The following is a 277,371-nucleotide window of genomic DNA, read 5'->3' as shown; positions in this document are numbered from 1 at the left end:
CATTCAAATAAATTCCGATTGGATTTCAAACTTTAATTTCTTTTTTCGATAAGTAGGGTTTTTGGTCATACGTAGGAGAAATTAGCAAATTACTTTCAGAAATTAGCAAAGCTCCCCACTAGCTTAGTTAACATTCGAACTGGTATATGAGCTTTTTCATTACTATGAGAAATTTTTAGACTGACTGACTAATAAAATAGAATTAGACAGAAATAGAAGCATCTTGTGTCCTATTTCTTTCTTTGCCTATTTCATCATCAAATCTTTAATTGGCTGAAATAGAGATGTTTTTTGATTTGTTGGATGTTAAAGACGAAATGAAGACTTAAAGTTATGATAATGTTATGTAAGTAGTTATGTAAGTATGTTATGCAAGTAGTATGTTTAAAAGTTATTACAATAGATTGATAGAATATGTTTAATAGAATGGAATCTGCTTAAAAAATTATGTAGAGCATAAATTAAATTATATAACTAGAAGCCACTATTGTGAACTAATGCTGAAATCATTAAGTAATAATCGAAATGTTTTTTTAAAAAATCATTAAGGATACCATTTATATAAAAGTGCTAAGCATAGAGCTATTTTTTTTAATATTATCGATATTATCTAAATAATAAATTTTTTATTAAATTAAGAATAGTTTTTTGGTGTTTTTAAAAAAAAAATCGAAGATTTAAAAAGTTCTGAAGTTTTAAAAATTATTGAGGGGGCACGCCCTCCCCTATCCTTCCCCCGTCGCTAAGCCTACGTTTAAAAGAAATTACTTTAACGTAAGTTCATAAGGCAATATATAATTAGGGACCGTTCAAAAAGTACGTACACATAAATGGAGAAATTTCAATCCCCTCCCCCCCCTCGTACATTACAGTACATAAGATCTCACTCCCCCCCCCCTTAGAGTGCGTACATTTTATTAGTCCACCCCCCTTTTTCATAAAAATGAAAATAATTATATTTCTAATAAAATTAAATATTTATTTAAAATAATTTATTCATTTAAATTATTTAAACAATAACACACAACTTTATCTTTGAATCTATAAATAAAACAATCTTATCTGATCAACATAAAAATTTCCTACAATCAATACAATTAATCTACAGTATTTTCCCAAGGACATTCCAAATGCTTCTCGAGGGACACCAATTCAGCGTTACTCTTGTCTGCAACTGATGAAAAATTTAGATTATCTTCATCAACGAGATCATCTTTGATCCACTCTGCATCATCTTCGTTTTCCTGGTTTCGGAGGATTCTTTCTGTCGACTGATCCAAAAGTTCTTTCTGTCGACGAGCTGCTACACGAACTGGTCTTACTTTGTTGATTAGCAAAGAAGATTTGCATATTTTCTTGTGATCTTTCAAACAAGTTAAAGATGCAAAATATGTACCACAAGTAGGACAAATTTTGCGTTTAATATCCCCTCCTACCGATGGGCATGCTGCATCGTATGGTATTTCTGTGATGGAGTTCAAACCTATCTTTTAACAGCAGCTTTTACAATTGGCTCCAACGTTTGAGATAAAAATAATGATGAAAAAGTTCCTCGTGGTTGATTAATATTCGGGGAAAGTTTGGTGTTTGCAATTTTTTATTTTGCGAGACAACTTTTTTTGAGGACTGATTTACTCATTCTAACAAGTGGTCGCCGAGTGAAAAAAAATACAAGAACAAACATATGTATAATACATGTGTAGGAAAAAGTCAAATTAAAATTTGGTGTATGCTTATAATGTACGCACTTAGTATAATACCTCCCCCTCCCCATTGTACAAAACCGTACAAAATAGCAAATCCCCTCCCCCTCGGGATGTACGTACTTTTTGAACGGCCCCTTAGCTACATTTCTTTTCCCTATAATTCGAGATCTTAGTAAAATTATTTAATTTTTAATCCTACGCCTGTCTACGGCATCTGCCATTAGTTGACGAGCAACAGTTAGCATCTATAATTTTCATTAAAAAACTCAAAAATAATGGGGGTCAGTTCTTCAGGTGAATGTTTTAAAAAAGTCATCCCACAAAGTAAAGATCAATTTAGACATTATTCCATAGTTTGGATCAAAATCATTATTAACCACCATCAAGAAACACTTAAAGGAAATGGTTCGTTAATACAGTAGATTTGAAAAATTGACACTCAACCCTTAGGAAAATTTGCCATAGAAGCCTATGGTAATCTATGGCAACCTATGGCTACCATAGAAATTTGTATGGCAAGATACCATACGCCTATGGTTACCATAGAGTTTTGTATGGCACAACACCATAAGCCTATGGCTATCATAGAGATTTGTATGGCACAACCCCATAAGCCTATGGCTACCATAGAAATTTATATGGCAAGATACCATACGCCTATGGTTACCATAGAGATTTGTATGGCAAAACCCCAAAAGCCTATGGCTACCATAAATATTTGTATGGCAGTATACCATAGACTAATGGTAACCATAAGGATTTGTATGGCACGTCACCATTGGCCTATGGCAATCACAGAAATTTGTATAGCAGTATACCATAGAGAAAAGTTGATCTAGATCTCCACCAACGAAACAACAACTTCTATGGAGTCCTCAAAAACATCTTCTAAAAGAAAGAAATATCCATTATTTCACCCCGAAGTTAATTAAATTCAACATGTAAACCCACAAGGCATTCCTGGTGAGTCTTTTCCGGCCTCCGGGTGGCCAATTTTTCCATTTTTGAGTGTTTAAAATCAGATGTTCCATTGATTTAGGCTTAGAGTATCAGACCGCCATATTAACGTGTCATCCACTACAAGTGGAATCTTTCGCAAACTTTGGCTACTTATTTTAATATTTTTTCGATCTCATTCTTGGTCAAAAACAATTTATTGCAAACGCCTATGCGATTATCTATCTGAATTTATTAAGTTTTTTAATTTCGGGCTGTCTGGTACTTTTATCAGTATTTACATTCTCATTAGTTTTTTATTTTAATTCCACTTAGGTTCTTGCAATGCTTTTTTACATTATCTTACATATGTTAGGGCTTTATAATTATTTTTTGTGTTTAATTTTTGCTTGCCATTAAATTTGTTTTTTTATCATGTCTCTGTGTTTTACTACTTTACAACTAATATTTCTTAAGTATCCACATATATTTGTACAATGTTCTGTTACATGTTTATACATAGCTTAGGGTCATCACTTAACTAGATTTGCTGGATTACTGGTTGACAATTGTTTTGCTTCAATATCATCAACTGAACAGTCCCTGGCCATATCATCTGCTGCTATAACCAAAAATGCGTCTAACAATTTAATCTTTCCTTAAGTTTACAACTTTTTCGTCATAGTGATTCCCTATACCCAATTAATTTTTATTTACTATCCCTGACCAAGTGTAAATTTTTCAATAACAATTATTAATTTCACCAATTTTAATCATGTCTTAAACATGTTTTGTATTTACCAGAGTTTCTATATTGTGTTCTCTTTTCTAAATGTGCTTAACACAACTCAACATAAATTTTCTGAGTTTTTTTTATCCCTCACTAGTAGGGGATCAACTAATTTATCCTGTTTTCTATTCTTAGCTTTTCATAGTCTAATACCATCTTTTTTATGGATAAAATTTTGTTCACATGCCACCACTGGTTGCACCGTTACATATTCAGCTTTTGTCCCGTTTGATCTATTTTAAACTAATTTCGCTTCGACCACCTGCCCCACTCTTTATCTTTTGAGTTTTAATAGTATTTTATTGTCTTAGTAGTCTGTTTAATTTTTAGTTTAGTATCACATATCAAAATTTAAAGAATTTTCATACTCGCTCCGACCATCGAACCGTTATTTTGCTTCGCGTTCTTTTAGGTTCCTCTAATATCTGAGGCTTATCTAACTAATTATGATACCAATCAATCAAATTAACGTTTTTTATACTCGCTCCGACCTCCGGACCCACTTTCTATTTTCTTGTTTTTACAGCTTTAACAAATATTAGTTGCCTGTACTCAATATATTTTGTTCCTAATCAACATAACCAATATTTTCCCCATTCGCTCCGTCCACCGGACCCATTTTCTAGCGGTTAGTACTAACTGTTTGAAATTTATTTGAATAAGAACCGCATACAAAAAGGATTCTGCAAGTAAAACAGGAGAAGTTTATCAAAGAAATTTAAAAAAAAGCTTTCTGGATATATATTTATTCTACAATTATTAAGTTTTGCATTTTTAATATCCATTGCGAAAGATTCTTGTAAGTAATTATTTTTTGATGTATGGTAAAATATCAACGAGAAATGTTGCCATAGCTGTATGGCAAAGGTATACCATAACCTATGGAAAAATATTTCTTCATAAACTGTGGCACATCTTAGTTTTATGGCATAAATTTGCCATATAAAAAATGCCACAGGATATTCCTATGGGGTTTTGCTTATGGCAAAATTTTGCCATACACTTATGGCAAAACTTTGCCATACAAAAAAATGTCATAGGATATTCCTATGGGGTTTTGCCTATGGCAAAATTTTGCCATTCAAAAAAATGCCATAGAATATTCCTATGGGGTTTTGCCTATGGCAAAAATTTGCCATACATGTATGGCAAAATTCTGCCATACGTATATGGCAAAATTTTTGCCATAGGCAAAACCCCATAGGAATATCCTATGGCATTTTTTTATGGCAAACCTGTGGCAAATTTTCCTAAGGGAACGGCTTATAATTTACTCTCTGCCATACTTTTGTTTATTTTTGCACAATTTTTACTGCAGTATAAATGAATAATAAAAATTTTAGGAGTTATTATGATTCATTTCAATAAAAATTTTTGAATTTTGGATTGCTAGGATTTATTTCAGTGTTTAAAAATGTTTCCACGTTATGCCTTTTTGTAGAAACATAAAAAAATTTCTATTCATTTCCATACACTTTTTCTTCAGATTTTAATTCTATGTTTCTGTCATATTGTTATTTACTCCTGCTTATTTCATTCTGTCGTATGATAAATTCCATTTCAAGCAAAGAAAACATTGACATGAGTAACAGCGTTTCGTATTTATTCTTAATTTAAAATTAATTAGTTAATTAGGAAGGTTAAACATTAATTAGGCAGGCAATTTAAAATTATTAATAATGCATGTAATCCATATTAATATGTATTTTATGTAGTTGTTGTAGTAGGCCATTAAGGCAAGGAGTGTGGTTGTTCCTGTTTTCCAGTGGCGCCATCTATGCCCAAAAAATTGACTTTTGCCACTCCCGTTTATAGGATGGACCTAGTCACACATTCATCCACAGATCGTAATTTTTACCTGCACCAGAGTACGATCGATCTGCAATTCAGTACCCCTAGAGGTATAATTTGCTATGGAAGTATGGAGGACTTTCTGACGAATTCACGAATGTGCGTCCAGCACCCTGCCAGCCAAGCTATCCCGAACCCAATATGTATTTTATTCAACATTGATATAAGTTTAAGGGAAAAGAAAGTAGTGAGAAATTAAAACATTTAAAATAAATCCTAATTAAATATACGAAATGTACTTATGCCTTCAGTAATTCACGCCTTTAAAGAATTAACATCTAAACATTATTGAGAACTAAACAAAACAAATAACGAATGTGTACGGCGAACTTTATAAATTCATTTAAAAACAATAAAAATTAATGATTCTAATCATCATTAATCTGACGAATAGTTCAACTTTTGGCCTTTTCTTGGTGCTGAAACAATTTAGGCGAGAGTTTCGCCTTTTTGCCACGCATTGAAAAAAATCGCACTGCCTTTTTATATACTCTAACATTAGATTGGAAATGTTAAATGTATTTTTCTGTAATAAAGACCGTGAACTATAATTCTAAACAACAATCCCTTCGGATCATCGTCAGGGATGTCTCCCGTATTGTTGCCAGCAATAGCCCATTGTGCTGTTCTAGTGCTATGTTAATAAAATATTAATACTAAAGGACAATCAAAACGCTTAACGTCATCATAACGTTTTTCTAAAAGTTTCTTCTATTCCAATTAGTTCCTATTAGTTGACTTTCTACAGCTTATAATTTAGCGTCAGTCATATTTTTTGAACGATTATATTTGTAGTATAAATAAAAAATACTTCTTTGTTGTTTATAGAGGAATGGTGAGTGTTTTGAAATTCTTTGCACATTTGTGTAAAAGCATTCCGAATCTTTAATGTTAAAAATATTTCTCAAAATTATTTCCATCATATTTTTTTCTTGTATCTACTTATTTCATTCTGTCACATGAGAAATTCTGCAATAAATAGAGAAAAGAAGAAGAAAAATCCACATTCGTATCTATTCTCTTTTTAGTTTTTGGTGCATGTTGATTATATATAAATGTATTACATTCAACATAGAACTTACTTTAAGAACAAGAAAAATTGTTAGAAATTAAAATATTAAAAAAAAAATGGTTATTCACTTTACGAAACCTGCTTTTATTTTCATTGACACTCGGCGTCGTTAAAGAACAAGCATCTAAGCATTTCATAAACTTTAAATAAAATAAGCTCTCAAACTATATCAGTGAACTTTATATAAATAATAAAAGAAAACGATAAACTAAATAATCTAAGTTGTAGTTATTATTTTTACCGCAATGTGGAGCTGAAATAAAATAGACGAGAGTGTTACCATTTAGCCACACTTCGAAAAAGAAGGGGGGTGGAGAAAGAAAAAAAGAAAAGCATGGTGTTTTTTTTTTACACTTTCTAGCATTGGAGTAGAACTCTTCATATCTCTGTGGTTAAAACAATTGCCTTTTCTAAATCGATGAAAAAGCTCAATTTTTCAAGCATCTCTGCTGAATGAATATAGATTTATCAGGTAGTTCCTCGCCAACTCTTCATAGCGCGTGGAAATGCATTTTACCTTGATTTGCCCTTCTCGGTCACTGTGGATTTTCTTGTTCTCTTTTTCATATTTTTTTCAAATTTCGGCTACTATGGTTGTTCCAGTTTTTCTCACCTTTATTTTTCCATTTTGTGTTGGCAACGCTATGTTTTATACTTCAAATCACTTTTGTTTCTTTTCATTTACGTCTGGCAAGTCCTAACAATGGACGCTTATTTTTGAGCACTCGAAACATGTCAACTCTTGTTTCCATTTTGTATATTTTTGAAGCGAATGAAGTTTTTAATCAGACAATATTTTATCTCTTCCGTTTCTAGGGATTTCTAGGGCTTATTACATATTTTTATGGTAATAGTAGCTTTTAATATGGCTTTCTTTAACTCAAAAATCAAAGCTTAAAAGAGTTAATGACTCCATTGGACACATAGATGCAGGGTTACTGTAGACATTTCAATATTGTCAGGCTTCCCCCGGTTCTAAGAAAAATTCAACAATGGAAGTAAATTCGCTCTAATACTAACAGGAATTTCCTTTTTCTAAGTTACCATTTTACGTTTAGAAGTCTGGTAGGGCAAAGTTCGCATATGTTTCTTGCGTAGTGGTTGTCAAAAAAAGGTCAAATGATAGACGTTTGTCTCATTTCGTTAACAGAGGTAGATTTTTATATTTCTATTAGACAACACCCTTATTAAGCTTTCTGCAATATAAATGTGAGTTAATTACTAATACACCATAAATCAAGGTATTTGCTTAAGAAATTAGATTATTTTCGTAAAATATTCAACTTATTTACAATTGTTTTCTACTGTGTTTATTAATTTCAATTAGTTCTCATAAAATTGCAAATATGCTGTTAAAACTTTTTTAGCTCAGAATACTTATTACATTTTGAATTTTTATTTTAATTTTTTATTGCCATTGTAATGTAATGGGAACTACCTCTCATTTAAAGTTTAATATTGAACTCCTTTATAAAATAAAAACTAAGCTCGTTTTATTATTGTTGTTAATTTACGTCGCACTAGAGCTGCACAATGGGCTATTGGCGACGGTCTGGGAAACATCCCGGAGGATGATCCGAAGGCATGCCATCACAATTTTGATCCTCTGCGGAGGGGATGGCACCCCCACTACGCAGAGTCTTTACGGTAGCACAGTTTAACGAGGACCAATACCGCACACCCTCGGTCCCTACGCAGACTGATCCAAGTGGTCACCCACCCGCACACTGACCGCAGCCAGTGATGCTTGACTTCGGTGATCTGCTGGGAACCGTGTCTTAACGATCAGTCCACTGCGGGACTAATTTTATTAAAAGAATAACACTTATTCTGTCATTCTGCTAAATAAATTTAAAATATTCACTTTAAATGCAGTCATTTTTTAACGAAACAGGTTTTTTTGGAACATGCATATTTCGGTTATAAAATACAAACTAATATTTACGAACCCGAAGAGTTGTAGAGTCTTTCGATATTTAAAGTGGCTGTTAAATAGCAAGTGAGGTTTATTTATCTTTAGCAATTAAACAGCAATTGATGTTTATTATCTAGGTTTATTTATTATCTAGCTATTATCAGGTCTTATATATTGGTTTAAATCGTTTATAAGTTGTGGCGGTTGAAATCATTGTAAATAAATTTTATTGAAAAAAATCAAATGACAAAGCTGGACATTTGCTAACACGCTATGAGTATTCGAAAAAGAAAAGAAAGAAAAACATTTGTTAAACCAAGTGAAGTTGGTATTTTATGCAGATTAAGTTTCATTATTCGTGAAAATTAACGTTATTAAACAAAAAAAAAAAAAAAAAAAAAATCCAGCAAAATTACGGTTCTTTTTGGCAATGACATTTCTAGTAAACAAAAAATCTGATTTGGATTAATAAAACCGAAATTTAAAGTATTTAAACTATTTATTTGGTAATTATTCCATTCATATTTTAGCTGTTTACCGGAAATTCCGGTTTTCAATAGTTCTTATTAACGCACATTTAGTAAAAAGTACAGAATTGAATAACAGAATGAATGGTTTTTATGTCATTCTCCAAGGTATCATAATAAAATTACCAAATTTTAACACATGTTATAAAACCATGTTTTACTGTTAATTTTACCAAAATCATTACCAAAGCGCTTCGTTGAAAATACCATGTGTTCCTTTTGAGCCAGAAAGACCAGTAAATTTTATCATATTGTGGTTCTTTTGATCATATATTTTTTCTCAGATTATTTACCCAAGATAGTATTTTTACAGACTGAAAACAGTTCCATTTTGGTTTTACTAGCTCGTTTATAAATAACAGTACATTAAATAGGTGGTTTCATGACTTAATTCATGATGTAATTGGTTTCAGGACTATAGCAACGCTCAAATAATAGATTTCAACCGTGATAAAGGGCTTGTGTGGACAAAAACAACGGTTTTCTTAAAAAAAGATTATGAAAAAAGTATGCATCCAAGCTAGCTTATGTAACATTCAAAACGAAGACAAGCGTTCAAATTTTACTTAGAAAAAAAAGTAGAAACATTAAATTTTAAAAATACTAGATAATAATTAGTAAAGTAATTTAGCAAATTTGTAAAAAGTGCTCCTTTCTTCACTACTTACGGAGGTGTTCTCTTTTTTTCCTTTTCTGAGCATTATTTATGAAAGAGTCATTTGGCAAAGATCTTTATTTTATTAAGTTGAAGTATGGGCTTTCAAGGTGAATAAAGCAACTTTTTCCCCTAAGAATATTCATCTAAAAGAAAAAGTGTAATTTTCTCAGGGACCAAAGTTTATTACTTCCAAAATTAACGAACCGTTAAACTAGTCTAATGCAAAAAGCACGAAATATAGTTTTCATTAATTATATTTTCCTCAAATCAGGGAAAGTCTTTAAGTTTGTTCCCATTACTTTTTACACGCTTTGTTGTGAAGAAAAATTAAAAAAAGGCTTTCACGCAAAATGAACCTTAATAAAATGAACATCTCTGATCTAAATAAAAACGTTTTCTAATCGTTTATTTTTTTTTAATATCTTCGAGATTAATTTATATTATCCATCCCAGAGACAATTATAATCTAAGGCCAAAGAACTGCGTTAAAAATGCTGAATAATTTTCTTTGTAAAAGCTTTTTTTGTTTCTGGAATAATGTGTCTTGTGTTTCAAAATTTTCTTGAAAATGATTTATCAATTTTCGTAAAACTTATGAAAGCTTAATAATGAACTCTGACTCCCGGTGGCTGAGTGGTAGCCTTTTGCGCTCCCGTGGCACATGTCCTGGGTTCGATCCTCGGGTCGGGCAATGTTGATTCAGCCTTTCATCCCGGTCGATAAATGAGTACCAAGCATGCTTGGGAAATAAAGACTGGGGGTTTCGCGTTCGGCTGACCACCTAATCGGAAAATCAGCTTCTGCACCCCAGAGCCCACGGTTAAGAAAACTGAGATGGGTACGGTAATCCTTGGCCCTCTATGGGTTGTCGCGCCAATGAGTTTAGTTTTTTTTAATAATAAACTCTAATACTAGAGCATACGAAAAAGAAACGATTTCTTTAAAGAGCAGTAAAGTGGTAATACTTTTTTGTCCTTATGTATTTAGTGCCCCATTGCGGTAATAAGCATTATTAGTAGTTAGACGAGGATTCTTTATTATTAATTGAACTTGTGAAATTATTTTTTAACATTTAGTTATATGTTTCATTATTATTCTATGAAATATTTTATTCTTTAAAAATGCTGAGTGCTAGAAAATACGAAGTGAAGGAATAGTTTTCGTAATGTAAAAAAAATATTAAAGTTAAAATTTTAACTTCTCCGTATTTTTTATTTTTAAATATATTTTCACGTTGAAATATAATGCTTAATTTTTATGCTTGATATGCACAGCAAATGTTTTTAAGCAAACAGAAGAATAAATACTGATACGAGTTAATGCTTATAAATACCACATAAATAAATTTTCGATCAACTATATAGGTATATTTTTCCCTCTGTTTATGGTAGAATTTGTCCCATAACAGAATAAAATAACAAAAGAAGCGGAAAGGGAATAAATATAATTATGATAGAGAATTGTAAGTAGTACGGAAATTGTAAAACGTACGTTTTTCAAATCAGCAACATTAGCAGCTCTTCGGTTACTTGGGCCTAAAAAAAAACTTAAAGAAAGGCGTTGCTGTGACGTTTCAGAGGGACATACTTAATTACTATTTAGTATTTTGCAGAGGGGGAATGAAGTGAGAAATTCTTTTTCAATTGGAGAGTCTTAGAAGCTTGTAAAAGACATTTAAAGACTTCTCGGGGAATAATGCATTGTAGTCGGTGACATTAGAGTTGTTCGTTAGTGAAGAATATGACTTAATTATTCGTAGTTGGGTTTAGAATCTCGGTTCCCCATGACAGAAGCCACGTAACTTTCTGGCCTCTCTCATACTTTAGGATGTCCTGTGCTTACAAATTTTGGAGACTCATATGGCTTAGTGCACTAAGTAAAAAATATATTATCACAACTATCAAAATATAGTAAAATTTGCCGTGTTTCTGGCTCCATGGAAACACCGAAAAGCTCGGTAATTTTTACCGAAGTGCTTCGTTAATACTTTTGGTAAAATTGGTAAAAAAAAATTGTTTTATAATATATAATAAAATTTGGTCAATGAGGTAAAATTTAGTAATTTTATAGAACATGGTATTAAAATCATTTATTCGGTTTAATTTACAATTCAGTTTTGTATTTCTTACTAAATGTGAGGTAATAAGAACTATAATTTTGAAAACCAAAATTTCCGGTGAACCGTTATCATATTAAGGAAAATATAAATGCACTTTATAATATCCTGGGTAAACAAATGAATTATTTAAATACTTTATATTTTGGTTTTTATTACCAGAATTATGTTTTTTTTTTAATCAGAAATTTTCTTAAATTACCGTACACAAATTTACCCAGAATTTTTTTCTCGGAGTAATATCTTTTAATTATTGGCATTTTGCACTCTATAAAATGTTAATTTTTATTTATTTATTATTCTTCTATTGAAAATATCGTGAATTTCATAGAATCTTTCTGAATATTATGGATATTATAAAGTGCTAGATTTTATAAGTAAAGAAAAAGAAGATTTTTTTAAAATGGAATTCTTATTGGAGGATTTTATGATAAAAAATAGAAAGTTCTGGCACCCTCAGTGCCAGCACTTTCAATTGTAATTTTGTCCAGACATTTTTACAGTGTATCCAACAACAACCTTATATCATATAACAGTTCAAATCGGAAACAATTTGAGCCTCTTATATTTTTAAAAATTTCGATTAAATATTAAGATTTAAATCTGGCAACATCCAATTTTTCGCTCTCTCATTTTTTAAGTATAGATTTTTCTCATGTTACTTTTAACATCAATTCAAGCATGAGCTAATAAAATGAAGATCTTGATTGGAATAAATTTTTCTACAACGAAGGATAAGTATACACAATGTAAAGCAAATCGCTGGGAAAGAATATGCGAAAAGGCACTTAAAATTGCAATAACTTTTGTACAAATTAGAATTTCAAAAAATAATAATAATAAAATTACGTTAGATTTCTAAATAAAAACTCCCCTTTCAACACGTCAAATTTCAATAACTGTAGTTGTATTTACGCGGCCTGCAGAGCTGCCCGCATATTTTTTTACTACAAGTTTGATAATTAGTAATTCTAGAACTAATTTTCAAATGTTAATTTTTTTTTTATTTTATCATACTCTCCGAAATTTTTTTTACACATTTTCGTAATTTTAAGTTTTTAAGCCTTAAAGCGCTCTGCAAAAGAAAATGTAACGTTAAGTTGAATACCCAAAACAGCGGTGGCGGCTTTGACGATTTTTAAATATACTAGTAGGCTTCACTTCGCATGCCTGCTCGCTTCTCTCGGCTATCCCAATAGTTGTCTTTCATTCATCTTTGTACGCAACTTATGAAGAAAAAAAAGATAATTTTGTTTAAAAAATGTGTAAATATTATAATTTTATGTAAGATCATTTTTTTCAATATGTTAATTGCAACAAATGAACGATTACTTGGATATGAAAATAATTAAATTTTCTAGGAAGAAAAAAACTAAACTTTGGAATATAGAATGTGTAATACAATGAAAAATAATAAATAAGAAGTAATTTTACTTAAAAACAATCTATGCCGATAACCTTATATTACATTACAATCAAATTGCAAGCGATTTTTATCTCTCTCGCAATATTCATATTTTTAAAAAGGTTCGATATAAATGTTATGACTTATATCTGGAAACAACTGGTCGCTTTCTCTTTTTTCTTTTCTTTCATTTATCCATTTTTTGTTACTTTTGACACTGTCAAGCACGATCTATTAAAATGATTTCAAGATAGATACATTTTTTGACAATAATGGATAAAACATCATTATTTAAAGCAAAACAGTTAAAACATTCTCATAAAAAGGACTTAAAATTGCAAAAAAATGGAATCTCCAATTTCGTGTCACTTAAAATGGCTTTTTAAACACGTCAATTTCAACTCCGATGTTACATTTCAGAGGGCATTCCCACTCTTAATATTGGATATGAAAATAATAAATAGTGTACGCTATTATCTAATGTCCATATTATCTAATCTAGCTTGTCGATATTATCTAATTCCATCAAAACTCTACAAACGAGATGGGCCAACAAACTTTTTTTTCTTACTTCTCGTTTAACATTTGATGCTTGTCGAACTGATAATCGAATATTATTTTTCATTCCGTCGAATTTTTTGTAATATTTCTACGCACCATATTAATTTAAGGTTTCTATGTCTGATAGATTTTGCGCAGCGAAAAAAAATGTAACACAAAGGAGTAAAAATGCAGTTAAAATTAGAGAAAAAATTCACTAAAAAGCATTTAAAATTGCAATATCTTTCGAATATATTGAAATTGCAAAAAAAAAAGGCTTGAAAAATTGGAATTTCTTAAAAAGTAAATAAGGCTTTCTTTGAAAAAAAATCTCGGTAATTAATTGCTCCGAAAAAAAAGACTAATTTTTGTTATTTTATTGACTTGAGTTTGGTCTCATTCTTTCAATTTGAAAAACTACTTCGGAAACAATTAATTTATTTGGATAGCTATATTTGAGTTTCTCCCTGCTCATTTAACCTCATTTCTCCACTATTCCGCCAAAACTTTTCACACAAGTAACTTTTTACTACTTACTTCAGGAGAAGGGTACTTAACAGCTTGCCACGTTTTTTTATTTTTTTTTTGGTCTTTTATTTTATTTCATTTTTATTATTTAATTTATTTATATTTTTTGGCTTTTCGTTTTTGAAAATTTTTTAGTTTGAACATAACAAATTATTGAAAAATAACACATTTTATTATCGTTTCTTATTATCTGAGAAACTTTTATCATATTTCAAATATTTGACATTAAGAAAGAGAGAAATTCATTTTTAATTTTAAAAAAAGGAGAATTTGTCAACCAGAGTAATTGAACTAAAAGATTCTTTATTTTCTGCAAATGTTTTGTTGTTTGAAATTTTAAAATAAATAAAAAAAATTAAACACGCTTTAATAAATACATATCATTTTGCCTCATCTTTGTCTAATAAGTATTCAAAGTCTTTATTAGAATTTTGAAGAATTTTAAGATTTGTAGAATGTTAAAGAATACAATGACAATGTTGACTTATGATTTTGTATTACCACAGTATATAAACATATCCAAGTATAGACTGTTTTTAAATCAAATATAATTTGCTTTTTTAGAATGATTAAAATTTAAAGTAATGAATAGTTTAAAGATATATTATTTAAGAAGAATGTAAGATTTTAGTGATTAGTTTGATGATTAAGACTACGTATTTAAAACTTAGTTCTCTTAAGTTTAAACTTTCTATTCAACAAATTTTTCACAGTTTCTACAACTAGTTTTATTAATTATAGCCTGTTCTTTCAATTAAGAGAGATCGCACTCTTCACTTTCAAACAATTTCTTTTTAATATTAATCTTTGTTTTTAACGAAAGCTATTTGAAGTTCTCAAAAAATACATCGTAAGAGCATTTATAATTGTATAGTTTTGTATATTTATTGGTAAATAAATGTTGAAAACAAAGTTCAATGAATTTCATGACGACACGTTTTCGTCATTTCTTTTTAATTTTAAAACAAAAAAAAGGTGGAAAACAGGCAGCAATATCCTAAATTAAGCAGTTTTCAAAATAAATAATTAAATAAATTCTTGCAGAAAATTTACGAAAATTAGGAAACTATTTCCGCCTAGAGTTTTACGTTTCAGTTTAAAACGTTTGCGGCAGATGGCGTTGCAGATGGTAAACTTGTGTATCAATAATTATTTTTTCTTCAATTTATAGCTTCCTATCCACTGAACAATTTATAGCGAGATAATTAAAACCAGAGAATACAAAAAAAAGAAAGAAAGAAAGAAAGAAAAATACATATTCTCTGCATTCCCAAACATTTAATCCTCTGTAACATGAATAGCTGCAAGAATTATATTTCCTCATAAATTACAATAAGAGATGATGGTATGTATTCAGACGACTCAGTGACTAAAAGTAAATTTATTAAATTAAAGTAAAAAAAAAAAAACTCCAACAGTTGAATCTGAAAAAAAAAGTGAAAACAAACCTCTTACGAATTTAAATGAAATTCACTTTCGTGGCGTTTTTTTCCTTCTTGAGGGTCATTTTTTTAATTTATTATTTATTTCTTCGTTTGTATAAGTATCAATCCATAACTTTGATTCTGAACATCAAAAAGCTATCTAAGAATTAAATGAATCTGCATTTTATGTAAGCTTTCTGTTCTGTTTGTGTAGGATATATCAATAGAAAGGGATCCGTATTCAAGCCGCACACCATTAATTAAAACAAAAATCCAAAAAGTTTGGCTTATACACGGGCGTGATATAATGCAGAATTTTAAAAAATGCACTCATAAGTTATTTCTAAAATATACTTATTAAGCTGGGTTGTAATTATTTGTTATTTATTTTCGATCATTTTCAACTGATAAATACCATATTTTTTTACAGGTAGAAGACTTGCCTGGAAAAAGTTTCTCGAGAAGGCCATGGTCCATCCCTGGCTGTTGAGCCAATGAAGTTAAAAAATGAAATTAAAATCATTTTTAATTTATATTCAAGTTTGGTTAAGCCATTCGACTAAGATAAAAATTTCTTAAACATAAAAAGAAATTGTTCCAACGTTAAGAAAAATATGATGCATTAAGAAAAAAATGAATTCTTATATTTCTCCGTAAAACGGGTACTTTGCGCTATGAAATGTATACTTTACATTTCAAAATAAATACTTTGCAGCAACAGTGCGAGGAAAGTCGCTACATATTCTTAAGTATACTGCAAAACATAATAAAAATATACGTTTCCGTATTTATTTCATAAATTATTCACAATTTTGCAAATGTTATTGTAAAAATTATTACCTCTCAAATCGAAGAATTCTGAAAAAGTGCTAGTAGTCTAAGAAGTTGGGTAGCCATGGTTTTATAATCTATATATATATATATATCTTTACACGGCGACAAAAAAAGCCTCATTATAACTCCCCGAATGGCAACGCTGGAAAATCGACCAATGATTGCCGCTAAAAATGTCACATGCCTAATCTAGCTAAGGTGGCTCAACATATAGCTCTTTTAAAAACGGAAACTGAAATAACCAGAGAGAGCATTCTCACCAAATGTGATCTCTTCCGAAACTCACCCTATTATCATCTGCGGCAATCTCAGACTATTAAGCTAGGCAAAAGTGAGTAGTCTTTGTCGATAGATCTCTATTTTAGTATTTTGTCAAAAGCGCTTTTTTTCCCACGAATTTTTATATTACGAATTTATTTGACGATTTTTGATTTATATCATGAATTTATTTGTCTTATTATTGTTATTAGTTATTCATTGATAAATGAATCTCAGTCGTGCTGTTACGCTTTAAGATTTTATACTATAGCACATTTGTAATAGATTTAATGAATTACATGTCATTTGAATGAATTAACGTGTCAATGAATTACATGACTTAGTATTTACTAAAAATATGCAATTTTTTTTTAAAAAAAGTTGTTATATGGATTTGAATGATTGTTTTTGAATTCTTAGAATTTTGTACATTTGCAATGTACCTAAGATAGTAGCGAGCGAAGCAAACCATATAAGATTGCGTAGCAATTTTCGGGGGTTAGCGAGCGTTAGCGTGCAGGGGGCGCAGCCCACTAGATAAAGAAAAAGAAAAAAAGCCTATCCACTATGAGAACATCAAATTTTTTTTCTTCTTTTATTCGTTGCTTGAAACAATATACAGGGTGGTACTTATTAAAACACTTCATTGCTTTAAAGTTCATTGGCTCTTCTAAGCTATTTGTTAATGACTGTTATCAAGAATACGATAAATCATCAATTGCTGCACATTGTTGGAATCTTGGGCATAAATTCAGTTTTAACAATTCTAAAATTGTTTGCACCTCAGTCACATCAGCTCATCTTGCTGCATTGGAGTCTTGTTTCATTCATATGAATGCTGATTCCCTTGTTAATGACATTAGTTCCACACCACCTCTCCATAGCACGTGGAAATGAATTTTACCCTGATTTGCTCCTCTCATCCACAGTGGTTTTTCTTGTTCTGTTTCTTTAACTTTATGTCTGTTTTACTCTCTGCTATTGCGGTTTTTCTAGTTTTATTTCTCCAATTTTTTTCCGTATTTTCCGTTAGCAACTTTAAGTTTTATATTTCAATTCATTTTTGCATCTTCTCAATCACGTTTAATGGTAAGTCTTGAGTGTGGGCGCCTCTTTTTGAGCGCTTTAAGAATGAGACCTTTATTTTCATCTGTATATTTTTGAAGCCAATGAAGTTTTTTAATCAAGCAATATACAGGTGTTTTGCGGTAATATATATTTTTCGAATCCATGACAAACAAAAGTGAAGACCAAAAAAAAAAAAAAAATATACCAACTGTGACGGGTTTGCAAATTAATATTTAAGTTGGAAAAAAAAAACTCTATCCAAATTCGAAAATTGCTATTGAAAAAGACAGACGTACAAAAAATTAAAAACTGCTATTACCACTTGAAGCTTGGTATTGTGTTATCAGTTTTCCTCGATGATGCTTGGTCAAATTTCGATTGCCTTTTTTTTTCTAGAATAAATATTAATTTGCAGTCCCCAATGTACATTTTTCTTGCTTTATACAAAATGTTCATCTATATATATATATATATATATATATATATATATATATATATATATATATATATATATTACGAGCAATCATTACAGAATAACCTGTATATTCTCAAAGGTGTTCCTCCATTTTAAATTATAATGTGTAGTATTAAAAAAAAATGCAAACTTTTGCGTTAAATATGAGGTATCAAATTTGTATTGCGAAGTATTCGTGTTTAAATTTTATGTACGAAATTAATACTTTTCAAATTTAAATGCAGTTTTTTACTTTAAACGTTTCGTTTTTTCATTCACAACAATAAAAAAATAATACCTATTTTTGAATGAGGAAAACATACTAAAACATACATAACTAAGCATCTTTCTAACTAATTTATATGTACAAAATTTTCCTTCCATAAAGTAAATTGAAAGAAAATGATATCCTATTGGAGTGACATTTCTCAGAAAATCTGTTTGAAGCATTCAGCATACATAAAATACCAACAATATAGTAACACATCTTCAATTCACTCAGCAAACGAAAGGGATATCTTCCGTGTTTTGTCCTCAGTTTCTGTTGCAGAAGATGGGGCGGAGATGGATTTGAGAGGCGTGACAAAGGGCATGGAAGAGGGCGCTGATGAAGTAAAAAGTGAAGGGGGATAGGCAGTAGGAGGCAGCCCCAGCTGGCATGTATAATAACTGAAACAGTCGCTCTTAGGCTTCGAAATGGTACATGGCAAAGACATCGGAGAAAATATGCTACAAAAAAGGAATAAGAGAAAAAAGCGCTATTAATATATTTTTTTTTTGCATAAATGTAGGGTGTTCTTTAATGATCACCCTTAATACATATTTTTAGAATTTCCTTGTATATTAAGTTAAAAAATTTTGCGCATTGGTATTTATAATTATTTATTCTAAATTTTATATTTTGCTTTATAATTAGCGTCGAACATCCAACCTAATACTGAGTTTATGACTATCGTTGTTCAATTCGGTGGCCTTGTTATTTTGAATTCAACCCAGAAGACAAGGGAACTTTTGCATCAAGTATTGGGGTAAATTAGAATTCAGGGAGGAATTTTTGATGGAACTAACCGCATTTGCGTTACATAGTGAGGAAAACCACGAAAAATTCCTTTGTTTAGGCCGACGGTAAAGAGATTCTAGCCCATGATCTGTCTACCTCTTGAGAATATTTCGCGTCAGAACTGTGGTCGGTGCAAGCCGGGAGCTGAATTCGTGTCAGCTAGCCACCACTGGGATTCGAACCTGCTCTCTTCATTTGGAGGCGAATGCTCTATCACATGAGCCACCACGGCTCATATTTATTCTATAAGGAAAATTTTCAGATTCTGACAAATCTTTGTTGAGGCCGAAAAGTGAATAAAATCATCAAAAAATCAATATTATTTTTCTAAAATGGGACTGAATTTCCTTTAGCTTACATTATAACAACTTTTATATCCTAAACCTCGTTTTCTGGTTTAAGATGATTTTAAATCCTCTCTTGCTTTTATTGAACTAAAATAAGGATCCCAGTTCAAAAATATTTCTTGCTCATTCTCATGAGCATATTATGTATTAAATTTGTTTCTATGTCGCAATGTATAAGGGTGTTCCGTATTCACCCCCCTTAAAATATACTATTACGACCCTTCTCGGAACTGATGTCAAATAAGCGATTGTAATTAAATGTTTGGAAGAGGGGAAAATGAAAAACACCATCGAAATTTAACGAATCACTACTGACGAAACTGAAAACATCAAAATCTGTTGGACCGATAAATCGAAACATCTTCAAGTTTCCTCACGTAATAAAACTAGTTTTAGATTGCTTCATTTTGTCTTTCACAACTAGAGATTTGACTTATTTCGACAGAGACTTTGCTTTTTCCTCCCTTTATTATTGATTGGCACTATGTTTATTTCTATTTATTTATAGTTTTAAGCTTCAATATTTGTCACGGATTTTAAGATATACATTAAGGGAGGTAACTATAGAACATCTTGTATTGCCTTACGGAACAGCATGCATAGTTCAAAACTATAAATATATTTTTTCTTAGACATATATTTATTGTGGACCTAAGAGTTTTAAATTTTTAATCTTTAATGATGACTATGCGTAATAAAAAAATTATCAAAATTATAGACCAGAAAAGTTTTGCAAATCGTGATCATAGTAGAGTAGTATTTAATAAAAAGATCTGTTTTAACTTTTGTGTTTCTAAAAAGTGAAAGTTTATTTATTGATTGATTGATTTGGTTTGAAGTCTATTTATTTATTGATTGATTGAAGTTTATTGATTAACCACAGTTAAAGAAATAAAAACTTTTAAAACACTTCGTGGTTTATATTACTCACAAAAATAAGCAGACAGGATATTGAGAGATCGAAGTAAGTCATAATAATAATAAAATGAATAACTCGAAAATAATGTTGCTTTTAAATAATTAAAATAAAATTAATAATTCCTTCAATTCTTTCAACTATCCACTTTTAAACAAAATCATTTCCTTTTAATATATTAGCTCTAATGATATTTAATAAATTTTTATCAACAGTAAAATATTGGTATCGATTTATTTTGTCTACTCAATTTATCGATGACTTCACAAATCTTCATCGTTTAGAATTTACAAGCTCATTAAAATAAAAGCTTTTGAAGCAATCTCAAAAATTTTCGTAAATAACGAGGAAATAAATTGAATGTTTAGATAAGATCTTCGAAAAATGAAAGCTACCATAGCTCCATGAAAATGATATTTCTTCATACAAGGGGCAGGGGGGAAGGGCTTGATTAAAGATGCGGCAATATTACATCATGATTAGGTCCACCGTTTCTTTATCATTCTGAGTGATTGAGTCTGATGATGAATTCATCATATCAGGAAAACAAAAGGGAAAAAATAAGAAAACGGATGAGATTGATGCGGTTTCGTTTCTTTTACGATAACAGTAAAGTGAATCAACCATTCTCTTTATTAACCAAATGTTATAAGATACTTATATTGGAAAGGAAAAAAAGAGAAACAAGCTACTTTCGAATTTTTCGGCCTACGGTAAATTTAGACTGCATTTCAAACAAAAATGTGTTTTGTTTTATTTTAGAAATTCATACTTTGGATTTTTTATAATGTTTCAAAGTAATTGCTTAAAGGAAAAATTTTCCTACAGACTATTATTTCATTTTTTTGTTTGTAAATAAGCTGATGTTCAATCGGTTGTTTGATAAAAATAATAATTTAAAGAACTGTGGAGAGTTTTTTTTTTTTAAATTTAAAATATAAATTTTTAAATAAATTTGTAGGAAAATTGCAGAGTCAAAGTTTCCCTCATTAAGCATAATCTTTTATAAGTAAAATCTTTAATATTTTAATTTAGAATTTAAGGACTGTAAAATTGCTAAAAAGCATAATATAATTTTAAAAAAATAAGTGAATTAAAAAATTTGAAAAGAGCTTATTAGTCTGTTTTATGAAATATCAAAAAATAGAGAATTAAGTAAAATTGGGAGACAGACAAACATGCTTTTTTAATTTTTTTAATGAAAATGCTTGCACCGACCACAGTGCTGACGTGAAATATACTCAGTAGTAGATGGATCATGGGTAAGAGTCCTTCTTGCCGTAAGGCTAATTGCGGGAGGTTCTTTTGATCTTCCTTTCCATGTAACGCAAATGTGGGTTAGTTCAATCAAAAAGTCCTCCGCAAAGGCAAATTTTTCCCAATACTTGTTCTAGGAGTTCCTTTGTCTTCTGGATCAGGTCCAAAATTACAAGGCTACGCAGTTGAACATTAGTAGTCGTAAACCCAAAAATTGGGTCGGCTGTTCAACGACGATTATAAAATCTTAAAAATATTTTATGATAATTTTTTTCCATAGAAAACTTCAAATCTTAATACGAATTTACTATAAATTTAATTATTTTACAAGATGCAAATAAAAATCAAGAGTCACTTAGCAGTTGGAGGAGAGTAATTGACTCAAAACTCTTAGCCAAAGGCAAATCTTAACAATTTTTTATGATTATTTTTTTCCATAGAAGACTTCAAATCTTAATACAAATTTACTATAAATTGAATTATTTTACAAATTGCAAATTCAAATCAAGAGTCATTTAGCAGTTGGACAGGAGCAAATGAGCAATGAATGTGAGAGAGAATGAAGTATGTCGATGTTTTATAGTCTTTGAGGAAAAGAAATTAGAATATGTCGGGTCTAATTTTTGATAAGTTCTTAGACTAGAGCAGTAAGTAATATAAGGATAAACCTGAAGCAACATTTGATTTTTCTTTATATATATATATATATATATATATATATATATATATATATATATATATATATATATATATATATATATATATATATATATATATATATATATATATATATATATATATATATATATATATATATATATATATATATATATAATAAATAAAATAAAAAATACAAGAAAACACTAAGAAAGTTAAGAAAAACAATAAGTATCATTTATTGCGCTTAAGCTGCAAGTAAACAGCACTCATTAGATAAAAAAATTATAGAAAAATTATAGACATATGAAAAAAAGGGGGGTGGGAAATAATAAGTAAAAAAATAACAAACAACATATTATTTAAAAAAAAAAAAAAAAAAAAAAAATATGTGAAATTTTAATTAAAAAACCGGAAAAAAAGCCGGAAAAAAAAGATATAATCTTTTCTTCAGCCCACACGATTATATCCGCAAAACAGAGTGCTTTCTGATATTGTATCAATAAAGCCAAAGCAAAATATATTAATACAATAGTGTGAGGAGCACTCAAAAAATTTTTTATAAAACAACAACATAAAATTAGATCATAAAAAGTAAAAATAACATGTAAAAACAGATAATAAAATAAAATAAAAAGAAAAAACATTAAAAAGGGGGGACTATAAAGCGAGTAGCAAAATCATAACAACTTACATGGACAGAAATTTTTCAAGAATGATTTAAAAATGTTTTCGCAGAAAGATTGCCAGATTACAAAATATGAAAACAAAAGATGAAAGCAAAAGCGCAAATCAAGTGTAACAAGAGGGTTTTAAAGTGTCGTTCTTACTGCACTGCTGAAGTGATTTGTTACATATATATATATATATATATATATATATATATATATATATATATATATATATATATATATATATATATATATATATATATATATATATATATATATATATATATAACTAATGGTTCCTTAACTTCTCCCTTTTATTACACATTATTCAAATACACTCATGTCCATAAATTAAGGATAATTCAGAATCACACGGAAATCAAACTCTAAAATTAAAATTTCACCTGTAGAATTATCACACACATCCTTAAGAAGAATATTCAAATTACAGGAAATCACTAGATGACGCTGGTAGTACGTCCCAATGACGAGAGTGTAAGAGAGGGGTATATAAGGAATGGTGGCAAAGAAATAAAATTGTTCACAAGCGTTTTAAAAGCCTTTCAGTGCAATAACCGCATAGTTATGGCACAAAGGAAGCATTTGGATGATTTTTTACGTGGCAGAATCATCGGACGACTGGAATGTGGACGTACCCAGCTGGAAGTATCCGAGGAACTTGGAATCACCCAGAGTGTCATCTCCAGGCTTTGGCAACAATTCCAAAATGATGGTAATGTGAGTAGACGTTACAGCACAGGTCGCCCCCGAGTTACAACGCCGAATGAAGACCGGTATTTGGCAGTTACTGCCGAAAGAAACAGACGGAGCACAGCATCAGACCTGTCTCGTCAGCTCTCCTCAACTATTGGTACGACAGTTTCAAGGCAGACCGTGCCCAGACGCTTAGGGCACATTGGTCTATATCAGTGTTTCCCAACGTGGGGCCCACGCCCCACTGGGGGCAATTTGATTGTTAAGGGGGCAATTTGAAAATGAACTCAACACATGTTTAACCCTTTTGCTCCGGGCCATTTAAACGCAATGCTAGATTTCGGTGCCAAAATTGAAAGAAAAAAGGAAATTTTTAAGTAATTGCGCCAATAAATATTATGTAACTTAGCGATTTTTTAAGCAACAAACCTGAAATGAAATATCTGTTAACAGTTGATGGTAAAGCATTTGTAAGTTATCTAGCCGATATCTTTGAAAAACTAAATATATTAAATAAGCAAATTCAAGGAACAAATAAAACTCTTGTTGATGCAAAAGTGAAGATATTTGGTTTCATTACCCTTATTAAATAGTGTCGGAAATATATTAACAACAAAAACTTTGAACAGTTTCATTGGCTCCAAAAATGTGAAATAAATGATACCACTTTACTTGTTATTGCCGCCCTTAGGAAAATTTGCCATAGAGAAGCCTATGGTAATCTATGGCAACCTATGGCTACCATAGAAATTTGTATGGCAAGATGACATACGCCTATGGTTACCATAGAGATTTGTATGGCAAAACCCCAAAAGCCTATGGCTACCATAAAGATTTGTATGGCAGTATACCATAGACCAATGGTAACCATAAGGATTTGTATGGTACGTCACCATTGGCCTATGGCAACCACAGAAATTCGTATGGCAGTATACCATAGGCCAATGGTAACCTTAAAGATTTGTATGGCAGTATACCATAGAGAAAAGCTGATCCAGATCTCCACCAACGAAACAACAACTTCTATGGAGTCCTCAAAAACATCTTCTAAAAGAAATAAATATCCATATTTTCACCCCGAAGTTAATTAAATTCAACATGTAGTCCCACAAAGGATTCCTGGTGAGTCTTTTCCGGCGACTGAGTGGCCAATTTTCCAATTTTTGAGTGTTTGAAATCCGATGTTCTATTCTTTTAGGCTTGGCGTATCAGACCGCCATATTAACGTGTCATCCACTACAAGTGGAATCTTTCGCTAACTTTGGCGACTTATTTTAATATTTTTTCGATCTCATTCTTGGTCAAAAACACTTCATTGCAAACGCCTATGCGATTATCTATCTGAATTTATTAAGTTTTTAATTTTCGGCGGTCTGGTACTTTTATTATCTGTATCTTTTTAAAATGTGTCGCGATTGGGTATAGGTTTTCGCTGTGTTAAATTTTGCTATTTGTTAACGCTGACATAGTACACTTTAATTAATATCTTGCTGCTTATATTTTTATCTAAAATTTTTATATTTCTTTCTCCCAACTGTTTCTGATTAAACGACATCTTCCTTTTTATTTTATCCCCTCCCTCTGATTTTATATAAATTTTTAAAGTCACAACACTTTTCCATTATTATTGGTGTTCTATTCCCCATAGCAATTTGTAAACAATCTTCATGATGAAAAACGCAGTTAAGTGCTTATGATCAAGCCAGATCATCATTTCTTTAATAATTAAAATTTTTTAATTCTTTTAACTTGTTCGGTGATAATTAAATTTTATTGCTGTCATATATCAATATCAAAGTCAGTGTTCACATTCTCATTAGTTTTTGATTTTAATTCCACTTAGGTTCTTGCAATGCTTTTTTACATTATCTTACATACGTTAGGGCTTTATATTTTTATTTTGTGTTTAATTTTTGCTTGCCATTAAATTGTTTTTATCATGTCTCTGTGTTTTACTATCTTACAACTAATATTTCTTAACTATCCACATATATTTGTACAATGTTCTGTTTCATATTTATACATAGCTTAACTAGTCATCACTTAACTAGATTTGCTGGATTACTGGTTGACAATTATTTTCTTCAATATTATCAACGGAACAGTCCCTGGCCAAATCATCTGCTGCTGTTACCAAAAATGCTTTTAACAATTTAATCTCTCCTTAAGTTTACAACTTTTTCGTCATAGCGATGCCCTATACCCAATTACACTGGTTATCATAAATTAAGGAAAAATCACAAAAATAGCGATAACTCTTTCAAAAGTAAGCCAAACCGTGCAAAATTTGCATATGTTGTCCACTAAGAGTAGCTGAGTAAAATTGCAATATGCAAATTAGTGGCGCTGCACTCGGCTTACGTCATCTGCCTGGAGCATAAAAGTCCAAGTTTGAGAGAAAGCACACAAATTTTACTGTGATTGCGACATTGAAAATCTGAGATAGCCAATTCGTAATAATGACCTCTAGGCATCATTTGCCTGAAGAACTACGATGGAGAGCCATCGGGAGACTAGAGGCAGGGCAGAGTCAATCAGAAGTGGCCAGATGGCTAAATGTGAGTCCATCTGTGGTTCATAGACTTTGGAGGCAATTTCAAACCACAGATTCGGCATCTAGGAGGTTCAGTCAAGGACGGCCAACTGTCACGACCAGTGCCGATGACCGATATTTGAAATTAAGTGCACGCAGGAATAGAACCGCTACTCCGACACATCTTAGATCCTCTCTTGCTGCAGCCACCGGAAGGTTGGTGTCAACGTCAACTGTGCGCAGAAGGCTCCACGAAGGTGGTCTGTATGCGAGACGACCAGCCATTTGCGTGCCGCTCACATCACGCCATAGGAGAGACCGTTTGCAGTGGGCCCGACAACATGTCCACTGGACGTCAGATCAATGGAGGCCTGTTCTCTTTACGGATGAGTCCAGGTTTAGTCTAGAAAGTGACAGTAGACGTTATTTGATATGGAGAGAACCTGGGACCCGTTATCATCCATCAAACATCCGTGAAAGAGATGCATACGGAAGAGGCAGTGTCTGTGTTTGGGGAGGCATATCCTTAGGAGGGCGCACATACCTCCATGTCTTTCCAAGGGGAACCGTGAATGCTCAGGTTTATCGAGACAACATCCTTGATGCTTATGTGCGCCCATATGCCGGGGCAATTGGTGATTGCTTCCTGTTACAGGACGATAATGCAAGACCACACAGAGCTCGCATTGTTGATGATTATCTTCAACAGGAAACAATTACTCGCATGGAGTGGCCAGCTCGATCCCCGGACTTGAATCCTATCGAGCACGTTTGGGATGCTCTAGGGAGGCGTGTATCTGCCATCAATCCGCCCCCTCAGACCCTTGCCACGCTTGCAACTGCTTTACAAGAGCAATGGCTCTCACTTCCTATTGAACTGATAGACCGCATAATTGAAAGCATCACACATCGCTGTTTGTGCTGTATTGCTTCTAGAGGCAATCATATTCCATATTAAAGGTACTTTTTCTATTGCAAACCGATACTTCCAATTTGTTTATTTTATACATGTGCTAATTTCTATACTACTATTAATGTCTGATAATTTCTTTTTATGTTGTTTAATACCTTACTATGTGTTGTATATTGTGGGTAAGTTTCATAAAATTCCATGTGTAATTTCTTGAGTTATCGCGATTTTTGTGAATTTTCCTTAATTTATGATAACCAGTGTAATTTTTATTTACTCTCCCTGACCAAGTGTAAATAGCAATTATTAATTTTACCAATTTTAATCATGTCTTAAACATGTTTTGTACTTACCAATGCTTTGATATTGCGTTCTCTTTTCTAACTGTGCTTAACATAACTCTAACATAAATTTTCTGAGTTTTATATCTCTCACTAGTAGGGGATCAACTAATTTAGCCTGTTTTCTATTCTTAGCTTTTCATAGTCCAATACCATCTTTTTTATCGATAAAATTTTGTTCACATGCCACCACTGGCAGCACCGTTACATATTCGGCTTTTGTCCAGTTTGGTCTATTTTAAACTAATTTCGCTTCGACCACCGGCCCCACTCTTTATCTTTTGAGTTTTCATAGTATTTTATTGTTTTAGTAGTCTGTTTAATTTTTAGCTTAGTATCACATATCAAAATTTAAAAAAATTTCATACTCGCTCCGACCATCGGACCATTATTTAAATTTGCTTTCTTTTAGGTTCCTCTAATATCTGACGCTCATCTAACTAATTATGATACCAATCAATCAAATTAGCGTTTTTTATACTCGCTCCGACCTCCAAACTCACTTTCTATTTTCTTGTTTTTTGCAGTTTTAACAAATATTGGTTGCCTGTACTCAATATAGTTTGTTCCTAATCAACATAACCAATACTTTCCCCACACGCTCCGGCGGCCGGACCCATTTTCTAACAGTTAGTACTAACCATTTAAAATTTATTTGAATGAGAACAGCATTCAGAAAGGATTCTGCAAGTGAAAAAGGAGAAGTTTATCAAAGAATTTTTTTTTAAAAAAAGCTTTCTGGATATATATTTATTCTACAATTATTAAGTTTTGCATTTTTAATATCCATTGCGAAAGATTCTTGTAAGTAACTATTTTTTGATGTATGATAAAATATCAACGAGAAATGTTGCTATAGCTGTATGGCAAAAGTGTACCATAGCCTATGGAAAAATATTTCGTCATAAGCTGTAGCACATCTTAGTTTAATGGCAAAAATTTACCATATAAAAAAATGCCATATGATATTCCTATGGGGTTTTGCCTATGGTAAAATTCTGCCATACACTTTTGCCATATACGTATGGCAAAATTTTGCCATATACGTATGGCAAAATTTTGCCATATAAAAAAATGCCATAGGATATTCCTATGGGGTTTTGCCTATGGCAAAATTTTGCTATATACGTATGGCAAAATTTTGCCATATAAAAAAATGCCATAGGATATTCCTATGGGGTTTTGCCTATGGCAAAATTTTGCCATACATGTATGGCAGAAATTAAAAAAGCTATTAAGTCCCCCCCTCCTCCTCCAATGGTCACAACGAAATATCGCTCTGTCCATTTTATTGATTTTCTGACAATTCTATGTTCATCATGCCAAATGCAGTTTTCTAATTGTTAACTTTGTCATCCAGCTGTAAAAAATTCATATCCTTTCTGACATTAGGGCGGAATTCAACAAAATTTTTGCAATTACGATGGCTCAATTAAGCCAATCAGAATCCTGTATTTTGGTAAGCATATCCCATTTTGCGATTTGTAAAAATACAGTCTTTTGATTGGCCAAATTTGTCCACCGTAATTGCAAAATTTACCCAAACTCCACACTAGAAAGTCATGGATTTACGAAAAATAGATTTTTTGTGTTCATACGATAGATTAATGAAGAAGCTAACATAAAACTGACGGATTTTATTGGTATTCTGGTATTTTGTTTAAAAAAAAGTTCATTAAAGAAGGAAACCTAAAATAAACTTTCTATTCATTTGGGCCCTGGACAACTGCCCAGTATGCACATGTTTTTGTTAGGCTCTGAGAAAAACTCACAGAAATGCAAAATGATGAGTCAGTTAAAACTTTATTTAATATAAAAGGAATAATAGCGTGGCTTCGTGAGGAACCAGAAATCATATACCCAAATTCAACCAAATGTGCAAGAAAACTATTGTTACAGTTTCCATCTTCATATTTAGCTGAATGTGGATTTTGTACTGTAAATGATTTACTGGTAAAAAAAAAAAGAAATCGTCTGGATGTAATACAATGGGGAGACTTGAGACTGAAGGAACCAAATTGGAACCTAACATAAAATCTCTGTGCAGAAAGCGCAAGGATCTCACTAAATTAAAATATTGAATTATTGTAGAAAAATCTTTATTAAAATTATTTCGAATTAAAATTTTTTTTTTCATTATATGTCTTAAAAATTTACTTACTGTGTTTCGTTAACAATTTCCTAGTGATTTATTCCTATTATCTATCATTTAAGTTTCTTAAGTGAACAATTCAGTTTTTTAATATTAAAAATTATGTATATGTTACATAGGGGGGCATAAGAATTTTAGAAAGGCTTAGGTGGGGCATGGCACAAAAAAGGTTGGAAAACACTGGTCTATATGCTCGTAGGCCTGTCAGATGTGTTCCACTTACCGCAACTCACTGTCGCTTGCGATTAGCCTGAAGTAGAGAGCATGCATTGTGGACACCGCAACAGTGGTCATGTGTGATGTTTTCCGACGAGTCCAGGTTTAGTTTGCAGTCTGATTCTCGCCGGACTTTCATATGGAGAGCGCCGGGTACCCGTTACCACCAAGACAACACCATTGAACGACACCGTTACGGTGGTGCAGGATGGCTCGTTCGGGGAGGAATTTTTCTTGGTTCCAGAACCGACCTGCATGTTCATAGTGTAACGATGACAGGCCACATCTATAGGGATGTCATTCTGGAACAACATGTACATTTGTTTCGGGGTGCCATGAGTGCTGAATTTCTGTTTACGGACGACAACGCCCGTCCTCACCGTGCAAACATTGTAGACGAGTGCCTTCAATCGGAGGATATCACCCGTATGGATTGGCCAGCATGCTCACCGGACTTGAATCCAATAGAGCATGTGTGGGATATGCTTGACCGACGAATTGCAGGCCGCCCTTAGGAAAATTTGCCATAGGTTTGCCATAAAAAAATGCCATAGGATATTCCTATGGGGTTTTGCCTATGGCAAAAATTTTGCCATATACGTATGGCAGAAATTTGCCATACATGTATGGCAAATTTTTGCCATAGGCAAAACCCCATAGGAATATTCTATGGCATTTTTTTGAATGGCAAAATTTTGCCATAGGTAAAACCCCATAGGAATATCCTATGGCATTTTTTGTATGGCAAAGTTTTGCCATAAGTGTATGGGAAAAGTGTATGGCAAAATTTTGCCATAGGCAAAACCCCATAGGAATATCCTATGGCATTTTTTTATATGGCAAATTTTTGCCATAAAACTAAGATGTGCTACAGTTTATGAAGAAATATTTTTCCATAGGTTATGGTACACCTTTGCCATACAGCTATGGCAACATTTCTCGTTGATATTTTACCATACGTCAAAAAATAATTACTTACAAGAATCTTTCGCAATGGATAGTATTAAAAATGCAAAACTTAATAATTGTGGAATAAATATATATCCAGAAAGCTTTTTTTTAAAATTTCTTTGATAAACTTCTCCTGTTTTACTTGCAGAATCCTTTTTGTATGCGGTTCTTATTCAAATAAATTTCAAACAGTTAGTACTAACTGCTAGAAAATGGGTCCGGTGGTCGGAGCGAGTGGGGAAAATAATGGTTATGTTGATTAGGAACAAAATATATTGAGTACAGGCAACTAATATTTGTTAAAGCTGTAAAAACAAGAAAATAGAAAGTGGGTCCGGAGGTCGGAGCGAGTATAAAAAACATTAATTTGATTGATTGGTATCATAATTAGTTAGATAAGCGTCAGATATTAGAGGAACCTAAAAGAACGCGAAGCAAAATAACGGTCCGATGGTCGGAGCGAGTATGAAAATTCTTTAAATTTCGATAAGTGATACTAAACTAAAAATTAAGCAGACTACTAAAACAATAAAATACTATTAAAACTCAAAAGATAAAGAGTGGGGCCGGTGGTCGAAGCGAAATTAGTTTAAAATAGATCAAACGGGACAAAAGCTGAATATGTAACGGTGCAACCAGTGGTGGCATGTGAACAAAATTTTATCTATAAAAAAGATGGTATTAGACTTCGAAAAGCTAAGAATAGAAAACAGGCTAAATTAATTGATCCCCTACTAATGAGGGATAAAAAAACTCAGAAAATTTATGTTGAGTTGTGATAAGCACATTTAGAAAAGAGAACACAATATAGAAACATTGGTAAATACAAAACATGTTTAAGACATGATTAAAATTGGTAAAATTAATAATTGTTATTGATAAATTTACACTTGGTCAGGGATAGTAAATAAAAATTAATTGGGTATAGGGAATCACTCTGACGAAAAAGTTGTAAACTTAAGGAAAGATTAAATTGTTAAAAGCATTTTTGGTTACAGCAGCAGATGATATGGCCAGGGACTGTCCAGTTGATGATATTGAAGCAAAACAATTATCAACCAATAATCCAGCAAATCTAGTTAAGTGATGACCCTAAGCTATGTATAAACATGTAACAGAACATTGTACAAATATATGTGGATACTTAAGAAATATTAGTTGTAAAATAGTAAAACACAAAGACATGATAAAAAAACAATTTAATGGCAAGCAAACATTAAACACAAAATATAAATATAAAGCCCTAACATATGTAAGATAATGTAAAAAAGCATTGCAAGAACCTAAGTGGAATTAAAATAAAAAACTAATGAGAATGTAAACACTGATAAAAGTACCAGACAGCCGGAAATTAAAAAACTTAATAAATTCAGATAGATAATTGCATAGGCGTTTGCAATAAAATGTTTTTGACCAAGAATGAGATCGAAAAAATATTAAAATAAGTAGCCAAAGTTAGCGAATGATTCCACTTGTAGTGGATGACACGTTTAATATGGCGGTTTGATACACTAAGCCTAAATCAATGGAACATCGGATTTTAAACACTCAAAAATGGAAAAATTGGCCACCCGGAGGCCGGAAAAGACTCACCAGGAATGCCTTGTGGGTTTACATGTTGAATTTAATTAACTTCAGGGTGAAATAATGGATATTTATTACTTTTAGAAGATGTTTTTGAGGACTCCATAGAAGTTGTTGTTTCGTTGGTGGAGATCTAGATCAGCTTTTCTCTATGGTATACTGCCATACAATTCTTTAAGGTTACCATTGGCCTATGGTATACTGCCATACAAATTTCTGTGGTTGCCATAGGCCAATGGTGACGTGCCATACAAATCCTTATGGTTACCATTAGTCTATGGTATACTGCCATACAAATCTTTATGGTAGCCATAGGCTTTTGGGGTTTTGCCATACAAATCTCTATGGTAACCATAGGCGTATGGTATCTTGCCATATAAATTTCTATGGTAGCCATAGGCTTATGGGGTTGTGCCATACAAATCTCTATGGTAACCATAGGCGTATGGTATCTTGCCATACAAATTTCTATGGTAGCCATGGGTTGCCATAGATTACCATAGGCTTCTCTATGGCAAATTTTCCTAAGGGCGTCAACCCCCTCCCACCTGTCTACCGGACTTTCGGATGAGTGCTTGATGAGTGATGTAATATTCTCCAGGATCAGATTGATAATTTGATACTCAGCATGCCTAGGCGTTGTACTGCCTGTATTGCATCGTCTGGGAGACATACTCCGTATTAACCATCATACTAACCATGTTATACTGTTTTTTGTAAATAGGTTCTTTTTTGAAATTTGCTCCAGGCAGTAAAAATCGCAATTTTTATTAATTATGTCAAATATATAGCATCTTTTTTGCTCCTTACCTTTTGTTTAATACATAGACTTTACAAATAAGTCAAATTTGTTTGGCTTCTGTCTCTTTCTGTGCCTGAACTTCATTATCCTTAATTTATGGACATGAGTGTAAATGTCTGAAAAATATTATGTAGTAGCAAATAATGTGTTATTTTTCATTACTCTTCGTCCTACGTACAAAAAAATTAGAAATCTTTAGCTGATGAGCAATCCTCCCCATTAGATATGGAATCACTTCCCGACTCTCAGATAATTTTTCCTGAATTTCTGTTATTCCACTTTTTAAACCTGTCTCACCTGCCATTTGAGCACATAAAAGTAGTTTCATAAAATCACTTAGCAAATTCATTGACATTTGCCAGATACTGGAAGATTGCGGCTTCTTCGATTGGTGAACCACTTCAGCAATGTTTCTTCATTATCCTTGTGAACTGCTTTTCTCAACTTTTTTCAACCATCTAAATTTTTTTCATGAGCAGAAAATTATTAATTGTCTATTTTTCCATATGTTACAAACTGCAGATTTGGATAGTTTATATTCCCTGCAAATATCAGCTTGACTGCATCCATTTTCAATATTTCTGATTATGCCCCTTTTATCATCAATGGAGAACGTTTTACGTTTACTGCTAACCATAGTTAAATTTGAGACACTTGTTTGCAGGATTTATTTTAACTGAACTGAGAGCAAAAAGGAGTTGAAATGCGAGCCATATCAACACACATTAGTGTCCAACTCTTTGACCAATAATGAATAATTACTCATTCCCTCCGAAAAAAATGCATATTGATCCCGCTGACACCTTACAGGTGCATCGTCTGCCTGGATTGGAAACATCTGCTTAGTTTGTTTAGGGATGGGAAGGTGAGATAAAAAAAAGCAAACAAGAAAAAATGCTTATCGCTACATTCCCCTCTATAGATGGTTTTGAAAATTGGTATATGTAAATCGGTACAGAAAAAAGTTCACTATATCCGGGAGTTCACTATAAACCGTGTTCACTATAGCGAGGTTTGACTGTATATATATATATATATATATATATATATATATATATAATAAATAAGTAAATACAAGAAAACACGAAGAAAGTTAAGAAAAACAATAAGTTTCAGCATGTAAACAGAAAGCACTCTTTTTTGCGGATATAATCGTGTGGGCTGAAGAAAAGATTATATCTTTTTTTCCCCGATTTTATTTTTCCGGTTTTTTAAGTAAAATTTCATCCATTTTTTTTTAAATTTTTTTTAAATTTTTTTTTATATATATATTTATTATATAAACTGTTGTTTGTTATTTTTAACTTATTATTCCCCCCCCCCTTTTTTCATATGTCTATAATTGTTCTTTGTTTTATTCTTCATTTTGAACTTATCTAATGAGTTCTGTTTACTTGCAGCTTAAGCGCAATAAATGAAGCTTATTGTTTTTCTTAACTTTCTTCGTGCTTTCTTGTATTTACTTATTTATTATTATTATAGTGATCATATTTAATGCAGCTTTAGCGCTTAATATTATCTACTATTAACTTTCCTTCATTCTCCTTCTGTTTTCGTTTTAATTTCCTTTTTCTAATTTCCTGTCTTTAGGACGTTACGTGTGTTTAGGATGTTGCTCTTTGAGCCTATTTTTATAGAATTAAACAATTATATACAATACATATTATACAATTATAGCGCCTGGTAAAAAATGTGTTCAATATTTAAATTATTCTTCATGTTGTACCCGGTACGGAGAGCCTAAATCAGAGGGGAACTTCGGATCGACATCCTGCTACTCTGAAAGCAAAAGCGAAAGCAAACGATTTTTTGAATTGCATTCTATTCCCGAAACTTTACCTTCCTATAAAGCGTGTGATGATAAGAGATGCAAAACTTGCCCTAATATAGACAAAAAACATACTGTTCTTTTTAACGTTAGCTCCAAATCTTTTGCAAAATTAAAAATGTTATTTATATGTTAACGTGTGGTTTCTGTAATATGAAATATGTTGGACAACCTAGTAACTCACTTAACATTCGAATTAATCAACACCGTTCTGATATTAACAGTAATAAGACTATCAATAACCTGGAATTGAATCATTTTAGAGTACATAAATTTAACAGTGTCAAAATTAATATTTTAGATATTATAGAGGATTTAGATTTAAGACTACAGAAAGAAAATTACTACATGCTTTTATACAAAACAATTTTGCCGTATGGGCTAAACGATACCTTCCAACATACACAGATTAACTACAATAACTCATCAACTTATTCACTTTTTCATATTAAAGATAAGCGTACACATCGAGGTAAACGGGGTTCAAGAAGTAATAGAAACTCTCTTAATAGTGACAAATTAAATATAAAATTTCTTTCTAATATGGAAAAAGACTTTAATAAACAATATAGCATTAAACCAATTAAGGATTTTGTCTTCTCCCTTAAGAATTATGAAGTATATAAGTTCTACGATCTAATTATTAACTTTTCTTTCATTAATTTTCATTTCAAAATTCTTTGTTTCGATCTTATAAAAGCCAAAATGAGCAAAATTTTGCCTAATAAAAAGAAAAGTTTAGATAATTTATATTTCGTTATTAACTTTCAAAATCCTATTTTCGATAAGATCAAATTTCACAACATTTTTGAAAATTTTAAAGCTTTATTTCCATTAAAAGATTTTAACATTATTAAAAGTTTTAAATATAACAAATCTCTTGGTAGAACCATATTTAACTATAATGATATAAGCAAAAATTTAAGGAGTATTAATATATCCGATTATGAATGTCACTGTGAGGAGGATAAATATTTTGATTTTGTTGATATTATAGAAAATATTAATTTATTATTATTATTAATATTATAGAAATTTATTATTAATATTATAGAAAACTTGGAACTTAGGAATTTAATGATAAAAGGCACAAAATTTAGACCCATTTACCATATATCAATCAATAAGATTCTAAAATACTTTCTTAATGATCTCAATAGTTTTTGTTTAAAGATATCAAATAGATTCTCTTTACCTCTAGGTATGCTAACAGAATGGAAATGGGGAGTTTATTATTACTTTAAAAACTTTATTTTCAATAATAAGGATAATTTAAATAAGAATAACAATTCAACAAATTTTTCTAATATTGTTCAATCAATTAAGCAACTTCAAAAAAATTTTGTAATTACTCCCATAGACAAAGCTAACAATAATTACGCTATATTCTGTAAAAAATTCTATGCTGAACTTTTAAATACGGAATTAAAAAATAGTAAAAATTTTGAACTTAGTAATTTCAAATATAATATTGTCATTAAAAAAATTTTAGCTTTTTACAAGAGATTAAAAATTAAAATTAGCAATATACAATTTCCTTACTTAATTATCAGTCCTAAATTTCATAAAATTCCAGTAAAATTTAGAACTATCACATGTGGGTCTAATACTTATTTAACTAAACCTGGCACCATTTTCTCTAACTACTTAAATATGATTATTAACTATATTACTAAAGAAGGTTTCTCTTGGATTATCACTAATAATCAACCGATTTTAGATTTCATTAAACATAATAAAATTAATTCTATTGCGACTTTTGATTTCCAGGATCTTTTCAATAGCATTCCCCTTTCTAAACTAAGAGATGTCCTTTTGAATTATTACTATGATTTTAAAAATATCCTTTGTTGCGATTTTGATTATTGGGAAATTCTGATCAATTTTTGTCTTTTTAGTAATTATCTTTACAATGGAAAGGATATTTTTCTTCAAATTAATGGAATACCACAAGGATCTAATTATTCATCTCTCTTAGCTAACTTATTTTTGCATTATTATGAAAACAATTTTACTCTTAGTATTAAATTTGTTTTTAGATATATTGATGACTTAATTATCTTTAATTTCCAAGATTTTACTATTTTATTGAGTGATATATACCCTGAGGAATTAATCTTACTTCGTAATCATGATGATAATATTAATTTCAATTTTTTGGATTTGGGTATTATGAAAGTTGAAAATATCTGCTTTGTTGATTTATACGATAAAAGAAATGATTTTAATTTTAATATTAATAAGCTAGTTACTTGGAATTCTAATGTTTCCAGGAGCATCTATTTAAATACCACTTTTAATGAAATGAACAGAATTAAAAGAATGTGTAGTAATATTTATTTATCCAAAAAACAAATCGATAAACTATTTCAAAATTTGATAAAAAAAACAATGAATACCCAACTAAAATAATAAAATTTTATATAAAATCACTGAATTAATCGTATATTTTTGTGGATATATTTATTAAACATTTTTTTTGGTTGTTAATTTTTATAATTTTCCCATGTGCAAATCCATTTCAGGTAAATCCATTGCCAAAATTATTTACTAAATAATTTCTTTGTTAATTTGTATAATTTTTCCATGTGCAAATCCATTTCGGACAAATCCGTGGTTAGAATTATTTACTAAAAATTCCTTTACTGAATTATTTCCTTTGTTAATCTATACAGTTTTTCCATGTGCAAATCCATTTCGGGCAAATCCGTGGGTAAAATTGATTGCTAAAAATTTCGTTATTAATTTATACAATTTTTCCATGTGCAAATCCATTTCGGGCAAATCCGTGGCTAAAATAATCTACTAAAAATTTTTTCTTTGCTAATTTTTCCATGTACACATCCATTTCGGGCAAATCCGTGTTAAAATTATCAATAAAATTTTTTTTTCTTTGATAATTTATATAATTTTTCTATGTGCTAATCCACATTGTGCAAATCCGCGGCTAAAATTATTTGCAAAACAGGCAATTTATGTTTCCCTTTTCTATTTTATATTTTTTCTTAAATAAGCATCTATCTTTTAAAACTATTTATGATCAATTTTTAAAATTATCCAGTATAATATTACCTTGTGCACATCCATTTCGGGCCCATCCTTGGTAACTAACAAATCAAAGCTCAGAATAACAAATCACTTCAACAGTGCAGTAAGAACGACACTTTAAAACCCTCTTGTTACACTCAATTTGCGCTTCTGTTTTCATCTTTTATAATCTGGCAATCTTTCTGCGAAAACATTTTTAAATCATTCTTGAAAAATTTTCTGTCCTTGTAAGTTGATCTGATTTTGCTACTCGCTTTATAGTCCCTTTTAAATGTTTTTTATTTTATTTTATTTTATTTTATTTTTTGTTTTTACATGCTATTTTTACTTTTTGTGATCTATTTTATTTGTTGTTATTTTTATTAAAAAAAAAAAAAAAAAAAAAAAAATTTTTTTTTTGAGTGCTCTTCACACTATTGTATTAATATATTTTGCTTTGGCTTTATTGATACAATATCAGAAAGCACTCTTTTTTGCGGATATAATCGTGTGGGCTGAAGAAAAGATTATATCTTTTTTTTCCCGATTTTATTTTTCCGGTTTTTTAAATAAAATTTCATCCATTTTTTTTTTTTATATATATATGTATTTATTATATAAACTGTTGTTTGTTATTTTCTACTTATTATTCCCCCCCCTTTTTTTTCATATGTCTATAATTGATCTTTGTTTTATTCTTCATATATATATATATATATATATATATATATATATATATATATATATATATATATATATATATATATATATATATATATATATATATATATATATATATATATATATATATATTCCGACAATCGTTTAAATAAATATATTTCATTTCAAATAACACGTTTCATTATTTAAGTCTTTTATTTTTTTAATGAAAGTATTTCGAATGTTTAGCTTATTTTCTGCTGTTGCGATTGTGATCATTCAGGAAAATACAGGATCACGTTTGATGATAAGTTATTTGAATAATTTAATTTTGCTTTGTTCTGTTTTACTGTTTTTTTTATGCAACTCGCTGAGATTTTTATCGAAAATTTCGAGGGGCTTAAGACGTTCATTACCAGCTGAGTGCAGGTGGTTATAATACATCTATCATTGAAAAATGGTAATCTATAAAGATAAAATCGAAGTTGCATTTTCTGATTAAAATAAGAAAATTTAGTTTTTAAAACTTTACAAAATTACATGCAACCATTTCAGTTTTTAAAACTTACAACAAGTTAATTTTAAAAAAAGTATGTTATTGTCATAAGAAAGCATATTTTCTACAAAAATAGTTGGATGATGGCTATCACTTAACCTGCTTTATTAGCACAAACCGTAAGGGGAAAAAAAGAGAGGAGTTTTGTCACACGATATTGTTTGATCTGGCAACAAACAGCAGCGATTTGACGACGAATCTGTATTTTTATGCTTACATTATATATACCTCTTGTCGCTTACGTTATCTGGTCATAATTTAGTTATAATTTGTTACGTGACGTATCTAACAGAAATTATTGTAATCGAATTGGAAAAGAAAAAGATTTATTCAAAAAAATTCCTATTGACGTAATTTTTAGAGTCGAGGGGAATACATATTTTTCCTTTCGGCAGTAAAAATCGTTCGCCAATACTTTCGCTAAAAGACAATTTGTTTCACCAAATTTACGATTTTATGGCGAAGTGGTGAATGCTGAGCACGGGCCCTGCATAAATGTTTTAGACCAGTGATTCTCAACCTTTTTTTTTTTTGTGGTGGCACACCTTTAATGATTTCGAAATTTGACGGCACAAAATGAAAAAAAAAATAGTTTAAAAGCTGTTTACTTATCTATAATACACTGTGTTAAATAGTTTGTGATAATAATTTTGAATATGAAATAAAATAATATGTACTACAAAAGCACGTTTATTAAGGGATTAAGTGTTTCTTCCGATTAATTTTTTGTTAGTTAGTAACAGTTATTTATTTATTTTTTCCAGTTATTAATTGTTAGCTTGTTTTCTATAGTTATTATCTGTTCGTTTTTTTCACATTAATTCTTATTTTTTGTGATTCCCTGTAAACTAGTATTTTTGCTAATTATTAATTGTTAGCTTATTTTTTGTTAGTTATCCTTCGCTAATTTGTTTTTATAACTATTTATTGCGTAGCTTACTTTAATGATTAGTTTTTATTTCCGTTTGAAAGTTAATATTTAGTTGGCTTTCCTTTGTTAATTAATAATTTTAATTGTCATTAAATTTCCTACCTATAATTTCAACAGTTTTTAAAATTGTCAAAGACAATTTAAACACTTCCTCCTTATTTTAAGATTGTCTGAGGCAAGACAATCACCAACAAAGATGTTCACGTGGTTAAAGTGTGAAAAAATTATATATATATATATATATATATATATATATATATATATATATATATATATATATATATATATATATATATATATATATACACACACACACATATATATATATATATATATATATATATATATGAATTTTTTTTCAATTTAAACTTTACTCGTAATAAAAAAAAGCATTATAATTTTTATTGTATCATTTCCAATATTTGGGGGCGCACACAAGTGCCGCGGCGCAGTGGTTGAGAATCACTGTTTTAGACACTTCTCATTAATTGGCACGGACAGTTTTTTTCCAACCATTTTGTTTGAAATTCACACCAAATGAATCTTGAATATATCGATGACGAAGATCTTCGTGATTCTTACCTTTAAGAGCTTACGAACCTACATGAAATAAACTAATGGATTCAAATCCGTAGATTACATTTAAAGCGTTTTCGAATAGTAATGACTGGGGATTACCATTAGAGAGTTTCCTTTCTTGTATGATTGTCATGATGTGAATTTCGATTTCCCAATTGTTTCCATGATTAATATGTATTTTTTTTTCAAAAATCTACGCAACAATTCACGCGAAAACTATTTAAATGTTAATTTTTGCTAACCATTATCCAAGAAATAAGAAAGACAAAACCTCCGTCGCCATGTGAAATGATGCTGTTTTGCGAATAATATACTATTTTCATAACTGCTGAGATTTTGTAACAGTTACTCATCACATGTGATTAGGTCAAATTTAGCCTATCTTTAGCCAGCGCCCTCTATGTTAAGTCTGAAAATGGTGCGAAACGTAAACATAGAGAAAAGTCACAGTTTTGTGAAAATGAAAAGCGCTTGTGGTCTCATTTTTTAAAATTTAAAAACTTACACCATTGCAGGGTTATCAGGGCTCATAAAAGTTTACAAAAACTAAGAGTAAGGCAGTGATTTTGACAATTTTCATGAAGGTAAAAAAACTGCCCCAAATTGGCGATTTTTAAAAAAAGTTCAACATTTTTTAAAATCAGGGCAAGATGATATATAAAGTTAAAAATTATAGCTTTTCTTCCAAGTAAAAGGTACTTAAACTTTTTTTTTCCTTGGCGAAAGATCTTCGAAAAAGAAATAGAATTCTAAGAATAAAAATCGATCTAAACTTTTTGTCGGATAGTGAGTATATTCGAATCAGTAGACAGAACATAAAAATTATGGCATTTATAAATATTTATATTTACCTTTGAGAAACGGCAAGTCGGTCGCTGTAGAGAACATGGGGCACAGCCGAGTAGAGGGGCGGAGCGGTTGGGGTAGGGCTGGCGGAGGGCGGTGCCGTGTGCGGAGTGGTTTGGAATCTGTGAGCCGCCAACCAACCATCGGGAGGTGGAGCAGCCGCCCCAAGCTTGTATCGCCGCCAAACATCCTGAATGAGTTGGGCTCGAGTTTGTTTTCTCCATTTCGCTCGTCTGTTCTGAAACCAAACCTTCAAGAAAATGGGCAGAGAAAAAGGAATCAAATATTGCTCCGATAAGAAAAATACATCATAAAACTGTTCTTTAGGAACCTATTCGAACCTAGAAGAGACGGAAGAGACAGGAGAAGAACCTATTCGATATTTTTATCTTGTTTAAATATAAATACCATAAAATATTGCGATGATCTTTCATAACTTTTGTATCATAAAGTATCCCCTATAACAGTTGAGATCGCACCGAGAAAAGATTTATAAGCTTTCAAACGATTTTTGGTACATTTCACAGTTATTCAAATTTTAATACTTATTCAATTTTTTGTACTTATTTAGGAAACAAAATGAGGTGCTTAAAAAAATGATGAAGAAAATGTTTATACATCATAATATACTAGAATTTGAAAGGTGCGTAAAATGTAACACTTCACTCCAAGAAATATCCATTTTAATTGACAAAAACGTAGGAGGTTTTTGATATTATTAAAAGATAAAAGCAAGAATTTAAAATTAGATGGTCACAAATATTATGAACAATTGTTAGTCCTGTTATTTGCAAACAATATTAATGTTTTTTTTGTTCAGTCATCGCATGTTTTCACAAATGTATAAAGACGTGGCAAAAGTCAACCCATATAAAAATTGTTTTTACTTATTAAAGCAAAAAAAAAAAAGTTTAAAAAAAACGCCATTTGAAGTGAAATGCGATAAAGTTATAGTTTAAACATTCTACTTATTGGGCTGTATCGTGTGGCTTTATTAGCGCATGTGGTTGCTTACAAAACAAATCTTTGATTTATTTGTGATATACAAGCAAAGTGTTTAATGTATTTTGCCAGCACTTTGCAATCTTATTTCAACCAAATTTAATTTTTTAAACCTTAAGCTAACTCTGTAAACTTGGAAGAATACGTGCTTACAATAAAGATCTTCGATTTGGATACGATTGTCAAAGCATAAGTTTGTTTTTGCTAAATTTTAATGGTTGAATTTTAATGAACTATAAATTTACATAACAAAAGTTTATAGTTCATTTTTAGAAGTTAGTTTTAAGCCTTAAATGAGTTGAAAACCGCTCTCATGGACATGGAATTATGTAATATGACGTTAACAATATGTACGAACATTAACGTCAACCAGTGTTGGAAATTTCTTTTTTTTCAGGAATGAAATTCAATGCACGGTCGTCAAAAATGGTTAAATACAAATTTTCTTCAAATTTTACTGACTAAACAAAGAAGGCACCTGCAATTTTACTCACCCAATAAGCTGAATTTTCGTATGAAGATTGATTTTAAAACTTCACATTAACCGTGTAAAATTCTTTAACAGTTTCATAATATTTTTGAAAATATAGATATTTAAATAGACTTTATAGACTTATATAGATTTTTAGACTATTTATAACAAAAATATTCTTATGATGCCAATTTCTTTTTTAATTGGAAAGCGATAAAATTGAAGGTAACATGTTACGGTAGCTAAAGTAAAATTTTCAGAATCATTTCATTAATTTGAAATATGCTACCAAATTATTTTATAAATATGCTTCAAACTATTTTTATACAATAATTTCGACCATATAAATTGCTTTTATATGCTATATTTTATTTTAAATTAATGAAAAATATTTATTTATGAGAGTGTGAACAATTTGTTTAGTTAGCGATTACAGAGGCATTTCCGCAATAGTTCTCGTATTAAAAGAACAGATTTTGAATTAATTATGAATATATTTCATACTCAAAGTAAATATAATCCAGTGCTCTATTTACTTAACGAATTACTTTCTAAGTTTTTATAAAAGGAATAAGATCTATTGATCCATTGATATATTAAGTTTCTCTGCATTGATGGATTATTTTTTGCTTCGTAACATTGATTCTACCAAATAAGTTTTTAAGGAAAACAGGATAATTCGCTTAAAATGTTTTTGCACTACTACCAAATACTACCATGTGTTTTGGTAGTATAGACATATAATACATATGTCTATGCTACCAAAACCAAAGAATAATTAAAAAAAATTAAGCTTAATCCCCAACTTTGAAATAGTTCTTTATATAAAAGTCCAGCTCAATTGATGATTGGCATTTGGAGTATCCTATCCCTTGTAAGTAACTTATCTTATTAATTTTCTTATCTTCTTAAGTAATATTTTTCAATTTATAGAAAAATAAATTTAAACAATTTAATTTTCCTGCACGCTAAAATCAAATTATATAATATAGAATAGTACACATTAATTGAGTACTGCTATAATTTTAAAAAAAACTAACCCAAAAACAATTACACCGACATGTTTAAGAAGATTTGAATTTTAAAGCAGGGGCTTTAAAGCTTATTTAATTATCACGATTCCCGAATCGAAAGTATGGAGGAAAAAAATATTATGATTTCGTCTCAATTTGGCTTATTAGTCATTGTTCAAATTATTTTGGCTTTACATTAGCTATTGAGCTTAATTAAAAAATATGTGAATGTTCTTATTTAACTCATTTTAGAAATTTGCCATCGATGTGTAAGTACTATTGCGAACAGACTATAACTTTATTTTCTAGAATTTTCATTACTATTTTCATTACTAAAATACACATAAACATCTTAACAACATCTTACATAAAAATCGCGTCGTTTTTCATCAAAACCGTTCCTAAAACACATCGAAAGTATCTATTCAATCCATCAAAAACATGAATTATCATTGCTTCAACCTCTTTACTTTAAAACATTACATAGGTGCAACATAAGCAATCAAGCAGAAAATGACACTGTATAGAAAAGTTTTAACGTAATATACGGCGTTTTTTTAAGTTTTCCTGGTCTATAAGGACGTTACACATTGATTTCACATAATCCTTTTATTTCATTTAACACACGCGACGCAATACACGAGGGAAAAAAAGTTTGTTTCATACGTGTATTAAAACATTTTTTTAGCAACTTTAGTGGCATTTAAGCTAGTACAAAAGGAAATGTTGCTGACAAGCTTCTTAAATAATTATTTTTTTATAATGTTTGTTTTTTGTAAATGGTAAATATTTTTTTTTAAATCGTAATTTAACAGTAATTTTTTCATTGAAATTATATTGTGCTTTATATACCTTGCTAATGTTACTTTTTCTTTAGGGTTACTATAAAGAAATGTATGAAAAAGTGGCTGGAATTTTATGCTAATTAAATATATAAATTTAAGCAAAATTTAAGAATTTTTTTTATCTTCATACTATACGTTAGTACTAGTATACTTAAGAAATGAATACAATTCCAAAAATAATTTTAACAATATAAACAGTATTGCTTTTGTTAGTTTAGTTTAAATTTATCTGTGAAGCTACAATATGGCTAAAACAAGATGGAAGCTACAACATATTTACTGTAACATAGGCTTGTGCTAAAGTAGACTCGAAAACATGCTGTTCAGTGAAAAAAAATAAAAATATTATTTTAACTAAATAAACAGAGAAAAATTTTAATTTCACATTAGTCCACCAAATATTTACTAATACATTTTCCACACTTACTTTAACTTTCACTTTTCTATTAGAAGTTATACAGTTAAAATAATACAAAGTAAGAATTCTTGTATATCTGCACGGAGGAAAAAATTCTGTGAAAAGGTTTTGTATGGTAATGACATTCTGGTAAAATAAACGATAATTCTGGTTAATAAACCCAAATTAAAACTATTCATTTGGTAATTTTTTCGTTCATATGACAACATTTTACCACACATTCTGATTTTCAAAATTACAGTTCATATTACCACATATTTAGTAAAAAAAATATGTATGAAAAACTGAAAAATAAATTTAACAGAATAAATGGTTTTTATGTCATGTTCTTAGGTGTTAAGATAAAATTATCAAATATTAATGCATTCACCATCTTTAATTGTATGTTATAAAGCCGTATTTTATTGTTAATTTTATCAAAATCCTTACCAAAGCGTTTTGGTAAAATTACCGAGTTATTTGGTGTTCCCACAGAGTTGGAAACATGGTAAATTTACAATATTCTAGTAGTTATACCATACTTTTTTTTCATATTATACAGTATTTAAGTATTGTAAATACATTATGTCTCCTTTGCAGACATTATAACAGCAAATCAATTTATTCAATCCATAAAATATCCTTTAAATAAAGTCCCTCCTACTACTTAAAATCAAACTAATTAATTGCGAGCTGTCTTAGATAACCCCAATAAGCGGTAGTTATAAACACATTAAAAAGATCTTCCTTAACACCATAAACAATATTTCTATACTGGAAAAATATATAATTATATTTTTTTCTGTAAAGTGATCTCTAATTAAAAATAATACATAGTATAAACTAAATTAATAATTTAACTTTGTAAAATGATCATCAAGTTAGGTTTTAAATTACAAAAATTAATTAATTTTCTTTCAGTTAATTATTGAAACAATTATATTTAAGTAAATAAATGAAATTAATTAGCGACATGAACAAATGCAAAAAAAATTACTTACGTTTTTTAAAGAAGCGAAGTATAGACCATTGTTCTTGCTCTAATTTCAATTCTAATCAGTAAAATTAAGAATATATGCATATGAAAGTTTTTTTTAATGAAGGATATTTATCTAATTTAATTAAGAAAATTGTCTCAGCTTGGTTTTTTCTAATGGAATGATTGTTGGAGAATTTTTAAGATGCTTCTCATTTGTGAACGTTATAATACTTTTCGTTAATTAAACGGCATTAAGAGATTTCTTAAATTAGAGTAATATTGTATTAGAACATATAAATATGAATAATTAAAAAGCACTCGGAACTTTTAAAGTAATTAATGCTGAAATAATTATAAAAAGTTTTTCAAGTAATTAGAAAACTCAATTTCCTTTTATTGATTTTCCTTTTAATATACACACAGTGTTGTTTCTTTTGGTAGGTTCGATACTTTGAAATTTCCATTAAATTAATTATTATTAATTTTTTTCAAGTGAATTTTTCAAATGTTAAAATGTTTCCTTGAAATGATGTTTAAATGTTTGCCTTTTACTGATCAAATTCATATATTTTCAAACGAATTTTGCATGCTCTTATATTCTCAGTTTTTCAATGGAATTCACAAATATTCAAGACTACTTGTGCACTGTTGTATGTTTTAGAAATCTTATGATCTTGATAGAATTCACAAATATTCAGTAGTATTTGTACAATTCTATGCGCTTTAATTCTTTACTGTCTCGATAAATTTGATCTATATTCAGAAGTACTTCTAGAATATTATATGTTTAAGGATTCTTATGATCTCGATGGAATTGTCATACATTCAGAAGTATTCCTACACAGCTATGTTTAAGTATTCATAAGATTTCAAATTCATTTATATTCAAGTATTTGTACACTTTAAAAAATTCCTGATCAAATTATTGTAAAAAGTTTATTCAGTGTATTAACGGTACGGGAGTCGGTGTTTTTTTACCGTAAAATCCATTTTTACCGAAACATGTTATGGAACAAAAAATCTGATATACTATCATTTTTACATTAATGCATTACTACCGTAAAATTTCTGAATGGCTATAATTAAATGAATATTATTGTAAAAATTGCGGCACAATATTTTACAGTAAAAACGAATTTTACTGTAAAATGGAATTTATCGATGATGCACTCAAAGTGCTGGTATTTTATGCCGTAATTTGATCCGGATTTTTTTACAGAGCTCATTGTTGTATATTTAAATATTCTTACGATCTAGATGGAATTTATATATATTCAGAAGTACTTGCATAGTGATGAATGGTATTTTTTGACCAAATTCATAAATATTTCCAAGTATTTGTACCTTTACTTATTTTTTTCGATGAATTTCTGAAATGTTTAGGATTTAGAATATAATGTTTTTGAATTTTAACAGTGAATACAGAAAAGTTAAAAAAATGATTACTTAGAGAAAGACTTCAAGCATTTTAAATATAAAAGACAAAATCAAAACACTTTTTTTTTTATCAGTAATCAAAAGATAATAGTTAAATGTCGGTGATGCAGGTATGCACGCAATTAACGTACCTACTTACACGTATGTAGTACACGTACCTGCACTCGAGCTTCAGACAGATTAATTTTCTTGGCCACTTCTTCTCTTAGAAATACATCCGGGTAATGTGTTTTTTCAAAAAGGACTTCTAACTCAGTTAGCTGCTGTGGGTTAAACGTGGTTCGATTTCTACGCTATAAACATTAAAAAAAATACCTTTGTAGTTTCATAAACTATACAGAATTTGTTAAATGTACTTATTCTTATTTTATAACTACATTTGATTTTCTGAAATTGTAATCTTAATATTTGAGTATTAATATGAAATAATATGAATATAAATGAATGAACATTCAAATTAAATGCAGTTGTCAGAGTTTCTCCTTAACAACAATCAACTATATTGAATTTAAATAACTAACTGAAATTGAAAGATGTATTTTTTAAGTCAGAAACTACAGCAATTTAAAATAATACTAAAATACGTAGGGATTATATATATATTTTTAAAATAAAGATCTATTTTTTTCATAGAGAGTGCCAAATAATTATTCCAACCAAGGAGGGGAATTATTATTTTAAAAAGTAAATTTTTAGCACTCTAACAGATTTTGTCAAGCATCAGGGCAGCATTTTAGCGCAAACACTTTAAAAAAGTTTCATTATCCTAAACAGGGACAAATGCCAGGTATTTTGACAAGTTTTATAAAAGCTGATTTTTAGTATTTTGGCTGGTGCAAAATTTCAGACAAGAAGAACAAGATTTCAAGCAAGCATAATGGCAAGCTTTTGGGTAAATGAATAAATAGAAATATATACAATTTCCACAAAATTACTAAACAAACTTTCTGAGCTAAACTGAAGCTCTAAAAATGAATAATTTAAAAAGTATTTCTAAAAATTCACAAAAAAATCAAGCCCATTACCAAGACGAAACAACGCGTAACTCGCTAGTTCGTGGATCTTGATAATGAGCGTCTGTTTCGGGCTCTCAAAACATGTCAACCATTTCCACCATAGTTTTTAAAGACAATGAAGTTCTTTTAATAAAGATATACGTATTTCCGCAACAGTTGTTTTAGATTATTCATATTATTTAAGTTATTTTATCTAAAACCCAGATAATTCAAGTTTAAGATTCTTAAACTGTGGATTTTTGTTTTCTTTGTGAAAGATCTTTATAAAGCACTCTTAACTTATTAATATGAATGCATTAGAGAATTATTTTTTGTTCTCTAATACCATTATTTAAACGATAATAATATTCCATCTGTTTAAAGATAAAGAAACCTAAATTGTCATTCACCAATTGAGACAAAAACGAAATAATAATAGTAATAATAATAGATTTTTAAATTAGAAAATAATATATGGATTTGCTTTTTCTTCAATTTTAAAGTTTTTACAAATTTATAAGTTATTTTAAATTCTAATTTTAACCATAAGTATGACGCTAATTTCTGTAATCTAAATTCGTTCTTACTTTAAAAACCATACATTTCATTATTTAAAGGATTAAAAGTACTTATAATAAGTATAAAAGTGAGAAAAACAATGGGTCAGTTTCTTGACATGGTTCTCCCGAACGGTCGTTAATCGTTAAACGATTAACAACCGTTAACCGGTAAACGATAAACTTCTCATAAGTTAAGAAACTTGGAGCGGGGCCCAAGAACACCGCGTCGTGGAACAGACCCAATCAATCGAGATATTTCAGACGCTTCTGCGCAATCGTTTCTTCTTTAAAGATTTTTTTTTAATTTATAAAAATATGAAAAATGTGTTTTATAAAAATTATTTACTTAATTATTCATTTAATTGTTATTTTAGTTAGAGGAAAAATATAGATGTCATTCTTTCGTTTTAAAAAAATTACTCTCCGTTGCATCAACAAATCTTTAAAAAAAATGGTTCTACTAAATTTAAATTTATTGCTTCTTTGATGAAAACTTTGTAATTCATTTCTTCGAAACTTTTTTTAATGAGTCAAGTTTTCCTAACAAAAAGTGAAGTAGGGAAATAAATTTCCGTTGCTCAATTTCTAACTTCTGAGTCACTTATTTATGTAAAAACTCAGCTTGATTGGCTATGGCTAATCTCTCAAGTTAGACTGCCAGAATATTGTCATAGATAAAAATTATCATTAATTTTAAAACTTTTCACTAACTTTAATGTTATTCAAACTTTTGATTCACAGAGCATTTTTTTATAAATATTTTTCCATGGCTCCCAACTTAAAATCAAAGAACTTCTGAGCATAAATAGGAGATAAAGATGAAAATGAATTAAACACTAGAACCTGTAGTTTAACAACTCTTATATGTATTGTTTAACAACTTTCGTATCTATTGAATATTGTTAAAGATATCACAACTACCCTGGAATGTGTGGCGCGCACTTAAAAAATCACTGTCTTAATTGATAGCAAAAGGATTCAATCGAGAACAAGCTGCACAAAATAACTTTACAACTTTTTTGCTTTTTAAACTAAAGCCAAAAGTTTTTAAACAATACATATTAGTTATTAGTAGTAGTTTAGTATTTTCTGCAGCTAATTTTATTGTATTTAATGCATTTTAAATATTATTGAAAAATTTCAACTTGTTAATTCCTAGCAAAATTAATTCTTTAATTAGGAAATTATTTTACGAATGCGGTTTTTAATACCTTATGTTGAAATTCGATAGGATTAGTTAAATGAGTTTTTTCCCTTGTATGAAGGATTTCCTCGGAACTCGAAATGACGGTATGGTAATGGAATAGAGAATAATAGAAAAAAGATTTAATTTCTAACGAATTTTTATCTGTAATAAAAATATTTAATAATATAAACCATACTTTAATGCAATAATAATAATAATAATAACTAATTTTTAACTTCATTTTCAAAATTATAATTCAAAATTGAGGATAGAAATATTTTTTATTCATGCAAAAGAAATCTGAACTCAAATTATAATATATATGCATTCTTACCTGCCTTCTTCGTGTTAGAAGATAATCATCCATGCTCACATGAGATGCTAAAGAGGGAACAAATGCCATGATCCTTTTAAAAAAAGAAAAAAAATTGATATATTATTTTTTTCTTAAAAAATGTTTGATTGGTTTAAATATAGCAGGATGAGAGTTATGTCTTACGCATTTTTAATTATAATTACTATTTCAAAAAGTGTTTCAGTAATTCAAATAATCTTAAATCGTCTGAATTTTACTAAACATCCTTTCTGAGGGAAAATTTAGAGCAGGAAAGGAAAGAGGTTTCAGTATTACGTGTCGCTTTGTTCATTAAAAAAGGCTATGGAATGGGTAAATCCACAGACGAGAATTATAACTGTTTGTACGAACAAATTTGTCAATAATGTCTTTTTTTATCCAATTAACGTCGCGTTTGTGAGTTAGTTATAAGAATTATTTTTTTGAAGATAAAAATTAACTGGAGTCAAAAACGAGCGCTAGTTCTTTAAATTATTCCAACCCACATCTAGATATTCAAAAGAGAGAGAAAGGGAGAGAAGAAAAATTTCTGTATGTACACTGTTAGAATTTTAATTGAGAAATTACGGTAAAATAATTGGCAGCAGCATACTCGTCCAATTAATCATGAAGTTTATGGTTGGGAACGTTTTTTTACATTTACGGTTTTGAAACCGGTTACAACTGGTACTGAAACGTGAATTCGAAAGTATACAGTTTTGTAACCATTTACAACTAGCATAGTTTCGAAAACATGAAAATAAATTTTAAGCGACCATAGGAGTTTTATGGGTGCTGTGCCAATTATGAGTGAATGATAGTTTCGAATTCTAACTGACCATATGCACCATTTTCCTAGAATTTGTTTCCTTCATTTTTTGAAGAATGCAGAACACGAGATTGAAGAATGTAGACACAGAATGAATGCAGAATGCAGACAGAGAAGAATGCAGAATACATACACAGATTGGAGAATGCAGAACACAAGAAACTCTTTATGCATAGAAGGAATGGAAGAAATATTGCGATATCAAGGTTGAGATTCAAACCCCGATTCAGCCGGTCATAAGACTAACCGATTAACCCTCTCAAATACAGTTTGTATTAAGCTACGTGGAACAAAATGGCTTCCATAAGGTGGGACTATTCGGCCCTTGTAGAATTCTGATTATTAAACCGTATTAGGTAAAAACAGTCAATAAACATTTTTCTCACACTTAACAGTTTGAATATTATATTTTTTATGATTATTTTACTGCTTTGGTTGAATATCGTAAAATAACATTTAAATAAATTGTTATTTAACCATTTTTACAGGGAAATTTCTAACAGTGTTGGTATAATCCGAGAAAAAGCATAAAGATTGGTAGTGAATTAAAACTGTGCTCCAAATGTTAGAATTTGACTATTCTATGACTATTAAAATAAATATTCTCTGTTTTCATTTTATTTAATTCTAGAGATTTATTGTTTGAAAAGAAAGTTTCAGAAAAAAAATAAGCACCCCCTGTTTGAAACTTGTTTTTCGTTTACTATTCTTTATCCCATAGAAAACTCTTATTATTATCATCAATTGCTTCTTTATACGGCATTACAACAAAAGTAATAGTAGTATTTAATAAAAACAAGTTTATCTAATGATTTGTGTTGTTAAAACGTTGTTACTATATTTAAGATTTTCCTATCACAAAAACTTAGCTTCTTATTAATTTCTCAATATATTTTTTCTCTGTAAAAGTTGTTTTTCCTTTGTATTTATCGCTCAGCAGAGGAACTTATATACACTGTGATCATCTATTTTAAGATAAGTTTAAATAAAGATCGTTCTCTTAACATTGTGCAATTCGATTTTTTGCAGGTTGAAAAAAAAATAATAATTTCTCTAAAGATTGTCTTATCATTTATTATTATTTAACTACTAGTTTAAATTTAATAACCAGTTTATTTCCCTTTATCCGTTGTGGTTCTCCAAATGCTCTTTTTCACAGCACTTTAACAATATCTTTTTCAGCATAAAAATTACATTTCTTTATAATTTATAGCAATATGGTGAAAGTTAGAGGTTAGATGGATTGGAATAGATATTGACTTCGTTTTAAAGTATAATTTAAAAAGCAAATGAACAAAAGAAAATTTTTTTGTTGTTTAATTTAACACTATTAGTGTAGCAGATAGTAGTTACGGTATTATGGTTCCTCGAATCAATTTTTATAAGAATTTGAAACAGTTTTGTTGCAGTCCAATAGGCATCACCTGTTAGTTTTATTCTTCATTTCTTTCTTACAGATAAATGTGCAAACATGATTTCTTAATTTTTTAAAATGTCAATACTGAGAAAAAAGTATGGTCAAAACTATCAAAATTCGGTAAAATTTACCACGCTTCTAGCTATACGGTAACTTTTACCAAAGCATTTTGGTAATAATTTTTGTAAAATCAACAATGAAATAGGGTACAATAAAATGTGGTTTTATGACATGTGATAAAATTTAGCAAAAGGTGAAAAATTTATTAATTTTATCATACCTTAGATATAACTATTTATTCGATTAAATTCACTCTTTTGTTTTGATTTTCTTACTAAATATGTAATAAAAGGAGCTATAATTTTGGAAACCCAAATTTCCGATAAACCATTACCATACAAATGGTTTCAATACAGTATATTCTGGTTTTATTAACCAGAATTATGGTTTATTTTACTAGAAATGTCATTACTATACACCATTTTACCATAATTGTTTTCCTTCGTGTAATCTGTTAAGTTAAATCCAAAAGCAACTTATAGTCAAAATTAAAAAAAATTAAGCTTTCCTTCTGTATATCTCGGAAATCGTTTTTTTTAAATATTTATTTGAGAAATAATAATATTTTTATTTTGGTATTTTGAAAAACTTCTTTTTCTAAATACTTTTTAGTTAAAACTATTTCAAGCCACTTATAGTACAGGAGGCTATTATTTAAATTATATGAATTACCATAGATACTTAATTTGTCAACATTTGAATATAGAATAAACAAGGTATTATGTATTAGTAATCTATCATTTCTGCATTTTTTTAAAAGAGACAAGTGATTGAAATAAATTTTGGTATTAGTAGTCTAATATTAATAGTGATCTTTAAGTGATCTATTAATAGTGATCTTTTCTTATAAGATGAATATATATGCATATAAATCGAAATTATAGTTCTTATTACCACACATTCAATAAAACATACAAAACTGAAAAATAAATATAATCATTATCATCATACCTTGGATAAAATTACCACATTTGTCAAATTTTATCCCATATTATAAGATTATATTTTATTATTAATTTTACCAAAATCATTACTAAAGTACTTTCATAAAAATTGCCGAGCTTTTTGGTGACCCTATAGAACCAGAAATATGGTGAATTTTAGTGCTGGTAGTTTTGACCATATTTTTTTTCAATAACAATTGTCTTTTTATCTCTTTAAAAATAATGTCATATATAGTATCAACTATTTTCATATTATTACGTGGTTGGAATATGTTTGTATACGGTATACCAAGGAACAGATTTAGTTGCCGTGACCGAATATAGAATTTGATCGAATATAGAATCTGATCGAATATAGAATTTCATCAAATATAGAATATGCTGAATTATACTAGCATGGGTGCCAGTTTAAAAGAAATTTAAGACTGAACTTATTTTTCGACTAATTAACACAATCTAAAATTGTTTATAGGAATTTTCAGAAATTTATGGCTTACTGATTCGAAAATATACTTTTCTATAATAATGGCAACTATATTAAATCAAAGATTTGATTACTTTTCTAAAACTTTTTCTCCTTTTATTATTTATCTTTTTACAGCAATCAAGATAAAATAACAACCAACTCTATACATCTTCTTACACCAATCACTGAATAATAAATCACTAAATTTTTCATGAAGTTAACCGTACCTCTACTTATTTTTTGCTTCACCGTTACTTTTTTGTCTTTCTCTAATTTAAAAAAAAAACTATTTTAACTTTGGTCAGCTTTTCAAAACATTGGGAGGCAAAATGAAACCTGAAACAAAATTCGACACAATAATAGTACAAATTTTGTGCAAGCAAGCATGTACTGAAATATTGTTTAAAGACCCTCATTGTTCGCCTAACTTTTATGCTTTTCAATACTTGTGCATTAGTAGCATCAATCCCATTTTTTCCTTTCGGTGTGACATCATTACATGATCATTTAGCTATAATTATGAAAAATAACAATGTTTTCATTAAAATGTATTATATTTTTAACAGAAAATATTTACAAAATTTTTAAGGAAAAAAGGACATTTTAGTTTAAACAACAAATGGAAAAGAGCTATTAATTAATGAAATTTAGTCTACTGATTTTTTCTCAAGACTGATTTCAGCCCCCACGACTGAAGAGTGGCACCCTTGTACTAGTTTAATGTCTGTAATCTTGTGAAATCAAAGCAAATTTTCCGTTTCTGTTGCTATTATTTGAGTTCGGTCAGTGCTGTTCTAGCGGTTTCCGAATTTTTATAAGGATAATAATCGTGTTATTTTGAGAATAAAGATTTCTGCGAGTTAATTTTTTTGTATTATTTTCGTACGTAACTCTTACTTAATTGTTCCACGGCTAACATATTATTTTTTAAACATAAAATCAAAGTAAATATAGAAATCCATCCAGATAGGTGTTGACTTGACAGCTCAAAGAAGGATCTTTATCTTTCGGTTAGCCTTGTTTCTATTATAACTTAATGTTAGAAAATGATATTTACGTGAAACATATGTGTGTTAGTTTTTACTCAATGTTTATTGTTTAAAAAGTGTAAAAAGTTTTGTGTAACAAACTTTTAGCACTTTTGTAACAGAATCTTAATCCTGCCTATGCATCTGTATGTTTGAAACAGGCAGATGCATAGTCAGAATTAAGATTTAAAAGATATAAACAAACTTTTACAAACAATATTTTGTGCTTAAATATATTTAAATTAAATAATTTAACAGTTACAAGAATCATATTTGTACTTACAATATAACATGATGTTTCAAATCTATTCATAAAATTTTTTGAATATTAAAAAGTACTTAAAAATGGCATTAAAAACTTTTTTTAAAACATGGACTTCTAATTTGTCAGTTTATTATCATTAAAATTAAAAAATATTTAGTTCATAATGCCCGTAAAAGACCAATAATATTTATCTTTTTAACACTATATGTGAAATAAAGATCGCTTGAATTTTTTAAAAAATTTTTTTGCCTTTAAAAAAATGAATTCCGTTTGACAAGAAAGCTATTTTAAAAACTCGAACCAAATAGTTTTTAAAGATCACAATAATTACTTAAATTTCAGTTGCTATTAAAATATATAAAATTAATTCCTTAAAAAAAAAACTGAATTTTAAATTTTTCATTTGATCGTGTTTGCCATTCTGAAAAGCTAAATAAATAAATAAGTATAAAATTTACACTATATTAATATTATTAATAAAAAGCAAAGAAAACTTTGTCTTACACGAACGATCCAAAGCTTCCAATTGAAAGGACGTCACAACTTTAACTTGTTAAAACATTTTCTCGTCTCGATATCGCAACTTAGAATAAAATTACCAAAATCTAGAACTTCATGGTGAGGAAAATATATTCTAATATCCTTCTCCTATCAATCCTTGCCGCACATACATGGCATGCGCAAATTTCCACCATTCACAGCATCAAACCAATCAGGTAGAAAGATTTGATATCCAACAAATCTCTCATCCCCCCTACCTTTCCCCTCCATCGGTGTCTTCTTTCCTAATTACACTAAATGCTCCTGTCATAGCCCTCTCGAACCTTCCTTTATTCCATACCTAACTCACCGCATGCATCAATAGAAGCGTAAGCCAGCAGGAGTGATACAGGGGGAGTAGTAATTAATTATGTGGAGATGCAGTCTTCATTATGTTACCGCGTTTTGCGTATTGACGTCGTTATTATTAAAGTTCCAAAGCGCCTTATGAAAATGATGAGTTTCCTAATGTAGAGAATACCACAGCGTGGTATTCAATAGCAATGAGGGAGAGGGGGGGAAATGAATTGAAAAGGTTAGAGGGAAAAAGAGAGGGAAATATTATATACATAACCCTGATCGTGTAGTTTCATCTGTAGTCTCTATTATCCAAATGAAAAGCTCCAATTTTTCACTTTCTCTTAAAAATTCCCTTTCGTAAAAGAGAAATCTCCTTTCATCTCGTAAATAAGCTCTTTGACTCTCAATAATCTAAAGCAATGCCGGGTTTTGGAAAGGAAAAAAATGTGATTTCTCCCCTTTGTGCGCGACTTTGATTAAAAACATCGTAGTATAACGAGTTTAGTATTAGGGATTATTAATTAGTTTTCTTGTACTTTCTTTATATATTCATTTATCGTGTTAATTTTGTTTCAATAACTTTAGTTATTTGATAATTTTTTATAAGCTCTTTGGCCGTGTTTCGGATTTTGTTAAAGGAGATAAAGATAATGAAAAAATTACATCTCAAAGTAATTAAGTACTGTAATTATGTCTTTCGCATCTTTTATAGTTAGATCTCTAGCTTAATATTAAATGAATTTCTCCTTTATTAATTATTTGATGTATTGAAATAACTTCTTTGGTAGGAAAAAAAAACTTTTTTTCTTCCAAATTTAAAATTTTTTCCTTTACATTTTGGACGGAGCAAATGTTTCGTTATCGTAATATGAAAGTAATTTTGTTTTTAAATTTTGTTGCAATTTAAACATAAATCTCATTAAACTTTAAATAAGGTCAGAAAAAGCTATGTGCATCGAATTTGAGATAACTGAATTAATTGTAAATAGCTATTGCAATTTTCGTTCAATTTTAAAACTTCTATGAACGATACGGTACTTTTATTTATATCGCACTAGAGCTGCATAATGGGCTACTGGTCAGGGAAACATCCTCGAGGGTTAGAACTTTCACTTTTAGAGGTAAAGTTACCGTTACTTATAATGAATAGTTATTGTTTCGTTTTTAATGCTCCTTATTTGTATCCCCTACAAGAGTTCTAAAACGCAATCCAAAGTAAATTGTGTGTAAAAACAACCGGAATTTTTATTTTTCTTTGTTTTTGTTTTTGTGTTTTGTTCATTTTGCTTAGATTGCGTTTTTTACACAATATAAAGGGAATGGCAAGTTAAAGTAGAAAAAATATCAGTAATTTTTCTCTTTATCTGAAGAAATAATTTGCATTCGCTGATGATATAAATAACAAATAATTTGCTTAGTAAAGTGTATGCAATAATTTATTTTACGAAGTTTCACTATAAAAATGAAATTTATAAAGGTTATTAAAGGTACGTTTCTTCTTCAAATATATCTTACATACGCTGATTAATATATAGATTGTTTTATTCTTTTTTATTCTCTACTCATATTTTAATAGAAATCTATGATAGGTTGCATTTTTAATACTTTGTATTTGTACTAGTAGGCTATGCAATTTTACTTGTATTTTTTACTCATAACTCATTGAAAACTACACTTAAATGTTTAGTTATAAGAGTGTGTATCTTGCACTTACTACCAAGAGCAAAGCACTTTCACTATGAAAACTCTGTGATACATTTTGACAGCTAATATATTTTGGCGGCTAATATATTTTGAAAGATAATATATTTTGAAAAATAATCATCAAAAATTCTAAGAATTGTTCAATATTTTTCCTAATCCATGCTTGTCTTAACTGTAATAAGTAGAATAGTTTGAAATAACGGTTCTGGTTTTTGTTCCAGTCAAAAAATAATCGCTTTCGAGATGGTTAAAATTAATTGAATTGTCTAAAACATTTTATATTATCTGAAATCTTAATGTTTTCATTATCATTACTCCATTTTCAATTTAAACATAAAAATTTTTTCTAGTTATTTTAATTTGAACGGTACTTCGTGTCGTTCCTCTGATTTCAAAAGATTGACGAGAGAGAAAAAAAAGCGAAGAAGTTTTAAGGAGCAAAAAATAGTTGTGTTATTCTCCAAAAGTTCCTGTTGACGAATTTTGAGTTATCAAAACAATAAAGGTCTAGTACAGCATCTTGTTTCCTTTTACGAGTTTAAAAGAAAGTATTTTGCTTAGATATATCAAAGTAGAGGTATTTTATATCGCATTTAATTTGTAAATTCGTGTTATCTGTTGTAAAATAGTTGTGGTAGGATAATTTGAAAACATGAAAAAAACGTTTTGTGCATGTTTGTGGTATAAAGCAAGAAATACAAGCAGCAATCTTAAGACGTATCAAAAATTCATTCTTCTTTAACCGATTACACCAGGAAACTTTTTTTTTTTTTTTTTTTTTTTTTTTGCAGCACGAGATTTTAACAGATCTTAGATACGAAGATCAGTGAGATTCGTATCACTGATTTCAAACCTGAAATCGGTTTCTCTCTCCAAACTATAAGTTTATTTTAATTGTCATTTTTAGCATATTTTTTGCCAAAATGTACAAGAAACATTGTATGTAATTGTGACTCGCGCAAATGTTGCGACAAACTTCTAAAAGAATTAGGGCACATCATCAGAATTAAAGCTGCATAACCCATATCCGGAAATGTCATTATACGCTTCTAAGAGCTCTTCCCTATTATGAACTATTTCTTAGTATGCTTCTGAACAGGTTATGATAGGGGAAGATTCCCTAGCAGCGTACGAGGACATTTCCAGGCATGGGTTCCTATGCAGATATGTGCCCTAATTCTCCTGGAAGCTTGTGGCAACATTTACGGGACTCCCATTTGTATTAAGCCTTTTTAAACTTAACTAGTTCGACAAAAAAATAGACTAAAAATTTCAATTAAAAAAAGATCTGCAGCTTTAGGAGCAAACCTAATTTAAAATCCCATTTTCTAGTTAAGTAATATCAACGCAGTAATAATATAATTACAATATATAATTACATTAATTTTGTAATTAAAAAAAAACCCAGTTCTCACCAAAATATAAGGATGCATATAGACTAAAAATGTTGGTTAGGTTGTGTTGAACATTTATTTAACGATATACTTTAATTCACATTAATGAGCTATTGACGGCTGTCAAATACTTATACCAGTGGTGATTCTAAAGAATACAGCGCATGCGCGTGTAGTTCACACTACCATGCCATAGAGCATATTGAAAAGCAGATAACGGTTATTTCATCTTAGTGCCACGGTTTTTAACAGCTTAACCCTATATGATCTATGCGGTCACGTTTGTTAGGATGCAAATTTTTAATATCTTTAGAGTCACAATTATTAAAAACCCAAACTGGAAAAATAATTACACTTAATTAACTCGGGACATTTTGTGTATTGCATACGCAGGAAGGAAACAAAAAATTGAATTGATCGTCAAATCATTGAAACAAATTTATCTTGAACATCATTAACTACAAGTTAAGCAATAAACAACTTAGCGTTTATTTAACTTTTCAATTAAACTGTGCATACTTGTTATTATATACGAAAATAGATGTCGTTTCCTGCATAAAAAGAATAGTAAGGCATAAAAAAAAAAAAAAATAACTGCAATAGTTTTGATCGCAATTTCTAAAATATCTCAAATTTATTTTTTTTAACATTATCGAACTCGGCTAAACAAGGAAAACTATGAAAAACTTCGAAATTGTTCATTAAAAGTATGAAAAAGGTTATTTAATCACACAAAGTGCTTCACAAATTTATCCTGAAAATAGTGTTTTAAACATCCAATATTTTTTTATGTTACGCATTTTTCTTTATAGATATATAGCAAACTTATTTAGCAAATGGTTTTCTAAAAGGACATTTCGTTCTTTTATTTTTGCAAAATGAGTAAACATTAACTATGAGCTCGGAACATTTTTTTAAAAATTTTTGAGAGGATTCTTTGAACTAATCATTTATTTAAAAATAAATAATAAATATGAAGAAAAAAACCTGAGCAATTTAATAATTTTTAATCTAGTGATTGAATATACACATGAAGTGAGTAAAAGTAAAAAAGTGATCATCCTGAACTACTTTTGATCTAATAATCGGATTTTCACGAACTAAGACTCAATCCTATTGGTTCGAGTGCCTAGCCGTAATCATGCCAATTAAGTCCTGCGGACGATATTTAGAACCTCGAAATCATGCACAAAAATGTACTTTGTCTGAATAAGCATACTTTTCGACGAATTCGGATTCATGACTTAAAATACGGGGTAACCGTAGTATGGTCAGAAGAGCCCTCAGTGCTAATTTGCGCATTTCACCACATTTCAAGAACGTTTAAAGCGAATCGAAAAATTTTTGTTCTTAATTTCAAAATTCGTTTACCTTAAGATAATTCCATACAAAATAATAATAATTTTTTTATAATTATTTAATTTAATAAAAGTCGAAAAATTAAATTGTTGCGAGGTACACAAATAACTTAAAACATTTTGAAGAACGTTATTTAAAACGGCAAAATGGAAAACTTGAACGAAATTGGTCCAAAAGTTCTTGAAGAATCAAATTTCAAATATATGACTTTTTTAATGATGGGAAAATGATGAATAAAAAATGTATGTCTTACCTTTCAAAATTTTTCGACTAATATTAAATAATAAAAAATAATAAATATTTGCTAAAAATTATTTAAAAATGGAAATATCTTTTGAATTATTGAGAATATATTTTTCAGATTGTGTTACCGCTTCGTGGATTAGGAATCTAAATCCGTTATTAATAAAAACGCATCTTTATTCAGAGAAAGTACTCGTTTGGGCTTTTATTTCCAATACTATATTACCATAATTAAGATTACACTCGCGAATAATAAATACGATGGATTCTTAATAAATGACAATCTGAACATTAAATTACTTGTACATTGATTCTTTTTTTCTTCATTTTTCATGAAACACTTATCATATCAAGTCGAAAAAGTACATGAACCTATGACTATTTTATCTCATTAAAATAACTTTCTACTGAAAATTATTTTTTGTGGAAACTGATACTAGTATTTTTATTTTTTCAATAATAAAAAAGTATTACAATTGACGAAGAAAGAAAAGTAAACAATGATTCCGTAACACGCAATGGTTCCTTTCAGTTTCCAGTTTCATTCAGACAGGCTAGCAGTGTCTAATGGGTAAAGAAAAAAAAGCTTATTTCTGCGCCACCGAATCATTTTTTAGAGTGAAAGGATAATGCTAATGAACGTATGTTCTCATGGAGTCAATTCAAATGTTCTCCCAATATTTTCGCTATTTATCAGTTGATTGAAAATATCAATTGTAAGAAATCCCTTCACTCTTATTTATGCTCGTGGTACTATTTTGGAAGGGGAAAAACAGGGATCAAATTTCTGCCGACCAATGCGTCACAAGAATCGTTTGCAAGTTTGAATGGGTAAAAGGAGTTCGGCTTTTTCAATGTATTGCTCGAGCAAGAAATGCAATGTGATACGCTTTTACTTAATGATACGAATGGAATATTGCTTCTTGATTGTAACGCAGGCAGGTTGAGAAATAAGTACATATTGGTGTCAGTGTGTATCAGCAAAGAAGTTCTAAGAATTTCGTTTCTCTGATTCGTTCCACTCTAATATCCAAGTATTTAAAAAATGGCATAGTTTTCTTTATGATACTTTACACATTCGCTGATTGTATTTTTAATGATTATTTCTCAAATCCAAAGAAATAAGAGATTGTGAGATAGAGTATAACAAATAAAATTTATACGATGTGCAATATTATGATGTAAGAATATCATCTATCAAAAATATCACCAATCAAAATTATTATCAATCAAAAATATCATCATAACATATCATCAATATATCAGTAATAAAAATTCCATTACAAAGAGCGAGTACTTACAAATTATTAAATAGTAATAATTTGCAATTTAGAAAATTTTTCAAACTCATTTTAACATATTCTTTTTTTTAAAAAAAATAATAAAACAAGATGCTTTGTACTAACCACTTTTTATATATTTTAAGAATCCTTGTCATAAACGAATTCGAAAAAGTACACACGTTAAGAACCACAAAAAGAAAAAAAAAATGCCGTGAATATCTGATAAAGCATTGTAGAGGAAGGGAGGTATTCAAAAAATGTGTAATTTCAGGAAATAGCAGAGAGAAATTCAAAGACGATTAGTAAAAAATGCTCTCGTGTTTCCTCCGGCAATCAAACAGGTTTTGATGTTTTGTGTTCCTCCGCTTTCCAATAATTATCTGCTTGACTGCAATAGTTCAATTTTAATAGCGTGATTTTGTGATTCCTTTGTCATTCTCACAAATGATATTTTCATATATATATATCAGAGTTGGCTGTTGATTACAGTAATCGATTACAACTGTAATTGATTACAGATAATTACAGCTATGTAATCAATTACTTGTAATCACGATTACAAGTAATCAATTACTTGTAATCGTGATTACAACTTTCAAAAAATTTTGATTACAGCTGTAATCATGATTACAATTTTGATTACAGTAATCAATTACTTGTAATCACGATTACAAGTAATCAATTACTTGTAATCGTGATTACAACTTTCAAAAAATTTTGATTACAGCTGTAATCATGATTACAATTTTGATTACAGTAATCAATTACTTGTAATCAAGATTACAAGTAATTACGATTACAAGTAATCACAACAAAAACGATTACAAGTAATTATGATTACAAGTAATCAAAATATATGATTACATGTAATCATGATTACATGTAATTTGATTACATGTAATTGTGATTACTTGTAATCAAACTATACGATTACAAGTTATTACGATTGTATACTATAGTCAAATTTTTTATGTAAGTATTCATGTGTTTACATATTTTTATGTACATAGAATGTACGCACGCATGAACGTACAATTTGCGATTCCTATACATACAATGTATGCACAAACGTTGTTTGTAAGTACAATATTCATAATTATATTGTAATATACTTAATGCAATGCGCATATGCTTAGTACATATAATTATGCATTTATGATACATGTACGCATGTATGTTAGTTTGCACAAAAAGGCAATGTTTTGTATCTTTGTATACATAGACAATGTATGTATGAACGTATATGAAAATAATGTTTATGCGTTTGCATGCTTTTATGTACTTAAGTGCATATATTGTATAAATTTACGATAATAGCACGTATATACAATGTACGTTTGTATATAAAATTGTACGAATTTGCGTACAATATGTAAGAATGTTATTTAAAGGTACAATATATGCACATAGTTGCGTAAATAAAATGCGTACATGTATACATGCATATTTATATGTACATCGATATATGTGCACGCAAAGTATGTACTTATGTACAACTTACGTATGTACTTGTATAACTACATACTTTGTTAATACTTATGCGCATGTAATGCATGGATATACAAAAAAATAGTTATATGCACAATGTATGCGTGTGCATACAACGTATGCATGTACATAATTGCAAGTAATGTACAAATACATGCGTACATTTAAATATATGTAATTACAATATACACATACATTGTGCGTACATTAAAAAAATATATATGAGTAAAATTATTAAAATTTGTTTTAAAATTTATTCTAAGACATATGAAACTCGACCTCATATTTTTTAGAAAGCAAACGATAATTTTATTTGGAATTTCTAAATATTAATTCCACACATAAAATTTACCGTTTTTCTTACCATTTAAAAAATTTCTATGAATCATGCATTATTTTATAAAAAAAATAAATCTGTATTGTCAAACATTTCATGAAAATACCTAAAAATAATTTTTTATTCAGAGAATTTCAAAATGATATAGAACAATTAAAGCTGAAAACTAAATTTAAATATCGTTTGATTTTGTCATTTAACTTGCTTGAGTCATTAAAAGTTAACTTTCATGCATTTTATTTATTGCATTGTACACATATTTAGACATAAATGTAATGTACATATGTATACGTGTAATGTATGTACGCATGTACAATGTATGTACATACATTCATGTATTGTACGTGCACATATAGTACATATGGAAATGCATACATGGAACATACGTGTATTGTACATGTGTGGATACATTCATTGGACATATATACATTGCACCAAATGCATAGATATGGATAGCATGCATGTACAAATGTAAAATTTGTACGAAAGAATTATGCTCAATATATTTATGCACATATGTACTGTATATGTACACACATATGTATATTATATGAACATTATATGTTCATTTCATCATATGTACATTATATGAATATACATCTGTACGCTATATGTATATACATCTGTACGCTATATGTACATACATCCGTACAATATATGCATCTCAAATGTGTGTATGTACGTACGTTATGCATGTCGAATGCATGTATGAATATATGTGAAATATAAATACGCCCAATGTACGTACAATCGTACACAAGTATTATGCATATTTGGATACTTACATTGAGCATGAACATATTATGTACATGTACATAAATACACTGGACATGCATATCATGTACATGTATACATACATATATTGTACATCCTACAGATATACCTATATTGTACATGCATACATATATTGTACTGTTCATAAATAAATTGCACATACATCCATGGGACATACATTGTACAGACAATGTATGTATGTTCGTACAAACACAAGTACTTGTATATACATGCGTACATGAACATAGATATACATTTTACATACACAAATATTTGCATAAAATGCATATATTCATTGTGTATAAATGCACATGTCTACATTGTTTGCACATACATACGTAATTATTATCTATATACATACGTATATATATTTTATACCTACAATATAAGTGTATGTACATGTGTGCGAAACTAAAATGTCTGAACATATGCACTAGATAAAATCATATGTACATACATTTTAGTTACATTCATTTGTACGTATACAAATACGTACAAAATGCAGTACATGTTAATACGTGCAAAATGTATCATTATAAAATACATTCTACTATCTACTGTAAAATATAATCATTTATACGAATACAATAGTCTTGTAATCGTGTAATTAGATTACATGTAATCATAATTACATGTAATCGAATTACATGTAATCAAATTACATGTAATCATATATTTTGATTACTTGTAATCATAATTACTTGTAATCGTTTTTGTTGTGATTACTTGTAATCGCAATTACTTGTAATCATGATTAGAAGTAATTGATTACTGTAATCAAAATTGTAATCATGATTACAGCTGTAATCAAAATTTTTTGAAAATTGTAATCACGATTACAAGTAATTGATTACTGTAATCGACTATGTAATCATGATTACAGCTGTAATCAAACTTTGTAATCACGATTACAAGTAATTGATTACTGTAATCAATATTGTAATCATGATTACAGCTGTAATCAAAATTTTTGAAAATTGTAATCATGATTACAAGTAATTGATTACTGTAATCAAAAAATGTAATCGATTACATTTTTGGCCAACTCTGATATATATATATGTAAATATATATATATATATACAAAATAAGTCACAGAAACGTATTTCTTCAGAATAAATGTATAATTTTTCGGCAGATTTGATTTTTTGACCTCCAAGATATAGAGAGCAGCCGCTATCTGGGAAATGTGGTCCCAATAGTTCGGCCAGGTGAGCGGTCCAAAGTTTGGACACTTAGATGTTAAGTTTACTTTTTACGTATTTCACCATGTCTCGAGAAATTTTTGAGCGAATATAAAAATGTTTGCACACAACTATAAAATTCGAATATCTAAAGATAATTCCATGCAAAAAATAAATTTTAGTATATAATTATTATTTTTTATGAATTTTTTAATAATAGATTAAAGAATTTTGAGTTGTAAGGTATAAAATTTTTTACATCATTTTAAAGAATGTAATTTTAAATGGCAAAAATACAAAATATGTGCAAAATCGGTCGATTAGTTCATGAAAAATCGAGTTTCAGAAATACGACTTTTTCAAAATTCCATTTCTCAGAAACTATTCGATCGAGTTCGTTCAAATTTTGTATTTCGCCACCTAAACTTGCATTTTTTAAAAATGATGTAAAAATTTGTGTACCTTACAATTCAAAATATTTTTGACAATTATTAATAAAAAATAATAAATATTTATTAAAAGTTTTTTTAATTTAATTATCTTTGAATAAATAAATTTTACAATTGTGTGCAAAAATTTTTCAATTTGCATAAAAAATTATCGAGATATGGTAAAAAAGTAAAAATAAGATTGAGGGGCTCAATCTTTGGACCATTCTGACCTAATTATTGGGACTATATTTCCCAGATTACGGCTTACTCTATATTTTGGAGGTCAGAAATCCAAATTCATCGAAAAAATTGTTTGTTTCTTCAGAAAAAGTACGTTTCTGAGTCTGATTTCCTAACTTAAATATCGTCTGCACTAATTAATTAGCATATTTGAGGTCATCTTCTTGAACAATTAAGATTGAATCTGAGAATGTGAAGATCCTATCATTAAATTAAAAGTTATTCAGGGTGGTCCGTTTATATATTTGCGCACTGTACCTTCGATAACATTTTGAAGTCAATGGAGGTAACCCCTTAGAACGTCCATTTTAATGTGGAACAGAGAGTGGTCGATCCCGAGAGGTTTCCCTATAAAATAAGGAAGTTTTTTTTTTATATTTTTTAAAAAATAAGGAAGAAATTAAAGAAAAATAACTATATTTAGATATAAACTTGCCTGGATTGAAGTTAATGCAATCAAAAAAATATTTTAGCGCATGTTTACATATATGCGCTCATCAAAATAATTATACCGGTGTTGCACATCTCAATGTCAGTTCAAGATTACACACCTGTGATAGATATGATGAAGTAGCTCATTATTTAATATTTATATCCATTACCCGTAACGTTAGCCATAATTTTAACGACGAGAGAAAAGGTTGTACAAATAAAAGTTGTTATGAGTAAATACATAAAAAATTAAATGCTGATTATTATTCATTTTTATAATAGAAAAGGTAAGTAAAAGGGCTACGTTAATAAATGCACGAATTTTGATTTTCAGTGAACTAATTGTTTATAAGAGTCTATTTATTCTTTTCCTTTTTTTTTTAACGGAAAGCAGATGTAACTTACAGAGTTTTTATTTTTTTAATAAGGAAGAAATTAAAAATAATTATTTTACTATGCAGGAAGTTGAATTTCAACCATAGTATTCACCTTTCTTGAATCACCGTCACTTTCAAGTCAAGAACTCTTTAAAGCTCCTTTCCAGGAAAAAAAAAACTATTATAAATATATAATTAATAAATTTTTGTCCCGTTTTAATTTTAAGTCTTTTAATATTCTTGTTCAAATGCTCTTCTATAACCATGCCTTTAAGGTATTGAAAATATACCTGATGACGAACGTATATTAACGTATTAGTAAGTTGGTAGCGCTTTTCATGTTAATTTCGTTGGAATTTATTTGGAAACGTTTTTTAATTATTTTGATGAAAATAACTGACATATAAATTTCTTAAGAGTTCGCATTAAAATAAATTCAACGTATCATTTTTCATATAACCTTTAGTTAAATATGATTCTTTTTTTAATGTGAAATAAAAAATGTGAAATAATTTATGCCGTTTCTCTGTAATCGGATAGACCTGCAACCCATTACCGTCTTTAGTACGTCAAATATCATACATATCTCAAAATTAAATCACATAGTTATGTATTATAAGTTGGAAAAGGGAAATACGAAGTTGTTGTTTCTAATACCTCTTGCCAATACCAGTAAGCTTGCTTGGTGAAACCAAGCAAATTTAAGGCATAGGGTGAGTTTCTTCTTTGCAATGGCGCCATCTATGGCCAAAAATACGTCTTCAGCCACACGCACATCACAGCCCATTTATAGGGCGGACCCATTCATGCATCCATTCATTCATCTACAGATCGTAATTTTGACCTGAACCAAAGGACGATCAATCTCCAATTCAGTACCCCCTAAGGTATGATTAGTTAGGGGAACGTGGAGGACTTTGTGACCCGACAGATTTAACGTGCAGCAGTCACCATTTACTACACGGGGAGTTTTCGACTGGCTGGATTCGAACTCATGAACATGGCTGTTTCACGAACGTGATGCGAACCAGGCTATCCTGGCCGCGCAATTTGAAATCAGACCCCTTTGACGATTCCTTGAGCATTGGAGATAGACGATCATTTTGCCATGCGCTCTATTGCTTAAAGAATGAAATATTCGAAAATGAAAGAACCCTTAAACAGAGAAATTAAATAATCGAAAGTGAATTCAAAACGCATAAATTTTACTTGATCATCAATCTTAAAACACAAACTTATTCTCATTAACCTTAAATCACAAATTTCTAATGTGTTCTCTAATATAAGAGCTTATATGCAAGAAAACAAAATAAGTAAGAATCACCTCATTTTAATGATTTTTCTTTTTTTGTTGCGTAATCAAACAAAACGGAATTTACGAAATTGAGAAATCACTTTCTGTTTTTGAAATAACCACTACGAAAGCTCAAAACTTCTAAAAATCACATCTTGGCTTGGAATGCAAAGGCTATTAACCAAACCACAAAAGGAACAAAACTTTTCCGAGTTAAATACAACATTCATCAAAAATGATAGCATTTTTGAAATATTCTATTTCTGGTGATATCATCGTTGCTACAATTATTATATGTTATGAGTTCAAACGAACAGTGTCAAATAGGACTACCATTTATTAAGATCTGGCATAGAGTATTCAGATGATCCTTCTTCTTCACTAAGTAATACATTACTTCAACTAAGTAACTAAACATCATCAAAATCAACAGCAACAAACATTTAATGCAAGTAAAACAAACCTCTAGTAAGCATACATAATTCTTTTTAAACGGATTCAGCGTAAATCAATGAATTTTAATCTTGTAACATATTTTTTACGGACGATAATAGGTTCATTTTTAAGTGATAGTATAAAAGCACCAACTGCCTTAATTTGAGCCCCTCATTGAGGAAAAAAAAAAGAAAAATAGTGCGTGGAGTCCCTCGGCGCGGAAGAAGTGAAATTTCGTAATGTGGAAATGAAAATAGAAGGGGTAGAAATTGATTTTTAGTGAAATCATATTGTTTCTTCAAGACAAACTTTATTAACATTGCTTACAATTCACAATTGATCGCATCTTTTAATTATTATTTTCGAGTGGAGAAATATCCAAATCTATAACATTTACAGTGGGATTATGATAACTAAAGTAAGATACGAAATGTTTGAGTTCTATTTTTTCAATATTTCTTGCAAAAACTGTATCAATGGTAGTTCCCCCTTTGGTAGTTGGATCATTCCTACCATTTATCATTTCCAATCCAAATTTGTCTTTAAGGAAGGTTAATAATGTTTCAGCTTCAGGTAACGAGAAATTCACATTAAAATCCCCCGCAAGGATCACAGGCAGCTCACAATAATCAATTTCTTCCCCAGTAACGTCTGCCAGAGCTTATGAACCTGCAGTGGATAGTGTAGTGGCAATAAAGATGCTCCGTCATCAATAAACAGTTAGTTTGAATAATTGTTTTAAATCGTCTGCTGATGTAATAACTACAACTCTAGCTGGTTGCCAGGCAACCAAACGACTTTTTGTTGTTATAAATGTTTCGTTTTGTTTATCGTTGCGTTAAACGCTTAACGCAACCTTGTTGGAAGTCGCATTAGAAGTTTCACTTCAAAAACATGTTGTTCACGTTTGATTTAAAATCGTTTGCTTTTCTCAAACAGATATCAATTAGAAGTTTATTCTTTAGAAAGATTTTCACCTATTGACAATCTCTCCATTTACATTTTTATAAGTTATAAAATTAACTTAAACTATAACTCTAACAATTATTTGCATTTTGAATTGCGGGTTAAGATGACTAAAAATGTTTGAACACAATATTTGCTTCAATGCAAAGCGCTTTAGATTATATTCAATATTTGTCTTCATCTTAAATCTTAGAAGTGCAAACATTATCTATAATAATCAAAATAATATATGCAAAAAAGAATAAAGTATTTTATTCAAAATTAAAATATTGCAAAATTGCTCAGTTTATGTTTTTGTTTGTGCTCGCTCAAAAACTTAATTTTCTACCTCCGCAATAATATTTCTAAGAAAAAAAATCTTATCAAGGTTTATTGTAACAGTTGTGTAAAATTTGAAATCTTTAACATAAATCTGAAAGAAAATGCAAGTGTATTCATCTATTTTAAAAACATCACTGGTTGCGGTCAGTAAGCTGGTGGGTGACCACTTTGATCAGCCTACGTAGGGACTGAGGGTGCGCGGTATCGGTCCTCGCTAAACAGTTCTACCGTAACGGGCTCGAATTCGAGCTACCAAAGTGGAGAAGCATTCCCCACTGTATAGGATCAAAATTGTGATGGCATGTCTTCGGATCATCCTCGGGAATATTTTCCAGACCGTCGCCAATAGCCCATTGTGCAGCTCTAGTGTGATGTAAATAAAATACCTTCCTACCTACCTATTTTAAAAACAGAGGGAGAATATAATATTAAAATAGATTTATTTTAATATTATTCGGTAATTTGAGAAAGGTTTCTAATGAGCGTTAGTGAATAGAGCATGCACGGAAACAATTTTTTTTTAACAAACACCTCTACGGAAACAATTTTTTTTCCTTTCAAAATCATATTGAGAGGCCTTTAGAGCCATTTAAAAAAGTTCACACGTGAATCTCGTACACACGTACTGGACAACACTAAGAAATCACGCTCAAAACCTGAAGGCATATACGTACACAATTGAAAAGAATTAATGAAGGAACTAAGTATAAGTGATCTTTTTAAGGGTACTTATGGTCTCGCAGTGGACTGATCGTTAAGACACGGTTCCCAGCAGATCACCGAAGTCAAGCATCACTGGTTGCGGTCAGTGTGCAGGTGGGTGACCACTTGGACCAGTCTGCGTAGGGACCGAGGGGATGCGGTATTGGTCCTCGTTAAACTTTGCTACCGTAAAGTGCTCGACTTCACGTGCAGGTCGTCGGGCTACCGAAGCGGGGGTGCCATCCCCTCTGCAGAGGATCAAAATTGTGATGGCTTGGCTTCGGATCATCCTCAGGGATGTTTCCCAGACCGTCGCCAATAGCCCATTGTGCAGCTCTAGTGCGACGTAAATGAACAACAACAACAAGGGTACTTATGAACAGTGCTGGCGGAAGACGTTTCCACGCGCCCAGGGCGAAACAGAAAACGTCGCCCATAATTCGGAACAATTTTGGAAGAGAAATCTGAATTTAAAAAAAAAAATTATAACTCATTTTTGCCCTTGAATTGTTCCTTTGGTGAAGTCATAACGCTGCTTATTTTTGCCAGAAAATTATAAAATCTATATTAACCCTATATGTTAATTTAAGAAATATATCAATATAAATAAATTGAGGAGTACATCACTTCAAGTATTCTAGAATAAACATCAGTTACAAGTAATATTTTTAAAGAGTACAATCTTTTATGACATGCAAAGCATAAACATTAAACATTATTTTTTTCGTGCTTTACCAGACGCAAATACTTAGACTTTTCAAGATCAATTGCTTTTGACGTTTCATTTTCCTTAGAAATTATTGCCGAAGAATCTAGTCTTTCTTGCGTCATTTTAAACCTTAAATTAGTTTTTATAGCTTTTAATTGGCTAAAAGAACGTTCACTGCTTGCTACAGATAGCGGAATTGTTAAGAAAATTCTTAAAATTATTCCACAAGCTACTCGTTATTGATTGCTACTGGTTATTAACTATGATCGTTAATTAATTATACTGTTAATAACTCGTCGCTCAGTTTCCCAGAAAATCTCTTAATAACTATTTTAAATATGTACCAAGGAAAAAAATCTGAAAAATATTTCAACAATGAATCGATGCTTCTCCGTATTAACATAAAATTTACTAAGATCTGGGAAATTATTTAATTACTAATTATATTGGAAATTAAACTCCTCCGTCTGGTTTCTAGACAGCGGAAATTCAAAGAATTACGCGGAAATTTGGCTGAAAAACTTCCATTAAAATTAGACTGAGACGAAATATGAGTATTTTCTACATGAAATATTAAGGTTTATATCGATTTCACATTATGAGCATTTGACGCATAGGTTCACATACATGAACAGCGTGCAAAAAAAAAGGAAACATTTTGAATAACTTTTGATTTAATGACTGGATTGTAACGTATTAAGTCTCAATATTAATGGTTCGAGGCGGGTGACCACAAATATGATAATAAGTTACTGCTGAGATACGAAATCAGAGATAAAAACGTACTGTCTCTGAATAAATATATCCTTTTACGAACGCATTCGGATTTCTGACCCCATAAATATAGGATGTGGCCACAATCTGGGAAGTATGGTCGCACCAGTTTTGTCAGGAGAGCTGTCCAATGTTTGGACCCCTCAATGTTAACGTAAGGTTTTGCGTATTTCGCCGTAGTTCGTGAGGTTTTAAAAAGAATTAATTTTGCACTCAATTATAAAATTCGTTAATCCAAAGATAATTCAATTAAAAAAATAATATTTATTCATTATTTTATTTAATAATAGCCAAGATAATTTTGAATTGTGAGGCATGCAAAGTTTAACATCATTTAAAAAATATAATTTTCCATGGCAAAATACAAAATTTGAATGAAATCGGTTGATTCGTTCCTTTGAAATCGAATTTAAACTTCAGCCTATTTTGAATTTCTGAGAAAGTTTCTCGGGAATTTTCATTAAAAAAATAAAAAAAACAGAAAAGGCCAATTAAAATAATGAACTCGAGTCATAGCGTTAAAAAGAATCACTCAGTAGATAATTTTTTTTTATCTTTGATTAAAAAGTAAATTAAAGTGAGACAATTTTTTTTTCTTCTGATTGCTTTCTTAAATTCCAAAGTGATGTTTTATTAAAAAAAAAAAAAAAAAAACATTCTGTTATTTTCATAAAACTCAGATGACGTAACAGACTACATTAAAAAGAATAAATCTAGGACTAAATGAAAAGAGATCTAAGTTCATATGGTCATTCTCTAAGGTCACTCCTCTCTCTGTTTTTGCCTTGCATTAACTCTAACGGAGACAGGGACAGTGATGACGTATTTCACCCCGCCTCCTTCCAAACGCGTTCCAAACATTTTTTCGGACGAACCATTTCAATGGCATTTCCTATGTGAATTTAAGACGGCAAGATTTTTAGTTTATTATTGAAATAAATAAATTTATATAGCGCTTCTAAGGGACATATTCCTAATTTATGTAGTTTTCATTATACGGGGTATTCAGTAGATTTTACGAGTTAAGTGCATTAAATGCTATAAAAAAAGTTTCAAAATGGTTATCTTTAATTTTGATGTATAAAAATTTAAGCGTCAGTACTATTTTTAACTCTTGTTTCATGTTTATAATAATGCCTTATTTTATTTAGAATTTGTTACATATTCTAAACCTACATTTAATTTTTTTCTTTAGTTATGGAAAGGCATGCATTGTTTTAAAACGTTCAGAAATGAATTTTTAATCTATAATTAGATTGTATTTATCAATACTAATGTCTGTTTATTAAATTATACCTGATGATTAAATTTGTAGTTAATGTAAACTTTGTTTGCTTAAGAATTTCTGATTATTGCTGCTAATTCTCATAAGCTTTAGTTTTTAACTATTAAATAGGAATAAATTATGTAACTAACTTATTTAATATGTATACACATAGTTAAATCTGCACAGAGTTTTAGTTTAAACTCAGATTTATTTTGACTTGAGATTTTTTCTTGTTTGTATTTATCAGTTTTTAACAGTAGTTTTATGCATTAATTTTTTGAAAAAATTAAGATACCTTATTATTAAATAATTAATATTAGATTATTTCTTAGCGTAACTAGTGTAGTGCTATGTTAAAGTGTAGTGTTATGTTAAAAGGGTCAATACTATGTATAGTTTCCAGAATTTTAATATATAGAATAGCTAAATTATTTTAGAATTTTAAATTTCTAATTTTCATTTTAAAATGTGAGAGGAACAATTTTTTTTAGGTGTTATATATGAATTTACCTTAAAATCTCAGATTCCTATTTTATTCGATAAGAAAGTGCAACATGAATTTTTTTAGAATTCTTTAAAACATACTTATCCCATACACAAACTTTTATTTAACATTCATATTTATTAATCTATGTATTCACATAGGTGTTTAAATTTTACGTATTTAATAATATTAATTTCGCACGCATTTCAAATAAATATAATTCAAATATTTAAGAAACTTTTTAATTTAGAAACTTAATTCTTTAATGTATGTATGCATATTTAGATATACAGCTTTTATTTTGGCAAATGTTACTGTTATCACTTTTTATAGAATAAAATTTGCATTTGACAGTCTAAATCAAATTTTTTTAAATTACCTTCATAGTAATATTCTATTTGTTGCAGTGAACGTAACATTCAAGTCATCCATATTTATTTCATAATTTGGTTGTAAATATGTTTTAAGACCTGTCAACTCGTTTGTTTATATAATTTTTTTTTTTTTACTTCCTATCATTTTAGTAAATTTACCAATTAATTTGAGCTATTTTAAAAACGTGTATCTAAAATGCTTTATAATTTTCACTAATTTATCTGACTTTATTCATGCTTCTTACATAACTTTTTAATTTGTTTTAAAATTCTCATAATTATTTACAATTAATAAGTTGTCTCAATATTATAAAAAAAATTGATTTAATATAATATACATATTTTAAGAAAAATTAAACATAAATTAGAAATAACTTTTTCCAAATAATAAAATTCACAAATTTCCGATTTCCAGATTATAAATACAATTTATATGGTAAATATTAAATACAAATTCTCTCAATCATATATACAAAAAGTTTTCATAATCATTTGCAACTAATAAGCTATTCCAATTAATATCATAAAAAGAGATTAACGTAATATTAATATATGCAACACTTTTTCTTGCCATGTCAGTGGTTAAATTCGACTCTATATTAATATATTCAAAGATTTAGTTTACCCACTTTTAACTACATGAGAAACGCCATATTGTTTGCTCCATTCAGAACTTTGTTTGGAACGAGGAGATTTGACTAGTGACGTCGTTGATGACGTAGGACTAACCCTGTCTATATTGGCGTGAAGCTCAAATTAATCTTTTTCAAAGACAATTTTTAACCATAAATAAGTTAATTTGAGAATGTATAATTAAATAATTAAAGCCCATAAAAATATTTTTCAAGCGAACAGTATTTTAAAAAAAGGATTTAATCAATAATTTAGAGAATAATAAATTTGGGTTCCATTTGATGCCTCTGTAACCTGGCACGCCGGCGCCACCACTCGTCTCGCCAGACCCTTCCATTATTCAGTGAAAAATAACATAAAATGATTGCATCAATATGGGTATGCTTAGCGTAATAGAATTGTTCTTGATTTCACTTTAATCTTAACATAACTAATACGTATTAGTTTTTAGTATGTTTGCATGATTTTTTTATTTTTAAATTCGGCAGTGAAAAATAAAATAAGTCAAAGTATTATTAGTCCCATCTTCTAATAATTTGGAAATAAAATAGTTCGGACATCACATTTTTTTTCTCCTTCTTACCCTGATTATAGCTTCTCTGAAAATGTCACTTACCTGGTTTGTCCACTAATCTTTTCAATGAAAAAAAGTAGAATTTAAAATATTTTTATTTATTATTATTTGTTGCCCTTTCCAATCTAATACTTTATACCTACATTAGTATATTTGGTACTTACTGACTAACCCTTCAACATTTGAGTTTAGTACGAAATACATTTATCAGTGGCAGTAAACTAAAGTCGAAATTTTAAGAACAGGCAGAATTCTTATAAGACCTTGATAAGGACTTTAGAGCATGACCATTTCTCCATTTGACCTATAATTTACTGTTGTTGTTGACGTATGCCATTAAGGCAGAGGGGGTGTGATTGTTCTTGTTTTCCAGTGGCGCCATCTATGGCCAAGAATTCGACTTCTGCCACACCCTTTCATAGGGTGGGTGGACCCATTCATTCACCCACAGATCGTAATTTTGACCTGAATCAGAGAACGATCAATCTCCAATTCAGCACCCCCAGAGGTATTGATTTGTTATGGGAACATGGAGGACTTTGAGACTGGACAGATTTAACGTGCATCGGTCACCATTTACTACACGGGGAGTCTTCGGCCGGCAGGGATCGAACCCACGACCACTTGGAGCCCAGTGCCCTACCAACCAGGCTATCCCGGCCATAATTTACTGTTGAAAATACAAGTTGTGGTGAAAAAAAATTTCTTTTAATTCTAATTCATTAAATTATTAATGCACTATGTTTGCTACCACTGGAAAAATATTTTTCTGAAACAATGGAAAAACTACAGTAGAATTCTTATTGTACCTACACCAATTACCACAATACCGATAGTACATATTACCAAGATTAATTAGGCGTCATCTGAGTATGGCGATTTTCTACGTTTCCCCTAAACGAATTTCCCATTGACATTGTTTTTTAGAGCGTAGCTTTTGCTTTTTAAGCACGTAGCTTTTAGTCGGTTACCCTAAAAATTTTTTTTTATTTCAATATTAATTAAGCATCATTATCAATAATAATACGGCGAATAATAAAATTCCAAGACGAGTAAGTATCATTTCTCCATTCATTTAGCTTTTTAGTAGATAGGTTATTATTTTTTTTATTTCAATTAATGCATATTTTACTACCGTTGTTGAACAGACGACCTAATTTTGGGTTTACGACTACCAATCTTTAACTCCGTAGCCCTGTAATTGTGAACCCAATCCAGAAGAAAAAAAGGGAACTCCTGGATCAAGTAGGTATTGGGAGAAATTTGCCTTCGTGGAGGACTTCTTTATGGAACTAACCAGCGTTTGCGTTACATAGAGAGGAAAACCTTCCATGGCTAGAATGACGGCAAGGGGACTCTAACCCATGATCCGTCCACCACTGATGATATTTTACGACAGAACTGCAGTCTGTGAGAGCCGGGTGCGGAATTCGAATCGATGAGCCATCGCTGGGATTCGAATCTGGTTCACCTCAATGGAAGGCGATCGTTCTATATCCTGAGCTATCACAGCTCTAATTGATACATATAATGATGGCTCAGAGGAGATAAAGCGTTCGCCTCCCAGTGTGATGATCCTGGTTCGAACCTCAGCGGTGGCAGAAATTACATTTTTAGTAAAATAGTTGTAGTCAACTACAAAAAAAAATGTAGTTTTACTGACCATTGAGCTCGCGTTAAAGTAGATAATACACACATACTAATTTCATGCAATAAGGGATTCATTTGAAACTAATTTTATATTATAACAAGGAAGCCATACTTTCTGTAAATACCTATTGATGCCTGTAAATATTTAGTGAACTTTAAAAATAGGCCTCAATTAGTCCGAAATACGGTAATCCCAGTGACTCTACAGAGTTAAAATAAGATTGGACAAATAGAAAATTTTTAATCAGTTTTGGCACTGCGGAATTCATTCGCAACTGGTTTCTTATAAAAATACGAGTGTCATATTTTCTGAAAATATTCAAACATGGCAAGAAATATTTAAAAAAAAAAAAAAACTTAATTAGTCTAAAATATGCAGATCCCAGTGCATATAGTCGACAATTTGAGAATTTTTTTTTTTGCAATCCGGGATTAAAAATTGGTTTCATATTAAAATATGGGCGTCATAAGATCCGAAAATAGAAAAAAAAGTTATAAATAATAAAAGTTTTTGATGCTGCCTTTATTTGAATTCACAAAACAATATAATTTTTAATCTAGTTCATTTATTTCAGTATTTGACAAAATAGGAAATGAAATGAGTTTTTTTTTAATTTTATGTAAAAGAGTTTTCGGAAAAGAAATAAATGCATTTTTTGAATTATTGCAGATTTTGGAATAACCAAAAAACACAAGTTTTTATTGTTTATTTATTTAAAGCAAATTTACCCCAGTTAATGCTTCTGCTGTAAATTGTTACGGGATGTGTTCAACAATATCACACTAAATAAGGGAATATGATACCCTCAACAAATTTGTAAAAAAAAGGATATTTATTTATATTGGCGATCGAAATGGGCTGCAGGTGGCGTAGAGTAGAACGCTCTACCTATGGCAACACTTCACATGCTTTCCCCATTAGCCTGTGGAAAGTCATAGAGGAAGGAAGTACGTTAGTTTCTCTCTTGATTTTCATACAGATTAAAATCCTTTAAGTTGGAAAACTATATAGAACTGAAAACTACATTAAACATATTTCTGAAGAAAAGTATCACAGGAATTTTAAAAAATATTTTTATTTAGTAAAAAGGTAAAATATTAAGAAAAGAGAAAATATCGTAGAACATTCCTATGCAACTGAAAAGAGGAGGTGAGGGGAGGGAGAAGGGCTAAAAGCATGAAACCGGTCTCTCCCCAGATGGCGTATTCGAGTGTTGCGATCGCCAATGGCAAAACCCATTTTTTAGTCATGAAAAAATAAAACAGGTAACAAAAAACTTTTTGGAATGACTCTTTATTTCAGAAAAAATATAACATTTATAACGACAGATATTCACATAATATATATACATAATTCATACCTATACCAAAGAACATAACTTTTAATTTTGTGACAGTACAGAGTTAAAAATTATCACACACTTTAATAAAAACAAAATCTGTGCGGAAAAAAATGATCCAACACAATTAGCAGCCAGCATTTGATTTCATAGTTGATAAATTTAACCATGGAAAACTTTTTCATTAGATAACATGGACAATTGATAAATAGATTTATGAAATTCATTTTTTGAGCGATAAGTTATACAGGGAGTAACAAAACCATTGATCTATATAGTGGTATTAAATTTTGTTAGGCAATAATCTGAATTGCTGAAATGAGACCTATAAAACTTACCCCTTGATTATGCTTAGCTATTATTTTTAGATTTAATATCGCTGGAAACATAATTTCACTACTAAGATAATATTTTAAAATTTAGAATTCGTTCTAATTGATATATGCACTCAATTTGGGAGATATTCATTTTTATCAAGTTTCCGAACATTCAAACGATTTCATAATCATAAGAATAAATGTTGGCTACTTTTAGCATTATCGCCAAAACTTAAGGGATAAACAGTCGTTTGGAAGAGTGATAATGCTAGAATTCTGGATTAACAACACTTTCTTTCATTCCCATTCTACGTCAAAATGAATTTCAACTTCGAAATATTAAATTAGCCACGCAGATACCTAACAGAGATCAATGGGCAAAAGTAATGCTTACAACTAAAAGAAATTATGAAATTTTTTTCCTTCTTACAATAGGGGGTTGGAAAGCGAAAGGTGACCCACGAGAGGGTGCTTGCTTGGTAAAATTATATAGACACAGCCTTTTTCGAACAGATGTTATGGTTACATGGGACCAGTGGAAAGCTGGGAAGGGGGGGGGACTCATAATAGTGCCAAATTCATGAAAAATGAATTTTAGCATAAATGGCTCATCTCTTTTAAATACCCACAACTTAATTTGTTAATTGCGCCTCCCACAACTTCTTCATATTTTCATATGATTTACCTAAAAATTCAACAGGATATTTACTATTAAAGTAGTTTGTTTTGCACATAGGTTTATTTAGTTTTTTAAAATTATTTTTAAAAAAATTAACAATATATTGGAAGTAAAATGTCTTTTAATAAACGCTTATCATTAAATCAAAACCAATAATTCCTATTTAACTACAATAGTATATCTGCTAAACCAAATCGAATGAAAACTTAGAAGTAGGAGTTATATTGAGTCATGTTGTCTTAACAATATGTAAGGCTGCAAAATCTTATTCAATGAAAAATTTAAAAAAAACCCAAAAAAACAAGTATATTAAAGTTGAGTTTTTACATTATCTGAAACTTTAAATTGTACTGAAAAGCCCCTTTTTTAAGTCCTGCGTTATATTGCAAAGGGACACTAAAACTGAGCTTGTTAAACCTAGTTATGCCAATACACTGGACACACCTCTTAGCCACCCACTCCCGCGATTAATGCTTGCTACATTCTATAACACATTACAGTTGTGACCATTAGTTTTGTTACACTCTGTAGTTTCAGTTGTAAAGAAGGTATTTCAGCTAATTGGCTAGAAAAATAGCATTTTAACACTATATGTCAGTAACAATATCTACATAAGTTAAAGGAGAGTTTGCTATGTCTCTGAGAGAAAAACAGAATAATTAATAAATTAAATAGGAAAATAATTAATTTCAAAACTTAAACAAATATTTTTTAAATTTTTTTAATAACTGATTGAAAAATGTAGATTTTTAATTATTTTTAAAGTTTCAATGTAATGAAAAAAAAAAGAGAACAAATAATATGTGATGCAATCAATTTATGTCAATCTGAAATAAGTTTGATTTATTATTAAGAATAAGTAGAAGTATTCATTGAGAATAAGTAGAAGTATTTATACTCATTTCATAGTTTCAGATCTAACATAATAAGTAGAGGGCAAAGGAAAGAATGACACCTCACATTCCAAAACTACGTTAATTGGGATAAAAAGAAAGCCTAAAAAGTATGTGAAAAACTCCAAATAAATACATAAAATTGTCCATTAAAATAATTCTGAACTTATTTATTTTCATATGAAATATTTCCATATATTTTCAATTGAAATTCAGTATTCTTAATGCAGTTAAAAATTCTTTATTACAAAAAAATAAAATGAATAAGAAATATTTTTTATGAGGTATAATTGGACGAGATTTAAAAATTTCCAACACAATCATTATCGTTCAATCTGTTCATTGAAAGTGCATAATATTAATAATTTAAAATAAGAACTTAAAGCTAAATCACTACAACTTCTCCCATAAATATGTTGAAAACGTGCACTTTATTATTCCACCTATTATAAATACTATTGAAAAATCTTTGATATAAATGTGTATTATAAGCTTAACCAATGTGAGTTTTAAGTCAAGGAACTTGTAAGATTAAGGACATTGTATGAACTAATACAGAAACATGCATGCATTCACAATAGTTATCCTCTAAACATACAAATAAAAAACTAAAATCTCAGTTTTAAACTATAATTTATTTACAATTTCAAATCAAGAAGAGATATTTTTAAAGAAATATATTTTAAAATGAAAGTAGTTCAAAAAGTTGAAACAGGACATCACCGTGAAAACTTTATTGCTTTTATTAGTTAGTGAATTTATTTTATAGTTAGTGTTTTACCCTGCATAGTATAGCAATCATGCAAGTATTTTGTTTCACGAAACAATTAAGTAAATTAAACTTCCTCACAGTTGGGGTACATGTATTTTATTTAGATACCTGAATATTTTCCATAAAATAGTTTGTACTTTCATTAGGACAGTATGAAAAACCCTTTTTTAATTATAAGGTTGAGACTTTTGCAGACTTTATAACTTAATGCACATTAACATGAACTTTATTTATTAGACTGCTTACCATAGTACACACAAACCTAGAAAATACATCATTATCATTGGATATCCACATAGTTTATAAATCTGTCTTTTAAGCGATTTCTTTTTCTGCACTATAATTGCACCGTGTGCCTTCATGGCTTACAAATCATGGCCATGTTGAAGTAAATGACAGTTTTTTACTATATTTTTTAGAGTTGATTTTGCAGAAACTCTAGTTTCTTTCTTCAAAACATGCAAAAATTAGGAAGGAGATCTGATTACTGTGATTTGATTTATTGGTATTTTATTGTACTTGAATGTTTTATAAATACTAATTTAAATGCATTGACCAAAATTATAAAAAAATATTTAAAAAAAATATACAACATATTGCCAAGCAAAAATATGAAATCATTAATATTTTCCACACAAACAATTTCTATTTAACATTTACAATTTTCTTTCTGATTTCAGTAAAAGCACATATATATTGCTTAATTTTTTTTTATAGAAAACATTGATTTTCAAACAATTGAAAAAAAAAATGGAATTAGTATAATTTAAATTAAATGATGAAAATGATTTTTTTTAACAAAAGTTAAAATCATGGTCCACATAATTAGCACCAAATGTTCTAAAAGTATTTCAACATTTCAGGGTGAAATATATAATATATGCTACTTTTCCATTATTCAGATGCATAAGTTACAGCATCTGAATTTACTTATTAATCTTTGTCATAACAATTATAATTATAACAGGAAAAAGACTTATATTTAGAAAATGAAATAATTAGGACGTTAAATTGAAGAATTTATCTGGTAGTTCATAATTGATTTAATGTAGTTTTAATTATAATAATAAAAAAAAAAAAATAGAGGCACAACTCAATACTATTACAAAATTTCATTAAATGTTAATTTTAAGAATGCTTTTAAAGGAAAAACACTGTTTTATTTACAGCTAATGTTTTTGTCATGGAATTCACAATAAATAATGAACATTAATTAATGAAATGGATAAATATTTTACATTTGAAACTATATTGAGAAATGAAACAAAAGATTAAACAAAAATTTAAGTAGAATCAAGTTCTTTAATGAAATAAATAACTGGGAAGTTTAAATAACTGCAGGAGAAAAATCAAACTAATAATAATTTTGCATACTAAATTGTAAAAAAATTTTATTAAATTTTAAGATTTAAAATGAGTCTAAAATTATGCAGGTATCTGTACAAATTTTTAATAAATAAATTTTGATAAAATATTTAGTTATCAGTACTATGAACAAAACTTTTCCTTTATTCATTCAAATTTAATCAATATTTTCAAATTTAAACTGTAAAAACTCAGCAAAATTTCTAACAAAATTCAACACCATGCATAAGGCTGTAAAGCTTCCCAAAAAATATATTTGTTTGTGAGTTCTGATTAAAATTTTATTTCTTTATTTTTTTTTTTAGTGGGGTTAAAATTAAAATTTTGCTACTATAAATAAAACTTACTAAAAACAACCTAAAATTAAAAATAATAACAATGTACTTATAAAAAAATAATGATAAATATTTGACATACATCTGAATCATAGTGGAATTCAGTTGAAGTAAACAAAAGGCTCATTCATATAAAAATATTTAAGTGTTAAGATAAAAAATATAACTAAATGGAGAAAAACAAAAATACCATATAAAAAGTAAAAATAGCTTTAAACTAGTTGTTCTATGATAATGTCAAAAAAAATATGTATACATATTTTGTCTGCACATTTTACTATCGAAACAAATAATATTTCAATCAGAAAATTTAAAAAAAAAAAAAAACAATTTTTGAGATTCTTGTGCACAGAAAAAGAAAATTAACTAATATAATTATGTAATTTTCTTTAATCACGATGAGTTATTTTGAATAAAGAAAGTCATCAATAATAATCCCAAAAATAGTTGAATTATAACTGAACGAAAGCTTTTAATACTAAAAAAGAGATCAAATGTGCAAAAAGTTACTATTTCTTTACTAACACATACTAATTTAACATGATATATTTTATTTGTATAGAAACAAATAACAAATACATTTTAACAATGTGTAACAAATGTTTTAAAATATGCGCAAATTGTAATAATTTATCTAATAACTAACAATAAATAAGGAAACAGATTGGACAATATCATATTACACATTAACAACATAGTTTTTCTTTAAAAATAAGTTTATTCTTATAAAATTTAAATAAATGGAATGACATTCTAAATCAAACTGATTCTAAAAGTTTGAAAACTTTAACATTTAACATCACTTCAAACATTTTTTTTAATTTATAAAAATCTAATTTCAGAGTGTTGTGAATAAAAAAGCTTTTAATTAAACAAAAAACTAAGATGAACTGATAAAGCACATAACAAACAAAATTAAATAATTTTTGCCACTGGTCAGTCAAGTCATAACAAGTCAATTCAATACTAAAAGCTTCACATAATTTCTAACAACACACACACATCTTTAGTTAAGTGAATAAAAATAAGTTTTAACGGTTTATCAAATAAAAATAATCTCAATTAAAGTAATTTATTAACGCAATTGTTAAATTACATAAAACCAAGTGAATAAATTATATGCATTGCAACCAATCAATTTAATTAAAGTGCAACCTAGCAAGTCACTTTGATCTTAAAATCTCCCACACGTTTTTACATTTGGCAAGAAATAAAATACAAACAATTATAAGATAAACACTATGCAATTGACGATCAATAAATATGAAGAATTGTTTAAATATATTACTTGCTTTTTTATTTAATATACTTCAATAACAGAAACAATTGTAAAGAAAATATCCAATATTTCTTTATGAATTCCGATATGTGTAATACTGTTTTTCTAAGCTTTCAAGTTCCTTATGATTGATTTCATCCTGCAAAAATATATTTAGAAATTATTAAAAAACATGTTTAGAACATAATATACTTTGATCACTATCTTCAATGAACTTGTCTTAGATCACAAATACTAAAAATAAGTGTTATAAAAGGTCGCAAGGTACAACATATGATGGCCTAACACAAGGTACAACATAAGATTTAACACAATGTTTCATCTAGGGCAGGGATAGGCAAACTGCGGACCAACTGGAAGGCTATACCAGCCTGCAGATAGAATTTTAACTAGCCAATCCGTAACAAATATAAACAATATACACCCCTTTTCTTGTCTACTTTGTTTAAAGCTATTTTTGCTCTTTCTTTTTTAACAAAGGAATGATGAAATTTTTACTTTCTCTATTTTTGTTCTACAAAACATAAATTGATGGAAATAGGCAGCTTCAATTGGTAAAATGTTGAAAGCAAAAGTTCTTTATGGAATAGTCGTAGATTGGCGCCATCTGAAGCAGCTGTTCCTAAATATGCCAAAGTTAGAGTTTTACAAATCATTACCAAAAGCTAGCTTCTCAAATTTAATATTTTATGTTCAGAAAATCAGTGCTATTTGCTTAATCTTATATATGTGAACAAGTGTTTTCAGCTATAAACCTTCGAAAAAATCATTTCAGAAGTACACTAACAGACAAACATTCAGCCTTAAAATAAGTACATCTCACTTGGAACCTCAATATAAAGAACTTTTAAAAATGAAATTGCAATTTCATTCATCTCATTAAATATTTAAATTAAAACTCGTATATCGTTTTTCTATTTAAGAGGTTTTTACTTGTCCCACAAAACTTTTTTTCTTCGTTTTTTTGCCCTTGACCAAAAAAGTTTGCCCATCCCTGATCTAGGATCAATTTTCCTGATTTTATTTTTGTCCACAAGAAAAAAATATATATTAATGTGCAAACATAAAATGCAATGCTCACAAAAGTTTCTAAGTTATTTATATAAGATTATTCAGAAAAAAATAAGCAATAACTTAGCTAATTAATTTTTCCTTACTAACTAGCCAATTCTCGATCTGTAAACTAGACCAAAAATATTAATAACGGAGTATGTTTAGTCACATTCTACAGAGAATAATGCCAGATGCTCAAAAACGTTTGTGTCTTTCTCAGAAACAGGAACACTTTTTGGTTCATTTTCTAGAAGACCGTACAATGCTAAGTCGGCTAAAGGAACTTTTCACTGAGTATGTTCTCTTGCTTCACATTAAACTAAGAAATTTCCTTTTTTTGGTCACAAGGAAAGATAGGAATAGATAAAAATAATTGAGTAAGAGAGTGGAGTTATAAAAATATATAATTTATAATAAAAGTTTAAGATTTAAAATTGCATTATAAAAAAATTTGATCTCTACATCAGAAATTAGTTTTTAAATTTCAGAATTAAATTTTTCAGTTCTCTCAGAAGATTGAAAAAATTTTCTAAAATTACCCAGATTAATCATGCTTTCACTGTACTGAACTCTTGTGCTCGATATAACTTACACAAAATCAGAAATAAGCAATTACTTACATCTTCTCCTTTTACTGGAATAAGTAAGGCTCTATCAATAGTTGATATTGCTTCAGAGTAACTACCATCTTTGATGTAGGTCTGCAAAATAATTAAAAAACACATCAAACTTAGTTATTATTTTCTGTGGAAAAAAAAACCAGTACAATTTATGACTAAACACATCTGATGCTTCCAATGAGCATCCTTAACATATATTTTGTCCAAAATGAAAACAAAAGAGCATACATAAAGAAGAGGGACAAATTAATATTTAATTCAGAAAAAAGATATGTGCTATTAAAAAGTGATGAGTCGCAAATGGAAGCAGTGCTCTCTCAACTGGTTTGATTAAATATACAACACAACCAGTTTGATTGCCTTATAAAATATGAAGACGTTTCTAATAATTGCCTTCACCTCTTCTGTTTTGCAATCACACTGGTTTTGATGTTTTCAGTGTTGCATTTTTCAGGAATGATTTGTTTGAGTCCAATAATTTTTCAGTTTCTTCTTCAGTTAGAAATTAACTTGCAACTTCAATGTACATGTTTTTTCTTCTGAAATAACCTGTTGAATTGCTTCATAAAATATGAAAGTGTTTCTAATAATAGCCTTCAACTTTTCTGTGCTTCAATCAAACAGGTTGAGATGTTTTCAGTCCGCCTTCCTCAATAGTGATTCTTTTGATTTCAATGTTTCAGTTTTTTCCAGGCTTAAAAATTAACTGGTGACACCTTAATTGGTGATGACTAATTTGGCAATGGGACGTTTTTTACAAGGATTTTATATCTATATATGTGTGCAGATATATTTGAGTGCATAGATTTACAGATATAGATGTAACATCAGAATTTATAATTTTATCTATTATTTGAGTGAATTCAGAGGTGGCACTGCCATCGCATGACTTTTGCGATTTACCTCCTTCCTAAAAGGAGTCAAGTTTTGTTCTGACGATTAACGAGTTAAGTTGTTCGTCCTAAGATCGTTTGTTTATGTCGTGTTATGCTATTTTGTAGTAAAAGTTAAGTTTTTGGGGTTTGTTATATATATATATATATTTATAAATTTTGAATAGATTTCTTAAATATAAATCTAATTAGAAGATTTTTTGTTATTTATCTAATTTAAAAGAGTACATCTATTCTAAGTTTTTTTTTTTTTTTTTTAAAAAATGATTGTTACTAAGTAATCAAATCAGTTACACTTGCAGAATTAAATTGAAACACATTATCAGCAATAAAAATGAGATAATTTCAAAAGTAACACATAGAATTGGTTGAATCATTGGTGAATTACACATTGAAGACAACAGATTTGAAATTTGTATTGAATAAAGTAAATCAGCATTTTTTTGAATAATTATGATTGAAAACAATATTTATAAAAACAAATGTAATATAAAGAAAAATTTATTCATTGATGAATGCAAACTAATGAATTTATACTTACTTTGGCTAACACTAAAAGATTTTCTTTCCAATCAGGTTTTAATCTATCCGCCTAAAAATATATATATATTTAAACATTTAGAAAAAAAATCGATGAACTGCATTGTTCCAATTATCAAACATTTTTTATTTCGATCTACTTTTAAAACAAAGAATGAAGTAACTATTGTATGAAACATTTCCAGTTATCATCATAGCAAACATCAATAACTAATTAAAAGCTAAAAGAAAAATTTGTTCTCATAAAGTTTTAATACATGATTTTTTTTTTTAAATTATGCATTTTGTTTTCGCTTTTTAAAGAAACATTGCACAATAATAAAGAGGTTTACAAAATTTTTTTAAATAAAAACTTTGGTAAATATTACTTTAATGAGTGAAATTGTTTTTTAATAGTTTCGTTAACCTATGATAACATTTCTAGATAATCTTCTGATTTAATGTCAACAGTTTGAGTAATTAGTTTGACTGTTTACAGGAATGAGTGTAGTCAGAGTAAAATAGAGGAAATCCAATATATATATATATATATATAATATATATATATATGATATCTAAAAATTTACAAAAAAAGTGTTATTTTGTGACTATAAATCCCGATGATTAATTTTAAAATTGTATGAATATGAATCCCATAAATATGAATCATATACATGATTTTAAAATTGTGTGAATAAGTATTGCAATATGTGGCTTTTAAATCACGTGAATATGAAACTCGATATTGGATTTAAAAAATGCGAATACAAATCACGATGGGTAGTTTTTAGATCGTGTAAATACTAATCACGATGCATAACTTTTAAATCGTGTGAATACAAATCCCAATGTTCAATTTTTAAATCGCGTACAAATACAGAAATCGAAGCTTGATATAAAAACCGCATAAACAAATCACGACATTCGATTTTAAACTCGCGTGAATAAGAATTGCTACATAGGATTTTAAAAACGCGTAAATAAAAATCTCACTTTTGGATTTTTAAATCTCGTAGATAAAAATCGCAAGGCACGATATTTAAATCTCGTGAATAAAAATTGTAATGCGCAACTTTTAAATCATGTAAATACGAAAATAGATGTTTGATATTAATATCACGGGAATAAGAATCAAGATATTAACACATTTTCTCAAAGGCTTGTTTGTATTGTTTTTGTTTTGCCATAATAAATAAAAATTTAAAAGATTAATTGAATGAGCAAATAAATATTTTCTCTGCAAATTCACAGCTATTTTCTTTTATTATTTTGTTCGCTTTTTGCTAGCTAACAGGAACCAGCGAGACGTCTGGATTACGAAAATACCAGCTATCTGACGGGCGGGCAAAAACACTGAAAATCTAGCTTTCTTCGTGTATAATGGAGAACATAGCTAAAATAAGTAACAATGCAGAACAACCGAAGGGTTGGCAGCTAGGTAGATTGAATTTTCTGTTTATCTTTGAAAATCAGAAATAGATATAATTATTTTATTTCAATGATTGAATTTCCAGAAAGTGTGGAATATTTATTTAAAAAAAAAAAAAAAAAAAAAAAAAAAAAAAAAAAAACGAAATTTTTAGAGAATCAAAGTTTTTGATAAAAAGGCATAAATTTGAAAAACAAAAGCGGAAAAATCTTATCCTTGTGTTTAACATAATATATTAAAATTTCTATAAAAAATGTTTTGTTCATACATTGCAATTTTATTAAACAATATTTATTTTCTGCTTAGATTTGAAATGTATTTCTTGATCAAAATCATTTTGATAATTTAATATACAACAACATGAGATTAGACAACATTTTTCATAAAATAAATTTTCCTCTTTTGGTTAAATAAAATTGTTAGTATGTCTTTATTCTACTCTAATAAGTTAGAAAATCTAAACAGACATTTAGTAGTAGAAGAAAAATGTAGCAGTGTAACATATATAATTTAAATGTTTATTAAAATAAAATTATTACTAAATCAGTCCTAAGTTCAGATGAGTAAGTGGTAAAATAATGCAAACACAACTAGTTTAACCCAATGGTAGCAATATTTCCTCTTCTAACAGTAGACATGAATTTTTTTTAAATCAAAATATATTAAATGTATGTGGCTTAACAGGGGTCTGTTTAGAAGAAATTTGGGTCCGTTAACGGACCCTTCACAAAATATCTTTTCATAAAAAATGGACCCTTCACAAAATATTTTAACTTAAAAACGGACCCAGCACAAAATAATTTATCTTTTAATCGGACCCTTCACAAATTTGTTCATCTTCATTATTGTTTTGTTAATCGAATAAACCCTTCCCAGGAAGGGGGGGAAGAAAGACAAATGTAAACGAATTCAATTTTGTCTTTGGCAGTCGCTTCTTCCTTCATTCGTCCGAAATGAATAGTCTGCGTTCAGCAGTATAGGCTAAATTGCTAAATACCAAATATTTGTATGGTGCATCGTTAATTTAGTAGCTGCAATTGCTGTTTATTTTTTAAAAGTAAATTTTTTTAATTATAATTTTACAGTGTTAAGTATAATCTTGTATTGTATGTCTTCATAATTTAAAACTCATTGAAAAAGTTTTTTTGCAATAACGGACCCTATTTGCACAAATTCACAAAAGCGGACCCTGGTTGAAAGAATGAGACTTAACACTTATTTTATATTCACAAATTACGAGTAATTTTTTCACAATTTTACAAAACCGGACCTCTCACAAAATATCTGGACAGACCCCTGCTTAAGTATTTCAGAATGGTTCAATTTTTATCCATACAAAATACCTACAAATAAGTATAAGTAATTTAAATGATTAAACTTTATTCTATTTATTCCCTAAATAACTGCTGGATTACTAGTGTTCCTTAATAAGTATTAAAGTGAAAATCAGCCAATCATAAAAATTAGTATAATAACTGTAAAAATTCTTATCTCTGTAATAATTAGTGTGTTCCAAAAAGAACTTGTCAATTAAGAAGAAAATATAAAAAGTTGAAGCAAAAATTTTCTGTCCATAACAATGTGCAACTTTTGAATTGATAGAAATTGCATCATTAATGAAAAGTTTGAATACAGTCTTTTAACTAAAGCATGGCTGACGAAAACCATGATTAAAAAAAAAAGGAAAAAGACGAGAATTTTAGAAAAATTTAAATCTTTTTTTTTCAGATGCCAATCCATGCTCTTATAAGATTTGCTATTTAAACTGAACATATTTTACAATGAATATAACTAAAGTACTTAATATTGCTGCTTATTAGAAATTAATCACTGAATAATTGAATCAATAAATTATAGTTAATTTAGTTACTCTTTATTTAAGCTTAATACCTTAATAAATTCGCAGACTAAAACATAATTTTTCAGTTAATATAAGAGGAAGAGAAAATTAATTTAGATCAGTAAGCATTAAAATAAATAATAATTATTCCTGTCAGAACAAGTCTTTCCTCAGTTTTTAGATACATAAACTACAGATTTAATAAATTTTTTAAAAGTATTTATATTTAAATAAACATAAAACTAAATGGGGAATTGAAATATGCCACTAAACAGCAAATTACTTTACATACAGTCAATGTAAAGTTATAATTTCTAAGTTTCAGAACTCTTTAATCTATATTTATTCTCTTTTTTTCCCCTAAGTCAATCGACAAATAACAATCACATACTAAGAATTACACTTATAAATTTTGAAAAATAAAATATATATGCTTAACTTAAATCACAGACATTTTTTTATTAAGTGATTTAAATTATTTTTTTTAAATGTTAAGTTACGCCAACTCTGCCTAGTAGCATTTATAAAATTTTCTAAAATTAATATTTTTTTAATTAATTAGTTAATTAATTCTAAAATTTTCCATTTTGCTGCTACAGCTGCGGAGATTGAAAATAGATAATATAGGAGTTACTTGTGCTGCCATTTACCTGCTATTAACAATTAAAAATAAAATAAAAAGAACTACCTAGTTAAGAGAAAAAAATCAATGATGTTAGACCTAATTAAAATAAAAAAAGGTAAAAAATATGTTTTGAATTTAGAACAAACCTTTGCACAGACTGACATCTACTTAATTTTATAACTTATATGAATATAATGTTACTTCATCTAATTTTATTTTCCCTGATATCATGAAAGACAGACTTTAAAGAGTTAGCATTATTTTAATTAATAATTTAGAAGAAATTAGACAAACTTTATGTAATAAAAATATAATAATATTTATACATACATGAAATAAATAAGTCCTTGCTTCTTCTAAAGTAGACTCTGGAGGAGCTGTCAATAAAGTCGAAGCTATTTTTCTTGCATACCAAGGTAATGTAGCAACCTATTTATGATATACAGAAAGAAAATACTTTCAGATAAATAAAAAAAACTCTATAAAATTATAAAAGAATTGCATGTTAAAATGTTTTAATTCAGTTTAATAAAAGATATAAACGCATGAAATTTTTTTAATATAGATATAACATCTATGTACAAGAAAGAAAAAAAATAAAAAAAGATAACTGAAAACATGTTTAAAATTTAAACTTAATTTCCATTTTATAAAAAAATATTTATTCACAAAATCTAAATAATAAATCAAACCTTAAAATAACTACTTTACTTTTAAATGACTTCAAAAGATTAAAAGTGAAAATCACCTCATAGCACCATCGACCAAGCATATAATGCAGAGATGGATCCTGAGGTTTTAGAGTAATTGCCTTGTCAACATGCTCCTAAAAAAATGATAAACATTATTACAAATTTTTACTTACGACTGTATACATAAAATTTTAAATAATTTTTTAGCATACTTTAAAAGTATATCCATTTATAATTCTTTCTTGCACTCCTACATAATCTCCCAGTGAGCCAACCGTTATAGCATACCATTTATGAACTTCAGGATTATCTTTCACTAACTCATACGCTTTTTTTGCATATTCATAAGCTAAAGAAATGGAAATTTTCATTAAAATAATATAGATTATATATTGTAATTTTTTTTTCCATTATAATGTTAAATTGCATGAGAAAAGTATATAAAAAGATATAGATGTAATACACAATTAAAAAGAACAAATGAGATACACAAAGATGATTAAATAGGAAAGCTCAGATACTAAGAGCATGTTTGAAAAATTTTTTAAGGTATCATTAAAAAAAGGTCATTAAAAAAAAGAAAAGAAAGAAAGAAAGAAAAAGAAAATGCACTTTTTATGCCACATTACTTTAAGTAGTTTTAATTTCAGAAATAAAATATCAAATAACTTTTTTAAGCATTCCATTTAATTTACTATATGTTTTTAGTAAAATTAGTATTTGAAAAATAATGACTTAGTAATGCGTCAGATACAGCTAAATTGTTAGGTTCCAGCCTGCTTAGCCTTATATTTAACTGGAATTAACCAAAATGTCAAATGAAAGTAATTTAATTTATCTAGATGTGAAAATCTTGCTAAATGCAATATACATCACAGCTTATCCAATACATAGTCTTGAAATTACTTTTGAGTAAAAATCAAACATTTTAATGTTATTTCAGAATCTTATACTCTGTTACCATAATTATTGTATCAAATTATCTCTGTTCAGTCAGCAAAAAAGGGTCTCACGAATCAGTGGATGGCCTATTAAAATTTGTGGAATTGCCCAATAGACACATTATTAATTTTTCTTTTAAACAATGTAGAAAGTTTTTATTCAGGCAATAATAATTCAAAAGGGAATAAAGTTCATTTTACAAAAATTAATGTGCACCAAAAATTTTCAACCCTTAATGGATACTTTTTCTTTTTCACGCAGAATTATTTAATCACTTTAATTCAAATTAAATATTCATAAGTTTTATTTAAAATTTACTTTAAATATTTTTATGAAAGCAATAGAATTGAAATTCAATTTATTGTTTTTCTTTATAAATAGTATCAGATTTTAATCGAGAAGTATTTTGTAAGCTGTGTGCCAAATGACTATAAATTTTTTTAATTTACATGTCCTACGTAGTATTAAATTTGACCATAAAAATTAAAGGAAAGTTATACAAATTCATACGAAAAATTTATGAAGACCATATAACTTCATTGTTCCTATTTTTATAACAAATTACATTTCAGATTTTTATTTATTAATTCTTTAAGGGCACCTGGGCAAAATTGTACATAAATTTTTTAACAATGCACCACTGTGCTCAGAGTTTTTAAACACTTGAAAGCTATTTTTTTAAGACTAAGACTACTTACATCAAGACTTTTTGCTAATGTTTTTTTTTAATTGAACTAACTTAGATACCTTCATAAGCAAGTTCCTTTCTCTTTTCTGTGTCACCTTGACTTTGTACTACAATACCATAAAGATGAGTTGCTTTTGCAAGACGCCATAAAAAGTTGGCATTATCCATATACTGCAAAAAAAATCATGATAAAACATTGGATAGAGACAATTTACTAAGCCATAAATAAGCTATATATTTTTTAAAAAAGAAAAAAACAAACAGTCACAAGATAAAATGCCATAAGAATATATCTAGAGGTTTCAAGAGTTTGAATTTTTTGTTTCTAACGGCAAGATCAAAAGGCAACTACAACAGCAACAAATGCAAATGATTATGTAAAGAAAACGCATAAAAATGAAATGAAAAAATAAAAAAGAGAGCAAGAGAAACAACTTGCAAAACTACATGAATCCCAAAAGCCTTACCAGTAGTGGTTCATTATTATTATATAAGTAGATTTGATACTATCTCAAAGATGTAAAAAAATAAGTTAAATTTATTTTTTTTAGTCTCTATAAGAAATTCAAATATAAATATTAGTGTTAAAATGTTAGCAAACTTGCATTTTAGATTATTAACATTTTGTTCTCTGTTTAATATAAGATTATAAATGTTTATTGCCATCATGTATTTTAAACTTATTAACAATTTTTATAAAAAATGTTCTTGTAAGAAGAATTTGGAATAGACAGTTTTTAGGTATCTTTTTTCTAACATAAATATTAAAAAAAAATTTTGAAAATCTACACAATAATTATTCCTTGCAATATTTTCATATTTTTCTTCTTAGCAATAACTGGAGCCAGACACATAGGTAGCTCTGGCAAAGACTAATATGCAATGAAATGTAAAGAAAAGAATCATTAACTATTTTATAGTTTATACATATATATAATTTCAGGTTTGAATCCTTCAGCAATGTATAAAGAAAATACAAGTTAAACTAACAATAAAACTTTAACACTATTCACTTTGAGAGCAAGGTAATAACTGATCAGGGGTCTGTCCAGGCCGAATTTACTACCGTTTTAGCGGTACCATCACAAATTCAATTTTAGGAAAAACGGTAGTTTCACAAAATACATTTTCTTAAAATTTCATTTTTTTTATCCCTTCAGAAACGATAAATCCATAGTTTTGTGATTATTTTTTAATATAATTTTTAATTGTTAACAAATTATGTCAACATTTTCACAAAATAGGTACTTCTCAGAAAAACCTAGACAGACCCCTGCTGAATAAAAACAACAATATAAGAAAAGGCAGCTTGAGTGATTCCCATATTTGCTTTGTCAACATCAATCTAATGATTATACTACACTCCCCTCCTTTTTTTAGATGCTATGATGTCCTCAAGAGGTAGAGGATATGAAAGCATTTCAATAAGTCAAAAAATATTGCCACATTTAAAAAATAATAAGTTTTTTTTTTTTTAAAAAAAAGGGGGGGGAATTAACAGAATGAGGCAAACACAAAGGATTAAACTTGTTACAACTCCCAGGGAAGCTACTAATTCATTATGTATTATAAGTTTATTTATTTGTTTATTATTATGTTGTTGTATTTAATATGTTTATTATTATGTTTTCAATTTAGAAGTACAAAAGCCAAAAATTTAAGTTCAAAAATTTAGAGAGTGCTGTTACACTACACATTTTAAAACAACTAATATTATGAAAATTATATACCTCGTCTTTCAGTCCAAATATTTTATTATAAACAGACACTTTATCTGTTGAGCTGTTATCTAATAACGAATCTAGCTCTTCAAATAGAGCCTCCACATTATCTTTGTGCAATTCTTCACGAGATCCATTGATGCTGGCCCAGGCTCCTTCAATTTCTTCTCTATAATATAACAAAATACTTACTTTATAGACAAAAATGCTATTAATATTATTAAAATATGAGAAAATGTATAACATTTGCTTTGACAGAGAGGCATAATATGTTTGTATTAAATAAAAATAAATATAAGTCAGTGTTCTCCCTAGGAATAAAAAAAGGCAGGGAGCTTCTTTACAGCAAAAGGCACTTTTAGTTTTGCAAGGGCACTAATTTACCACCATTAAAATTTATCAAAATATGTTATGTCATATAATAACTGAATTTGAATCTTAATTTTTAAATTATCCTTTTATACTATTTTATGTGCATATTTCACAAAGTAATTCTCACTCATTATCAAAAGAACAGAAAAATTTTAAGCCTTTGAAAAATAATTAAAGGCAAGCTAAAAAACAATCTTTGTGTATAAATTTCCTTCAAAAAAAAAAAAAAAAAAAAAAAAAAAAAAAGTAAACTAAAAAAAAAGGATTAGGTACCTGATTAACAACTTTCATGATTCTTTTTTATTTATTTTCAACCAGGGTTGGGTTTTTGCCGTCAAAAACTGGTTTTTGACATGACAGTGGTAAAAACCGTGTTTTTACCGGTAAAAACTGTCAAAAACCTACTGTTTTCTTTAATTTATGGCATATAGCGGACAATATATTATTTTCACTTAATTGCCTTTATAAATAAATGTTGTAAACAATTGCTATTGATTTTGCAACTATATACATGTATTCTTATAGAAGGATATACATTCATACAGAAATATTGTAATATACTTATTGAAAATAGTGATACTTAACTTTTATCATTATAGCTTGATTTGCAAAGGATTAAAAATTTTACACCTCTTAATTGTTAGAAATAAGCAAACAAACAAAAAAACTTGGAACTATTAATAAATTCAAGAACTAAAAAGAAGAATTTAAAATTTGGCATTTCTTAAATAATAGAAATAAGCTTAACAAAACTTTCAAAACTAGTAACTACTAACAAACTCTAAGTCAGGAATGACTTGACATTCTTCAGTAATGTAATAAGCCAAACAAAATGATGCTTGGAAATGCTGAAAATTTTGTTTAGTATCCTAATATTTTACTTCAAATAGTATGATTTGATCTAATCATGTTGGGAAAATGCAAAAATCTGTTTTTAAATATCTTTTAGCAACTTTTTTTCTAATTTTATTGCCCAAAAATGAATTAATTTTAAATCATAAGCAGTTAAACTCAAATTAAAATACAGTTTCTCAGAACTATGGGTTTTTGACAGGGGGTTTTTGACATGACGGTAAAAACCATGGTATAAACCGGTAAAAACCGTCATGTGTCAAAAACTTGCCAACCCTGTTTTAAACTGAAAATTGTGAGAAAATAAACAATTGAAGATGCATTTTTTAATAAAAGGTATTTATTTAAAAAAAATATTGGTAAAATTTAAAATAATAAATTCATTAATATCCCCTCTCCCGAAATAAAAGATGTAAATATCTCTGAGGCCAAATATTATGCAAATTTTAATCTTACTAAAAATAAGGAATCAAATTAAAAATTAAAGTTAAATAATTATCAGTCCTTAGATAAATCAGACAGGGACTTTTCATTAAAACAGGTGGTAAGAAAACAACTTTTTCTTGAAAAAATGAAATAAAAAAGCAGTGTTTTGATGGCATGGCAGCTTATTTTTACAAAGAGGGCAAGGAGGATGCATTTGTAGGGATCAAAGGGCAAGCAGGATCGGCTACCCTTCTAAAAATATTAAGGAACAACACTGTAGAGGTATCACTTGAATCTACTTGAGAAGTATTATCAAATTAAAATCTCTTATGCACAGTATGCATAATTTCTAAAGGTTCACATTAATAAGAAATACTATAACTGTTTTTTAAAGTAATTATGACTGAATATAAATATTAAGCAGTTCTTTTGTTCACATTATTTTATTTGTTAATTGAATAAGAAATCACAATTGTATTTATAAATATTTTTCTTTTAAATAACGATTTCACCTATTTAACTTTAACTGAATGGGTATCAAGCTTAGAATGTAATTTAAATAAATAAAAAATTTTATTATATTATTTCAGAAAACATATTTCATACATCTATCAGAGAAAACATACGTAATATGTATGAGATTAAAAATTGACTAACTTATTGAAAAAATTAAAGAAGACAAAATTGATTTATTGTTCTTTTTAAAATTAACTTATTCAGTAAAATATTATTGAAATGAATTGCACATAAAGTAAATTAATTAGTCAAAAGATTTCGATTTAATAATATTAATATTTCAAATATATAAATGCAAAAGGAAGCAAACAATTATCATATAGATACAAATAATATTGGTCATTAGCAAGAATATGAGCAATGATATTAACAAAAGCAATGATTCAGAATTATTAAAAGTTACACAAGCACACCTTTAATTGCACACGTTTAAAATAAATTATAAATAAAATGCTTTTTAATTTCAGAATTAATTTAAAAACTGAAGGAGAATACAAAATGTAGCAAATGAGATAAATGTTAACCATGTTAGCAAGGATGAATTTTTTTTCTCCCTATCAGTGTTGGTAATATGCTAATACAGTTTCATGCAGTTAGTTAGAAAATGTGACTTGGTTTTTTGGGGTTGGATAAATCATCATAAATCAGAATAATTTTTTTCTACTAGTGTTGGTAATATGCTAATACGATTTCAAGTAGTTGGAAAACCATACTTGGCTTTTTGGGATTGGAGAAAATCGTAATAACTCTAGGTACATAGTAAAAAAATTAAAGCAAAATAGATATAAATTGTTCTAAAAGACAAAATCACCATAAGGAATATTCAACTTACGTATCTGTAAAATCAAAATATTCTTCTTCATCATCAATACTACTAGTATAACTATAGTATTTACTAGGAGGAGTGGACGAATTGACTAAATGACTTTTTTTAATCGGCGATCTTGTTATGTTTTCAGAGCGAAAACTTGCTGATGACTTTAATTCTTCGATTTCTCGTTTCAGGCTATCAATAGTGCCAGATAGTTGATGTAATTCACGAGTTACACATCGATTTGTTTTAAAATAATGGTATATTCCGCTGATTCCCAAAACAACTCCAGCTCCTAATGCAGCAAGATAACCAATTCTCTCTGCTCTTAAAAGAGCATCCATTTTAAAGATTAAAATAGAAATCAAGTAAAAAGAATTTATGGATTCATTACTTCCTTAAGACAAGAAAAATAAAAAAGTTTTGTTTTTGTTTCGTGATCGTGATGGAACTTTTGATATTTATGAGCGGTTGCGGTTAATTGTTTTAAATTTTTTCTTCTTCTTTTTTTGCATTTGAATCTAGTAGCTCAATATTTCGCTGTTAGTTTTCCCATTAAGGAAGTAAAATTAATTATAAATCATTCATTATGAAAATCAAAATATATCAGAGTCTTATCTTAATAAATTCTAAAAAAATCCTAATAAATCGTAAATGCATATATAGTCTTGTATGTAACAAAAATAAGCAGCCAAAATTTATAAGTTTTCATTTCCAAAGAATTAAAAACCGGATATTTGTTTGAAAGTTAAAAACTAATGTAATTAACTTTAATTTTAAGCACTGTAATTCTTAAAACAGCATAATTCTACGACATTTACAATATTAATTTCATCATTTTTTGGTGTTGAGAAACTATACATATAAATCAAAATAATGGAACCTGTAGTAACTTCTCGGCGAAATTTTAATTTGGCCCCTCAACAAGAGTTTTTAATGCAAGGTAGCATAATGGATACGTCGTGTGAAGTATTACTGCATCGATTAAGAGGTTTATGTGACAATGCTGACGAGAATCCTGAGACATTTCATGACTATGAGATGGTATTTCAAATACGTGAGTATGTTGTGGAAGAGTATATTAATTTGACGAACTTCTTTAACTTAACATTGTAATTTTTAAAAAATATATTTATAAAACTTAACTTTTTTACTCTATTTGTAAAATCCCAAATGATTAATAAACATATAATTACACTTATATCTTATTATTACACTTATTGATGAACAGGTGGATCTACTGGAACACCTTTGGTTGTAAGAGCCAGGCAAGCCTTAGATCATCCTGAAATGCCTTGGTAATATTTATTCTATTATATAGATAATACTCATTAATCATGCAGAATGTATACATTTATTAATTGTGAGCTATGTTTTCTTTGCTAAACTTGGTACATTTAAGTGTTTATCAAGCCTTGCTGTTGATCTTTGATATTTTGCGTGTGATAAATCATGTAGTTCAGAATACAGTCTTTTGAGGGATATTTCGATATCTTGCAGTGTTTTCATCACAGAGAGAAAATGGGTGAGAATTTCTCACCCTTTCTCAAAAACAGGGTGAGATTTCAAAAAGTTAAGTGAGATATCTAAAAATTAAAAAAAAAAAAAAAGGAAACTGAAAAAAAATAATTTCTTTAATTATAATACATTTTTAGCATCTTCTAATTTTTAAAGCATTGAATATTTTTTTTTTGCATCATCATATGGAAAATGTTCTACATCTGCTTTTTCATCAGCTATTCTCATTATGTTGCTCAAATGCGCGTTTGTTTCATTTTCATTTGTCCGTTTCGGAGTAGAAGATATTGCCTTTACAAGGTATTTGTCCATCTTACATTAATGTGCAAAAAATTTGAACTTCTTACATGGAGAAACCTTACCTACGGTAAACACGTGGTTGCAGAGAAATGCGTTGCTGAAAGAGGCTCCGTGGTTCCGAGGGATGGTGTTCTGTTGTTCTTAAGGGTTCTGAACAATACTGGTAAATAGGGAAGCTAGATAATGGGGCAGATGTTGAAAATAATGAAAGATCCAGGAAGAAAAGTGAAACGGATTTCATTCTAATTGGCGCAATGAAAAAATTTTTTCAAAATGCAAGAAATTCCCGAATTTTAAAATTGGCTTATAGAATGCGCGAATTTCTCGCGTTAATCATTTTTTAATGCAAGAAAAGAAAAAAATATGCGAGATTCTCGCGTTCTCGCGCTGTAGTGAAAACACTGTCTTGATTACGCCAACTACAGTCGCCACTTCAAAAACAGATCTTTGCCTATGGGTGTCTATGAGTTATACTCTTGAAGTTGGTCCCCTTCTGTGATGTTTTTTTTAGTTTCTCACAGCTGCTGCCCCGAAATTGCCAAACCTTGGCAATTATTCTGCCACAGATCACGATACGGAAATCTTCACGTTTTTTTTCTTGAAAGTTTGTTTCTTGTGAAAGTTTATTTTGTAATAGTATGTCTTATTTTTATTCTCTGGCTGATTGTTGATCAAAATTTTTGTGTTATTCCATTTGTGCATTGTATCATTTTACTTTAAAACAAGTGCAAGCAAAGAAAATACATCTATATGCTTCTGATATTGATTTGTGAAGTGTCATAGAATATATTTTATTGTGCTTTATTATTTGATATAAAATGGTACTCTGCATGTGTTCTTTTTAGAAAAATTTAGGTTTAAAAAGTTTTTTTCTTAAGATTTTAGTACTCTATATCTGTGATTGAACATACAAGAAATAATTCTAAAGATTAGATTTTGAATGCATTGCCTTGATTGTTAAATTACTTCTTACTTCCTGAATATAATGATAATTTCAAGTTGTTTTTATTGCTAGTATAATTATCCTTGATTAAAAAAGTAAAATATTCGTTATGATAAAATAATGTGCATGACTTATTTCTCATTCATATTATTTCCACACATAATTTTATTTTCAATTCTACTCTAACAGACTAACTTTTAATATCTAAATTATAATAATTAAAATATTGAAAGTATCAATTATATAGAAATTTCTAAAGCATCTGCAAATGTTTTGCATATTAATAACTTGAGTAAAATGAAACTATTACTTATGGAAACTCTAGTCTTATATTCAAGAATCACTTTAAAAAAATCCTGTAGACTTCTCAATTAATGGATTAAAAATAATAATTAAAAATAAATTCATGATTATATAATGAATTAAAAGTAAATAAGAAATATGTTATAATTTTGACTGTCCTGCTGTTTTGTTATATCTCTAATTTATTTTATATGTATCTATATTTTAACTCTATATTCACTTCTGTTATGATTACTATTTTAGGCATTTGAGGTATATAGGTCAACCAGAAATTGGAGATAAAAACAGAGCAACAATGATTCGTAGTTGCATTGATATAGATACATCCAGCAATGTGGTTCAATTCCTTAATGAACTTGGATTCAGGTAAAAAACTTTTTCTTTAAATAGGAAATATTTCACTGTTATACAAAAAATAAACATCTATAATTTTTCATACTTAATATGTGAACTATGCCAAATTCAGAGCTATTAAAGTTAAAAGAGGTTATTGTAGGTGAAGTTTTGTTCTTTGAATGTCTAAATTAATTAGATATATTGTGATTGAAAATTTGAGTTAATTTGAAAATTGCATTAAAAGAAAGTTAACTAAACTAAATTCATTGTAATTAAATTTGTTTTTCTGTCAAGAATAATAATCTACTGCATGATTTCAATTTTCAGATTAGATTATGAATTTGTGCTGAAAGGTTTTATGTTCCGTAAAGGAAGAATGAAAGTAACAGTTGCTAAAGTCTGTCGTGTAAGTTCTAATGTTAAATTTTATTTATTATTTTTTTTTAATTACAATAATTACTGTTTTAATTTCTTATTATCTTTATTTTCTCATCTTTAGCTGTTGCAACAAAATAATCCAGACAGCATTGAACCAGTTTCACAATCATACTTAGTAGAACTGAGTGTGGTTGCTCCATCTGGACAAGTAAATATTTTTCTTTCTTGTAATTGTCATTTTTCTATATTTTCAAACGAGTCTGTTCTTTTTTTAAATAACTTAGTTTTATCCATTAACTTTATAAAATTAACATTTTGACTTCTCTTATTGCAAAACATATTGTCCTCTTTTGTTCACACAATACTATTCAGTGGATTTTCTTTTTGCCAGTTTTATCAGTTCATGTTGTTATGTAAATGTAAGCATATGCTACTTTATGTATATTTGAGATGTTTTGTAAACAAAATTTTAGGAGATATCTGTAAATATATATATATTTTTTCCCCTTTCCACTCTAAGGAGTTACAGTAAGATGAATTTAAAATTTGTTTGATGGCCAAAAGTAGTACTTAAAATGAAGGAATTTAATTTTCTCTATAGTTCGCATAAAAAAAATGATTCTTACTGTTTCTGGCATAAGTTATCATGCACGTGCTTTGACTTCATCTCTGTAAATCAAATATTTTCAATCTGAAAGTTTTGGAAGCAATAAATATCTTATGTAGGCAGGTAATGTCATAAAGTATTTAATTAACAATTCACTTTTGTTGCAAATCCAAGAATTTTAGTGTAAATTTTATTATGACTAACAATGTTTTAGTTAAAATAAATTTGTTTAAATTTAAAATAATTTGCTACTTCACAGCATTGAAGAAATGATTAAATAGATTGACTGGACAAAGCTATACCATCCAATAGTGATTGACATTTAGGTGCAAAATGAAAATTTTAATTGTAAATACTATGTTATGCTTATTATACATTGTGTTGTGCTTATTAATAATAAAGTGGCTTTTTCAATTATTATTATTTTTTTTTTTAAATTTGCTTGGAACAATTTGATTAACCTTACAATCATTTAATTTATGTCGAACAAAATATTTCCTTTTCAGTGTTTTTATTATTTATTTGATTGTTAATGAACTGAATTATTAATTCTGGTCATAAATTGCGAATTATCAAAAGTATTAAATAAAAGTTATTGGTTTTTGTAAAAATTTTTTATATTGATTTGTTATAATCTAGTTAAAGTAATCATTATGGGAAAATTAATTTGTAATTAAAGATCTCAACTCTAGAGGTTTGATATAGAAGGATTAACAAAAAATGACAAAGATTAAAGAAATTTGTAATTTTTTTAGGTTAAGCATTCTACATAAAAGTTCAAAAGTTGTTACTTGGACAAAATTATGGAAACACTTCTATACTAACTAATTTTTTTCTTCATATGATTTAAGAAGTTCTCAGAAAATTATTTTATAATTTAAGAAGTGTTTAGGTCATGTGATTTTTCTTACATATCAATAAAGTTTAGATCTTTTATAGGTTTTTTACAACCAGCAATAAATTATGAACAGAAATTAGAGTTTTTGAACATCTTATGCCAGAAAATGTAGCAATAAGCTTGTAACTTGAATCAGTTACTTTGGTTATCATATGCTATAACTGCACAAAAATTGGTAAACTTAGCTTAAATATTCATAAAATAATGAACATTTCTGTAAAAAAAAAAAAAAAAAAAACTAATATTTTTTACTTTTGTTTTCATACTATAACTACAGATACAGTATTTTTTTTTTTAATTTTAAAATCGTATTTGGTAACTTAAAAAAAGAGAGAGAGAGAATCGGATTTGAATATCGTGAAAATTTAAAAAGTTTCTAGCAATTTTTTAAGCAGTATTTATGAATTTGGAAAGAAAGTTTTGAATGGTTAGGAGTTTTCAACAAATTTTATTTTGCACTAAACAAGTTGTATTAAAAATGACATTGGCATTATAGAGGACAATCCCTATTAACTTGGTTTTATTTCTTATTGCCATCACATTTTGTTGTCTGGACCATTATTTACTATATTATCATTTGTTATTAAATCTTTTTATATGATACAAAAGGAAAACCCCATATCATTTAGAGCTTTCAATGCAAAAAGTACAAATGCTACTTAGAAAATTACTGAAAAGATATTCAAATCGGATTTTTTTGGTAAGTTACCAAACATGATTCAAAACAAAATTATGAAACTTTTTTTTAAATATTTTCTGCATGCACAATATGAAATAATTACTTTAACTAATCATATATTGCTTAATATTTAAAAAGTTTTTTAAATGATGTTTTTATTATTAATTAAAAATAACTCTAAAAAATTTGTTAATTTTATTGAATATTTCTGCACTTATAATAAGAAAATATGCAACAAAAAATTATTTTTTATAAAAATGTTCATATCTCCATAAATATTTAAGCTAAGTTTACAAAATTTTGTGCAGTTATTGCATATGATAATCAAAGTAATTGATGTAAATTACAAGCTTATTGCTATATTTTTGGCATAAGGTGTTTGAAAAAAACATTTCTCCTTACAGTAGTTGACACAAAATGTATTTTTATGATGTTATTTATCGACTAAAAAATGCTTAAGTTTGTGTAACTGAAATTTAGAAAACACCCAGTGCAAAGAGGCTGGTTTTCATCTGGACATTTTCAGTTTTATTTGTAACCAAGTTTTGTATATAAATAACACACAAAAGAAGTTGTATTCATTTGAACTGTAAAAAAATTTAAATGCTTGCAACATTCACTTCCAAAGCTGCACAACTACTAAAATTTATTTCAGATAAGTATAATTCTTTAAAATAATGTATAGATACATGTTAAGCTTTTTTCCCCATGTTTTTCAGGAAGCTTTGGCTGATGAAATGAAAGCCTTCTCTGAGCAGTTGAAACCGTATCCTTTATAAATGTGTTTTTCTAGTAGTGTAGAAATAAAATTTTGAAGCACACTTCTTTTAAATGTATCTAGCAGAATTCTTAAATCTTGCAAATCGAGAATTTTTCCATACTTACCCAGAGGTGCTTTTACATTTAATTTTAAAAACAATATCTGAAATTGATTGTATCTTCTCATTTTTCCAAATATTGTACATTTGGACATTATAAAATTTGCTTTTAAAAAACATCAATTACCATACTGAAATGTGACATTTTTTTATTTTTTTCGATACTTTTAGTTCAGTTTTTTTATATTCTTTTAGTAGTACAGTGAGAAATACTTTTATTATTCTTAACAGAATTTCAGATTGGTACAGTTGGATAAGTTTGATCATCGACGTCTTCAGCATGTTTGATACAGAGCTTTTTAGTTTTAACCAGCTATTTCCTTAATGTGGTTTTTTTCACTGTCAACATTGTATTACCATCAAAGCTGAAAATGGAATGTCTAATCATTCAGAAACTGACTCTTGCATTTCATCTGATTTCATGCAGAAACTGTTCATCAGCTTATATCATATTATGGTGTGATCAAGTTTATTGCACTTCCTAGAAGGGTTAAAATTAATTCATGTATTTAACAGTTTGTCATAAAATCCGTTTCATGTATTCAAGCACTTGTTTTACTAATTTTTTTACATGTAAATACAAAAATATAATAAGATTTCAGGGTGATAATTATTTATAACATATATTTGGTATAAAAGGTTATCATACTGAAATTTTTATCTTCATTAAATTTTACTATGTTTATTTATTGAAAGTGTTTGTATTTTCTTTCTTTTTCTCTAAATACAATGAAATTAGTAGTATGCAGCCAGCTCCAATAAAATTGGTGGATAGAGAGCTAGTAATTTTTTTCCCCTTTAAAAAAAAGTGCGTTGTCTATAAAAGTATTAAATATGTGTGTGATCCTTTTTATTCCCAAATTTCTTTTGTTATTCATAAACTCTGCATTTAGACAATTAGCAACTGTGAACATTTACTTTAGTAAAACAAAAGAATATGCTCTGGTAACAATTTTTCTCACTGTTCCTATAGTATTACTTTTTTGAAGAAAAAAAAAAGTTTATATCAACATGGTAAAAGGAATTTTTAATTGTTTTTTTATACTTAAAAATTTTTTAAAAATCATTTCAAATTCTTTAATTACTATTTTTGAAAATCTCTTCAAAAATACTTACCTATGTCAATAGTAGCAGCCAGATAATGTGATACAGGTGGAACAAATATACTTCAATGGCGTTACCGCAGTATGACTTAGTCTTTCACTGCACCAAAAATAATGAGATATACCGAAATAGATAATACTGTTGCTCAATTTGTATGTCACGTTCAATATAAAGCAGCGGTCCTAACCTATGGGTCGCGAAGCATATTTCTTGGGTCGCGCTGAGTCGAACCAAAAAAGTTAGTAATACCAACACCTAGAAGAAGTCATTGTGGCTTACTCAGCCTAATTTTGACTTTTTTTGGGTTGCGACATGAACATATTTCTCAAATTTGGGTCGCGGCTTAAAAAGGTTAAGAACCACCGATATAAAGCATTGCCAGTTTCAAGGCAAATGAATTCGTTAATTTAGAATCGAAGCAGCAAGAGGCTGGAGCAAAAACTGTAAAAGAATAAGATGGAAAACTTCGGCCTACCTAAAACTTACTGTAGATTTTGAAGATAGTATTGTGCAGTTTCAATGCCATGTCATTGATTTACAGACAAGACATGCCCTTGAATTGAAGAATAATGAAAACATAGATTACATCCAGCTGTACTTTGATGGGCCATAGAATTATAATGTCATTTGAAAGGGTGAGAAAGAGGTGAAAATTTTGAATAAGAAAAACATAACACTATTATGCTGTGCATTACAGCAGACAGCCAACATTAATTAAGCCTTAAATCTCCTAATGAGGTGAACCTAGATTCTAATCCTAGCGAAAACTGGTGATACGAAATCCACATCTGGCTTGCACCGACCACAGTGCTGATGCAAAATATCCTCAGTGGTAGACGGATAATGGGTTAGAGTCCCCTTGCCGGCAGGTTAAACCTGGGAGCCTTTCCTCTTCATGCAACGTAAATGTTAGTTTCATCAAAAAGGCTTCGCCAAAGGCAAATTCTTCCTGATACTTGATCTAGGAGTTCTCTTGTCACATGTACTGGGTTCAAGGGTACAGAGTTGAATATCGGTAGTCGAAACTCAAAATTTGGTTGGTTCTTCAGCAACGGTTATTAAAAAAAATGGCAGAAGTAACAACAAATCAAGAAGGTAAGTGCATTGAAACTTGTAGAATAAATATCTGTTGCTTGGAAAAAAAGTTTGTGACATAAGGAGTGATGTAACTTTTTGGATCATTTTATTATTTACTAGAGCAATTACAGGTACATATATGTATCTAAAAGTTTTAAATGCCCATAAAATATTAATTATTCACTATTTATTAGTTCTAATTTAATTTTTTTTGATATCATAAAATATTAGAAATGGCTTAACCTATTTACAACTTCTTTTCACAACAACATTTTGAGAATTTGGGGTGCAATCTAAAATCCCATAAATAGGATATGCATATATTTTGGCCCACTTGTGCAATCAAATATTTGATTATTTTATAAAAGTACCAAAGTGATTCTTCAGAGATAGAAAAAGTATGTTGAAGTTTCCACCAATCGGCTAAGTCACTGATAAAAAATCTACTCTAATAGGTTCCAATTACTATTCTAATATTAAAATTTTTGTCTAAAGTGAACATAATAGTTCTTTAATATGTCAATAAACTTTAATGCAAGTAAGTGAAAATTATTTATTGTTAGTAAAAAAAAAATTTATATGCAATGTTTTATCAAATTCCATACATTTATCAACCTGTACAGTTAATATTTAAATTACACATATCTCAATTGAAATAAACCGTTTCTTAAATATTGTTTTTCAATAGACTAATTTAATACACATCAGCCATATTGTCTTCTAAAAACTTTTTGTACAAAGCCATAAACTTGGCCACAAAAGCTTCAATGTGATAAATAGCTTTACTCCCAAGTTGCAATCGGTGTTCATAAAAGGCTGCATGTTGTGTCACTTCACCTTTCAATTGTCCATCACAGTTGTTCACTAATTCTTTCAGAAGACCCTGAAACATGGACAGCTCATTTATAGAAGTTCAAATTTAGGAGAAAATATTTGGAAGTATCAAGCAAGAAATAGTACTTTTAAGAAGCTTACCTTAAAAATTATATCAGTTGGAATAAGATGAGAGATAAGTTCATATATCCTTGCACGAACTTCGGCTAACCTGAAATATAAAATCATAATTTAGTTTTTTTTTTTAAATCAAAATGTTTATGTTGAAAGTTTTAATATAAAAAGAGTACAAATAAATGTTATGCTATGTAAAATGGCTCAAAATATATTTAGAAGATGATTCCTTAAAATCTAAAAACTACAAACTCCCTCCTATGCTCACATAATAAAGTCTCTATATCCCTTTCCCCTTTTTTTCATTACCTTTGATTGCAATAACCAAATTTTAAAAATTTAACATGAAGCAAAATTTCAACTATTGCTACAACTGTTTCTCTTGTTCTCTACATTTTTTTCTCTCTGTATATGTATGATTCAGTGTTCTCCCTAAGCGTTCTTTTAAGAGCGGCCCACCCTGACTACTTTTTGATCGCCATAAACATGTCCCTTTGACCTTTTTGTGAAACTAAGCGGCAATCTCTTAAAAACACTGCCTTTTTATTCATATTCAATTTTTAAAAAAATTCACTGTTTAAATAATAATTACATGCTGGTAAAATTATCTCTGTTTATAGGTTTAGTTCTGATTACTAGCACAAATATTTACTTTGTTAGGATTATTCTCAACTGGTTAAATGTTTAGAAGATTTTTTTTGGGAGGGGGGGGGGATATAATTAAAAATTTTTTTTTTTTTAGTAAATACCTTTTTGTAAAAAAATATATATATACCTTTAAATGTTTATTTTATGTTATTAAAAATGTTAGAAAAAAGCTTTCAAGTTATTTATTAATTCAATTTTTGCTAGTTTACTTTTTTGAAGAAAAAAAAAAGTAAGCACTGAGATTGCTATTTCACATGCTTTAATTATTTTTATAAACTAAAATTTTTATCTTATTTTGATAATGAGAAAGAATTACTTTTTGAAATATATAAACAATATAATATAATAGGGTAATTTATAAATTTTTGAAGATACAATTCAACTATTACATCATAATTTTGATAAATTTTTACTATATTAAATTATTGTCCTTTCAAAACTCAAAGTACCCTCTTCAGAGAGGAAGCGCTTTGCCCTTTTTTATTCCTATGGAGAACTCTGTATGATTCTATGTAATTGTAACAGTAGTTGCCTTTTGATCTTGCAATTAGGAATAAAAAATATAAACTAAAATAGATGTTTTAATTTATTTCATAAATTTTAAAACTGAAGAAATATTTTCCCCAAATTTAAACTTTAGTTCAAATTTGAAATGTAATTTTTTTAAAAATTTTTTGTTAAAATTGTTTAAAAAAAAAAGAAAAATAAAGGGATTTAAAGGTTTTACAGAAGCATTATTCAGCAAAAATAAGCAGATTATAAATTACTTCCCCCATTTATGGTGCTAGAGTAAAATATAAACAGTTCCTTATCAATGTTAATGAAGGATCTCAGAAAGTAATCAGTAGACCATTATTGTAGCTCAAAAGGGAAGTTTACAATAAATTTCATTGGAAAAGAATTAAATTGTGCTGACACAATTTTACCTTTTAGGACTCTGTTCTTGAACAATGAAATTAGCTGTATCTCTAAGAAAAATTTCCCAATCAGGTTCTACAATGTCTTGATCACCCGAAAATGGATACCTAAAAAAAGGAAAAAAGTAACAGAATTTTTTTCACGTAATTATTTAAAAATACCAATAGAGTCTAATCTGTTGCTTAATAAAATATTGTTTTTAAGGACATGACTAAAGAAGTTTTCCAATATGCGTTACACATTTCTAGATTTTTGTGCATACTAAGGTTCAGGACAATAACTTCTTGAATAGATTTTTAAAAATTCACAGTTCAATATTTTAAAATTATAATTAATTTTTTTAATCAGTTTGAGCATTATAAGTACAAAAATATCATGTAATGAAGTTCGATTGGAATTTTAATTTTGCATACATTGCACTTTTTGAATTCACTACATTGAAATATCAGCTAATAGAAATTTTTTTTTTATTGATTGCAAGATAATTAAGTAAATAATTAATTTCCATACCATTTGATATTCATTATAAACAGCTTAATAATAAAAATGAATTAATATTGAAATTAATAATTTTTAGCATCAAATTAAAGGACTCTAATTAACATTTCAAATACCAGAATAATTACATCGAACAAGATTGTGAAAAAAATGACTATCTAGTTCATTAATAAAACTTTTAATCTTTAATATTAGTTGAACACATAATAATTTTTATACAAGATTCTCTGAGAATTAAATTTGACTAGCACTCAATATATTAAATAATTAATTGATCAAAATAAAAACATGATTAAAATAATGTCAATCGAAGCTGCTTTAAAAATTTAAAAAAACATTATACATACTGTTGGACTCTACAAGCCTCACACATTAAAATAGCTCTTCTCAAATTCCGGTTACTTTTCTCAGCAATTCTTTGAGCAAGTTCAGAGGGTAACGAGAGGCACTCTTTTCGGCAAATATTTTGTAATATGGTTGAAATCTACAAAAGGGAATAAATTAAATTTAAAAAAAAAAAATCTTTCAAAAAATTGGATAAGAAGGAATAAGAAATGTGTGCTGATTTATGAACCTCATTTATAGTGGGAGCTCCAACTCTTATACCAAGACATCTGCTTCTGATAGCGGGTATAACTTTACTACTTGAGTTACAACATAGGACGATGCGGCATGTTGTCATATACTTTTCCATAGTTCTTCTGAGTGCATGTTGAGCATCTTTTGTTAGTTTATCAACTTCCATTAAGACAACAACTATATAAAGAAACATTTTATAGATGTTAAAAATATATATCGAATAATGAAGAATTAAAACTGGCATAAAACACATATAATGTTTATAAAGACTTTTTATTGCAGAATAATGTAACTATGCATTTCGGGAAGAACAGGCCTCTCATCAGATGATAGGACTACGATAAAAGAAAATAAGGAAGGTTGAAGAATGAATGAGGGGAAAATTCAGCGAAATGGAGTAGAAGAAGTTTAAATTAGGACGATATCATTGTAAATGTATGTTTGAAATTTTGTATTTGAGTAATCACTTATTGCGATTTTCAATGCACCAATTTTATCTTTAACACACATTTCCACATAATTTTTCAAATATGAGAGATTACATTGTGACAAGCTCAAACCGGGACAATTCCAGCTTAAATTTAAGTCATTTTTCTTTTACACAAAGTTCTTCAAATTTCAGCAGTTTACTTTGAATGTCATTTTTGACAGCATTCATTGCTTTTTAGACAATTTTTAAGTTGCTATTCAAATTCTGATATTCTCATAATTGATTTTCATGTGACTTGTCTATTTGTCAGAAATTTTTTTTTTCCTGAAAAATAGTTGTATTTTTATAAATTTTCGTCACCATTTTTCTGTAAGAAATAGTAGTCATTGTTGCCTCCCCTTGGTTTTAGCAGCAAATTGTCACATTTTAATCATCAGTTGAGGCCTTGTAATTCACAAAATATTTCATAAAAATGATTAGTTACTCTTTCAAAAGAAATATAAAAGCTCATACTTTCAACCCTATTTAGAAAGAAAAGTTTACTAGATTTACAACTTTAGTAAGCCTGTATATAACATTTTAATCAATTATGTATGGATCAAAAAAATACAAAGTTTAAAATCATTTCAAATTAAAAGATTGCAATCTGCAATTTAAGAAATAGTTTTGTTGATGCAAAAAGTGGCTAAAAATCTGAATTAGAAGCACTGAATTATAAACTTTTTTTAAAAAATTCTTGGTAGTTATCAGGTATTCCTCAAAATACATTAAAATTAATTTTGAAACTAAAGATAAATCATGATTTTAATGAGTAACAAAAGATACGGCAGATATGTCTTCTAAAAGACATAAGTTATCAATTTATGATATGAAATAAAAGGGTAGGTTCTTTCCATTGTGCTGTTTAAATAGATGATGAAACTATTTGTTGATCTGTTTAGACAAGTGGTTAACTTAAAAACAGATGATGTTTAGTTGTTTCTACCAACTTTAGGGTATGATTACAAAAGTCAATCAGACAGATGATCAATTAAACAGATTTCAGTTATTCATAAGAATATCGTACTGTGACTTAAAAAAAATAATTTAGTTTTAGATACTTGAAACATTTACAAAAAGGATTAAAAAATTATGCAGTGAAGGTAAATATTTATCAATTTCCCAATGGAAAAAAAAAAAAAAAACAATTTTTTCAATTTAAAAATTTATTTGTATTCTTTCTATATAGCTGCAAAAAATTATTTTTAAATTTAAAAGAAACATAACATTTACTAAGAGAGCTTTACATTGATATTTCTTTTTACCTTGTTCTTTTTTTTTTTTTAAATATTTGCTTACTTTTTCTTTTTTCTTTACTTACTGCCCCCCCCCCTTTTCATTTTACATTTTCAACTTAATTCAGAAATATCGAAACTTTTTAGTCAACTTTACCTTTAAACTCTTTTTGTGTATGGCTGTCAAGTTGATGTGTTTGGGCAACTGTTTTTAAAAGTTCTTGAATGACTACACGATCATAGATACCAACATCACTGAAACAAAAGAAAATATAACATTTACAATTAGTTGAAATGAAATAAAATAAAAACATTCTATCATGAAAAGTTTTTAGCGCAAAAGACTTAAAAATCATATGATAATACTATGGCTGTGAAAATATTAACCTAAAAATTTTACCACTTCATACAATTACAGGAGTACAGGAGTCATATTCGATTTTGAACAGAAAAACGTGTATTGGAACAAATAAATTCAGTTTTTGGAGCAGATTGGAATAAATAATTTCTTCATTCATAACAGCATAATGCTTCCAACAATTAGGATTAATAGCACAGAAATTTTCATTTTATATCATAGTTATTACTGGAGTTCTTCCTCTCTGAATAGGACACCGAGTTTTGAAATGGCCCTCATTTAACATCATAAAGATCTATCATAATGTGTAATAACTGATCTTTATCCTTGGCAATTTTTAAATTACTCTCTCATACTATTTCATGTGCATATTTCAAAAATTAATTCTCTCTCACTATCAAAATAAGAGGGAAATTTGTATTTTTTAAAAATAATTGAATGCTAAAAACCTTTGCCGTAGCCATACTCGAATTTCATTATCTTTTTTGGTAATCTATCACCCTAATTAAACAAAACATTCCAGAAAGTTGGCTGCCTGTTGAAAACTTTTCTCTCTCATTAATCAGAAGTAGCCAACTGAACGCTTTGACCAATCAAGGCCAAGGATAACCCAGAAAAATAAATTCTTCAAAGCAAAATGATAAATTCAATCTTCCTTCTTTCGTATTCTTCGAAACAGTATATGTTCTAATATTTTGCACATTTTCGATTATTTAAGACATTTTAACTAAGAGTATAATAAACAGATTAATATTAAATAATATTTTTAATTTTTTGAACAAAAGATCAACTTTAATATGAAAATTTCTATTAAAGATATCTAAATACAGTACGAATTAAATTTTCATGTACCTGGGATTGACTTCAATGTGGTAGTTACTTGCAATAGTTATGACTTCAACTTTCCGCCTGGAAGGAGTTTCAAATACTTGATGTTCTATTTTTAATTTTTCTACACCAGCTCCATAAAGTTCCCGCAACAGGCACATAACTCTTGTTTTCTTACCAGCTCCAGGTGGTCCATATAGTAAAATGTGTGGAAAATCACCACTATTTACCTATTAAAATATAAATTTACAGGGCTACATAAGTCATAAATCAAAAGAAAAAGAAGGGAATTTTCCAATTGATATCTGCATCAAAATTATCTTTAATTTTTGATGATCACACACAGGGAGCAGCAAGCAAAAAACTTAAAATATAACAATAATTGGAGCAAACAGGAGAAATTCCTTCTGTATGGTACCTATTTGCACAAACTACCACAATTAAGATTCGAAAGGATTCTTTTTACTTAAATACAAAAAAAAAAAAAAAAAAAAAAATGCAGTGGTTTGGTTTGCAGAGGTTTAACTAAGTGTTAGGAGACATTCAAATATCATATAAGCATAATTTTGCCAACACTGGCCTCCCCTTTTGATAGAAGAAATAACCAAATTCTTCACCCTCCCATTTTAATGCTTGAAAATTCGCAACAACTTTGCTTGAATTTTCACTGCACTAATTTTGAACTTAATTCTAACAAAGATTGCATTATTAAATTCAAATAAAAGTGCAAGTTTGCATAAAACAAATTCTATGTTTCCCTTCATTTAATAAGAATTTTGACAATACATTATATATATAGGTAGGAATCTTTACTGTTCAAAACTGACCACTGAAATTTTTTTTTCTTCTAAAAATCCACTTTTTTTTTCCTACCAACTTTCAAAAAATTTTGAAAATAAAACGATTTCAATACTTTAAATGCAAACATTGTTCATTCTTGTCAACCAAAACAAAGCAAATCACAAACCCCCTCCCCTTTTTGGGGTGCTTATATATTATTTAAACAGTCCCTTATACCCTTTGAGTTGATTTCCTTTAGACAAGGCTTTATAATTTCTTGCATGTCACTGGCCAGTTGTCAACTAAATTAGATTTTGATGCTTTTCAATCAATAATAAATTCATTTCTATAAAATATATGCTGCCTGCGAGAAGATATTAATATTTTACAGACAAAAATTGAATTCTTATTTGATGATCAAACTTACTAATTTTTTTAAATGAATTGCTTGTTCTTTATGATAATCTAATTGCGATAAATTTTTTGGACGATGTTTGTCAACCCAAAGACTTCCCATATTGTAATAATTTCAATACTACAAATTCAGAACTGTAAGAAACTAGTAGGTTGAGAAAATTTTAGCACAAAATTCTCTTTTGTTTATGTTCGGTTTCCCTCTGGTCAATTTTACAGTTAACGAATATGTTATTTATGAGTTGAAACAGAAAACCGATCTTTTAAAACCGTCAACCCGTTTTTGTTCTAAATATATGCATTTTTTGAAATTAAATGCACTTGTTACGTTTGTACAGTTTTAAACGTTGAAAATATGCGTTTAAATGAACTACTGAGCAATTTATGCATTAATTACCATAATGTTTGGTTTAACACAAGTTTTAATTTCATTTAAAATAAATAAAAAAGTTAAAAATCCTCAATTTTCGGAAAATGTTTTTATTTCTTGTAAAAAGCAGCAGGAAATTAACTTGAAATGAATTGAATGGGTGCTCTCCAATAAAAATTAAAGCAGTTGAAGTTCACTGTTTGAGAGACTTCGTTCGTAAATGAATTAAATCTATAAAATATACGGCCGATATAAAGAACGGATTAAACTCAATCGTTGAAAGCATTCAATGCCGTATCAATTATAAATTTTAGAACATTTTTCTAGACATGACAGCTTACCGCTAGCAGAAGTGGTTTCTGATCGTATTATTGTTTTGAATCGTGTCAACAGTATATTAACAAACTCAAAATGGTATTGAATTACAAATGAATAAAATCTGTGTAATATTTCACTCTCTCACAAAGCATTGGTTTGTATTAATGAATTTTCATTTGTTTTTCAGATGCAGTTTATGCTTTTATTTAGTCGTCAAGGGAAGCTACGACTTCAAAAGTGGTATGTTGCATACACGGATAAACTTAAAAAGAAAATTACTAGAGAATTGGTGACCACAATACTATCAAGAAAACCAAAGATGTGCTCATTTTTGGAGTGGAGAGAATTGAAAATTGTGTACAAAAGGTAATAAATTCCCAACACATAGATGTCAACTTTCTTGCTCCTGATTTCTGTGCATTTCAGAAACTTCTCTAAAATTGGAGAAATTTTTAAGAAAATCACTACCAAATTGTATTCTATTTATTACTTGCTTGCATAATTAAATTAATATTACTGCTGCTTCAAAAAGTAAGCTTTATTTAAGCTGTCCAAAGTTTTAATTTTTTAAATTCAAACTTTCTAAACTTATTTGCATATCTTCAAAATTATGAATTCTAAAATTAACATAAAGGCATTTTATGGATATTTCCGTATCATGATCGTCAACTACAATCGCCAAGGTGCCAAATAGATTTTAAACTTGCAAATTTTTTTAAAAAAAATATGTAGATGTTTGCTGCAACTGTCTGGAAGTTTCCAAGACTTAGCAATTATGCTGCCACAGATCACGATACGGAAATATCCCTAACAATTTTTACTCGAGTCTAACTATTGCTAATCATTAATGGAAAATATTAAAGTTAATTTAAACTAGTTATTGTTGAGATATAGTATTTGCATTTGAATGATCAGATTGTTTTTATATTGCACAATTTTTAATTTAAAATCCATTTTATCTTGTAAAATCTACTGGATTTTATTTTTTTCGTATTGTTAGTTCTGCTGATGCAAAAAGTAATCTCAGACTATCGTCGGATCTGCTGTTGAATTTCTTATGATGCTAGTTTTGATTTGTTTACTGAAAAATCCCAATTAACTAGAACGAAAAGTTATAATAGTCAATTGAAAAACTTTATTATGAAAAATTTCTGTTCTGTATTGATGCCAAAAGAATCACAGAGTTTTTACAAATTTCGGGTAGGGTACTTATCTTTAATCTACAGACATTGGAATAAGTCATAAAATATTTTTTTCTCTTAAAATTGTGATTCAGAGCTTTGGAATTTTCCAACTCTTGATTAACTCATCCATAGGTGCCGTGAGAATCCTCTAGATCTATGGTTTTACAGTTTGAAAGTTCCAAACATCTGAGTCATGTGTTTCCCAGAGAGCACATCATGAATTACTCAAACGTCTAGGCAGCACATCTTTGCCAATCATGATTTCATCTGTTAGCACGTGTTTGCCAATCACATTTTTAAAAAATACCAGGTGTTCTACTACTCATTTTTTTAAATAAATTTGTGCAAGGTTAAAATCCTTTTGGCACCTTGGCAATGGTAGTAGGTTCAAACAGATATTGTTATAGAAAAATCAACTTCAATGGCTTAAAATTTAGTTGACAAAGCAGGGGTCTGTCCAGGCCGAATTTACTACCGTTTAGCGGTACCTTCACAAATTCAATTTTAGGTAAAACGGTAGTTTCACAAATTCAACTTTAGGAAAAACAGTAGTTGCACAAAATACTTTTTCTTAAAATTTTATTTTTGTATCCCTTAAGAAACAATAAATCTATATTTTTACCATGTTTTTGTATTGATTTTTTAATATCATTTTTTATTTTTCACAAATTATGTCTAAATTTTCACAAAATAGCTACCTTTCAAAAAAACCTAGACAGACCCCTGCAAAGTCAATAAGCAAAATAAAAGAACAAAAGAATGATAACAGAAGTTGAAAATTTATCTATAATTGCATTGTTTTGAAAGAAATGTTAAAATTTTAAGTAATTTAATATTTTTGGGTAGCATAAACACAGTTAAACCATCAGCTTTCATTATTAAATAGATCGTCTTTAAAAATAGTATTGCCTACTCAGAATGAAATGTTACTAAACAGTTTAGTACATCTCCATATGCTTATGTACATGTTTGTTTATTAAGTTAAGATAATATGGCTCACATAACAAAATAATTTGCATAGATATATAACTAATAACTGGCACAACTAACTTACATAGCACAATTAATAATTTATTTCTTCCATGCTATTTTAGTTTGAATGTTGTATATATATTATTGTTATTGTTAACATAATTTATTAATAACAACACCCTCTATATGTTGAGTTTTTTGTTGTCCCTTGAAAAGGATTTTTTATTATATTTATTTATTTTTATTAATAGATCTAGTTTTCTTGTAGGTATGCAAGTCTATATTTTTGCTGTGCAGTGGAACAGTGTGACAATGAACTTCTAACTTTGGAAATAATTCATAGATATGTGGAACTTCTTGATAAATATTTTGGCAGTGTAAGTTTCATTTAATTTATTTATTTTGAAAATTGTTAGCTTTACAGACATTTCAAGTTCGTATTATTTTATTTCTTTAAATATCTAAATTCTAGATTAAGGTGTTTAAAAGATTGTTTAATTTTCTTCAGGTTCAAAATATAGCCCAGTTATTTTGTCCCACCTCTCTTTTAATGTAGATATTCTAAGCAAAGGTTTAAATCCAGGATGCCAAAGCACCTAAAAAATTGAAGCTGAGAGATTAAGTAAATTAAGATCTACGCTCTTAAGTACCATGAATAAGTGATATTATAAGTATTTTTATTATTTTCTTTTATCATTCATTTAAATTCAAAACCTGTAAAAAGAAGAATAAATAAAGTGATATGTTTCCTGAAATCCTAATGACTAAAAGTTAACTGTTATATATATATTTTTTTATCTTATGGAAAATTTGTCAGGGCCGTTGAGCCACTGAGAAAATTTTATTGGCCAAACCATTCTTGCTCAAAAGAGAGGAAAACCTACATTTTAAGTGGAGTAACTGTCTGGAAAAAGAATTTAAACTATTCCAATAACAGACTGGATAGCCTTAGCCAAGAACACAGTGGCCCGAAACGGAATTCTTTGGATGGAGATATATTTCCAATATAGTTTCCATTATTCTTTTAATTTTTTTTTATATTGTGTACAGTACAGAACCCGTTATCCGGAAATCAGAAAACCGGAAAACCAAAAAACCGGAACGAAATTCGATAAATTTTCCCGCCATTTTAAAAAAAATAAAAATTTTTTTCCTCATAAGATTTTAGGATTTTTCTTTCTTTTTTCGAAAGATGTTTACCTTACCATCATTTTGGAAATAATCATTAGTGTATTACTCCATCGTTTTTTCTTCTTTTTAAGATTATTTCCAAAAAAAAAAAAATTTTTTTTTAGTTGGGTTTAACAATAAAAAAAACGGCTTTTTTTAGCGATTCAGAAATCCGGAAAAATCAGTTATCCGGAATAGCGATGGTCCCGATCGTTCCGGATAATCGGTTCCCTACTGTATATAGTTTTTAATTAAATGAAATATTATTTTTTAAAATATTTGGAAGCTTAAGAAAAATTTTAAATACTTGTACAATCTTAAAATTTAAAATTTGGCATCTGGCTTTAGTAGAACTCATTTCAATGAAAAAATGAAATAAAAAAATATTTGCTGGTCTCTTAATAAATAAGAAATCTGTGTTGATATAATTATTTGTAAGTTAACATGAAAACAAAATATTTTCTCTGTCTGAAAAGGACCCTCATGCTCATTTAACTTTCCCCACTACTTTCTATAAAAATGATTTATTTTTAAAAATCTTTTTAATAGAGCAAAGCTGTTTCAATTATGTTTTTAAATTTTATATACAATGGGAGGAAGTCATAGAAATTATCTACTCTAAATATTTTAGTTAAATTTGGAATTTATTTTATGATATAATATATACAACTACTCTTTTTTCCAGGTTTGTGAATTAGATATTATTTTCAATTTTGAGAAAGCCTATTTTATTCTTGATGAATTATTACTTGGGGGTGAAGTTCAAGAAACTAGCAAAAAGAATGTTTTAAAAGCCATAGCTGCTCAAGATTTGCTTCAAGAGGTAGTGTAGAATAATATATATTTGAAATGTATTTTGAAAATTAATAGCAATGCAACATTTTGATTATAATTATTTATATGTTTATTTATTTTATTCAATTTCTAATATTAGTGCACTGACAAGAATTTCTACATTCGTATTTTTATTGTAAATTTATTACAACATATACTTTAAAAAAATGTTTCTATTATATTTATATATCAGTGATTCCTTTTATTTGCTGTAACCTGGCAAATATACCAAAATACATTATAGGGACAAAAATAAGTAAATATGAAATAAAGAATTAGCACATGGGTGAAGTAATAGCCTAACTTTAAATATATGTGATTGTTAAGCATTGAAAGCACTACCATTCTAATTTTGAGGTGTAGCCAGTGTTTGTAAAAAATAGATACAGAAACCTGGATATTGAAATGTTAAAATAGGATTTTATTCGGGTAAGGGCTGGAATTCCAAGAATTAGAACTTTGCATTCTGACTGTGAAATAAAGAAAAGGGTTAGGATTTTCATATCTTTCTGAGCAATATAGTTAAATATTAATAATAATATTAATAATGATCAATTTCCTAAACTATTAACGACACATCACATTTTTTTGAGATATTTAAATCAATATTATTTCATTCTTTGTGGAAAAGGTTTTAATTAATTGCATGTTAGTTGCAAGCTATATTTATGGATTAGATTTAATATATAATTCCTGAATACCTTATTACATCTTTATTTTTACTTGATGCTTTGTTTTTACTGATGATCAGTCCTAATTAAAAGCCTTGATTATTCAAAGATAAATTCTTTTTACTGCTTTGAAATTCTTTGTTTTTATCTTTCATTTGATAGAATAATTATATTGATTAATAGATATGGATTAAGAGTTAGAGAATTCATATTTTAAATAAGAGCCTATTTTAAGCAGAAAGAAACCAAGAAATTTGTCCTGGGTTTTAAGGTCCCTTATTTTCCAAAATCTACCTTATACTATATAAAAGGGAAAAATTAAGCAATACTTAAATATTTTATCAAAATAATAATGTATGGTTAAACACAATTACATTTACTAGCTTGGTAATTACCTTTTTTATTTATTTATTGATTGATTTTTCCAATTGCTGATAACATGAGCTGCAATTAATTTCTTCTATAACTTTAATAAATTTAATTTAAAATATTTCAGATTAAAAGTTAAGTCTCAAAATAAGAGTTGTAAAATTCCTCTTTTGAGTGAGAGCGAAGGAGATAATTGAGAATTGCTTGTATATAATAAAGTTTTTGACAAAATTGCTTACTGTTAGAAATTATTCTACTACACATTACTTTTGTTGTTGTTGTAATTGTAATCTTTTGGGTTTCATAGGACTTTTCCCTTATTTTAATGAGTTATTTTTCATAGTAAAATCTTGTTTAATTATAAATTATCCTTTTACTTCTTTTGATAGTCGTGTACAGTATTGATATTATTCCTTCAGGGCTCTCTTTTGACCTGTACATTTTAACGTTTTACATATTTTATAGAGATACCATAGTAAATATTAATTATTTCATTTTTTTGGATATAAAGGATGAAGCTGTGGAAGGTGCTCTTAAAGAATTTGGACTTGTGTAATTGACTTATAAGTGAGAAAAATTATAATTTTAGTTTTCACTAGTTTAAGTTTTCATGATTTAAAACTATAAATTTTTTTTTTTTTTTGCATTTTTATATAAAATCCTGTAAATCATGATATATTTCAAAAAGTTTTTGTGAAAAACATACTTTTAAAACTGTTTTGAACTTAGTACCAAGCAACAATATTTACTACCGATCTCAAGTCATTAACTAGGTAATTTGTGTTAATTAACATAATTTTTTAAAAATGGTTTATATATATTTTTTAAAATAATAACTATCTAATGGAAATAGTGATTTGTGAAAAGAGTATTATCTGCAATCCTATTAAAATAATTAGAAACGTAATTATATTTTATTTATAGAATAACATGTCATTAAATGTTAAGAAGAATAATCGTAATTTATTTTTCAAAAAAAAAAAATTTAGATTTGAACAAAATTAAGTTTTAAACAATACTTTGTTCTTGCATATAAATTCTTTAAATGTTTTAAGCTCAGTATGTTTAAAATGAAACTGTATTTATTTGGAAATGTTTACTGTTTGATGGATGTACTCAATAATATAATTCTCAAATTAAATGAAAAGCATGGCTTTATAAGTAAAAATAAAAATACAATAATTTAGATTTTTTTTTTAATGAAGGCATATTTATCAAGAAATTAGTAGTAGAATAATTTATTTCTACAAAACATTGTATTTTCACTTCCTATTTATGTATACATTTTGTGTTTTCAAAACAAATGCAGCTAAGAAAGCAATACATTATGTAAAATTTCTTTAAAAGGAATTTATTCTTTTATGTGATCAAGGATAAGTTTTATGCATTTTTTCCATGTGTTTGATTATTTGGTTGTTGGTTGTTATCATTTAAAAAGTTTCCTTTTTTATGTAAATATTTATAATTTTATTCCCAAGCTATGTGTGCATCAAATTTAAAAAAGTGTAGGAAGGTCTAAAACAAATTGAATCTTTTAATTATTTTTTTAACTTTAGTCTATGTGTTTAGTTAAATCTTTCTTCTGGATGAGGATTCCAGCTTATTTTTAAATAAATATTCTGGAATAACCTATTTTTTCCCTATAGTACCAAATTGGATACTCAAAAAATAATCCAATCAAATATGAAATCTTTCATTTATGATAAAGTTATAAATAGGTTTATAATGCTATCTAAAACAATTTTCAAGACATCTTACCTATATTTTTGACAAAACAAATGTTTCTTTACTCTTTTGAACAAATTAAAGTTTTAAGTGAGATTTTCAGTGAACAGATAGTATCCTGCAAGACCTTTAGATATCTTGCTGTTTATGTATTCATAGTGAAAAAGACACAAATATTCACACTAAATTTGAGATGTTATGGTTCCCTTTTTATTGCAGTAGAACCTTCATTGATCGAAATAAATAGTGCCAGACCTGCTTCTAATAATCAAAATATTTGAATTATAGTGATAATGTCGTTCTTAATTCAATTTCTCAAAAAATCAGGATTATCTACATTGCAATATTAGAAATCTGCTTCTTCAACACTGCAATCCAACCACACTGAATTTTTCTTGTCCTGTCTTTTTGCTATGATTATTTTTAAATATGACTTCTTTTTTTTTATTACAGATTAAATTTAGAAAATCAATAAAAAAAGTTGTTGATTACCATACTAGAATAAAAAAATTTATGTATTTGTGACCTCAAAAATTCTTCTAAATCCTGATGCCTCGAAAATTTTGGAGAATTTTTTTCGAATTCTAACAAGAAAAAAGTTATCAAAATCAGTTTTAAATTAGAAGAAAAATGGGGAATTTTGCATGCAATAATATTGTATCAAAAATAGATTTTATAAATGGTGTGGAAATTTTTCTCAACAACTGATGAAAAAACAATCGACAAAACGATTTGTATTTGCAATGAAATCATTGCCTATAGAGTGTGGTTTTACTTAGTAATTATAGTCACGATCACAAGTTCGTTTCAAAATTTTTTTGTTGATGAAAAATAGCAAAATTTTAAAAAATATATGAAGTTAGTAGCAATAAATGCCACCAAAATTATTGAAAAGCTATTCTCATTTATAATGAAATTGAATTTCTCAAAAAAAGTTATAACTTAATTGCACAACTCAAAATTTATGTGTTGTAGTAACATTTTCTAAAAAAATATTTGAATTTAAAAAACAATGCAGATATGTGTTGTGGCATTGTGATTTAATCATCACGATAAGAGCACATTAGAGAAAGGATTACTCAATAGCATATCTCAAGATTCAGAGTATTTTAATATTGTATTAAGTTTATATAAAGTTTTTAAAAACTATGTAAATTCAAAAAGTAACTGCCAAAAAAAAAAAATGAAGGAAAAACCACATGGGTTCTCAATGAAATAATTTTAATCCTGTAACTTTGACATTTCTATTGGAACAAAACACCCGAGTAGTCCAGATTTTTGAGGTTATACTGTAATAAAACAGTGTTATTACTATTTTTATTGTAACTATAAAATTTAATCTCAAAGTATGATTTGTTGTATAATGTATAGTATGTGATATTTTTTCCATGGCTTCCATTCCATTTCAATTTTTATACATTTTATTTATTTCTATTGTTAATTAATGAAAAATCACTTTTATAGATCACTTTTATGATATAAAACGTTCATACAAAGTGCATAATTTGCAATATTCATTCATAAAATAAGAAAAAGTGTACAATATTTTAATTTTACATTTTGTTTTTAACAACAGTGATATTACATGTTATTTGAACTTTTCTGGTGTTTCTTAATTTTAACTCATTGGCAACCTACTTGGCATGTTATAATTTTATAACAAAAATAATACTGGAATGTTACAGCCCTTTAAATGTTCTCTTTACTTTTATTTTCAACATTTAAATGTAATGAGGTAACTTATAACATAATTATTATATAACAATAATTATTAAATAAAAATAAACCAGATTAAATTGCCAATACAAAGTTTTAAAACCAACTGTTATTGTCATTTACACTTACAACTGTCTTTTTCTTAACACTATATTTCCCCCCCTATAGTTTATAGTTAAAAAAATTTTTTAAGGATAAGAATCCATATTATAGATATATCAAGTCTCATAGGTACTAATTGGAATGTATTATTTAAGCATTGAAAAACCCAATTTAAAATCCAGGTATATTCATTAAATGGGTTGCTATTATACATCCAGACCCTATCAATTGCCCCCTTCTGTGACATGTATCATCATAGCTGTCTATACAAGGTGTCTGTAACGTATTGCAAGGGTCAAATATATAAAAAATATGAAAATACAAGAGTGAAATATTTTCAAAAGATACATTCTATAATAAATGCGACTACCCACATTCTCTTCCTGGGATGGGGTGGACGAAACTTCAAAATCTTAAATAAAAACCTCTATTTTTTTATTGCAGCTTTGGAATCTTCAGAAAAATAGTGTCACTATTTGATTTACAAGTTTTTTCCATTTTGGTTTACAGATGGTAATTACAAAATGAAAATGGGGTACCAATTGTTTAAAATGGAGATAGGTAAAAAAAAAATACACGTCAAAAAGGAAAAAAAATCGTGATATTTTGAAAAAAATATCTATCTTTTGACAACAAACTTACCTCTGCCCCACCCTTTTAGGCTGGGATCTTATTTAGTATCACTGAATGCAACTTTTAAAAAATATTTCACCCATATATTTATAGTTTTTTGGTCCTATGTGTATTTTTATTTAAGATTTTTGACTATTTCCATGCTCTTTTGGACTCTCTGTATTTTAGGACACTTTCTCTAAAAATGATACTCGTATAGTGTTCATCCACTCCAGATACTCTTATCTTCAGTGTTTGCCTGTGATTACATTTTCAAAACAAAATGAGCATCACAAATAAATTTATATGTTCACAAACCTGTTTGTAAAAAGATTTTTTTTATGTTAAGTATTTTGAAAAATTTTAAGACTATCGATAGATTTAAAAAATATTGAGCTCACTGAAGGATATATTGTGAAAAAAATCAAGATAAATATGATATGTTTTAATTACATTTTGGTAAATGAATGTGTTCTTCCAATTCAGGTGCTAAATTGCACAAAAATAGTAGTATATTATTATTACTATTGAACTGTGATCTTCAAATTGTAGTGTGACTTATATAGCAGCAATACTATTTTTTTTTTAAATTTATTTTTAGCAATGGGTCTATTTCGTTAAATGTATTGTTGGTGTTAATTTTCTGGACTAATTATTGATGCCAAATTTAAAAAAATAATCAATATGTGTAAATAATGTCTTTTATATTAATGAAAAGGAAATGTTGAATGTTTAGAATAGTGTGTTAATTTACTTATTTCAATGTATCTATCAAAAATGTATACATTGTAAAAGGAGACTGTTGTACGCTGATTTTTTGAATTAATTTTCTATGTTCTATATATAAATGCATAATTTAAATATGTCAAATTTCAATACACTTTGCAATTATTGCTTTACTTTTTATTCTTCCTTTTGTTGTCATTTTAATATAATGTTATCTAGAGCAAGGATTCTCAACCAGTTTTTATGCAGTTAGGGAGAGTTATCAAAAATAATCTTCACAATGATGGTTGAATTTGGAAGTTTCGTTGAGATGGGCTCTTCAATTTCTTTCTAGCCAAATTTTAAATTAAATGTAAGAATCCAGTAATAAGCTTGGCTACCTTTGCAATGCTTAAAAATATGCATTATAAATAATTAAAAGTAATTTATTAAATGTCATTAAAAGGAATAATGTAACTTCATGTGCCTCCTAATGAGTCCCCTTTTACTTTACCTGAAGTGCAATATTAATATTCTATTTTCCATATTTTTTTATTATATTTTTACTGCTTTCATATAAATGGAATGATACAATAGAGTAAATATAATGGAAATTTCATATAAATTCTAATATATAAATAGACCAAGGTAACTTAAACAATCATCCTGTTTATTTTAGTCCAAGGCCTATACAAGAAGGTTGCCACAGAGAATTTAGTTAAAATACACAAAAAGTCTAGGAAAATACATTAATTTGAGTTTGAAGTACCTAATAATCCAATATTTTTTCCAAATATATAGGTCTTGTTGTGTGTGTGCATATATATATATATATATATATATATAAATTTGTTTTCCGTTTCTTTAGTAAGGATATGTGTTTTTAATTAATTTTATTTTTAAGAGTAAGACATAACTGATAAATTAATGATAATACTGTTATGCAACCATTTTTAAAAATCAGGAAGATTTGATAAAATTAGTCAAAATTTATATAAAATCATATATTATTGGGGAATATTTTTTCCCTTAGTTTTTGTGACCAGCATGTACAAGTATTCTTTATTTTAGTATGTCTTTCGCCATATATTCCATACAGCATTTTTCAATTTTTGGGTATAAAAAGGTTGAGAATCACTGATCTAGCGAACAGCTATTGTTTGTGCAGTGTTGCATGACAGGACAGTAAGTTTTGAAAGTAGTTTGCAACAAATTTAAAAATAATTAAGACTGACAATTAGTTTTCAGGCATTCTGAATTTTATTTGTATATTTCTATTTTTATCTTTTGGAATTTCATAATCACTATATACTTCATGTGTGAATCCTTTTACATTACATAATTTTTTTTAAATGTTTTGAATTATACAAATTTAATAAAAAAAGTTACTTTTACCAAAGGATGTGACCACTTGTTATTTGTACATTATATTTATTAAATTTATAAAAGTAAGAGATATGTATACCATTTTTTTGGAAATAACCTTCAGTCTAATTTATTTTTATAATTTCTTAGTACAGCTGCTGTTGCTTGTGATTTTAAGAGGAATAGCAAATTAAATTTAAAGCAGCTTATGATATTTCAAAAAACACAATATGGGTGCTGTAGTGACTAGTTTAATGGAGAAAGTTTCTTCCAATTTTTATTTTAATTTAATAATAAAGTTTTGCAGATTAAAAAGAAAAGGTTCCATAAAGATTTTTTTTGGTGTATATATTTTTTAGAAGTAATTAATAATTTTATGATGGTCATGAACTTTAATTAATACTAATTCTTTAATTTAAATTGTAATTAATCGGAATAAAAAATTTAACAGCATGAATGAAGAATACTTCGTTAATTCTATTAATAAGATTTGTTGAATATGTTTGAAAAAAATCTAGTTTTACTTTTTCCCATAAAAAAAAATAGTAAGACTATAATTTGTAATAAACATTATATATTTTTTTCAAGATGTGTATTTTGGAGAAATCGTACTTTATTTCTTGACAAGATAACCCGTCCCAAACTATTTCTTTAATTCTTTTATAAGGAATAGCAACACCTCTCATTTTAAAACGCACAAATTTCATTATGATTAAACACTAAACATTTGTTATCAGTTGCTTTGCTTCATCTTCATTCTCAGTATTAGCAGTCATGGTTCAGCACAAAATATAATTAAAGAAATGTATAAGTTTTTGCAACTCATTAGTTATTAATTAAATGAGTAAAGCTTTCTGCATATTAAGGATGAATACTGATATCGTTGTTAATGTCTAAAATATTGGTATTTCTACATATTTTAGAATTAAATGTCATTTTTATAAATGTTATTTATATTTAAAATCATTTCATTTTTATGTAAACTGGTAAACGCAGCTTATTTAACTTTTGTATTCATGTACTGGCTTAGACCTATTATATTCTTGTAAATATACAGTATGTTATCATTGTTTTACGTATATCTTGGCATCTAGTCATTTAATATGTTAAAAATAAAAATTTTGGAATGGTGATTTTTTTTTGTTCATTTGAACTTGACAAGACACTCTTATTACATTTTCAAACACTACTGGAGTATAATTATGGTAGTGGTAAGTTTAATATTAAGTTTCAAAATAATACTTACACCTGGATTGATTACAATATTTTTTTTCCAGTTCTTAAATAAGTATGGTAATTTACAAAATAATTACTACAGACTAAACAATCTTAGCAAACACTGCATACCATCTGCTATGTAAGGCTAACCAAAACAACTTTTCGAAAACACCAGCTTGTTGTCGTATAACCAGGCTGATTGAAAAAGCGCCTAAACAAATTTACCACCTACCTTCTTCACACAACATTCTTAATTAAAAAATCCATTGGGTTCAAAAATATATACGTCTGGCAAGTCTTGTGAATTCAATTATTTAAAAATGTCATACACTTTTGTTATAAAGATTCTTACATTTTTAATCGTATACTAATATAATTTATATGATAATTTCTGCACCAACAGTTCTGTATATGAAAATTTTAATTTTTACACTAATAGACCTGTTGAATGCCTTTCTTGTGGTATTCGAGAAATAACCTCGGGTCAAACTACAAAGAATATAGAAAGGAAAACAAGTTCGAATCTTAGAATATGTCGCGGGGAACTGCTCTGTTTGGTATGTTATATCAGAAAAACAACTTACAAGGTAAGCAACATACTCAGATTTAACAGAGCATCATATGTTAAGACCCAGCACATGTTCCTAAGAAGCAAAGTGACTGTCAGGAGGTACGTCACCTGTGAACTGGTTGTTGGGCAATTCTAAATGCATAGTTGATGGGCACGTCTCAAACCGCCTTTTTATTCTTTCTATGTCAAAATGTCTTAGCAGATTTAATCAACATTGATAATATAAATGGTTTCTCAAAAGAATATCTTTATTAACAGTTCAGCACGGTTTATTAATACTGTAAAAATGTAGAAGAGATCAATGATAAATGAAAAGAGAAAACTTTTCTTCTTCCCCCCAACCAAAATAGTGGTTGGGTGGAAACCAGTTTCTAGAACTTAGCTGCTGTGCCTCTAAATATTGTTTTTTCCTTCATACACAGGGACCACACCAAACCTTGGGGGACTGGATTACATTATGCCTACGAAAGCTAGACTTCTTCCCTTATGTATATTCTTTGCCAACTATATGAGAACAGTCTACTTGCATTTCATTTTTTGCCACTGGGCATTTGAAGAGTCTCCATTGAACTAGGGCAAAAGGATTTTAGGATCTGCACCATGTTTAGGGCTGCTCAAGCATCCTGTATTAAATTTTACCTTAAATTTCTTATAAAATCCCTAGCACATCAAGTAAACTACCTTAAATTTTATTTTATGATGTCAATAACCTTAGACTAGATTTTTAGAGAACCTTTTGTGTTTTTTGAGATTTTGATCTAAATTTAGCTTTTTTAATCCATTTTGGGGGATTAATAACAAAGCTTAATTTTTTTTATTTCCAAAATTACAGAAACCTGCTAATACTTTAAATATATTATTGTTCATCCAAAGTAAAGTGGATTTTATATTGTATAGAAGACTATTATTGTTTTTTTTTTTACATAACAAAGAACAACCATAACTTAAGAAGTTGTAAAATTTAGGTGAACCATATTTTATGCATTTTATATAACAACAAAATTGAGAGTTAACATTTTAACAAATTCAGTCCTATGTTTTGGACAAACAAAGTCCATCATTAGAATAAGCAATAAAAATAAGGACAGGAATAGAAATAAATTGTATAACAAAATAATTTATCTATTACAAATAAACTATCCTGTAAAATGTTCAATAGATTTAACCACATTTGTGTTCAAATATTAAAACATCAGTTACTAGAATGAAATAAAATTAAATTTGCAACAGAAAGAAAAATTTATATTACTATGGACACAATTTGTTAAATCTAACTTTATTTCTTATTAACAATGTACAAATGAGAATTTCAAACAAAAAACTAACATGTTAATTTTATAAAAGATATTTACAGTTCTTTCTCAATGCTACTTGTATAAATTCTTCATTATTAATAACCTTTATGACCTCTAAATCTTGTTCTATTGTCTAGCTGAAAAAAGAATAAAATTGTTAAGATTATTATTGCAAGCTGCTTAGAATTGAGAACATAAAAAGTTAATAAAGAGAATATAAACTTGTTTTAAAATCTATAAATAGAACTCTGAGAATCTGTATATAATCAAACACTGTAAAACATGGATTTTTGTCATGCAGTTTTATTGATTTAACAACATACTTTTTTTTTAATATAACAGTTCCAATAAAATATTTTATTTCTTTTTAACTCTGATCAAATAAAATTTTATAATAAATATTTTCCAGATAAAACTAAATTTTAAGCTATTTATTAAGCTTTACTTATGCCATAATAACAATTTAAGTATAGTCATATCAAAACTCGTTATAGTAAAAGAAATAAATTTTCAAGATATTTTACAATAATTTTTGACAATAATGTTTGACAAGAACAACCAAAATAATCTTTTTGGCAAGGGCAACTGGAGTTAGAAGGAAAGGCAGACCCCGTCTGAGATGGGTGGATTGCCTCCAAAGAGACTTTACCACAATCAAGGTCAGAGACTGGAAAGCCGTGGCACGCAGAAGAAAGGACTGGTGCAGTCTTCTTGAGAAAGACCCACCCAGGACTGTCGAGCTACTGATGAAAATGTTTGAAAATAATTTTTTGCACCTTAAGAGTTTTGATTAAAATGTTTCAGAAACCATATTTTCTTTTATTCAAAAAATTAAGCTAAATTTCAATTACAATTCTAATTAAAAAAACATTACTTCTTTCAAATTAATTCAAGTTTTCCTGTTTTGTTTAGCTAAAGTACTTGTAAGTTAGAAGCCATTCACATTTCTACCTTTTATGTTCAGTTTAAATAAATGTAGATATGAAGGTTATTGCATATTTTTGATAGCAAATCCCAAAAGTTCAAAATTCATTTCAATGTCCGACAGTTTTAGTCTTAGAAGAGGCTCTAGAATTTATCTTTCATGTAAGTTGGAAGCGTTTTGCGAAAGATATTAATAATACAGGGCAATCTCCAGGAAAGACCACCTCTATGTAGCGACCACTTCCATAGACTTTTTTTCATTGACTTTGTGTAGAAGAAAACATTTAAGAGAGACCATTACAACCTCTCCCAAAAATCTGCACCAAATGTGAAAAAAGTCAATTAAGGAAATACGAAAAAATTATCAAAACAAAAAAATTAAGAAAACAAGTAGATTAGATTAAAATGCATTGAAAATATTTATGTGAGGCTCTTATTTAGAGAGCTCTTTTTGACGATACAACCTCATGTTGCAATCAGAGTGCACTAAAGACATGCTATTAGTGATACTGAAAGAAAACACAAATAATTAAGATCAAAAGGAAAAAACTTCTTTGAAAAAAACGTGCTAAAAAGCAGCAGAAATTTCAGAAAAAAGTATCAATACAAAACAAATGAAATAAAACAAAAATACGACCACCGAAGCCGACGTCTTCAGGGGGTACCGGCCCCGGTAGCCATTAAAAACAAAACCATTTCTATTTGAGGGAGAAGCAAAAGCTTAAAATATCTCCCTCAGTACCCCGATGGTTTTGTATAGAGGTCCAGGAAAAACAAGATACATTCAAAAGAATAAACAAATTACAAAAAGAAAATCAATAAAAATCATCAGAAAATTAAAAACTCACAGTCACAGGTCAAGAATCAACTTCAAAAGCGGAGGAAAAGAAAACACTAAAAACTGAAAAACAACGCCCCCTATAATAATGCGCAGTAAAAGTTTAAAAATGATATGAAAAGGTCAGGAGAAGGAGATACGTAGATAAATTAATAGAATGCTTAACTGGGGCTGCTCAGTTAAGACTAGAATTGCGCCCTGTTAAAAGAAAAAATATAAAAAAAACCTAAAAACCATCAATCATTTTTTTAATTAAAAAATTAACATTACAAAAATTAAAAGGAAAATCATTTTTACTCAAATTATTTAAAAAATTATCCACAGCTTCTCGAAAACTTTCAACATTATTACAAATTTTCTTGATCCTAACTAATTGCGAAAAAACAAGATTTTTGAATATTTTACTACACAAATTAGTTTTAAAGTTGCAGAAAAAAATAACATTAAAATTAAAGGCTTTTCTTTTATCAAACACACCAATTTTAATAAAATTGTTAACAATATCAATTTTAAAATCTAAATATTCAATATTAAAGCAATTTTCATTAGTTTTTTTCAGGACCAAATCACCAGGATAAATTGTATAAATAAAATTAAAATCGTCACAATTAAACAAAATCAAATCATCAATGTATCGGAAAGCATTAAGTACTTTATGTTCAAGAAATTTAGCCTCAAAAAAGTGCAAAAAAATGTTGGCAAAAGCCCCAGAAAAGGAATTGCCTTGTGGAATTCCAATAATTTGTTTATAAAAATCTAAACCATTAAAAAGAACATTCTCAAAAAGATTAAACTTGCATAAATCTAACCAGTTAAACCTATCAATTTTTTCATCAAATAAATACTTGTCATAAATACCTTCACAAATCTCAATAATTTTTTCATGTGGTATGCTGGTATACAAATTTTCAAAATCAAAAGTGTTAATGCTGGAAATATCATTACTTTTAATAAAATCCAAAACTTCAACATTACTTTCAATAATAATATTTTTCTCTTTTTTAATTTTAAGCAAAATAATTTTTAAAAAACAAAAAAACCTTTTACAAATATCAGAATTATAACTATTAGTACCACATGCTATAAACCTAAATTTAATTGGATTTTTATGAAATTTAACTATTGGAAATAAATATGGAAATGTAATCCTATTTAATTTAAATTTTAATTTTTTACTAAATGCAATAATTCTTTTTTCAATAACTTTTTTATCTTCTTTTAACTTTAAATAGGTATTATTTGCATTATATTCTCCAATAATCAATTTTTTAAAAAAATATTTACACATAATACAAAAATTATTTGAAGCTTTATCTACAACAGTAACAATGAATTTATCCTTAAGATTTTTAATTTTTCTAGATAAATCATAATCAATAAAAGTACCTTTAGGAAAAGAACTAAAACTGGTATTAAATAAATTAAATCTAACCCTTTTGTGATTAGCTATTAGTGATTTACTCTTAGAGTTAAAAGTTAAATTAGAAAAAAAGTTATTTTAGAAAAAAAACAAGTATCTCAAATATACTAATCTCTTCTCACCTTTTAAAGCTAACTAATTTTTATGATAAAAAATTAAATGCAATCTTAAACCAAAAAACATAATTGTTTATTTATTTAAAATAGCTTTATGATTCATAATTGGTAAATTTGTTTTTACACATAATTATATCAGTTGGGATGATTTTTTTAGGGGCTAAATTTTATTCATCAATCCGTCTTTTCATGAAGCCAAACAGAAGAGGGATTTCTGCACTAAGAAAATGACACTGACTAAAATTAAAATCGTTAAAGGAAAATCATGTATCTTCGATAAGTCAATAAAGTTAACCTCCAATAACGACCATTAAACTGTGGAACAGAGAATGGTCAACCTCTTAACGGAGCTCCCGTTATTAATTTTTCTCAAACATTAACTTTTAACGAAAGCAATTAAGAAAAATTCACCTCATAGCTAACTTAATGTTGATAATTTTTACATTAGGACCATATATTTAAGTATACAAATCAACACCCAGCAATGAAAAAACTTGGAAAAAGTGGAAATTTAATGACTGTAATTACATTAAATAATGTAATTACTGTAAAATCTTAATAAGAGTAATTATTCAATTCTAAATAACAGTAAAAGAAGAATACAAAAATGCTAAGAAAGAAATTAAAAATGTAATAATAGAACTAAATGAATCAAACACATTTAAAGTTTTTCAAATAGTACAATAATTATAGATTTTCAGGTTTAATTACTGTCCTCATTAAGTGTATTTCAGGTAGGGACAGCAAAAACTATTTTATTTCTTTTACTAAACTATCCTCAATACAATTTATAAAAGAAAATTATTATTTTTTGAATATATTATGAACTTTTTCAAGTGCTTGCAATTTCTTAGAAGAAAATGAAGGGGTTAGTAAAGTCATTCACAGATTAGATTAAGATGAAATTAAGCTTATTGAATATTGATCCTATAAGAAATAGTATTGTTCTGTAGAGAAGATTGTTCTTTGTAACCTGGAAGTTATATTTTTTTCAACTAGCATCATCTTTAGTGTTTTATTGGTACTTTTCTTGTTTGGGACAGTAATTACTCAAAAATTGGGGATATGTACATAATTTTTGGAGCAAAATATACAAATTATTCTAAAATAATGACAATTTATATTCAAGTTTACAGTCATATCATAGTAGAATAATGTATTTATCTCTATACTAAATTACTTAAAAAGTTTGGAAATGTGTCTTGGTGACAACGGGCAGCTGAACAGTGTGAAAGAGAAAAAAAAAACACCTTGAGACTTCACTAGCAGATATTAACACAATAAGTTGAATTTTGGAAATTTGAAGCTGTGAATGTGGTTTATAGCTTGGAGTTTATAATGCACACTGAAAAAGGTAGCACTTGACATTGTGATGAATATTTAATTCTTGAACACATTGGTGACAAATATTTAATTATTTATACATTAAAAAAAATGTCAGCCAAGTATGTAAGTTTTTGAGAAAATTTAAAAGCAAGAAGAGGGAAATTTAAACACATGATAGATAAAATGCAAATTAATGTTTTCATATTAGTAAAAGTGTAGTATATATATATTATATATATATACACTTTTATTATTTTGTTATCTGTATCCATAAATTATTTAAAATTTCACCGTCTCCATAAATATGACACTTCCACTTCTTATTTTATTTCAGGCATCTCAATAGTAATAAAGTTACAAATAATAAAATAATTACCAAAGATCTTCTGCATTCAAAATATAAATTCCTTAAAGCATGACATTCTTGTGGTACTGAATGGTGATATGACATCAAGCATTCCTTGGGAGTCTTCTTTTCCTTAATAATACGAAACATAAGCTTTCATTTCCTTTATCTTTTTAAGATTGCATTAGTTTGTTATACAAAGTGTAACAAACAAAATGTAATTATATTTACAGAAATAGTTCACAATAATGTTAAATTAAATATAAAGAAACAAATAAAAATTTATTTATAATTTTATTCAAAAATCAAAGGGAAACTCCCCTTAAATGATTTAAAATGCTTAATTAAATAATATATACTTTCTTTTTTAAATCATAAAATAATTAACATAAAATATAAAAATAACTTATTCGCGGGCATATGTTAAAATTTTACATGAATTGAGTATATAGTTAATAATTAGAAACATCAGTGAAGAGTCGATTGTCTTCCCAACAATTTTTAAGAGATTTACATTTAAATACTTACTATTTTAACACAATCCGTAGCTTTTAGACACTGGATTAAATCCTGTTTAACGCCTGAACAAGGCTTATTATCCTTTTTTACAACATCATCTACATCATATACTGGCATTATTTAAGTATAAATTATAAAAATTAAGATATATATATTAACTTTAAATTCTTAGGAAATAAAACTTTAAATAAGCTAAAGATAATAGTTTGTTTATTTAAGTAGTTTTTCGCTACCTATTTCTGTTACGATTAAGATCACTGTCTAGAGAATGTTCCTAAAGAAGATAAAATTTAACGATGTAATCAGTACCTGAGCTTTTGTAGACTCACAGTACTGGTTCTGGTTGAACGTAGTGCATTTTTTCAGCTTTAACTAGAGCAATTCTGTAATTTTACTAATTATTTATGTAAAAAAACTGAATAAACTCGACAAATAGAGTGTTACAGATCAAAAATGTCAACGGGAAGATTTCTATTTGTGTAAAAGCTTACTCGTTGTGTAAAAGCCAGAGGTATAAACAAACACCATAGAGGATTGTTTTTTCTTGAAAAATAAATCAAAATGAATCCTCTGACGTAAGTAAAAAATACAATCTGTAATCTATGTTCTACACATGTTAAAAATTTATTCAGATATTGTATTTACTTATAACATTTAATTACTTATAACGGATTCATTGATCTGGTCTGACCCCGTCAGACCAGATGGGAATTAGCAACAACAACATTTAATTAATATGTCAATCAGTGTGTTTATCAATGATCTGAATAAAATCTCAGGCCTTTCAGATCCCTACAATCAAATATTAAGAATATCGTCTTGCCCAATTTTCAAACATTTCTTTTTTATTGAAATTTTCTATTCTTATAATGTGCTGACAACAACAACTCAGTTAATATATGAATGCAACTATAGTTAAATAAAACCGCGATTTAGTAAGGATGAATGATTGTTTAAAAAATAACTTGATTAAAGACAATAAAATCTAAAATGTCTTATGCAATAAAATTAATATTATTTACAAGGTACATCGGGGGAATCAGAATAAGGCACACCAAAATATTATTGAACTTTACTTCAGTGCAAAATAAAACCTGAATTTTGTGTTTACAAATTATGAAATAAAACCAAAACTTATATAGGCCTACCAAACCAAAACTTATAAAACCTACTACTTATTAGTTTCTAACAACTTAAACAGCTTTTATGTATATAAACTTAAAACTACGTACCAGGAAAAACAAATGTTAAATTGGTTAAAAAATTGTTATTATCCCGTTCAAAACTGATATTTACTCTTAATTCAAGGCAGTCTTTGGCAGGAAAATTGAAATGTAGAACACAGCAATAATTCTGATTGCTTTTTTTTTGTATGATTTTTAGTCTCAGATTTGTCATTAAATAAACAAGTATTACCAGTGGTTCTAATTGAACTTAAAGACGAAACTGCAAAAATTACCCTGGAAGCATTCGTCTCTCTAGAGGGTCTATTCTAGCATTCTAAACACAAATTTCAATGTGAAAAAAAGCCATTTCTTTACTTTCTTTCCTTGTTAATTTTAGATAGATATATATAAAAACGTTTTACTCTGAAAAATAGTATATATTTCATGTTATATATATTTTATGTAAAAACATTTTCTATCTTAATGTATTCTGTGCTATAAATGAGGTGAAAGCTTTGTGCTTTATTTATTTTATATTTATTTTGCATAAGTTTTGTTTGCATTTATTTTTAAATATTTTTAGAAATGTGAAGAATATAACTAAGCTGAATGAAATTGAACTATCAAAAGGGACAACTGACAAAAAATCATGGCACGACATCTATAAAGACAGTGCTTGGATTTTTATAGGAGGCTTAGCATATGGATTGACTGAGGGAGATGTTTTAGCTGTATTTTCTCAGTATGTATTTTAGATATTTATTTTTTCGTTTGTAAAAGTAACAGCTAATTGGTTAATATTATATATACTTTAGTTTTAATGTAATATCCATTTTTACCTTTATTTTCTTATTTTAATTTAAAATTCATTAATTCTATTTGGGTATATGTTAAAGGTATGTTGTAACCTGAAGTACAGTCGGCAAAAAAAAAAAGATATCACCCTGAATAATTTTCGTTCTAATGATCGGATTTTCACGAACTAAGTGTTAATCTTAATGGTTCCTGGGGGTGACCTCAAATATGCTAATTAATTAGTGCTAACTATTAATTAAGTTACGAAATCAGACACAAAAACGTACTTTCTCTGAATAAACATATATTTTTTCTTACATATTTGGATTCTTAACCTTCAAAATATAGGGGGTAGCCGCAATCTGGGAAATATGGTCCCCATAGTTTGGTCAGGAGAGCAATTCAAAGTTTGTACCCCTTAATGTTAATTTCACTTTTTACTTTTTTAGTCATATTTTAAAAACTAATAAAGCAATTCGAAGAAAATTTCACCCAGTCATAAAACTCATTTACCCAAAGATAATTTCACGAAAAAAATAATTTTTAATAATTGTTAATTATTTTTTATTATTTAATTAAATTAAGGATGAAAAATTTTTGAATTATAAGGTATGAATTTTTTTATACCATATTAATCTACATATTTTTCAATTGAAAAATCTAAAGTTTCAACTGTTTTTATTTATTAGAAGCTGAGAAAAATTAAAATTAATTATTTTTAAAAAAATAATTTGGCGACAATGAAGAAATGATTAAATGGAGCGATTAATATTAAAATGTGATAAACTTGCGAGGAACTTGACTTCGCGCGCTTAACATAAAATTTCATTCATATTTTTTTCGCTAATAATCGTTTGCTTATCTTTTCATTTTTATTTTTTTAAGCTATAAAATACGATGTTTCTTCTTTAGTCGTCTAAAATTCTATTTGCAATTTAGTAAAGAAATTTGAATAAAACATTTTATTGAATAAAATACATTTTATTCAGAGAATGTGGAGTTCTATAAAAGCATGCTTCTGATAGAATATGATTATACAACAGATTGTGCTTCTTTAATGTGATTTTTTTTTCTCAATAACTGATAAAATTTCAATAATATACATACGAATGAATAAATTTGGAATAAAATATTCATAAATTTCTTGAATATATATTTTATAAATATTAATAAAAATACGCAGTCAACATTTTTAAGCATCTCTCACAACATCGCAAATTTCTCAAAATCTTATAGGGTAAACTAACCAGTGAAGGAATACTTAAGCTTAGCTTGTCTTTAAAAAAAAATCATAAAAATTTCAAAATTTGTAATTTTAGCTAAATGACGTATTTGTTATTAAATGCATGTCAACATATTTGTTATTAAATGCAAATTATGTAAAAAAAATTTAGATAACTTACATAATATTGTTTTAAGCTTTTGGTGGTTTAAATAATAAGTAGTAAGATAACCAAGTGAAGGAACAGTTCTTAAATTGAATAAACACTAAATTTTCCAGTGAATGAACACTTAATTTTGAGAATGTTTGATGCTCGTTAGGAATCCTTAGGCCACACAGATATCTGTCGCCCTGTAGATGCCTGAATTGACTGATGTTAACACAGGCGGGCATTAGGAAAAAAAAAATCTTTTAAGTTTTCGTGCCCCCATTTCAGTATCTTAAGGGCCTTACGAGCTCTGTTTAAAAAGAGAGTATCATACCAGATATATATATATATATATATATATATGTAACATAAAAAGCTTCAATTAATCTTTTTATGTTAGTTTCTTTGCTATAAAACTTCATCCTAATTAATTATTCTAAACGAAATACTTTCTCACACTTTTAAAAACCACATCCTGTTCTTAAATCTGTTTTTGGCTCAAGTATGCATTTAATTAAGAGCAGGACATTTTTCCCTTTGCTCTTGTGTGGGAAACGTTCGATCTATTTCATAAACCAATAGCAACTACTAAGAGTTCCCTCTTTCCCTAAATTAAGACATATTACGGATTTTACTTTGCAAGATTTTCTCTAACATATAACCAAGGAGCGCAACTTTTCATGTGCACTTTCACTCATTCTCATGACTGCTCTTGTCTAATAATTAATAAATAAATTTTGTACCCTCCTTCCCGACCTATGACCTGTTTTAATCCTTCCACTCGGCAACGACGTTATATATATATATATATATATATATATATATATATATATATATATATATATATATATATATCTGATATATATATAACAAAAATAATCATAGTAGCAGTATTTGGTGGTAAATGTAGCTTATCGTAATTGAAGAATATGCTGTGCGACATTTTATGGTGAATTTGCGAACGTAAGTTTCAGAATGTATCGAAACATGTGGATGCTATTTGCTAATCATCTTTATCCAAAGAAAACCATGTAACGTAAATATCTAGCAAAATGAAGCAATTTTTTAAACAATGAATCATACAATATGCAACATAATATTTCTATATCTTATTCTTAAACATAACATATTTCAATGTTTTTAAAATGCCACTAAACATTCAGCAATTCATTGAGTTATAGAAAAAAGAAATCGTAAATTACAGAAAACCTTGTGAATGTGCATTAGAATTACTATACAATCTACATTTTATTTTTCATGCACTTTTTTTTCCTTCAAACTTTCATGCCTAGAAGACTCGATTAAAGCTGTAAAAATCATTATCCCTAAAATTTTGTATATAGCTATTATAAGTTATGTTAATTTGATTTTAGTATGAAATCCTCGAATAAACATAGCAAAAATAGCATAATCTAAATAATATCAGATAAAAAGTTCATGTATTTAAATTCTGAAAACTTATAAATCGATTCAAATTTTCTTTTCAAAAGAGATTAAAATAATTTTTAATTTTATTTATTTATTTATTTATTTTTGCTTTTTGGACATAAATGAACTTAAAAATTGTCTATTGCCTAGAAACTTCGAGGTGTTTTCTATTAACTATTAATTAAACCTCTCAGAGCAATCACAAAACATTATTTCAACTTTTTTACAGTCAGAAATTGGTTGCCTAGCAACCTAGTAAAATTAAGCGTTTCTCTTTTGAATCAGTCAAGGGTTATCTTAAAATATTTATTTGCGCAGGCGACTTTTTTTGGCGGTTTTCTGGACTATCGCCAAATATATAAACCTTTATTGCAACCCAATTTACGACCCAATTGTTTTAAAATTTTGTCTACCCCCCCTAATTCAAGTGTCTAGATTCCAAATATGTAAAAAAAAATATATGTTTATTCAGAGAAAGTACGTTTTTGTGTCTGATTTCGTAACTTAATTAATAGTTAGCACTAATTAATTAGCATATTTGAGGTCACCCCCAGGAACCATTAAGATTGACACTTAGTTCGTGAAAATCGGATCATTAGAACGAAAGTTATTCAGGGTGATATCTTTTTTTTTTTGCGGACTGTACATATATTTAAGGTTACCTTAGCCTTAAGTATTATAGCCAAGTACAGGAATTTAAGGTTACAAATTTCGTTATGAAATGTTTAAAAAAGCTTTGATTTAATGGACAATTGAATTCATTAACCCTTTATGTCACTGTGTTGCATATCTAAAACAAATACAAAAAGTATTTTAGCAAGAGAGATTTGACGATTTCGTTGATTATTTTAATCCTGTAACATTATTCTTAACACAATAATTGTTCAACTTTTTTCTACTACATGGAGATACTGATGTGAGTTTTAGAATTCAAGTTCAGTTTGTTGCTTACAAAGTTGCTCATGTTTGTTTCAGAAATATTACTCAAATTGTATTTTATGTGTATTGAATATGAACTCAAGTGTATTGAATTGCAATTTTGGAATATTTGAAACTTCATTTATTTAGAAAGTTGCAGAAATGCAACAAGCCATTTTTTCAATATTTTTTTTAATTTTATAATATACATTTTTTCATATGCTCAAAAAAGATGTATTCTAATGTATTAGCAAATTTTTTTTAAGAATCAGAATTGTTGAAATACTTCAATGTTAAGCATTTATAATGTAATGGTATTTTCTTTTTGTCTTAAAAGCTATGTATTTTTTAACTGCTTTATGACTGACTTTTACTTTAGTTTTATTTTTCTGTTTCTCGATCTTATGCTATCTCCTGATTTAAAAAATATTTAAATTAGGGAGTCATTACATTTTTGATGTTTCTCACATTGTCATTATTTTTTAGTTTTCCAATTTTAATTCCTAACCTTAACCTTTGATTGTTAACTGTTATGCTATTCTTTTATTTTGTTACAACATTATTACAGTAAAACTAGGATTTAACCTCAGCCATAAATAACGATTTTCTGCTTTTAGTATGCTTGGTTCCATTCTATATCCATAATGTAAAAAAATACTGGCATTTAGAGCATCAACTAATACTATAACCTTGGAATACTGAAGTTCCAGAAAAAGATCGGAAAACTTACATGTTTAAAAGAAAGTTAGTTTTAGATCAGTTTTGACTGAGAATAATACTGACAGCATTTCAGAACAGAATGCTGATCCAGATAACAACTTTATGGGGTATTCACAATCATAAGTCAATAATGATAATAATGTGATGACTTGTGAATCAGAGGCAATGTCAATAGATGAAATTATGAAATCTGGTACTGATAAAGAAGACTGTGAATTTTCAGATTCACCACCATCATTTCATGAAGCAACACTTTCGTTGTCTTCTTGAAGTTAAAAAAAGAGTAAATAAACATAAATGTAAGGTTTTTTCATTAAAATAATAAAATTTTGTCTTTACTAAAAAAATTACATTGAAGTTTCTAATTGTGCTTAGGTATTTAACAGAATATTCTTAAATTTGTACACATTTAATCTTTAGTTTTCATGGGAATTTTCATGTCCCAAATATAGTATCATTCCCTTATTTATGAAGTTTAATCGAGGTTCTACTGTAATTGCAGATATTCATGAGACACTCTTCAATCACAATCTTATAAAGCTATAAGGACTTTTATTTTTTTCAGGAGGAAAATAAAAACTTCAATTCTGTAATAAGTGATGCATGTTATAAAAATAAATGAAAGTTGGTACCGTTTTTTTTCAAGATTTAAACATTTTTCTTTAAATTGAGGGAAAATATTTTTGTCTTTTTACATCTTTCTGTTGTTAAAATGTGTCTAGTAAATATGTTTTAAGTAGTAAATGATCTATGAACATAATCAATATTACTCAACAATTTTTATTATTAAATATTATATGTAATTTTTATTTTTGTATTTGATAAAGCTAGGTAAAAGAATTTTTCTTTTATGTTTTTTTTCTCCAATTATATAAAAAGAAAGGGGAAAATTAACTTTTACCTTTTTCACTTTACCTTTTTTTTCTTATGACCATTAGCAATTCTATTATTTACTCACTAATTAATGACATCACATCTTTATTCTAATAATGTATTTGTTTTCTCAGGTATGGCGAAATTGTAAATATCAACCTTGTTCGAGATAAGAAAACTGGAAAAATTAAGGGCTTTTGCTTTCTTTGTTATGCAAATCAAAAGAGTACAGTTTTGGCCGTGGATAACTTTAATGGCATCAAAGTTAGTATTAATTTCATTATGAACTTTTATCTTGTTTTATTCAAAATAATAAAAGAAATAATAATCAAAATAAAAATGCCGATACTTTTTAAATATTTTGTGTTAAATACTAATTACAATTTTAAACTGTTTCTTATAACTCATTTATCAACTCAAAGAAGAAATTTAAGCTGTTCAAATGTTGCCATATGCTATAAAATATTTTAATAGATCAAACAGAGCAGTGAACTAGCATTAGAAGTCTGAGGGGAGATCTTAATTATCAAAAAGATGCCTTTCGTATTTCTAGAAATTTTAATTTTTGACAAATTCTATGTTTTATATTTCTTATATAATCAGCTTTCAACTATGGTTAGATCAAAAACTAAATTTACACCTGCTACAGTGAGAGAATACATTTTTATGTTTTGTTCCATTTCTGAGTACTTCGAGTACAAAAGTACTTTAAGAGTTTCAATGAATTTTGATTTAAATTCTTATAATTCTTAAAGCATTGAAATTTGACTCTTAAAGCATGAAAATTAACTTGTAACTCTTAAAGTACTTTTCAATGCTTTAAGAATTATAAGAATTTAAATCTAATTCATTGAAACTCTTAAAGTACTTTTGTAAAAACAGCAGATTCATTCTTTAAACAAATGTTCATTATATTGTTAATTAAAGTCAGAGTTAAAATCTCTATTTAAAGTAACACAATATTTAGAATTGAAAATATTTAATATATTTACAATAGAGTGAGTAGACTATGATAGAGTGAGTAAATTATATTAGAGTAAGTAGATGATAATAGAGTGAGTAGATGATAATAGAGTGAGTAGATTATAATGAAGTGAGTAGATTATTGTAGATTAATATGTAATAGCATTACAATGAATTTTTATAACTCTTAAAGAGTTATAAAGCTGTAAAACATTTTTGTAAAGCCAGTGGATTCATTTTTTTCCCAGACAAATAATCTTTTGATTTTTAATTGATATCAAAGAGTTAAAATCTTTATTTAAAGTAACACAATATTTTGATTTTAATTTCAATGCATTACTATGATTTAATTTTTCAATAAGTTGTTAAATTTATTTTCTTTTTGCCTATTTTATAACTGTGTTTTTTTTAAAAATATTTTTTATATGTAGTTGAATTGACATTTAGATTAAATTAGTGTTTTTTTTTTCTTTCTGAAATACAGTATAAATATTAAATACTTTTTATAATATTTTTTGACTGAGTTTCTATTTCTTATATTTTTTGTATTCAAGAATTAGAGGTTCCTAAAATTACTTATTTAACCTGTCATTGTGTAATCAGATCTTCAATTTTTATATTTTATATAAAATCAAGTTTATTTAATTAATATGTCTTTAATTAATTTATTAATGAAACTGTAAATGTCATTAATATTTTAAAAATGTTAAAAAGTCACTTTTTTATTAGTGTATAGGTTTCTTGATATAGCTATTTTGGTGCAGTTTGCAACACAACCGGCATTCAAAACAAAATGACTGAAAACATCTCTCTTAAAAAAGTTTTAAAAAGTTTTTTTTAATTTTATTAGTTTATAGTTGTTTTTTTGATGTAGCTATTTTGATGCAATTCGCATCCTAACTGGCATTTCAAAATAAAATGAGTAAAAATATTCTTTTGAAACATAGAAAATCTAAAATAAATTTGTTAAGAGTTTGACGATGATGCGAGAGATAGCGACCTTAGCAGACTCCTTACAATTTACAAAAGTTAAGAGTATTAAAAAATTATGAAAACCTTCATTATTTGTTAATTTTGAAAATCTTGCTATTTCTTTTAACCCTGAAACCAAGGAGAAGCCTCCAACCTTCTGGGAGCAAGTTCAAATCACAAGGGATGGAACAAAAGGCACCTTGATATGCAGGAAAGGATCTCATTATTTAAGATTAATTGAAAATAGACTTTATCAAAAGTCAAACCAATCATAACCTACCAATGAAAATTTAAAAGAATGTTACAAAATTATGACAACCATATATTGATTACAATTTTTCATGCTATTTTGTTGGCAGTTAAAGAACGAAAGTCTAAAAGTGAAATTTGGTATGCATTTTTCTATGACTACATTGAATAATAAGCTAAATGTTTTTATTGTTATTGAGAAAATGATTGAAGAATTAAATACAAAAATTTAACAATTAAATGAAATTAAAAACCTATGAGGTATCTAATATTCTTAATGGCATGGCAATTAGTTTAACTTGTCATATTTTTCTTTTTAGCTACTCAACAGAACAATAAGAGTTGACCATGTTTCAAATTACAAGCCACCTAAAGATAATGAGCATGATGATGAATTAACAAAACAACTGAAGTCAGAGGGCTGTGCGCCAAAGCTTATAAAACACGAAACTTCACCTGTTCCAGTGGCATCTTCAAAAAAGAAAAAATCTAAAAAGGGTATGCATAATTATTGTTGATTGATGACAAACGTGTTTATTCTTTTGCACACATGATCAGATGACTGATAAAGTTTTTAAACATTATCTTTTTCATTAATGTCTCTCAATAAAGCAAAGTTATGATACATTAAAAGGAAATTATCATTCATTCAATCTAATTTAATTTGCTGTTTCTTTGGCATTTCCTGTAGAACGTTTTTTTTTTTAAAAAATTTTTTTCATACAAAATTTAATGTCTATATCTTTCAAAGTTATTATAATAATTTTTAAAATTTATCTTGCAGTCTGTTTTCCCTAAAAACTAGAGCCTTCAATATCTGTTTCCATTACGGAAATGTGGATAACTACAAATCTTTATGTTTTGAAGTTTTATTGTTATATCGATGTATTAAATAGAAAATATTAATTAAATGTTTTATTATTGCTTTCATAAACTTTTGTCCTTAGTACTTTGCTAGTTTTGATTAAACTTGTATGTATGCCTGGATTGTGATAGCTGTAGAACAATCATAGTTCTATTGGGAAAAAAATCTTTTCCAGATTTTTAGTTATTTTCAATAGATCTATGATGATTCCATAGTTTTTTGCAGATGTTGCTACTAGATAAAGTCACTGGTCACCTTTGTTTATTGTAAATTTTTCTTTAAAAAAATTTCTATAAATGTTTCACAGGTCAAATTCTGTTTTAATACATCATCAATTCATAAAGATACACTGTAATTTAAAATATAATTTGTATAAATAAAATGTGTTAGTCAAAAAAAGTATTTCACTGCTTTTAGAAAAATAAAACTTTTTCTTCTTCTTGGCACTACAGGCCAGGGTCATCCCAAGGAGTTTGCCAAGATACTTTATATGTTTTGATTTGATCTTTTTTTTATGTCTGGTTGATTTTATAGATTTCATGATTATAAATAATTCACTAGACATTATATATTAAGTAAAGAATTCAAAATTTTAAAGCAATTAAAAATAATACTTCCAATGGAAAAACACGCTTAGCAGTGAATCCAAAAGGAATTGAAACGATTGAGACTATGAAAAAAATTGGATAAATATGACAACCAAAGCTGACGTCTTCTAAGGTTGTACCAGCTCCGGAAGTCATAAAAGCAAAACCTTTTCGATTGAGAGAGCAAGACAAAGGTCTAAAATTGCCCTCTCTATACCCCTAATACTTGATATTATTTTCTTGGATAACACTAAAAATTTTGTGTAGTATTTTTCTTTCCTTATAATTATTAAAAATGGAAATCATAAGATGAAAAACATAAGAAATAGTAAAATTACCCGATCAAATTGAACTCATTACCTAAAAATTATAAATGTAGTGAGGAAAATAAAAACTTGATGATTTTGTGTTGTAAATCAATTGCTGAACAAAAACGTATTTCATGCCTTAGCTTCTAAGTATTGCAATCAAAACATTTTATTTTACAAATACGTAATTTTTTTAAATATATTACTTCCTGTGTCATATTAGTGCAGAAATAATTAAAAAAGTTGTCTTTTAAATAACTTCATTTTTAAGATTTGAATATCTTGATTTTTTAAAAATAAAATAAAATAAATTTGTTCTGAATTAACAAAAATGTGTTTATTGGTTTGCTAAGACAATTTAGATGTACTGTATCAAACATTTGTGTTAAAGAAGTTAAAATGAATTTTAATAATTCTTAATTTTGCAGAGAAAAAGAAGCATAAGAAAGATAAAAAGGAGGCAGGTGTAAAATCCCTTCACAAAAAACCAAAAATTAAAAAAGAGAAGCATGATCCGGGATATGATAAATATGAGTTGCCTCAAATCAGTTCTAAGCAATCTAGTAAATCAAAAAAAAGTAGAACTAGTGATAGTGAATCGTCTACTTCTGGAGAATCTTCTGATGAAAGCTTTGTGAATGAAAAGAGTCAGTCTAGAGAAAAAGGTTATGAAAGAAATATTGAAAAATTACATAGCAGAACTCTAGCCAGTGACTTTACTGTACACAATAAAGATGCTGGTGATAAATATAGCTCCAGCCGAAAACGTAATTTGAGAGAATCAGAAAGTGACTCTGATGATAATTATGTGAAGCAGAAAAAATCTAAGGCATCCCATAACAAAGATGAAAACAGACTTTCCTCTGATGTTCAATATAATAAGCACAGATCTCAGCATCGGCACAAGTCTGACTCTTCCGCCTGTTCATCTCCAGATGATGGTAGAAGGACAAATGTTCGAAAAGCCTCAAGCTATGAACGACATGACACTTCTCATTCTAACTCCTCCAGGAATACATACATGTCTGAAAATAGAATAAAAGGTGCTGTACGCCTGCGTCATGATAGCTCCAATAGTGAAGATGCTCATCAGTCCAACTCTCGATCAAGAGAAAATAACACCAAGAATCAAGACTCACTTTCGAGAGATCGATCTAGAGAGATAGACACCACAAAATATTCTAGACATGAGAACTCTCAGTATCAAGATTATGGTCAAAGAGATACAAGAAGTGATCGAGAGTATAATGGTGACCGCAGTAGTACTTATAATCGAGGTGATCGCAGAAATACTGATGTTGCAGATCATAGTAGGAATAATTATCCAGCAGATCGCTGGAGTAATGATTCTAAAAATAACCGTATGCATTATGATGAGCAAAATAATCCCAGAAAACGTATTGATCAAAAAGATCGCAAGAGTTATGAGTATAAAAACGATAGTGAAAATTCTAACAGAGACTCGTCTAAGTATTCGAGAAGTGTCCGAAATATTAAGTCTTCCTCGACTGAAAGAGAGGACAAACATTATTCCAAACATAGAGATAGAGATGATTATAGAAAAGATTCATATGATAAAAAGAAGAGATAATTTTTTTATTGTTGTATTATATTGTTTTTTAATTAAATAACAGAACATATTTATAAAAGTGTTTTTACTGTGAACGAAAAATTTATATTTTCTTTTGTATGAGGCATCCAAACCAGGACCGAGGAGTTGAGTTAAAGAAAAGTACCATGGCCGTGGTGCTGATTGATTAATTGAAAGTTAGATTTATAGATTAAAGGAAGATAAAGAGTCTTAAAAGTTATCTTGACAAATATTTACAACTCTCTATATCTTGAAAACTTTGCTATGTCAAAAAAATATTTTTCTCCTTGGCATTATATATCCACCTAATGTTAATTTTAATTCCTATGTCGAAGGGTTTCTTCTCAAAACCTCGTTTTGTCGAATTTTTTTCGAAAAAATCTTAATGTAATTCCATTGTAAGTCAATTCTTTTCCATTCAATGCATAATTATTTTTGGCTTACTTTTAAAAATAAAACTATAATTGTTGTATTTAGACTTATAGTCAATTATTATTACATACATATTGATTAGTAATTATTCTTATGTTTCATGACTCTGCTTCTTAGAGTAATATTTTAGAATATATTTTTCTAATTTTTAGAACAAGTAGTTCTGAACTTGTAACAAAAACTCGCTGTCTCGAATTTTTTTAGCGTCCCTTCGACTTCGAGATATCGAGAGTATACTGTATTACAATGTCAATAAAATTGTAACTCAAATGATTATTATGACAATTATTTAAATTATAACATCACAGAATTACTTTTAACATTTATATTAACATACAGAATTTCTACTTACTACAAAATTAGTTATGTTATAATATAAAATGTAAATGAAGAAATATATTTTTCATTTCATTTTGACTTTCATTTAGTAAAAGAGCAACAGTCAGTGTGGGGATGTGGTCTAGAAAAGTTCTGGAATCGGAATTAAATACTTAAGCTACTCACTCCACAGTTCTGAGATGAATGTAGCTCAAAAGTTAAATTTTGAATAAAATAATTTCTTTTTAATTTAATACTCAAGTTTGTATTTAATTGTAAATTTTGTATTGTACAATATAACTGATGAAGGAAAATACTTTGTTTACTTTTTCTGGTATTATTTTGATGAAATATCAGGCATAGTTTGGCATAATTCTGAACTCATACTCACTCTTGTCTTTTGATGAAGGCATAGTTTGGCATAACTCAGTTTTATAGAACCTAACATCCTTCTTCGAGGCTGGAGTAATTGACAGCTTGTTGACAGAAACCTTTTGACTTTTAAAACCTCAGGAAAATTTGTGAAAAAGTTACGAAATCAGACGCACAAACGTACTTTCTCTGAATAAGCATACCTTATTTTCAACGGATTCGGGTTTCTGACCCCCAAGATATAGGGGGTAGTTGCAACGACGGAATATGGTCCCAATAGTTTGATTAGAGAGTGCTCCAGAGTTTAAACCCCTTAATTTTAATTTTACTTATTGCGTAATTTGCTATATCTCGATAACTATTTAACCCCTTCCTTCTCGCTCCCTTGAAAATGACGGGGTGAGGTTTCGCCCTCTATTTTTCGCTCCCGTGATATTTCCAAGCTGGAGTGTAGTGCTAATGCGCCAATAAGAATTAAACTAATTCATTTCTTTTGCCCGGAAAACATTTTATTTTTCATTTTATACACCAGATGGCAGTACCAGGATATTTTTAAGGTAATTGTAGACAGATAGTTTATTTTAAGCTAGATGTAAGCACTAATCAATTTTCAGGGATAAGAAAAATAGGCACTTTTATGACCGTTTTCTTGAAAATTAACCGATCGTTAAGGGGTTAAGTGAATTAAAATTGTTTTACACATAATTATAAAATTTGTTTATCCCTAAATGGTTCCATGCTCAATTAACTTTTAGCAAATATTTATTATTTTATTTAAGAATTATCTAAACATAATTCCATGCGAAAAGTTACTTTGAGTAAATATTTTTCTATTTAAGAATGCTTGAAAAAAGTTTGAATTGTATGGTATGCAATTTTTTGCATCACTTTAAATAATATAATTTTATATAGCTAAATACAAAATGTTAGCAAAATCGGTCGAATAGTGCCTGATAAATTGAATTCTAAAAAAGTATTATACTTATAATTTGATTTCTCAGGAATTAGTCGACCAATTTTGCTGTATAAAATTACATTTCTTGAAAATAGTTGAAACTGAAATGAAGTACTTTCGCATGGGCAAACTCGTGATCAAAAGCTAGTTAAATTTATTGTACCAACGTCTATAAATGGACTGTATTGTTGCAAGTTTGAGGCAACAACTTTCTTAACAACCTATTATTTTTGAACACAACTCAAAACATAATAATAGTACATATAACGATATTTTATAACCGTCCTTCAACAGTCAACCCAATTTTTGGGTTTACGACTACTAATGTTCGATTCCTTAGCCTTGTAATGTTGAACCCAATCCAGAAGACAAGGGAACTCCTAGATCTAGTAGTGGGAAAAATTTACCTTCGTGGAGGACTTTTTGATGGAAATAAATCGCATTTGCGCTACATGGAGAATAAGAGCACGAGAACCTCTCACGGTTAGCCTGACGACAAAGGGACTCTAATCCATGATCCGTCTACCACTGAGGATATTTCACGTCAGCACTATAGTCGGTGCAAACCGGATGCGGATTCGTATCGACCAGCCATTGCTGGGATTCTAATCCGGTTCCCCTCATTAAAATATATTACTTTAAAGACAAACAAGTTCCAAAGTACCAAATTTCTCGTCGCGCATTGGACTGATCGTTAAGATACATTTCCCAGCCCTCTGCGAGATCATGTATTGAATTTTAGTAAAAATTTAAATTCTTCCCTGCACCTATTAAATTACTTAAACCACCGCAAGTATGAGTTCGTTAAATTTCAACATAGTAGGTACCGGAAATATCAAAATTATTATTATCACTGTCATGAAATACGATAGAAAACCGTTAAGATTTATAATTTCTACAGCCATTTTAAGAAGAATTAAAATTGTGTTTTTATTTCTATTAAAACACAAAATTATTCTTAACGTATAGTTAACTATGCAACACAACTTAATCTATCACTTAAGACTACCTAACAAAAGGAATCTAACTAAATACTTAACGTGTAAATGATTATTTAACACTACTTAAATTATTACTTAAGACACCACAATGGCTTATTATAGATGATTATAGTGTTGCCAATTCAGATAGAGTTTCGGTGCCACAGATAAATAAATGTATAGGTTCAATAATATTTGTTACTGAACAAAACTTATATTTTACGTCGAGAAATAAAAAGGAATGTGTAAGCATTCGGGTAAATGAATGGCATGACTGAAAGAATTGTTTTGTATCCTCTTAATATGAGATATTTGCTCCAAAAGGGCGCTGACCGATAGAAAATCCCCAAGAAAAAGGGGATCTGAGGTACGATCGCCTTAGAATGTCCAAGGCAAACCAGAATATGTTCCGGCGAAGCTGGCTGAACACACTATTTTTTGCAAGTATTGAAGATCTTTCTGGTTCCCTCAAAAGTACGGCACACAAGATGGCTACTTGCAAATCTGGCTAAAGCAGCAGTATTCCTCGGTCGCATTTAAAGTCCAGCATAGTACAAGGGGATGTCCTATGATACCATAGAGTTATAAATAAGAAGGAGTGGGCATTCCTCCCCTTCCCTATTGGCAAGGAGCGGCGCCGCTCAGGTTTTAAGAGGAAGAGTTAGGTTATTCTTGACCTTTTCTCTTATGATTGGAAAATTTCGAAAACGAGATTGAAATAGTTTTGTTGTTAATACATAACACCTTTTTTTCATTCAATTTTTCAACATTAGTTTCTTTTCTTCCCAAAAAATAACGTTTTAAGATAGCTCTATTTTGCAACTGAATTAAAAAAAAGAACTTTACAGCAGTTTTCGGGAACTTAGGTTCCTTTATATTTTATCTAGGCATTAAGCTATTAGAATAAACACTTGGGTAATAAATCTAGTCCATAACCTACTGTTTATTACTAAGCAGGGAAGTTTAATTTCTTTTTCTTTTGCAAAGAACTTGATCATACGAAGTGTACAAAACTGTAATTTACAAATAGCAACGTAAAATAACTGTGTATTTATTTTTAAAGATAATTACCCAGAGTACTTAGTGTATAGGAATATTTATTTTCTAATTGAGGTTTAAACTCCACTCATGAAATGCTTTATCTCATTCACAAAATACATGAAGTGGTGAGCAAATAAATGCTCTATAATAAATGCCCAGGCATTATTATCTATAAAGTATGCTCCATAATAAATTAAAGCTCTGACACAGCAATTGAGACGTTAGTAGAGGAAGGTGGAGGCTCATATGAAACAAATTTTAAGGCTTTTAAGGAACTTTAAAAGATAGAATGAATACTAAAGCCTTTTTAAGGCACATAGAAATCCTGCAAAATACAAGATTTAAATGCCAACACTTTGAAAATACAATGAGTAATTATATAAATACTTGCTGCTTTTTAGGCAAGAGAGTTACGTTAAGGAATTATATTAAAAAAACAACCAAAAATTTAAATGACTTTCAATAAATACAATAATTTAAATTACATAAAATTGTTAAAAGAAACACACAATCTCATCTAGAACATTTTAGTAAACACGAAAGAAAAAACAAGATAGCCAAGTATCAAATTTATTGTCCACTGAAGTTAACAAGGTGTTTAAAAAACTGGCGCCTTGACTTGTTGTTTAAAGATAAATTTTTACAATAATAACCTAAACGAACTTTAAAGTATAGATGCACTATTGAACGGATAAGATGTACAAGATGATCCAGGAAACTCGTCTTGTTTCTTTTGGAAAACTAAATAGGAAAACAAAGAATAAAATATATTGCTATCAGTGTAAAAGCAATTAAGAAAGATCTAATTTCCAGATTAACCCATTGTTTTACAAAATATCTTGTACTCATTTTTTAAAAGTTTTTATATTTGAATACATTTTAAGAAATCACCAGTTTTTGATCAAGAAATAATTATTTCACAAATACAATATTTTTTTTATTTATATAAAATATTTTTAATATGAAGAAATTGCATATGCAGCAGATTATTAACTTGAAATATCTTTTGTAACTATCCATTTTTTGAAAACATTCATAATATTTCTACATATTATATAGAGAGCATCAACTATAGGGTAAATAATTAGTATTTCATAGATGATATGCAGTTTTGAGTGTATTTATTTTATAACAGTTAAAGCAAAATATGAAAAAATTGCAGATGTAAAATATTTTTTTTTCTAAATCTGCTTTGACATTGAAATTAAAATTCTATGAACAGATAGCCTACATGCTGAAAAAGTATTTAACAAAAGAAAATATTATTTGAAAAATAATTTTTGAACAGTTATTTTTTTTCAATCACAATTTTCTTTTTTTATTTGGTGAGAAGAAATGCATATACAGATACTTCCAGTGTGATATTATCTAAAATAACTTATATGTACTCATGTTTTGAAAACAATTCATTAATATTTGTAAAATATTATGTTGAAAGCATTTTCTTAATATGAAATTTTGAATGTTGTTAACAATTTAAATTGCTCCATGCACATAATTTTCTCAGATGCAAATATGAAAAACTTTTTGAATGCTAGATAGAGCATATAGTAAAAGAATTTTGCATGAAGAAATTCAAAAGCTATTATTAATTTTGCAATTATTATAATTTTTTTTTTGCAATATAATGATATTACAACATTTCTATTACAATTTCAGAGCAACAGGTTAAAGATTGAGAATTTTCGCCTTTTGTCGAAAAAAAAAGTACTAAAACTTTCATGTTATACAGTATTTATTATATGTTACGCATGTATTTATTATTTATATATATAGTATTTGTTATACCTATTTATTACTCTGTATGATACCAGTGGTGCGTAGGCGGTATACGCCATGATCGATGAAGCTTGGATGGATGAAAGAAATGAAACTATCGAAGTTAAATAATTTTTTAAATTTCCTTCGACAAACATTAAATCTTGTAAAAGCACTGTACAAACCACAATGCTGACAAAAACCACTCCCAGTGGTCAAGGATTAAAAATTTCGTTGACGCTAGCCAAACTAGTGAGGTTTTTGTGCTTGTAAATTTCGCTCAAAACGATCTCCAACATGGCTTTTTTTCAACTTGCATTGTTAATTGGATTCAAAATTAAGAGAAATAAGGAGGAGAGCATTGTGGCTTAATTGGTTATAATAATAAAGTGGAATAAAGGATTTTTTTTTCCAATGAGAAATATAGATGACCGCTAACGTAAAATGAGCACGAAGCAAGTAGATGACAAAACCTCCTAGTTTTTTTTTTTCATTTTCAAATGCAATACAAAATGTTTCACTTAAAAAATAAAAAAGAGCTGCTCCTTTTTAAAGGAAGTTTTTTTTTTTTAAAAAAAAATATCTGCTTACCTGATGCATTTATCTGTTTGCATTTTTAATTACGTATCGTTTCTTTTGAAATCACAGTCTCTTGCACAGAACAGATTTGACTTTTCTCATCCAATAGATAATATTCTCAAACACTGTCAGATAAAATACTGTGATTTATGCATTTTTTAGAAGAAAAAATAATAATAAAAAGTTATTTAAATTAACTATACACCAATATAGAGTCCTGACTTTTAACTTTATCACACACCAAAATGATCTCAAAAATGTACGGCATCATAATCGTGAGTGTCTTTACATTGGCAAGCGGATTAAAAGGTAATGAATTCGCTATCTATATTTATAGATTAGAACAGGAGTTTCTACAGTTTTAAAAATGTTAGATCGTGTTGAGCCATATTATGATTCAATTTTACTGTAACTTTAAAATTCCTCTAAGTTTAACTATACTATCGTGTTTTTAAATTCAATTACACTATGCATTTTAACACCTTATTAAGGTTAAAGCAAAATGCACCATATCGCGTAAAAATGTACGGCATCATAATCGTGAGTTAACACTTTGTTAAAGTTAAAGAAAATTGCACTATATTACGGCTTGATGTTAATATTATACCTTAGCGTTGCGCAGTTTTTTTCTGGAACAGTAACTTTTTTAAACTGCGACCCTAAACCGATAATTAGGATGTGCTTCCCTCCCCTCCCCAAATAACCCACCACACCCACTTCACTGTCTAAGAATTTAATTTTGAATTAATATTGCTTCTAAGTATTATTATTATATGAAAGGTAACAGAAGGGAAGAATACGAAGGAAATGAGAAGAACTAGTGAATGGGCAACTAACATCCAGGAAAATCTATAAATTCATACAGAATAAAACCTTAATCTGTAAAATTAAAAATCTATAATAATCGATTAGGTTTGATAAATTCTATCCACATTTTCCCATTTTACATGTTTGAGATAAAATCATATTTCAGGTTTAAAATAAAGCGTTACTATTCAAAGAGTGTTTTAGGAATAAAACATTTGGGAAGGATCTTTGGGAAAAAGAAAATGAATTTCGCCAAAGTAAGTTTCACAAAAGTTTGGTGAATTCTAATGCAAAATTTATTTTAAAAATGAGGGCATGAAATAAAATCTGTTTAATTTTTCACTATTCAAAATTCAACAAACTTTTTCACCTAATATAATGCGTTTCATGTTGAATGTAGTTTAACTAAATTAAAATAATATAACTTCGATGTTGATGACCTTATTTAAATCAAATATTTCTACAGAAATTAACTTGTACAAGAAAAGTAAAGTGTATGCCAAAATTCACGAGAGAAGTAGTTTTGATAGAAAACGTTTTGTTTTTATTTTTAAAAAAAAATGAATCTCTTATCGATTGTTTAAGTATAGAGTATTGGATTATGTATGGAATAGAATATCAGGTAATGGCGAAAGGGCTTTGCATATGTTAATCTCTATACATGTGAACTCTCTTATCAAAATTTCCAAGGGTCGTTTTGCTTTAATTTATTGAGTTTATTAATTTATAAAATCAATTTGTTGAGTGCAGCATCAACAATATTCTGCTTCAAATTGATTTTATTGGCGTAACCTTAGACTTCAAAAAACTCTAATAGCGTTAAAGTGCATGGTCTAGGCGGCCAACACTGCTAATAAAAACGGAAAATTGTTGGACAAGGAAATGATACAACATTGCTCAACGATGGAAATGTATTTTCAAACGTAAAATCAAAATCTTGAAAAGAGTTTAAGGCTTCCCTTAGAAGAACTGATGATGGCAAGGAATATGGAGTACAATTTATTTTATCATTGCGTTGTACAGTGCACAAGATAAAAAGCGGACCACCTTGAATAATTTTTGATCTAATGATCAGATTTTCACGTTCTAGGACTCATTCCTAATGATTCGAAAGGGTAACCTCAAATATGCTAATTAATTAGTGCAGACGATATTTTAAATTGCGAAATCGGGCCCAAAAATGTACTTTCTCTTAATAAACATATCTTTTTTTCGACAGATTTGGATTTCTGACTTTTAAAATATGGGGAGTAGCCGCAATCTGAGAAATATGGTCACAATTGTTTGGTTAAGGAAGCTGTCACTCATTCATCCAAAGACAATTTATTCAAAATTTTTTTGACTTCATATTCGACTTCATATTTCGACTTCATAGTAAATAAAATAATGAAAAATGATAAATATGTATCAAAAATTATTTTTTCCATGGGATTATTATAAATGAAATTTATAATTATGTGCAAAAAAATCCGAATCCTTGAAAAAAAGTATGTTTATTCAGCGAAAGAACATTCTTGTGTCTGATTTCGTAACTTAAAATATCGTCTGCACTAATTATTAGTATACTTGAAGTTACCCATTCGAATGAGTCCTAGAGCGTGAAGTTAGATCATTAGATCAAAAGTTATTAAAGTGGATCCGTTTTTAATTTTGAACACTGTTTGTCACGCCAATGTTTCAATAATATATATATATATATATTTTAATCTTTGCAAGTTTATTTAAAATGTTTTTCAGAATTCTATAATCCTCTGATCAATGAGGGTCTATTTGAAGGCGATATATTAGGCATTCATTCAAACAAGGTGAGATATATGGAGTTTCTTAAATTTATCAATTTGTAAATAGGAAACTAAAAGATATTGTACTTCCATGTCAGCAGTGAAAGTAGTAAAGAACAAAAATTTATCTCTGAGATTACATATGGCACTTTTTTAAGTTAATGTTTAAATATGAGTTTGTGATTTTAAGCATTGATGCCACTCAAGCGATAAAAATAAGCAGATTTAAGAGAGACAATAGAACATATCAAAACTTTTTTAAAAAGTTTCTTTGTATACAACGATCAAACTGTAAAAACTAATTATTCTAAAGCAATAAAAAACAAGATGGTGACTGTATAGTTTTTTTTCTAAGGAAACCAATTCTTTTTTCTTTTATTTATTCACTTTTTTTTCGTGAGTTAAAAGAGATTAGCAGTATCATTAACTAATTAAGATAAAGTAAATAATTTTTTATTTTTCGAAACCCGCGAAAGTGAGTTGAATATTTTATTATAATATCACGTTTTACTTGTTTTTTTTTAATTAACAAAAAAAAAATTACATTAGAAAATTGCTTATAATAAGGAAATAAGGAAAAAAAAATCAATGAAATGAAAAGATCTTACATTCTTATGTAAAATTTAAATTTGAAATCAATCAGTAAGCAACTATATGCAATCACTAAAAAAGAAAAAAAATCACTTAGATGTTGAAAAGAGGCTCCATATTTCATATAAGGATAAAAAAGTGAATAATCTCTGCTATTGATAAATAATTAATTTCCCTATCAAAAAAGTATAGCATGAAATTTTTTCTCTAAAAAATACATAATGTCCACTGATAATTATAATTTATGGTAAAAAGATTTTCTTACATTTCGATTAAACACTTTGTGAATTATTTTTAATTCTACAGGATCGAAATGCTGTACCACGTGACTCTCAGTTATGGCCTGGAGCAGTTGTTCCTTATGTGATATCGCCAGAATTAGGTAACTCATGCATTATGGATTGCAGTTTACTAGAGCATTTTCCAAATTGATTTTCATTTTTAAACGGAAAAAATAAGTTTGATACCTGTTAAAATTCTATAAAATTTCATTTGTAATTGAGAATTCGCGACTCGAGAAGAAGACGATCACGGATACACAGAGCCAGTTGATCGTTTACGAACAAGATGACGTATTAAAGTCGAGTTAAGTTTCTCCATACAAGTTGGAATGATAATTAAATTGAAGTTAATTAAATACAATGCCGTATATCGCACATCAAATTTGTCGAAATGTAATTTTTTCTCTTTAACGTCTTTTTTTTTTTACGTAAAATTTATTATTTGTTGATGCATTTTATTGTAATCGTGATGCATTTTTTGTTTTGTGTACCTCGTAACTTCAATGCATAATCAGTATGTTTACATTCTACTTGACTTCGTGCCAGTTTTGCGCTAAGTACGAAATATATAGTGAAATAATTTAAATCTTTGTGTAAGAATATAGAATGTGTCGCTTAAGAGAGTTGATACTTGACGGGCTTGGTTTACTTGAAATAGAATGGAAGGAGCAGTTGTTAACGTAAACAAATGCCATGTTTCATCAACCAATCAGGATCGAGATACCCACTCTACGTCACTTACTGTTATCCTATAGTCAAAAATGATCAACATTTGATTTAGAATTTACTAAAAAAAAGATTCCTCACTATCTGGTGTGAGCTGAAAAAAGTTTTTTATTGCGACTGTTGAACCAATCTTCGGCTTATTTCAACGCAATTTACTCTAGGATATAAAAATTTTATTTTATTCATTTATTAGGCTTATTATTTTTAAAATGATTGTTTTATTATATTATTATTTTTTATCATTAATTTTAGTATATTTATTATTTTTTTATCATTAATTTTAGTATATTTATTATTTTTTATTATTAATTTTAGTATATTTATTATTATTAGTATTAATATTTTATTATTATTCGTATTAGTATTTTTGTTTTAAAAGTGCCTAAATGCTTTAAGATTTTCCACACAAAATTTCATGAGCAGTCACCATGAGCTATAAGCATATCAGCTTACGATCTATAGAAGGAAAAAAAGGAAAAAAGTTCAATTGTTCAGTTATTGAATCTGTGTTTTAAGCCTAGTTAAATATATATAAAACAGGGCCAGCGCTAAGGACTTCAAATGCAGTCAGTAAATTAGCCAAATATTAATAGTTTGTTGTTGTCGTTTGATGTTGACGTATGCCTGTTTAGGCAGAGGGGGTGCGATTGTTCTTGTTTTCGCAGTGGCGCCATCTATGGCCTAGAATTCGACTTCTGCCGCACCCATACGTCACACCCGTTTATAGGGCGGACCCATTCATACATCCATTCATTCATCCACAGATCGTATTTTTGACCTGAATCAGAGAAGGATCAATCTCTAATCCAGTACCCCCAGAGGTACTGATTTGTTATGGGAACATGGAGGACTTTGAGACTCGACAGATTTAACGTGCATCAGTCACCATTTACTACACGGGGAGTCTTTGGCCTAAAGGGATCGAACCCACGGCCTCTTGGACATGGGCCCAAAGCCCTACTAACCAGACTATCCCGGCCCAGGTGGTTATACTATATCTATCATTGAGAAGTGATTATCTGTAAAGATAAAATCTAAGTGAAGTTTTAATGAACAATATGCAATTGTCATGAGAACACATATTTTCTAAAAAAATAGTTGAATGATAATATGCATCTAGGGCTACCACTTAATCTGCTTTATTGGCACAAACTAAAGGGAAGAATTTTTCACGTGATATCGCGTGATCCGGCAATGAGCGTTTAAATATGTAAATTTTTTTTTAAGTGCTCACTTAATCTGGTTTGTTGCTTATGTTATCTGGACTTAATATAATTCCAATTAGTTATGCAACATATCTAAGGGAAATCACTGTAATCGAATTAAAAATACAAGATTTGTTCGGAAAAATTCATATTGATGCAATTTTCAGGATCTAGGAGAATATATATTTTTCTTTTCGGTAGAAAAAATCGTTGGCTAATATTTTCGCCAAAACACAGTTTGTTTCGTCGAATTTATGATTTTATCGCATTTGGCGAGGTGGCAAATGCTGAGCGTGAACAATGTTATAAATAATTTATACATAAAACACTTAGACTTTATTCAAAATGTTAATTTTGTTTTGTGTTAGTAGAAAAAATAACTAAAAAGTGGGTACGTCAGTTTAAGAAAAGCTAATATAAAAAAAAGTAATTTTAACTGTTTTTGAAACTCGTATTGCGATATTCTTTTTTTCGGGGGAGGGGTTATTGAAGTATGGATAAGAATTGTTAATACATATTATTTTTAATTTTTTTTATATTTCAGAATATTTGAGAGAGGAAATTCGAAATGCCATGAAACACATTGAAGACCACAGCTGTATTAATTTTGTCGAAAGGTCTTACGAGCACGATTACGTTAAGATTTTCAGACATACGGGGTAAGTGATGGTAAATTAAGAGTAATCGACTTTCGAAATATACAGGTTGTCCATTAATCTATACACATTTTTTAAAATTCTTGGAAAATGAAAGGAAATTACTTACATATTCGGCGTTGCAAATTGACATTTCAGGCAAGAAAAAATCAAAAACGTTATTGAAATCTAACAAATCACAATTAAGGAAGGATTAATATCATTTAGATTAATTAAGATCATCAAAACCTGGGGATCGTTCAAATATTATAAAAGAGCCTGGGTGGCTAAGGGGATAGAGCTTTCGCCTTCGAATGAGGTGAACAGGGTTCGAATCCCAGCCAGGGCTGGTCGATATGAATTCAGCAGCCAGCTCGTACCGATCAGAGTGCTGACGTAAAATATATACAGTGGTAGACGGATCATGGATTAGAGTCCCCTTGCTGTCGGGCTAACCGTGGGAGTTTTACGTGGTTTCCCTCTGCATGTAACGCAAATTGAGCTTAGTTCCATCAAAAAGTCAACCACGAAGGCAAATTTCTCACAATAATTGATCCAAGAGTTCTGTTGTCTTCTGGATAGGGTTCAAAATGACAAGGATACGGAGTTGAACATTAGTGGTCGTAGGCCCAGAAATTGGGTCTGCTCTTAAACGTCGGTTATAAAATAAAAAATAAAATTCTTACTACCAATGCGATCAACAGTGCTCAGTTACGTTTTCCCAAACATACTCACCACTTCGCGGTTCCATATTGTCATCAACTTGCATGAATTCACCAATTCTCGGTTTAATGGCACAAAGGCCTTAATAGGCTATGCTGCGCCGAACACATCCTGGTAATACGAAAGAATATGTTATTAAACATAGCTGTCAATTAATCTAATCACTCCATCAGTCTAATTACCCCCATATTTTCAACGTATCGAAATGAAACTTTTTGGTTTCTCTATTTGCGTAATTAAATGCACGTGGTCTAAATTTAAAATTTCTATCGCGGTAAAAATGTATTATTTGCAATTACTGTCAATTTTGGGCTAATGGATCTTCATTTACACCGATAGTCACAAGTATCAAAATGAAACACTTTTAGTTTTTCTTTTATTCTGATAAAGAACACATGGTCCAAATTCGAGAAATTTATCGTGAAAACGTGTCAATTAGCCAAATTTTCCCCTAATTGTCCCGATAACTACAAAATATCTAAATGAAATTTTCTCAGCTTTTCTATTTATCTCATAAAGAACTCAATTTCCAAATTTTAGATTTCTGTTTCGTGAAAACGTGTATACTGTCTAATGAGCTAGTTATCCCTTACTAACGATTGTTACAAAATAACTGGATCAACTCGGACAAAATATCGGAAATACAAAATATCGGAATGAAACTTTTTGGTTTTAATTTTCAATTTTTTTGGAAAGAGCACGTGATCTGAATATCAGGCTCCTGTCATGGTGAAAACAAGCAATTTAGCAACTCAGTCAATTAGGTTAATTATCCCAATAATTACAAAATATATCCTTAATGTTGTTGTTGACGTATGCCTGTTTAGGCAGAGGGGGTGCGACTGCTCTTGTTTTCCAGTGGCGCCATCTACGGCCAAGAATTCGACTTCTGCCACACCGTACGTCGCACCCGTTTATAGGGCGGACCCATTCATTCATCCACAGATCGTAATTTTGACCTGAATCAGAGAACGATCGGTCTCCAATCCAGTACCCCCAGAGGTGTTGATTTGTTATGGGAACGTGGAGGACTTTTGCGACTCGAAGAATTTTAACGTGCATAAGTCATTTTACTACAAGGAGTCTTCGGCCGGCGGGGTTCGAACCCATTAACTCTCGGACATGGACCAAGCGCCCTACCGACCAGGCTATCCCGGCCTATCCTTAATGTTCGAAGAACATTAAGGCTATAACTTACGAAATGTTATGATTTTTAATTTTTGAAATGGGTTTATTTTCTTTCTAGATGTTATTCAAATTGGGGAAGAAACTGAAGAGAAAATCAGATTTCTCTTGGATATGGAGGTGAAATGGGTTTAAAATGGGTTTATTTTCTTTTTAGATGTTATTCAAATTGGGGAAGAAACTGAAGAGAAAATCAGATTTCTCTTGGATATGGAGGTGAAATGGGTTTAAAATGGGTTTATTTTCTTTTTAGATGTTATTCAAATTGGGGAAGAATCGGAAGAGAAAATCAGCTTTCTCTTGGATATGGATGTGAAAACTTCGGAATAATTGTGCACGAACTCATGCATGCAATTGGTTTTGAGCATGAGCATAACAGATCAGATAGAGATGAATATCTCACAATAAATTGGGAAAATATTCAACCAGGTAAGTGAATTTTAAAATAAAGAACGACATTTTAAAGATGTCGTAATTTTAAAATGTCGTATTTTGTCACGAACCTAATTAACTTACATGCGAATTAATTATTACATGCTTTTAAATTTTAATTTCGTACTGTATTTTCTTTTATACATGCTTTTTTTTCAGTATTAAACGTAAATCAACCAATACTGAAAATGTGATAAAATGTTTTCAAATGCGTTTCTTGTTTAGCAATGTAAAGATTAAAAGTTTTTTTTGTGTTCAAAATAAATACTAGTTTTAAAATATTCATTGATTTTTGTGAAAACAATTGTCTCGTTTTTTTAACATTTGCTTTTATTTACATAGAACTTAATTTTCAATGAAGTTTGAATCAGTTATAACATTAGAATAATCAATATGTCACTAGTAAGAAAATATTTAAGTTCTGTTTGTTATTGTTTTCTATTATACTTCTGTGAAAGCTTTCAAACTCATATCATAAAATCCAATTATTGCATTCATTCATTTGAGGAAAGCAAATTTAGTATGAAAGGCCCAATGGTTGTATATCGCTTCTTTCTATAATTAATTTTAAAAATACTATTTTTTTAATTTCTTATTTATAAATTTGGATTTATTTAACTACATTAATTTAATGAAAATAGTTTTCTGAATTTTTATGTCCTTTTTCTAAGTGGATGCCTTTCTGCCCCGAAAATGTCCTATTTAACAAAAAAAAACCTTCAGTTAACCCGATCCCGAAAAAATGACGGGATGAGGTTTCGCCCTCTATTTCTCGCTCCCGTGATATTTCCGGGCTGAAGTGTTCAGTAGTAACGCGCAATAAGAATAAAACTAATTCATTTCTTTTGCCCGGAAAGCATTTTATTTCTCATTTTACACACCAAGTGACAGTACCGGGATATTTTTAAGGTAATTAAAGATAGTTAGTTTATTTTAAACTAGATGTCAGCACTAATCAGTTTTCAGGGATAAAAAATAGGCACTTTTATGACCGTTTTCTTGAAAATTAACCGATCGATAAGGGGTTAAAATTCTACACTGAGTAAATCTGCAATAATTGTCATGTCTAAACAATTATTCTAACTTCATACATGGATTTCCAAAATTATAAATACTATAATGATTAGTTTTAAAGTTATTATAATTCAGTCAAATTTAAATGAATGTTAATCATCACTAGATATCCAGTAAAATTGGTCTGGTCGGGTTACCCGATACCGGGTCTTGAAATTAAAAACTGGGAAAAAATGCAGTGCAAATTCAGCGAGATTTTTTCCCAAAGAAGTGAAAAGTGCTATAACCACATTATTATTGAGCCGCAATAGCTCAGGGGATAGAGCGTTCGCCTTCCAATGAGGTGAACCGCTTTCGAATCCAGCGATGGCTTGCTCCGACCACAGTGCTGACGTAAAATATCCTCGGTGGTAGATGGATCATAAGTTAGATTCCCTTCGCCGTTAGGCTTACTGTGGGCGGTTCTCGTGGTCTTTCTCTCCATGTAATGCAAATGCGGGTTAGTTCCCTCAAAAAGTCCTTCACGAAGGCAAATTTCTCCCAATACTTGATCCAAGAGTTCCCTCGTCTTCTGGATTGGATTCAAAATTACATGGCTATGGAGTTGAACATTAGTAGTTGTAAACCCAAAAATCGGGTCGGCTGTTCAACGACGGTTATAAAATAAAATAAAATAATCACATAATTATTTTTTGTCTACAGATTGGTACTATGCTTTTAGAAAGCTTCATCCGGAGGAAAACAGACTGCTGACTGAATTTGACTTCAGCTCTATTATGCTGTATGGTAGTAAATCTTTTGCTAAGGAATGGACTCACAGCATGGTGGCCAAAGATGGAAGGACACTTCCCGAGGTTCACGAAAAAACATCAATGTCCGTGTTGGACTCACGAAGAATCAAAATGTTATACAATTGCAGGCTATAATGGAAAAGTGCCATTTACGAAAAATCCAATAAGTAGATTTAAAAAATTCATCTCTTTTGAAACTATCTTTCTTCGTATGTATCTTATATTTCGTATTTTGTCGTTTGTCTGACTTACTTTCTCCATGAATTTTGTAAAAAAATATTATTTGAAAATCTTCAAAAAAAAAAAAAAAAAAAAAAAAAAAAAAAAAAAATGTAAATTTAATAAATAGGAAAAAAATATGTAAAACAAATAATACATTAAATAAATAAGTAAAAAAAAAAGAAACATGAAGTTCCTAAAAAAATTGTGAGATTCAGAAAAAATTTTGCTGACAGTTGCTAAGATTAATCTATTACTGACATTTACTTGTTTCATTTATGAATAATTGTTCATATTATTGTGTAAAAATTCATTTAAAGTAATATTTAATAAACATTAGAAGCAATTTTTACTATTTTGTATTACTTCAGATTGTTATATAATTCTAATCAATGTGATTTATTAATTTACCTGTACTTGCAAAATAACAAAGATCATTTTGAAGTTTAAATAAAAAGTGTACATTAAAACAATTTTTATCAAAATGTAAAAAAAATCAGAATATAACATTATAGTAAACAGTATATGAGAATATAATAACGCATATAGCAATGGTGCCCAAAGTATTTTGACACATTCCATCCTTTAAGCATTCCTGCAAGCTCATTTTATCTTAACACACGCACGCACGCACGCACGCACACAGATATATATAATAATATTCAAATTGGATAGGGTTCAAAATTACGAGACAGCGGAGTTGAACAATGGTAGCCGTAAACTGAAAATTCGGTCGGTTGTTCAAAGACGGTAATAAAATAAAATAAATAATTGATTTTCTTATTCACACCTTTTAGGAAATTTCAAAAAATAAGGTACAATTGTTCTTCTGAGGTTCCTCCCATGGTGATGGGCAGTTTTCAATATTTTTGAACATCGAAATTTAAATTTTTAGTTTCATTGTGTGTCATTTTTCTCATTTTTATTTAGCTTTGGTAAAATAAAATTTATGCTTCCTTTTAAATTGAATAAAGCTTAATAAACTAAATTAATTTATTTACATACTTTATTTATAACCATTTTCAAAACAAGAGGAGTTTTTAATTTATTGCATTTCTAAAATTATACTATATATGACTTTCCTTATCAACATATGCAGAATTTTCAACACCTTTCTTTATCGTGTATTTATCAGGTGTATTTCTTAATATTAAATACATGAAAAAAGTAACAATAATTGCTATAGAGCAACTTACAACAACTACATAAATAAAAACTTCTGGCTTCTTTTCCATAAAATAGCTGATTGCGTAAGGAATAAGCATTTCTCCCACAGCTGCTCCAATAGGAAATGTTGAAGCAATTTTGTTTGTGATATTGATATATTTTTCAATCCAACTCACTGATGCTGGGAAAAAAGATGCTATTCCAACTCCAAGAAATATGGAAGCAACCCAAAGAGCCCAATCGTAGTGAGTGGCAAAAAATAATAAAACTAGTCCACCAAGGAACGTTACGATGACATCAAACACTAATATAGTTAAATGGCTAAATTTAATAGTCAAAAATATTCCTGCGAACCTTGCAACTGTAAATGCAGCCCAATAGGTTGAAGTCATGTAACTTCCAGTAGTTGGAGTTAGATGCAGTGGTCCTTTAACGGCATAAGTAGTTAACATTTGGGCATAGCCAACTTCAGTACCCATTGAAGTTTGGATTAAGATAGTTGTTAGAATTACGATGACGGCTGTAAATCCGAAACTTCTATTGCCAGATGCTGTTTCTTCAGGTTTTCTACCGCTTTCATCGATTGGTGATATGATTGACATCACAAGAAACAAAAGCGTAACAAAACACGATATGGCTCCAATGCTCATGTACGCGTAGGTGACTCGGGGTATTTCAGTAGAAGTTATACTTGATGCATTTAAAAACATTGCTTCTGTTGGAACTTGGTAGCCACTATCATTGGCAGCTAGCGTCATATTGCCGCCCAATTGTTCATATTCAGAGTAATCACCAAGGAAAGGAGCTGCTACGAGAGGAGCTATCAATCCACCTAAGCCATACGTGAAATGTAGAGCTTGAAAGAATGGTCCACTGTCCTTACCCCACAGGTTTAGACAGCAAACATTTCCACCTGAAAATTAAAGCGAGATAAAAAAAAAATTAGCATTTTTATAATTTTGCACATTTTAGAAAGCTCAAAATCAGAATCAATTGCTGCTGTGCGGAAGAATTTTTCCTAAGGAAATTCAACTGTATCAAATCAACAAAATTGAAACTTTTAAAAGAAAAAAAAACTTTGTCGTTTTATTTCTTAAATTAGCCTTTAAAATGTTAGTTTCTCATAATATTATCTTTAGTTTTAGTATATAATGTCTCTAGAAAAATAATTAATATTAATTATCAATACATCTAATTTAATAAATAATCCAGAGCTTCTATTGCCAGATTTTGTTTCTTCAGGTTTTCTACTACTTTCATCGATTAGTGATATGACTGACAAAGTAAAAAATAGGAGGGTATCTGGAAAAGATATGGATTCAATGCTCATATATGCATAGGTCAGTTGGGATATTTCGGTTAAGGGTCTATAGTTGCATTTGAAAACCTTACTCCTGTTTGAAATAGGTAATCAGTATCATTAACAGTTCAAATCATATTACTGTTAGACTTTTCTAATTCAGAGTAATCAGCAAGAAGGAAAGGTTTTGCAAGGACAGCTTAGTCCATCAAAAGTTAGGTTAGTCCATCGAAACCATATCAGGTTGGTACAACGAAATCATAGATGAAAATGTAGGGGCTGCAAGAATGGACCGTTGTCATTACCTCACATGTTAAAACAGCAAACATTTGCTCTTGAAAATTAAATCAATATTAAAAATTTTGTATTTTTAAAGTAAAATTTTTGAATGGATAAGGCAAAAAGTTATCAGTGGCGTGTAGGGAACCTTTGCTTATGGGACTATGTTGTATGAATTAACTAAAATTAAAACTTCCCCAAAAAAACTTTATGAGTTCATTCTTATAATCAGTCTTCGAAGTTTGAACACTAAACATTTTTCCTGTTTTATCATTTCATACTTGAAAGGCATGGGGAACTATAATAGTAAACCATACTTAGAAGAGTCTCTCTTAAGTACGAAAACATTTCTATATATATTGTACTTCTCTTCATCTTTTCCCTCTTAAGCCCAGCAGCCTATTCATAGCCAAAGAATCAGTAAGTTTCCATACACTGACATTGCACTAACGCTCTTCAATTACTTTATTACATTGTCCAGCCACTTCTCTCATGCAATTGGAATGTTATTTTCTTCACAGTGTTTTCCTTTTCATGTCTGCATACATGATCAAGCCATCTTAGAGAGGCATTTACGTCATTTAAATAGTCACATACTTATTATTTAAAATAGTTTACAATTACTTCCAATGTACTCGATCCTTTATTTGTACAGTACTCTTATCTGGTGGAAATTCCGAAAAGTTGAAACGAGCCTATCTGTAAACAGTACTAAGGAACACTTTGTAATACAAATGTCACCTTTGAAAAAGTGTGACTTTTCACAATATTACCTCATTCCCTTCAATCCTTGTTTAATAATAATACAATTGTCACTATTCACCTCAATCATTAATAGCAACCCAAGAGAGATTTTCAATAGTACAACAATTGATATAGTTCTTAAAGTATTAAAAAGACTGATACACCGTAAAAAAAAGTTTAAAGACTAAAGACTTAAACTGGGCTAGACTAAGACTACCTGTGTCTAATGCTCCTAACGTGAAGCCATTTACTACCATCCATATGGTAAGAGTTTTAATTTCTCTGCTCCATGGAACTCCAAACATAGTTATGGAGGTAATAAGTTGCCCAATTGTTAAAATAAACTGCTTTCTAGAAAACATGTCAAAGATGATACCACCTACCGAAAAGAAGAAAAAAAAAACGTTAAAAGAATTGTTGGTTAAGAAGATAGATTGATAGTATTTGACATTTTTAATGAAAAAAACATAATCATAGTAATGCTTACAAAGACTCTTATATTGATATACTATTACTATAGCTCTGTTTTAAAATAATAAAAATTATATGGTTGTCATTTTAACAGCTGTTTACAAGCTGTTAACAAGTTTTTAAAAATTTTATACACTTGTTTTCAACTGGATTACCTGATCCCTTGTTTCTTCACAAACAAACCTCATTTTTACCACTCTAAAAAATGACTAATATTTCTTTCATAATAAAAAATAGCAGGTTAAACTGAATAACTGCTATATGCCCTTACTTATATTTGATTTTTACTATTTTAGCTATACATTTATGTGTAAATAATGGCTTAAAAATGCAAATTGATAAGAAAAAAGATTAAACAAAAGAAAAATAAATGTAAAAAAGAATTTAAGGTAAATTTGTAGTTCATCTTATTCCCGTTTTGAAGACTCTAAGAGGATGAAAAACTGGAATAAGATGAAATTTCAAAACTCATCTTGAAGAATTAGACTACGCTGATGACTTAGAGTTGTTGTCATCAAATTTTGAAAACATGAAATTGACAAATGATTTGGAGGTAAACGTAAAGCGAAATTAGATTGCAATATTCTCGAACATCTCCTTATTGAGTTCCAAAAATAAAGGCATTATGAGTTGCAAAATAGCACTGAAATTTAAAATCGACAACCATTTTATATCTTTCTGAATCGTTTCCAACGAATTGATACATAAATCATGAGCTAAGATCTCTAGAAAGTAAATCGTAATGGTTTTATATTATAATTAAAGTTTTTAAAAAAGTATTTCAAGGACTGTGATTAGAAAACACATCTTGCGCATATAACGTACCTATAAACGATCCCCCAATATATCCACTTGATCTGGCAGCATAAATGAAAGCTATGGTTTTTATGTCGGTATTTACAATGTGTGTCAGATCGATCAATGTTGGACCGGTAATGGCAATACATAACCCCTGCAAAGTTTAAAAAAAAGACACATTAAAAAATATTTTTAAAATCAAGAACTAAGAGAAATATTATACAATATATAATATTTCGTGATTAATTTAAATTTATAATATTCTGGGGAAAAAATAATTTGGTTTAAAAAGTTTTTTTCAACTATTCATATTCAATTTTCAACTTTGAACAAATCAGAAAATCACCTTACAAAATTAAATTATCACATTTTTTAAAAATGTTTTCACAGTTTATACAAATGAGTAAATACATTTATATATTTTCGCATTATACTTAGAAAGCAATTTATTTTTCAACATATGTAAGCATGATCAGTGTTCGTAAAACATGCTTTAAAGCTGTTTTTTTTTCACTAAAAAGTTAAGATGTAATTTTGAACTCTTGAATAAAACTCTGCCGTAATCTGAAATGATTTTTGTTTTGCAAATAATATACCATTTTTATTACTGCTGTAAATTTGTAACTGTTGCTCATGACTGCTAGTTCAAGTTTAGTTTATCTAAAGTCAGCCCTGTCTACACATAGTTTGAAAATGGCGCAAAACGTCAATATGGAGAAAAGCCATAGTTTAGTGAAAACGAAAAGCATTTGTGGTCTAATTTTTTAATATTTGAAACCTTACTCCAATTCTGCATTACCAGGGCTCATAAAAATTTGTAAAAACTGGAAATACCGCAGTGAATTCGATAATTTTCATCTAGGTGGAAAAATGTCATCAAATTGGCGATTTTTAAAAAAGTTTAATAACTTTTAAAATATTTGACTTATTTGTCTGTTCTAAAGCCCAGATAATTTTTTACGGCAATATTATATAAATAATTTAAAATTGCTTCAAGTGTAAGCTCCTCAACAATGGCTTTTTTATTTTCCTAGGAGGCAGATCTTTGTAAAACAGCGTTAATATCTTAAAAACCTTTGTTTCTTTGGCAGAGGCTGGGGTTTTAGCTAGCATACTATAAAGTCTAAAAATATATAAGAAAAATATCTGGCTATCAAAAGCATGAATAAAAAAAACATATAACGAGATAAATTAAAAATAAAAGCACGAGACAATTTATGGAACAATAGAGAGTTGTTGACTTCTGATGAGAATAGTATTTGTTTTGAATTTAAGGCTCATACCGTTATGGGTTACGGGTTTTTCCATTTATTTTGCAAGGTTATTAATAACCCGTTACGGGTATTTTAATATAATTTTGTTTAGTTTATGTGGGATTGTCAAATAAATGTATTTTTATAAAAAAGAACTGTTTTTTAATGTACTGTAATTCGTTAAATACCAATATTTTTAAAGCCTTACTAGAATTATATATGGCTTATATTTTTGTCAAATGTAATAAATGATTAGATATAAATTATTGTCTTACCAAAACAATGAAACAGGCATACAAGTTCAAAGTTTTGATAATGCGGATATGCCTTGCTGATAATAATTTCATTCTGGAAAGTGTTTAAGGAATCAGATAAGTTGTCTTCACGCTAAAAAATAATAATAAAGCCTGTATTAAATTCTTATACATTGTTTGCACAAACAAACAAACTGAAGATTATTTCAGTTAATGAACAATGTCTTTTATTGCATTCGCTTTTGATTTTATTTTCTCTCAATTTCATAGTTATCACAGAAGAATAATTGGCCGTCATTAAATTGTGTATGAAACTTAGAAAATGATAATTTTCTATTGGCGATATTTTTATCCGTAATTTTGAGAGCAATTTTAATTTTAAACCTTCACGCTTCATTTTTTAAAAAAAGTGTCTGAAAAGATCAAAATTATTTTTAATCATGTCAATGTTTTTTTATTATTTGTTTCTTAATTTTATTTCTTAATATTGACTAGTAAATAATTCAATGGGTCTGTTTGGGATTTTTTTCTGAAAGTGTTTTAACATTTTCCCTTTTTTTGATGCGCAAGAACTATATGACTCAGATACTAAGTGTGGAGACAATGTACAATGGACAATGTACAATGTACAAAAACGTACAATGACTGCAATGGAATAAAAAAAATTAACATTCGATATTAGTTTGGAAATTATTAGCGGTTGAACTTGTAAGTAAAAATATCATGCGGGTCGCTCTACTGCTCCTCTAAAATGCAACTTGAGTTGAGATTTTTGTTTCTGAACAAAACACGAGGTTTTTTTAAAATTAAAATTTTTTTTTTCGAAATTTAAATGCTTTTTTGAATTTTTTTTTTAATATTTTCCATTTATCCAAAATTATCGAAGAAAATTTCTCCCTCGAGATCTTTATTTTCTAACCTTGACTTGATGCTAAAAATAACAACAACAAAAAAAATGAATAAAAACATTAAAAAAGAATTAGATAAATAGACAAGGTGTTTCCAGATACACTGAAGAGCCAAAAAAACTGGTATACCTGCATAATATCGTGTATCGTCTGGGGATTTTGGTGGCCAACGGAAGTGTCTAAATTCAGAAGAGTGCTCTTGGATCCACTCCCAGACATGAACATTATTGAACATATTTGGGTTGCCTTGCAACGTGATGTTCAGAAGATATCCCCACCACCTTTTACTCCCACTGGTTTATGGACAGCCCTGCAGGATTCTGGTGTCAATTATTTCCAGCACTACTTCACACATTGATCGAATCCATGCCACGTCGTGCTGCGGCACTTCTGCGTGCTCTCGGGGGCCCTACACGATATTAGGCAGGTATACCAGTTTTTTTTGGCTCTTCAGTGTATGAATCATAACATTAATATAGAAATTTAAAAGAATTAAATAAAAAATCATAAATAAATTAGCTACTTTAGAGAATTAAACTTTGGAGAACAAAATTTAAATATCTCAATAATCGAATAATCGATAGCCAACTGTCCTTACAATCAATCTTACACACTAGCCTTGCACATTAGCCCCATAGATTCATATGCATGCTTAAGTCAATTAATGGTTAGTTAAGAAATGCTAATTAAAAATGAATAAGTAATGAGCAAATTAACGATAACACTATATCCTACAATATTTAAAACAATAACAATGAATACAGTGGCAAATAAAAAACATTTCATATTTTACTTTTTCGCTATGAAAACTATGTTTTTAAACTTCGTAATTGATAATCAAGTGTTTTGTCATTCTTAGGCTCATGAAAGTTTAAAATAATTTTGAGAATATGAAAAATTTATTAAAAAATTTGACTTATATATAATGTAATTCTTAGACTTTAGTACCACATCCACACAATCCCCCTCTTCGCAATATATGTAATCTTATTATACATTTTTTAAAGAGATATCCATTTTAAAGAGCTGTCTACTTATTTTCACATCCACACTATTCTCTTCTCCCCAACATATGTTATTCTATTAAGCATGTTTTAATTTTAAGTTGTCGTTTCACATAGACGTGATCTTTCGCTCTCCAATATAGGTTATCCTATTATGCATATTTCTTTTTTAAAAGTTGTCCACTTTAGTTCCACATCCTTCTCTCCCCAATATATGAAGTACTATTATGCATGTTTTTTCAAGAGTTATCCACTTTAGTTCCACATCCACACATCCTCCTCTCCCCAATATATGTTATCCTATTATGCATGTTTTTTTAAAGAGTTGTCCACTTTAGTTCCACATCCACACATCCTCCTCTCCCCAATATATGTTATCCTATTATGCATGTTTTTTTAAAGAGTTGTCCTCTTTAGTTCCACTTCCACGCTACCTCCTCTCCCCAACATATGCTATCCTATTAGGCATATATTTAAAAAAAAATTAAATCAGTTATAAAATTTCATTTTACAAATGCCCGTGTACAAAGAATTTAATTCTGTTACTCCTTTTAAAAATCTCCACGAAAATAAAATGTAATACTACAGATTACAAAAAAAAGAAACACTATTAGAATAATTATTAAGACATGCTACTTACAATTTTCACTTTGTATCGAGTAAAGTTCTTAAAGCTTCTTCGAGAAAAATAATATTCTTGTGTTGAGAACTGCAATCTTTATGATATAACTTTGGGTTCAGCGATTCCAAGATAATTTACTGTCACTTATGAAGGAAAAATTCATTGTTGTTGGTATCTTACATCTAGTAAATTTAACTTTTCTTGACATTTTTTTTTAATTTTCTGATGTTTAGTCTTTTTTTGTTTCGTCAGGAATTCTGATTTCATACTTCATATCATTGCATGATGCATTGCGTCTGGATTAAGATTAGCGGATCTTTTGCATAATTCGGTGCCATCTGCGGTAAAAAAACTTTTTTTGTTGAAGATGTTGGAGATTTCACAAGATATTTCTTCATAAAATGTACATTTATCAGCACTTTCGAGTGCAATTAAGAAAAAATATTATTAAAACTATTATTAATACTATTAAAATTTTAGGAAAAATATTTTAAAGTTATTAGCTGAAAGAGATCGTGAAATAAAACTGTACAAAGCGTAAAACCTAAAATAATTTTTTCTTCTTCTGAAAATTGCTTTGGAGAAATAAAAACTTCACAATTGTGCCATTTATTATGCTATTATGTCAAACATTCTAATTTATATTCTGAAATCACTAAATCTATTTATAAAATCATAAGCTTTTATATAACTAAATACTGTTGTTCGCAAATTGATGCCATGTTTCTAACCATATAGCTCACCATGAGGGGATCTTGTGTGAATATGGGGCTAGAGTGGACATTGTGAATAATTTTTATTTATTTATTGGTCAAACTTTGTCTGTGAGTTATCGTAGATTGTCAACACTGATTTTCCCTTCTATCTGCAGTTATAAAATTAAACTTCGAATGGTCTAGTAGAAAATCGCAAAAGGTTTTTAAGATTCAAATTTTCGTTTTACTCTTTTATTAACATCTTTTTTTTAAGAAAAAAAAACTTCAACAAAAGGTGATCATATGCTATAAGTCAGTGGTCTCCAACATCTCCTTGAATAGAGAAGGCCTCTGCTCAAGTTACCATACATGAGAATCCAATCATTTAGTAGTCCTAACGTTGTGACGTTTTACGATTTTTTCCCTACTGCGTGGTTTGATAGCCTGAATATTGTGACATCTTTCTTATAAACCCCTACTGCGCAGTTTATGTTCATTACGTCGGACTACTAAATTTATCAGTGCAGAGGCCTGCTCTCCTCTAGAAAGTGTTACTGAAAGTCAAGAAGGGGGAGCTGGGGACCGATCAAATGCATTAAATGGTTCCTGGTCTCTTATGGAGCATTAACTTATTTCTATTTTATTTACTGTGGTGTATTTCTCTCAGATTTGTTTCCATGTTGAGAAGTTAACGGGGACCTTATAGATTCACATAAAGTCGCAACAATACCACGCATGTATCTCCATGGCAACACAAGAGTTAATAGTGAAAAACTTATGTCTGCATGCCTCAATGACAATTACAATCAATGTGTATGAAGTGCTGACAGTTTAACTTCTTATGAATAAAGTGTATTCAGATGCCATTCGTGTTTATTATTCTTTTAACTTTTTATCTTCTCATATTTTTTTCTCTTAATGTGCATTGAACTTTATTAAAAGTCTTGTTCAATAAAAGAGAAACATGTTAAATTTCAAAAGCAAAGCTTTTCTTTAAAATGGTTAAAGAATAACTTTCAAAAAACATTTCTATATACAAACTGAAAGAGATTATAGAGAGACGCGAAGGTTGAGGTTGCGTTTTTTGCCATTAGATTTTTCTAAGTCCAATAATTTTGTATTTTCAATTTCTCATTAATTATTTTGTGATTTTCTGTTTTGTCGACATGGAATAGTGCCGTGTTGTGATTTTGGTGGTGATCTGTTCAATAATTAGCGTTTTATTAAAGATTTACTATTCCGTAGCAAGATGGCGGAGTGTTTACGTTTTGTGCCATAATCGCTTGTTGCAGCGCTTATCAACAAGTAGTCTGGATATATTGACTTCGATCGTCTTTTCACTTGCGTAAGTGAACTTCAATTGGATTTCGACGTGATTTATGTGAGTGTTTCATCTGATTTCCTTCAAATACTGTAGTTTTTTCATTTTCGATCCAAGATGGCGGCGCGCCATTTCGTTTTTTGGTGTTAACGTTTCTCAACACTAACGATGCTGTGCATGATTACGACCAACTAGTAAGTGATCTTCAGTGCTCATAGACTTATTTTGACTGTTCACACCTGGATTTTGTATTGGTATTTTGATTTTTATGCTTTTTAGTGTTTTGCGGAGATCTGACCGCTGACTGTTTTTACATGTTTTGGGGGGGGATAGGGCATTTTGTAATCCTTAATTAACTATTAGGGGTCATCCCAACTGCCTTTGCTAACTTTTATGAAATTCATAGAGGTCGTCCTAATATTGCATCCTTGTAATTTACATTTTGTACTTGCATTTTACAATTGCATGTCTGTGTTTATTTTATAGGATTTTATTAACTTTCCAAATTTCTGTTTTTACACTGTTATTCAGGTTTTATCACTGTCACTTTTATTGTGCTTTTCTATCTTACCTATTAGTGTTTAATTTTGGTCCTGGCTCTAGCGCTTTTGCCTGAGTTTCGACCTTAACGTATTGCTTTTAACCTATTTATTAGTGTTTAACTTTACCTTTTTTGTGATTTTATTCTCTTAACTGCCAACGCCGAATCCACTGAGGCGATGCCTTCGCCCTCTCCAATCAACACAGATGTTGAGGAGATTGAGATTAGTGAGGAGTCCGGTAGCGATGGGGAGGGGGGTGGGTGGACCGATCAAGACCCATTTTATGACTGAAAGTGCCCAACTCCAATTAAAAATTTATAATGTCCTACATAAATCAACCTGTAAGATCTCGATGGCGGATAAAACGGAAATTCTAAAGACAGTAAATGACCTGCTTGTTGTCATCAGCAAACAGGATGCCAACCTCACCGTCATGGAACATCAACTTGACAGTGCCTCAGACCAACTAGACACCACTGAAAGCGCAATTATGGACGTGGCATGCACCGGCGATCGCACTTATGCAGACGCACTGAAGCACAACAAGAACAACGAGTACAGGAATAACAAAACACCAAGAGCCAAGGACCACATTATCCTCATTAAACCCACGACTGGTAGTGTGACTTCAGACAAAACCAAAAGTAACATCATCAGGGCCTTGAATCCGAATAAACTGAAAATAGGTGTTAAGAGATTGGTCAAAACAAGGGAAGGTGGAGTTCTAATCCAAACTAATAGTGAAAAGGAATTACAGATATTTGAACAAGAATTTAACAACAATGACATAAAAGAAAACTACAAAATCTCAAAACCAAAACTTGTCAATCCGTCCATCATAGTCTTTGGTGTCGACGACGATATAACAAGAGAGGACTAGCTGGAGGCACTGGTTAACCAGAACGACACCACAGAGAGTGAAGATGTTGAAATCAAATTCCCCCTACTAGGCGGGAAAAACAGAAACAATTGGGTCGTCGAAGTCAAACCAGGACCATTTAACAAAATAATAGACATGGACAAAATTAACATCAGGTGGCGACGGCATTTCTTCCAGGAACATCTAAGAATCAGGCAGTGTTTCAAGTGTTCCGAACACGGACATTTAGCCAGGGACTGCACTATGGAAAAGGTTTGCAGGAAATGTTCGCAGCGCGGACACCAAGAAAAAGACTGCACAAACTGTGAGCACTGCCTGAATTGTGCAACAGCCAACGTTAAATACAGGACCACACATGTTGTTAACCACAGCCCATTCGATAAAAATTTTCCACAAATAGTACGAGCTAGGGACCAGCAATCCAAAAGAACGAATTATGGATAATCGTCATCAATCCCCCTTACTTTTCGGTCACCTCAATCTCCATCGATCCAGGGCTGTAAATATCCAACTTAGCCGAGACATCTCGGAACTAAACCTTGATATCGTAGGCATTAACGAACCATACTTCAACCAGAAATCGATTATCACCGACTTGTCTAGTAATATTAAGATTTATGCATTTGCCCATAAGCCAAAAGCGGCCATACTTATAAACCGCACTGACTTAGAGGACTTTAGTGTCTACAGCGAGCAGTGTATTCAAGCCATCGGCTTCACCTATGGCTGTAAAAAATTACTCTTCGTTTCTATTTATATCCCGCCTACTGATAATATTAAGCTCCATATCTCAAAACTCCAGTCCTTGGCTGCCCGTTTTACTGACCGCTCAGTGCTTATCACCGGCGACTTTAACGCTAAATCACCTATATGGGGAGGGAGCACCGTGCACCGGTCTGGACCAGTGCTACAATTTATCAATCAATTTGATCTTATTATTTTGAATGACCCAAATTCTCCCCCTACCTACTGTACACCTCAGGGTCAAAGCTGGATTGATCTCATGATCACTAATGATACACACTTTAGCCACTATAGTGTTGCAGACATCATTACTGCCTCCGATCATGAGCTCCTCACTTGCACCTACACACTCGATACAAACCCGTAAACCTCTTATAACCAAAACAGGGTGCCACGTTATCATTATAGTAAATTAAATTGGATTACTCTCAAAATCGGCCTAACAAACCTACCAGAGCCCTAATACAATAAACGATAAAACGGAACTGGAAGCTTTCATCACTGACGTCACGAGTGATATCGCAGCTATTTGTGGAAAGGCAAACCGCAAATCTAACGGTCAGAAAGGGAAAATAAATAACTACTGGTGGACTGACGAACTAGCGATAGCTAGAAAAAGAGCCATGAGGCGGAGGTTCCAAACATGCACGGAGCCTGCTGGAAGACAAAAATTTCTAATTGATTATAAATCAAATTTAGCAAAATACAGAAAGCTGATTAGACTTCAAAAAAGAATAGGGGTCAAGAAATATGTCGACAGTTTCACAACAGAGTCGGCTTTTGGGAAGCCATATAAGATTGCAAAAAACTTGAACATCAGATCACAAGAAAATATCCTTACCGTCACTAGTGATGGGAACGAAACTTCCGACTTCAAGACCTCAATTAATAACATTCTGAACCATCATTTTCCAATGATACATAATCCAGAGGTTGATATCAGACTCAGTGGTACTGAGGAGGACGAATTCACAGAACCCGAAATTGATCATGTTATCAGAAGTCTTAAACCTAACAAATCTCCTGGTCCTGACGGCATTCCAGCTGAGGTGTACAGAGAATTATACTACTGCAATAAATCTTGGTTTAGGGCAATCTTCAACAAATGCTTTCAACTAAGAATTTTCCCCACATGTTGGAAAAACGCCCTGGTATGCCTTATCCCAAAACAGGGAAGGGACCCCCGACTACCACAGAGCTATCGACCTATCTCCCTGCTCTCTACCAGGGGAAAAATTTTAGACAAACTATTAACAGAACGTCTAGTATATTTTCTGGAATCCAACAATAAGCTAAACCCCAACCAATATGGCTTCAGAAGAGGCAGAGGGACAAAAGAGGCCTTAGTTACAGTGGTTGATTTTGTAGGTCAGGTTAAAAGTGAGAGGAAACATAACGTGGGGGTAGCCTTGGACTTCGAGACTGCTTTTAATACAGATAACTGGCAAGTCCTGAAGCACTGCCTCAATAACCTTGGGCTCAGTGATTCGGTGTTGGCACTTGTTTACGATTTCCTTAACAACAGACATGTCTGTTATTATTTTAATGATCAATTTGTTATTTTACCAACTAATATTGGTGTTCCACAGGGATCATAGCTGGGACCAATTTTATGGTTAATTTTAATTGATTCTCTTTTAACTAGTTTTGATTTTAATGATTGCAAACTACTGGCCTTTGCTGATGACGTCTTCCTTTTAATGAAGCACACCATTCTTTATCGTCTCGATAAGCTGGGGACCGAAATTATTCAAAATATGGTAAATTGGGCCGGTAGTCACAAATTAAAATTCTCACCCGACAAGACAAAACTTATAACCTTCCCCAAAGACGCGAAATGTATTAAGAGAACACCTCGCTTAAAAATGGAGGGGACCAGGACGGCCTATGTAAGATGCGACAGGACACTGAAATACCTTGGTGTGGTGCTCGATCCTCGGCTGAGCTGGATCCCACACCTGGAGTATCTAAGAACATATATCATCACGTTCTATGACAGACTAAAACAGTTCAGTAGAGCCACATGGGGACTTAGTCCGAATATCTTGAAATTGATATACCTGCAGGCTATTGAAAAGAAAATCATTTATGGTGCCTCCGTGTGGTATAAGAATAAAGTTAAAATAAACCAGAAGCTCCTAACTATCCAAAGAATTCCATTGCTCAACATCACTAAATGCTACTCTACAACTAGCACGGAGGCACTACAAATACTTGCAGGAGTCATACCTATTGACTTAAAAATTAGAGCAACTATTTCGATTAAACGACATACCTGGTCACCAGAGGAATTTAACGACAGCGATTATCAAACAGATGAACTTAAAAATTATATACCTTACTCAGTCCCTGTGTATGACCATACGAAGTTAAAGATCGTTAGTAGGGGTTTCGGCTCACCGAGGGGCGTTGGCTACGAGTTCTGCACTGATGGCAGTAAGAAACAGGTGACCAATGAAAGCACAGGCGCTAATGAAGATCGGGTGGGTTGTGGTTTCTTGGTGAAACTGGATAACCATACTATTTACGAACAGACCGCACGTTTAAATAATGAGTGTAGTATCTACTCCGCCGAACTTACGGCAATCAAATTGGCTACCCATTGGGCAAACAATAACAATATTTTAACAATACACTATCTTTTCTGACTCAAAGTCCTCATTGCAGGCCCTTGAAAACCCAACCCCAACAGACCCTCTTGTAGAAGAAATTAAGGAAATTGTTCAAAACAAACAATGCTTATTCAATTGGATTAAAGCCCACTCGGGGGAGCCTGGCAACGAGGAAGCAGATATTTTAGCCAAAAAGGGCACCTTATTGGGCGGGGTGGACTTTCACTACACCATAACAAAACCCCAGGTCAAACATAGACAGAGGCAGGTCAGTAGGATTTTATGGCAGGACAGGTGGAGCAGCTCTGCAAACGGGAGACACACACACTATTTGATACCTACAGTTAACGAATGTTTTGTATCCAGCGATTTTTACTTTAATCAGTTCTTAACTTCCCATGGTGTATTTGGCGATCACCAAGCTAGGATGTTTCAAAAATCCTCCGCGTGCAAATATTGCGGTCACTATCAGACTATTAAACATCTGATGCTTGACTGTCAAAAATTTGCAACCATTAGGGGAAATAGTTTTGACAGAAGAGGCGACATAAGATCTTGTTGCAGGACTAATAAACAGAGGCAAATTATTAAAAACATCATTAAACGCACCCTGGAGGACGGACTCGCCCCTGATGACATTTTGGATCCGCTCTACACGAACTAAACTCAGTCCCGGTTGTTGGGCTGCCCGCCTGTTCGCTTCCCGTTATTTTGACAACGTTTTGTTGTTTTATCTATCTCATTCGCTTTTTAATTCTGCTTTAATCTATTTATTCACTACATTGTGCTTTTTAATTGGCTTATTTACATTGCCTTTCCTTGCTTTGCAAATTTTAGCATCGCCTTTTAATTGTATTTGATAATTGTTTGTTTTACCACTTTACATCTTCACCTCCTTTTGTTTTACATTTGAGAATTTCTTGGCTCATTACGCCTTGTTCTTCTGTCTTACCTGTTGTCAATTTGTCATCGACTGTATTGGTTCTTTGACCTATATTAACTTAGGACCTCCGTTTACCTGTGACCTTTTAATGTTTTCTTATGTTCACTTCAGGTACACGTTTTTTTTAATGGTTCACTTCATGTTTTACTGTTCTTAAATACATCACTGCGATGTGTTGTAAAATTTTTCATTTGTGTCTCTGGCTCACTATAAGGGAAGCCCCGTCGGCTTCGGCACTATAAGGCGGGACTCTCGGAGCATTTTAATTATTTTACTGCTGTTGCCATCAGACTCTGTAATGTTTACATAATGTTACTCTGTAATGTTACTTTTTGTATTTTATGTACTTTTCTGTTTTTCTTGATTTTAATAAACATTTACCCGTATGCCCAAAATTGGGGCAGGTCGGAGTAAATATTTCATATACAAACTGAAAAGCAAAAAATGAAACTGTTTTTTGCGTCAGTAAAATTTAAAATATTCTTACATTATCCACCCTTCTTTATTTTTCTATAAATCTACAAATTTTAACTAGAAAACTAAACAAAATGTAAAAAATTTACTATTTTGTACTATCTTAAACTATTTTCATAGTGAATGATAAGTTCAGTTACTGTTCTACCAAACGCGCAACTTTTCAATGCTGCTGTAAAAAGTTGGTCCCTCCCAAGCCTTCGATTTAGATTTTAAAAAAAACTTTTCAAGAAAAAGCTTTTTGAAAAGTATTTGAATCATGGTCGTGTACTTACTTGCAAGAAGAAACAAAACACGTTTTGTAAGGATGTTTCCTTCAAATATAAGTGATCAAAATCCAAAACAAAATTTAAAATATTTTTTTTTCTTTTGAAATTTATTATTATTGATGTTGTATTTCAAATGAGTTTTCTGAACAATAATTGCTTTTTACATTATTTTTTGTTTGTCTTCTTGATTTTAAGATAACGCAATTACATTTATTGTTTCCCTTATGAAAATTTGCATTTGATTTTATATCAAATATAAATTTTTCTGAAAGAAGCAATTATTGTTAGATTTTAATATGTTAGCTGTCTCGTTAGATTTTAATATGTTAGCTGTCTCGTTAGATTTTAATATGTCAGCTATGTTATTAATTCAACTTAATTTGCATGTTCAAATTAGTTCGCTGCTTTCAATTCGGAAGTTGTCTTCCAAAAATGAATTCTGCCACTTTGGTAACTTCAAAAGTTATTTTATAGAGAACGAAATTTTTTACAAACTTCTTCAAATGAATAACGCTTGGAGGTTCTAAAAATCACTTTACTTAAAAAATTCTTAAAAGAACTGTTATTAGTGTTTATATAGATATTATATTTTTTAAAATCTTAAGCTTTGGTATGCATATTTCTTTAAAATTCAGCTAAAATGACAGTTCTATATTAATCTAAGCATGTTTAAGTTTTCTCCTCAAATAGATAACAGTCAATGTAAAGCGAGATAGGATTAAAAATATTTTTGCAACAGAAGGAAAATGTTAAGATAAATAAATATGCACATGGGAACTTACTATCATAAATGCCACAGGTACAATGACAGAGTTCTATATTAATCTAAACATGTTTAAGTTTTCTCATCAAATAGATAACAGTCAATGTAAAGCGAGATAGGATTAAAAATATTTTTGCAACAGAAGGAAAATGTTAAGATAAATAAATATGCACATGGGAACTTACTATCATAAATGCCCCAGGTACTTCACTATGTACGCTCTCGTAATATTTTGCGTTTTTCAAATAACTTATGGATTCGAAGGTAAGGAATTCAACACCTTTATATGTTTTTAAGAGTATTTATTGTGATAACAGTACTGCCCTGCTACTTCATTTTGTTTTATAAACAACGTTGAACAGCAGACCCAAGTTTGAGTTTACAACTATTAATGTTAAACTCCGTAACCTAGTTGTTTTGAGCGCGATCTAGAAGACAAGGGAACTTCTGGATCAATTATGTGGGAAAATTTGACTTCGTGGAGTGCTTTATACAAGTCGGACAGTTTTTATTACGTTAACTTAAACTAATGAGATAGAAAAAAATTTATACCGTGGAAACTTTTAAACTTCAGTTCAAATTTTATAAAACTGTACGTCACATTTTATTTTACAACCGTCGTTGAACAGAGTTTTAGGATTACGACTACCTATGTTCAACTCCGTAGCCTTGTAATTTTGAACTCAATCTAGAACACAAGGGAACTCACGAATCAAGTGTTGGGGGAAATTTGCTTTCGTGGAGGACCTTTTGATTTAACTAACCAGCTTTGCGTTACATTGAAAGGAAAATCACGAAGCCCTTACGGTTAGCCTGAAGGCAAGGGGACCATGATCCATCTACCACTGAGGATATTTTGCATCTGCACTGTGGTCGATGCGAACCCAGTGCGGAATTCGCATTGGCCAACCACCGCTGAAGTTTGAACTTGGGCTCACCTCATCGTGAGGCAAGTGCTCTATCCCATGAGTCACCATTGCTCACTGCCGTACAATGGAAAAGTAGACATAAATAACAACAACAAAAAATCAAAATTGAGATTTTCATATATATCTATGGCATTTAATTATGGGTATTGTAATTTTCTTTCAAGAATGAATTTTGTTTATCAGTTTTTTAAAGTTTTATTTTAACGTTTATAGCATTAGCAGTAAAAAGAAAATAGATATCAAGCCAATTATCCCAAAATCTTTCGTGTAGCACTTGCGCTGCTTACAGCAGAGTAGATATCGCTAAAAATAAATCAAAGAAGCTAATTAAAATACATCTTTGCATGGATCGAAATTAGTATTTAAAAAAGATACTACAAGGTGCCTTAAATCTTCATTCATTTGAAAAATCAATGGAAGAAAAACGAAATTTGATAGATCTATACGGGTTGCTGCTTTCTGCTATTTAAATCAACGAATTGTTCCACTAAGTTTCAAAATAATTCACGAAATTTGTCAACAGTAGTCACTGATGACTTAGAAAACACGAGACAAATGTTTTCTGTTGTATATCCAACCGTTTCAATGAAAATATTTACGCGGTAGTCTTTTTAATTGGTCTGGTTATAGGTATTGGTAATAGGTTCCGCCACGTTATAGCTAAAATGGCGTATTTTTTATAAATAGTCTTTTGTAATAACATCCGTTGTCGAAATTGTCGATGGTAACAATATCGTTACCGATATCGAATTGCGATTTTGTCTTTAAAAACTCGCTTCATAAACAGAATGCAGAAATCTGTATATTTGAATCTAGTTTTGCTTTTCTTTCAATGGTAATTTTTGACACACTTGGTAAGAATGTTAAATATCAATTTTGGAAAAAAAGGAATTTCCTTCAGTCGAGTTTTCTACCATTCTTTCTTTATTATGGAGACAATCTTTAATATCTGTTTGCAGCGTAAAATGCAATCAATAAAGTTTTTTTTTAAAATTTTGATTCTCTAACAGAAATTAGTGTTGAGATATAGAGTTCTGTAATCACTACTCTTTATATAGATTTTTAGAATCATTATAAATTTTGATTAACTTAATGAAATAATATTGAGAGATGCAGGGAATTCTTCAATCACTAAAGTTTACATACATTTTAGAACTATAGTCAATTTTGATTTTCCAACGGAAATTAATATTGAGATGTACAGGGAGTTCCATAATCACAACCACTAACATTAATTTTTAGAATTATTGTAAATTTTGATTCTCCAACGGAAATTAGTTTTGAGATATGCAAGGAGATATATAATCACAATCACTAATATTAATTTTTAGAACTATTGTAAATTTTGATTTCCAAACAAAAATTAATGTTGAGATATGTAGGGAGTTTTGTAATCACTGCGATTGATTTGTATTTTTAGAACAATTATAGACCTTGATTCTGTATCAGAAATTAGTGTTGACACATACAGGGATTTCCGTAATCACTGCATTTAATTTGTGTTCTATTTTTCAGTACCTTACAATCCTCTTATCAATGAAGGTTTATTTGAAGGAGACATATTAGGTGTTGATCCAAATGAGGTAAGTGATTTCAGAAATAATTTATAGGAAAATTAATTTATGCACATAATATTAAATCAAATTTACATATCTTCATGTTCTTGAAAAAGACCTCATATTCATATATATTTTAAGAATATTTATCAGACCGGTATAGCCTGCTTGAAAGGGCATTGAGCCCATGTCAAAGGGGTCGTGAGTTCGATCCCCACCAGCCGAAGACTCCCCGTGTAGCAAATAGTGACTGGTGCACGTTAAATATGTCAATTCACAAAGTCCTTCATGTTCCCACAACAAATCATACCTCTGGGGATACTGAATTGGAGATTGATCGTTCTCTGGTTCAGGTCAAAATTACGGTCTGCGTATGAATGAATGTGGCCGCTGTATAAACGGGCAATGACGTGTGTGTGTGTGTGGCTGAAGTCGTATTCTTGTCCATGGATGGCACCACTAAAGAAACAAGAATCGCACAATCTGCCTTAAATTCACTTGGTTTCATCAAGCAGGCTTGCTGGTATCGACAAGTGGCATTAGAAAGGCCGGTATAGCCTGTTTGGTAGGGCACTTTGACCATGTCCAAGAGTTCGTGGGTTCGATCCCAGCCACCGTGTAGTAAATGGTGACAGATACGCGCTAGATCTTTCGAGTCACAAAGTTCTCCATGTTCCCGTAACAAATTAATACCTCTGGGGGTAGTGATTCAGGAGTTTACTTGTCTTCTGGATTGGCTCAAAATTACAAGGCTACGGAGTTGAACGTTAGTAGTCGTAAACCCATGAAATTGGGTCGGCTGTTCAACGACGGTTATAAAATAAAATAAAATAAATTGGTGTTAGAAACAACAACAAAATGTTTACCTAATAATTTATAAATTACAATCATCTATCGAGGGGGCCGGGATAGCCTGGTCGGTAGGGCGCTGGGACCATATCCAAGAGGTCGTGGGTTCGATCCTCGCCGGCCGAAGACTCCCCGTGTAGTAAATGGTGACTGATGCACGTTAAATCTGTCGAGTCTCAAAGTCCTCCATGTTCCCACAACAAATCAATACCTCTGGGGGTGTCTCTCCACGAGTTTCCTTGTCTTCTGGATTGGTTCAAAATTACAAGGCTACGGAGTTGAACGTAAGTAGTCGTAAACCCATGAAATTGGGTCGGCTGTTCAACGACGGTTATAAAATAAAATAAAATAAATTGGTGTTAGAAACAACAACAAAATGTTTACCTAATAATTTATAAATTACAATCATCTATCGAGGGGGCCGGGATAGCCTGGTCGGTAGGGCGCTGGGACCATATCCAAGAGGTCGTGGGTTCGATCCTCGCCGGCCGAAGACTCCCCGTGTAGTAAATGGTGACTGATGCACGTTAAATCTGTCGAGTCTCAAAGTCCTCCATGTTCCCACAACAAATCAATACCTCTGGGGGTGTTTCTCCACGAGTTTCCTTGTCTTCTGGATTGGCTCAAAATTACAAGGCTACGGAGTTGAACGTTAGTAGTCGTAAACCCATGAAATTGGGTCGGCTGTTCAACGACGGTTATAAAATAAAATAAAAAAATCATCTATCGAGAGAGAATCACAGACTAATTTTTCATAGTTTGATTGAAAAAAATTAGGAATTCCTTTCTATGGAGACTTCAGTTAAAACTTATTAAAAAACTTAAATACATTCAGCAACAATTAGTTGAACTGCAATTTTTAATCGGTCTGAAGAGCAAGAATTCAACAAATCATGCTTTGATACTCAGAAACAAATGAAGTGACTGAACTTCTGGATCTAAAAAAATTGAATATGCTACGTTTCTGCAGTACTTCATTCATATTTTGAGTCACATTAGGTTTTATAATGTGACTCAAAATATGAACGAAGTACTGCAGAAACGTAGCATATTCAATTTTTTTAGATCCATTTTTTAATACCTTAAGTTGACAAAATTACGAACTAAATCCACCTAGTTAATAAGATGACATAACTTAGCCCAATACTTAAACATTATGTGCTAGATTGAAAAACTGTACAGGAAAGGGTCACTTCTGTAAATTTTTATTTTATTTAGGTCTTGTTTTATTTCTGCATTAGGTGATATGTGTATAAAATGTTATCAGATAATTAGAATAATATCAAATGATGCCATATTAGGAGAAACATTTCCCGTTTCTAAATTGAATTCTTTATCAAAATCATATAAATTTTCTGATAGGACCGAAATGCTGTACCACGTGACTCTCAGTTGTGGCCTGGTGGTGCTGTTCCTTACATCATTTCTCCTGAATTAGGTAACTTATGTTTTTAGTAAAGCCTAATATTTACCTTTTTAAAATGTGAAAAAAAAAAACGTTTATCATTCCTTTACATCCATGAAAGTTATTGTCTCTTGACGAACTTATTTGCGGCAGAAGGTAAAGTGACATTTTTGAAAAAATTCTTTCTCAAAAAATATTTTATTAAACTATAAGAAATTAATTTATTTTGATAAGACTGAGAGACAACCCGTCAATATTTTTGGTGTAGAAGAAGGTTTCGAGTGCATTTGGCAACAACAATTAATAAAGAAACTTAGAAATCCTATCCTCCTGGCAAAGAATTAAGAAGCTAAGAAAAACACCGCGACGAACAGTTAAAATGGCTATTACTTGATTGAAAACTTTATTCACTTCAAAAATATAAAAATTGGAAATAACTGTAGACATATTTCAAACGCTCAGAAACATGCGCTCATTTTCAAGACATGTCGGACATGAATGAGAAGGAGCAAAAGTGATTTGATATGTAAAAGGTAAGGTTACCAACGTAATAATAAGACAAAATAAAGGTGAGAAACAGAAGTAGAAAAATCACAGTTGCCGAGGGAGAAAAAAATATATGAAAAACAGAAGAAGAAAAACCATATTGGTCACCGAAAGGAACAAATCAAGATAAAATGCATTTCCATGCGAAATGGAGAGGTCATGGTGAAGAATTAATGTCGTTAACAAGGAAATCAGCAATTCTATGAATAAAGCAAGATTGGAGGGCATGGGACTGGGGTGGAAATAATTTTGTCACTGTCGAAATTGAATTTATGTTTGAAATTCCAACAATGTGCAGCAATTGGTAATTTCTTGCATTCTTGATAATGAATATATCCATCTAACTCCTTTAATGCAAATTATAAAACACGTCTAGTTAATTCGATGTAGCTAAACTCGCACTGACGAGCAATGTGGAAAATGCCCTAAGGATTATCAAAATTAATCGAAGAATCTTTAAGAAGTTGTTATAGATTAATAGATTTCGCCAATTGGTTTATATATATATATATATATATATATATATATATATATATATATATATATATATATATATATATATATCCCACAAAGAAGAAGAAGAATAAAAGAAAATAAGATAGAAAAACTTTTAATCGGAAAACGTAGAGTTCTTCATTAGGACACATCCTTAACGATAAATGCGATATTTCTGAATAAAAAATAATTATCCTAGGATCAAAATTACTCTTTATAATGTGTCTATCACTAAAAAATAAATAACGTAAAATGAATGTAAAATATATCGCTAAAAAATAAATAATGTAAAATGTATCGCAGTAAAATAAAAATGCAGTTGAAAAGGAATTTGAAATAAAAGAAAGTAGAAAACAAACTTACCGGTATGGAGTAAAAGTAAAAAATGTTTTAAAAATAGATATACTAATTTAAACTAAAAAAATTCAGCGGCACGACAGCCCATAGAGGGCCAAGGCCTACTGTGCCCATCTCAGTTTTGTGGACCTTGGGCTCAGGGGTGCAGGAGCAGATGTTACGGTCAGGTGGTCAGCCGAACGGGGAACCCCCAGTGTTTAGTCCCCAAGCATGCTTGGTACTCATTTATCGACCCACTGAAGGGATGAAAGGCTGAGTCAACCTTGCCCACCCCGAGGATCGAACCAGAGACCTGTGGCACGACAGCGCGAAGCTCTATCACTCAGCCACCGGGCGTCATACTATTTTAACAGTTAGCAAAATTTCACGAGGAAGAAAAAAATATATGTACATAAATATATGTATCAGATATATATATATATCAGACATAATATACGTATCAGAATATATATATATATATATATATATATATATATATATATATATATATATATATATATATATATATATATATATATATATATATATATATATATATATATATATATATATATATATATATATATATATATATATATATATATATATATATATATATATATATATATATATATATATATATATAATTTCAGAATTCATGAGGGCGGACATAGAGAAGGCTATGAAACATATTGAAGATAATAGCTGTATTCGCTTTGTTAAAAGAACTCATGAGCGAGATTACGTCAATATTTTCCGTCATACAGGGTGAGTATAAATCTTAAGCTTGGGAGTGTTGCGATAAAGTGAAAATTATTAATATTATTTTTTTTCTCTCGTAGATGTTATTCTCACTGGGGAAGAATTGGAGGAGAGAATTTACTTTCCCTCGGAAAGGGATGCCAAAACTTTATTATAATCGTTCATGAACTCATGCATGCAGTTGGTTTTGAACATGAGCATAACAGATCAGATAGAGACGAATATGTCAGGATTAACTGGGAAAATATAGAACCAAGTAAGGGATTTTAAGAAATATATTTGAGTTTTATATCGGGTGTTCCGGAAAGACTGCTTTTAATATACATTTTTAGAATTCTTGTTGAAAATAGTGACAAAAGCACGCTAAACTCACCGGCATTCATACATGGATTATTTTCGCTTCTCAAAACACCCATTCGGTGTTGATTATTTTTGAATTCAATATTGAATTCTTGATATCCAATTAATGGCACTGCCCGTCTACATGAACAGTAGCTCGATTCAAAGTAGAGTTCAACATAGCTACACAAACAAGATGTACAGTGCGGAAAAAAGGACTACCCTGAATAACTTTTGATTTAATGATCGGATCTTCACATTTTAGGACTCTGATGACATCTTAATGGCTTGAGATGGTGACCTCAAATTTGCTGATTAATAAGTGCAAACGATATATTAAGTTACGAAATCAGGCCCCAAGACGTACTTCCTCTGAATAAAACATACCTTTTTTTCTGTGGTTTCTGATTTCTGATGGATTCGGATTTCAGATTTTGAAAGATAATCCCATGCAAAAATTAACTACAGTAAATATTTATTATTATTATTTTTTAAACAGTGTTGAGTTGTAAGACTTGAAAAATTATGTATCATTTCAAATAATATAATTTTAAATGGCACAATATAAAATTTGAGCAGAATCAGTCAAATAGTTCTTGGGAAATCAAATTTTAAATATCTGACATTTTTGAAATTCAATTTCTCAGAAACAATTCAACCGATTTTGCTCTAATTTCGTATTCTGCCAAACAAAACTACATTCTTTAAGATGATGCAAAAAATTGTTTACCTATTTGCATTCAACCGAATTGTATTCAAATGTTTCTCGACCATTATTAAATAAAAAATTTGGAATTATTTATAATTGCGTGCAAAAATTTTTCAATTCGCTTAAAAAGTTCTGGAGATATAGCGAAATACGGAAAAAGTAAAATTTACATTATGGGTTCAAACTTTTGAGCGCTCTCCTGACCTAACCTCTGGGGCCATATTTCCCAGATTTCGACTAACCCCCACATCTTGGGGGTCAGAAATCCAAATCCATCGGGAAAAAGAAGATAAGTTTATTTAGAGGAAGTACGTTTTTCAGGTTGATTTCGTGACTAAAAATATAGTCTGCATTTATTAATTAGCATATTTAAGGTCACCTCCTCGAGCCATCAAGATTGAGTTCTAGAACATAAAGATCCGATCATTAACTCACTTGAATAAATTCGTATTCTGAAAATGAAAAAAAAAAATAAAAACGCTGATAAGAAGAAATGTTAATACAAAAGCAAAATAGAAGAAAAATGTAATTGCTTTATTACGATCACTGGTTACTCGTTGGTCAAATGCTTGTCTCACATGATGTTTGCAGTCGGATTTTTTTTAAAATCCTGCCTGTATACGTGTTTCACGATATCACAAAATACTTTTCCTTCCTCAGTATTCATATTTATATTAAAATCACCGTCAAGACAGTAATTATAAGTCAATAATAAAAGGAAGGTAAAAATGCTTTAAATTATTATTATCTCAATACATTAAGAATGACTGCAGTTGAAAAGAAAAAGAAAAATAGAATTCCAAAAAAATTATTAAACAGCAGCGGTCGCCATTGCAACGCATGCAATGACGACACATGCGCACTGTTTACTATTGCTCTTTAGCACAGTTGAAAAGTGTGATGACGTCCAAATAAAGTACGGACGCCATTAAACCCAAAACAAGACCCATTTTGCCAATTGGTAATGCAATGAAAAGAAAATTTTAGAAGTGATAACACTATTCCGATGGCCATTCTGAGTTACTAGTATTTAGAATAAAATATTAGCATTGTCCAATAATTGGATATATATATATATATATATATATATATATATATATATATATATATATATATATATATATATATATATATATTAAAAACTTGAGAAAATATGGAAAAAAAAAATAATGACAAGAGAAGAAAATTATTAACAATAATTTTCTAAAAGTATTTAAAAAACATAATTTTTAATACCTTAACAAAAAAAATTTAATTAAAATTTGGAAAGCAAAACTAAGAAAAGATATAATCTCTTCATCAGCTCACACGATTATATCCGCAAAAGGAGTGCTTTCTAACATTGTATTAATATAGCCAAAGCAAAATATATCAATACAACAGTGTGAGAAGCACTCAAAAAAATTTAAACGAAATTGGAACACATTAAGTAAAAAATATTTACGGAAAAACAAACAAATATATCAAGCAAAAAACTGAAAATAAAATGTAAAGAGATTAGAGAACAGTACACGAAAGGAAATCTACATAGTGAGGAGCGAATTAAATGAACTTACGCGTACCGGAATCTTTCAAGAATGATTTATAATATTTTCGTAATAAGATTGCCAGATTACATTATATGAAAACAGAAGCATAAATAGTGATATCTTATGGCACGTTCTTACTGCATAACTGAAGCGCGTCTAATTTGTTAGTTACCTTGGGTGGACCCGAAAATGGATGCGCGCAAGGTGATAATATAATACATGATAATTTAAAGTTTGTAATTAAAAAGTTTGATAATTAAAACAATTATTTAAAATATATATATATATATATATATATATATATATATATATATATATATATATATATATATATATATATATATATATATATATATATATATATATATATATATATATATATATATATATATATATATATATATATATATATATATATATATAGTAAATAAGATGATCATTGTATTATATGGTTGATGTATCTGTTTATTTTGCTAGTTTTGAATCACTCTATATTTGAAATAAAATCATGGTTTCTCTTTTGCAGAATGGTACTATGCCTTCGAAAAACTCCAGCCTTGGCAGTACTTTCTTTGCAAAGAGCTGGAACAAGTATTCTATGGTGACTAAAGATGGAAATTACATTCCACAAACTTACGATAAAAAATCATTGTCTGAATTAGATTCTTTAAGAATTAGAATGCTTTACAAATGCAAGCAATGATTGAATGTACCCCTTAATTAAAATTATTATAATATCAACAAATACTTATCGCACATACTATTAGAACCATTTCAAAACTAAAGTTTCAATGTTTTTTTTTAATATTTCGTTCACCAATCTATACAATTACTATAGATAATTATTGTAAAAAACTTACCTAGATTCCTTAAGAATTAGCTGTTCATTTATTTTAGCTATACAATTACTATAGTTACATTATTATTGTAGTAACGTACCTATAGATTCTTTAAGAATTAGCTATACAATTACTATAGCTACCGAGCTATAAAATTACTATAGTTATACCATTATTGTACTAACTTACCTACTCTCATAATTTATCAGATGTAATCAAGATCATATCCAAAATTTAACAATCAAACTGCACTATATTAAAAAATAATAATGAAACTAAAATCGAAATTAGTGCTAGGATATCGTTGTCACAAAGCCGTTATTATACTTTAGGAAATCTACTTAAAGCAATGCTAATACCAGTTTTAACGAATATTAAAAATAAGTAATTTATTAAAGAAAGCTTGTATTACTTTAAGTCAATGAATACGGATCTGACAAAAATAAATTTCTGATTTTTATAACAAAAAATTGTTAGTGTCATCTTGCTTGGTTTTATTCAAGATTAATCATGAACTATTTAACAAATTTCAACAGCCAAATATCATTGAAAATATAAATTTCTTCAGAGCAATATGAATACATTGGTAAAGTAAAAGATAATAGTGATCTAATTAATAAATTAACCATTATAAATTTATTGATACTCAAAATTGAGGAATAACGAAAACAAGAAGAATTAACTTTCTGGTAAAATACGTTAAAATTAAAAGAGAAAGCTAGCAACTGATATAACCAACTGGAAACGATTTAAGATGGGCTTTACTAGATTGTCATATTGATGAAGTGGGCAAACTAAAACTTTTAAGTTTATAATTCTTATTTATGAAATTTAATTTTATTTTTCACGTAGTTTAGAAGAATTTCATAAATGAGGCACATCTCTTTTTAGATGCAAAAGTTCCTGCAATGGTTGGTGTATTGGAATTAGGACTGGGCGATATTAAAAATTATATATCGTGATGCATCGTCAGTTTTGCATCGCGATATACCGATGTATCGCGATATAGTATTTTTAAATTTCATTTACTTGTAAAGCTGCAGATTTCCATCAAAACTTCGTACTCAAATTGATTTAAATCAATTCATAAATTTGAAGATATATATTTGCTTAAGAAAAATATTAAATAAATTAACTATAATGTAAAAATCTTACTCAAAATATTTATTGAAATGTTTGTTTAGAAATTCATAACACGCGTAAAACAAAGTGTTAAAAACTTTTTTTGAAGCGCTTTTTACAAATTAATATTTTCTTGTACTATTATGCATAAATAATTACATATTTATTAATTTTGATCTTAATGTTCAATTTCTAAATGAAACGTTAAAAATTATTTGTATGTTTAAAACAAAGTGCTAAATAAATTTTAGAAAAAAGAAAACGCTTTTAAAACACTATTTTTTATTATTATCATTTCAGTTATTATAGTTCATTTACGTCACACTAGAGCTGCACAATGGGCTTATTGGCGAGGGTCTGGGAAACATCTCTGAGGATGATCCGAAGACATGCCATCACAATTTTGATTCTCTGCAGATGGGATGGCACCCCCGCTTCGGTAGCTCGACGACCTGCACGCGAAGTTGAGCACTTTACGGTAGAACATTTTAACGAGGACCAATACCGCACACCCTCGGTCCCTACGCAGACTGATCCAAGTGGTCACTCACCCGCACACTGACCGTGATGCTTGACTTCGGTGATCTGCAGGGAACCTTGTCTTAACGATCAGTCCACTGCGGGACCTTATCATTTCAGATACATAATTAAATTAAATTAAATAATGACCGAATTATGAACGAAAAACAAAGTAAGGTTTAATTTCTTAAAAATAAAAAAATTTTGATATTCGATAATATATTTAGCTAATTAACAAATAATATGAAAAGAATATTTTTAAAAAAAAATTATTACACTCTCTAATAAAACGAAGTGCTAAATGATTTAAAAAAAATGAATAAAATACGCAAACCTTTCAAATTTGTTTGTATAAAAAAAGTTGATTGACTTATGTCCAAATCCAAATGACAAAAATAAATTTTGTTTTAACTTTATTTCTAAAAATAAAAACAGCAAGGTTTATTTTTAGAAATAAAGTTAAAACAAAATTTATTTTTGTCATTTGAATTTGGACATAAGTCAATCTGTAGTATAAATTTAAAATCAGTAATAAAAACTCATTAAATTATTAGAAGTTTCATCCAAAAAAAATTTAATAAATTAAAAGAAAGTAAAAAACTTATCTAATTAATGAAGAAACTCTTCTTTATATATTCTTTTCAATAATAGATTGCCTTCAGAACAAGGTAACATCGGCGATCACGAAGTTAGTCCCACTGAAAATAATCTACAAGAAAAGTCGCGACAAAGAAAAAAAAAAAAGCTAAGAGGTGCGAAAAGGAACATGCGATATAACGATATGTGTTCTCAAAACTCTGATTCTGATTTTACATCTCACCAATCAAGGCCATTTCAACATAACGAAACGAACATCGTCTTCCACAGTGCGAGTCGACATCGGAACGTAAGAGAAGAGTCTTATATCGCTTTATCGTTATCTTATAACCTTGTGTGTCTTATATCGCTATATCGTTTTGCGCTCGTTGCCTTTACTCGACGGCTTAAATCAGATTTCTGATGCATCGCCTTGAATGAAAGTCGCTGTATCGCCTTGCCGATATATGCGCTAAATCGATTTATCTCGATACTTCAATTTATAGCCCAGTCCAAATTGGAATTTTCAGAAGTTCGAGATTTAAACCCTTGATTTACTGTTTGCCATTTTTTTCATTTCAATTTTGCGTTGATTTTGCTTTTACGCTTCTTTCTTAATTAATAATAAACATGATTTATATTTAAAAAAGTTTTATTTTAGACTGAATAATACTAAATTAAGAGCACTAAATTAACTTCTTTACTACTTTTCAATTATTTGAAAATGAATACATATTATTTATTAGTTGCCTTAATTACACTATATATGGCTTTCCTTAGAAACATATACAACACGTCTCTTTATAGTATATTTACCAGGTGCATTTCTTAATATTAAATACATAAAAAATGTTACAATAATTGCTAATGCACAGCTTCCAATAACTACATAAATAAAAACTTTTGGCTTCGTTTCTATAAAGTAGTTGATTGCGTAAGGAATAAGCATTTCTCCAAAAGAAGCTACGATAGGAAATGTTGAGGCGATTTTGTTGGTGATATTGATATATTTTTCAATCCAACTCACTGATGCTGGGAAGAAAGATGCTATTCCAACTCCGAGAAATATGGAAGCAACCCAAAGAGCCCAATCGTAGTGAGTAGCAAAAATTAACAGAACAAGTCCACCAAGGAACGTTACGATGACATCGAATACTAATATAGTTAAATGGCTAAATTTAACGCTCAAAAATATTGCTGCAAACCTTGTAACTGTAAATGCCGCCCAATAGGTTGATGTCATGTAACTTCCGGTAGTCGGTGTTAGATGCAGTGGTCCTTTAACGGCATAAGTAGTTAACATTTGAGCATATCCAATTTCAGTACCCATTGCAGTTGTGACTAAAATTGAGGTTAGAGTTACGATGATGGCCGTAAATCCGAAACTTCTATTGCCAGATTCTGTTTCTTCAGGTTTTCTACCACTTTCATCGATTGGTGATATGATTGACATCACAAAAAACAGAAGGGAAACTAAAAACGATATGGCTCCAATGCATATGTATGCGTAGGTGACTCGGGGTATTTCAGCGGAAGTTATACTTGATGCATTTAAAAACATTGCTTCTGTAGGAATTGGGTAATCACTATCATTGGCAGTTAGTGTCATATTGCTCTTCATTTCATCATATTCAGAGTAATCACCAAGGAAAGGAGCTGCTACGAGAGGAGCTATCAATCCACCAAAGCCAAACATGAAATGGAGTGCTTGAAAGTATGGTCCACTGTCTTTACCCCACAGGTTTAGGCAGCAAACATTTGCTCCTGAAAATTAAATCGATTTTTAAAAAATTAGCATTTTCATCCAATTACATTTGTGAAGGGTCGAAACAGAAACAGATTTTTGACGTGAGATCTATGAATCAACAACAATAAATCAATCAGCCAAAATTGAAACGTAAAAAAAAAAAAAAAAAAAAAAAAAAAACAATTTTGATGATTTTTTTTCTCAAATTAGTCTTAGAAACTGAAATGTGCTCTCAACATCGTCACATTATTTTTATTCATAGGATGTAAAAATTCTAATTTTATAAAAGAAATAACTACTATTCATTTTAAATAGTGATTGAAATGAAAAACATCCAAAATGGGTAAATATTAAGAAGTGCAAAATTTAATTAAAATAAAAATTTCAACACTAATGAAATAAAAATTTCTATTATCTTTAGGAAATGCAGAATATTTTTTTAATGTTTTTTTCTGTCTACGAATTCCTAGGTATACACTGTCAGAGTAAGAAATATTGCGAATTTTTCTTTATCCTTTTGTACGCAAATTTAAATTACATATGATAAATTCAATATTTATATTAAAAATTATTCATTTACTAAATATTAATATTTTATTCGGCTTTTTTTGCTTGAGAGTTCTAATATTGAAAGTTGGTCACTAAATATACATTTTTTAGAATAAAAAATGCCAAAAAAACCATGCAATAAATAATAAACAATATTTCAAAATATTTATAATCTATCTGTGTTAGATTTGAATGTCATAAATTGCATAACTAAAAACAGTAGATAATATTGTACATTAGCTAAATTTCCCTTCGTCTTAAGGGGTGAAAAAAGTAAACTATCAATAAAACAGTAGGAAGGTAAAATGTATGTTAGCTTCCTTACGCTCCCGTATTTAAGATTTCATGCGCACGAGCACTTCTAGTGCGCATGCGCAATTCATGCGAAAAGCTGAAAAAATAATTTTCTCGTTATATTTTAAATTGCTCAATATTTCGTTTGTTTATGTCGAATTCTGCCCTTCAGTTTTGAAGAAATGTCTCCAAAAATGTTTATTAATGAAAATTTTAATTGCTTTGTTTTATTTATTAAAAAAATAATGTGCATATATCAATACACTACACTAACAAATGATGATAAATATTTTCCTCTTTAAAGATTTATTACTAACATTAGCACTTATCTATAAAATATAAAATTCTTATCGAATCAAACTGAATACCATTTGAATATCTTTGTGCTAATTCAGTAAAATATATATTTATTTTTTCATTTTATATGCCTAACAGTTTGATTGTTTTACTGAATAAAATTGATAAAATTAAAATGTTTTTTTTTTAAAAAATATCAAGAATCATTTATCAAAATAAAATATTTACCATAAAATATTATAAATACTCATATAATATGTCTCAATCACAGTGAATCTAAATAAATTAAATAGTTTTCAGTTCTTTCCTTTGTAATATTGATAAGATGATAAGGTAATACAATTAATGACAAGATTATTGTGCTTTAAAAAAATGGGACATTTTTCTGAAAATATCAATACTGTTCAAGTGAGTTTATTGATTTAATATTTATAATATGTTATATTGGTAAACTTTCCATTTTGCAGGCGCAAGTGAAAAATTTGCCAACGCAAAGTCACCAAGTGCACATAATTTTTCTTTTTCATTGGTTTAATTTTCACATGACAGCTATTTAAGGAAACATTTAAAAAAAAACTACATAAAAATGGCTAAATTAAATAGCTGAGTTTAATTACCCCGCACAACTAAACTCGGCTATTTTGAAAGGGAAAAAGCACCTTTTTTTTATTGACTAACACATTTTTATTTAGTTTTTTTTTTTGAAAAAGTAAATAGCAGTTTTAAAATATTTTTCGATTTTGTTTTTCCATCTAAAATTTTAATTAAGACTTCATTTTAAATTTAACTAATTGTACTTATAGTTTTATTAATTTTTTCATCATAAAAGACCAAATAACGATTGGTATTGGTTAAGAAGCAAAAGATTTTTCTTTGAACACTGACATAATGATTAAAATCCACAAATCATATCAGCCTTAAAAAAACCGACCGCAAAAGATTTCAAAGGATTAAGAGAAAAAAGTCACAGCAAATTTTGAAAGACGAAATAAGAAAGTTTTAACTTCTAGATAATGTGTTATTCTCATTGAATAGAAAAAAAATAAAACAGAATTTCAGAGAGAAAAATAAATTAGGAAAAAATAGTAAATATTTATGTTATCTTCAATAATATGAAAATATTGATCAATAAAAAATGGAGTTTAAGAATGGAAACTCCAAATTCCTACATTGCAGTCACCAAGAGTCACTTTTACAAATACTGTCCCCTACCTCGAAGAACATGAAATACGGTCGGGAGTAGGGTGAATAGAAACACGCTTTCATAGTGCAAGTATCAACACGTGATTTCAAATACCATTTAAAATACAAATCCTGTGATATCATCACCGTACATCGCGAAAATATTACCGTCATCAACCCATTTCGATCTTCGAGAAAGAGACTGAAACCCAAGCAGCAAATTTTAATGATTAATCGAGCATTTGAATCACCAAAAAATTTATATTTGATTAGATTAAAAATAATTCATGATTGGCCAGTGTTCTGCAATACCTCAATTGATATTGTTGAAAACTAGATTAAAAATATGTTTTGTTTACTCTAAAGTTGCCGAGCTCTGTTCTCAAAAGTTGCGACAGTATCTTATATTAAGCGGAAATTTCATAACCATAAATCTTTATAACACCACATTGATAGAAATGTCAGTTTATGTTCGAATTGTATAAAAAAAAAAGACTATATCACCTGTGTCTAATGCTCCTAGCGTGAATCCATTCACGATCATCCATATGGTTAGAGTTTTAATATCTCTGCTCCATGGAACTCCAATCATAGTTATGGAGGTGATAAGCTGACCAGTTGTTAAAATCAACTGCTTTTTAGAAAACATATCAAAGATGATACCACCTATGGAAATGAAGAAAAACAAACGTGAGGAAAATATTGGCTAAGAGGATAGATTGATGATATTTGATATTTTAGAGAAAAAACATTATCGCAGCAACAAAATATTGGTATAAAAAATCATTATCACATTTTCTTATTTTCTGTTAAAGTCCCGATTAAAAATAATTATTCTAATTTTTTTACCTGTGGTAGTTCTTTTAAACTAATGCTTGTTTTCAAAGCTTAAGACAGGATTATTGGGTACCTATGTTACCGGGCTCTTTTGCAACCGAGCCTTATTACTTTAAAAAATGACTGGTATTTTTGTTATTATAAAATTCATTTTTTTATAGAATTATATAATACAGTTAGGAGCAAAAATTTAAATTACAATTTGGAGAATTGTTAAACTAAAGAAGTACAATGTGCCTTAACTTTGTGATTTTTACCATGCTAGTTTCGCATTCATTTTTATACCATTATCGTGCAGAAATATAGCCTAAATATAATTTGATAAATAAAGGATTAATCAAATAAAAATTAAAAAAAAAATATCATTAAATGAAATAAAATACATTACAGGGTAAATTTATATCATTTATAAACATTATTTAATTAAACTGGGAGACTTCGCCTACTACACTTTCTGCTTACTAACCCCCGCAATTGCTTCTAACTGCTTGATCATTAATTTTTTTCTTATCCGCTAAGATTTTCCACAAAAACACAGAACATTTCGTTTCCAAAATTTGCAATTACGTAGCTTTATGTATAAGTTCTTTATCACGAGTTGGCGTGCACAAAGTGAGAGTATAGCAAACCGGAAGAGTTTATTTTAACGATTTAAGAGAAGAAGGCAAAGAAAGTTGAATCGAACGGGAAACCGAGATCGGGAGAAAGTGAATATAGACACCTTAATAGACTGGGTTAACAAACATAAATACTTAAACTTTTGACCCGAAATTTTTATTGAGCATATTTTTCTTAATTTTTTCATGACTTTGTATTAATTTAGGATAAAACAAGTGAAGAATATTTGACATTTTAATAATTTATGGTTAAAAATTTTCGAATAGTATAAACTGAGTAATCACACTTAAAAAAAATCTTATATTTAAAATTTAATTTCTCAGTAACTAATCTACTGATTTCCATCAAATTTTGCCACGAAAAATTACATTCTTTGAAATAATGCAAATATTGTATACTTTACGATTCAAAATGTTGTCAGCAAAAATTGCATAAAATAGTAAATATAATAAATAATTATTAAAAATTGTTTTTTACATAAACTCTACGTTCTATAAAGGAATTTTATAATTGTGTGCAAAAATTTTCCAACTTGCTTAGATAGTTAGATTTTTCACTTGCTTGTTATAGAAATATGGCGAAGTACACAAAAATAAAATTATATTAAGTTAACAAAACTATATCGATCCAAGCTATACAGTACAAACTATACCGACCAAACTATAGCGATCATATTTCCCAGATCTCTACATTTTGAAGGCTAAGCATCCAAATCCGTTGAAAAAAAAGTATGTCTAGGAAGAAAAAGTACGTTTTTATACCCGATTTTGCAACTTCAAATATTGTCTGAGATAATAATTAGCGTATTTTAGGTTTGGTAAGGTAAATTTACGATTATTAAAGCTGTTAATGTTTGCATACAAAGGTTGAGTCTTGATACGTGAAAAGTAGTGCGTTTTTTCTGTAATACATACTTTACTGATTTTGGCGTGCTGAATTGAGCAAAGGAATCATATTTTCTCTATTGCGTTACATTTTCTTTTATATTTAGTCTGCTGGTTTACAGTGCTGACATCATTGATGTTTGACAAGGGAGAACATGGTATGGTAAAGTGTGAAACTTTCTTTTAAGGTGGTGAAATGTTTCGAAAACAATGTGAAAAAGTATGCCATTTTTTTATGAATAGCCTCTATTCTTGAAAACAAGGAAATTAACAGAAAACACTAATGCAATTCACAGAATCTGTTTTTTTTCCTCACCCATTCCAGTCCATTTTTTAAATATTTTTTTCATGATGGTTGTTCGGGTTTTACCAGATACACCGACTCAGTGATCTAGCTACCTGCTCGCTTGTCATCAAGTCGATTTTTGAGTTATGAGGCTACTTTGCTACCCACTCTTTAAAAATGTTACAGCAGCTGTCCCTTACTCCGAAAAGTAAATTTTTCAACCAGTACTTACTGCCCTCGTCAGCGTGATGAATAAAAGTTTTGAACATCCAGAAGGAGTAGAAGTTTCCCCATCAGTTTTACATCTACTTTAAGCCTGCAATCATGTCTGTTCCCTAATGGAATCGAAGAGCCAGGAGATGTTTGTAGTTCTTCGATGGAACACTGTGGGCTGCTATATTCCAGATTATTCTCTCCTATAGTTCGTTCACCAGGAGTTGGCACTTGGCTCCGCTTCCATCACGTGGTATCCGACTATGCTAATTCGCTATTTTTGTGAGAAGGATGAGAACAATCCTGAACAAGGTTGCTATTTGGCGATTGTATGACAAAAATATTTATTTCGCAATCTTTATGAGCATTTATTTAAAATAAATATGACATAAATTTGATATTTCTCTCTTTAGAGTGATTAGTCTGTCTATTTGAGACATTTTACTGGGAAAACATCAGTTTTTAAATTTAAAATATATTTAATTAGCTGGAGTAACGAAAGGTATCATAGCAAATTAAAAGGAATTCACTGCTTGAGTTTGGCGCTCATTAAGGGTTGTCTCATTTTCAAGCGTGGAGATGATTCTCCGCTTACTCCCGCTCCGAAATGAACTCATAGTCCGAGAAGGTGGAGCCAAGTGCCAACTCCTGGTGAGCGAAGTATAGATAGTTTGTTGACGATCTCCAAAATGAACTCAATAACGATTCATTTTTAGAATTTTCCATTAATGTCAGATTTTTTTTCCTTGGACTGCAATATTAGTGTTATTTTTTTTTCAGCATACATCCTCTCATTACTAGAAACAGGCTGTATTTGTTTTTCATTTTTGATAAATTCTGTAACGCAGCTAGTGTATTATTTTTTGGATTATTAGGATAGCATTTGTAATTAAACTTTCCACTATACCATTGGAGTTTGTCTTGAGTATGTATATATATATATATATATATATATATATATATATATATATATATATATATATATATATATATATATATATATATATCTGTCATTGAAATTCAGATCCTGGTGGTGGCTGCTGAAATTTGTCCCAGAAATTTGCCCCACAGCTGTTATGCGGATGCTTGACTACAACCAGATCTCAGTAATTCCTCGGATGATGAAATAACTACTTGCTACAGTACTTGAATTCATTTTTAATATTGTTTCCTTTTTTTTCTTGGTCCTTGGAAAAGTTTTCAAAATTTTTCAACCTTCAAACTATGCACATATTTTTTTAAACTTTCTTTTAACCCTTGACTCTAAACTACCTGCATTTTTTGGTATACTTTCTGATATTGTAACTTTAGTTTATTTAATTGAAAAAATGATTCTGTTCTTTGAATAAAGCTCTTATTGTACATTATTTGTAATCATGCAAGCAGACTTATCAATAAGCATCAGCATAATTGGTCCAATAATAAGTAAGAGGAAAATAACGAATTGTAAGATCGAAATTAGATTTCAGTTTTATTAAAAGCGACAAGGGAAATAAAGTTTTATTAATGATAATTGTTATTCCTTCTTCTTAATGTCTTAAAGCATTTCTTTACATAATTAAAGAGTTAGGGCTTCAAGAAAGCAAATCATAGTTTCTTTTTAAAGTAAATCAAGAGCTGCAATAAGAGAACATCTTGCATACCTACCGATAAACGATCCTCCAATATATCCACATGATCTCCCAGTATAAATGAAAGCTATGGTCGCTATGTCTGTATTTACAATGCGTGTCAGATCTATCAGTGTTGGACCTGTAATGGCAGCACATAGCCCCTGTAAATTTAAAAAAATATATATATAATATAAAAAAACATATATATATATATATATATATATATATATATATATATATATATATATATATATATATATATATATATATATATATATATATATATATATATATATATATATATATATATATATATATATATATATATACATATATACACATATATATACATATACATATATATACACACACATATATATATATATATATATATATATAATACAAAAATTATAAATACTTTTGTATTAATAAAAGCATTAAAACTCTTTCGTTTTAATAAATATCTTTGAACATAAAATATCTTTGGTAAAGGATGAGTGCAGAAATTCTATTTTGGGACTTCAGGGAAGAAAAAATAGGAAAAAGAAAGAATGACCAAGAAACTGATTACAAAATAAAATAAAAATAAAAATGTAAGTAAACAAAATTTTGAAGTAGTACATGTATCAAAACTTAGGAAAAATTACAACCCACAAATGTTGAAATTAAATTATGAATAGTATCCAAAAGAACAATTTTTTTTACTTTCTTCAAGAGAAGAAGTAATCCCTAAATTTTTGAGAGATCCGAATCGCGTGTGGAGATGTTTGGCGAGGAAACTTTTTTCTCAACACAGTGAGAAAAAATTTTCTTAACTATTTTTGTATTGTCCAGTCTGGATCTCTCAATTTCATAGTGCTTCATGAAATTCTGTTTTCCTCCATTTTAACGGGGAATACCGACTATCATCAAGTAAATAACCCCAATAACCGCACAGAATCTTAAATTCTGATTAAATGACACTTGTTGTCCAGCTCGATTACATAAAAATTTACATATTTCTGTGCGGAAAAATTTTTTGAAATTTTAGTAGAAAAGTTATATAAACATGTTTCATTTTTCTTTCTGTTTAGTTACCAAAGCAGAAAAATTGCATTATTATGTCTTATTGTTGTTACTGTAAATAATTTTTTTCACATGTTGAGAAAAGGTTATTTGTAAGAAAGAGGACAGTCATACCAACATAAATTTTATAAATTCATAGTATTCAAAATTTTTTTTTTTTTTTTTGGCTAACCAAAAAAAAATTTTTTGGGGGGGGGGATGTAATACAAAAATTATAAATTCTTTTGTATTAATAAAAGCATTAAAACTCTTTCATTTTCATAAAATATATTTGGTAAAGGATAAGTGTAGAAATTCTATTTTGGGACTTCAGGGTTGAAAACATACCAATGAATAATATTTAGATTTATATTTCAAGGCGTAATATACAGGAAAGGCGTAAGAATACAGGAAAGGCAATATGACTGGCCTCTTAACACATTTTAATTATCCTATAAAACGCAGAACCGATGGTTTTAGCGTGGCTTTTTGTGTTTTATGCGTGCTAACAAAAATTCGTCCGATTTGACGGGAAAAGTGTGTATCCCCCTCCAGCCATGGGGAGGGGCCGAGACGTCTGCCTTTAGCATCAATTACTAAATAAAAAATCAGTGCAGAAAATAGTTTCTTCATTCCTGTAATCAGTAATTTTGACAATTATTACATAAAACATCGGGGCTTGGTACACACACTTGAAACACTAGAATAATGGACCAAAGGGTGTATCGCTACATTTTAGTGTGACATACTGTCCCCCACACATTATTATTTTCAGCTAATGTCTGGCATATCTAATGCCAGACATTCAATTAATGTCTGGCATGAATAATATCTGGCATGGATCATGCTAATGTCTGGCATATGCGAAGCTCTTATTAAGGCCAAAATAAGAAAGGACGTTTAATTTCATCATAATATGACGGGGCATACTTTGGGCACATAGTTCTGTAGAACATGTAGAACAGACATATAAGCAGAACATGCGTTTTTGTGTTTACAATGTCATTTACTTTAGATGAATTCCAATTAACAGATATTGGATAGACACACAAACACATAATTTTGACATAATTTCGAACAAGCCTAAAAAATTCGGAAACCTCTTTTTACCCCAGATAAAATCTGGTGTCTTAGCTAACTTAACGAAATGTTCGAAATTTAAGTAGAAGTACACAATAAATTTTAATAAATGGATTCAAACCACTGTCTTACCAAAACAATGAAACAGGCGTACAAGTTGAAAGTTTTAATGATGCGGGCGTGTCTTGTCGATAATGATATCATTCTAGAAAATGTTCAAGTGAATTGAAATACAAATAAGTTTCTTCACACTAGAAAATGAAAAAAAAGGTCTGTCATTAACTTCTGATACATTTCTTGTAAAATCAAACGAAAAATACTGCTCGTACAATTATTCAAAAAATAAATAAAGTTTTGTACTTATTGCATTTATTTTTGATTTTATATCTTCCAGATTTCATGATCATCATCATAGAAAAATAATCAACTAACATAACGTTGCATATGATGCTTTACATGTGCTTTGTTCCCTTTCATTGGTAATTTCAGCATTAGTTTTGCGCGTAATGTTAACTTCAATAAGTTACAGTTTATTTTTTGAAACATATGGTCCAAGAAAATCAATTATATTAATGTCTTATGTTATATATTTTCCTTTACTGTCAATTATTCATCAATCGGCTCATTTGGAATGATTTTGTAGAAGTGTATGAAAAAAAATATCAAGTGCGGAATTAACAAGTGAAACATGTTCGATGCATAAATTGTATATATATGTGTATAATTGATTTTTTTTTTGCAGAATTATTCTACAGAATTATTAATATCTTAGCTTCATTTTTAATTCATGTGCATGATGTAAAAGTGAATTTCACCCAATAAATTTTTAATTTATATATATATATATATATATATATATATATATATATATATATATATATATATAACACAAATTAACATGAAAAACATGAATAAAATAAAAAACTAAATGGTAGAGAAACAAGAATAGTAAAAGCAAATAGTCGTTATCAAGACTCATCTATTGCTATAAATGCGATATTTCTGAATAAAGAATAATTATCCTAAGATAAAAATTATTCTTTATATGTGTCGATATCGCAAAAAACCTTATGTTGTAAAAAATCATGAAATAAAAGAAAAATGTAAAAAAAACAAAAAAACAAACCGGCGTGAATTAAAACGCGGTTTAGGTTTAAAAGTACAATAATAAAACAGTTAACAAAAATCGCGAAGATGTAAAATATTGGAAGTTGTGCTTATAGCTTGAATCGAATAAAATAAAATTTAAAAAATATATTTGATCGAAGAAGAAGAAAAAAAATTTTTTAGGTAAAATGTTAGTGCTGCTATCTATGAGAAGCAATTAGTAAAAATGTAATAAAAATGAAATAATAATAAAAATGTTTAACGGATTGATTAAATTAGCAGACTAAAAAAAATATATATATATATATATATAATTTATAGGGAAATTAATTTAAAAGTCAGTCTGTCAGGATAGAAAGCCGTTTATAGACTTATCCTTCATTCATAAATCCTTACATAATTTTACAGAATACACATATCTATCTTTCATAGGGTGACTAATTTAAAAATCAGAGCCTGCATACAGGAATAGAAAACCGTTTATAGGTTTTATCCTTCATTCATACAACCTTACGTAATTTTAAAGTATACACGTATCACCTGCATTCATTTGGGGTGGTTCTTTACGAACCAGAGCCCATTCCACTTATACAAAAATAATAAATAAATAAATAAACTGTTTATTATACTGGACATATATATATATATATATATATATATATATATATATATATATATATATATATATATATATATATATATATATATATATATATATATATATATACAGAGAGAGAGGGGGGTCAATTCCTAATGTGTTTTTTAAATAAATATTTTCTTAAAAATGTTTTGCACACTATCGCTGCATATCAGGAGATTTAAAAATTAGGCCGCATGCAAATAAACACTAGAAAGACTGAGCATTACTGCATACCTAGAGAGTTAGAATGGGCCAGATTATTTGTTCGCAGATCAATTAGACATCCGAAATCTTAAAACATATTTATAACTAGTTTAATAAAAAATATATTAGAGACTCGGTCATCAAAATTGGATGATATTTTATTCGATTTGATTTGAAAAAAAAATTTGATTAAAAGATGACTCTATCTCTTTTTCTCTATGAAGAATAATTTAAGATATTCAATTTTCACTGAGAATTGAAGATTGTTGTAATATTCTTGTTTTTTTTAATGAAACTGAAATAACATATACTTACCAAAAGTTACCTCGTACCCAGACCTACCTGGGGTTACGGGAAACTTATCTAAAATACTTTAGGGACCAGTCTGGCCTCCTTCATCATTCTAAATATAAAGTTTTATGTATACCTTCCTATAAGGCTAATCAATGAATGATTAATTTGGATCAAATTATGAAAAGTCAGATATACCCAATACTTTCAGTAAGTTGTTTTCTGAATTACTGAGCAATAAAAACCAGAGAAGTCGAAATAACCCTAGCCGTCTTTCTTGTGTTAATTAATTATTAAGAATTTAACTATATTTCAACTATGCAAAACCCTGCTTCAAATAAAAAATTTCAGCATTAGAAATTTGTTTTTGATATCTATCTAATGGAAAGAGTATTAACTAAGGAGATTTCTATTTCAATTTCATAAAACAGTTGAATATATATTATTACTCGAAGACAAGTTATTCTAGTCATCAGTGGAACCATTGAGATAAATGTGGAAGACGTATTTTTCTACAACTATCTTTATTTAAATAAACAATAATTTAAAATAAAAAAGTAACTTAATTAGTTTATGTTTCGTCACCGTCTTGCTGGAAGAAAAATAATCTGAATTTAATAAATAAAAGCTAAACTGTCAAAGTGACTCGGGGATAGAGCACTCGCCTCCCAATGAGGTGACTCAGGTTCGAATCCCAGCAATGACTGGTGGATGCACATTCTGTACCCGACTCGCACCAACCACAGTGCTGACATAAAATGTCCCCAGTAGTAGACGGATCATGGGTTAGAGTCCACTTGCCGTCAGGCTAATCATGGGAGGTGTCGATGCTTTTCCTCTCCATGTAACCCAAATGCGGGTTAGTTCCGTCAAAAAGTCCTCCACGAAGGCAAATTTCTCCCTATAGGTGATCCAGAAGTTCTCCTGTCTTCTGAATTAGGGTTCAAAGACTATTTAAATTAAAATAGATTTTGGAAGTATTAATAGTCGATATGATAGTAATTAATTCACATTATTATAAAAAACTCAGTATGAATATGTACATGGTTGCTCCTCAACCATATGCATGTATGGAGTCACTTGTTTATTGAAGCAGAAGTTATTAAATACATATATGGGTGATTCTCACGAAATATGACAATTTACAGTCACTTGCACCAAGATCTGATACTAAACTACTAAAAGAACTTTTTTTAAAAAAAAGTTTAATAAATAGCATTGCTGTTTGCATTCTGAAATAACCTAGTACTAGCATCGACTATTTTGTATATTTAAAAAATTAAATTGAACTTCAAAATTTCATGTTTCTGGCATGTCACAAAAAATCTTTCCAATAATAACTGGCTTCAAAACTTCCCATAAATTTTTCAATATCTAATTTTCTTTATCTCAACCGGTGTAAGCATTTCCAGAATATACACAAAGGGTATTATTTACAAAAACTTCGTTTAGAATAATTTTTTCTGTTAATAATTTGCTTGTCACTAGAAAATCTGTCATTTTCCTGGCTAGTTCTATTTAGTGGTTTATAACCAAAATAGATAGAGTCAGCAATCAATATCTTGTGTTAATAGATTGATTAGATACCCTTCCATCTGAGCATCTCTTGTTGCATGAATAAAGAACCAACTTTCTGGTTCAAAATCTATTTCAAAATTTTTTTCAAGGTAAGTAGGTTTTTGTTTTGTTATTTTCCTGGCTTCTTGAAATCATTAATAACATAAACTACATAGATTTATCTGAGTTATTTTAAGAAATCCTGCTGTTTTCTGCAAACTATTAAATTAAAGTAAAGTTATCTGTTATTATGTTTTAAAATTATTTTTTTGCAAGTTTTAAAAAATGCAAATCAAATGTGACTAGAAAATATGCGATATGCAAATTTTTGAAAATCAGAATATGCAAGGTAATTTAGATCAATGAATAAATATAAGCCTAAACTAGCGATTAAAAATTAAATTAAATATATATTTTTCCACTATAAGAATTCTTGTTTTAAAACTTAATTCTTAATAGTCAAGTAGTTGCCACTGAACTGTGAAGGAATGTGAGAAAAATTTCGTAAACCAGCTAAAAGTTAAATTGTATTTTAAATAAGCCACGCCAAACATGTCAAAATTCAAGCTGGTACCAGCAACAAAAATATGCTAGCTTTTGCTATGTATTGCTAGGTCTGCTGGATTTTCGTGCTAGTATATGCTTGCCAGCATCACATGCTAGATACCTAGCATACATCGTACTAGCATGATAAGCTATGTACAAGCATCTCATGCTTATTAGCTGTTTAAGCTGGCTCCCTAGCATGGTAAGGTAGGTACCATAGCTATTGTATGCTTTTTTATGCTTGCCAGCATCACATGCTAGATACCTAGCATACATCGTACTAACTTGATAAGCTATGTGCAAGCATTTCATGCTTATTAGCTGTTTAAGCTGGCTCCCAAGCATGGAAAAGTAGATATACCATAACAATCTATTACATGCTTTTTTATACTTGCCAGCTTAATATGCTCTACAGACAGCTTAGACGAAAAAAAAATTTTTTATTTTTATCAAATCCTTAGACCTTGTTATATTTATTTAAAGTAGGTTCCTAGAACTTATTTAAATTTTATTATGAAGATTATAAACTTGTTATTATGGAGAGTAAATAAATATAAAATTTGTAAAATGTAAGAATAAAAAATGCAAAACAGTTTGCTTCTTCATAAGGTCTCTTCCAGATGGTTTATGTGTTAAAAGTAAAAACCTTACAGACTTTATCTTTATTTTGAAAAAAGCGGTAAAAACTGTTATCATTCCAAAAATATTGTTTGTGTATTTATTAAGTCTCATATAAGGCAAAATTCATGCATGCTCATCAAAATTCAGACTGGTACCAGCAACAAAAATATGCTGATTTCAAACTCATGCTGGAATAGCACAGAAACCTAGCAAGAGATGGTCGTGATTGTTGCTAGACTAGCAAGATATTCCAGCAACACAAGCTGGTATCTGTATGCTAGACAAGCAAATAAAGTGTACCAATACATACCATGACATGCTAGTAATTTTGCTGGTACCAGCAAATATTTTTGCTAGATCATGCTTTTTTTTCCTTCTTCTTTTTTTGCTGGTATATTGCATTTCAAACTTGTCTAGCAAATAAATAGCAAAACTTTTGATTACATTCAAATTAAATATTGCATTCGCTATAATTTAACCAAAACATATTATTAACAAGGTTTTCTGGAAACATGAGGATGTTTAAGAACATAATGATATGGAATTTTTTTCAAAAATTAATTTAGGTTTTTTAACCGAATAGACATTTTCATATATTTGAGAAATTATAACAGAGATTTAAATCAATCAGCAAAATATATAGCTTGACATTTATAGCCAAATGAATTTCTTGGGCAGCAACAGAACAAGGCCCGTGAGTTTTTACATTACATAGAATATCACGTTAAAAAAATTTAGTCAATATTGCAGAAAAATATATGCCCTTAAAATTTTTTCATTCAAATTTATGTCCGACTTTAATTTGAAGTGATGTTTCTGAGGTACAGATCAAAATTAAATTAACCTATTTTTCACGTGCAACGAGAAAAATAAAAACTTAGTCCATCTTTATTACATATTGCAAAAATATTCATTTGCATATAGTGATGCTATGAAAATGAATTGAGCAAATATATTTTTTAATTTTACACAATGCCTTGTAATTGTGTAAAATGTGCATTTAATAAAAATTGTAAGTATTTTCAGAATGAACACACATAATTATTTTATGTAATAATTTTATTTATATAGTATTATTATTATCTGGGTTGGCTGTTCAAAGACGAATATAAAATCATAACATGACAAGCCTCCGTTTATACGTTTAAATCACCATGTGACATACAACATCCAATTTATTTTTATAATGTAAGTCATAAATATTTGTATGCCACCACAATTGGTTTATAAAACATGTAGTTAATGTTTATAAAGACAATGGGCTACGTAACAAGTGAAAATTTAACCCACGTGGTTTTTCTTGCTTGGTCAATGCACGCTGCATGCGAAATAGCAACATTTGCCAATTTGATGGAAATTCAAACAAAACCTTATTAGTAAATTCTTCGTCGGAAAATATATTTCACTAATCAGTTTCTTATTCTCATAACCAAATTGTTATTGTTGTTATTGTTGCTAATTTAAGTCGCACTAGAGCTGCACAATGGGCTATTGGCGACGGTCTGGGAAACATCCCGGAGGATGATCCGAAGATATGCCATCACCATTTTGATCCTCTGCGGAGGGGATGGCACCCCCGCTTCGGTAGCCCGACGACCTGCTCGCGAAGTCGAGCACTTTACGGTAGCACAGTTTAACGAGGACCAATACCGCACACCCTCGGTCCCTACCTTAGAGGAGATATTAGGTTAGAGAGAGCCAGTCTATTGTTTGGGCTCGGAAAACTTGAGCAAAGATGGGGGTTACCTTTTTGGCGAAAAATGCATAGCTGGCGGTCGCATCGTACAGGAATATTTTTAAGAGTACCTAAGGACTTTTCTCTCTTTTTTTATATTTTATTTTGCATGTTTTCCCAATTTTATTCCTGATTGAAAGAAACAAGTTTTCTAATAAAAATACATCATAATATGTGCGCTACATTTAATTATTTGCTTTTAATTGCTTAATCATAAAAAGCTAATAACATATTAGTTAAGCATGATTTTACCAAACAATGAAATAAAAATAATGATTTTTTGAATCGAAGATACATTTGAAAGTATGTAAAATATAAAGAAACAATTGCAAATGATTATATGTATTAATTATTTTTGTCAAAAGCTCATAAGAGATAAGAATCTTTGTCCATTAAATGAATCCGCAGTAAAATGCTTAGAGCATAACACACTATTTTTGGATGCTGTGAATTCTTCTCTGTGGACATTTACTTTCCATACTTTTCGTTTTATCTCATCTTTAGGAAATCCACGTCAGTTAGCTATTAGTACTGGGTGGTTTTAAAATTATTATTATACAAATAAAATAATAAAGAAACTTGCTGAAAAATACGTAAAATGTCTTTTAAAATTAAATTAAAGTATTAACTGAAATGATTTGAAAAAATCTCACAATACACTACACATTTAGTATCTGATTTTTAAAATGCAGAATATGTGTGAATAAAAAATTAGCAATTTTATATTTGAGTTAAATAATTATGTAAATTGTTACTAAAAATCAAAGTAATTTAAAAGAAAATGTGTGTCTTCTATTAGTACAACGAAGAATTATTAATTCAGGTTCAGATCGATGGGTCAGCTTGTCCATGAAGTAAAGGCGGGGGATACGCAGTGCTAACCACATTATCACTCTTATGACTGTTGATCATTAAATTGTGCTAGCTTAACCTTCATGACTTTCAGGCACTCAACGGGCTATTGTGGGAATGCTTTGCTTTAATAATTGTTAATACTTTACTTATCTTTTATTTTTTCTTAATTTTTATTATAAAAATATTTAGTTAAATTTTTAAAACATATTTCCCTAACATTTATACATACTTTACAATGAAAGCCTTTTATAATTAATTTTAATCGATGCATAATTTTTCTTATTTAGATTACGTATAATAATTAAAAAAAATTTAACAGGGCAACTGAAATGGCAATTTTTAATTTTTTTATTAATATATATATATATATATATATATATATATATATATATATATATATATATATATATATATATATATATATATATATATATATATATATATATATATATACACTGGTATGCAATTCATCTTTTACATAACTTTTTTATGGTTTTAGTGTTATTCATAATTTTTCTGATAATAACAAAATATTTTGTTTTATTTTTAAAATGAATATTAATATTTTTACATGCTGCACAATTTGGAACTCTAGTTTGCCTGCCATGCGATAATAATTTATTTCAACCAATGCATACAATTAAAATTTTAGTGAGTTAACATAATATAATAAAATAATTTAAATTAAAATAACAAATTTTGGTTTCGTTATTTGTCACTTTATTTTATTTAAAAAAAAGTATTACGAAACTCCATATAAGAACGTACTATCTACCTGTTGTTTGAAATATTGATAGTTTTCGACTTAATTAACATTTTATATTAAAAAAATTAATTAATGTTAAAAAAAAAGAATTATTCACTTTTTATTTCTAGAAATCAAAATAAAATACACATAATAATAATAATAGTAAATAGCTACTCGTTTGACAATCCTATAACAATTATTTAATAATAGGGCCTATTATTAATAATATAACCTATAATAACCTAGTTAATATTTTCCTGAAAAATAAATGTACAGTAATAAATATAGAACTTCCTACATAAATATGAATATCCAAACAATTTTTCCTATATAATAAAAAAAGTGTTCTTCGACTTATAAATTTTATTTAAAAACGTAATTTTTTTAAAAAAATTTTATTTTTGATCAAAAAAATTATTTTTTACATGAAATGTACTTTCATATCTTCTTAAGTCTGTACAACTAAAATATGCACTTAAATTCGCTTGAAATTATTTAAAAAAAATAATTTTAACTCAATCATTATAAGTTACAGAGCGAAAATAAAATGCGATTTGTTTGTAAACATTGGGGTGAAAAAAATGCGCCAAATCCGATGCGCGTGCTCATCAGAAAAGGAGTAAAAATATCAGAATATTTATATCAATATGAAATTTAATTGTAATGAAAATGCCGATAAATGTTAACTACATTATAATCTATCAATTTAAATAAAAATATAAAAAAATAATAGCTATTTTGCTAGTTAAAAACCAATTAAATTCATTTCATAACCTGACGTGCTAACATAAAAATTGCAAATAAATGTTTATAAGTGAATATAAAAGAATAAAAATGTTATTTGTGAAATGCAAAATGTCCTCCTTTAATGAATTTTTCGTCACACCCGTATCTACAGCAGTGTACTACCATTATTTTAAAATTTTATAGTTCAAAACGCAGCTCATCAATCCACCTCCATAGTAAAAGACTGGGGATAGGGTTTACTGGAGGAAAAGTTGTCCAGGAATCACGTGCCGATGTTCTTTGCAACGAGGGATGGGGGACTGGTTCTCTCTACCCAAATTACTCCTCTAAGGTCCCTACGCAGACTGATCCAAGTGGTCACCCACCCGCACACTAACCGTAGCCAGTGATGCTTGACTTCGGTGATCTGCTGGGAACCGTGTCTTAACCAGGGCTAAAGAGAATACAAGGGCTAGTTCACTCCGCTCCTAGAGCTGAAGCTACGATTTCCCTCCTCATGACGTCACTGTGTCCACAGATCTCGGAGATCGCAAGCAAAGATATGATAACTTTGCATCTTTCTCTTTGTAAAAATAAGTTAGATTTTTTCTGGTTATTAGCCTTCAAGCTTTACCTAATTAACACATTATTTCCGTTCATAAACATAGTTCAAAAAAATCTTTCTTGGTTATTATATTAAAAAAATACCATTTTAAACTTATAAAAATGTTTTGCTAGTTGGTGAAAATGACACGATAAATACTTTATTTTAAAAAGTTCAGTTTTAACTTTAACTATTAAGAAAAATGAAGGCATATATTGACACTTTTTTTATCTACATATTCTTTTATAAAGATAAGTTAAGTTAAATTTAGAATCCCTGATTTTAAAATATGTCGTTAATAGCAATTTGTTCATACTTAATCATTAGGAAACATCAACCTTAAACGCTAATTACTGAAACAAAATAATAATTTAGGTTCATAATGACATTAGAAATTTTACAATTGTTTATAGACATTTAAATTTACGATGATATAATTTATAGATATTTAAATTGAAGAGAATATAATTTTTAAAAAAAATCATAAATATTTAGAATAACTACATTAAAAAATATGTTATGAAATTAGGAGAATTTCAACTACAGTCAAACCCCGCTATAGTGAACACGGTTTATAGTGAACTCCTGGATATAGCGAACGAAATGTTCGGTTCCGTGCCTTGCTATACACGTATAATGTTATTTTTTGTGGATATAGTGAACCAAAAAAGTGAGGAAGTTGGATATAATGAACTTTTTTCTGTCTTCGACTGATTTTATTCTTCATTTTATTGTAATAATTTTGAAATTTCTACTTCAAAATAAATACATATACCGATGTTTAAAACCATCTATAGAGGGGAATGTAGCAATAAGCATTTTTTCTTGTTTGCTTCTTTTATTTCACTTTCCAATCCCTAAACAACCCAAGCAGATGTTTCCAGGCAGATGATGCACCTGCAAGGTGTCAGTGGGATCAATATGCATTTTCTATCAGAGGGAATGAGCAATTATTCATTATTGGTCAAAGGGTTGGACACTAATATGTGTTGATAAGGCTCTCTTTTCAACTCCTTTTTGCTCTCAGTTTAGTTAAAAATAAGCCTGCAAACAAGTGTCTCAAGTTTAACTATGGTGACCAGTAAACGTAAAACGTTCTGCATTGATGATAAAATGGGCATAATCAGAAAAATTGAAAATGGATGCAATAAAGCTGATATTTGCAGGGAACATTAACTATTCAAATCTGCAGTTTGTAGCATATGGAAAAATACGCAATTAATAATTTCTGCTCATGAAAAAAAATTTAGAAGGTAAAGAAAAGTTGAGGCAGGCAATTTTCCAGTATTTGGACAAATGTCGATGAATTTTCTAAGCGATTTTATAAGACTTCTTTTATGTGCTCGAATGGCAGGTTAGACGGGTTTAAAAAGTGGAATAACAGAAATTCAGGAAAAATTATCTGAGAGTCGGAAAGTGTTTCCATACCTGATGTTGAGGATTGCTCATCAGCTAAGAATTACTAATTTTTTTTTTTTTGCACGTAAGACGAGGAGTAATGAAAAAGAACACATTTTTTGCTACGACATAATATTTTTCAGTCATTTATTTGAATAATGCGTAATAACAGGGAGGAGTTTGGGAACCATTAGTTAAATTGCCTGCGTAACGGATATAGTGAACTCCCGGTTATAGTGAACCAAAATGTCGGTCCCTTGAAGGTTCACTATAGCGGGGTTTGACTGTATATACTATATATTTTATTTATACTTTTTACTTACATTTTAATTTTCTTCGACTTTATCTATTTTTTAATTCTTTTCACCTGCGCTTCTTTATGAAGTAACGAGGCGGTTTCTATTTAGATAATGAATTTTTATAAAAGTTCTTTACGACAGAATAAACGTATTGGTGTTTTATATTAACTGTGTCATTTCGGAATCCATTCTTTACATAGTTGTTCATTTACTTTAGGGAACACGTGAAAAATTATACTTTTTCCTTTTGTTTTTATATCAGAATTTTTGCAAGTTGCAATCGCGCAAACTGGCATTTCGATAATAGTTTTATATTCTTTAGCCCTGGTCTTAACGACCAGTCCACTGCGGGACTCTCATAACCAAAAACCATAAAAGAAAATATTTTTTATACAATAGGAATGGTTCTTGAGATTTTCCACCTGTGTCAAGCATATAGTTGAGATAGTATTACAACTCTATGGTGTCAATATGTTCCGCAGTTACTCTAAAATGAATATTGTACTTTTTCGATTATTAAACTAGTTACCATTTAAGGAATTTTGCAATTGAAAATAAAATCCAAAAAACTAAATGAAAAACAATAAAAAACTTTCTCTCTCATCCTTTGGGATGTTTCCCAAACAGGTCGCCAATAGCCCGGGGAGCAATTCTGGTGCTACGACTCTGCCTGAATCATATTTTTATTTCCCATTTAGTTCTTTTCAAACTAGTTAATATAACTGTTGTGTTAACTTTATAACGAAAATAATATTTGACAGTTCACGTTTTCACTATTAAACATTTAAACTATTTTAACCAAAATGAAAATGTCCTCTGGGGTCAATTCCAAAGATACGGTAAAGAATGAGTGCCTGTTTGAATTGCCATTGTGTCGTAAGAAACAGGAGTGTCTTAACAGTTGGGCAAACAGGACAATGTCCAGGGGATCCCAAAATACTTTTTCAATAAAAAAAATATTTCATTACCTGTTAAAAGTATTTGGTATCCAGAGATTGAGGGTGCTCCTCGTGTTGGCTCCATCTAAGGTGTTTGCCCTGGGTGCCCCAAAAGTAGCTACGCGACTATTTAGAAACCCATTTAAAATCACCCACAGCTCTCGTACAGCTTTAGAAATCAAATGCTCAATACCTTGAATTATGTAACGTTTAAAATAAATTCGAAAGACCTATTCATAATGAGCGTAGCTTGCTTCTCTGGCAAATCACACAGTAAAATAAAAAAAATTTCGTGAAAAAATTAGTAAAAGTACTTAAATTTTTATTAAAAGTTCTTTATTGTTCAATTTAATTAATTTTCGAGATCTTTGCAGTATCCAGTGTTAAGTTTGATCACTGTGATTTTAAAAGTTTCATTTCGTCAATAAGCTGTAATAAAATCTTCATATTAGCCAGCATTTAATTAATGTGCAAGTACATAAAAAAAGAGAGAAAGAAAAACTGTTAGAACAATGTTGTCCTTATTTATTTATTTTTTTCATAATTGTTGTCATTGTCACAATTCTGTCATTATTTTCGAAAGCAAATATCAAAAACTGTTTTTTTTACTGAATGTAAAGTTAAGAAATACAGTACATTTTTGCAATAACTAGATAAAAAAATATATATTTATTTATTATCTATATGCATTTTATTAAATATGTTTATATAGAGTTTTTAAATATGTAGATTTATTTTAAAATATTTATTTATTATTACAAGGAACATAGAACCCATAATTATTATTAATAACTGACAGAAAACAACTCGGAAATTAATACGAGATAGTTTAAAAAAAGAAAAGAAATTAAAAAATTGATGCTTTTTTTATTTTTAATAAATTAAATAAATAACTAAATGTCATAATAAATTTGTTTCTTAATAAAATAAATAATTAAAAAGTTGAAAATTTTATTTAATAAAACTATTTTTCATCGATTATATTTAGTTAATTGAGTTAATTTGTTTGTTTTTTCTCATAAATATTTATATGCAATATAAAAAGCGCATTCCTAGTAATAACATAAGAAAAAAAAATGTACAATTTAATAAAATTTTCTTAAAATGCGCTTTCTGGGACTAAGTAGACTGAACGTTCTTTTACTCCCTTCAAGTAATGAATTTTCACTGAACTTTTTCAACTTTTGATCCGTAAAACTGGTGCGCTCTCTTGATGACTAAACTCGTTTGCACCTTACTCCAATTGTTTACACACATGGCGGCGGCAGATTCATATGAATGAGAATGAGGTGAGTTTTCTTTATTTTATTTATTATTATCACTTTTATTTAAATGTACTTTATCTTTATTATTAATAGTTGATTTGAGTTCCATTTAAATAATGCGTGCGCATTTATTATCTATATTATAATGTTGTTATTAGCATTGAATTGCAATCAAGTTAGGCTTAGCAGTCTATTTATATTTTGAATTCTTTTAAGAAAGATTCTGTTTAAGTGTTTATTTTAGTTTACTGTAAAAATGTTGCATCTTAAATATTTATATTACCGTCCTAATTTTTGTTGTTGACGAAATTAGCTTTTAAATCATATATAATTACTCTAATTGTTTACGTCACGTAGTATAATAGTTTTAGCATTTGAAGATAATGTTAAAGTAACGTTTGTATAATTTCTATTAAAATAATTTTTTTATTTTAAAACTTATTTATTCGCAGTTGGGATTAAAATTTTGGCTTGCTGTTATCCTATTCTATTGAAATGTATTGTTAAAATAAATGCGTTTTGTAAAAAGAAAAAAAAATTAACTGTTTTATTTTATTTAAGATAATATTTTCTGATAGAAATATTAAGTAAACAAAACTTTTGAATTTTAATTTCAGAGTATTTAATAATGAACAATATATTTACTAATTTTCAAATTTGTGATTTAGAATTACCAAAAATATATTACAAATTAGAGTCTATAAATGTCTATCAATTATTTCAAATATTTATTTTTAACCTAACTATTTTTATTTGAATCTTTTTGAAAAACATGCTTGATTTGTCAATGGCATTTGCATAATTTTAAATAAGTAAATACATTTAAAAAAAATATATTTTTAATAAATATGTAAGGACTAAAACATTTTAAAAATCATTAATTTTGTTGAGCATTGTTATATCAATATTTTTTAAAAATTTTGTTATAGCTAACATTAGAAATGTTTAAATTGATTTATAATAAATTCACAGCCGGGATTTAAAAAATTATTTTGCAAAGTAAACAAAAGGAAAATTAGGAAATTTTAAAAAATTGCTTAAAGTTGGTTGCTTAAAATAAAATGGCTATAACTAAAGGCGTCTTGAATTTATCTTCAGCTTTTTCATCTATAATTAGATTTCTTTTTATTAGATTTCTATTTATTCTATATCTATTCTATATCTATATTCTACTATCTATTCTATATTTAATCTATAATTAGATTTCTATTTATTTTAATGTTGTTTCTTTTGCTCTATATTTGAAATATTATAGTGGTGCACAGCCTGCGACTAGTGAGCCAGATGTAGCCTGCTGACTGTTGATATGCAACAAGGGAAAGCTTCTAAACACAAGTAAATCTATGTTGTTTCTCAATTGCTTTTTCCATTGTTATTGCTCTGGAATTTCAAATGGTTTTAAAAAAGCAAATATTTTTATAGTGTTATTATGCTAATTTCAGTGATTACGCTTAGTTTTACCTTATTTTCTCCGATTTTTTATAAATTCAAATGCAGGGTTGGCAAGGTTTAGGGCAGAATGGATTAATCCACGGTTTAAACCCTGGTTTAAACCGTCCTGTCCAAAACCCTTTTATCAAATTATGCAGGGTTGCAAAAAACCCGGGTTTTTGTGGAAAAACCCAACTTGGGTGGGTTTTATTGGGCTTTTCTGGGTTTTTTTTCAAAAGAGAGGACAGGTATAAGTGCATTATTTTAAAAAAGCTTATTTTAATATTAATAATTAAGTTTAATTTTATTAATTGACCTCATATAGATAATACAAATAAATTGAAAGTGTGAAAAAAGTTTCTTCTGACATCACAATGTAAAATGTTATATGTGCTCACATACATCACACATTTGAAACTTATTTTAACACAGAATTTCTTTTTATTTACACTTTAATCATAAAAAAATATTGATAAATATTTTATTTGCATCGAAAGCGAATCAATGGCCATTCTGTCAAATCTAGCCAGTTAGGTGACTCTCCAACACAATTAGTTTCTTCACTATAGGTTAATTTTTTTAGGCTAAACTACATATATATTTCAATAGAATAGCTCTTTAATATAACAGAGGATAAAAAAAAAAAGAAAACAATCTTAGAAAAATCCAGTAAAACCCACTTTAGGGTGGGTTTTACCCAGTAAAACCCGGGCGGGTTTTATCGGGCAGGTGGGTTTTTTGCAACCCTGAAATTATGTCACAATTTTATCTGAGCAATATTCAAGAGGTAAAATAAACATAGAACTAATAACATATTGATAATTAAATATACCAGAGAATATTTGTTTTTGAAAGTATAATGTTTTATTAATATTGTTTGACTCTTCAATTTAAACAAAGGAAGATTAATCAGTAATCAAGTTGAATTGGTCCTCTCATTCAATAGTACATAACTGAAGTTTGGCCTTGCCATACAAGTTAAAATATTAGGGACTAAGTGCTTGGTTCATCATAAACAGGTTTATTTATCTATAGTACTATTCAAGAATACTTTTATTTCATTCATGTTCAATTCTTTTAGCATAGTGGTGATACATCACCAGTGTCAGTAACTGAAACTGATGTTATGCCCTTCAAAAGTCTTAATACATTTTTCAGTTATTTTGTATTTTCAATTTAAACTAATATATTTATATTTAAAAACATTTTTTTTAGAAAATAGATGTCTTTTTTATTATCCTGTGATGCAGAAAATATAACATTTTTTTAAAAAAATATTGTGAAAAATGAAAGGTTAATTTTTGAACAAATTTAGTATTTTTTAAGAAAAATTATTATTTTTTAATATTGCCATATTTATCCTTATGCAAAAATATTATTTATCAGTATTAAAAGCATATTTATATTTAAAGGATTAGTTATTCACTTTAGTTGTTCAATGAATTGTGGAGCTTCAAAAATTATAAACCTTTTCCTATTATATTATATTATTTTAATAAGTTACAGTAAATTGTATAAAAAATATCAAATATTTATTGATACTTGTAATTATTATGTGTACAATGGTTACACCTATAGAATTTTTACCTTTTACCAAAGTTCAAGGTTTTGGACACTTTAAGACAGTTTAACCCAGTTTAGGACAGTTTTACCCAGTTTAAGACAGTTTTACCCATGTGTCCTGTCCAAAACCAGTTTAGGACGTCCAAAACCCCAACTTTGTTCAAATGGGATTTTGACAGCTTTTAAACCGTTAAAACTACTATCGCCATGTGGTTATTAAAATCCTGATTACATTTAATATGATATTCAGACTCTTGAATTGTGTTTTTAGTTATAATAACCACTTCTTCATGCTCTTTATTTTGTGTCTAACAATTAAAAGTATTTGTTTTTCTGAAAACATATCAAGTTTACTGATTACACTGAATTTACTGATAACAACTCGTAGAACATAAAAATTAACATATATGCTGTCTACATGAGCAAATACATGTGTGGCTCTTGGTTAATCTACCTGCTGTATTTTCACTTAAAAAGGTGACATTCCTATATTATAATGAAAATATGGTGTATAAGGATTGTATTTTATAGGAATTAGTTGAAATGCTTTTTGCAAAATAAATCCATTCTCTTTTAAATAATACCGCTTTTTGTAATGAAGACGTAAATGAAGGATGGAAAAAAACAACATATTTTTACATTGTTCGTAGTTCTAAAAAATTTTTACCAAATTTTTTTTCTATTAAACTGTTATTTAGAAAATGCTATAATTTATTGCCATCCGAGTATTAATGCAATTTTGCTTTATTAACACAGCAATATATTAACAAAAATTTTAAAGCTATGAATATCAGTGGATATTTGGAAAAACTTGTATTTGAATGCTTCATGAAAATTGAAATTGCTGATTTCTCTAAAAATTTTTTATTTAAGTTGAGACTTAAACCAATGAACAATACTTATAAATTTTAACACTTATTCTTTATGTGTTCATTTGCTCTAATCGTGACTTAACTTAGAGTAACTAACTTATGTTTTCTACTTAGCATTTCAGTTAGTATGTATATTCTCTCACAATATACAATTCATATTAAATTTGGTTTATCACCCATTTTCCAATAACTATTTATAAAACTTATTTTTTTATGAATATTTATAACTTTAAATTTATAATGTGAATGTTTTATTTTGATTTAGTAAATCCATTGAAAAGGACATTACAGGAGCCAATATACTGACAGCATGGACAGAAGGGTGTGAGAATTATGGTGTTGGAATTGGCAGGAAGTAAGTAAAGTACTTAACTACCTTAAGTATTTAGTTTAAAAGTATGTGTTAATCAAGGTTTTGATCACGCCATCTAGTGTTTGTGTTGGAAGGATGATTGTTTTTAATGAGGGGTTGCTTTGCTTAAGGAAACTTTAAACAAAATTATGTTGTGGAAAAAGAAAATTCTAAGATTTGTTTCCCCCGTTTTTTTTCTTTCTGTGATTGATAGCAATAGGTCCTTTTCATTTAGACATTTTTTACTTAGTTTAAAATATATTTTTACAAAAGATTCATATTAGAGATAATATGACCATAAAAAGTTAATTTAATAATAAAAATATAAATATGTGAAAAATTAGTTGAACATACTAACTTAAAAGAACTTTTTTTTTAAATATTTGGAGAGGCAAAATACATTTAATCTATTCCTTACAACTTTGAAATATGGGAATTGTGATGGAACTCTCCTTCCACATGAATCTTTCCAAGCCAAAATGATGGATACTGAAGGATTTTGATCCATCAGTAAAATTTAAGTTTCCAGCAACAGGGATCTGTCCAAGCCAAATTTACTACCGTTTAGCGGTACCTTCACAAATTCCACTTCAGTAAAAAACAGTAGTTTCACAAAGTACTTTTTCTTAAAATTTTATTATGTGTCTCGTAAGAAATGCTAAATCCATATTTTTATCATAATTTTGTGTTGATTTTTTAATATAATTTTTAATTTTCAAAAATTATGTCTAAATTTTCACAAAATAGGTACCGCTCAGAAAAAGCTTGACAGACTACTGTACAAGTCATAATGGAGACATTGAATTGAAAATTCTGTTATCTTGAGTCTCAATATTGATGTTTTTAGATCATTAAATGGTTATATGTATACTATATGCATATAACGATTGGAAAAAGGTACTAGTTTTTTTTATTTAAGTTTCCTCTCTCTCTCTCTTTTTTTTTTTTTTTGACTTCTCACAGTGGTGAGTAGTTATTTTTCAAGTCTAGTTATGGAATTGAAACAAAATTTGTGATGAAAAGTTACTCCCATGGTATGACAACCTCCTAAAAACACTATGTAGCATTAGATTAAATATAAAATAGAAAGACAAATGAATTTTAAATATTTTTTGTTAAAATATCTTCATGTAAAAAAAGCATTTTGAAAATATTAAAATAATTTAAAACATAATGTTTGTATGACTTTGTAATTAAAAAAATTAAAATATCTAATTTAAACCAACTAGCCTTAGTATATACTAAATCAAGTAATATTTAATTTTCTTTAAATTTTACTTTTATTTTGAGAGTTAACTCAATCCATTTTACAGAAAATCTTTACAAAAAAAAAAGGAATTATAAAATAATTGTATTAAAATTTAGAGAGCAGTACTGTGCAGCATAATCATTACAGATTAAATCAGTACTGATGTTCATAATGTTATATATCAATGATATGATCTTTGCTGCCTGCAAATAATTATTAATGAATTTTCTTAAAAATAAAAAGAAATTAAGCATATTTCTGTGAGTCTCTTGTTTTCCTGTGTCACAATTCTTACTTTTTTTTCTCTACACAACTGTATATTCCAGCGGTTCCTGATTTTTTTTAATAATACGGAACCCTAAAAGATCAACCATCTCTCGGCGGTACCTGAACATTTTTAAATAAAGTTTATAAAAACATCTGTGAATGTATTTACCAATAAAAAAATATGAAATTAAACTCTTAAAGATTTTCCAAGAGGCATGAAAATTTTTTCATCATTTATCTTCTTCATAATAATCTTCAATCAGGTATTATGTCAGACAGTTGAATTCATGGTCTTGGAGCTGCATTTTGTCTAGCTATGAATTTTTTTCTTAGTAAAAACTAAGAAAATAAGTCCAAATTGTGTTTTTTATTGAAATGAAAACAAAAGGAACTGCTATAAATGTTTATAAAAAAAAAGTGTCTCAAGGATGGGTCTTTTTATTAGTGAATCCAGTTATTTCATTATAATTTGAAAAGCGCAATGGGAAATAATACTACAATTTTTTACAGATGCGTAGGATTTTCAATTTAATATATTATTAGAAAAATTATTTTTAAAAATGTCTTTTCTTTTTTATTGGCATTAAACTTTAAATAATTGAAAAAAAGCATCTGCAATATTAAGTAATCGATTATTGTTGGGCCTAAATATGATAGCAGGTGTTAAAAATGTTTTTTATTTTTAGACTGCTTAAATTCCTATCACTTGGATCTCTTTCATTCTTCTAGGGTTCTGCAGAACAATGTTTAGGATCTGCTGGTATTTTTAATAAGAACAAGTTAATTATCAATTCTGATAAATAATTTGCTAGATAAATTTTGGTGAATGAAAGTTGCAAATCACTGAATAATCGCTTTCCCCCAAAAATACCACTTTTTTGTAAAAAAAAAATTCTACTGCAATATTTATAACAAATTTGTTTTGTTTTCCTAATCATAACATATTTTTAATACAGTTTTTTTAATAATGTTGGCAACAGGGCGAATTGTTAGGAATGAGCATGTTATGGAATGGAAAGTAGTGAAGTAATTTTCTGCGTTTGTGCTAAATTTGCTATATTGAGTACCAGCTTCTATTCTTTAGTCAGTCAGGTGCCTGGGAAATTGTATACCCTTACTTGCTTCTCCTAGAATATATGCGTTTAGTTTAAATCTTTGTTTTTGAATCTTTATCAAAATCAAGATAATAATGTTAATAAGAAAAGTCAAACAGTACATGCAAATTCCGTTGCAGTATATTTTATGCAGCAGCCTTTTTTGCTAACATTTTAGATTTTCTATGATTGTATATAAAATCAGATCTTTTTTTAAATTCATGTCTTTTTTTACCAATACAAATTCATAAAAATATAACAAGACAATCAGGTTTGTTTAATATGTAAGGAAATATGTGATGCTATCTTATAAAAAATATTACTTTGATTTAATTTTGTGCAAAACAAGTAAATATATTCAAATTTATTTTATAAAAAGTAGTAAGTTTAATTCTGCAGTCTTATATGATTTTGTGATTTAATATTGCTTAAACTTTATTTTTTTAAGGTGCAGCAAAGCTTTATTATAAAGAGGCCATAACGGCGGAAATGTAGATATTGAAAATGAGGAAGAAAAAATATTGTATTATTAGTTGCATTGTATTTTTCTAAATAAATGTCTTTTTTTTTATATTTGTATTTTTATATTTAAATAAATATTTTACATTTTGTTTAGGAAAGCAACAACAGAAGGACTTTTAATTAATAAGTTTGGCATTTAAAATTAGTTGGTTTACAGTTACAAAATTTAGTTGCTAAATTGTCCAATTTAAATTTTTGTTTTAAATTTTAAATTCCATTTTGTTACTCCCTTTTTATGTAGAATTATGGTAGAAAAATAATGCTGGAATAGCAAAGTTATCAAGCAACTGGTGGTAGGAAAGTAATGCTAGAATGGAAGGGATTACAGGCAACTAGTGGTGGGAAAGTAATGCTAGAATAGCAGAGATTTCAAGCAACTGATGGTAGGAAAATAATGCTAGAATAGCAGATATTCCCAGCAACTGATGGTCGGATTTTTATGCTAGAATAGCAAAGATTCCAAGCAACTGTTGGTAGAGAATTATGCTTGGAATAGCAATAAAAAAAAGCATCTGTTGCTAGGGAACTATTGCTAGTAAAGCATAAAGAACAAGCAAGTTGTGGTCTTGATTGTTGCTAGACCAGCAAGATATTCAAGCAACACAAGTTGGTTTATGTATGCTGGACCAGCAAGATATTTAAGCAACACAAGCTGGACCAGCAAGATATTCAAGCAACACAAGTTGGTTTATATATGCTGGACCAGCAATAAAGTGTGCCAATTCATGGTATGGAATGCTAGTAATTATGCTGGAACCAGCAAAGATTTATGCAGGGCCGGATTTAAGCTTGGTGGGGCCCTAAGCTACTGAAAATGATGGGGCCCTTATAAGGTCAATTCCATTTCTATGCACCTAAAGTAAACTGCCACTATTTTTTATTATTGAGTATTAACATTATATTATTAAAAAACTTGATAATATTACTTTATTGTTAATTATATTAATTGTGATGAGACTATTATGTAGAACCTTTCTTTTATTGCACATATTTTTTGAACGAGGGGAAAAAGTTACAAAAGAAACACATTTTAAGCACAGAGTAAAAATTTGGCGTGCAAAAATCGTGGCCCACACTATATATTTAACAGTTTTTTTTTTTTTTTTTAGATTCATTTTGAATATATTTTATTTGCAATTTTTAGTGATTTTTTTCGCGAATTTTTTTTTCAATTGTACTTTCTTTACGTTACAAAATCTATAAGACTTAGAAACATGAAATTTTGAATATGAGTAGAAAATATGCAAAGAGTTAGAAAGAAAACAAGAAAATAAAATTTGATTATTGGTTTTATTTTTTTTTTATAACCGCCGTTAAACAACCGACTCAATTTCGAGTTAACGCCCTATCAACCAGGCTATCCCGGCCAAACTTATTAGTTTATTTTATAACAGTCATTGCACAGCCGACCCAATTTCGAGTTTACGACTACTAATATTCAACTCCGCAGCCTTGTCATTTTGAATCCAATCCAGAAGACAAGGGAACTGCTATAGTAGTACCAAGAGGTATTTATTTGTTATGAGAACTTGGAGGACTTTGTAACAACGACCGATTTAACATGCACCAGTCACCATTTTATATATGGGTATTTTTCTGCCGGCTGGATTCAAACTCCCATTCTCACGAACACGAGTCCAACGCCCTATCAACCATACTATCCCGGCCAAATTTATTAGTTTATTTTATAACAGTCATTGCACAGCCGACTCAATTTCGAGTTTACGACTACTAATATTCAACTCCGCAGCCATGTCATTTTGAACCGAATCCAGCAGTCCCTCTAGCAGGTGAGGGCCGTTATATTAATACTGTTTGTAAAAATAAAAAGAACATTTCGTAAGCGGATGTTATTTAATTGATGTTTATATTAAAAATATTTCTTAATTATGTTTGCTTTCTTTTTGATTATTTTAAGTACATTTGTTAAATTGTAATGCAAGAAATAATTTTTTTATTATTTATGTAAATTTTTGACTTATATTTTTAAGGATTTATTAAAGGGTCTATTAAATATCAGAGAAAATAAATGTCATATGGGTTTAAAGTATCAGCTCTGCTCTTGATGGTGTATAGTGGCTAGGATGTGAAAGAGCAACTGTCCCGGTCATCCCGCCAAAACGAGCATTCAACATATCAATGGAGCATGCCAAAGCTTTATATCAATTAGCAATTAGTTTTAGATAATTACAATTGTAAAATAATTATCTTATTTTAGAATGAAATGTTTTAAAAGACAAATAACTGTTAATGTTTAACATTTAATCTCCGAAAAAACAGAACCAATATTGAAATCTAACGAATATATTATTTTTAATTACTGATAAAGTTTGTGACAGTAAAAAAAAAATTAAAGCCTATAGATTTCAGAATTTTAGAAACACCTTCTAGTTATACTATTCAATCAAATAGATTTCGATGTCTTTCATCCCGGTCTCATTAGTGATTCAGCATATTTCGATATAATTTTTGTTTCGTTCTTACTTAATATTAATTTGTTTGCGACAGTTAATTTGTATACCTCTTTTACTACATTAAAAATATAATATTGAGGATTTTAACTGAAATGAAATTTGCTTTTTTTGTATGCCTCTTTTATTACGTCATCATCACACCCACACGCAACTGTCTCCTCTAAATAATGCTATATAGAATGAGATAGCAAAACAATTGTGTGTAGTTATTTAAATTCTTATTCAAAAGTATTAGTTAATTTCTTTTTTAACTGACAATTTCTGTCCTTTTTAAGATATTTTAAAGTGCTGTTTGAAACTGCTGCATATCACATGAAAGCATTAAATATATCATTTGTACAATTTTAAAGTAAAATAAAAGGGAATTCTGATCGTTAGAAACAAATATTAAATAGTCTGATGATCGAATGATGGGGCAAAAAAAAAAAAAAACTTTTTTACCTTTTAAACTAAAAAATTGTTTATTTATAAATAATTTATTAATACTCAAATTGCTTGAAAGATGATATGTACCCTACTAGTGACAACGAAGTTTTTTGTTTTATTCAGTCATTTATTTATATTTATTATGTCCGACAATGTAAAAAAGAAAAAAAAATGCATTTTCGGCTTCTGAGGGCCCCAGCTCCGAATGAAACTTTAAAAAAAGAGGGGGGAAAGTAGGATCTGGGGGCCCTTGTCATCTCGGGGCCCCAAGCTACAGCTTATTTAGCTTATACGTAAATCCGGCCCTGGATTTATGGTAGTATATGCTGGTATTTTAGCTGGTACATAGCATTATATGCTTGTCTAGCAACCAAATTCTAGCAAAAATTTTAACCTGGGCAAATAAGCTTAGCCACGTAAGTTAAATGCAACGCTACAAATTACAAGCAAATAAGCTCATATAATAATTATTAAGAAATTTTACTTACATTTTTCAATTTATATAGCGTGACGTTGTTATAACTTTTGAAAAAAAATTTTTTTTTCTTGTGTTGATACAAAGGACAAAATTTCTTAAATCACCCGTATTCACCACGCCGAGTTAAATTCAAGAGTAACTCGGGGATCGGAATATCCACGGTTAAGGAAATATAACGAGGCCTTTGATTGGGCAAGGTAAAACCATGTGATTTTGTATATAATATAAACACGTGCATCGTGCATAAACAAATTAGCGTGAGTATCGCTAATTTAAGTGGAGTGGTTTTAAGAAACGATATCTTTCAAAAAAGTCTATTTCATCTAACTCTTCTTAGGTCATTATTTCTGATAGTTGGGACACATCTTTCAACAGTTTCAAGATCTTCAAGCTCAAACGCAGCGATAGAATCCTCCATCTTTTTTGTTTCAAAGCTCCTCGTCAACAGGTTACCCTCCGATAACACGGCAAAAACGGAGGGTTACCCGGAGAGTCAGAACTGTCGATGAAATCAGCGAGTTTGGCGAAATTACGGCTGGAGAATAACGTTTCGCACGAAACTCGTGATTTTACTCTTACTCATAGATTACTCGGAGGTAATCTGTGTTGGTGAATGATTTTTCTTTATAAAATGTGAATTCATAGACATTTCAAGTACAAAAAAAATAATAATGAAACATTACCTAAAAAAATATTTCAAAAATATTATAAAATAAAAATATAGCAATTTGAAAAATAAAACCTGAAATATTTTTTATTCATCTTTTTTCTTCAAGACTACTTTTCAGAAATAAAAAATTCAACTATTCAATTCAACTGTTTATGTCTTGCGCTTGTCAAATACAATAAACTATATTCTAAAATGGTTATGAAAGGCATCATGGTAAAATTGTCAAATTTTAATTACGTTTACCAAATTTTTTCACATATTATTAAAGCATATTTTATAATTAAATTTACCAAAGTGCCTCAGTAAAAATTACCGAGAGTTTTTATGTTCCCATAGAGGCAGTGTTAAGGTAAATTATATTTACTCTAATAGTTTTCATCATACTTTTTTTTCTCCGTCAAATTTTAACCTAAAATTTGCAATTTTTTCTTAAATTTTATTACAGAGGAACTTTAGGGTAGGAAATAATAAACAAAATTTTACAACTGAACTCTACTTCTTTTCTTCTTAAAAATATACAAAAAAGTAAGTATTAATTGCTTGAGAGTTAAATTTTTTAGAGATACCATATTATGAACTATGTATATATTTCAAACTGGCTCCCATTTTGCAATTAATCTGAGATTGGAAATTATGAAAATTGCTCAAGGAAATAAATCTAGTAACAAACACGCTCAGCGTAAAAAATGTGTGCGTAACAAAACAGCCTTTAGTTTTCTCACACTTCAGTTTCACTGTTTGAGAGATAAAAAAATGTGATAAAGAATGAAATTTATTTAATTTCAGGAGCAGTGATTCAAAAATAGTATGGACAATTATTTTGTAATAAGGATGCATCTAGCAATTATTCTCGGAATTTTGTCACTGGTCTATTCAATGCCAGGTAATTTTAAGTGTTGCATGTTCAATCTTTCACAATATTGCCAAGTAATGAGTAGCTAAAAACGTTTCTGTAAATTGTAAATGCTTCATTTACTAAAGAAATCATAACAAGTTGTTACTTTTATAGTTTTTTCCCCAACATTTTCGTACCAAATGCTGCTGCGGCTAGTTCAATCCCTTGACTACATTCTTCTTTTTCTTTGGCACTACAGCCGGTTACAGGCCTAGGTCGTCTCAGTCAGTTTATCCCATCTAAATTTATTTGATGCTATATTTCTCCATCGATTAACTCTCAATCCTTTAACCATTTTTCCACTCTATTTAATCATCTTATTTTGGGTCATCCTCTTTTTCTTTTACCCTCTGGTGTTTGAAAGATTATTTTTTAATAGAATTTCCATAGCTTTATCATAATACATATCCTTTGAGAAACCTTAATCACTTTTACTATGTTAAGTACTTTTTTTTATTGTAATCATGGTTGTAATAAATTCTCCTGGCTCAGTTTTCTCCAAACATTTTCGTAATATTTTTCTCTCGAAAGTCATCAGTTTCTCTTTGTCTACGTTGCTAATTGCCCAGCAATCGCTGAAATACAAAACTATTGGTCACAACTGGTGTCTTGTACAATTATATTTTCGTATCATAACTTATGTATTTAGATAACTGGTCTTTCAATTCATGATAACATCTGTTAGCCATGCTGATTACATATTTTTTTTAGTTCTTATGTCATTATCAATGTTTTGCTTGACTACAAACAAATTATAAAAGACAATTACAATTAAATGAAAATAAAACCTAAAAACCGAAATTAAAATAATTTCAATCAGTTGAAGTCACTTAAAAATTGAATGATTTTTAGGGTCTGAAAGAAAATTTCCATTTAAAATGTTTGATATCAAATATTTGATGCGATATTAATCAAATAAAGCTGTCGTTAATTTCACATAAGCTTTGTGAGCTTTTTCAACGAGTAACTGTAATGTTCATCATTTTTTCTACGGATCTAAACTATTGAAAATGTTTTATTATTAAAGGTTTTACATAAAAGCAAAACTTTTAATTAAACAGCAAACCTTTCCTCTGAAATGTTTTTTGATATGTGTTCTCATCTGTCCACCCAATTCACACAATTGTTGAAGATGAAACAACGTCACGTGGTTTAATGGAAGAAGAAATTGGTCTTAATGTTTACCGTAGCAGATATTATAGCTTATGAGAATTATTCTGCTTCCTACTATGGTAGCCGTTTTAAACTACAAACCGTAAAACCGTATAATGCTAAGCCTAGGTAGATAAGATTTCTGATTTACTAGAGCTTTCGATTCATTGTACGTCTAGTCTTAAAAAAATCACCGCCCTACATTGTTTACTGTTTACAATATGCACTGTTCATGCATAGTAGAGCAATAATTACTGTTTACAATATGATTTGTGCAATTTACTATTTAGTTTGTAAATTTCATACAAGAAACAAAAAAAAAAAAACTGAGGATAATACTCAAAGCATAAACACTTTTTTAATCTTGTGACTGACATTAATTTCCTCAAATCGCTATATTGCCATGCAATTGAAAAACCGATAAAAAATTCAAAATCGAGATTTTTATACATTAGGTTAACAGCAAAGTAATGTCGGTTTGGTGCATTTGATATTTGCTATCAAGATTTTATTTTTAATCAATAAAATATTCACCCTCGTTAGCAGCCATCTTTAAATGCCGGATCGAGAAAAAAAAAGAATTGATTTTTAAGACTAACGAATATTTAAGGCGCCAAAACGACATTACTTTCCAGCCCACCTAATATTTGGCATCTTTGTATGGTAAGTTACATATTGCAGAAAAAAAAAATTCAAGATTTTTTTTATTTTATTTTAATTTCTTTAAAAAAAAATTTATTTTTGAAATAATAGGAAAATAGATGTCAAGCCACTTTTTTTGGAATTAATCGTAAATCATTCACTTTGATTTTAATTGCACGGCAGTATACGGCTCTCGATCTTTTGAAATTTATGAAATACAGAACAGTCTTATGGAAGATGAAACTGCACTTAAATTTAAGTATAAGATCAATAATAAAGCTTCCTCGAATATCAATCTTGCTCACACATCGTCTACATATACATATGTTAAATTTAAAAATATTATTTATTATTATAATAATTATACTGTAAACCAGGTATAACTTAAAAATTGGTATTCAGTATTGACAAAAGTAATTCAGGTATAATTTATAAAAAATTTATACTGTTATAGTTAAAGAAAATTAAACTAACCAGGATTATATTAAATTATATATTGGTTCGTAAACGTTGTTATAATTTATTTTTAATTTCATGAATCATTTTTAACATATAATGTCCTTTAATAAAATAATAATATAATAGATCGTATAGAATTTGGAATAATTAATTAATAAGGTTACACTTGCTTTGTGAAAAATTTAAATCAAAAATCAAATAATGTATCTAAAAATTTTCAAATAATTACAACGTGATTCTAATATTGAATTAATTAGTATCTTCATACCTTAAAACTAACATTTAAATTCAGTATTTACTATTTCTCCAACGTGCTCGTGCAGGCCAACCACGTGACTCGAAATCTGTTAGCAAAATTAGCTAAACAGCTAATCTGCTGTTAGCTAAACTGCTAAGCTAAACAGCAATTTGGACTGGAATTAATTTTAAGCAATGTTAATTGGCATTATTTAACGAAATATTTATAGTTATATAAAAAAGGATTATAGATAATCTTAGAGAATCATGGCACTAGACTGCACGTGCACAAAATTTAATCCTATCCAAGGAATTAGCACGAGGCATAGTCAGAATTAAAGACTAATATGACTTTTAAAAACAAAATTGTATTAAAACATAATTCTTGGTTACAATACATATAAAACATTCTTCGTTAACACAATAATTAGAATGTCTTAGGAATTCAAAATTTTGGTGCAACATCTCCAAAACAAAATTTCAACTTTACAACAATTTAATATATATTATGGAAAATAATTCACATTTAACAACTTATAAAAAATTAGGCTGGGTTTAAAAAAAAATTATTCTCACGTGGTTTAAGATTATCGGCGTAATTAGATTATTAAATATCTATTTTAAGTTAATTTAACATTGTAACACTTTTCGACATTGTTAATTAAAGACGTTCAATTAAAATTAATTACTAATTTAATACGCCAATTTGAAAGAAAAAAAATACTTATCGGTCATCCGGTTCCTGGATCCAGGGCATAGTAGCCCTAAAACGTCTACCTAAAAAAAAACCTGTTACCTTTAAGAAAAAAAAAATTAAGAGACTGGCTAACGCGCTCTGCGTCGAATATTCGAAAAAAAGGAGGGAGAAAAACAGCGCCCTCTGGCAAGCTCTGATAGGCTCTCATACCATTACGTCACTCCTACTCATCCATTGCATCACTCCTCTTCAGCCATTTACTGCCTGTTGGGGAATAATCGTTTGCGAAGGGACTTAAAACTCAAAAAAAGGGAAAAATCGCTTGCACGCGACCCAGCCACCAGCCAATTGTACAAAACAGATTAAAACATTAAAAATAAAATAAAAATAGTTTTAACAATTCAATTAATGGTTTGTGATGTCTCGATTTTTGTTTTTGTTTATAAAAATTTATGTACCGATGAAAATTAATATATAACACATAACATTGGCAGAAAGACGCATCAGAAATTTTCAAGATTCCGTTTCAGTCTTAGAACTTCGTTATCGTCAACTGAAACCTACAAACTTGATTATCGTCATTCAATGCATACTAATAAAAATGACTTCAAGATTTATCTGATTGTTCATGATTACTGTTTCGATGCTTCATAAATGTTTAATATTTTAGTAATCATGACAACTTTCATTTTATGTCTATTGCAAATATTTATCATTCTGAAGATTGTCCATCAGAATCACTTTTTTTTGCAGTGACCGACAACCCGATGATAGCTTATACGTAAATCCGGCCTTGGATTTATGGTAGTATATGCTGGTATTTTAGCTGGTACATAGCATTATATGCTTGTCTAGCAACCAAATTCCAGCAAAAATTTTAACCTGGGCAAATAAGCTTAGCCACGTAAGTTAAATGCAACGCTACAAATTACAAGCAAATAAGCTCATATAATAATTATTAAGAAATTTTACTTACATTTTTCAATTTATATAGCGTGACGTTGTTATAACTTTTGAAAAAAAAATTTTTTTTCTTGTGTTGATACAAAGGACAAAATTTCTTAAATCACCCGTATTCACCACGCCGAGTTAAATTCAAGAGTAACTCGGGGATCGGAATATCCTCGGTTAAGGAAATATAACGAGGCCTTTGATTGGGCAAGGTAAAACCATGTGATTTTGTATATAATATAAACACGTGCATCGTGCATAAACAAATTAGCGTGAGTATCGCTAATTTAAGTGGAGTGGTTTTAAGAAACGATATCTTTCAAAAAAGTCTATTTCATCTAACTCTTCTTAGGTCATTATTTCTGATAGTTGGGACACATCTTTCAACAGTTTCAAGATCTTCAAGCTCAAACGCAGCGATAGAATCCTCCATCTTTTTTGTTTCAAAGCTCCTCGTCAACAGGTTACCCTCCGATAACACGGCAAAAACGGAGGGTTACCCGGAGAGTCAGAACTGTCGATGAAATCAGCGAGTTTGGCGAAATTACGGCTGGAGAATAACGTTTCGCAAACTCGTGATTTTACTCTTACTCATAGATTACTCGGAGGTAATCTGTTTTGGTGAATGATTTTTCTTTATAAAATGTGAATTCATAGACATTTCAAGTACAAAAAAAATAATAATGAAACATTACCTAAAAAAATATTTCAAAAATATTATAAAATAAAAATATAGCAATTTGAAAAATAAAACCTGAAATATTTTTTATTCATCTTTTTTCTTCAAGACTACTTTTCAGAAATAAAAAATTCAACTATTCAATTCAACTGTTTATGTCTTGCGCTTGTCAAATACAATAAACTATATTCTAAAATGGTTATGAAAGGCATCATGGTAAAATTGTCAAATTTTAATTACGTTTACCAAATTTTTTCACATATTATTAAAGCATATTTTATAATTAAATTTACCAAAGTGCCTCAGTAAAAATTACCGAGAGTTTTTATGTTCCCATAGAGGCAGTGTTAAGGTAAATTATATTTACTCTAATAGTTTTCATCATACTTTTTTTTCTCCGTCAAATTTTAACCTAAAATTTGCAATTTTTTCTTAAATTTTATTACAGAGGAACTTTAGGGTAGGAAATAATAAACAAAATTTTACAACTGAACTCTACTTCTTTTCTTCTTAAAAATATACAAAAAAGTAAGTATTAATTGCTTGAGAGTTAAATTTTTTAGAGATACCATATTATGAACTATGTATATATTTCAAACTGGCTCTCATTTTGCAATTAATCTGAGATTGGAAATTATGAAAATTGCTCAAGGAAATAAATCTAGTAACAAACACGCTCAGCGTAAAAAATGTGTGCGTAACAAAACAGCCTTTAGTTTTCTCACACTTCAGTTTCACTGTTTGAGAGATAAAAAAATGTGATAAAGAATGAAATTTATTTAATTTCAGGAGCAGTGATTCAAAAATAGTATGGACAATTATTTTGTAATAAGGATGCATCTAGCAATTATTCTCGGAATTTTGTCACTGGTCTATTCAATGCCAGGTAATTTTAAGTGTTGCATGTTCAAACTTTCACAATATTGCCAAGTAATGAGTAGCTAAAAACGTTTCTGTAAATTGTAAATGCTTCATTTACTAAAGAAATCATAACAAGTTGTTACTTTTATAGTTTTTTCCCAACATTTTCGTACCAAATGCTGCTGCGGCTAGTTCAATCCCTTGACTACATTCTTCTTCTTCTTTGGCACTACAGCCGGTTACCGGCCTAGGTCGTCTCAGTCAGTTTATCCCATCTAAATTTATTTGATGCTATATTTCTCCATCGATTAACTCTCAATCCTTTAACCATTTTTCCACTCTATCTAATCATCTTATTTTGGGTCATCCTTTTTTTTTCCTTTTACCCTCTGGTGTTTGAAAGATTATTTTTTAATAGAATTTCCATAGCTTTATCATAATACATATCCTTTGAGAAACCTTAATCACTTTTACTCTGTTAAAAACTTTTTTTATTGTAATCATGGTTGTAATAAATTCTCCTGGGTCAGTTTTCTCCAAACATTTTCGTAATATTTTTCTCTCGAAAGTCATCAGTTTCTCTTTGTCTACGTTGCTAATTGCCCAGCAATCGCTGAAATACAAAACTATTGGTCACAACTGGTGTCTTGTACAATTATATTTTCGTATCATAACTTATGTATTTAGATAACTGGTCTTTCAATTCATGATAACATCTGTTAGCCATGCTGATTACATATTTTTTTTAGTTCTTATGTCATTATCAATGTTTTGCTTGACTACAAACAAATTATAAAAGACAATTACAATTAAATAAAAATAAAACCTAAAAACCGAAATTAAAATAATTTCAATCAGTTGAAGTCACTTAAAAATTGAATGATTTTTAGGGTCTGAAAGAAAATTTCCATTTAAAATGTTTGATATCAAACATTTGATGCGATATTAATCAAATAAAGCTGTCGTTAATTTCACATAAGCTTTGTGAGCTTTTTCAACGAGTAACTGTAATGTTCATCATTTTTTCTACGGATCTAAACTATTGAAAATGTTTTATTATTAAAGGTTTTACATAAAAGCAAAACTTTTAATTAAACAGCAAACCTTTCCTCTGAAATGTTTTTTGATATGTGTTCTCATCTGTCCACCCAATTCACACAATTGTTGAAGATGAAACAACGTCACGTGGTTTAACAGAAGCAGAAATTGGTCTTAATGTTCACCGTAGCAGATATTATAGCTTATGAGAATTATTCTGCTTCCTACTATGGTAGCCGTTTTAAACTACAAACCGTAAAACCGTATAATGGTAAGCCTAGGTAGATAAGATTTCTGATTTACTAGAGCTTTCGATTCATTGTACGTCTAGTCTTAAAAAAATCACCGCCCTACATTGTTTACTGTTTTCAATATGCACTGTTCATGCATAGTAGAGCAATAATTACTGTTTACAATATGATTCGTGCAATTTACTATTTAGTTTGTAATTTTCATACAAGAAACAAAAACAAAAAAAAACTGAGGATAATACTAAAAACATAAACACTTTTTTAATCTTGTGACTGACATTAATTTCCTCAAATCGCTATATTGCCATGCAATTGAAAAACCGATAAAAAATTCAAAATCGAGATTTTTATACATTAGGTTAACAGCAAAGTAATGTCGGATTGGTGCATTTGATATTTGCTATCAAGATTTTATTTTTAATCAATAAAATATTCACCCTCGTTAGCAGCCATCTTTCAATGCCGGATCGAAATAAAAGGAATTGATTTTTAAGACTAACGAATATTTAAGGCGCCAAAACGACATTACTTTCCAGCCCACCTAATATTTGGCATCTTTGTATGGTAAGTTACATATTGCAGAATAAAAAATTCAAGATTTATTTTATTTTATTTAAATTTTTAAAAAAAAATTGTATTTTAGAAATAATAGGAAAATAGATGTCAAGCCACTTTTTTTGGAATTAATCGTGAAACATTCACTTTGTTTTTTTTTAATTGCACGGCAGTATACGGCTCTCGACCTTTTGAAATTTATGAAATACAGAACAGTCTTATGGAAGATGAAACTGCACTTAAATTTAAGTATAAGATCAATAATAAAGCTTCCTCGAATATCAATCTTGCTCACACATCGTCTAGTAAACATAACATTGGCAGAAAGACGCATCAGAAATTTTCAAGATTCCGTTTCAGTCTTAGAACTTCGTTATCGTCAACTGAAACCTACAAACTTGATTATCGTCATTCAATGCATACTAATAAAAATGACTTCAAGATTAATCTGATAGTTCATGATTACTGCCTCGATGCTTCATAAATGTTTAATATTTTAGTACTCATGACAACTTTCATTTTATGTCTATTGCAAATATTTATCATTCTGAAGATTGTCCATTAAAATCACTTTTTTTTGCAGTGACCGACAACCCGATGATAAATGAAGGTCTTTTTCAAGGTGACATAATGGGTATAGATCCGAATACGGTAATACATGCCTCTTTTAGTTACTTGTACAAATAATATTTAGTACTTTTACAAAATACTTGTATAAAATACTTGTAATAATAGTAATAGTACTTGTGCCAACTAGTTGTTTGTAGAAGAATTTTTCAAAAATGATTAAGAAACAAAACTTTTCTTTATGTTAATTATCCTTCAAATAAATAAATGTTAAAAATATTTGAACAAGAAATACCATTGTAAAATTAGTCATCTATTAAATATATTTGTCTAGTGACATAAATTTAGTTTAATATCCATACCAATAAAAGTTCAGTTATATATTCTGCGATTTTTATTTTCCCGATCAAAAGTATATGAAGGAATTTGAATTTCGCGTTTTCTTCTTAGAATACTTTTTTTTCCATAACGATTTTTACGTAATTGCTAAAGACAAGTTTGGGCTCACTTTTATAAGTTCATTTTCAATAGATATCGTCATGAGGTCAAAAACCATGTATAATTACTTACCATGTACAGAATGCCAGTAAAAAAACGGACCACACTGAATAACTTTTGATCTGATGAGCGGATCAACATGTTCTGATACGCAATCTTAATGGCTCGAGGGGTCGACCTCAAATATGCTAATTAATAAGTGCAGACGACATTTTAAGTTACAAAATAGAGATCACACAATCAGATGCAAAAACGTACTCTCTCTGATGAAACATACCGTTTTATTCAAGGGATTCTGATTTCTAAACTTTAAAATTTAGGGTATAGCTGCAATCTAGGAAATATAGTCAAAATAGTTTGGTTTAGAGAGCGGTGATAAGTTTGGACCCCTCAATGTTAATTTCACATTTTGCATATTTCGCTATATCTAAAGAAATTTTTGTGCGAATTAAAATTTTTTGCACTGAATTATAAAGTTCGTTTATTCAAAGATAATTCCATGAAAAAAATAACTTTTAGTAAGTACCTATTTATTGCTTTTTATTTTTTTATATAATAATGGTCGAAAAAGATTTGAATTGTGGGGTGCATAATTTTTTGCATCATTTTAAGGAATATAACTTAAGATTATAACTTACAGAATATAAATAATTCGGTTGAAGAGTTGTAAAACAATTTAATTTCGAAAAAATCAGGCAATTAAAATTCGATTTCTCGGGTCAGAAATCTAAATCCGTCGAAAAAAAGTTAGGCTTATTTAGAGAAAGTGCATTTTTGTATCTTAAAATATTGTCTGCCCTTATTAATTTTCATATTTGAAGTTACATTCTTGAGCCATTAAGTCCCAGAACATAAAAATCCGATCTTTGATCAAAAGTTATTCAGGTGCTCTGTTTTTTTCGCCCACTATATAAGTCATTGTCAAGAGCAAAATGAGCAGTTTTTACTTCGCATTTAGCTACGGAAAAATTGGTCTTGAAAATACCTTTGAAAAAATATAAAAAAGTATAATAAAACAAAGAGAAAGATAAGATTAAAAATAATTCAACAAAACTTTATTCTTTACTTTATTCTGCTCACTTCTGTCTCCGGCTAAATCATTAATTAAAAATTTTGGTATATAGTTGCCTCCGTTTTTTGTGTTCTGGAAAACTAACATTTTTTCATTGCATGTATTCACATTCTTTATTCACTTTTTCATTGAATTCCTGGATCAAGCATTGGAACCTTCGTGGAGGTCTTTTTGATGGAACTAACCAGCATTTACATGGAAAGGAAAACCACGAAAACCTCTCATGGTTAGCCCGATGGCAAGGGTATTCTAACCAGTAATTCGTGTACCACTGAGGATATTTTACGTCAGCATTGTGGTCGGTGCGAGCCGAAAGCAGAATTCGAAATAGCCAGCCACCACTGGGATTCGAACCTGTGTCTCCCTTGAGCCACCGCAGCTCATACTAGTTCATATTTTTCTCCAAATTTATGATCTGTCTTCATATGAATTTTTTTAAATATAACCCTTAGGAAAATTTGCCATAGGTTTGCCATAAAAAATGCCATAGGATATTCCTATGGGGTTTTGCCTATGGCAAAAATTTTGCCATACATGTATGGCAAATTTTGCCATAGGCAAAACCCCATAGGAATATTCTATGGCATTTTTTTGAATGGCAAAATTTTGCCATAGGCAAAACCCCATAGGAATATCCTATGGCATTTTTTTGTATGGCAAAGTTTTGCCAAAAGTGTATGGCAAAAGTGTATGGCAAAATTTTGCCATAGGCAAAACCCCATAGGAATATCCTATGGCATTTTTTATATTGCAAGTTTTTGCCATAAAACTAAGATGTGCTACAGTTTATGAAGAAATATTTTTCCATAGGTTATGGTATACCTTTGCCATACAGCTATGGCAACATTTCTCGTTGATATTTTACCATACGTCAAAAAATAATTACTTACAAGAATCTTTCGCAATGGATATTAAAAATGCAAAACTTAATAATTGTAGAATAAATATATATCCAGAAAGCTTTTTTTTTTTAATTTCTTTGATAAACTTCTCCTGTTTTACTTGCAGAATCCTTTTTGTATGCGGTTCTTATTCAAATAAATTTCAAACAGTTAGTACTAACCGCTAGAAAATGGGTCCGGTGGACAGAGCGAGTGGGGAAAATATTGGTTATGTTGATTAGGAACAAAATATATTGAGTACAGGCAACTAATATTTGTTAAAGCTGTAAAAACAAGAAAATAGAAAGTGGGTCGGGAGGTCGGAGCGAGTATAAAAAACGTTAATTTGATTGATTGGTATCATAATTAGTTAGACAAGCCTCAGATATTAGAGGAACCTAAAGGAACGCGAAGCAAAATAACGGTCCGATGGTCGGAGCGAGTATGAAAATTCTTTAAATTTTGATATGTGATACTAAACTAAAAATTAAACAGACTACTAAAACAATAAAATACTATTAAAACTCAAAAGATAAAGAGTGGGGCCGGTGGTCGAAGCGAAACTTGTTTAAAATAGATCAAACGGGACAAAATCTGAATATGTAACGGTGCAACCAGTGGTGGCATGTGAACAAAATTTTATCCATAAAAAAGATGGTATTAGACTATGAAAAGCTAAGAATAGAAAACAGGCTAAATTAGTTGATCCCCTACTAGTGAGGGATAAAAAAACTCAGAAAATTTATGTTGAGTTGTGTTAAGCACATTTAGAAAAGAGAACACAATATAGAAACATTGGCAAATACAAAACATGTTTAAGACATGATTAAAATTGGTGAAATTAATAATTGTTATTGACAAATTTACACTTGGTCAGGGATAGTAAATAAAAATTAATTGGGTATAGGGAATCACTATGACGAAAAAGTTGTAAACTTAAGGAAAGATTAAATTGTTAGAAGCATTTTTGGTTATAGCAGCAGATGATATGGCCAGGGACTGTTCAGTTGATGATATTGAAGCAAAACAATTGTCAACCAGTAATCCAGCAAATCTAGTTAAGTGATGACCCTAAGCTATGTATAAACATGTAACAGAACATTGTACAAATATATGTGGATACTTAAGAAATATTAGTTGTAAAATAGTAAAACACAGAGACATGATAAAAAACAATTTAATGGCAAGCAAAAATTAAACACAAAAAATAAATATAAAGCCCTAACATATGTAAGATAATGTAAAAAAGCATTGCAAGAACCTAAGTGGAATTAAAATAAAAAACTAATGAGAATGTAAACACTGATAAAAGTACCAGACAGCCGGAAATTAAAAAACTTAATAAATTCAGATAGATAATCGCATAGGCGTTTGCAATAAATTGTTTTTGACCAAGAATGAGATCGAAAAAATATTAAAATAAGTAGCCAAAGTTTGCGAAAGATTCCACTTGTAGTGGATGACACTTTAATATGGCGGTCTGATACTCTAAGCCTAAATCAATGGAACGTCTGATTTTAAACACTCAAAAATGGAAAAATTGGCCACCCGGAGGCCGGAAAAGACTCACCAGGAATGCCTTGTGGGTTTACATGTTGAATTTAATTAACTTCGGGGTGAAATAATGGATATTTATTTCTTTTAGAAGATGTTTTTGAGGACTCCATAGAAGTTGTTGTTTCGTTGGTGGAGATCTAGATCAACTTTTCTCTATGGTATACTGCCATACAAATCTTTAAGGTTACCATTGGCCTATGGTATACTGCCATACAAATTTCTGTGGTTGCCATAGGCCAATGGTGACGTGCCATACAAATCCTTATGGTTACTAGTCTATGGTATACTGCCATACAAATATTTATGGTAGCCATAGGCTTTTGGGGTTTTGCCATACAAATCTCTATGGTAACCATAGGCGTATGGTATCTTGCCATATAAATTTCTATGGTAGCCATAGGCTTATGGGGTTGTGCCATACAAATCTCTATGGTAGCCATAGGCTTATGGTGTTGTGCCATACAAATCTCTATGGTAACCATAGGCGTATGGTATCTTGCCATACAAATTTCTATGGTAGCCATAGGTTGCCATAGATTACCATAGGCTTCTCTATGGCAAATTTTCCTAAGGGAAAATTAGGAGATTCTGCCTTCTACTCGCTCCGCTCTCCTACCACCGTAATTGCTTCTTGTTCTTCATTCTTTTTTTCTCTATTGAATGTCAATATTTTCCACAAAAATACCCTCTAGCAGCAAAATAACGCGGGCCCTCATTGGACCAATACTCATAAATCTTGGCCCAATAAGGGTTCAAATAGCCGATATTTTCCGATATTGGCCCTATATAGAATTGTCCGATTCACCTGATATTTTACAGAAACTTTACAACCAATATCAGTTCTATTTTTTTTTTACCTCTGAATACGATATTTACTTCATTTTGGGAAAAAATGTTACAAATTTATCTCAAATATTGTCATTATGGAACTTCTTGTGCAGTTTTAGAACTTTTTACCATTTTTTCTCCCGCTTGTAATAAAATTGCTTATATTCTCTCCTGTTTTTCTCACCTTTATTTATCCATTTTTTTGTTGACAGCTTTTCGTTTCATTTTTAAAATTACTTTTGCTTCTTCTAATTCACGTCTGGCAAGCCTTGAATTTGGGCGCCTGTTTTTGAATGCTTGTCGACTGTTATTTCCTATTTATGTATATGTAAAACGAATAAAGTTTCTAATCAGGTAACCACCAAAGTTAACAAATTATGAAGATTAAGTATCACTGCCAATTGCAAAAGAAGTAGAATTTAAGTAATGGCATCAATTTATTTTTTTCCAAAGAATTTGGAAACTCATACGTATTATGGGCAGTTTTTATATAACACCTTGGTTATGATTTCAATACAAAACTAAATATTGTCATTCGGTTTTAGGATAGGAATGCTATTGCACTTGATTCCCAACGATGGAATGGAGGTGTTATTCCGTACGTTATTTCTCCAGAACTAAGTAAGTATTCAATCAAATCAAATCATTCTGCTCTAAAATCGGATCGAATTTAGTACAGGAGAAATAGGCGAAAATTTGGTGTTTGGTGTAACAAATTTCCACAAAAACAAAGATTGAATTTATTGTGTTGACACACTAGAAGTCGAGAAAAATTTGAGCTTGGAAATTTTTTTTTTATCCACCATCTTGAAAGAATATCAAAGTTTAAAAAAAGTCATAAAGTAACGAAAAAGGGTATCTTAAGCTGGAAAATAAAATTGCAGTGGCTTTTGAAGTTAAATGATTAACAAAACAAATAAGTGATACCTTTTTGACATTCCAGAAAAGTGGCAGTAGGAAGAAGAAAAAAATGCCTTTATTTACTCACGATGTTGATTTTTTTTCTTTAAAAAAACCGTGCTTGTTATCAAGTTTTATGCTATTTTTAAACTGGAAAATGATATTAGAGTAGTTTTTTTGAAAGAAGATGGAAAACGTTTAATAAATTAAATCGATGGCAACTTTGACACACTAGAAAAGTGTGAGTAGTAAAGAAACTCGAATTTTTTGTCGGCATTTTGAAATTTAAAAAAAAAAGAATTCGCGGGATCAAATTTTATGTTTTTTTCATGGTAAAAATTAATAAGTGTTTCTAGAAAAAAAGTCTGACAAAGATAACGTAGATGGTAATTGTAGCACGTTCTAGAAAACGTAATTGTGCAAAAACACGTATTTTGCTTTAGCTGCCATCTTGATTTTTGTTATTACGAAAATTATCTCTGGTATCAAATTTCATATTATTTTACACCGGAGATTGATAATTGTTTCTAGAAATGATGCTGACAAATATTACTTAGATTGTAATTGTAGCACTTACTAAAAAAATTACAAAAATCAATCAACAAATTTCTAAGTTTTTCTTGTAAGGAATTTGGGTCCCTAAAATTATCAATGTAACATGCCAAATGTTATGTGAGTAAAAATTAGTAACAGAAAATCTCTCTAGGTTCATTGACGGAATCAATACAAAAGGTAATGGATCACATACAAGTCCATACATGCCTTCGCTTTGTACAGCGTACTCATGAGCATGACTATGTCGATATCTTTAAAGACAATGGGTAAGTACGTATAAGCTGATAGAATACGCGCTTATAAACACTCACTATGTCACAGAAACATGATCTTTGCGAATCTAAACAAAAAATTTATCAAGCACAGTTTCTAAACTAGACAAAATTTCGCATTTTAAAAATCTCTTTCTAGCAAAATTTGTAGTTTCCATTATCTGGCACTAAAATGCTTTGTTAAAAAAATGTGTAACTGTTATACTTTACTTTATCATTTGATGCCGGAATGTCTTTGTTTAGGAGAAAGCTTCCTATATCTTTCTATTAAATGCTTTTGTTTGCAGGATGCCTCTTATACTTTCCCATAGGATTCCCAGTTACCTTTATGAGGAAGGATATCTCTCATAACGTCCCACAGTATACCTAGTTATCTTTGTATTTGAGGATATCTCTTTTACTTTCTCACGGGATACCTATATAACATTGTGTGGGAAGATATCTCTGATATTTTCCCTTAAGATATCTAGTTACCTTTGTGTCACAGGATATTTCATATACTTACCTATAAGATACCTAGATACCTTTACTTGGAAGGGCATCTTTTACAGTTTCTCTCATGATACTACATACTTTTGTGAGGAAGAATATCTGTTATAGTTTCCAAACAAGATACCTAGATGCTTTTGTCTGTAAAGATATCTCTCATGCTTTTCAACAAGATACATAGATATCTTTTCGTTACAGGATATCTCTAATACTTTCCTACAGGATACCCATATACCATTGTGTGACGGGATATTTCTTATAGCTTACCATTAGATACCTTTTTATTACTGAAAACCTGAGTTTTGAAAATCCATGTTCTAGAGAATGAATGCTTTTACTCTATGGTTACCTCGAATTTAAGAGAAACCTTTATTCATAGCTAAAATAATGATAAAATATTACAATTTTACGTAAGAAATATTTTTTTGCAGGTGTTACTCCTACGTAGGAAGAATCGGAAGAGGAGGGCAAAAATTGTCTTTGGGACCAGGCTGTGAATCTTTTGGAGTTATTTTGCATGAGTTGTTGCATGCTGTAGGATTCCATCACGAGCACATGAGGTCCGATAGAGATGATTATATCATCATAAATTGGGAAAACATCGATCAAAGTAAGTAAGAAAAATCGGCCTCAATATGAGGCCGCATTTAATCGCTTAACGTGAAATCAAGCATAACGTGACATCGCATTAAGCGTGACGTTAAGCCTGGTTCATTCGCTTAACGTGATGTCAACGTATACATTTTAGTACGTGTTTGGTTAGAAAAACGTGGCACATCGATTCATAGTTATTTCTAAGATGTCAACAAATGCAAAAAAGTGTTTCTTTTTTCATTGAAGTTAATAAATGTTTACATAGAAGTTTTTAGACACACTTTTAAGTAATGCACATAATATTCTTCCTGTATTACGACAGAAAATATCATAGTCAGTACTTAAAATTACCTTTGTTACATATAGTACATTTTCGAGTACAATAAAGTGTTTAAATAAAGATTGCATTGAGAAAAATAACTACAGCAAGCCACATGCGCTAATGGTAATAATTGTTTTTTTCCAGAATGGTATTACGCATTCGAGAAATTAAGGCCAGAACAGAACCGACTTCTGACAGAGTTTGATTATGGTTCAATAATGTTGTATGGTAGCAACTCCTTTGCCAAAGTTTGGGGCCAGCATAGTATGACAGGTAAAGATGGTAGACTTCTAAAAGAAAATTGGGAGAAGTATTCGCTGTCTACACTAGATGCAAAGAGAATAAAAATGTTGTATGAATGCCCATAATCTTTGTAAAAAATTACCAATAAAGTTTTAAAGAAAACATTAACGAATTTCTTTTGTCAGTATATGTACTGCAAATCACACAATTTCTTTTTCTGTTTGGTACAAACAAGCTTTTGAACAAATCTAACAAATATGAATAAAACATAAATAATGTCGCAACAATTATTTCACGTTGTGCTTTATTCGCACGCAGCACAAAATCTAATCTATCTTTTCGATAATTAAATGCGTAAAAAATTATCAATAAAATAATTAAAACATAAATTTTTTTTGTCAGTAAACATACTGGGGTATGATTACATAAGCCACAGTATGTTTATCGACAAATATAACATTTATATAAACGTACGTGCTATGTGCTTTATTCGTACGCAACACAAAGTCTATCCTATCTTTTTTAAGTACTACTTTTTATTTTCTCTTCTTTTTAACCACCTTGAACGATTGTGATTAAAAATTCTTTTTTCAATAAATCGATTGCGTTTATTAATTTTTATTGTTATTATTGAAAATTGTAAGTACGTAATTATATTTCTTTAATATCAAAACATTTCTATATTTTAATATCAGATGCAAGTTGTCCTTATTATACCTCTCCTAAACCACACACAATTTCTAAAGAAGAATTGTATCTAGTGAATAAATAAAGAAGCATTTTACTAGTGGAGATTCATGTAGAAGATTCAAGTCTGTGTTCTTGCGTTAAATTTTTAATTGTTTTAGCTTTAGTTAATTGGTTTTACAAGTTTTCAATGTAGTTTGTGAACATCCTACCTAGTGATTTTGGAGAACTAAAGTAACGAACAGATTATTTAACACATGATATAATTGTTAAAAAAACTTATTCTGTTGCGTTGTACTTATTTCTTTGAGGCTAACTATCGTTTAAGATTTGGAATAACACTTTGATTTTAACGTTGCGCAGTTACCTAAATCTTGCTGGTATGATTTAGAAGCTCCGTATCAAATTCAACTGCTGAACAGGTCTCGATTTTCGATCGGTATGCTTAGTTTTTTATTTCATCGATTGGTTTTTGAATTTTATTTGTAAGAAAATATAACTTCATTGTATAAAACGTAAATTGTAAATTATTTTTTTCATTTCCTCTTGAAATTGTATTTACAGTTATATAACAGTAATATTATAGTCGTTGTAAAATATCAACTCGAGCTTTTAGGATTCAAGCTTTTAGGATCTATGTTCAACTGGCACATTCAGATTAAAATATTAAATTTATCAAAAGAATAAAAATGCACTCGTTGGAAATTTTACTTTTAATTGTAATAAAAATATTTTTGAATGTATAAAATTGTTAGAGCTTAAAATTACATTAGATAAAACTGGAATGTCATAAGTATGTACAAAATTACATGCTGCAGATATTACAAAGAGTATTAAAAGAATGCAAGGAGTTGCTGTAACAGAGTTATTAAAATACTATAAATATGAGCAGAGTGAAATGCTTCCAGGTTACTTAAATACTATAAGTATAGAATTTACAGGTTACAAAGTTACTTTAATATTAAAAGTGTGCACTGAGTAGATAAAAATGTTAAACTATTTGAGATCTCTACTTGTTCAATATTGGTTTCCGTGATGGTTGTCAAAACCTCTTTTAGATAAGCTTTTGAAATAATGATTTTCTTATGACTGCAAGCAATGTAAAGATCTGAGAAAGAGGCAAACAAGATAGAGAGGGGAAATTTCGAAAAAACAAATTTTAGACAAACAAATTTTATAATTGTAGCCGCAAAAAATTACAATTTCCTAATTAAAACAATAGAAAATAATAAACATTTATAATTTTAACAAAAGGAAAGACAAACTTTATTAATTATAATGCATATTCACAGAGTCTCGCGTTACTCCTTCTTCCAGTAGTTAACAACCTATTTACATTTATTTTTCAAAGTTTGCCTCCTAACTCTACTATTTATACTTTTTCAATTTACTTTACTAACTTTTTATTTTTCAAATATCATCAAATGAATAAATTTTACACTGCCTGAATGCTTGCACATCTTCATTACGGTTGGGAATAGAAATGAGAAAAATTTGAATAAATGAACTTAAGTGAAATGAGTACGAATAATATCACAAAAGCAGACATACTGTTTCCGTTTCATAGCGAAATGAAACCGAAAACATCACAAGGATTGTCGCATAAATAGACATATTATTTTAGTTCCATAACGAAGGAAAAAAGAAATTGTGAACAGATGAAATTAGCATGAAAAGAGCACAAGTTATGTCACATAAACAGACATACTATTTCGGTTCCTTTACGAAGAAAAACAAAAACTGAGAAGATGAACTTAACAACATGAAAAGAGCAAGAATAAAGTTACAAAAACATACATACTACTTCGGTGTCATTAGGGAGAAGGTCCCGCAGTGGACTGATCGTCAAGACACGGTTCCCAGAAGATCACCGAAGTCAAGCATCACTGGCTGCGGTCATTGAGCGGGTGGGTGACCACTTGGATCAGTCCGCATAGGGATCGAGGGTGTGTGGTATTGGTCCTCGTTAAACTGTTCTACCGTAAAGTGCTCGACTTCACGTGTAGGTCGTCGGGCTATCGAAGTGGGGGTGCCATCCCCACTGCAAAGGATCAAAATTGTGATGGCATGTCTTCGGATCATCCTCAGGGATGTTTCCCAGACCGTCGCCAGTAGCCCATTGTGCAGCTCTAGTGCGACGTAAATGAACTACTACTACTACTACTACTCATTAGAGAGAAAAAAAATGACTATAAGAAAGTACATGAATAATATCACATAAACTAAATACTATTAATGAGAGGGAAAAAAAACTGTAATACAGCACAATGTTTAAGTTTAGATTTTCAATGATAATAAATCTTCTTAAAGACATCGAGGCTCCTAAGAGCCATGAAAACTTCATTATGATGCACGTGCTATCAATTTATTGAGCAAAATTTCAAAATATTAGACAGTTTAATTGAAAAAAATTTGATCCCATGGCAAGGAAATTTCAATGGTCAAATATAAGATTTGGAGTATGATTTAGGTCAACAACTATCAAATTCCTAGTAAAAAGAGTTCGAAACATCTGCTGCTTTTTTATTACATATAATTAGAAACTATAATGTAATTTTGATAGTGAAAATATTTAAAAATTAATTCGAGGTGCAATCTTAACTTCAACTTTTTTAAACAGCCTATTACTAACATCAAATTATAGCCTACATATTTGCATTTTTTTATCTGAAGAAAGAAAATCAATGCATTGCAAATAATGACTGATAAGCAGGTGTGGAATCTCCCTTGGGTAAAAACGTAATCAACATTTAATTTTGTGAAACGGTATCTGTTATTCTAAAAGAAAGTCTGTAAGGAAATTTAGTAGGGACATTTAAGCTATCTGCAATGTATTTTTTATTGTTCCTACTTGCAGTTACGCCTGCATCATGTAAGTAAAGGGAAAAAATTTATTATTAAATAATAAGAAATATTGATTACTAAATGATAAGATTTTAAATATGCTTAATATATTTTCATTACTTCCATATCTTTGGTTAAAATCTATAAAATGATAAAGGTAAAATCTGAGTCTTTCTCCGTGTCTCTTAACGTTTCATTTCTCTGTATCATTTGTAGTTTTATTCAACCATTATTAATCAAAAACACAAAGTAATTAAAGTTTAACATTTTATTCATTTTTTTCATACGTAAAAACCAAAAATCTGATCAAAAGTCTCTTAAATTGAATGATATAGGAAGAATAATTAAAAGCATAATATGTATTTTAGAAGAAACACTTCTTTAAACCTATTAATGAAATTTTAACTATAAAGCTAACAAATTTAAAGACACACTAAATATTTAAACTTATTTATGTAATTTAATACAAATATATTGATTTTTTACATTGGCGGTAATAATCTAATCTTCTGTGAACTTTTCAAACAAATATTTTTTTTTAAAATTTTCTGCAAAAAATATTTTTCTAATAAAATAAACTCTAATAAAATAAAATATAACAAGTGAGACGTGGTGGCTCAGCGGATGGAGCGCTCCCCTCCCAATAAGGTGAATCAGGTACGAATACCGGCGCCGGCTGTCGATACAAATTCCGCACCCGACTTGTACCGACCACAGTGCTGACGTAAAATATCGTTAGTGGTAGACGGATAATGGGTTAGAATTCCTTTGCCGTCAAGCTAACCGTGAGAGGCTTTCGTTGATTTCCCTTCCGTGTTACGCAAATGCGGGTTAGTTCCATCAAAAAGTCCTTCACGAAGACAAATTACTTCCAATACTTGATGTAGAAGTTCCCTTGTTTTCTGAATTGGGTTCAAAATTACAAGAATACACAGTTAAGCATCGGTAGTCGTAAACTCAAAATTGGTCCGGCTGTTCAACGACGGTTATAAAATAAAATAAAATGCAACGTGTATTTTTATGAAATTTAAACTAAAGTTTAGAAGTTGTTACGATATGATGTTCTCTTCTCGTTAAAGTTAACGTAGTAAAAATAGTTCAATGTGTATAGAAAACTCAATAAATAATATAATCACTGTTAAAGCTCAAAACAAATTTATTTAAAATGTCAGTAATTATCCTCTCTGAGAGTACAGAGAGCAATAAAACGTAGTTTAAGTCATTAAAAACTTAATTCATTTATAAACGTGGTAATAATCACTGTATCTTTCTAAAATATACGAGTTAAAGCTTATACTTATAGAATTTTTTTTAGTGAGTGAACTATTAAGTTCTGTTAAAATTAGGATCATTTGAAAATTATTTGAAATTACGCAGAAATGTTTTGGTATGTTTATTTTTGTAAAAGAGGCAAGCGTTTTTTGTTGGTTGAAACTGATATCTACTTTATTTAATTAAAATTTTGTCTTATAAACCTGTAAAAGGTAAAGAATAATAGCGAGGCAGAAAGAAAGTAAGTAAATATTTTGAGAAAAGATATTAATTATTTATTTTTTAATTAGAAATCATGATAAACTTATTGATATTGTTTTTTTTATTCCCAATGATAACATGTAAGGAAACTCTACACTCACATTTCTGGAAGATGTTTAAATTATCCTTCATAAACAAATGAAATTTTGCTATGAAAATTTAAAAAATTATTCGGATATGATTTTTAAATTATTAAAAAAAGAGTGTTAAGAAAAAGAAAAGTAACGCAATTGTAAAAACAGACAATTCTTTCATTTACAGAATAATTTTCTAATTAGCGTCTCAAACTTTTTCCTTAATTTAAATTAATTTAAATTTATGAAACTCTTTTTAATCGTATAATTGCTTTTTATTACTTCTTTAAAATATTTGGTTATTTATTTTTAAGGATATAGAATATTAACAAAGAGAAACTAGATATTTTCTTAGCACCTAAAATAAATTCTCTATCAAATTTTTTTTAAATTTCTCTCTAATTTGGTAATAATACATATTTACATGTTTGACGTACACAAAAATTTTATGAGGAATGGAAGAATAAATATAGAAAAGTTCTGCTGCTTACATTTACACCATAAATGTTCTTTGGTGAATTATCAACATACACTCTTATTTTCTCAGCTTATAATAACATTTATCATATACCACAATTTGGTGAAAGAAATCATAAACAGAGTGAATGTGAGTTAGTTTCATCAAAAAGTCCTCTACGAAGGCAAATTTCTTCCAATATTTGATCCAGCAGTTCCTTTGTCTTCTGGATTGAGTTTAAATGACATGGCTACGGAGTTGAGCATTGGTAGTCATAAACACAAAACATTGGATCGCCTGTTTAAGGACGGTCATAAAATAAAATGTACGCAGAGAATGGGCCTCAGGGCCAACAAGGGACACCATGATCACTTTAAATTATTTCGCATAAATGATTTTAATCGTCTTGTTTGGACTTTTCCTATAAATACATTATTTGTCAACCTAAAACATGAAATATGTAAAGCAAAACTAAATTTTTTTTAAAGGAAATTTCTTAATATTTATTTTATTATTATTATTATTATAAGCTTCTCATTTATATTATGTGTAGTAAGTAACTTCATTTTTTCTCTTTAATTTTGATTAACATGAAAAATTATTCCTCATCAACGTTTCCAAATGTATTTACTTGCATGAGGTTTGAGGAATTTTGCAGGGATTTTGGTGCAAACATTCAAATATATTTTCTTATAAAAGTGTGGTTTTTACAATTTTAGGGGCTCACTATGGAAATCCGATGGAAAATCCTGATCTCTATCAAGGAGATATCATTGGTCTTGAAAACATTGCAGTAAGCAAAATTGTTTCAATATTTTAAACTTACATTAAAGAATTTTATATTTCCGTAATGAAATGCTACTTAATTTTTGACTCAAGTACAATTCTTACGAAACATAAAAAAATTTATTTATAATTTTTGTGCTATAAATTAGAAGAAATTTTCTTTAATATTGGAATCTAAAAGTTTTATTATTTAATAAAAATAATAAGTAATTGACAAAAACAAAGAATTGTATTCTCATGTCCATTATGATAATTCAACAAAACGTAACCATATTTGAAACGGTCAATAGAGATTAAGTAAAGACTCAATCTTCAAATTCGAAAGGTCACATCTTAGGCAAGGGAAAAATTATTACGAGTGAAACTTAGGTCTGAAATTTCTTAATAACGGTGTTATATGATTCTGCATGTCTATAGTTTGAAATTTGTTGCATTGAAGTGATTGGGCAAAACATGAAGAGGTAGATGACAAACTCTACAATCCATTTGCAGCGAGCTGTGGTGGCTCAGGGGATAGAGCGTTGGCTTTCCAATGAGATGAACCGATCTCGAATCCCAGCTATGGCTGGTAGATACGCAAATACCTGTTTCGCTCCCTGCTCCCTCCAGATACTGTAAGGACGTAAAATATCCAAAGTGATAGACGGATCATGGGTTACTGTCCCCTGCCCCGTCAGACTAACCGTGGGAGGTTTTTGTGGTTTTCTTCTCAATGTAGCTCAAATGTGTGATAGTTATATGAAAGAGTCCTCTACGAAGGCAAATTTCTCCCAATATTTGGTACAAGAGTTCCCTGGTCTTCTGGATTGGGTTAAAAATTACAAGAACATGTATGGACAAGCTATGGACTTTGACATTAGTATTCGTAAATCCAAAAATTCAGGTGAGGCTGCTCAACGACGGTTATAAAATAAAATCCTATTGCAGCTGAAAATAAATAATTTTAAAAACTATCGTTATTCGCTAACTTTAAATATTATTAATAATTTTCTTTGTGTAATTACAATTTTCAACTTTTCGTCATTCATTTGTGAGAACAATAATAAATTGCTTAATGTTTCTAAAATTATGATAATTATAATAAAGTAAATCAATAAATTGTTTGAAAAATTGTTATATTTATTAGTTTTCCCCCGCCTTCTTTTTTTTGTTACGAATAGTTCATTTTTAAATTTTTAATTATTAATTTAATCATTTTAAAATAATATGATTATTACACTGAAGAAATTAATGAGTTTATTTATTATTTATCGATGATTTTTTTTTCATAAAAGCTACATCTTTATTCTTTGCAATGCATTTTAAATGAACGTAAACTTTTCACTGATATTTCAGGATCGAAATGCTATCGCAAACAATACCAGAAGATGGCCTGGAGGTGTCATTCCTTACAAAATTGACAAAGGATTAGGTAAGACAAACATTGAAAATAATAGCAAATTTTAATTATTGCCAAATAGACAATCAATTTCATTATCAGTCATTGAAATTAACCTCAGTAATTTTCAGATGACTTAAAAGATGAAATTGCAAAGGCCATGAAGCACATTATGGACAATACATGTATTAAATTTGTGCCTTGGGATGGCCTTATACGAGGATACATTAAGATATTTCCTGGCGATGGGTAAATTAGTTATTTTCAATTACTCAGTTATGGTTCTTAATACTGTTCATCTGTAAATTAAATTATATGTTTTAGATGCTATTCTTACTGGGGTGCAACTGGAAAAATCCAACCTGTTTCATTAGGTTATGGTTGTGAGCCTATTGGGACTATAATTCATGAGCTGACTCACGCAATTGGATTTGACCATGAACAGAACAGATCAGACAGAGATGATTACCTCATAATTTATTGGCAAAACATTTGGCCAGGTTAGAAAAATCTGTGTTTTTGTATCTTACGAAAGATATTTGCAACCTGTTTCAACTCGACTTTCGTTGTCTAAAGTTGAATGTTATATTTTGTGGCACAAGAGCTGAAATCGATTATATTGCAAGGGCCGGGGAGGTTGAGAGGCAAAGAGACCCAACCTATCGTGCATTTTCATGCTTCAAAATCACTGAACAAATTCAGTGCTTAATACCTGGTAAGTGATAAATTGAAGTGGGTTCAAAGGTACGCGGTACAGCACACTGCGGAAAATATTACGTTTATTTAATTTTCGTAACGTTCAACATTACGAAATCAGATTAATCTGATGAAACCGTGTTACAATCTAAGTATAACGCCTAAGAAGTTTTCAGGCTTATTTAGGTATCGTGAAGCCCAGACAAATTCGGACGCGAGATATATTCTATGGTTGAAATTCACATCCATGTTATTATCAGTATCAGTGATTAAATGCACTTAAAATCTAAGGAGTATCCATTTGTTTGTAAGATATCATTTTTTAAATATAGTCAAACAGACGGTGGCTCTGGCTGCGTCATCTGAACGCTTCTATCATTTCTATGGTATTTTCAGCACATGGCTAGAAATTTTAGATAATGTTAAACCATGATATGGTCCAAATAAGATACATTCTTAATATTACTCTACGATGAATTGTAATTTCATTCTAATTAACTTTTTCTTAAATTTTATTAAATGATACTGGGGTTCAACTTTGATGAAAAAATGATTCAATTTGACACCGTGTTAAGATTACAGAAAATTTAAATGATGGTTCAAGAGACAAATATTTTTTCAGTTCTAAGCTGATAGAAAAGCATAATATACTCACGATAAAATGAAAGGTAAATGAAAATTTATTGTAGGTTTACAATAAAATATATCCTTTAATTTACCAGTTTAATATTTAAATGAAAATGTCATAAATTTCCGCTTTTTAATTTAAACTTAATATGATCTAAATATATAAAAAATCATGCAAAATAATATGTTAAAATCACTTTTTTTAATAAACAGAAAAAATGTACATTAAAAGAGTGAAAAAATTCAAATATAAGAATGTAATGAAATTTACACACTGCATTTCAGAGAATTCTTTAATCTCGTGGAAGCAAAATGTTCTGTTATTTCTAATGATGCTTGTACAGGCCAAACTCGACAGCCATTAGACTTTTGAGAGTTAAGCCAAGGAATGTGCGCTTTTCGTGTGCCAAGCGAGTACCGCAAGGCTGAACGGGTGTCTTCAGAACTTCGCAGATAGATGGCAGCACAACTCATTCGTGAGGCCACTTCCTCAATTCAAACACAGATCTAAAGGGGAAGAAAATTTTCTCCAGCTGTGCTAGATCTGCCGATCTAGATGATGGCACTGCTAGGAGACCGACCACACGGCTTTCGATTTTATGAGCACGTTTGACGTATGTACTCAACGGGTCTCGGTGGAGTTGAGGATCGAACCTCGAACCTTATTCCGATTCTTTAACCACCGGGCTACCACGGTCCGAAACAAAATGAAAATTGGATAAATAGTTTAAATTGTATCAAAAAAACGAAGATAAAAAAATTTTACTCACAGGAAACGCGAATAATGTTTAAAGATACAGATAAGCTGCGTGTTAAAATATTTATTGCTCTCTGTAACTTCTTCAAAAAAAAAGCTAACAAAAAAATTTGATTTTGGAAAAGGGAATGGTAATATTACCTCTCAATTCAGAATATATTTGATTTCATTTCATTATGCCAAACTCACTTTTGAGGAGACAGTTAAATATTTAAATAACAAAAATGGACATTTTAATATCTTTTAAATTTTTTAAAAATGTCACAATAATTCTTATGACCATAACTGTTCCAGATGCACTTGATCAATTCGACAAACACCCACCTCAGAATAACAGGCTGATAAATAAGTTCGATTATAATTCCATCATGTTGTACGGCGAGAAGACATTTTCGAAGGACGGTTGGTCCAAGACAATGAAAGCCAGGAAGAAGCACATCAAGATCCTGGATGTTATTGCGAAAGGAAAACTCAGTGAAAGTGACATCTTTCGAATAAACACCTTGTACGACTGCGACAAGAGGGAATAATGTTTTAACAAATTATTTTAACTGTTAACTTTTTAGGACAAAATAAAGAATTTCTGAAAAATAATACAGCAATGGCTTGTTTGATGCATTTTCATTCGGAATAAAATATTCACAAACACAAATAAACAAATTTAAAAAAGCGGTTGATACATCACGAATCAATCTGGGAAATTTGGTTCCCATAGTTTGGTCAAGAGAACGATACAAAGTTTGGACACAATAATGTTAACTTTATTTATTGCGTATTTCGACACGAATTGAAAAATCTTCACACAAAATTATAAAATTCGTTTATCCAAAGATAAATCAATGCAAAGAAATGAATTTTAGTAAATATTTACTATTTTTTATTATTTTATTTAGCAATGGCCGAAAAAATTTAAAATTGTAAGGTACACGATTTCTTAGAGTATTTTAAAGTATTTAATTTTTCATGGCAAAGTACAAAATTTGAACAAAATCGGTTGTATAGTTCCTGAAAAATAGAATTTTAAAAAAGTCATTTATTTAAAATTTGATTCTGGCATCTGAATTATCATTGAAATCTGGCATCTTTAATAATATTTCTTACAAAATATATGCTTAACTGATTTCGAATTATTTATAATAGTATATAAACTACTGGAGTAATTGAAGTCCTTTTCAAAGTTTTCTATTTATCGTTTGTTACTAGTTTAAAGACATGATTTTTACATAAATTTTTTTCTTAGATGTATTAATATTATATTGAAGTGCGCATTTGAAACCAAAATTAATCAGTTTCAAATAAATCAGAAAAACATTTCACACATACATCATACATTCACACATACAACATTTCATTCATAAATTTAGTACAACATATAGCATCGATATACATCAATAACATTTCCATTTATAATTTGAAAAAATTAAAAACTCATGAATTTTGCCAGGTCTTCATATTTGGTAATATTTATTTCTGATCCATCGAGAATAAATCTTAAGGAGCTATAGTAATTTATGAATCTTCTGATGTTAGAACTAATCCCTCAGCCTACTGTAATTCTATTGAGTTTAGTTTGGAATTCAGTAACTTAGATGTAAAGGTTATCCATATAAGGCAACCAGGAGAGCTGACAGTTAAGTTTAAATTCAAGATAGCCAATGATCTGCAAAATATTTATTCTTTCCTTATCCAGTTTAACTGTTGGTTTTCTTGTAATACGTTTCTTCATAGGAAATACAGTAGCAAAGGTTTCAGTTGCACTGAATTTCAAATTTTTTTTTCTTTGCCCATTCTCGGAATTGTTTTGAATAATTCTGCCACATCTGGACCCATGTTGTCTATTACTGTAAAAACAAGAGATCTACAAATGAAACTATAGATTCGTTTGGTGATCTTGCTTTCTTTGGTCGAATATTGGTAATTAGTTACCACGGTATTGGTCCAAGGTTAGATCCCTGCTCTTCTGTTATTGAAAGTTTTTCTTTTATGGTTTCTTCCTCTATGAGATAAATAGTGTATCTGTTATTTAAGAAGTTTTTAATTAAATTGGTGATCATGCGCGAGAAGTTCGATGGTTTCAGCTATTCGACAGTATTTTTCCAGAGGACACAATCGAATGTTCCTTTCATGTTCAATGGAGTTCCCAAAGTATATTTTCCTTCTTGTTCAACAGTTTTTATTCTATTTATAAGTGTTTTCATTGCTGCCGAGTTTTAGGATGAAAACTTTTCTGGCTATTTTCCAACTTAATGGGAAGTAGTAAGAACTAGACAATTGTTTATGATGTACTTAAACCATGTTGGTTCATGTTTAAAAGTTGACACAGTGAGCTCTGAGGGTAATCTGCCCAAACCCGAGGTTTTATTGCTTTTTAATTTTGTTGATCACATCAGCAATCTCATTTTCATCTAAATTTTGATTTGTTTTCTCCGGAACGAAGTCTTAGATAAGTACAAAATGATGTTGTAATATAGTTTCGATTGTTTCCAATTTTGTTATTTTTAGGGTTCCGTTCTGCTGGATGTATTGTTTGCTATAATTCTTGCCCTTAGCTATGCCGAAGCATTATTGTGGAGTAATTTCTCTAGATTATTATTTAACTTTTCCTTCTTGTTTTTCGTAATTTGCTTTCTGTAAGAATCGTTGCCAATAGATGGCGCTGCGAGATACGAACAAAACTTGAGAAAAAAATAAAGAAGAAAAAGGAAGAGGTTTTTTTTTTTGTTTTAGCTTGGTGTGAGAAGACTAGAATGTTTTATGATGGAGCGCGAAGTTTTCTTTGATTATGTGATTACTATTATTTTCTATATACTTCATGTTTGTGCCGTGGCATAAGTATGTATCTAAATAAAATCGTTTATGCCAAGAAAGGTTTACGGTGAAATCATTTCACATTGAAAAATCTAAAAAGGAACCTGCGAAATATTACTCTTTCTGTCTAATATATTTCTCCTTTTATATCTGGACTAGTTTCAAACTGAATTTATTTATTCTTTGCTTTAAGTTTTTTTTCTTCTCAGAATAGATAGTTCAATCGATCACTATTTCGGGTTGTTTTCATGTGTCTTACCAATTTTTTCTTTGATTTATTACCTATTTCCATCGTGTCCTATGTTTTTTTCAGTAAAATAGTCCATTTGAACTGTATCTGTAATTTTCTCTAAAGTTTGTTGTTTTTACCGTTTGTACTAAGTGATTTCGCCAATGGACTAGATCATATTCGGATCCATTAGTTTTATTCCATAAGAAAACCACACACACACGCAATTTTTATGAGGGAAGTATGAAAAACGGAATCAAATGATATAACTATTCTTAAATAGCCGTGTCCCTTTTCCTGAACACACATTTCGATCTGTGTCCATTTTCCTGAAAACGCATTTCTAGCTATGTCCATTTTCCCGAACACGCTTTTCAAACTGTGTCCAGTTTCTTGAACACGCATTTCGAGCTGTGTCCATTTTTCCTGAACACGCATTTCGTACTATGTCCATTTTCCTGAACACGCATTTCGAGCTATGTCCATTTTCCTGAACATGCATTTCGAGCTATGTCCATTTTCCCGAACACGCATTTCGAGCTGTATCCGGAAGGAAAAGATCAAGGAAAAAATTTTTTGAATCAGTCTTTTATTCCTCATTTTTGATTCCTCAATTAAAACATTTAAATCAAAAAAGAAGAAATTTCTTATTTAAAACCAATTGGCCTTTCAGTACTCATTCAAACAAACACCTCATTGTGTGCAAAACATGATACATGTATTTAACAATCAAATGGAAAATTAAAATCTGTTTATTATATTATATACAATTCAACAATTACTTTTAGCAGTTATACAGCTTTTTAATCTTGTTGACATCACCCCAAGACATTGTGTCCCTTTTATCATTTACGTATCCGCCCTTCTTGTCTGTAAAACTGTATTGACCCTGTTTCTTGGCGAATGCGTTGCTGCCATACATCATGATGGAACCGAAGTCAAATGGTCCAAGAATCCTATTCTCATGAGGAGCGAGCTTCTTGAATGCGTAATACCATTCTGTAATATGAAAAAATTATTAAATTTGTAGCTACAATAAGTTTCCTTAGTTTAATTTGTTACCTTTCATGAATTAATTCAATTCGTTACCAATGAACCGTGATGGCTCAGGGGATAGAGCGTTCACTTTCCGATGAGGTGAACTGGGTTCGAATCCCAGCGAAGGCTGATCGATACAAATTCCGCATCCAGCTTGCACCGACCACAGGGCAGACATAACATATCCTCAGTGGTAGACGGATAGTAGGTTTGAGTCCCCTTGCCGTCGAGCTAACTATGGGACGTTTTAGTGGTTTCCCTCCCCGTATAACGCAAATGCAGCTTAGTTCCATCATAAAGTCCTCCCTAAAGGCGAATTTCACCCAACACTTGATCCAGGAGTTCCCTTGTCTTCCGGATTGGGTTTAAAATTACGATGCTTCAAAGTTGAACATAGGAGTCGTAAACTCAAAAAATTGGGTCGGATGTTCAACGACGGTTATAAAATAAAATAAATGTCGATACCTGCAATAAATTAGTTTTAGTCGTTACTCATATTTGATTAGTTCTATTTGTTGGCAATAATAAATTAGTTTAATTTTTATTAATTTAATTTGTTGCCTCTCTATAATAATTTAATTTAATTTTTCACATTCAGAATGTATACAATGAAATGCATTGTATGAGAAATATGATGAAAGAGGCAGCCGTCGGTACTCAAAATCTAATCACGCATTTAATTGGTTTTTCTGTAATAAATATTGATTTGAAATTTATTTAAGACGACCCGTAAACATTTTTTTTTGTTTTCAAACATTATTGCTAGTAATAATATGGAACATGAAGCAGAGTATGTATATTGGAAATAATCTGAAAATATTGATATGAAGATAAATTGGATGATCTAACCCATGATTTTTAAATGCACCCTAATCATTTAATACTTTCTTAAGAGCATTAATATTTTGAATTAGAAGCAAGCAATTACGTTCCTAAAATTGATATGATAACGTTATTTTTTAAATTTAAATTTGTTAACTGTGCTTTTGGCTGCCAAAACAAGAACATTTTTATTTATGCAGAAAGTTATTCTCTTGGGTTTGTATGATACTTAAAAAACTGAAAATGTGTTGTCAATATTCTTCTAAATAACAAATTCCCTTCTATTAATTTTCACTTTAAAATTAGAGTCTTGCTGTCAATATAAACTTATTAAATTATGCCTTTTTTCTTAAATTTGAAACGAATTTGTGAGGAACCATGATTTTCTAGAACCGAATATTTTCTGGAAGTGAATTAGGGGGCCAACTATGCTGCAGAATATTTAAGTATATCTATCTATCTATCTATCTATCTATCTATATATATATATATATATATATATATATATATATATATATATATATATATATATATATATATATATATATATATATATATATATATATATATATATATATATATATATATATAACTATAACCATACTAAAGGAAATGGTTATGGACAAATTAGAGGGCCTGTAATGTGGCATAAAAGTACGTATGTATACATTGCGTGACACTGTATTATAGTATTAAAAATGAAGAAATTGTTGCTCATACGAGGTAGATATATATGACCCTATGGAACCATATCTCTCCTTATTATATGATCCAAGAATATTTAAACTCGGTCAGGTATTATATATAAGTTAAATATTTTTAATATTTTTCAGCTTTCTTAAGTCCAAAGAATTTCAAGTTCCATTTGAGAGGCCTTTGACAAGCTAGGCAATAATCCAAGTTTTTCGAATGTCAGACAATGTTTACGAAATTTACAAACAGTGAATCTTTGGTGTTTGTGAATGCTTTGAACAAGTTATTATTGTCGTTTTAGTTGATAAAAGCAAGATTGGTTTTAAATTTATAAGTCTTTAATAAATTTGATATATTTTTGCCGTTATTTTGAAGGAAAGTATTTCTACTTCCATTTGCTGCACATCTTAGACAAAATTAACTAAATTCCAAAAAGGATACATTTTTGGAGGTTACATTAATTTCTTCTCGCGATACTCTTAATGAAAAAACAAGCCATAAGTATGGAAGATTAATACTTACTTTCCTCAATATTTTCCCAATGGATGTTCAAGTAATCATCCCTGTCTGATCTGTTGTGTTCATGTTCAAATCCAACAGCGTGCAAGAGTTCGTGTGTTGTTGTACCGAACCAATGGCAGCCATCTCCCAAAGACAATAATTGTTCCCTCCCTATTTTTCCCCAATAAGACCAGCATCTAAGAGGATATCATTATTATTAGAAATCACGCTCCAATTTCTTTGTTTTGTAATTAAAAAGATAATGAATTGAAAAGAACAAAACTAAAACGGTGAAACCTAAATTTAATACCAAGGAGGACGATGATATTCTTCATTATAAGAATATAAAAAATACATATTAGTTCCTGCCGATATAGCGCGAAAACGTGATGCTACAAAATCGTTTTCCATTGTTGTCGAAGCATTATTATTGGCCAGAAAATCAGATGGTATGATAGTTTTCTAATTTGAAGAATGGAAGAATGGATTTAGATTTCCTTGGTTGCCATTAGCATAAAATTTATAAATGTGAAAAGGACTTGTTTACTTACAAAATTTTTATTAATTTTTAATTTATAGGTATTTACATGGAATATTTATTTTTTAATTCTTTCTTAATATTTCCTGTTATGATTTCGTTCTTTAATTTCCACTATTATTCCTAGCTGAGAACTTAAAACTAAAGGCAAGGTTTTTATCACAAAGTAATACGTACTATGATATCCCCTTATTACGAAGCATTTTATGATAAACTCATCTACCCTTTTTACCGTTTAAACCATTTTAAAATTGTTAAACAGACAATAGTTGTCATTAATGCCAATCACCAATCTCACCAGGCCTGTTATGGGAATCCAAGCAAATTTTTAAGGCAAATGGTGCTATTCTTGCTTTTCAGTGGCGACGTCTATTGCCAAGAGTACGACTTCAGTCACACCCACGTCACAGTCCGTTTTTCATAAAGGACAGATTCATTCTCCATTCCTTCATTCGCAGCTCGTAATTTTGATCTGAACCAGAGAATGATCAATTTGCCATTCAGTACCCCCAGAGGTTTGGGGACATGAAGGATTTTGTGACAGATTTAACTTGCACCTGTCACCATTTAATACATGGGTATTCTTTGACCGGATTCGGGATTCGAACTTACGCTCACACGAACATTCGGAATTATGATTACTAGCCCAACGTCCTACCAACCAGTAAATAAGTTATATACTCTTTTAAAAAGCTTTGAGTACAACTGTGACCTGTCTATATTTGCAATTAAATTATTGAATATAAAAGTGAAAAAAATCATTCGGAGTTAACGTTTCTCGCTAATACTAACTAATCTCTTAGGCAAAAATATTTTAACACGTTTTTTATGAAACCAAATAATAAATAGGAGTTTAAAAAAATGAGATTGTAGATGAAGCTGCAATTGCTCCAGAGCAAAGTGCTTAGATTATTAGTGCTTAGGTCTATGTTATGTGTAGCAGCAGCTCAAGAAAATTTATTCGTGTGTAATTAATGTACTGCTTCTTGAATTTTCGTGTAATTCTAAATGTTGTATAGATTATTTCATGTATTTCTTAAAAGTTTCTTTTCACGTCTTAAGATGTTATAGATATTTTATTTCCATACGCAAATAAAACTACATGAATTACTGTGTAAGGAAACTGATTAGCTATGTTTCGACAATTAAATTTTGTTGCATGATATTGTTGTTGATTCCTTAAATAATTTTCGTGGTAATTTCTTAGATTTGATAATTTTTCAGATAATTTTCTGATTAATTTATTCTAATTAATTTAGATCAATTTTATTAGTTAATTTTCATGCGTGTTTTTTCTCCTTGAATTAATTTACTGATGCTAATATTTTGAACTTTGAAACAAATGAAATGATTGTCTTACCCATTGCCTTTGAAAAGCTTTACGTAATCGTGTTGGTTCGTCCTTTCAACAAAACGGATGCAGGTATACATCTGAATGTACTGCATTGCCCTCTTAATTTCTGAAGTAAAAAATGCTAAAACATAAAAAATAAAACTATCATTGTTCGCAAAGTAACTTACGTTTTCTGCACCTTTTAAAACAAACTGAAATCTGACACTAACAGTTTTGTTTTATTATTTTTTTCATTTGTTTTATTTCTTTAATTCCATATTTTTTTCAAACAAACTAATATACAGGATATTTCGCAGTCCTCACCCCGTATGTATGCGTTTTAAAAGTCTTGTAAGAAATGAAACAGTAAAATCTGCATATTAGCGGTGTCAAATGAATATGATTTTTTAAAAATCTAAAGTTGAAAATTTACAATCGCTAGGGAGACTTAAAACGGAGCTTCAGAGTCATTAAATTTTAAACGAGGGCCCAAATTTGGTTTCTTTTTCATTCCATTTCGCTTAATCGGAAACCTTAATATAAATAAAAAACAATTTAAAAAAATTATATATATAGATACTTATAAAAAAAAAAAGAATTCCCTTTACTATTATTTTATTTTATTTTTTCCCATGCCTCTGCTAATTCATTATACTTGATCCAGAAGTTCCCTTGTCTTATGGATTAGGGTCAAAATTGCAAGGCTACGGAGTTGAGCATTGTTAATCGTACTCCCAGAATTGGGTCAGCTGTTCAACGACGGTTATAAAATAAAATAAAAAATTGCGTTTTATGAAAAGAAAAGAACCAAAGCAATCTGACGCTATTGGACAATCAGTTATAATCTGTTTACTATAACGACAGTAGTTACTATATGTAGAGTTGAGTTGGCATATTTACTATATGCTAGTAATAGGAACCGGAATTTGAACCTTTTTAACATTAAAAAATAGTCAGAGTAACCCGGGTATTTTACTGATAAAAATTCCTTAACACTAAAAGGGAAAACTTTTTCACTTATTTCAAATATATTATTTTACTCTTTCTTACACAATTCAGGAGAAATGATGTACGGCACTACACCATCAGGCCATTTCTGAGAGTCTCTGGGATTAGCATTTCGATTCTGATAAAGAAATACAAGGATTAAAGTAAATTTAAGCATTTAAAATCATTTCTTCAATATTAAAATGTAAGAAATTTAGCATTAAAAAATAAATACGACGCGAGCGAAATTTCCTTTAATAAGCAATAAAAAATTTGAAAATTAAAACTGTTCGAGAATTATTATGAACAGTTAAAATAATACTTTAAGTGCTTAGTTTTTCGCTTTTCATTTTACTTTGTAAAAGGAATGGATTTTTTCTTCCTTTCCAAGGTATACCACAATCACCACTTTTAACATATATTTTTAAAACATTTCCAAAAGAAATATAAACATTGATTCCAAATTAATCAACAACGGGATATCACGAACAAACACTATATGGGATGAAAAACAAAACTAGTTTGATTACCTGATAAAATATGAATACGTCTTGAATAATCAACTTGAAATTATTATTTTTTTCAAAACCTTCTTTTGATTAGCAGGCCAGATTTTTTTGTTATATCTCGAAGAGTTTTTGTTTTTCTATACTTAAATATTAATTTGATACCCCTAATGCGCATCGAGATTACGCGATTTTAACAAGATTTCATTTTTAAGTTACGAGATTTGACACTATCCTTTTTCAACCCTCTCCACTTTTTCCCTTTCTTCACTTTCCTCCCTCTCTGTTACCATGGTTACTGAAAGTCTTGCCTTTTTTTTCTCACTGTAGTACGTTTCAATAAAAAATGGGAGTGCATTGACGTGGGGAAAAAGCAATATTTGCAGACAAGGAGAAGAGAAAAGTGGGAAAATTTACAAATAGTATATAATAGAGTGAAACTTACTTCGTCAAGTTCAACACCTGCCATGTCTCCGTCGTATAACCCCTCATTCATCATAGGGTCAAAGGGGACTATAGAAAGAAAATAAGGCATTTTAATAAAAGTGGGCTTATTATAAAAATATTAAAACCATCAATAGCAAGTAAGCTAACAAAAGGACACAAAAATTTTATTTTATTGAAAGATATAAGTGTGGTTTCTCATACTAATTTTTGTTTTTATGTACCAATAGGTGACAGACCATTTTGCAACCCACCGTTACCACATCTACCTTCATGAGCGCTTTGTATTATTTTTTTTTACACAAAGCTGTTTTTGCTCAATATATATATATATATATATATATATATATATATATATATATATATATATATATATATATATATATATATATATATATATATATATATATATATATATATATATATATATATATATATATATATATATATATATATATATATATATATATATAAATATATATATATATATATATATATATATATATATATATATATATATATATATATATATATATATATATATATTGAGCAAAAACAGCTTTGTGTAAAAAAAAAATAATACAAAGCGCTCATGAAGGTAGATGTGGTAACGGTGGGTTGCAAAATGGTCTGTCACCTATTGGTACATAAAAACAAAAATTAGTATGAGAAACCACACTTATATCTTTCAATAAAATAAAATTTTTGTGTCCTTTGTGTTATCCTTTTGTTTTATATATATATATATATATATATATATATATATATATATATATATATATATATATATATATATATATATATATATATATATATATATATATATATATATATATATATATATATATATATATATATATATATATATATATATATATATATATATATAGATAGATAGATAGATAGATAGATAGATAGATATCGATTCTGCCATTGACTGATAGTGTCTGTCTGTAGCATAGTGTACATAGGTACTACATATACTAGAAGTGAGAGCACCCTAGAATGAGAGTACGTTTCCCTGGGGATTGAGAATAGAAGAAAGAACAGATCCCTACACGACGTGCACATTATTCCCAAAGAACCATCTTCGCGAAGATTTTGCAATGCAAATGGGGGTGTCGTCCAGTTGGAAAATTCAGCTTGGTCCATCAATCGGTGTCTAACTGGAGTTCCGTAATTTTTTGGTATTAATCAACTACAATAGGGCCTCTTTGGAAAACCGCGTCAAGTTTACTATCATAACCGAAGCATTTCTACACTATCAATGAGACTCAGCATATTACTGACTATTCGAGAAGTTTTTCTTTTTTTCGTAATTTAATGTTTCGTTTTTTATCATTGTACAAATAATTTGCGACATAAAATAATTCGATAGCAACCCACGATGAAAAGTATCCAGTTAAAGAGAATAGAAAGGAAATAAAAAAGAAATATATCATTCCAGACGGAAATGCGTTCTATGATTTATGAAAAAGTTTTTCTGAACTCTTTTGCAACAAGGTGAAGGATTATTAACGGTAAGGGAAGATTTTGGCTATTTAGATAAATTAGCCCTGACTTTTCCTACTGATCGCGTTGAGGCTATCAAATTTTAAAAAAATGCTAGAAAAGCATTTGCTGTTAATTTATGATCTGAAAAGCTGCGGAATTAGAAATGTTATGGGTGTTCATCCTTGTGTTACATTTTGTAGTGAGCGTGTATTATTAAGATCGTGAAATTACGGAATAAATAAAAATTTTGCAGAAAGTATGATAGAATAAAAAAAAATTCTAGAACAAATTCATTATTTATTCGAGATGCATAAGTATAATATGCATGCGTAACTCTGTAGCTCAAGAGATTTCATTTATTGAGATGAAATTGAACGTGCTGACGTATTTTCGATAAGCTTGACACTAAGCTTTTTTATTTTATTTTATTTTTTTATTTTATTTTATTTTATTTTATTTTATTTTATTTTATTTTATTTTATTTTTTTTAATTTTATTTTACTTTATTTTATTTTATTTTATTTTATTTTTAAATGTTCTTCATTAGCATGATGTTATTAAATTTTCAAGTAGAGAATAAGTTGTTATAAAATCACCAAACTTTTCATAATTGTTATTCTTCAACTTAAATTAACATAATTGCGAAACAGCACCATTTATTTAAAGGAGCAAAGCGAGGTGAAATCTTTTATTACTTTAAACTTTTCAACTTATTTTAAAATAATCATCTTCAAATGTCCCGCAAACAATGCTTCTATTTTTTTATTTCATAGAAATTTGAAGATAAAAATTAAGCAAATTATAAAAATCAACTATGTTAAACACCTTTGTCGAACTTATAGTAAATGTATCAGGGAAGTTAGGTTTTTAGTATACACAAGATCCTCTTTTTTAAAAAAAGTATCAGATTTTAAATAACAATAAGCTTCTCAATGCAATAATTTTGTCAATCGTAATTTAATAGTCCGTTCTGAATATATTTAAGATTTTAAAAGAATAATACATTTGCGATTTAAGATTTTGAAAGAAAAATACATTTGCGCTGAATTATATTCAAGATTATATACAATTTAGCACTTATAAGCTTTTTTCAAGTAACTGCACATATTTTATTGCAATTTTTTTACCTGGCGTAGTCCAAGCTAGGGAGAAGAAAGATATGAGCAAAATAGCTAGCATATTGAATAAAATTGGTGATAATGGTATAAAATTTTCTGAACTTCCCTCATTTTTATAAAAAAATATTTATCTTGTTGATGTATTTTTTTTAAAGATTATAGAGATTACGTGAGAAAATAGAGCCTGTTAACGATTAAAGGTTATCTTATTTCTGTGAGTAACCTTATTTTTTCGATAAAAGCTACACGTTTTGAAACATTATGCAAATCAAAAAAAATAATACAGTTTAAGATCAATCTGCAAGCTACTAATGAAATAGAGGTATAGAATCATGAGTAAAGAATTGTCTATTCAACTAGGTACATTACATCCCATTTTCATAAATTAATAACAATTGAAAAACTATCAACTAGGTACATCACATCCAATTTTCATAAATTAGTAACAATTGAAAAATTGTCAACTAAGTACTTTACATCCAATTTTCATAAATTAATAACAATTAGAAAATTGTCAACTAGGTACTTTGCATCCAATTTTCATAAAATTTAATAACAATTGGAAAATTGTCAACTAGGTATTTTACATCCGATTTTCATAAATTAATAACAATTGGAAAGTTGTCAATTAGATACCTTACATCCAATTTACATGAACTAATGACAATTGGAAAATTGTTAACACAGTTAAATTAAATGTAATTAGTTTGCTCTCTAGAATAAATTTTTTGATATGGTACGTAAAGAATGACATTAAATTACAGGATGCGTGAATATTGCAGGAGAAAAGGAATGTCAATTTTGGTTCGCGTGCTCAATAACATCTAAATGAATACAACAGAGTTTAAGGATAGTTAAAAGGGATATAATAGGGACAATCTCGGATAATAGTAAATATCGACTTAAAAAAATTAAAAATTTTATTGTTTTTATTCCTGTTTTTTGTAATGTTTTTGAAAGTATCCGCCGCTGTTATAATGAAACAAATTAAAAACTTGAAATATTTTTTCGATATTTTGAAGTACTTTGAAGGAGATAATAAGTTTCTAGTTGGTTTTTAAGGACGTCGGTTTTTCCGAATCCTCAATTTTAAGGGTTTGCTGTTTTACTTCCATACTGTTACTAAATAATCTACCCTAATCTAATCTATTTTTAAATAATCAAAAATTAAATAGAAAAATTTGTAGAAATTTAAAAAATATATTGACGAAATTGCAATGGTAACCGAGCAAAACGATTTGGTTTAAATCTGCGTATATACAATAAAACATTTTGAAATCTTTAAATTCAACACTTTTTAATATATATATATATATATATATATATATATATATATATATATATATATATATATATATATATATATATATATATATATATATATATATATATATATATATATTCATCATATTTCATCAAATATACATATATATATATATATACTTTTCAAACCACTCATATTCCATTAGAAAAATTAACTTCTACTTAAAAGCAGAGATGAATTGAGAAAATAGGAAATGAAATTAAGTCCATGATATTTATACTACATAGAAAGATAATACACACAATTAATTCATACACTCTTAAGACACTGACACAATTTAGTGGGCTTGGTGTGAATTCTTTGGGCTGTGGGCCTGCGTTTGTGCTGAGTTTTTGCGCTGAAGTATTCAGCAGTAGTCAATCAGTATTGTTGCCTTCCATCGACCCTGATACAGTGACTCCACTAAGATATTCTAATATAGTGGTTCCCAAAAGGTGTTCCGTATAACCTTAGGGTTCCATGGAAGAGTAACAGGGGTTCCGTCAGATGTGACCTTTTAGATAGTCTAGACTTTCGAGATTTGATGAAATTCAGTTCCATCTAATGAAATACAAGTGAAATTTATTTTATTTTGGACTGGTAAATTCTGCATTGAAAGTAAGTTTTCTTAAAAAATCTTGTAAATTAGTAATGTCACAAAAATGAAAAAGCATTAGCACAAAATTTTCCTCTTAAAATGTAAAGACACTTCTCTCAGATAAGAACTTTTCCTTTGATTCAAATGATCAAATGGAATTTTTATTGGGCAATGAATCATAGCAACAAAGAGTATGAAATTAAATCTTCAAGTAATTGCCAACCAAAATAATGAAAAATGCGTAAAAAAATGAACCGACCACCCTGAATTGCTTTTATCGGATCTTTTCCATCTAGGATTCCCTCTTAATGTATAAAGGGGGATGTTGTCAAAAATGATAACTAATTTGTGTAGAAGATATTTCAAGTTACGATGCCAGACAAAAAAACGTATTTTCTCTGAATTAGCATAACTTTTTGTGATTTATTTAGTTTTTTTGACACCCAAAATAATAGAGGTGCATCAATCCGGGAAATTGGTTCCCATAGTTTGGTCAAGAGAGCGATCCAAAGTTTGGACACCCTAATGTTAATTTTGTTTATTGCGTATTTCGACACGAATTGAAAAATCTTTACTCAAAATTATAAAATTCATTTATGCAAAGATGAATCCAGGCAAAGAAATAAATTTTAGTAAATATTTACCATTTTTATTATTTTATTTAACAACAGTCGAAAAAAGTTTGAATTGTAAGGTACACGATTTCTTACATCATTTTAAAATATTTAATTTTCCATGGCGAAATATAAAATTTGTACAAAATCGGTTGTATAGTTCCCGAGGAATAGAATATTAAAAAAGTTGTTTATTTAAAACTTGATTTAGGCATCTGAATTATCATTGAAATCTGGCATCTATAATAATATTTATTAAAAATTATATACTCAACTGATTTCAAATTATTTATAATACTAAATAAACTACTAGAGTGATGGAAGTCCATATTGAAGTTTTCTTTTTATAGTTTGTTATTACGGCATTAAAGACGCGATTTTTACATCAATTATTTTCTTAGTTGTATTAACCTTTCGGCTAACGGCTGTGCAACTGATGGTCCAGAATAACAAGTACTTTCAGGCACCGTAGGCAAAAGGTTAGTATTTTTTATTAAGTCCGCATTTACCAGTAAAATTAATGCGTTTCAAATAAATTTAGTATAACATTTCATTGCTAAAAATGCCAGAGATCTAAATCAAAATTCAATCCCAACCACGTTGGCAGATGCAAATGCTTATGCAAAGTCAAGACTATTCACCCCTTTAAAAATCAAAGCCCACGATCAAATAACTAATCTTGACATCGATAGGAAGACAGCCACTACTCTCATCAGACTAAGAACAAAACATCATAAAAACATGAAAATTTCTGCAGATAAGACTAGAAAATTTCAAAACTGTGGCAACTGTCTTAATGTGGAACTGACACCATATCATGTTTTTAACTGCCCTGCAGTCGCTGCAGGCCTTCACCTCTTAAACTACCCCACAGAAGAGGATTTGTATTCTTTTAATGCCATAGAAATAACAAAAACTATTCAAGCACACCATGAAATATGATTCTATAGAGGATACGACACCAACCAACCATAACATTTCATACACTTTCTCGCGTGTGCCCTGAATAGAGCGGGTCGAGGTATAAATAAACAATAACATTTCATACATACTGTTACATCTAGCACTCAGGTATCATAATTTTGATCTAGTTGCGCTTGTATAATTTTGATCTAGTTGCGCTTTCTACGTCATTGTGTTAACATCGCTTGATTTGTCATTTCTAAGTTAACTTTCAATAAAATTCTATGGCTGGCAACAGCATTTTTTATTCTTTAAGTTGTTTATTTTTATTTCTTTTAGAAAAACGCAGAGCTATAAGCGATAAGCAGAGAGCTCGCCGCACTTAACTATACTCAATACTCAATACTTCTTTTAGAATTCGTTCTTTTTTAACGAAATGTTTTTTAACCTAACAGAATTCTTTGCCGACTTTTATCTCTATATTTATAGAAAATAAAGTAAATATTTAAGTGTTGTGAAAAGAATCTTATTTAGTTGTACAAAGTACTTCACATACATCCATACATACAACATTTCATTCATAAATTTAGTACATCATACAGCATCGATACACATCAATAATATTTACATTTCTGTTATGAAAAAATTAAAAATTCATGAATTTGGCCAGCTCCTCATATTTTATACTATTAATTTCTGATCCGTGGAGAATTAATCTTAAGGTGCTTTTGTAATTTATGAATCTTCTGATGTTAGAGCTAATCCCCCAGCTTATATCAGTAATTTTATTTTTTTTAGTTGGGAATTTAATAACTTAGATATAAAGTTTATCCAAATAGGGCAACCAGGAGTGCTGACAGTTAAGTTTAAATACAAGATAGTCAATGATTTGTAAAATATTTATCCTTTTCTTATCCAGTTTAACTGTTGGTTTTCCTGCAATAGGCTTTTTCATAGGAAATATTGTAGCAAAGGTTTCAGTTGTACTATATTTCAAATTTTATTTCTCCCCCCATTCTTGAACAGTTTTGAGTAATTCTGCTACAGATGGACCCATGAGGTCAATTATTGTAAAAACAAGGTATCTGCAAATGAAATTATAGATCTGTTTGGTGATCTTGCTTTCTTTAGCCGAATATTGGAAATATTAGTAACCACGGTATCGGTGCAAGGCTCGATCCCTGCGGTACTGTTATTGAAAGTTTTTCTTTTATGGTTTCTTCCTCTATGAGAAAATAATGTATCTGTTATTTAAGAAGTTTTTAATTAAATTGGTGATCATGCGCGAGAAGTTCGATTACTTCAGCTGTTCAACAGTATTTTTCCAGCTGGCAGAATCGAATGCTCCTTTGATGTTTAATGGATTTCCAAAAGTATATTTTCCTTTTTGTTCAGAAGTTTTTATACTATTTATAAGTGTTTTCATTGCTACTGAGATTGATCTATTTTTTCTAAATTCATGTTGGTCGTCATGCTCGTCTTCTAAGTAGTATATCAATCTATTTGAGATTAGTTTATCCGGGACCTTCCCTCCGCCGGGAGCAGGGAGATTTGTCCATAGATTTCAGAATTTTTCAGGTTCCTTCCGAGTTTTTGGATGAAAACTTTTATGGCTATTTTCCAAGGTAATGGGAAGTAATAAGAACTAGACAATTGCTTATGATGTACGTAAACCATGTTGGTTCAAGTTTAAAAATTTACAAAATGATCTCTGGTAGTAATCTGTCTAAACCCGAAGTTTTATTGTTTTTAATTCTGTTTATCACACCAGTAATCTCATTTTTCATCTAAATTCTGGTTTGTTGCCTCAGGAACAAAATATTAAATATGTAAAAAATTATGTTGTAATATAGTCTATATTGTTTCTAATTCTGTTATTTTTAGAGTTAAGATCTGCTGGATGCTTTGTTTGTTATAATTCTTGCCCTTAGCTATGCGAGAGCATTATTGTGTGGTAATTTTCTCTAGATTATTATTTAACTTTTCTTTCTTGGTTTTCGTAATTTGCTTCGTGTAATTTTCTTTCTGTCTTATGTCTTATATTTCTTCTCCTATACTTGGACTAATTTGAAACTGAATTTATTTACTCTTTGCTTTAAGTTTTTTTTTCTCATAACAGATAGTTCCCTTAATCACTATTTCGCGCTATTTTCATGTGTCTTACCAATT

The 277,371-nt window shown here is 29.2% G+C and overlaps 16 protein-coding genes and 1 long non-coding RNA gene across 22 annotated transcripts; 10 read left to right on the top strand and 7 right to left on the bottom strand.

Moving 5' to 3' along the window:
- Positions 1–18,426: 18,426 nt before the first annotated feature.
- LOC107454077 (retinal homeobox protein Rx2) lies at positions 18,427–56,632 on the bottom strand. Its single transcript, XM_016071130.4, has 5 exons — positions 56,354–56,632; positions 50,841–50,913; positions 47,924–48,058; positions 41,626–41,870; positions 18,427–18,811 (listed from the first exon to the last, which is right to left on the bottom strand). The coding sequence occupies exons 2-5, from the start codon at positions 50,907–50,909 to the stop codon at positions 18,577–18,579; spliced, it is 684 nt and encodes a 227-aa protein (XP_015926616.1). The 5' UTR covers positions 50,910–50,913; positions 56,354–56,632; the 3' UTR covers positions 18,427–18,576.
- A 27,126-nt stretch (positions 56,633–83,758) lies between these two features.
- LOC107454082 (regulator of microtubule dynamics protein 1) lies at positions 83,759–99,441 on the bottom strand. The gene is made up of 9 exons (XM_016071136.4): positions 99,119–99,441; positions 96,130–96,289; positions 94,459–94,570; positions 92,982–93,118; positions 92,826–92,903; positions 92,408–92,506; positions 88,206–88,256; positions 86,772–86,852; positions 83,759–85,237 (listed from the first exon to the last, which is right to left on the bottom strand). The coding sequence occupies exons 1-9, from the start codon at positions 99,439–99,441 to the stop codon at positions 85,172–85,174; spliced, it is 1,107 nt and encodes a 368-aa protein (XP_015926622.2). The 3' UTR covers positions 83,759–85,171.
- Positions 99,442–99,572: 131 nt separating this feature from the next.
- Positions 99,573–106,632, top strand: MED18 (mediator complex subunit 18). The gene is made up of 7 exons (XM_016071137.5): positions 99,573–100,154; positions 100,329–100,395; positions 102,405–102,527; positions 102,825–102,903; positions 102,997–103,083; positions 105,779–105,825; positions 106,177–106,632. Exons 1-7 carry the CDS (start codon positions 99,974–99,976, stop codon positions 106,223–106,225), a joined length of 633 nt encoding a protein of 210 aa, XP_015926623.1. The 5' UTR covers positions 99,573–99,973; the 3' UTR covers positions 106,226–106,632.
- Positions 106,633–108,657: 2,025 nt separating this feature from the next.
- RfC38 (replication factor C subunit RfC38) lies at positions 108,658–116,082 on the bottom strand. Its single transcript, XM_016071149.4, has 8 exons — positions 115,807–116,082; positions 114,624–114,829; positions 113,571–113,668; positions 111,705–111,886; positions 111,478–111,614; positions 110,641–110,739; positions 109,094–109,163; positions 108,658–109,001 (listed from the first exon to the last, which is right to left on the bottom strand). Exons 1-8 carry the CDS (start codon positions 115,894–115,896, stop codon positions 108,813–108,815), a joined length of 1,071 nt encoding a protein of 356 aa, XP_015926635.1. The 5' UTR covers positions 115,897–116,082; the 3' UTR covers positions 108,658–108,812.
- A 250-nt stretch (positions 116,083–116,332) lies between these two features.
- On the top strand, positions 116,333–127,940 carry LOC107454087 (AP-1 complex subunit sigma-2). Of its 2 annotated transcripts, none has more exons than XM_016071142.4 (6): positions 116,333–116,577; positions 116,669–116,847; positions 118,906–119,014; positions 120,493–120,630; positions 122,193–122,248; positions 125,669–127,940. In XM_016071142.4, the coding sequence occupies exons 1-5, from the start codon at positions 116,575–116,577 to the stop codon at positions 122,235–122,237; spliced, it is 474 nt and encodes a 157-aa protein (XP_015926628.1). In that variant the 5' UTR covers positions 116,333–116,574; the 3' UTR covers positions 122,238–122,248; positions 125,669–127,940. The 2 variants fall into 2 exon arrangements, with proteins under 2 accessions (XP_015926628.1, XP_071035034.1); XM_071178933.2 differs by lacking the exon at positions 125,669–127,940 and adding an exon at positions 123,860–124,590.
- A 3,015-nt stretch (positions 127,941–130,955) lies between these two features.
- Positions 130,956–136,758, bottom strand: LOC107454089 (cytochrome c oxidase assembly factor 5). Its single transcript, XM_016071144.4, has 3 exons — positions 136,489–136,758; positions 135,991–136,092; positions 130,956–131,127 (listed from the first exon to the last, which is right to left on the bottom strand). The coding sequence occupies exons 1-3, from the start codon at positions 136,594–136,596 to the stop codon at positions 131,086–131,088; spliced, it is 252 nt and encodes an 83-aa protein (XP_015926630.1). The 5' UTR covers positions 136,597–136,758; the 3' UTR covers positions 130,956–131,085.
- On the top strand, positions 136,745–149,756 carry LOC107454088 (uncharacterized). The gene is made up of 5 exons (XM_016071143.4): positions 136,745–137,054; positions 138,229–138,387; positions 143,884–144,013; positions 146,254–146,431; positions 148,122–149,756. Exons 1-5 carry the CDS (start codon positions 137,041–137,043, stop codon positions 149,282–149,284), a joined length of 1,644 nt encoding a protein of 547 aa, XP_015926629.2. The 5' UTR covers positions 136,745–137,040; the 3' UTR covers positions 149,285–149,756.
- A 6,117-nt stretch (positions 149,757–155,873) lies between these two features.
- On the top strand, positions 155,874–166,090 carry LOC107456489 (astacin-like metalloprotease toxin 5). Its single transcript, XM_043056817.3, has 6 exons — positions 155,874–156,028; positions 158,264–158,331; positions 159,205–159,280; positions 161,655–161,769; positions 163,907–164,082; positions 165,802–166,090. Exons 1-6 carry the CDS (start codon positions 155,965–155,967, stop codon positions 166,023–166,025), a joined length of 723 nt encoding a protein of 240 aa, XP_042912751.1. The 5' UTR covers positions 155,874–155,964; the 3' UTR covers positions 166,026–166,090.
- A 1,007-nt stretch (positions 166,091–167,097) lies between these two features.
- Positions 167,098–175,134, bottom strand: LOC107441039 (solute carrier family 60 member 1). The gene is made up of 5 exons (XM_087165496.1): positions 174,928–175,134; positions 172,397–172,508; positions 170,896–171,022; positions 169,817–169,978; positions 167,098–168,189 (listed from the first exon to the last, which is right to left on the bottom strand). The coding sequence occupies exons 2-5, from the start codon at positions 172,466–172,468 to the stop codon at positions 167,177–167,179; spliced, it is 1,374 nt and encodes a 457-aa protein (XP_087021622.1). The 5' UTR covers positions 172,469–172,508; positions 174,928–175,134; the 3' UTR covers positions 167,098–167,176.
- A 3,649-nt stretch (positions 175,135–178,783) lies between these two features.
- On the top strand, positions 178,784–179,458 carry LOC139425294 (uncharacterized). Its single transcript, XM_071179266.1, has one exon. It carries the CDS (start codon positions 178,784–178,786, stop codon positions 179,456–179,458), a length of 675 nt encoding a protein of 224 aa, XP_071035367.1.
- A 1,498-nt stretch (positions 179,459–180,956) lies between these two features.
- On the top strand, positions 180,957–182,367 carry LOC122271527 (uncharacterized). Its single transcript, XM_087166741.1, has 2 exons — positions 180,957–181,574; positions 181,759–182,367. Exons 1-2 carry the CDS (start codon positions 180,957–180,959, stop codon positions 182,365–182,367), a joined length of 1,227 nt encoding a protein of 408 aa, XP_087022867.1.
- A 1,897-nt stretch (positions 182,368–184,264) lies between these two features.
- On the top strand, positions 184,265–194,392 carry LOC107441038 (astacin-like metalloprotease toxin 5). The gene is given in 7 exon segments (XM_016054166.5): positions 184,265–184,416; positions 186,597–186,664; positions 188,849–188,924; positions 190,922–191,036; positions 191,111–191,286; positions 194,134–194,164; positions 194,166–194,392. Coding segments are annotated over 7 exon segments (708 nt in total). The 5' UTR covers positions 184,265–184,319; the 3' UTR covers positions 194,311–194,392.
- Positions 194,393–197,297: 2,905 nt separating this feature from the next.
- LOC139425174 (solute carrier family 60 member 1) lies at positions 197,298–237,424 on the bottom strand. Of its 2 annotated transcripts, none has more exons than XM_087165492.1 (5): positions 237,298–237,424; positions 207,440–207,558; positions 205,218–205,344; positions 201,237–201,398; positions 197,298–198,427 (listed from the first exon to the last, which is right to left on the bottom strand). In XM_087165492.1, the coding sequence occupies exons 2-5, from the start codon at positions 207,509–207,511 to the stop codon at positions 197,424–197,426; spliced, it is 1,365 nt and encodes a 454-aa protein (XP_087021618.1). In that variant the 5' UTR covers positions 207,512–207,558; positions 237,298–237,424; the 3' UTR covers positions 197,298–197,423. The 2 variants fall into 2 exon arrangements, with proteins under 2 accessions (XP_087021618.1, XP_087021617.1); XM_087165491.1 differs by lacking the exon at positions 237,298–237,424 and adding an exon at positions 231,580–231,719.
- Positions 220,741–228,240, top strand: LOC147807664 (uncharacterized). 2 transcript variants are annotated; one of them, XR_015434545.1, is made up of 4 exons: positions 220,741–220,865; positions 222,097–222,176; positions 224,973–225,062; positions 228,118–228,240. It is a non-coding gene; the product is annotated as an uncharacterized LOC147807664 (long non-coding RNA). The 2 variants fall into 2 exon arrangements; XR_015434544.1 differs by lacking the exon at positions 228,118–228,240 and adding an exon at positions 225,807–225,955.
- LOC107441041 (astacin-like metalloprotease toxin 5) lies at positions 233,023–249,602 on the top strand. Of its 3 annotated transcripts, XM_087165495.1 has the most exons (8): positions 233,049–233,122; positions 237,625–237,880; positions 238,741–238,837; positions 241,240–241,307; positions 246,605–246,680; positions 247,666–247,780; positions 248,707–248,885; positions 249,336–249,602. In XM_087165495.1, exons 3-8 carry the CDS (start codon positions 238,762–238,764, stop codon positions 249,557–249,559), a joined length of 738 nt encoding a protein of 245 aa, XP_087021621.1. In that variant the 5' UTR covers positions 233,049–233,122; positions 237,625–237,880; positions 238,741–238,761; the 3' UTR covers positions 249,560–249,602. The 3 variants fall into 3 exon arrangements, with proteins under 3 accessions (XP_087021619.1, XP_087021621.1, XP_087021620.1); XM_087165493.1 differs by lacking the exon at positions 237,625–237,880 and having other exon boundaries at positions 233,023–233,122; XM_087165494.1 differs by lacking the exons at positions 233,049–233,122; positions 237,625–237,880 and having other exon boundaries at positions 238,653–238,837.
- A 3,233-nt stretch (positions 249,603–252,835) lies between these two features.
- Positions 252,836–259,867, top strand: LOC107441043 (astacin-like metalloprotease toxin 5). The gene is made up of 6 exons (XM_016054173.3): positions 252,836–252,993; positions 255,749–255,822; positions 257,151–257,226; positions 257,325–257,442; positions 257,518–257,693; positions 259,568–259,867. Exons 1-6 carry the CDS (start codon positions 252,951–252,953, stop codon positions 259,801–259,803), a joined length of 723 nt encoding a protein of 240 aa, XP_015909659.1. The 5' UTR covers positions 252,836–252,950; the 3' UTR covers positions 259,804–259,867.
- Positions 259,868–263,046: 3,179 nt separating this feature from the next.
- Positions 263,047–271,941, bottom strand: LOC139424788 (astacin-like metalloprotease toxin 5). The gene is made up of 6 exons (XM_016054176.4): positions 271,794–271,941; positions 269,174–269,241; positions 268,286–268,361; positions 267,263–267,377; positions 265,386–265,561; positions 263,047–263,309 (listed from the first exon to the last, which is right to left on the bottom strand). The coding sequence occupies exons 1-6, from the start codon at positions 271,843–271,845 to the stop codon at positions 263,095–263,097; spliced, it is 702 nt and encodes a 233-aa protein (XP_015909662.1). The 5' UTR covers positions 271,846–271,941; the 3' UTR covers positions 263,047–263,094.
- Between the last annotated feature and the right edge of the window lie 5,430 nt (positions 271,942–277,371).

The sequence above is a fragment of the Parasteatoda tepidariorum genome, chromosome 6 (genome assembly GCF_982258835.1).
Source record: "Parasteatoda tepidariorum strain Cologne lab strain chromosome 6, Ptep-v5.0, whole genome shotgun sequence".
NCBI classification, from domain to species: Eukaryota; Metazoa; Arthropoda; class Arachnida; order Araneae; family Theridiidae; genus Parasteatoda; species Parasteatoda tepidariorum.
This window is presented reverse-complemented; position numbering and strand designations above follow the sequence as displayed.

Excerpts from the sequence above, each read along its gene's own strand:
- LOC107456489 (XM_043056817.3), top strand. The coding sequence starts at position 155,965 with ATGATCTCAAAAATGTACGGCATCATAATCGTGAGTGTCTTTACATTG. Across the intron at positions 159,281-161,654 it reads TGTGATATCGCCAGAATTAG|AATATTTGAGAGAGGAAATT; the intron begins GTAACTCATGCA and ends TTTATATTTCAG. Across the intron at positions 164,083-165,801 it reads TTGGGAAAATATTCAACCAG|ATTGGTACTATGCTTTTAGA; the intron begins GTAAGTGAATTT and ends TTTTGTCTACAG.
- LOC107454088 (XM_016071143.4), top strand. Across the intron at positions 138,388-143,883 it reads GTTTTAGCTGTATTTTCTCA|GTATGGCGAAATTGTAAATA; the intron begins GTATGTATTTTA and ends TTGTTTTCTCAG. Across the intron at positions 144,014-146,253 it reads ATAACTTTAATGGCATCAAA|CTACTCAACAGAACAATAAG; the intron begins GTTAGTATTAAT and ends TTTTCTTTTTAG.
- LOC139425294 (XM_071179266.1), top strand. The coding sequence starts at position 178,784 with ATGGATAATCGTCATCAATCCCCCTTACTTTTCGGTCACCTCAATCTC.
- LOC107454087 (XM_016071142.4), top strand. Across the intron at positions 119,015-120,492 it reads TTGATAAATATTTTGGCAGT|GTTTGTGAATTAGATATTAT; the intron begins GTAAGTTTCATT and ends TCTTTTTTCCAG. Across the intron at positions 120,631-122,192 it reads CTCAAGATTTGCTTCAAGAG|GATGAAGCTGTGGAAGGTGC; the intron begins GTAGTGTAGAAT and ends TTGGATATAAAG.
- LOC139425174 (XM_087165492.1), bottom strand. The coding sequence starts at position 207,511 with ATGATATCATTATCGACAAGACACGCCCGCATCATTAAAACTTTCAAC. Across the intron at positions 205,345-207,439 it reads ACGCCTGTTTCATTGTTTTG|GGGCTATGTGCTGCCATTAC; the intron begins GTAAGACAGTGG and ends TTAAATTTACAG. Across the intron at positions 198,428-201,236 it reads GCTAGGAGCATTAGACACAG|GAGCAAATGTTTGCTGCCTA; the intron begins GTGATATAGTCT and ends TTTAATTTTCAG.
- MED18 (XM_016071137.5), top strand. The coding sequence starts at position 99,974 with ATGGAACCTGTAGTAACTTCTCGGCGAAATTTTAATTTGGCCCCTCAA. Across the intron at positions 102,904-102,996 it reads CAGTTGCTAAAGTCTGTCGT|CTGTTGCAACAAAATAATCC; the intron begins GTAAGTTCTAAT and ends TCTCATCTTTAG. Across the intron at positions 105,826-106,176 it reads TTCTCTGAGCAGTTGAAACC|ATTGGTACAGTTGGATAAGT; the intron begins GTATCCTTTATA and ends ACAGAATTTCAG.
- LOC107441043 (XM_016054173.3), top strand. The coding sequence starts at position 252,951 with ATGTATTTTTTATTGTTCCTACTTGCAGTTACGCCTGCATCAT. Across the intron at positions 252,994-255,748 it reads TGCAGTTACGCCTGCATCAT|GGGCTCACTATGGAAATCCG; the intron begins GTAAGTAAAGGG and ends TTACAATTTTAG. Across the intron at positions 257,227-257,324 it reads CAAAATTGACAAAGGATTAG|ATGACTTAAAAGATGAAATT; the intron begins GTAAGACAAACA and ends AGTAATTTTCAG.
- LOC107441039 (XM_087165496.1), bottom strand. The coding sequence starts at position 172,468 with ATGAAATTATTATCAGCAAGGCATATCCGCATTATCAAAACTTTGAAC. Across the intron at positions 171,023-172,396 it reads ATGCCTGTTTCATTGTTTTG|GGGTTATGTATTGCCATTAC; the intron begins GTAAGACAATAA and ends TAAACTTTGCAG. Across the intron at positions 169,979-170,895 it reads TATTGGGGGATCGTTTATAG|GTGGTATCATCTTTGACATG; the intron begins GTACGTTATATG and ends TCTTTTCGGTAG.
- LOC107454082 (XM_016071136.4), bottom strand. The coding sequence starts at position 99,441 with ATGGATGCTCTTTTAAGAGCAGAGAGAATTGGTTATCTTGCTGCATTA. Across the intron at positions 92,904-92,981 it reads TAAATGGATATACTTTTAAA|GAGCATGTTGACAAGGCAAT; the intron begins GTATGCTAAAAA and ends TCATTTTTTTAG. Across the intron at positions 88,257-92,407 it reads CAAGGACTTATTTATTTCAT|GCGGATAGATTAAAACCTGA; the intron begins GTATGTATAAAT and ends ATATATTTTTAG.
- LOC107454089 (XM_016071144.4), bottom strand. The coding sequence starts at position 136,596 with ATGCCAGTATATGATGTAGATGATGTTGTAAAAAAGGATAATAAGCCT. Across the intron at positions 136,093-136,488 it reads CTACGGATTGTGTTAAAATA|GAAAAGAAGACTCCCAAGGA; the intron begins GTAAGTATTTAA and ends CGTATTATTAAG. Across the intron at positions 131,128-135,990 it reads TTGAATGCAGAAGATCTTTG|CTAGACAATAGAACAAGATT; the intron begins GTAATTATTTTA and ends TTCTTTTTTCAG.
- LOC122271527 (XM_087166741.1), top strand. The coding sequence starts at position 180,957 with ATGGAGGGGACCAGGACGGCCTATGTAAGATGCGACAGGACACTGAAA. Across the intron at positions 181,575-181,758 it reads CAGGCGCTAATGAAGATCGG|GCCCTTGAAAACCCAACCCC; the intron begins GTGGGTTGTGGT and ends TCCTCATTGCAG.
- LOC107454077 (XM_016071130.4), bottom strand. The coding sequence starts at position 50,909 with ATGGCATTTGTTCCCTCTTTAGCATCTCATGTGAGCATGGATGATTAT. Across the intron at positions 48,059-50,840 it reads TTCTAACACGAAGAAGGCAG|CGTAGAAATCGAACCACGTT; the intron begins GTAAGAATGCAT and ends TAATGTTTATAG. Across the intron at positions 18,812-41,625 it reads CGACTTGCCGTTTCTCAAAG|CATATTTTCTCCGATGTCTT; the intron begins GTAAATATAAAT and ends CCTTTTTTGTAG.
- RfC38 (XM_016071149.4), bottom strand. The coding sequence starts at position 115,896 with ATGGGAAGTCTTTGGGTTGACAAACATCGTCCAAAAAATTTATCGCAA. Across the intron at positions 113,669-114,623 it reads CACATTGAAGTCAATCCCAG|TGATGTTGGTATCTATGATC; the intron begins GTACATGAAAAT and ends CTTTTGTTTCAG. Across the intron at positions 111,615-111,704 it reads GAGCTCCCACTATAAATGAG|ATTTCAACCATATTACAAAA; the intron begins GTTCATAAATCA and ends TCCCTTTTGTAG.
- LOC107441041 (XM_087165493.1), top strand. The coding sequence starts at position 238,762 with ATGGACAATTATTTTGTAATAAGGATGCATCTAGCAATTATTCTCGGA. Across the intron at positions 241,308-246,604 it reads TGGGTATAGATCCGAATACG|GATAGGAATGCTATTGCACT; the intron begins GTAATACATGCC and ends ATTCGGTTTTAG. Across the intron at positions 246,681-247,665 it reads CGTTATTTCTCCAGAACTAA|GTTCATTGACGGAATCAATA; the intron begins GTAAGTATTCAA and ends AAATCTCTCTAG.
- LOC139424788 (XM_016054176.4), bottom strand. The coding sequence starts at position 271,845 with ATGCTAGCTATTTTGCTCATATCTTTCTTCTCCCTAGCTTGGACTACG. Across the intron at positions 269,242-271,793 it reads CCTAGCTTGGACTACGCCAG|TCCCCTTTGACCCTATGATG; the intron begins GTAAAAAAATTG and ends TTCTTTCTATAG. Across the intron at positions 263,310-265,385 it reads TTGGGAAAATATTGAGGAAA|AATGGTATTACGCATTCAAG; the intron begins GTAAGTATTAAT and ends TTCATATTACAG.